Raw genomic sequence first — 262972 nt, forward strand, 5'->3', positions numbered from 1 at the left:
TCATTAAAAAAATCCATGGCAATTTTAACAAGTATATGGGTGTTAAATTAATCACAGTGAACTGGCCGAATTCCAGTTCTGGTAATTGCATCCTGCATACTTAAAATTCCCCCTGCAGTTTCAACTTGAGAAGTTATTCTTCACTTTTCCTCCTAAAAAACATTGCGTATTGTGGTGCTTCAAACACAACTTTTGGTCCAAAAAGTTTCATTTAAGTATTAAGCAAACGGGCTGAAAAACTTTTGGGTCTTTTTAAGAGTAAAGATACCTTAAAAACCTAACTGTTCTGGCATGTTGCTTCATCCAACTATTTTTTCCCCCTCATAACATACATATTTATTCTCTTCCCTGAATGCAGTGGAAGCATCTATTTATCCATCACTTCTCTAGTTAAAAAAAATCTTACCTGTGCCTTCCATAACCCTAACCTGGAAAATCAAGCATCCCAGTCACCTGAGGTGGAGTCAGGTGAAAGAATGCAATGAGCATCCTCACAGGCTCTCCAGACAAATAACAAGAAAACTACTTGGCATCTTGGATATGAGTCTTACAAAGTGCACAGACACTTGCTGCCTCTGCTCTTTCAGCAACAAACAAACAAAAAAAAGGGACTAGGATTCCTTCTCTATTCTTAAACATCAGAAAAACAGCAGGCACAGTGGCAGTGCTAATCATTCTTTTTTTCCCACCTAAAGTTATATATAATAATTCAAAGTCCAGCATCTATCTAACCAATTAACCAGAAAGATTTGGATAGAAACCAACTGTAAAAGTCACCATTAATTTTTAAAATAACTAAACTATTAGACCTTGTGGACTGCCATCATTATATCAGAATCCTTCATGTAGTCACTAGAAAAAGACTCTTATTTGCTTTTGCAGAAGCGTACAGGATAGTATATGTAATTAGGTGTATATGTAGAAAGGCCAAAGACAGGAGTAAGAGACCAAGAACAGATTGCCATATCGACAGAGAACATGTCTGTTAAGGTAAGACAAATACAGGGGACAGGGAGACACACAGACGCTGGGCTGCTCCAGGCAGGTAAGAGTAGGAATCTGTCAGTCTGCCTCTGCGGCAGCCTCCACTGAGGCCCTGCTGGCTCCTCTCCAGGTGAGCTGATTTCTGAGCTGAGGACAAATGTATATTGTACAGAAGGCTGGCTAGAGTTTTCCAAGTTTCTATTAAGGCACATTTTGTAGGTGATAACGTCTTTAAGTGTAACAAGCAAAATATTATGAATTGATTTCAGCATGGGCTATTCAAGATAAGATGGAATAGGAACAGTGCTGAAGCAGAAGTGTTTAAATGAGACACAGGGTCTGTTCCTTGCTTCTGACCTCTGTAGATAAGCAATAAAATTATACATGGCTGCAACAGTATTCTGTGTCAAGAGTATTAAGTGGACAGCTTCTAATTACCTTTAGCTCATAAAGCTAGAAAGCTTGATCTATTGCTTAAAAGCTTTTTAGTTTAAATTATTTTAATCAACAATTCTATTTTTAGCAGTTGTTTCTAAGATGTTTTTCCAGTAAATGGAGGGGTAGAAAGGGTGGTTGAGGGTCTGGTTAGCTAGCTGGCTCACCTCCCAGGATGCACAACCTCAAAGTCCCCAGCTCAGTAAGAATCTGCTGATGTAAAAATTAGATAAAGGCACTGGAGTCTGGGAACCCTACAGAAGTGGCCATATTTTCTAGAAATCTTTTTTTCTTCCAATTGCAACAATGTCCAATAATATCTAATGTATTTTTTATCAGTGTGGTAGGATTCAGTAAGAGTAGGACATTAATGCTCCCTTGCTTTTCTAAGCTTGGTTTCAATCCTTGGCAACATTTTCCTTTTATATGTCCCTGTTCATGGTGTAGGGAGCTAGGATGGGAAGCCCTTGACAGGGTAGCTATTGGGCATGAAGAATCAAGAATATGGAGAGGGAATGAATGGCAGGTGGTGTTAATAGTACAAACATACTGCTTAGTTGCACCTTCTCCCAAATGAAAGAAATGGCTCAGGAAAAGGGCATCTTTGATTACATTTCACAATCCCTCAGACTCTGGGAAAAATAGTGGTGAGAAGGAAGCAAAAAGTCACACAAAAACTTCTGAAACTCTGCCAGAGGATGCTGGAAGTACAAGTCATCCACAAAGATCCAAGACTGTTTTCACTAACAAAATTTTTATTAAAGGCTGCAATGTTATTCTTGGGATCAGATTTAATAATCCAACAGTCCTGAACCTCCTTATGCTTTTGGGATATTGATTAATCCTTTGATGCTCATTTGGCTAATATGCATGTGGGCTGTTCACATACAAATCTTCATAAAATTCAGACCAGAACTCTATCAAGCTATTCTCTCACTACAGCACAAACAGTCTAATGAAAATATCCCCATATGTCATAAGTCAGATATTAAAAAGAGGAAAAGAACAACACAAAAATCATGGACTTCATGACTCTCGTGAGACTATGAAAAAAGATTCATCCTTAGCTATAATAGGAAAAATGACCTTGGCACAGGGCACTTCCTGAAAAACGAAGGACTGGCTGGGGTTAATGGCCTACAGCTTTGCCTGAGGCCATCAAGTCTCCCAGTCAGTCATTAATCCCCCGGAAGTACCCCGGTGCCTTGATCATTTCTACTTAATTAAAGTCGGTGATCCCCAGGATGCCTCCATTTCACCAGGAGACTCTTTCTAGTTACTTCAAGGAATGTGCCTCTCAACTCCCTCCCTCTATTTCTTTCTCTCTCTCTCTCTCTCTCGATATTTGACATGACATGTTCCAATTTCCTTTTTAATGGCCGATGTTTAATATGGCTTACAAATAATTATTTTTTCTTTCATCTTTGACATGAACCCTTAGTCCAAAATTGAAAAATTAATTCTTTTTTTTTTTTTCAAGGGAAAAAATACATCTGTGGTTCTTGCATGAGGGACACTGAACCCAAAGCAAATAACTACCAAGGTTTAAAGAGCTTCCATCTTAAAAAACAAACAAAACCAAAGCAATACATCTAAATGAGGAGAGAAAAAAACCTCTGGAATTATGTTGTGAGGATGAGCAGAAATCATACAGGATGATTTAATGAAAATTGAAAAATGAGAATCTGCTCTTATTGCCTTTTTTCCCCATACAAGTCCCTAAGTCTGGAAACACTTACAAAATTTAATTTAATGATTATCAGTGGCCCCACAGACTTCAGTGGAACTATGCATAGGCAAAGAGGTAGGTACTTGTGTTTTCAGAACCAAAGCCTACATTTATACAAAACAAACAAGCCAGAAGGGCCACCAGTGTAGCTCTCTTCAGAGAATCCATTTCATCCCACCTACACTTTGTTAACAGTTTACAAAATATAGGCCTAGACTTATTTGAATTTTATGGCGATCTGAAAACAAACTATATATTAAAATTATATTCTTATGTACCTATGGAAATTGAGGTACAGAGTTAAGAGAGCATAATTCACAAGAGACTGAGATGCATTCACTATCCCAAAGATCTGATAACCCAAGTCCTGATCTTTCCAATCTTTGGTATCCCATGTGGTAGGAGGCTGCAGTGCATCTTCAAATTAGTATCCATGTTTAAACCTGCACTTACTGCACATGATCCATGCACCTGACACTTTGAAGCAATAAAGTCCTATTTAGAACTTTGCAGCCCACTCCTACCTCTATAAAAGACTGCACCAACACTATAGGCAACAGTTCCCTGGGTTGGCTTAAGTTCAAACGAGGATTTAACTTTGTAAAGAAAGCCAGTGGCTACTCCAGACAACAGCAAAGGACGCATTACATAAGCCTTTCAAAATCTACAGTGCAATAGGTCATAATGTGTAGCTACTGTGGCAAAATGCTAAATATTACAGGTATGTGCATGTGTGTATGATCCACCACACAATGAACAAATAAATACCTATATCTACGTGCACACACTATACATTTGGGGGCTGTGTGTATACAAAGAGAGACAAAGAAGGCATGCACAACTTTTTAACTTCTTAATAGTATCACAGCATGAGAATATAACTAGACTGATTCATTGTCCTAGAAATTTTGCAGAACAACTTGACAAGCTTGTTGATTCCTCCACAGTGGGAATGTTCCATAAAAATAAGAAAATAAAATTGTCATATGATAGTCATATGTATTGAGTCAGTATTACCAGCATTTATTTCATGCAAGTCAAATGCAATGACTTAATGACTTAGACTGTAAATCCAAATGTATATACACTTTGCATCATAACTGGCTACTTCACAGTCAGTGACAGTGTAACTGAACTTGACTGCTATCGGTCTGATCAAAAATGTAAATTTTTCTCTCCTGATTAGAAGAGCAGTGACCTATAAGGTTTTTAGGTCATTTTTGTCATTATTTGACACCACTTTCAAGGCACTTATGGCTGCTGTAAGAACAATTATTATTAATTATTCCAACTTCAATAGCCTGTAGGAGTCCCAGTTCCTGGAAAGAATTGTGTGGTAGAATTTCCCAGTCACACCAAAAGAAAGCTCACATGCGCAATGAATATACAAGTTGTAGAATTATATTCAGATCATTACCTCAGTGATTCTTAAGCAACATCATGGAAGTTATAGTTATCATGGGTCTCTCTTAAAGTTGCCTTTTCAGGATATAAATAAGCCTTGACAAAGTCTGCCCATTCTTATTAAATTGACATCACTAATACAGGAGGTGAATCCTCTCCAATAAAGGACAACTGTGTTATAATGAAGATGCCCAGATGCTGACAAACATAAAAGGAAAAGCTAATTTAAAGTTTCAACAGCTGCAGGTCTGAATCCAAACGTTTTCAGGACACAAACTTTTTCATCTGCTATTTTTGTTTACAAACAAGCAAAATAAGCCTATGCTGAATAGACCACCTCAGGTTGAACTTATCAGGATGGCTGAAAGAGCTTCATGACTTCCAATTAGCACTAATCAGAAAGAAGTACATTCCCACACAACGTGGAATAATTGCAACCCTGAGATGGCTTCCATCCCTGAAAAAGTGCACCCAGTTTATAACTTCTAACTGTTCATATTTTATTTGCTGCTCATCTTTTAATAATGATGCTTTTTTTACAATGGAATGAGCTAGGGAAGAATGACACCAAGCTCAATGTAAATCTTTTTTGATACATCCCATGACCACAGTATTGCTTAAACATTACTGTTTGTTGAACTATGCTCACATCAACCACAACATACAAAAACATCTGCATTTCCCATTGCATGCTCTTCCATTAAAAAACAGGACATTTAAAAAGTTTGAGCTGGTACTTGCAAGGAGCTCAGTTGTGACTGTAAGGAGATATCTTGTAGGTTAAAATGCACTGTTGTTATTACTTAGTATTGATATTAAAAATGGATTCACATATTAAAAAAGAGTAGTTTCGCTAATCATTTTACTGATCAAAAAATAATTTGTTAACTGCTTAAACTTTAAGGCTTTCAGTAAGGAGAAACTTTGAACTGTATAATGATGCTCTGGAAGAATTCCTTCTCTTGAACTATAGCTAAAAGACTTGTAAAAAAATGTTATTTCAACACTGAAGTAGTTTAAGTGACTGACTGAAACCATAATGTATAAGAAGTATAACTCAAGCTTGGCAGATTGGAGCCAAATAAAAAGTGATGATAAGCGACATATCTAACGATGTACTCTCAGTGTCTTGTCATTAACACAATTATGTCAGTACAGTCAATCAGCACATTGCCTTGACTTTAAAGTAAGATTCTGAATACGTATTTCTAAAGTTGGAGGGAGTAGGACAGAGGAGAATCATTGAATTTAAAGCCACAGTTATTCATGACTTTTTAGGAAAACAAGGTTATCCATTTATAATATGCTTTGTGCTAGAATAACACTAAAATGATTCTTATGAGTTCAATACCATCTGTAATATCCCTCTGGCTATACAAAACAAAGGGACTCAAGATGAAGCATTCCTTTCACAAATGAGAAACTGATTTACTACCTGAAGTGATAATTAATGCCATTCAGTTTGGTTTCGAGTAGGGATGAATAGGACAAAACAAGAATGCATGTTCTCAGAATGCTTTCCTCTCAAAAATGGTTCTTTGCTATGTGCTGGGATGACTTAAAAACCTAGGCCATCAGCAGTGGCAAGTGATGGTATCTGCCAGAATTAGCTAATCCACAGCAAATGAATATGAAACTAATCACCTTTGTGGCTTAGTGACAAAGTCTGTATAGAGGCCTGGGTAGGCAGAAGGACATTCACTAGACCAAAGCAGGCATATAGTCCCTATGCCTACTGTAGTCCACAATAGCAAGAATTTATTAAAGAATGTTCTTCAGGTAAAATTTGCCTGCATAAAGACTTACATAGAAGAGCTGCCTGCTTCAAGACATCAATTTATTTTTTAGATAAATTATTAAAATAATGCTGAGGACTTAGTGATAAGCCTCCAGATGCTGTGATGTTCAGAAGGAAAGCTGCCTAAAATCTTTAGTTTGCGCCTTACGACTGCAGCCATCCTGAGAAATCACTACTGGATCCCAAAGCAGCAGCCTCCACAATATCTAACAAGCCAAATCCTCACAGGAGATAAAATAAGGAAGAGCCTTGTTTCTGCTAATAAATCAGATCTGCCATATAACATGCTAATATTCTTGGTACTTCCACCCTTTGAGATGCTCTGTAAGGGCTTCTGAACTAAATGCTGAGCCATACGCTAACATGCCACATCATTCTGCCCCTCTGGCCATTCTAACCAAATCTCTGTAAGCTTCTCTGACCCACTCCTGGCTTTCCTGATAGCTCTACATATAATCCTTCTCTGATCCCCATTCAGTTCTTCTAATACTGTGACTTCTGCTCTATCCCTCATGCAGTTCTAATATTTGCTCTAATAGTTGGGTCCCACTCTCCACTTCACTTTCACTTCTTCCTCCATATACTTAGGATCCAAATACCCCTTCCAATGCTCCTGATTTCCTGCTCTTCTGACCTTGTATCAACCAGTACAAAATTGGTCTCATCCTGCCTGATCACATATTTTTCTCTGAACTCTATCATATACAGCTACAATCCTTTCTTTTACTTCTCCTTGGTATTTTTATCCTTTCTACCTCCATTTGTCCTGTTTTGGTCCACTTTCAGCTTCCCCAGAGCCTCTACATTCCTCTCTGAGCACTTTTTTTTTGCTACACTTGATCCCTTCTCCACCCTTCCTGCGTGGCTTCAATTACCCCTCACCATTTCTTTCTCCCTCAAAATCCTCTGAATCTCAGCTCTGTAACATGTAATATATTCAATATGTGTACTGTAAAATCAGTGGGAACTTAACAGCAAAGAAATAGCTGACCACTTCTGCTGTAGAACATGCTGTGAAAAAGAAAGAAAACAATATTTACTACCCATTCTCAACATTTACTTCTCAAACTTAATTATCTGTTTTAAAGGTGTTTTTCCCACATTGTTAAGATATGGGCTCATCGTTCTAGTTTTAAATAGATATTTCTAAATCTCGGACCATGTAAACCTCTATTTTGCACAAATTACATCCTATTCTCATCATGCTTCAACCCCTTTCCTCCAGCAGGTCCATGGCACTAGCACTGGATATGCACAAGGAGGACTAATGCAAGTTCAGTCAGCCGCTGTGACTGAAGAGCCGCCTGTCCGGCAGCACGGTACCTGCGAGCCCTGTCCCTGCAGTGCCCTGTGCAGGTGGCACAGAGGTGCAGCTGCTGCTCGTGATGCCAGTCGGCACTTCAGCTGAACATCGATTCACTCAGGGACTGGAAGTGAGAATATTCCTGCATTTCCCGGTGGGACACAACAAGGGGGTCCCCACTGAACACAGTCACAGTATTGCAGGCCTTGTACAGACACACGTGCCCAACAAACCACAAACACAGTTTAAGCTCTCGCCCTGAGGCGAAGGTGTGCTCATACACAGGTATTTCATGTCAATAAAGGGAAATTTCCAAACAGCTGATGATTCAAGTACATGTTGAGTTAAGATTTCTCTTCATTTAAGACCATACTGCATCAGCAAAAATTCAGTAAGGAACATTAATTATCAAATGTGCCAGTTTTGTGACTATTAAGTACCTCGTTAGATTCAGTTTTGGAAAATGCATTCATGAGCACTTTTATACAGGACAGGATGGCACGTTTGGCATTGTTTAACCCTTCAACATGACCTAAAAGATTATGTTTCAAATCTATTAAATTTTTCGGGGATCATTTTAATTTTTGTTTTGAGAGTTTTCTCAATGCATTTTTAGCTGTTCTTGAAGAACAGGCAAGCTAAAGACATTTAAAAATGGCATTCTTTTATTTGGTTGAAATAAAATTTGTCCTTAGAGCTGCTACATGATTTTCATTCATACCTACAGCATTAAAAGGTGGTTAAAAATAAAAACATTGTCTACATATTGTGCATAAACATATATTTATAAACACTCTTTGCTGACAAGAACATAATTCTTTCCTTGTGTTTATATTAGCGCATACAGAGTCAAATTTTTCAGCTATAATATATTTCCTTTAATCTGTCAGAAAGAAAACCTCATAGTTCAACAAAGGTAAAAAAAAAAAGAAAAAAAAGAAAAAAATAAATTAAAACCATATTTAAAATGTATCATCTAGCCTAACCTTTACTCCATTAGGGAAAATATGCCTGCAAAAAAGATTAAATACAAATTTGCTTTGCTTTTAAACCTACTTAAGAAGCACCTATCCTATCTGTTCATATAAATTCCAATGGAAAACACGATGACATGCAATTACTAATCTCAATGTACACAGCTATGCCTCAGGGACTTAGTGGTTCATATTTTACTGTTCTGTAATCAAATACAGAACTAATGAGTAAAAATATGCTTCCCCCAATAAATTCCCAGCACCTGGACAAGTGTCTGACAGCGAAATGGAGGATGCTCACACAAAATTCATTCTGCAAAGCTATTAAAGTGTTATACTTGCCAACAAGTGTTCATTAAACAAGAATGAAGGATCTTTACGCCAGTTTCCTACCAAAGGCTTTTTAATATTTTAATGGAGAGTAAAGACTATTTATCTGAACTCTGATCAGTTAATGTTCAAATCTGTTATGAAAAAACAAGGAGTCCTTTATAATACCTTTCATAAAAACCCACTCTGCAATGCTTCAAATAAAGACTAAGGACTGTAAAAGATTACGTTGCATATAAACAAAATCAGTATCATTTGGAAATTATATGGTTATCCGTGGAGCTCCTTGGCATATTAGAATCATGTTGTATTTTTATTTAAAGGGTGGTTAGCAGCATCCATGATACAAATGAAAAATACGATTAGATATGACATCACTTGTGCAAGAGCATCTTCAGACTGCAGGAGAAAGAAAACCAAATTTAATGGGACAGATGAAAGAAGTGGGAGACTAAGAGATTATGCAAAGCTAGGCCATATACCTGTTGGGGAAACAAAAGCACTCCAAGAAACATGCAAGAAAGAATGTCTGACATTCTGTTTATCAAAAGAATTGAAGTTTGAATCCAAATCAAACCTACATTTAATTAAACTTGCTAAAACAGGATAGATTAAAAGTGTCCCTTAGAAATAAAAATATGGATCAATGCAAGACTTCACCAACACTTCCTTTTGAAAGAAGACTGATGACTTCAGATTTGTCAGAATACAAAGAAAGACCTGATGTATCTCCCAGGTTTGAGAGTGAATAAAAAGCACCATCCCTTTTTTTTAACTGCAGGCTTTTACCCAAGAGCAGAAGAAAGAGAGGCCAAGTCCTCTTTTACAAAATTCACTCAGATGGGAAATGGGAGGCTCCCAGTTATTGGTGCTTTTCTTCTAGGCTCGTCCAAATTCTGGATTCTTGTGGCAGTGTATCAAGCACTAGGATATGAAAGGATATTTTGGTCATGGTTTTGCTCTTGTCTTCCAGCAGCCAGCATAAAAGAGAAAATAGTGTAAAAGGTGAAATACAAAAAGCACAAGGAATCATAGCTTGATGTCTTGGCCATTAATTTTTCCCAGGGTGTTGATGCATTTTAATCTAGAGACCTTGGCTAAAAGCAGAAGTAGCACAGAGAACAGGAATGGGAATCTGCTCCCAGGACCAGCTTCCCACACATTTTCCTTGAGCTGGCAGCTTCTAAACCCATATGTTTCAAAATCTGATTTATAGCCATTCTTTTTGGAATCTAGTGAATTTGGTGGTATTTAACAGCAAATGCTTTGAGTTGCTCTCAGATATCTGCAGTATTTTGGAAGAGAGCTTCCTTTTTCATCCTTGATTCCTGTCTCCTCCCCTCTCCTCACTAAGCCTGACACAGCTTCTGAAATTGATGGGAAAAATGACAGGAGAACCAACAGGGCTTGGATCTGCTGTTGCACAGCTTCTAATTGTCCTCCGCAGTCCACTTTCAAGGTAGCATCACCTATGTGGCTATTTGACAAAAATGCGGACATCCAACAAAAAAGAGAAAGCTTTCTTCATATTAAAAGGAAATAATGTGTAGCAGGGTGGAACGCAAAAGAGGTGAACAGTTTAAAAGCCATGAAGGTAGCAACGTGCAAATACACATTTAAATTGCAAAGCCAAACAATTATGTGGCAAGTGCCCAGTCATGTGCACAGGTTTCAGTTATACAGGCACATATGCATACTTTTAAAGAATAATAATTCTTTTATTTTTTTAATTTAAGCCTCTGCTTCTGAATGTTTCTGAATTCCTTTTAGGGGAAAACCCAGATTTCTTAGACTAAGCAGGTATATGGTAGACTCAATCTACAGTGATGCATATATTCATAAAGAAAAGTACTGTATTGTGGAAAGAAGTATTTTTAAGGTGCAAAAAAGTTAGGGTTTAATAGGGTGTGAAGTTGTCAGAGAAGGATTTGTGAGGTTGGGATTTAGTTTAATGCTTATTAATTAGAGCAGAATTGGCAGCCACAGACTTGAGGAGTGAAATACCTCTGCCAATGGAATACATTAACTGGCACATAAACAGAGAAGTAGGCACTATCCTCTGGTGTTGGTTTAGCCACCTCTTCCTTCTGTACAACATGAGCTTGTGCAATGCGTAAGTCCATGATCTTTCCAACATGAAAACCAATGAACACACCCAGTGCTATCTCACAAAGCTCAGACTTACTCCTAACCTCATATTCAGACAAGCCTCCTGACATATTACTGGAAGATGAGAAAATATTTACCGCAGCATGCAACCCAGCTCCGATGAAAGTTTACCACTGATTGAACTGGTGAAAGGACCAAGATCCACAGCTCAAACAGGTAACACCTTCTTCATTAATCGCTGCTCTCAACAGTAGGTCTGTTTGATATTTAGATGATGTTTAAATTATACCTATTGATATAAAAGTAAAATAATAATAAAAAAATAAATCTGAGATGGTCTTTCTCCACCACTTTTTCTAGTTCAAGAGTTCCTTTATGGAGAAGATCGATTATCAATAAGAACAATTTCAAGTAGATTTTTAGCCCAGTTATCACCTCCTGTGATTACTACATTAATGAACATGTGGTTAGGCTCATTCCCATGTCAACCTTGGAATACTGATGTAACAGTCTAACAGCTCCACCAATGACCAGCAGTCACATGAATGCCCCAGTGCCCATGCCAATGCTTTTGTGGAACAAGGCTCTGTAAACCTTATGTTATTGCATTCATCAACTCCAAGTAGAACATTTTAATTAAACTACATTGGTGAAGTACCATGCACGATGAGGGAGGTTTATAAGTCATACATAATGACAATCAAATAATGCATGAGGGAAACTTTGACACATTGCACTTAGATTTAAACAGGTGAGACACAGTCCACTAAATTCTCTGCATGGGTTTAAACTACCTTGACAGCAGTTATTCCTCAGCTGTTCTTCCACTAGTCAGAACTCACATCCTGATTTTGTTGCTGAATTCTCCATATTTCAGTGTCCCACCTTACTCTTGCTGGATTGAGCAGCTGATGGGGTTACTGTACAATAATAGCTACCACAAAGCTTAAGAAAATCAGTGAGACAAAGCCAAGATCCATTGCATGAGTGGCACTGCCAGATATGACTGGCATATTTCCAATATTTCATTTGTGTAGACTTTAATCAGTATGTACAATATCTCTTTCCCTAAAGCAAATCCATTGTGTAATCTTTCACATGTAACTCTACGTGTCCTTTTGCCATTCTCTCCAGTGAAGCTGTTTCCTTATGTTTTTTTTAATACAGAAAATAATGACATTTTGGTGCTAATTATACTTCTTTCACATATTTCAAAATTTAATTGTAAAAAGTAAAGCTTCTAATGGTCAGATGACAGTTCTGAAGCTCTAAAAAAATCGTTCAGTTGTATCCATCCCTTGCACCTCTTAGTGAGGTAGGAATAACTCCCTTCTTTTACAAACAGGCAACTCATCCACACAAATTTGTGACCACAGGTATGACACTGAACAATTTATTCATAGTAATACAGGTGTCCTGGCTGCATGGTCCTTCCCATAAACTTAAAAATATATGGCAAGTGAGGACTGAAGGGTCATATTAATTTTATCGATATTTGGGTCAATATTTTGCTCTGAGTCACAACAGCTATACAGTCTAATCTGAACTCTAAAAGATGCACTTTCTCCTTTTTTTTCTTTTAATATTTATTTATTTTATAAAGGGTCTGTTCCAACCATTTTTTTTAAAGGAAGAACAATTTTCCTACAACCAGGCGGCTTTACATATGAAAATGTCAGAATGCTTGTTGGCCCAGGATAGCCAATGAATAAATACAAGATGACACATTTTGCCAGGAACAAGTGATGTACACATAATAAAATTACAAAGTAAACAGCTATCATCAATTGCCTTTCTGATAGTCACAGGGAAAGAGGATTACACTCTATTCTTTACACACAACTCTGTCAAGTAAAAGTGAATAGGAATTATTTTTTCCTCCCCAATTTCCAGGAATTCCAACAGACTGCTTTCAAAACTAAAACCTGGAAAAAATATCGGGTTTGTCCCCTGCATGACAATGTCTTACCTTATAAGGAAGTATTTGACAGCCTTAGATTAAACTCCTGAAAGCTAATGAAGATTCCTCCTTAATACACATTTCTTTTTTCCAGTTCGGACTTGAAGTGACAACATTACAGAAATACCCTGGAGGTTTTTATTTAAATAGCATCCTATAAAACAATGCCCTCTTGTCAGTCAACACTAATTCAGCAGAAGTCAAGCTATAAATCTGTCCAAAGGCCAGCAAAGTGCTTAACTTGGCACATCCCTAATAAAATTAGGAATGTGAGTTTATTACATGAACCTTAAGTAGGTTTGGCCAAGATATTAAGATTTTTGCTTATGGCAACCATGCCTAATGTGGATTGGTATTTTCATTATAACGCACCCCACAGCATTTCTCAGTAATGTCTCAGGTTTCCAAATTGGACAATAATTTTCTACACTATCTGACACATCACTAGGTGTTACAGATGAAACTCTGTCACTAAAGCTGCACACAGTTTAACTGTACTTAAAGATGGCAAAGGCTTTTCAATAATGCTAATTCTACTGCAAAATGAGGGCAAATTAATTAATTAATACTTCTATTAATGTAACGTGCTTTCACTTTGTTCAAGTAAAAAAGCACTTACGGGCTTTTAACCCAAGCTCAGATGCATTGTTTCAGCTCAAAGCAATTGAGAAGTGATTTCTACTGTAATCAGCTGAAACGCACATTAAGAAAAATAGTGAGAATGTAGATTATACAGCCTTTATTTTAGTTGGTTTTAGCCAAATATGCTTCTCAATGATATTGATGCAGAATGCCTCTTTAGAATGGTACCCTATAAAGCAGCCTCATGTTGTAACTTCCCTCTGACCATCTTCCACCAAATTTTTGTGTCACAGAAACATCTTTCCTTTGAGAGAAGAAACATACTCTGAGGTCCAGGAATGGAGATCATATCAATCATGTTCTCAACTGGCTAAAGAAGAACATACAATCTCTGGCTTCTGCAAAAGCAAAGGCTTTTGGTTATTAGTGCCTGGTACCACATGTGGCCCCAAGCCATACACTGCATTGCAGCCACTGCAACAGAAAAGATGCTCCTTAAGGGGCTGCAGTACCAAACACATGAATGTGCAGAGTCACTGAAGTTCACTTCATAAAAAATACAATACACTCTGGGAAGGAAATATGATTGATTTCCCTTGAGCAGACTGTTTATCAGACAAACACACTTTGCAAACTTTGACATAAATTGTTAGTTTTCTTGTCATACTGACAATATAAGAACAGTACCTTTGTAGAAACTTCCTGAAAACTCTTTAATGACCTCTAAACAGTGTTATCTTATCATCATCTGACTTTCTACTTCAATAAATCATTTAAAACGGGCAAAAAGAAAAATTGATACCCAAAATATGGATTTATTCTCCATAGCTATAGTATTTAAGATGTGAGGAGTCTTCTCACGAAATAGTTATGATGCTGATAAAGCACTCAAATCTCTGTATTTGCAGCCATTTTGCAAGAAAAGAAAGAACAACTCCCAACAAAGAGCCTCAGGAGAAATTAAAGGAAGATTTGCAGTTTCCAGGTCCTTGTACGTAAGGGTATGACAACACTGTTCACTTTGAAAGGCAATTGCATATGCAAATCCCTACTTATTGTCCACAATAGAAAGATGCAATATGGTAACATTTTGTGTGTGCAGGCTGCTTGTGAACACATCTAGTGACCTGCACACGGAGGAGGCCAGAGCCAGCACACAGAGAGATGTATCCAGAGCACATTACCAGCAGCCAGGCTATCACACATTGTATCACATTGTATACTTATTTAATACCCTGACAAGAGCTTAATTAATATTTCAAAAATTTTAAAATAAACTAATATTTCAAACAAATAATCTCTTTTTGTGTCTGCATTTGCAATGGTTATTTCAGTTGTTCACAAAATTAATGATTAGGAAAAAAACATGGAAAGGACACTTCCCAGACAAAACAAAACAGTCACTCTAAGAATCAATCTTGCATAGCCAGGGACAAGAAAAATACCACATAATCTATGGGAAAAACAAAATTTGTATATGCACTTCTCAGAATCCGAAAAATCAGTCTTTTCATAGAACCTCTCTAAACCCAAGAATATTTTCTTGGAATTAGTCTCAGTGCAAATTCCAAACAACAAGTATTTTTACAGATGTTGTCAAGTTGGACAATCTGAGAAGATAAAAAACCTGTTAGTTACTTGCGTGAATAATTTAGAGCCCTGTGCATGATCCTATCATCATAAAGGCTATGTCTAACTGTTGATTAGTAGGAAAACACAAAGTACCTGTAAACCAACACAGCTCTACAATTTTCCTATTTTCTTCTGATGTCTGGGAAGAGTACGCTGGTACATTGTAGTGCCAGGATGGCAGTCATCACCTGTAGCACAAACACGCTTGAAAGCACCACAGCAGCTTCTGAACTCAACCAGGCACCCTGGCATCTGCATGACTTCTGTTAATTTTTCCCTGCAAGGTGAAGATGCACTCGGGTGAAAACTGGTGTGATGATAAAGGCACATCCTGTCCTCTATGGAATGATCTGAATGAACTCCCATGTTTGGATACCTCAAAATGGTGCCCAGTGTGGATCTCAGTTCAGACCAGAGCTCCACAGAACAGGTCACATTTCCCTTTCAGGGCTACAATTAAAGCATCTCCATTTTTCTGTGAGAGATTTTTGCACAGCATTGCACCGGATACTAAAAACCTCTCTCGATCCTTCTGATCCCCCTCGATATCTCATTAAATTGACAGACCACAGCCTATTACCATACTTTTGCCAATTGCACAGTGGTTGTGTGATCTAGAGAAGAACTCATCTGACATCACCAACTAAACTAATATTCCCCACCGACCTTCATCCAATTTACAAATCCCTCTCTCTCCAGAGATGAAAGGCCAGAGCATTACTCCATGCTCCCCTCCGCAGTCAGTATCTCACATGTAAAAATAAAGGAGGTAGAGAAACACAACAAATCTTGCCTTAGAACTGAAAAACTCTATCCTCAGGCAGGATAGTTTATTTCAATTTGAGTAATTATATTCAGGTCTGAAGTTTTTATGTCTTACAGCTCTCCTTAATTCCACATCTCCTTACTGCAGACAGTACAGGCATAAAATATTTCATCATGGTCTTTTGTAAAGGTGTTCTGAAAAGCCACTGTTGTGCCGCACAGCAATTCCTACCCAAATTCCCAGCCACATCACAAACTACAGGATTTTGGATGTTGGGACCATAAAACTACACTGACATGACTAACTGAGATGGATTGAAAACTACATATTATAAAGCTAGGGGAAGAAAAACAAAATAGTGTTGCATTTTTAAGATATGATTTTAGAGAGTAGGTATTACAGACAAAACAGAGGTTTACTTAAAAAGTATTTGAAAGCTGCCTTTAACATGACAATCGTCCCCAACTCTTTGAAAAGAAAATATTTAATTTTTCTTTTCAGGATTTACCATTTGCATTACACATGTAGAACATCACGTTAAACATACATACATACTGAAGAAAAAAGCCCACAGTACAGCATGTCATTAAATCACCTTAGTTATCAAAACTTAATGAGCTCTGAAATAGATACAATCCCAATATTGCTGGTCATAAAAAAGATTTTACTTGTGACCTACGTCATTCATATAGAAGAATTAAGAAATTAGGGCATCTTTCCATTTCCCATTCGCTGCGTAAGTGTCTGTTCAGGGTCTAACTCCTAAGGGCAAGGAAAAGCACCAGATTTGGCAGGTTTTCCCTATGTTGTGAGGCATCATTACACAGAGCTGCCAAAGCTCTGCTCCACTGACCACAGTCCTGCACAAGCACACTTCCCACACGTACCACCAAGATGGGCACTGAGAGGCAAACTTCATTATGGCTTAGGCAGGAAAATGCAGTCTGGTTTTTATTGTAAAACATAGTATGGTATAGAAGATCAAGGGGAAATAACAGTCTTCCAAAAAGCAATGTGTAGCTGTAATCACATATTTAGCATTTACAGAAAAATGCAATTTCTGAGGACCTGATGAGCTTGTTAAAATTGCTGAAGTGAAATACAACAGTGAGTGAGACCAAGCCATCGAGTCACCTCAGACTCAACTACCAGACTGCTGAAGCAAGGAGAACCCACCATCTACTTCCACCAAAATTTACTGTTAATTTGGGAAAAGCCAAAAAACCAGAGCATCTGAGGTTGGCATAGGTATGAACAAGGATGCAAAGAGGCCACTGTTGTGACAGACTTTGGTCACTGACAAAACCAATTTCTGATAACTGAAGGGACAGCCAGCATCAGGATTCAGATGTGCTTCATATATTTCATGTACCTACAGTGACAAAACAGGAGTGCTTCACTTCTGAGTAGGCTTTGATTTGATTAATTGTGGTGAGATTAAGGGAAGAGAAAAATGGAACAGAAACACGAAATCTGCCTGCCAGGCTGTTTATATTCCAGCAGGAAGTACTTAACACTTCTTCGCTAATTTTCAAATACCAAATGATCAACCCTCACAGCTCTCCCATAGATATCCAGCATGGCATCTCTTCCAATATAACCTCTTTTAGCTGGATAATTTAAATCTAAGCAGTACGTCACTGGCACGTTACCCATTTCTAATGATAATCTGTTCCTGTCCTGCCTGCTATGAAATTAAAATTGAAATCACCCCTTTCTCCTTGAAGAAATCTACATTACATGCCTGCAAGAAATAGATATTATCTCCAATGTATGTACAAATCATCACTTGATCATAGTACTACAGTACATTTTAGAAAAGGTCATTAAAACTCCCCTGGATAAAACCAGGAGAGCCAAGGAAATCCTTTGGGATTTCCTTGTTTCTTAGATTTCCCTAAGTAAAAATAATAGTTAAAAAATAAATTCCATACACAAGCAGAAACACTGTTAGGCTACACAGTTCCATCTTGAATATGCAAATATCGTATCTCTTTCCTATGTCAGATTGAAAGATAATGTCATGCAGAAAATTAAGATCATCCGATGAAATAATGTTATGAAAAGTAGTTTGAGAAGGCAACTTTTTGAATGTAAGTTTTATATATTTCCACACTAAAACACAAGTGTCCAGGCAAAAAAGTACAAGATTTGAATATTTTGATCACGTTTTGCTTTTACTTCATAGAGAAGCAACTGGGAAATAGGGAGATATAAAAGCATATTTTTAATTAAATCTTCAGAGATGGTCTATTGAAAGGAACTTAATGTTTCATCACCCTATTAATTTAGTGATATGAAATTAATTTCATGTTAATTTGGATAAATAAGGCTGCCTTTAATGTTAATTCCATAAAGCTAAAGCCCCATTCATGAATTAAAAAACAAAAAACAACAAACAACAGTGTTTGCAAGCTATCTGGTCTTTAACATTGTACACAAGGCTTTGAGAAATTTAGAGCCCATTTCCAGCAGCCTGAGAGATGGAGAAGCTTTGTCCGAGCTGAAAAAGTTTTTGGTACCTTCAAAACTGGTACTATAAGAGGGCAGAACTTAACTCTGTTTTCATTCTTTAGCCTAAAAGAGGAATTTTTGTCAGGTCATTGAGTGTTTTTCCCTTCTCCATTCTCCTGTCTACCCCCACTAAATCAAAAGACCTAATAAAAACTTTTCCTCTTACCTCCAGTTTCCATTCAGAAAACTGAGTCTTAAAAAATGACAACAGCTTTAGCATAGTAAAATTACTGCACTTAGAACCTTTCTATGAACATCACACAATCTCTGTGGACCTGAGAAGAGAAACGTATTCATGGTGAGCAAATGCCACAAACATTTGATGGTGTTTTTTTTTCTTTTCCTCTTCAGGAGATGAGAAAAGGAGAGTTGCAATTCAGCAAATCCCTCTTCATACAAAATTTTTCAAAAGGGCTTCTTGTCCATTTTGAAAGCTAGAATTGCAGCTGTATAGGGGAAAGCACTTACTTTAAAAGGAGTTGGTGAAGAACAGGGCTGAAACTCGGGATCTCCTGACCAGTAAGGAGTCAATTCCCCCTGCCTTGCAGGAGGGGAGAGCAGTGAAGCCTCAGCAATGGTGCTGTGCCTAGTTAATGGGGTAGAGAGCTGACAGGAGCCCTTTGCAAAGTGGATTACAACAGGATGAATGACCTGTGCTGGATGAATTATTATCAGATAGTTCCTTGAAACATTATGTAAGTTACAACCTTGTTAAACCACATTCTTGGACTCTTGTCCTTCTTCCCTCAGCGTCTGGGACAAAGAAAAGGTGAAATGCAGGAGAAAGTACCAGCATATTTCTTGAGTTGCTACAACAGTTGCTTTGCTTTCTTAGGTTGTTTCTCCAGCAGGAGAGAAAGCCTCACAGGCATTTATTGGAACAGAAGTTATTGTACTGGATTTATGGAAGGAATTCATTTTAGGAACATAGTCAGAGGAGAAAATAAAACAAACTACATACAACTATTCTACATAATCAAATGAGTTCTACTATCTTACCACCTTTATATGGTTTAAATCTGTTCTTTCATTTTTCCTTCCACCCAAAAGCCACAATTAAAGCACCAAATTAAAAATATTGCATTCAGCATTTTTCTCCTCCTTATGTTTGATTATTTGTTTTGTGGGGGTTTTTTTTGCATACCTCTGAATGACACTCTGACAAGGTCAGGTGACAATAATAGAGGTTCAAAGAACAGGTTTTACACTGGGAAAGGAAATTTAATTAATCAAAGAAACAAATTATTTCCCTCAACTTATTTGACCTGTCCTATTCCTTATCTCTCCAGCTTTTTCCATCTTCACTTCAAACACTTTTAGGGATGCAGCTTTACATTCTGTGCCTTTCTCTTGTCCAAGGCAAGGGAAGGAATAAGAGGATGAACTTGCCCTATGAGGTCACTCAGCAATTACTTTTTTGAAAACACTGCACTTTCTCTGATACCATCAACATAAAACTGAAGGCTGAATGAGTTTGGTCAACGAAGTTTTAGTAATCTTGGCAAATAATGACTTCTGTTGAGAAGAGTCCACAGCTACTTCTAATGTACTGTGACATGACAGCTCCTCATGCCCACCTGGCTAAGAGCTGTACAGATACACTCTCAGTCACACTAATGGATTTGGGAAGAATGCAGTGTAGATGACACTTACTTTACTAATTACACAACTTAATTCAGTTATATGCTCTATAGAGCAACTAGTAAGCATACTGCAAGCAAATTTCATCATTTTAACCCTAGAATTTGCAGCTTCATCCCTTGTTTGGGAGAACAGGCTGGCCTGACTAGTGTGAGCAGAGGAAATGAGACAGTGATGTACCTCCCAGCAACTCTACTGGCCCCAAGAGCACTGTGACAGCAGTCCTAGTGGGTGTGTACCTACAGGTGTGTACAGCAAGCCAGAGGTAGTTCCAATGAAGCTGCATATCCTGAACCCGGTGCTCTGCACCATTTTCACAACAGAGACTCAAAGAAGCCTTCACGTGTTGGTTTACTGCAGTCACAAGAAGAATCAGGCATCAGAGCACTTTTACAAATGCAGACTTAGAGAGTTCACTGAAACCAGCAAAGCAAATTAAGAAAACTTCACTGTGTAGTATGAAGTGCTTTGAAGAAAGTGTTAAAAGAAGTAGACTTTCTTTCCTCAAGTCTTCCCCTTTCTTACCAGACAGCACAGTTTCTTTCTGAGAATCCATGTCATCATTCAGCTGTTTCTTCTGGCAAAGCCAGAATCCAGAACAGAATCTTCATGAAAGAGAAACCAATAAATTAGAGCTCTTTGGGAGCATTTTGCCGTTAGTTCTGTTCTCCCTGCCTATTAAGATTCTTTATTTGCTTCACCCTGAGATTTCTGCTGACAAGTCTATTCATTTACTACTAGCCTAGATAAAATGCTAATAAACAAAATGTCAAAAAATGTATTCATACGACTTTCCCCTTTTCACTGGGCTTGTTTTTAAAGGGACCATAGAACTAAACATTAACATCTGGTGAAATTAGGATGCTTGTTTCCCCTGAAGACTAAGCTCTATTTCAGACTGAAAACAACTTGTGAAAGAACTATCTGAAGTTTCCTTATTTCTCTGTTCTGCCAGACATGCTCAAACAACCCTGCCACTCCACTAATTTCAGCAACTGTCGCACCTCCCATCAAAAGCAAACAAGAATACCCATACGGAAATACATTATACAATGCTACACTTTCTACAGATTTTCTATGACATCCCACAGATGTTTTACAGTGGGATTATAATATTTCATTAAGCTCCACAGATAGGTTGTCATTATTCCAACTTCTACAGAATCAAACAGAAAAACACTTCAGAACACCTTCTTTTGCTCCCATATCAGTTCATGCTTTGTTATTTCCTTCCTCCCTCCCATTAGACTGGTGTGGAGCAATTATGCCAAAGTGTGCTCTTTGGTTGGGTATTCCCAAGGGAGTCCTCACCTTAGCAGATCTGTGCCAGTGAAGTTCAGGTGTATGGATGGGTGGCATCCCAAAGTAACCACCCCTAAACAAAGACACAGCAAACAAAGTGTCCCTATAAATTAAAGAGTCCAAGAGTGAAAGCTGCAGGCAGTTGGCCATTGAGAACTAAGTGAGACAAGCTGTCATTTGGCTGGTCATAAAACACATAGGTAGAGTGCCAGACCAAAAGGACCCCACAGGATACTCCTGTGTGTTTTCTCATTAATCTTGACCCTTCAGAAGTTCTGGAGACTGTAATTTTCTTTGTGTAAGGCTACTTGTTCAGCCTCTTTAAATAAACATGATGTCAAGATGCAAGATGGGAAGCAGTGATGAGTCGTAGGCAAGATATTTCTTCTTTCCTTGCTCCCCAGTTCCTTTTAACCTGAAACATATGATCCCCCAGCAATAGCTAAATGTTCTGTGGGGTTGGCAGGACACATACCTCCAGCCAAAGCTGTCACTTGTCCTAATCCAATTTGCTAGACATTTTCAGAATGAGATGGATGGGAAACACAGCCTCGCATGCTTTCACATGTGGAGGTAGTGCTCTACAGCGAGAATGACTGAATATTTTATTTTTGGAGTGTGTTTTGTGAACCATTCAGGTGAGAGGAAGAAAAAGCAGCCCTGAACATTTCCATCTTGCTTGGACTTTAAATGAGACACTACCAAACAAAAAGGTAACCTCAGGGCACTTTCATACATTTAGTATAAAACAAAGATTAAAACGATTATATGGAAATTAAGGATAATATGAAACATTTGTCTTCTTCTCAGTCAAACAGTAACAGGGCCTAGTTCAACAAATAGCTTCACAGCTTGAGGCACATTGCATGCAAAATGATAAAGTGGCTTGAGCTGAGAGGACAGCCTGAGTGGCTCAGCTCTGTTAGGTATGTCTCAGACAGATCTACGTAAGAGCTCATATTTCACCGCACTATTAACCTTCGGCAGAAAAAAAATAGCAAGTTTTTTTCACAAGTTTTCACAACTACACAGATGAAGAGAATATAGATGCTGCCCTTATTCACCAGCTCAGAAAGCTAAAGAATCAGCATGGTGAAAAAAATGGAGCTTTTCTCCCCCAGTACTTTCCACCTTTCTCCTCCTCATTCTACCCATGAAGGGCAGTGCCTAAATGATTTTGCTCTTTACAGAGCTTCAGAATCTGTTGTGATTTTCTCCTACTTACCAGTGCCATATCAATGCAATTCATTTTTCTCCTAAAGGAAAATATGTTTGATTAAGGAAGCTCCTCTTTCTGAGAGATAAATCCTTTCACAGCAACAGGGTTTAAAACATTCTGGTTCTGAATCATGCCCTCTCTGTTCTGCTGGCAACAAGTGACAGTCTATTATTATTATAATCCAGAACATTTTTCACTAAATAAAAGTTAAACTTGGAAGCAACTTCGAAATTAAGTCCAAAACTTCAAAACTATATGTGCCCTGGTTTTGGCTGAAGTAGAGTTAATTTTCTTCTTCATAGTTGGTACAGTGCTGTGATTTGAATTTAGTATGAGAATAGCGCTGATAAAACACTCATGTTTTAGTTACTGCTAAGTCATGTTTACTCTAAATCAAGGATTTTTCAGTTTTCCATGCTCTAACAGCAAGCAGGTGCACAAAAAACTGAGTGGAAGCACAACCTGGACAGGTGACCCAAACTGGCCAAAGGGATGCTCTACAGCATAGAACACCTAGTATATAAACTGGGAGTAGTTGACCAGGAGTTGCTGATCACTGCTGGGGAACAGGCTGGGCATCCAGCAGCAAGTGGTGAGCAATTATACTGGGTACTTGTTGCCCTTGAATTATATTCTTCTCTCTCTCTCTCTCTCTCCCACTTTCCCTATAATTATTATAATCATTATTATTATTATATTTTTTTTGTTTCAACTATTAAACTGTTCTTATCTCAACCCACAAGGTTCACACATTTTTTTACCCACTTCTCCTCCCCACCAGGGTGGGAGGGTGGGGAGTGAGCAAGTGTCTGCGTCGTACTTAGTTGCCAGCTGGGGTTAAACCATGACAATATATTATTCTGGGTGGGACAGACTCTCTCCAACCGATGAAGTTGTAGGGAAGAGAGTAATAACATAGAAGGGATAAATTTAGAGCAGCCTCAATGTTACAAACACAACAGTAATGGGAGTTGAGGGAGGGAGGGGGATGATCAGTAGCTAGAAGAAATCACCAAATTCATATTGCCCTTAAATTTGATAAATATTCAGCTAATCTGTTACTATCACTAGCTTTTCTTTTGGGAATGGTTTTCTACAGCAGCTGGAGATAAAAACATTGATTTAATTTTCATACTTTCAGGAATGTAAATAGAAGAATCTTTCTGCTTTTAGTCATAAAAACTTAGAGAACCTGTGAATTATTGACTTACAACACTCTTTGAGGTAATTAAAACACAAGGTTTTCATTACTGCTGAATACTACCTATATCAAAGAAACTTATTGGTTAATGACAGTTTTTTAATTTTGAAACAATAATGATTTTTATGATTATAAATAAAATTTTAAAGTTAATTCAAAAAATAGAGCAATTTACCTTCACAAAGGTTAGATAGTTGGGTTTTTTTTAATTGAATATTACTGCCACAGTCTTCTTGGCATTAATGGATACACTTGGAGTATGGCAATATTATTCCAGTAAAGCTGTAGCACAATTTGTCCTATAGTTTAAATGTGACTTACCCTATTAAAGCATCAAGAAGTCCCTTTCCATCCATTTTTACAAATGTTTTGAGTATAAGAATTCATCAGGATTTAGGAGATTAAGAAATCACTGTCCACTAAAAAAGATCTGCAGAAATTTTCATTAGTTCTTTTATGAGTTGGCAGCAAATACTCTAGCTGTGAACTTTTATGAAGCTATAAATATAAAGGACCTTCTGATACTAGTATGATGATAATTCTAAATTTCCTCTTTGCAGCTGCAGTTGATCCCTTGTATTTGGTAAAAAAAAAAAAAACAACAAACCTCTCTTTTTGTAATTTAACTGAGAAAGTTGGCTCAACTACTGTATTGACTTTGAGCACTCTGACTGTAAGTTCATGAATTAAACCCACATGGCAACAAAACCCCCCATCCCCACCTTTCCCTTAAGGTGGCTATAAAATGTCAGTAGAAAGCCAAGCTGTTTATTTTACCTAGCATTTGGGGTTGTAAGTAAACGAGTTTCTAGTGAGGCATATCTTTGTAACCAGCTCCCTTACATCACTAACTCTTATTAAACTATGGTATAAATATTAAATCAATCATTATATGTTTAAGCTTAATACTAATGGCAAAAAATAAGACTATGCAGGTAAGTAACAAACTTGTTGGCAACACGGTCCCTAAAGGCTAGGATGTTTGATCATGGGGCAAAGAAAACCCATTCTTTGCTCTTGACAGCTCTTTACATAAACTGATTTCCCAGGGGATTTATCTTTTGGGAATAAAAATTAAGGAGGAATTTTGTCTACATATTCCAGAACCTCTGTGGTGAACCACATTCCTAAGTTACTCTGATAGTTTTGTGCCACTCTAGGTTTGTTGGGATACTAACTGTCAATACATTTCACTTAATTGCCTAATAAACCAGGAAGACTCGTTTTCCTCTTACTTCCCTTGGCTTCCGAGTCCCTAAATACTAGAGCAGCAAAGAAGTAGTTGAGGATAAAAGGTATCCAATAAGAGAAACAGATACACTGGCCTGCAATTTCTGTAGTAACAGCACAACACTTGTTTTTCCTTGAGCAGTTTCCCAGGCTTCTCAGGAGCTTGACCAGAAAGAAGGTAAAGTAACCAGGCTGCCCAGACACCTGCCAAAACTCACTGTGACATCAGTTGCACCTGCCTGTACCTGTCCCAAGGCAAACTGAATATCAGCTTAACTAATGGAAAATTACCAATCATGCAAAAGAAGAAATCCACAATCAGATACCCACTCTTTGTATCTGTAAATCTAAGAAGTGGGATGTAATATCATTATGCAGCGACTCTGCTTGGGATTACGAAATAAGGTCAGCAAGCAAACTCTGCAGAGCACATACTTACTGGACTCGACTAATGATGGCCTGTGCTCTAAAGCTGAAGAGCTTGGCTGGAGTCCTGCACTCAACACAAAACGTATTTCAGAGCTGAAATAGCTGCTGTGAGCACCTGTTATTCATGTCCACTGATGGGAAACCTACAGAGTCGTATATGTCCTTTGCCTCCATATATGGCACATTTTCCTATGATACAACTGAGTAGTGCAGTGTGTTCACTGATATAACTAAAAAGAGACAGTAAAACAGTTATCAGTCCTGTTTTTTTTCCAGCATTATTCTGTAGTGATCTGAAAAGTTCAGCCTTGCAATTTAAAGTGTACAGTAAGTTTCAAAAGCAGCTGTAAGTAGGTTCAGTGATAAGAACAGAGGGTCTCTGTCCCTCTTTCCGTGGTTCTATTTTACAAAGCAGACCACAAATATGAAACATTGAAGAGTCTGATTTTCTATCACTTTAATAATTGAGAAATGGATCTCAGCTCATGCACACAATTTTTTACAGAATCAATTGGAAAAGACCTCTGAGATCATCAAGTCCAACCACTAACTGAACAACACCTTGTCAACTAGACCACAGCCCTAAATGCTACATTCAGTCATTTCTTGAGTGCCTCCAGGGATGGTGACTCCACCACCCCCCCAGGCAGTCCATTCCAATGTTTAACAACCCTTTCTGTGGAGAAATTCCTTCTGATGTCCAACCTGAACCTCTTCTGGCACAGCTTGAGGTCATTTCCTCTCATCCCGTCAGTTGTTACCTGGGACAAGAGGCCACCCCCCCCTTCACTACAGCCTCCTTTCAGGTAGTTGTAGAGAGCAATGAGGTCCATCTGAGCCTCCTCTTCTCCAGGCTAAACACCCCTGACTCCCTCAGCTGCTCCTCACAGGACTTGTGCTCCAGATCCTTCACAAGGTCTGTTGCCCTTTTCTGGACATGCTCCAGCACCTCAATGTCTTTCTTGAAGTGAGGGACCCAGAACTGGACACAGCACTTGAGGTGCAGCCTCACCAGTGCCGAGCACAGGGGAACAATCACTTCTCTGGCCCTGCTGGCCACAGTATCCTTGATACAAGCCAGGATGTCATTGGCCTTCCTCAATTTCAAGTTTCCTTTGGAAAAAGTGCCTAAAAGCACATTATTACTGAACAGTGGCTTATTAGGGGCTCTCAACAGGTGACTGTAATTAAAAATAGGGTCACATCTAAGGAAAGTAATTCAGGTGCACAGGTGCCTCCATTTGTCTCCTTTACAGGGTTAGTCATGTAAAGTTCAAGAAGTGCACCAATATAACTTAGAAACCTAATTAGGCCATTAGAAGTAAACTCCATTAAAAAATCACCCTTCAGCTTTAACGATAAACTGCAGCCATTTCAAATTTAATACTGCACTAGCAAGTAATACTGCCATTGAATAATTCAGCATTCTGCAACATAAGGCAAGATGAGAGGAATAACGAAGTGTGATTGCTATTTTCATTATGATGTGCCTTTTTGGGAGGTATAATATAAACCTCATATCACTGACACTAATTATTTTGGCATCTTATTGGCAGTCACAATTAGACAAAATGTAGAAATTTCTAAGCGCAAAACAAGTTCTTGGCTAGATTTTTTCAGCCCAATATACTTCAGACTTATATTTATGGCTAAATTGAAGCAGGATGTCAAATCTGTGTCCCTTAGAACAAAATCTTAATAATTAACTGGCAAAACTGAACATGATCGTTTCTGACACACCTACACTGGTAATTATTGCTTTGAGGCCATTTACTAATGAAATTAATGTATTCATTGCCCTAACAAATTAGCATAACTCATACATAATGCCCCACATTTCAAGACCTTCCTAGAAAAACAACACTTAATACCGCAGAATGAAATGGCAAGGGCATTACATGGAGACAGAATTCACTGAATTACTACATGTTAAAACCACAATGGCTAAGTGTTAGTTATAAAGCAAAATGTAAACACAATGTGGGTATTGAAACCATTAATAGTGTAGTCAAGAGTATACAATCGATGATTATCTTTGCACTTCAAATAAGCACATATTACAATAGCAGCAACCATGGAATGTAATTAACTGGTTACTTTTAGAGATATGAAGTATGAAAAGGAGGCAGTGCTGAAGCAGTTTCTTCTTCCTTGTCAAATTCATAACAAATATAGTGTGGCTACTATGCTTTTTCATCCGTATTTTCATTCAGATTAATTCAGTGCCTGGAAGTGGCTACAGCAGCCATAGGGTCCAGCAACAGTGAAAGGCAGGATTAAATGCATTACCTTTGGAAATGACAAAACCACGAGCACCAACCTACTGTCATGTTTAATTGGCAAGATTCTCTCAGTTATTCCCTGAGTTGTCTGTCTCATCATGCAGAACAGAGGTCAGGAAAGCAAACCACCATGTGGCTGGATGCAGCCCTGGTTCAGTGGAAGGCAGGGGTGGAAAGCACATCTGCTGTGCTGGCTCACCTGGCAGGCTGGGGGCTGCACTGAGACCCCCAGGCAACAGACCTAACACGCACTGCCACTTACAGACCACTTGTAACCTGCAACCCATGTGTTGGTATGAGGCAGATTATACATGAGGAACCATCGCTTCTGAGCATGAATTGGCTCCTTACATACTTCAAATTATAAACTTACTTTGAAGGAGAAGATGGGGATAAAATTACAATGGGTTTGCAGAAAGCCATCTATATTCTGAAGTGCTCAGAATTCACTCCTGGCTCCATTGGGGGTGGGGGGCTGAGAGCTAAGGTTAACTTGACCAGGTCTTTCTTCCACACAACTGAGGAGCCAGGCCCTAATGCCAGTTACAGCAAGGTAACTTTGCTTGTGTTCTCTACAATTGTTTAAAAGTCATTTCCTCCTGAGAAGCACTGAACAGGAGCATATTTCTGTGCCACCCTCTTCGCCACTCCTACAGAAGCATAAATGCAAAGGAACAGAGTTCCTCAGCAGATCCTCAATTGCATCAGAACCTATCGCTACAAAGGAAAGCAAAAAAACCCAAAAACAATCCACAGGGAATATTATGGAATAATTACCTCAAGCAAGAAGTTTTCTTGGAACCCCATCCATATGTGTTTGGCTCCTGCCCACAAGCATAAGGTTTTACATCTTTATTAATGTTCTTATTCTACTCAATGTAATTTGGATTCTCTCATTATCCATACAAATGTCTGATCTTTTTTAACCCTCTTAAGTTCTCTGCTCCCATGATATCTTATGTTAATGAGTTCTATATGTTAATTATAAGATGCATGAAATTTCATTTGACCAGTTCTCTATTTCTTGCTTTTCAAGTCATTCCCTTTCCTCTCCCAAACAATCCTCTCCTTTTCAGAGTTCCTCATTTTGCAACTTTCGCTACTTTGAATTATAATCCAAGTCTTTCCTTTATTTAACTATGTCTAGGTTCATTATGTTTCTAACTTTAAAAGAAATAATGAAAAATATAAAATAGAAAATAACCAGAACAGAAGATAAGATGAGAGATTTTTCTAGTCCATTGAATTTGCTTTGGACACTAAAAATGTCCCAAAAGCACATTTTAGAATGTTTAAAGAGTCCAGCAGTAAATTCCCAGTGTTGAGTCACAAAGGTTATTGTGCTCTCTCACAAAGACATGAAACCTAATTATACTGTTGCTACTACTACTAAGTGTAAATAGATACCTTGAAGCTATGAATGTACGATTGAGAGCTCGCCATTTGTGCCTGTCTGAAGAACTACCTCATCTTCAGCCTTATCACCTGAATTGTCAAGAAACTGCTTCTTTGAACTTTGGCCTGTTGCCATACAGAACCATTTTATAAATGGGTTAAACGCTACTCCTCACAACCACACAGGGAGGGAACAATTTTCATTTACACTAACCCCTCTTTGCACTCAAGCAGTAGGTCTCTATGTATTTCTGTCTGTGTTACATACAGCCAGAGTAACAGCAAGCAACATCAGTGAGAACAAGAATCAGATCTTCAACATTGAGCAGACAAGTAGGACAAACCCAACTTTTTTGTTTGTTTGTTTGGTGAATTTTTTTCTGATTTAAAAATAACCCCGCACCAGAGAACTTAAACAAAGTTTAGATATTCCTAAAATATTTAACAACACTGCACTAGAAGAACAGCAGTTTCCAGTCAAGTTATTGTATACCTTTTCACTGAGAAATATTAGCTGGTTGGACTGCAGAAATCTACATCCCAGCCTCATGGCTAGTCTGTCCTACGTCATTTATAGCCATTTACTGAAATACTCCTGCATCTGATCTACTCTGTCCAGCTAATAATTATGTACTTCCATATGGCATTAGTATCAACTGTTTGAGTCAAACTTACGTTGGGAAGGTCAGTCCTCTTCCATCCCCAGGCACCTAGTTTACCTGCTTTTGACTTTAGATCTCATTGTTACATAGGTTTTATTTTTGGCAGCATGCCTACTTTTACTTAATCTCTTTGTCTGACATGTTGTTACTTCCCTCAAATATGCCTCTGCAATCTTTCTTCCTCCAGGTCAGCTGTAATTTCTGTCCCATCATTTACTACTGAATACAGTTACCTTTGTATTGCTGACATTCCTAGCAGATGTCTTTGTCTGACCCAAGTGCTCCTCACCACCTGTCGCCTTGCTTCCAGGTTTGGCTATAAATAATCCTCCCCTTGCTGGTTTGACTATAAATAATCCCCTCCTCACCCTGTTGGTTTTTGGAGTCAGCTGGTTCCAATTTAGGCAAGGTGGAGCTTCTCTTTTCTTTACAGAGTTACAGTCCCCTCTCTTCATTGTGTTACCCACACAGAAATTGTACCACTGCATGAACCCACAAGTATAATAGAAATGTAGCAGTGGGTCCTTAAATCATATCTTTTGCCTGTTCATCTACATTTTCATTCTAGCACCTCTAAAAGTTACAGTAAGTACCAGTATGTACAAGAGTCACTGGGCTGTGCTTATGATCAAGTTGACCTCTGCTTGCCTTGCTTCCCACAGGATGGCCAACATGCCTACCTCATGGACAAGTCCCACAAGGCAACCTTGCACATATGAATGTACTTGTGGACTTGGGCAGGTCACAGGGCTGTGGTTCTCACCAGCCTCCACCTGTTCTAGCCCACATGGTATCTGTATGTGCCACAGTCAGCACCTGGACATGAAGGCAGATGGAATCCTTCTTACAGAGGACCCCAGTGTCACCTTCCCGAGACTGCCTGAAGCAGGGAACGTCGAGGATGTCTAAACAATGCGGGTAGGTATCCAGGACCTTGTGAGCTCTATCATTTGCACGTTTCTCCCAGCACAAGTGCTTGGCAGTTTTGCTCAATGAGCTGCAACTAGATCCTGACAAACACCTGTCTGAATTGTCCAGAAATTGTTCCCCTGAAGCTCATGTATGTGCTGCTCAAGGAAACTGGTTTCTCTTCAGCACTCTTCATATAAGACTTGACATTTTAACACACATTTTGCACATTTCAGAAGCAAAGAAACTCATTAAACTCATCACAGTACTTTAGTAGTGAACTGTACTGAGGGACATGATGCTTTGGTGCAAATTTACTTGTTTGCTTTTTTTTAAAATAAAGATAAGACAGAGCAATGCTTCAATCAGACTAGGGTGGCTAGTGTAAAATTAAGAGGGAGTCAGTCCACATACCAGCAGCCAGGATTTAAGAGGCTGTCTACTGACAAACAAGACGCACCCCACCCCCACCAAAAAAAAAAAAAAAATTAAAAAAAAAAAAGTCAAAAAGAAACCCCAGAAAAGCAGCCTAGATCATCTTCCATAGTTTTGGCACACCACTTCTTTGGGGAGGCTATTTCACATTACTCTTCTCAGTAGGTAGCTTTACCAAGTAATAAATGCTACTTCTCATGGTTTTGGCTCAAGACTGTCCTACAGAGGATGAGGCAGAAAACAGGCAGCACTAGAATTTGACTTGAGAAGATATTCTGTGTTTATAGCATCCTCCAGAAAAGCAATGACTGCAGCAGTAGTAGTAGGCCACCTGCAGCAAGATAAGCAATAAGTGAGAATTAAAGAAGAAAGAAAATGCTGACTGATTTTCTCAAAGACATTAAAGACATTAAAGACTTGACTGGAGCCAGAAAACAAGTGATGGATTTGCTGGGGTGGGTCTTTCTCACATCTTCAGTAAAAATTTAGAGGAAAAGCAGAGATTAAAGAGTGACCAAAACTGTGGAAAAGAGCTGGTGAGAGAAAGCCTGGTAAAATCTTGAGAAGATACAGATGTCTGTATTCATTCAATGGCATTGTGCCACTTTACATGCAGGGAAGACATGTATTTAGTGCCACATATTATCCAGCCTAGACAGAAGCAATGTGTGATAGGGGTTAACGTGTAGAGTGCCTAAGTGGGCAGTGATGCCCCTACATGCAACTGGAGGCACTAATGCTGCATAGCTGGAGGAACTCTGTGTGACCTTAAAGGCTGTACATACAAGTCTTGCCTGCAAAACCCGTGAGAACTTTTCCTGCTATGATTATAAACTTAGTACTAAGTTAGATTCTCACAGAGTTATATAATCCTATGTGGTAGTTAATGAAGTGCTGGATGTAAGAAAAATAACTGTAATGTTATTTTGCCCCTGGTATGCTTTGCCTTATAAGGATTAAACCTAGAGCTAATTCACTTGTGTTTTGTGATCTCTATCATGCTGCAATAATATTACTTAGCACTTTATAGCACTTCTCACTTATAAAAAGTGCTTTATAAACATTATCTAAGTATTAATCTTCACAACAGTCCTGTGATACAGGTAGACCAGTCAATTTAATGTTCTTTTTTAATAAACTACTAGCACTTTAGTAAATTGAAAAGTATAGAACACATTAAAGTCACTGAAGAGAAATAAAAGTTAGTGAACAAATCACAATTCTCCCTTCAGCATTCTAGGTGGACAATACTCATAACAAACTGTCAGTGATTACCACCTCTGAGGTCCACAGAGGACAGTCTACATAGTAAACACTCACTTTTTTCAGATGGTAACATGAATAACGTGAACAAAGAGGGACTCTACCAAAACAACAGAGGTCCCTTGATCAAGACCACTAAGTTCTTTACAAGCAAAACATAGTAGTCCCTACTCTACAATGTTTGGGATCTAGGTATACAACAAGGGACAAGAGGTGGGGAAGGGGAGGAAATCAGTTAAGTGGTAATCATCAGTGTTCATACTTTATCTGCCTATGCAAACATATGCAGAGCCATTTTATGACAGTATACTCACTATCTTATTAGTACTGCGTAGTTCTCTCCAGTGATACACCTCAAACTTTAGTGTTTGTGATCAAAGACAGGATAAGAGTTTGCCATTTGGTTAAACACATCATGCAACTAATCCCATATTAGCTATTGTGAAGAAAATTAACTCTATACCAACCAAAACCAGTACATTTACATAATCACAAACTGAGTTTTCCTCAAGGTCACTGTTTTATGCAGTGCACGGCATGGACTTGTCTGTGGCAGGGCAGATTGTCTTCTGCAGGGCAGAAGGCTGCTGCCTGAGGATGAGAAGGGCTGCCCCATGCATAGCTGACATTCAGACTTATGTAATGAGTAAGGAATGCAGGAAGAAAGGGAAAAAAAAAGTCTCCTACTTAAGGTAGTTTAAAAGTTGCCCCAAAGAGTTTGCAGTCTACATCTGTTTTTGTCATAAGTCTATGAGATACAGGACCAACTTCTTAAAATCATGCTTTTCACACAAGGTCATCCATTGACTATATGTTCCTCATGTGCTCCATGCCCAGCTTGAAACCTGGGATCTGCCTTGCTCAAACTGCTGATCATCAGGAATACAGCTGAAGTTACTGTGCTTTCAGCTCAGTACCCAACCTTAAATATTCTGGGAAAGATAGGAGCAGGATGCCTCAAACTGGATTCCCAAATTAGTAGGTCCTTTGATTTACTGTGTCCCAGTCTCCACCTGTCAAATGAGGACAATAATTTCTCCTCATTTCACCAGAGTGTTGTGAAAATAACTTCATTAATGGTTTCTGAAGCACTGTAGTGTTGAGTGCTACGCAGAAAACTAAGAAGAAATTAATAATTCTGTCTCTGGAGCAAGTTTTGAAAAGCATGCACTAAAAAGGGCCTGAAGGCACACACTTAACCAAAGAGCAAAAACATAAAATATTGGATTTGAAATACTTGAACAAAATATTTGAATTGCTCATTGAATACTGTACTTGCATTATCCAGCAGATTTCATCATGATTTTAAACTCTCAACTCATAATCTCAGTTTTTATTTGTAAATTACCATGTTTCTAAAAATTCATAGCTATCCAGCTCTGAACGCCATAGCATGGAATCCTAGTGATAAGCCTCTGGCTCAATAGCATCACTAGCAATATTTAGAGTCACTGCATAGATCTCTATCATTTCAGCTCATGGAATAAGGCAACAATAGCATCTCTCTCAACAGAAACCAGTACTTCAAGGAAAGAAAACCCCATTTTGACAGATGATTTTGATGATACAATGAAATAAAAAAAGAAAGATGCAATTCAGGGGGAGAAAAAAATGCTCAAAATTTTATACAGAGCAACACATATTCCCTTCCTTTCCAGAAACAGCCAAATAATGTTGATCATAGTCTTTCCAAATGTTTTGCCCCAAGAGGAAGCCTTAAATGGAAATTAGCAATCCAAACGGTTACAGTTTGTGAAGAAATTAATTTTAAAAATCCTGTTTACAGCAATTTATAAGTGAGCATTTTCAGGCAATCTTGATGACAGTCAATATTCTCTGCCCTACCTAGAATACACATGCACACACTGTTCTACACAGTGTTTTGCTTGCTGTGCAACTTAATTCTCTCCCAGCACATCATCTTCAGTGCTGATGGGTTTTAATTATTTATTTATTTTTATTATACACCCCCCTAGCTGTTTCTTATATGGAAGAAAGTATTCCTTAGCTTCCCTTAAATAATATACAGATGACTAATCACTGTGGCACCCAGGAAAGATATGTCAGGTAAAGTAAACATTCTCTAAAGAATGGACCCTTGAGCTATCCCTGCCAAACACTCTTACCTGGAACTGTCACAATGATTGTGGTGTGGCCAAAGAAGGAGCCTTTGATGACTGAGGAGATCCTGGTGAGTAGAAAAAAGCCTACTGCCAGTTAGTCTAAAGCAGTGCCATTTAACAGAAGTGACAGAACCAGAGGGCTGCCTTTCCCAACTATAACACTGAGGCTATCAAATGCATTTTTAAAAATGTGAGTGGCTGAACAACATTATGCTGGTATGGTTTATACGGGGTCAGAGCAAAACTAGAACTGCAGCTTCCATAATATCAGCATAGAAAAAAGGACACCCAGTGCCCCACATCCCTTCTAAATCCACTCTTTATAAAAAACAAATGTGCAGAACAGTGTTTTATGTTTAAGATTCTCAGGGAAAAAAATGTCTTGAATATATAATGTTACTCCCGACATGAAAAAAGGTGCAACCTTTTTTAGGTGTGCTGAAACAATCTGGTTTAGGTGTGTTATGGCACAAATTACTTGTTCTTCTAAGTTTTTAAGAACTGTCCTTGTGTGCACCACATCAAACTTTTTAAATCTCCTTCCTACTCTAATGTTGGCTACTTAATCCATTAAGCAATTTTCCCCTCATTCTAAAGTAATGCTTGCAATATCCTCTCTTTGCTTTCCCTTTTTGTTCTTAGCTGCCAGTATTCTTAATTTACGTGCTTCACCTGTATTTTGATATCAAGTCGTCATCTGAGTAACAATTCTGATGCCCTGAAACCTGCCATACAAAGCAATGTGAGGATCAAAAGAGGACCCTGACTGAATTGATGGATGTCTGAAGCCTAACAGATCAGATATAGCCGGCATGTAGTCTGTGACAGTGTTTAAGAGACAAGCAATGCATCTCCTCCAGAGTCCCGACAGATTTAGGGGACTCACACTGTACATGTGGCCCAGAGACAGAGTAGACAGCACAGAAGCAGCCTCAGGGACAGCAAATGCCCACAGATCTCTTCTACTTGAGAAACAGTCTCCTGTCCTGAACCTCATCTGTCAAAACACGTTATGACTCTTGGGGATGGTCCTGAGCAGGGCTAAGAGTTGACACTCAATGATCCTTATGGGTGCCTTGCAACTCAGCACATTCTGTGATTCTGTGAAAACTGAACTCCATCCTGTCACCAATAGATGACTGGTAGAGAACAAAAGAACTCTAAGCAAAATATGCAGGACAGCAGAGAGTCCACTTACGTGGCTACAAAACCAAATTCACAGCACTGAGCCCTTTCGCAACCTGTCCACAATACTATAATTCAATATTAAATACTATACCTCAGACAAGAAGTAACTGATGTCCCAGCAGTAGGCTTAAAACTCCTACTTTGTCATGGCAAAGTAAAAAAACCAACCAACCAAAAAAAAGGCAACTTAAAATGGACAGATTTTTTGTCCTCTTGCCACAATTCCTTACAATAGTTCTTCATCCACAGTGGGTTCCTTGGTACCAGGTAGCTGATATTTCCCTTTTCCAGATGTATTCTCATATAGTTTGTGCTACAGACAGTAATGCTTTGTGTGGTCCTCACAGGCATCAGGAATATAGGCCCATGGAACACAGCTAGGAGCTGTATATGCAGAAATGCCTGTGCTGGAGCTGAAAAGAGCAAACCCACTTCAAAGCAGCAATGGACAAAGTCAGAAATTGGTCAGACAAGAAGGATGATGTGAGGAAAGGGAAAAGAAAATGGGAGCTGTGGTTTGCATGTGACACTCATGAGGGGATTAATACACATAATTACGAGCAGCTAAGCAACAGGGTCCTCCCAGGTGGGCTGCATCTGACTGAGGTTACTGGAAGCTCCTTGGAGCACAGAGTCCAGTATGAATTTTCAATAATTTACTCTGATGTTAAAATACTCCTAATCTGATAATATGCTGTTGTCAAGAATTAGTGACAGGGAAAACTCTCAGGCAATATTTATCTATCAACTCACTTCTGTTGTTTCATTTAAAGTCAAACGTACAATATGATCAGCTACTTATCTCTTCACAGACACACCTATGAAGTACATAATTCAGTAACATATTTCAGAGAAATAGCTTCTATTACACAATAAAGAGAAATGCAAGCTCTTTCCTTTACTTTTCAAGCAATTTGCCTCATTATTCCCAGGTTAGAGAACAACCCCATTCAAATAACAGAATAAATCCACCCCCTTGTTTGTTCTCACGGCAGGGGAAGAAAACATCTTTTACACTTCTCTATGGCAGGAGACAACTGACTGGAGATTGTAGGAGTGTACATGTCCACAGAAGAGAGAAGGGAATTCATACACAAAACTGTAGCTAAGGAAACAACTGCTTGAACTCCATCTGGCATGTGAGGATGACTTAAAGACCTGGAAGTTTGTGTTTCAATGAAGAGATTCAGGAGAGAGCTGATATGGAAAAAAGGACTCATTTCTCTGATATGGTTTCATGTCTTGCAAGTGGTCTGTCAACATTAGAATGACTCACAGTTACGTGCTGTATTCTCCAACTTTGTATTTCTCACATTCCCAGCAGTTCGAGAGCACCAGACCTTGCTCTGCTGATCTGCAGATTGTCAGTTTCACATCAATAAACACTGTCCAAAAACTGCATATAATCAGTTGTGTGACTTACCTGGGCTGTAAATACTCTTCAGATCAGATTATCTCCCATTTGAGAGCACTAGAAGAAACCCACAGAAACAAAACAGATAGTTAGTAATTAAACTTACTTAAATAATATCTTGTCCAGCCAAGTACACATAAAATCTTCTAGTATTATCCTCCTGGCAGAACTCAGAAACAGCAAGGACAGATCCGTAATGAAAAATTAATGTCTTAGCACCCTGAAATCTGTTTCATGTTCAATAATTGGCACCTTTCTCCCATTTACAGTTTTCATATTATACAAACATATTATATACTGTGAGTCAATGAGGTATAGAAAGATAAGCTTCAAATACATTATGGACAATCAGCATAAACTAGAGCTCAGGGTCCCTGGGCTTCCCTAAGCCTTTGGAAACAATCAACGTTTATGGTGTTCAGCCTTTGCCTCAAGGGAAATACACACAGTTTCAGTGAGATAATGCACTCAAAGTGTCATGAGTTTTTGAAGCAAAAGTATAACCTGCAAAAGCCTGCCCTTCATAAACCAGCTTTCAATAATATGATTATTAAATCCAAATTATACAACTTGCAGAGCCCAAGGGTGCCCACATTGCAGACCTTGAAATAGAAAACCTGATTCTTACACAGAAGTTCAACCTGTTCAATCAAGTTTAAATGAGGTTTAACAAAATACTAAAAATAAAGGTCCAACTACTAAAGGCAGAATACTATTTCTTTAAAATTCTGAACCTCTGCAAGACAGAGAAGGTTCACCAAAACAAAGACAACTTTAGCTGGTCTCAAACACAGTCTGAAGTAGTAAGTAGTATAACTACAGAGAGAGAGAGAGAGAGAGAGAGAGAGAGAGAGTGTACCAGACTCTTCTGAGAGGTGCACAGGTGACAGGATGGGAGATTATGGACACCAAGTTGCAACAAGGAATATTGCAATTAAATATTGTTAAAAGTAAAAAAAATCATTAGGACAATAAAATACGAACATGTATGGCAGAGAGACTGTGCAATCTCTGCCACTGGAGATTTTCAGAACTTGACAGAAGTAGCCCTGAGGAACCTGATCCAAGCTGGCCTTGCTTTGAGCTGAGAGCTGGTACTCAAGAAAGTGCCTCACTGCTTGCTGACTCGCTTGAGGGCTTATAGCCTTCACCTGACTCCAAGCTGGAGCAGAGCAGGCCACTTCTTGTGGACAGAGAAACTGAAATCACCTCTCCCATGAAGCAAGTGCAAATTTTAACCTGGAAGAACCTTGATTTTTAATTTTATGTATTGGAATTAATGGTGGCTCAAAATATGCTAATCAGTAATCCAATAACTGATAAGTTTTCTGCAAAGAAAGCCTACACTTCTAGCAGGCAAATAGCCCCATCAACCTGAGCAAGACTGTGAAACAAGCACGTCACATGCTATTTCATAGATGTGTTAAATTACTTACTGTAGTGACTTCCTTAAAATCCTGTAAAAAGTGAGATATGGTACAGAATAGAGACAAATACCCTGCGGGGTTTATTTGGTTTCCAAACAATACCCCACAGAGTGGAAGAACGAGAGAGGCAGTTTAAGTTCATAGTAAGTGTGGCTCCACTGCAGCAATGCTGGAAACATCACATCATCTCAAATTCATTAAATCAATTGTCAGTTCCTGAATATTCACGACAGATTACTGTACAGGTGGCTTAGATTACCCATTTTTTGTAAGGAAGGGAAAGATTAGCTAATATTTCCCCAGAAAATCTGGGGGCAGCCTTTGTGAAACACCTTGGGTTACTCCAGAAGGAAATGAATACAGCTTTTGAAGAATAACACTGAGGCACACACTGTTCACAGAAAGTGACTTGCCTGAGGTCTTGAAGGCTGAAATAAAAGCCAGTTCATACTTCAACTCCTAAATCAAAGGACTAGGTCCCAATAGTAGAAATCCAGTCAACATAGTAACTCTGAAGAGAACATATTATCTTATACAGGTTTTGTATTTACTTCTACAGGCAGCTCCAGAGAGAGACTGCTAAACACAGAAATCAAGCTAAAACGATCAAGCTTAATAGCAGACTGAAATTCATAACAAAGTTTTGAATAAAAGATTACACTGAATAAAACACTAGAGTGGGTTTTGGGAGAGATAACATAGGAATGAAATGAAACCACCAAAGGTTTATGAAGCATCTCTGTTTCTCATTGTTCACGTCTTCTGTTACCTGACCTTCATGTTGCAGAGTTTCACAAACCAGCATTTCACACTATCCATATTTAAAACTAACCCATACAGAGTACTCTCAATTTAAATAAGGGTTTGTGTTCTCTTGGTTTGTTTGGTTTTTTTTTTCAGTTGTGCCTTCTGTGATGTGCCCACCAACGATGAACCACGCCAGCCAGTCTTGGTTTTCAATACCTCTCCCTCTTTCATCTCCATTGAGTCTTATATAAATGCTCCTGGCTGAAACTGTAGGTAGTCTACATCTCGGGATACATTTTTCCCTTACATCTTAGAACCCTATAATTTATAACATGAAATTTAAACCAAGCTAAATTAGTAATTCAATCCCCATATTCCAATTTAATGAACTAGAGGTTTCATTGCTTTATTGTTTTGTGCCAGTGGACCAATTGCTTGGTTTACAGATGGAATGTAGTTCTTTCTTAATAAATAAATGCATAAAAAAATAAAGGTATCCTCAATGCAATTATGCTGATGTCCCTCAGGAACCAGAATGCAATTATTTAAAATATTATTTTCTTAGATTACTCTCAAGAAAATAAGGAAAGAAATATGAAATTTGTGTCCTTTTAACTTAAACTCATTTTAAGAGCAGCAACAGTGATGCAGATAGTCCCCAGTGGCAACTGAGAAGCACTTAGCCAGAAAATTGTTATTGGATTACAGTTCTGGCTTCATAAAACGTGGCTAAAGATCATTTTAGACATCTATGGAATGACCCATTGTCATAACTGGTATGACAAACAAGTGACAAAGTTATTCTATTCAGCCATTTTGAGGATTTTTCAGATCACAACAGTAACTTGGGGCTGTATCAGCCTACACAGTTTTGATTCAATTATAAAAATAACTCACAATAAGAATAATTCTAGCATAAATAATTGAATCTCTCCAGAGGAAAAGAAAAATCCTCACAAACATGTGCATTCACTTTCAAGTGTTCCTGATGTATAAGGAATTGTGAAGTGATAGAGTGATCAGAAGTCAATTCCGATAGAGAACTACCTTTCAGACTAACTGGTCTTCTTTATTAAAATAAACAAGATGGAAAGGGCACCAAAGGACACTGCATGATTTTTAACAATGTGCAAACTGAAACCACTTAGATACCACCAAGGTTCATACGATCCTTTTCATTTCACTTTACAGTCTTTTTCAAACAAATGATTTCCTGCATGAGAATCCTGCCTCCCATATTTTACTCTGCTGATAAAAAAACCAACTAATGTGTATACATATCAGATGTACATGTGCATACTTAAATAAATGCAAACAAGAAATAAAACTCTTCACCCTTACATTTGAGGTCACCAGTGACCACTGGCAACACTGTAAAAATCAGAACCCTAATAAAAAATGTAACATGGGATTTAATTTCTTCATGTGAAGTCTGTCATTTTTCTTCTCTGCCCATTACACGGTATGTCTTTGCTCGTATAATTACATAATTAACATCCTCGGCACCTATTTCATCCCTTGTTAATTTTGCTAAATATAAATAGAGATACGCTCAAGGAAACAAACTTGGCAAGTGAAGAAGCATAACCAATTTAAAGGGAAAAAAAATCTATTCAAATCCTGATAATCAGTAGTATCACTGAGCATTACTAGATGCTTGTAAGCCACATGATGGCCCTCTGAATAGAAGTGTCAATGCTGGTTCAGCTTTCACTGGGATGACAGAGATCGGCCTAAAATGTTGGTACAAGGAGGTCTTGGTTTTGTTTGACTGTAAGCAGTCTTGCAGCACCAAAGAGCAGTGGTGGCAGCCGGTAAACCACGCTGGTCTCACAACATTGTTAGTTGCCAAATCTTTTTTCTGAAAATCAAAAGGATTTGGGATGGGGTAGGGAGGCTGATAAATTTCCCAAAGTTTTAATCGATCCACCCTTGGCAAGGAAATTGGCAGTTTTATTTCTTCCTCCACAGTGTCCAAAAGGTAATTCTGATCATCCTTGTGAAAAAGGTAAATTTCAGAGGGGTTCCATTTGGTGGGGTCACAGAGACCAGACCTGTATTCTGCCTAAAATGTGGATCCTCACATTTAGGATCAGATTTTAAAACTCTTAGTCACACCAAAATTTACTTAGTTCTTTGAATGATACTAGGACATGGAGGATGGTGTTATTAAATGAACAGAAGTTTGCATCAGAAACATACTTTTAAACTTACTGCTTCCATATTGTCTCTCTATGAAGATGGATAATGTCATTTGATACAGTGGCTTGCAATCAGAATTCAAAAATCCTTCTCATTAAGAGTTAGTATCCAACTTGTTTCATTGCAGTCACTAGCCAGTACAATCTGAAATTATACCAAGGTCTGTCCCCCAGTATACTGTGCTGACCTGTTCATCTCTAGAATTCTGTTTAATTATCCAGAAGTGCACAAGAAAATGGAGAGTCCAGTTTGAATACCCCGATGCTGTCTCAGCAATTTCTCCTCCCAGCACATACTGTTTCAACAGCCAGTGATCACTGGAGCTAAAGTGCACACAAGCAGCTGAATAGGATGCAATTCTTATTCTTATGATGAATATCAGGGTCAGAGGTGAGTGCCAGATAACACATAGCAGATGTGGAGGGAGTAGAAGGAATTCTGTTTACTTTGGGTGACCACCTACATTTCAAGGGGGGTGGGGGAAGGCTAAAACTGCAAGATAAAGACTGTTTAAAGGAGTGTATTGTACAATATTTTGCAGGACAAAGCTACATTCTTGTATATTAGCAAGAACTATTGTTGAAACATAAGGCACAGTGTGGCCCAAATTAACCACTTAAGGAATGTGACTCTTCATGAAACAAATGAGAGAAATCTTTTAAAAACATAGCCCATAACCTGTGATCACTTCAGCTGATATTGAAAAGTTCTATTTCTTTTTCTGTTGCCTGTATTTCTTTCCATTTCAGAATTTTCTTCGGGTATTAAGAAGCAACACAGCCTTGCAAAGTGGAAATGGAGAAATTCCGATCTGAACCTGAGGGAAGTTCTAGATAGTCACTGAGCAGACTCTGCAATATGCAGATGACAGCACATTTGCAATCTCTCATTATGGAAAGAGAAAGTACTGCAAGTTATTGCTAGATGCTTGGGCTTAGATCATCAGTCCAAGCTGTGCAGAAGGGACATGAAACCGCTCCAAACAGAGAGCAGATGATTCTTCCAAAGATGATGCACAGAGCTGGAGATACACAGGAACTCTGCAAGTTGGTAAAACTATCAGCAGCCATTGACCTGCTCAGATTTTCACAGCCCATGGCGAGGGATGAAGAACCTTTCTCCTCAGCCCAGTCAGCTGTTTGCTCCCAAGCCACAAGGAGGCTGCTACCGTGGGAGACAGGTGAGAAGACTGATCACTTCAGTTATACCAATGAGCTTATTGTACGATGAATGAACTTTGTTTCCCCTGCTCCCTCTTCCCCTCCCAAAGAAATCATGAAAGTCATTAAGCATCTTGATGTTTTCCATATGGATGTTTCTACAAGTTATAAGGTCAAAGTGGACCAGTTAGGAGAACTTAAGATCATCAGAAAAGACTGAAAAGGAGCAAGGGGGCAGGGAAACCAGCTCACTTTTAAAAGAAAGAAAACAAAACCAAAACCCTACTCTCAAACCAAACTATCCAGGGATAAGTTGCATTTTCCAGCATGCTACAGACACCCATTTCCTACACTACTGACAGCCTCTGTGAAGGTTGTCTCAATAAAGACTCAGCAAACAAATAGATAGGTTTTGTTGAAAATATTCTCCCTAAACATTATATTATATATAAAATATATTGTATTTTATATATATATAGTATATATATAATATATATGTTATATATACATATTTTAAAACAGGCCTAGTAGTTACATCCACATAATATCATCCAGCCAGTGCTCAAGATGGAATTAATGGGACTATCATTATAATTTTTAACTAGTACTTACAGAAAAATCTAATAGAGACTAGTAATCCGTGGAAGAAGAGATTTTAGAAACAAGTTCAATCTAAGCAGGAAAAAACAAAACAAAACAAAACAAATCCCACCACTGATGACCACCAGTTAGCCTGCTAACTTTCTAAATTAGTTATTAAATTTTTTCCCTTAGAAGCTTTTTTTAGGGGTGAAGTACACAGCAAGGAAGTACATTTGGCAAATGATCTCTAAACTACTGTGGACTCTTTGAAGATACAGTAGAACAACATTTTTAAAGATATACACTGCCTCATTTAGATGATGGATTGAAGTGGAGGATGGAGGGCAATTTAAGTAGAAAATCCAACAGTTTTCAGTTCTAAGTCTTCTATGTACATCCCTTCTCAGGTAACATTAAAGATAAGTAAAAAAGATCTTAAAAGCTGAAATGTATTTGCAGCATAAAGTATTCATTCTTTTTCAAAATCAAAACAATCTGCAGAAACAATTCTGATATTGCTAAAGTTTGGCTGAAACAAATGAGCAAAATTATAATTATTTTCCAGAAAGTGGAAGGGAATGGATTCCCACCCTTCCACAGGGTGCTGCCACACTTCCACTTTGGCAACCAAAGGAATGCTGTGGGCACCGTATAAAGGCACGTGTGGCAGCCTGAGGGTTAAAGCAGATATTCCTTATCTTTGACAGATGGTTAATTCATAGTCATCATTACTAAATTCAATTGCTCAATAATTTAGATATGACAAACATGTGTGTAGGAATATATGCCAGGGCACCCTTCTAGGAATCCCAAAATGCAATATTCTCTCCATGCTTTCACCATACATCCTCGTGCTGAGTGTGACAGATTGAAACAAATGTAGGCTTTCTGAGCATTTCAACTCCCTCCTGCCACTCTTGTTACATTACAGAGCAGTTCTAGAGAGTTACTGTGTCCAGACCCAGGATGGATGAATGGGCTTGGCTGAAACAACTATTTTGTCAGTAAGTGTAATGCAAGACCAATTTCTTTTTTTTTTTTTTGGCCTAACTTTTCCAGTTCTATGCTGCAAGTATCACCACTTAAGCAATCACAGGGAACTAACTTGCAGACAAGGTCACAGTTTGAATGGCACTGAGTGCTAGTAGGTCTACTTAAAGGTTGTCTGAAATGGCTTTAAAGCAGACCATATCTGACGTAACCTTTATATAAATGATGAGTTGCATGCCCACTTCTACCACACAAATAAAGATTCACAAAGTGAGGCCACTCAACAAACTGCCCTTCTCTCTTCATTACATCCCCTATCCCAAACCCAGTCCATTTTCTTATGTGGTGACAGGCATAAAGATATTTTGGCAAATACTTCTTAAAAATAATAACAATCAAAAAAAATTCCCTTTACCTTCTTTGAGTTGATATAGTGGTATAGGAAACCGAACTTCTCCCCTTCTCTGTTCTCACTGATATTTCCAAATTGGCTGGCACAAGAAAGCACCTCAAAACACCTCTGCAGCTCACTCACTGAAGTTCAAAGTCTTCCACTGACTTCAAAGGCGTTTGGATCAGGCCCAAAGTCAGCATCCTAACATGTGAGCACAGACTACCAAGCCACAACACTGGCTGGAATCCATGTCATTTACATGCTATTGCTGAAGCAGTGCAGGAGGCTTACAGAATTTCAGGTCTCAAAAGCATGTGCTTTTCTTTCCTTGTTAGTTTACAGAACATTTTGTGAAGTTTCACCAATTTCTGTGCTGATATAGATGTCTTTGACATCTTGTGTGCATAAGTTTTCTGTTCCCTCCCTGTCCAGATATTTTATTGCCTTCATGCCTGCCTACAGAGCCCCAAGATGTCACATTTTTTGTTAGAATATGAACCTTCTAGAGGAGAGACCTCACCATTACTTGTTAGTAACTCACCTGGTACACTATTGGCACTATATAATATGAAAGAATAAATCACAACACTAGTAAATGGGAAAAGCCTCTGTGCTGTTTTTGCATCACAGCCATTAATCCTACTCAGAGTGCTTGCAAAACAAAAAACTCCAGGCAAACATGTGAAACCTAAACCTTACCTGTAAGTGTGCAAAGTATCTCAAGCCACAGAGGCAAATGAATCTGACCTTCTGTACACTCAAAGCAAGCGAATCCATTGAGCCAGTTCAGGTAAAATATTCACAGTATCTGTTTCAAAGACCCACATTAGCACCTGAATCGACATCATCCCGTTTGTGTTTCACACCATCCTACACTACAACTGCTTCAAACCACAGCCACAGTGGACCCAAGACATGCTAAGCTGTCTTAGCTCCTAAAGCTAAGGAGAGTTAAAGAATAAGACACCTCACTCTCAACATCTCATACAATCTATCCTTTGGCAAGCAACTGCTCATATAGTGGTGTTAAACTGCCTCTCATTTTCTTGTCCTCTAATTGAGCTTGTAAACTCTCCTTATAAGCAGCTTGTAGAACTGAAGTGAAACTAATATGAGAGTACCATAATCTCAACAGTATGGTGCCATATGGGACACCACACAGAGCTGAGGGTAAGCAAAGCTGGAAGAGAAAATGTGCAAGCTCCTCTCACCTTTTGTACCCAGGTAAACACACACCTCTGGGGAGCAATCAAATTTTTTTAAGTCATAAAAGTGCAGCAGATCATCACAACTCATCTCTTCTCTGTCTCAACAGATAAAGCATTCTTTTGCCTCTAATTAAAAAGATTAATAAAGTCAGAGAACACATCAGGTTTGCATCAATCATTGCCCATGTGGTTCTTATTACTGTAATTAAAAGTTATCTCTTCAAAATTGTTGGATGAAAGTCCCATGATCTGCAATTGAAAACACATTGAAGGGAGTTATCCAACTTATTTGACTGTTTTAAGACAGTCAAATTTAAGAACACTGTGGAGGTAATATATTCAAAAGAGTCCTTAAAGGTAATTTGTCAGTAAAAGTGTCTTCTGAACCCTCTGTTAAAGAATGTGAGTAATACTAAGACTTTCCTTAAAAAAAAAAATAAAAATATATTAATTGAAAGAATTGAGGGGGTTTTTTAAAGATGTTATTTCAAACCCAGACACTGAAAATTCAAGGTTTTATCTTCAGAGATCTTTAGGTCCTGTATATATTTGGAATGTCCATTTCCCCTAGGATTAAATCTTTTAATGTATTTAGATTTTCACACAGAATGGGCCAAATTTCAAATAATCTTGAACAAACCTGGTTCTTTGCTGATACATCACCCTATATTTCACAGAAAGTAATGCTCAATTTTGACATCCAAGCTTGCACAATATATGGGATTTGGAAAATGGGTGATTTAAACCCAGATTTTTTGCATATGCAGGACTGTAGACTTACAAATCTGTGAAATAGAAAGGCACTGCAAATAGAATGTATAATTTAATTATAGCACCTTTCATTCAGACATTAGTGTGCAATAGTTTTAACAGCAAGCTAATTACATCAAAGCTAATAGCATGCCTAAAAATAATGCTTTTAAAAGCTTTCTTTGTGTAATGTAAGTTAAAAGTTTTTTTTTTCATTCTCTTCCTCTTCTTTATCTTCGCTGAATGCAAGTTTTACATTTTGGCATAGCATACAGTGACTTCATGGAGCTCTGTTCAAAACTGTTCAGGGTGTAAAACCACTCACTAGCTTTCAAGAAAGGTTTACTGGATGCTATTGAAAAGGTTATTTAATGGGCAGAAAGGTATCTCTCGTAACATAAAGAAGCCTTTTATTTAACAGGAAAACACCAAAGGGTGTTAAAGAAGGACTGGTTTGGATTTTATTGTGAAAGAGAAAAGAACATTTTCCTGCCACTTTTATTTACATTTGAACTCTGCTAACAGTTTCCCTCTGCAGCTTCTGAAATCCAGTGGTCTCTTGCATCTTCTTTCCAGTTACCAACAGACAATGATCATGGGTATTGGGTTTATATGACAGGGTATTTACATGACAGAAGAAGAACAGTCAGACTCCAAAGGCTATTTAGGAAACTAAAAGAGACTGTGTAATTTGTCCAACAATTCTCAGCTATAAAAATCAACTTTAATTTAAATTTTTGCTCAAATGGAATTATCCAACTCTCGGGGAAAAAAAAATCACAAGGAATATGAAATGAGAGAAGTGCAGAATTCTTAAACAAGACTATGGGAGGGAAGTGGCATCACATATTCACTGTGTCCCTTTAAAATTTCCTATAGAAAAATTACCGTGTATCAAAGAAAGTGTGGAGAAAAGAGAAACAGTGATGCTGAATATGACAAAAAGCTTGTTTATGTTTAATACATAGGAGAAATTGTTCAAGGACAGTTAAATGTGACCCACTTAATACACCAAGGTCTCATATACCTATGGTACTCTGCTGAGTAAGTGCTGATCATGCAAATTAAGGCTGCCTGGGGATACATGGTGCTTTTCAGTTGCAGTTTGAATTTTACAAGTTCTCAAAAACTTTTAGAGATGTGGAGACATGTTACTGGGTCACTAGGCTAGTTCTATTTCTTCAGCTGTTGGCTTATTTTGAAAATTCATTTGTCTGATATTCCTGAGTCTTCTGACACAGATCTGTATTCAGGAATGTAAAAATCTAATTATTGCTGCTAGCTGAGTAATTTAAACTACAGATAGGCAAGTCAATAAGAAAAGGTGTCACAAGACAAATATTTGAGCTTCAACAGGAAAGAGGAATAAAAATCTAGTGGTCATTGCAACTCTAGTTAACCCAAAAGTTCATCAGAGTCTAGGAGTCATCAAAGTTAAAGCAGAGTATGCTCTCAGTATACACTGCATTCAAGGCGTGATACCTTGTGGATCGCCTTACGCTTATTGACTTAGATTCCTTCCCAGCTTGCAATACGCTTACAAATCCCACTAGCCATAATTTGGGTTCATTATATCTGAGCAAATGCAAGGAAATCCAAACTACACATCACCTCTGAAACTGGCATCAAACAATCAAAATTTTACAAGCTAGCTGAACATTAGCTTATGAAATAAAAGGGCTAAGAAAAATATACAAGAAGTTAGAAACAGCAATGCCTACTTAATAAGGGTACAATGCTCCCACGGTCTGAATACAAAACAAAAAGGCAGACAATCCTTTTTTATAATTTTATTATAATTATATAGATTCTAACCTTTAGGGAAATAATGCTCTAAAACAAGTTGCCCTAACCCCCATTCCCCAAACATTTCTCTAAAAGATTAACTCGTGCCTTTTCCTATGGCTATTTTTAGTAATGGCATCAGTAATTAAACATTCCATGGTCTGGGGCCCCAAAGAAAACATCACTCTGGGTTCTGGATGTGTTCCATGATATCTTGAAACAATCTTAAAAAATGTATGCAGCCAGTGTTGTGATCCCCACTGGATCTGCAGGGACCCATTAGGATCATCAAGGGAAGCATGTGGTTGTGACAATGCAAGCAATTTAGCATTACTCACTGGAGCTGAAGCATGACACAGTGTGAAGCCGCTATTGTTCTCCTTGGGTTTTCTGAAGACACTCAAGTTCAAACCTACTCACAGCCTAATTCGTAGCTGAAATCGGAGCCAGAGCCGGCAGCCTCTCAAGGGAAAAAGATTAACAGGGGAATGAAGCTGGGGGGTTTTCCCCCCGAAAGATGACCGCAAAATATTAAAGATTGCTAGAAGCCATTTCATCACAAATCTCTTCAGTTCATCTCTTTTGAACTGTTTGTGTAACTGAAAAAATGGATTCTCTTACATTATCTTTGTGTTTACAAAAATACAAGCTGCCATATACTAATGGAAAAGCACATGGATGCCTGCTTCCATAGCTCACTTAGTATGATTTCTTTCCCTATGCAAAAACAAATCTACTTATAAGGTAATTGTTGCAAAACACTTTCCTGTCTGTCGGGAAAACAACCTCAGCTCTTAATGCCAAAGCACTGGCACAGTCAATGAATGCAATGGAGTTCAGATTACACACTGCAACAGCTAACACGATGAGACATAACGCTTTCTTGCAAAAATGTCATTTCATTAGTTACCAAGTGAAAAAGAAATGTGGGTGCTTGAGGACACTTACTGTAGACTAATTGTGTGTGCATGTGTATACGTATCTGGCACTTTTGTGCAAGTAAACTCGTGCATTTTCAGAGAAAGATACTCTACTACACAGGGCACTGAGATAGTCACTGCTAGTGACATTCTCTTTATGTTTGTATACTTACAAAAATGGTCCAAGATACAAATAGTTCAGAATGACAAACTAAAAATAAAGATCAAACACGCTAAGAGACAGTACACTTAAACCCCCACTTATTAGTATTAACAGTTATGGTGTGAGAATGACAGAAAGTTGACCTTGGTTAGTTAGTGTTTTTAAGCCACAAAGTGCGTTTCTGATAGACACTATAAAAAACTGCGCTGCAGAAGCATTTATGGGGTACAACTTTCAAAGTGCACAGTGAGGTTTTATAGCTATCTCAGACCTAGTGGGCTAAATCCTGAGCTACTGAAATCAGCACAGTTACACTTACTCTAGTAGCACTACACCAATTTACATCATCCAAGGATCTTGCCCAAAAAATGTAATGGGACTCCTGTGGCCTCAGCTTTCACAGAACAAGCTGATACTATATAACATAATCTGACAAACCCGAGAAATCTGAAATTAAGACTTTTGCTCTCTCCATATTTCACCCAGTTGTGTTTAAGTGCATTGCTGCAGAGGCCTTGATATTACACAGTCAGTGCACCAAAACAGAGCCACGAGAATTTTCTCCTCACTCAGAAAAAGATCCAATTGACTTCAATGCAACTCATATGAATTTCAGTGAGCTCTTATTTAAGCAAAAAGTGGGTCTGGGTTAGGCTGAGTGACCACTGTGATATTAAAATGTAAAACACTTTTCACAGTGTGGTTTCAGATGATACCTTCCTCTGTGCTGTGGCCCTGTAGTAGGTGACAAGCCTTGCTTAGCTGGGGTTTCAAATGTAAGCATTTAGATCTGGATACCAACTTTCTCTTACACTGTAAAAGATGTCCCCAAAATTCAGAACTGGAGTATTATTCTTGGCTGACCAAAATAAAATAGAAGGACACTCTACAAGTAGTAGTAATTTTGAAACAATCTAAATGTTTGAGCAGATTTTCTCAGCTGGCACAAAACCAGCATTGCTGCATTTACTTCAGTGAGTCTAAAAAACTCACTCCAGTTGAAGGACTGACCCTTACATGTCTACAATCTCTGTTAAATTACTTGGTATCAGTGACATGAAGTACTAGGCTCTGGCTGAAATTTCATGAAAGACGGATTAAAGGCCATCACTGGACAGAGACCATAGGGCAAAAACATATTTCAGAAAAGAAAATTTCATGTTTCGAGTTAGAGTTCTCTTCACAATGAAAGGTGACCTTTGATATCATTCTTGCCTTGCTCTTTGTATAAACTCTTTCTGCTTTCAGCACAACTCAAACACAGATGAGCACTATCTCCATTCTTTCCTTAGCATTCCCATTTCAATATTCCAGACTCAACCATCATTTACCCCAACAGGCCCCTACTGTGCATCTGTCCCTCAAATCTTAAATACCTGTCCTCCCAATCTGTTCTGAGGCCAAGTCCAAATGAGTTTTGTGCATGTAAATTCTATTATCTACAGGCATAAATGACAGAATCTACTGCCTATGCATGCAAATGTTAGCTATCTAGACCAACCAATGTGCCATTGTGTATTAAGGGGCAAAGGTTTTTCGTACAGAGAGAGAAGCCTATTAAGTGTACCTCTGAAACCATGGCCCTAACATTACGTGCAAGAAAAAGAAGGAGTAGGTATTTCCAACAAGCATAATTTTCATGTAGCTTAAATCTCTGGATAACCTTCAGAGGTTGAGTTACCCTTGCTTACAACTCTTCAGGATTCACCTGGCCTTTGGTAATACTAGAGCATATGTGCAATCTGTCCAGTTAAAGTGTTCAGAGAAAGAAACATCATCCCACTAATATAGATTATCTGCAGCACCTGAAAGATTCTAGGTCATAAAGACATACAAGGAAGTTTAACAATTTATTCACCAGAAAGACACCGTGAGAGGCAAGAGATAACTCAAAAAGCCAGATGACACTCCTATTTTGGGGCTGTTTTTATTTTTAACTAAGGCATATTTTCTTTTAAATACTGCAAAAGTCAACACTTCCATGCCTATTCACCCCCAAACAGGCAAAATCAGATGATAGACCCTCTTTTTTATTTCTTTTTTAAAGCCAGGAACAATAATTCCAGGACTGAGAACTTCTAACACACTCAGTTTTGCCTAAGGCCAACTTACCTACTATCACAATCCCCTCCTGAAGAGGTCTGAAAATGGAATAACTTATTTACCCTTCATTAAGGAAGCACATGGTTCATCCTCTACATTTTCTGTATCTATACAAAGTCAGGGTTTGGGCTCTATCAACTCAGTTCTGTTGCCAAGCTGCAATGAAGAACTGAATTCAGTTCAGCATACATGTATGTTATTCACACATTTATATACACCATTATATAGTTACCACTCAGTGTATGAATCAATCCCTTAGCAGTTTATGATTTATGCAGCTTGCTAGAAGAGAAGTAGGCCATGCCAGCCTTGAAAGCACTTTGGCTTAGTTGTTTTTGCTCATGAAGGACATGTTGTCCTGTAATTACTCTGTCATTTCTTAAAAGGTGAAATCCTTAACAGGTTCATGCTTTCTGTGCTGTTATGTGTATGTGTAAGTTTATGTCTGAGCACGTCTCACCAAGTAGGAATCATCAGTCCAAATTACTTTACAAGGAGCTACATAGAACTGGACAGCTTAAAGTGTGGTAAATATCCTCAGAGTTTACATGGATGGCTTCAGGGGGAGCAGGGGCGGAGCAGGCTAAGGGGGGAGCCAAGGAAATCGTTAATATGTTCCAATTACTGCCCTGATTCACAAAATACACAACTGCATAAAAGTGTCACTTTCTGTTTTGATCCTGTCGGTGATGTAATGTAATGTTGTGTTTTCTTCTATCATTTAATAGGGGCACTATCAGCAAAATGTGCAACTTTAAACAATTATGCAAATTTTAAAGTAATGTGTTCAGAGAAAAACTGAAAGGAGATTCTGACATTAATCAAAGACTTCAGGCTAGCTTGCAAAAGTTCTGTAAAATATGGGCTAACCTTAGTGTTAGTGGCTGAAAGGCAAAGGTTTTTTGCTGCCTCAAATTAACTGTATTTTTAGCTTATTTGAAAAAAAAACAAACCAACCAACCAAGAATACTAAATTCCCCTTTCTACACAGAAATCTGCCATTCAGCTTCAAAGAATAGCTCTAAGAAATATAACACCACCCTTCCACAGATATGTCAGAATATTTGGAAAATGCTAATAAACTTCTAGACTGATGTATGAATTACATGAATCATGGGAGCTCTACAATAGATTCTCCCTAAGAAGCCCTGCTGCGCCTAACTAATGTTTATCTGATATACTGACAATATGAAACTAATGAAGTGCGTAAACACAGCATACTGGTTTCACACTGAACTGGTTTCAATGAAAAAAAAGGTCAGATTGGACCCCAAATGAAAACAGGAGAGAATCTGGGTTTTTCTGATACTTCTACTTCTGGCTAGTTGGGGTTTCTTTCAAGCAGAGATTGGAGAGAAAGCAAGCCTGGGATCAGGATCCTCCAGGCTTCAGATTCAAATTTTACATCTCTATTTGTTGTAAACTACTTGTGTGCTACTCAGCCCTTCCTGTTAACCAGGGAACGAAGCATAAACTGGCCAGAGAAAAGCTACGTTCAGTATCAGCATGAAAGGAAATGCCGTATCTCTCATGAGAAAGCACGATCTTGAAAGACATCTATCCTGCTCTCGCAACTGCTGGGGCACAGGCAATATCCAAACTCTTAAGATTATTATCTGAGCTGCTCTCTGAACCTCTGCTTCCCCACTGTCAGCTGTAATACACGAGGGCAGTTTACAAGAGAGTGTTAGTTACTCACTTCGAATTTCCCAGCTTTAGTTGGTTTAAGTAAGACCCTTAATGTCACTTAAACATAATGTTTTTGTGTTATATTTTAATTTTGAAAGGATTATCAAGAAAATCTACCCTTTCCGTTAACTTTCTTTGAAAAATGATTAGGAGTTTTAGGAAGGATCTCCATATATCCTCACGTTGCCTAATAAGTTATCCATAGTGAAACATGTAATACAGATGAAAATTTAAGAAAATGCAGAGGCAAAATATAAAGTTCTCAGTCTGAAACTACAAATACCAGTGTGTTACTTGGGAATGAAATATGACTAAACATTTTAAATTACAGTGAAATTTTCTTTGCATTGGTATTTGGCTCTGTATAGCTTTATTGATAAAAATAGCAATTTATTTTTCTTTTTATGGGGCTAACAATTACATACCACTGAAAAGAATTTGATTGCTATTAGCTGACTGCAGCACTTGCAAGAAAAAAATCCCATTGTCTTACACAAATGTTACCAGTAAGTAATATTCCATCTAAGAAAGGCTTTGGAGAACTGTTAATAAAATTAGTCTTCTTTAGCTACTCCTTCCTGTAATACCACAATAGTAATCTTGAGCTGCAACTAATTTTCGTGATATTACATGTGGAAGTCACTGTGAAAAGTAGACAGAGATAGGATGTAACAAATGCCTCACTTGTAAATATGGCTCCTCAAACATAAAAATCTGGCAAAGCTCAAAGAGCAGAGCAGGAGGTAAGACAGCTTTCATATGCTGCTGTCTTTAGTGCTTTTAATGTACATTAGATAATTATGCACCTCATTTCTTCAAACTGAGTAAGATATTTTGGTTTAAATCTATTAGTAGAGTATGCAGCTACGTGTCTCTCTTAATTTAGTACAGTATTCTCTGGTCTAAAGCAAGCAGTTCCAAATTAAATAAACTACCATACCTATTGCACAAAGCAACTGATTGCATTCCAGTGAAGCCCCTTTGAAAGCTATGTCAAACCTCTGCTGACTCAGGGAGGAAAGTACCTCATTCCCTTTGCATTAGTCACCCTACTAGAGATTAATCCTAATGAGTTTTCTTCTACAGGCTTGGCTGGCACACCCAGGATTTGCATAGCATACCTGTGATTTCTCAATATTTAGGCCAAAATGTGTTCCTTCAAATGCAGATAGGTATCAACTTTTCCAAAAACCATTAACTACAGCATTACTGCAATAGCTTATCGAGCCTAGAGCGAGGCCAGCCACAGGGTGCTTCCGCAGCTTTGGTAAGCAGCCATCACACAACTAAGTACTGTAAAATCAGCATGGGCCAACACTCACACAAACACCCGTGTAAATGACATCTCAAAAAAGGTCACTGCATTAAAGAACAACAGTGCTCTCTTTTTCTTTATTTCATTACCCTCATTATCTCCCTCATTATCTCCCTGTTTCACTGATTTTTGGCAAACAGTGGGCATCTATTTGATGTGACTAGATTGTTTGCAGACCCTGCTAGGGAGTTTCAAGCTTCCTCCCAGCTGTATCCTGCCCTCATTAGGCAAACAACCATCCCTTGGCCTTTTCCACCCACCAGCATGAGAAAAGACTAACAAAATTTCAGTTCACAGAGAAACCAGGAGTTGCACACCTTTGATCACTCTTGAGTTACCTTACTCTATAAATACCATGCTCAAGCAGTTTTTATTGAGGGAACAATACTAAACTTGTAATTAATATCTACTATACCATCAAACCATCAGAAAGTACATCTGTCAAGCAAAAAAAAAATGCTTGCATGCAACTTGGCTCAGTTCTTTAGAAAATAAAATAGCTACTATTAGATGCATGGGCTAAATCAAGAAGCCTGGCCTATTCTGGAACAAAGAACTGGAAAACAATTTTCAGATCTGAAGAATTTTAAAAGAGGACAGTAACAAGCTCTTTCCCAGTTAAACGAGGGTACTGCTAGCTTGGTTACTGCAGCCAATCTTAATCACTGTGGCACCCCACGTAGTGAAGATGTGTCTTTAAGGTAGCCAAGGACCAAACTCTTTACAGTTTCAGAGTTAAAAACACCAGTCAAGCTTTCCTCAGAATCAAAAAAAGAGGTCAGCACAGCTCACAGTCTAATATACTCCACAAAGGACACTGTGAAACCAGACAGCTTTACTGAGCACTAGTTCATAGTCCCAGGCACTCTCCAGCTATAGTCTGGCAATGGCAGCGTAAGAACACAATATACAGCTCAGTCTCTATTAACAATAAATAAAGTAGTACAGCTGTGTTTCATCATGACAGACCACAGTCACAATGATCATCCACTGCCACTCCCTAAAGCACTGGACAAGCAGCCTATATTCAGATTTCTACCACCCTTAAGGGTTCCTAATGTACATACCATCCTAGCAGCTAAGGGCTAGGTAGATGAAGTCCTACGAGTTGCGCACTGGTACACCGAACTTTTGGGCATCCAGCCACTGAAGTGGTGCACAACAAAACCAGTGTTATGCCAAAGTTTCCTAATCAAAGAATGAGAACTTTAGGAAATGCTGGCAGTAACAGCTTGGCTCAGTGCTCTTCAGAAGAGCCACCAGAACTAGTCAGCAAGATGCACTAACACAGGTTGGATCTAAATCTCTACCTCCCTGAATGAGAGATGCTCAGGCATCTGAATAGACCAAGAAAAAGGTGTCTCTAGCTATCTTGCAGTTACACCACAGAATTGTCTGCACCATGGTATTTCAACAAAAACAGCAGGCTTACTCTTTTATTTTAAATGGAGTTTTATAGCAGTGCCCTTTCTTTTTAGATCTGACAAGACTGGGTTTGAAATGTTCCTGCAAATGCCCAAACTAATATCTTCTGTGCATGTTTCTTAACCACCAGGCCACCAGGCAGCCATGATGAGGGGCACTCACCACCTCTCCTGACAGTCCAACCTGGTCAGCAGCTCTGTGAGATTCATGAACATTGTGAGTAGTGCCCAGGGCAGAGGTCTGTGGAAAAAGGAAGCCTACAATCCTCAGACTTTTCCAGTACCTGGACACCTAAAACACTATCTGGAAACTGAAACGTTATGTTCTGTTGCTGCATGCCTATGATGATCTTTTCATGGAGGAGATGATCCTGCCAGCCCCACGAAGCAGGAATTCCCTCTCTCCTGTGTCCCGCAGGCAGGCTCTGACAGAGACATTGCCAGCTGCCTCTGTTCACGCAGGCCTCACTGCGAAAAAGCCAAACAACAATACGACTTTCATGCTGCACCGTTTAACTTTGGCTGAAAGTGTAATCATGTGTCTGTGGTTTTCCTGTTTGGGTGCCTAATTTAATTGGCTGAGTCCACTCCTTCAAGTGTGGAATGGACTCCGAGGGTATAAGGAATTAGCATGTTTCTGCCAGAGACATTCCACCCAGATCCCATGTTTGTTTAATATGTACAAACAGCTAAAATAAAATACTTGTTGGCCTCAGTAATAAACAGAATATAAAATAGTGTGAAATTAAGCGAGACCAGCTGGGCTCCAGGAGAAATGAAAGGAACAGTTAACTTACACTACACAACGATCTGGAATGCAGACACACTAAGATCGACTGCTATTGATGTGTGTTTTTGATGCACTTTATATACAAAGTGCTGATTAGATCTAGCTACCAAAATTATGCCCTTTCATATCCATATGCCAGCAATAAACAAAATTTAAAGGAACAAATCAACTGCTCTGCAAGCCAAGTTTACAGTGTTGCATCATATGCTGTAAAAGTACGAAGTTATCATTGCAGTGATAACTGGTATTCTTCCAGAGGAAACAAAAAAGGGAAAAACCCCACCAAATCCTAAACAAACAAACAAAAACACAAACAAACAAACAAACAACAACCAAAAAAAGAACTTTAAGAATTCTTCTGCTCTATGGCAGGTTTTGTCCAGGCCTCAGAGACCCATGAGAATTTCAGGATATGCATCTGTATAGATTCTGTGTAAGAGCATTTGGGCCTCCATATATATACTGAAACCATAAACCAAGCAACTGCTTAAGCAGAGTTTTTTGGGAACTTGAAAAAGTTGTTCCCTATAACACGGGACAGGATAGAGGTTCTCCCTCTGACAGGATTTTTCCTCCTTAATAGGGAAGCAGATGATACAGAGGACACAATTCTGTTTGATAGCATTATGCAATTTTGAACACCAAATATGAACAGAAACGTGACTTAAGTTGCAATTCCTGTGAAGGATGCTCTGCTACGCTGCCCAGACCACCCTTGTGTCTTCCTCTGGCAAGTCACTATGCTCCAAACCTTTCCCACTTACCTCCCCCCAGAATTATACGTGTGGCACTGTGGCTAACTACCCTTTCAGCAAACTTCTCCTGGCAGCTGGACATTTGGATCTTTCCCAGTTTGCTACAAATAATGTTTCAGATGCATTTATGCTTCCAGTATCTCTTTTAAGAAAAAGAGGCTGACTGAGGAAATAAAGTCTAGCCCTTGGAAAAGCTGCACGGGAAATAAAAGTTTGTCAGGGCTAAATCAATGACAAAATAAAATGTTTGGAAGAATGGATTTAGAAGTCTGTCAGACAAATTACTACTTTCATCTCATTTCATTGGCAGATGGGCTGTTTTGATCTTTCACTTTCTATTAAAAAGAATAAACTGGGAATAGTAAACACTTAGGATCTGTTTTGTCCTCCCCAGTGTGAACTCACTGTTGAATTGCCAAACCAACAGAAAGGATTTTCTCTCAGTCACAATGTAGGCACATACTTCTTGCCTCCTAAGGGCAAGATTCCTCAAATCTTCCATACTGAAGCCTTAGCCCTAAGACACAGCTTCCTGTGGAAGATCCTGTCTGTATAGTCCAATGTCACAATGCCTCTGAAGGCACTGGAACATCTTGTAGATCACAGAGAATAGCAGCTTTAATTTTAGTCTGGTGATCATTTAAAACCACCACTTCCATCCATTGCTTATCGTCCTACAGTTCTTCTGTCATAAAACAAAAGATAAAAATGGCTCATTTGCCAGGTAAGTCGACATGAGAAGGAAAACAACTGACTCAGGATCAAAAGGAAAAGAGTAAAGAATTTCATAGCAGCACCTATATTAATGGCAGAAGAACACACTACAGCATCACAAGTCTGAATATCTGAACCATTAGTTAAAATCTGAATGTGAAATGACTGTCACTTCAATGTCTCTTCCCACTCTTTACCATTTTTCTTTATCTATGAACAGTTAGAGGAAAAAAGACCAAAATGCTTTTGGTCTCATAAAATTTACTAATGTTCACTCTCATCCCAGGGAAACAATTTTGGCACTGTATGGCCACACTGAAACCTCATTCTTGTGGGGATGCAGGCCCAGACTGCTATTTCCAGACTTGTGTTTGATGAACACATGAAGGCATGCTCTAGTGGCCAATAACACACATCTGATCTGGTCTAACTGCCTAAAGAGCAGGTAGTGTTCTGGACTACAAAGCTGCATATATTACCATTGTAAAGGTCTGAATAAGATCTAGTAACGGAGATTGGTCACATAATAATGGTAGAGTGGATAAATCATTACAAAAATCATTCATTTATATAACAAAACTGTTACGGTAATAATACTGGATATATGGAGAGGGGTCCAACTGGGGAAAAATATTGTTCAGCACCTTGCACAGTCATTCAAGAGCTCTGTTTTAGCTACTTCTATCAATTACTAAAGCTGCACAATGCATAAGTATGTCAGCTTTCCACATTCAGGAACCTGACTGCAACACCCTCTTTTCACTCTGCTGCCTGGAACTTACACTTTCAGCATCAGTCACCATCATCCAGCAGTGGCTTTTAGGAAGTCTGCTTTTTAAAGGGCTCCAGAAGTAATGCTGGGGATTCAGATGCTTCATCCAAAGGCTGGGAAGATGATTAAGGTGGCAAAGACATGGGCTCCTGGGAAGAAACACAAAACGATTTTATGAAACAAATTGCTGGCTGACAAAATGATCAATGAAATTTAATGTAAGTAAATGTAAAGGGACACACATTGGAATCAACAATTCTGACTTTACTTATAAAATGAAGGTCTCCAAGTTCATTACTGCACCAAGATCTGGATAGCATAGTATAGGTAACAAAATACCCAATCAAGTAATACAGAGAGTATAACAGATAATGAAAATCTCAGCTCAAATAAGAGAATTGTCAGAAGAAAACAGCACATTAAATGTTAGAAATCACTGTGAAAGAAATAGAGAACATGATTGTATCAGTGCATAAATCCACAGAGCCCTTGTATCTGGTTCTGATCCCACTTCTAAAATGGATATACAAATAGAAAAGGCTTGGAGAAGAGTGGCAAGGATAATAAAAGCTGCAGAATGACTGTTGGACAGGAAACAATCAAATGGGATCCTCCAGTATGGAAGACATGCCACAGGGAGGAAATGAGTATTTTTTCTCTTTTTAAGATGTGAATACTACTATGAATGAAACATTAGAAGTAAATTATGATATTTCCGATATATATTTTGACACTTTTTATTTGTAATCATTAAATAGGCAAGATTTTTTCAGAAGCCCCCCTTGGTAGTTTCATGTTTAACTATTTGCATTAAGCTGCAATGATCCTCACCCAGACTAACCAGAAAAGTGTTTCTGCCCTTCAGAGTTCAACAAAGGCACCAGCACCTTACAGCCTCTGTCTGCCTCTATGGAAGGAGCATGGCAGTGAACAACTATCCTTGGGATAAAGTTAAAAAAGAAAGCTATGTGATTTCCTTTACAGCCTATTTAATCAATCCACACTCTATTTCATCAATCCAACCAGCACCAATAAGAAACTAAAGATGAAGATCAGGGCTGTGTGCTAATGATCAGAACTGGAAATCTATCCCAGCTCATTATATATTTTCACTGTTTCTGTTTTCAGAGTTGATAATATGTTTTCATAAGCAGGCAGGTTATTAAAACCCAAACTTCCTGGTGAGAGCTGGGATATTATTCATTAACTCCTTTTTGAAAAGAACTGTCCACAGGCAGCATATGAAAAGGACAATCTTTACCCCACTAACAGCTCATGAAAAAAGGTAAAAAGGGCTCCTCAAAAGACAGGTCTTCACAAAAACACTGAAGTGTCAATTAAAATCTTGACAAAATCACAAATAAGTAAAAACAAGGCCAATTACATGCAAAAGTAGCATATCCCACACATCTTTGTTGTACTAAAACACAATAGAATGAAAACAAGCACTTTGAAGAAACAGAAAAAAACCTGAAAATTTTAGTATTTTTTGCTGCATTGTCAGGGTCTGTAACTGCAAATTCAGGAAAACCTTTCGGGAAAAAAAAAAAAAAAAGAAAACTCTTTGACAGGAGTACTGTTCTGAGTGATTCATTTGAAAGTGCTGAACTCATATTCAGAGCCTAAACTCTAGGAACCACCAGCTGGGCTGGGATTCAAAATTACATGGAAGGAGTGAGTTCTTGAGCTGGGACGCATCATGTAGTGGAGGCAATTGCTTTTCTCACCTGTTCCACAAGGAAAAGAGGCAGGGAGACATTTAAGAATTAAGAAAAGTAGACTTAGTATTATTGGACTACAGCAATCTTGCTGGACCAGAGTTTGCATTAGGAACCTCAAAAATTCCAATAAACCTTTTACAGTGAGTCATTTCAAGATGGAGCTGGAAGAAAGACAAAACAAATAAGATAAAACTGTGCATATTAAATTAGTTAAAGAAGAATCTGTTTATGTACTGAAAGTTCACTCATAATAAAAGGGGCAAGAAAAGATCCTTGTTCCTGCCAAGTATCAGCATTACTGCCAAGGGAAGGAGGAGGGAGTCCATGTAGCAGGTATATGAAGGAATATCTATATGTCATATATAACAAGTATGGAGAAAGCTTGCAACGGAAGGAATTACACAGACACAAACTCCTGTACACTGCTTAAGGAATGTAGAGGGTCACAGACCTCTTCTATTTCAGTTTAGAAGTGATTAAAAAAATGCTGTCAGCTACCCACATATAATCTCTCTGTATTTTCTCTTAAGTCCCATGCAGTACCACTAGTCTATTAATATACATTAATTTAACCCACACTGCATAATGTGCTACTTAAAATAAGCCCAACCAAATCAAGGTACACCATTTCCTAGGAATTACAGTCAACCATGTGTAGCTCACAGTCAGCAGCTGCAGCTGCAGCCAGGATGCAGGATGGCAAGTAACATGTGGCTGTTCGTGGGTATAAGTGGCAAAAGAAATGTGTGCAAGTTACCATCCCAACAACAGAAATGGACTTCAGGATCAGGAAGAATTTTCAGCAAAACAGCTAAGAGGACTGTGTAAAACAAAGCAGGCCTGATCTGCTTTAACTCAGCCTTCACCTTTCTCGGCACACACAGGCACAAATGAGCATCCCTCCTCTTGGAGCCAATGACAGCACATGGCTGCACCCATTCCAGAGTAAATTACTCTCTTTTTTTGCATAATTTATGCTAGTCTACCTCTTACAGTCACAAATTATAGCAACTTGCATCTTACAGGTATTTACGACCATAAAGTACTGGAGTTGGGCAGGAGCCTTGTGATGAAAAGAGGAAGAGCTACATAAAGCTCAAAGAAAAGATCAAAAGGGCTCTATCAATGTAATAAGGGTAACAACTTCTTCACTGTATTACTAGAAGTGGCATCGCTATGGTAAAAAAATTAATATTTTAAATTCTGTTTACTTGCACATAGCACTACCTATGACCTCCATTTACTATTCCTGTTTCTCCCAGTTTGAACGAAGAAAAGCAATAAAGCAAGTTTCACTTTTGCTTCCAGCCAGTTTCACTTTCAGAAAAGACTATTTATTTGTTAAAAAACCCCCACAGGTTGATTTCATTGGAATCAAAAGCTGCACACATTTCTGTTGGCCTCTGATTCAATAAAAGCTTTTATGGAACACTTAGGTCTGGGTTAAATTAAGTTGACAGAGTTTTGATAACAAATATTCAATTGATTTACAGAGAAAATAATTTAAGTGTTAATCCAAAGTGCTACCACAGCTATTTGTTTAAATTGCAATTTATAGAATTTCACAGAATTACAAAATAGTTGAGGTTGGAAGGTACCTCTGGAGATCGCTCAGTTTAAACCCCTGCTCAAAGTAGGGTCAGCAATAACAGGTTGCTCAGGGCTGTGCCTAGTCCAGTTTGGAACATCTCCAAGGACAGAGACTCCACAATCTTTCTTGGCAATCTGTTCCAGTGTTCATTCACCCTTACATTTAAAAACATTTTTTTTACACCTAAGTGGAATTTTCTGTATTTGAGTTTGTACCCTTTGTCACTCGTTTCTTTGCCTAGGTGCTTCTGAGAAGAGCCTGGCTCTGTATTCTTCATACCCTCAGAAGCAGTGGCCCCACGTTTTCCTTTGCCTTCCTTGTGCTGCCAATATACCTGCAGGAGCCTTTCTTGCCACCCTTTACCACGTCCAGCTCCCCAAGGGCTTTGACTTTTCTCAGTACATCCTTGAGCGCTCACTGTCCCTAAAGTCCTGGGTAACTGCTTCCACCCCTTGTATGCTTCCTTACTTCTTTTTTATTTAACAGAAATTTAATGTACACAGAAAGCTATGCCAGCATCCTGTTTTCTAATTTTGTGTGGATAGTCCCCTTCATGCAATCGCTTCTCTATTCCAGTGCAATGAGAACATCAAAGTCCTGTTTATACGCTTTAAAAACTTAAATAAAGAAAAAACCCAAACAACAAAGCAACCAAGAAGTGGAATAACTGTCTCTACAAAGGCACAGTACTGTGGTTTGTTGTTACAATCTCTCCCCTAGTACCCTGTCATACACCACAAGCCCCAAGAGCAGAAGGCAGGCTATGCTGTTTTACTTCCATCAAGTCATGGTTTGTAAACTCTGAACAAAGACTGATCAGTGAGGAACTCCACTGTGTAGTCTGTACAATCTTCATAAAATAAATTAATGAACAAATAAATATTCCTCGATGGATGAGCCAGACAGCAAATATCCCACAAGTTCCTCCCCAGCCCTATTCCCACAGGTAGGATGAGGAGCAGACACCTAACTGCACTCCCACAAACACAGCTGCCAGAAGGCCTTGGGCCCATTCCTCCTTTGCTCTGCTGCTGTGAAGGGCAAATGAAATGTGAAAATAAAAGCCAGTTCTCAGGTGGTTTAGACCCCGTGTAATACATGCAGAGATCAAGACACTGGCACCACTTCTGCTCCCCTCACTGCCCTCAGTAACCCCTTGCAAGTGCTACCGGCCAGTAACAGCTGCCAATTTGAGAGCTGTGTCATCCTCCCATTGTCTCTTTCCCTGACATGGCTTGAACAGTTTTAGTTCAGCAAAAATATCAGGAAGAGTTTAAATCTTTTCTCCAGAGAAAGCAACACCTTCTTTGCTACCCACAGCTCAGCTTTTCTCTCCCAAGTTCCTCAAGTTTCTCTGAAACACCTTGGGACCGAAGTCTTGGGTGGTCAGCACAGTGCTCTGTTGAGGGACAAGTTTGTACACTCGTAGATGGAGCACAACTGCCTGTCTGTGCCTGTGAAACCACAGCTAGAGGACACCTGCTGCGTCAAAAACGCTGCTGACACTGCACAGCCCCAGAAGGACCCACTGTCACCTGGCAGAGTGGTGCCACCACTTCCTCCTCAGTGGGGCAGCTCTATCACTGCCCCACAGCCAGTGACCGCTGGCACAGGACACTCCTTTAGGAGCAGGGTACACCTCTGGGAGCACGATAAACCTCCATTCTGGGGCGAGAGAAGAGTAGTGGAATAAAAAGGAATCTGAGCAAAACCTCACAGTTTTTTTAAATCAGCACTGCTACTCTCTGCTGGTTCAAAGACACAAGGACTGGATAGTGCAGTGACAGTTTTTCATTGTAAAAGAGGATTAGGTAATAGCTGGCCAATTTAGCAGAAGATTGGTCAGTAAAGAATTTTATAAGATTGGTTGAAATGTGTGAATCCTCGGGTTTGGTTGCTATTTCATAGCTCCATTCTCCCCACTCCGTCAGTGCCGGTAACAGGAAGAGCACCCATCAGACTTTTAACCACCAAGGTTGCACTCTCCCATGAAAATCCTCCTTAGCACTCTAATCGCCCAAATCTCCATATGGAAAATTTTAGGATGGAAGAGTCAGCTTTATATTGACTCCCTAGTAACACTAGCACTACAGGTACTGCTAGTAAACAATAAACAACTGCAGTCAAACATTTAATAATATATTCTTTTCCAAAAAGGTGGTTCCTCTCACTTCACTGTTGTCTGTTAGAGTCTTTATTTCCACTGCACTAGAAGGGCAAGAGGTTTTCCTGTCTTAACATTAAAAAAATGAGTCAAATACCACAGAAATCTGCTGCAGCAGATCAGATGTTAGGTAAGGAATACCCTTCATCTCAGGCTAACTCAAACCTAAACTTCCCTTGATCTCAGTGGCGGCTTTGCTTGAATATGGACAACAGCACTCATGGAGTGCAGGCAGTGGAGAAACACATAGCAAGCCAACATCGTAGGTACTGCCTGACTCTCATCAAGGAATAAATGAATCTACAGTTCTTAAAGCATTCTAAGAATGGAGACCAATAGATTCTGGCATCTCAAAATATGGGGGATTTCTGGGCAGGGGGTTGGGAGGAAGTTCTTAGGGAGTGGAAGCATTAGCATTTTATATCCCTTTCAAAATTTGGTCAAAGTTCTCAGCCATAGTTGCCACTGTATTGAGGTCCGCAATTTTCTCCTTCCTTCTCATGTCCTGCCGCCATCCTTCTGCAGATGAGCTCTAAATCATATGCAATTTACTTCCATGAGCCTTTGAAAAAATTCAGCTTATTTATCTCTGATTACTGTTTTCTATTTTGATGGCAAGACTATACTCAGTTACTGTTTTTAAGAGGTATAAAAGGGACATTTATCTTACATCTGTTTTCTAGCATTCTGTCTCCTCTCTGCTAAAATTGGGTCCAAATTCTGTGCTGTGCTGCTTTTGCAATAAATACAAATAGATTCAATAGCAAGGTGAAATATTTGCTTTTACTCTTTTAATGCAAAAAAAGCTTGGAGTTTTGCATGGTTGTTTACTGTTCTTTGAAAATCTGGCCGATGAAATAGTACTCAAGGCAAATTAGTGAGAAAAGGCAAGAGCCTCGAGTGCTGCAAGCCAACAGAGCTCACTTTCACCATTCAGACAACATTTACGCCACCTGAGAATGTGGGATAGGATAACTACATTAACTGTAATTTGCTTTTATTACAAGTCCTGATGTGTTTAGACACTCTGGGGGAAAAAACCCCAAACAAATATCACATAAACCTCTTTTTTCTTTGATTCCTTCCCTTCCCACCTCTGGAAAAGAACTGATTCTGACGGGCAGGAGGATCTAGTCCACTAGGATGCTGTATGCTTTCCCACTTTCACAGTTCCTTACATCATACTCCTAGACCTGAAGCTTCAAACTCACCTCGGAGTGCCATAGAATCCCCATACCTGGCTACTACCAAATGCACATGCTTACTCTTTTGTGTTGCTGTTTTTCAGGACAGAGGCTGAAGTCCCTGTTTCCCAGAGAGAGATCTTTTGGCAGGACAAATTTAAAGATACATGTAGGACATTAAACCCATGAATCAACAGCCTAATAACTCTTTCATCAAGCTGTTTATGAAGCTATATCTTTCCTTCAGATCTTGATTATTTCTGAAAAAAAAAACCCACCACACATATGCATACACACACAGCTTGAAAAATCACAGAAATGGCAAAGTTGGTGTCTATTTCCCATAACCCTGCTCACCTTAAATCCTTATACAAATACAAGCTGAGAGTAAGCACACTGCTCAGGTGTGTCATTAGGATGAACAAACAGATGAACAAATACAAGGGGGAGATTTTGGAAAGATTTTTAAGGATTCAGAGTCATTGTTTCTTGTCCAGTTCTTTGACCATTTGAAAATGTCTTTTATGACTAAAACCTTCCCCCCACCTACATATATGTCCTTGAAAACTGAACCGATCTTCTTACTTTTACTGTGTTTTCTTTCAGATTTTACCACAGCAACCTGGGGCACCCGTCCAAAATTTATAAATGAAAATCTCATGCAGCACAGCTTCAGCATCACATACCAGCAGCTAAAATATTTTCTCTTTGTCTCTGTCCCGAATCCAAACTTTGGCATACCCCACGTGACACATCTGCATCTTCCAAGCTGGTGCAGCAGAGGTGGGTGTGTTTGTGTAGGAAGTCAGAGCCGCTCGCACCAATGAGCACTCGCACAGCTGGCTTGGCCCCAGGAAGGGAACGCTCTCTCTTGGAAGAGGAACTGAAAGTATGCCTGGGGAAGCCTGCTTTGCCTCTGACCAAACTAGTTGTCTTAAGGAAATGCCAGACCTTGCTGCACTGGGGTCAAATGTAGAATTATGTGGCAGTTTGATAAGCTACAGTACACTAATTTATTGGCTATTTTAAAAAATGTAGAGGAAATTTTATTACGGATTACTTTGCTTTCCTGAAAACTTTTTATAATTAAAAACATCTGGAAGACATTTCAATATATCATAAACAAGAGGAAATCCAAAGCACGTGACTTCTAAGAAAATGATGCAAATACCCTTCTGTGCCAAAATTTACAGTAATCTGTTTTTCTTATTTTGCTGCAGGGGGGAGAGAGAACAAAAAGAGGACGAGTCAACAAGGAGAAAACTCCTAGTATAAAGAAATATACTATATTAGGTACTACTGTTTCATGAAAAATACCATTTTTTAATTAAAAAAAATGGCTAATATAAATTTGGCTTCCCATTGCCACTCTCCCTTTCCAACCAACTAGTTTCCTTCTGGAGTGGATAAATAATGACATCAATCCTGACAATATGAGGAGGCTATGAGTGAGAAAGAAGGAAAGGAATAAGAATGTTTTGGATGATGATAGGTAATGGAAAGTACAGGTTTGATCTGATGAGTATTATGCTTCTTAATTAATATCACTAAATATCTACAGCTTTTATGACAGTTCTTTAAGAAATAAAACAAAACACTAACACAGTTCAACATAATACTAAATATCTTAGTCTGAGTAATCTGTTGTCTTGTAAAATACAGTAAGATTTATGGTTTTTAAAAACAAACACAGCCAAAAAGCTTTACAAGAAACCTCCAACACAGTCACAAAAAACCCCAACAATTAATTACTGAGTTCACAGAAAACAAAATAGTGCACAAGAAAAATACTGAAAATGTTTATAACCAAATCTAAAAGTCATGAGAAACTTAAAACTAGTGTTGGGTTCACTGGAGAGACATAGAAAAAAAAAGCAGAACTGTCTCAAACTTCAAGAGGGTTTATATTTAGAATTGATATTTAGAATTAGAGTTTCAGTTGAGTGCATGGGCAACTATCGTAAAGTTTATATGGCCCCTAACTATAACTTCACCCCAAATCACTATTTGAATCCAGAACTTTCCTTCAGTCCTAGGGTTGGGTTTGTCCAAATTTGTTGTTAAAAAACAAAGCAAAAAAATTTTTTAAAAACATGATGAGAATTTAAAAAAAAAAACAAACAACAGCAATTCCTCCAGCCCAAATTAAGCCCTAATTATGAAATTATAACATGTCAAACTTTAATAGAGAACACAGCGCTTGCCAGTGAACTGCACTATATAATTTAGGGAAGAGCTGATGAAGTATGTTCTCACAATTTCAAAGGCATTTATTTTGTTGAAGTAACTTTAGGTTATGTATTTTGTGAAATGAATGTCCTTTACTACCATTATGTGCAAAGAAGGCCCAGTTCTGATTGAGTACTCTGATTATGACTGTAATGTTGCCATTGCATCAAAACAAAGATAAATACTTAGGTCCTTGTATTTTGAAAATAAAACATTTTGAAATGAGAAAAAAAATTACACTTTTAAACTATATATGGTGTTTAATTAATTGCAGGGAAGGAATTGTGATAATGTTTTGAAATTTTTTTCCCTTTAATGAATATTTGTGGACCAAGTCAGAGTTCTGGCAATATATTTAATAATTGCATTTGACAATCAGGCATTGATACTTTTTCTGCAGATGACTAATACCTAAACTAGGCTTTGCATAATATCAAGTATGTTTGCATTTTTATTGAACAATTTCGACCTTAAAGGCCGCTTTCAAAGTAAAACATTTATTATTAGCAATGAAGACTGTGGTTGGTCATTTAATGACCTGATTCTGTGTCTGTTTTCTGGTTTTGATTGAACTCATAATTCTTAGGGTACAAATCAGCCTTTACCTAAACAAAAACAGTTAACATAACTGTTGGCAAATAGTACAATGGGATATGAATTTTCTTGAACCAAGCACAATTCTGATAAATGATCAAAAACATTGTTTGGGCAATATTCAACCAGCTCTTTTACATGGTATTTTTAGTGCGTTAGAAAAGAGTCATTAACATTTTCCTATGAGAAATCTGAGTTTGTAAAGATATTATATTTTCATGGCATTATCACAAATTGAATCCCTTTATCCAAAATAAATTAAACATTTGTTTCCTGGAGTACAATACTGGAATGAAAGAACAAGTCAAACGGCTTAATCAATAACTTTTTAATTTTAGGACTTGTCAGCTTTCCCTCTCGTTTCAGATTTTTCCCTTCTAGCATCAATGATGACATATTGAAGGGATATGTAAATGGGTGAAATGCCTCAACCTGCAATCCAGTTGGAAAATATAATTTCATTCGGGAAAACTCACCTCTGCAGAAAAGTGTAAAGAAGTTCCAAGGTGTAGTTGCAACAGGTGAAACAATCTCCTGGCCTAAAAGGACCTGTCAAGGACATACTTGCACTGGCATTTTGTACATCCTGGCACAGAAACCATCACTGGGAAAAGGAGGGGAGAACTGATGCTACAGTACCAGCAAGGCCTGCCACTTCCAACCCCCACTTCGGATCCCTCTGACAAGCCAAGACTGGCCAGGATGGGTTTTTTTACTAAAATGATTGACTATTTACAGTGACAGCCACTGCCTTTGGGCAGCACTAACATGATTCTTCTCACAGAGAATAATACCATTTGGCGGGCAGTAACAAGAGAGAGCTGCAACATTTTATACTACTGTGGCTAATTTTGGAAGAGGTCATCCCTGTCTTGACCTCCCATTGACATCTGGGTCATACCGAGGCAGCAGGCACAGCATTTCATACATGTTGCTATTTGTGATGTGCACTTTTATCCTGAGGTGAGGCTGTAGTACAAGAGAAAATCTGAACAAGTGCCTCCCTGAGCTGGATCTTGGGTGTCCAGACAATATAGCGAATTGATAGAGGTTTTGATCAGTATAAATAGCAAGTTCATAAATGAAAACACTCCATTTAATTACAGAAAAAATAGCATGGTTGTTTTTAATACTGAAATGACAGATGATCTATAGGAAACACACTCAGAAATGGAGTGCTAAAAATAACGGTGCGACGCTGTGCAATAAGAAGGAAATAGTTACTTTTCTCCCTTAATCACAGAAGAGCAACATTCCTACCCAGGGAGGTGGGACTGGACTCACATCACCCCCCTCTTGTGTGGTTTCCTGACAGATGATCAGTTCATTTTTAACTCTTCAGGAGTGCAGTCAGGTTATGGTACTTTAACATCTTGTCTTCTGTTTATTTCTTTCACCGTGCTTTCCGTACTCCCACTGTGCTGGGTCTCATCTGCCCTCACCATACTGCCTCTTCGTTTAATCACGCATCACAAGTCTCCTTCTACCCTCCCATCTCACTACACCGAGTCTAATTTTCTCATTCACAGAGGAGGCTGTCCTCTCCTCCCTGTTTTAATTATGACTCTGCATTAAAAATAAAAATAATAAAATCTCATTTTCTTGAGACATAAGTTATTGATGCTTTGGCCCTGGAGACATATAAACATTTTTATCTGAATTAATTTTAAACACTTTGTTTTTACCAAAAATATGTATTTAAGTAAATGAGAGCTGGGAATGTACCTTCTTTTTTGGCTGCCTGGCCCCCTTGGAGCTTTGCCTTGGGTGTAACTGAGAGACGGCCGCTCATGCATGAAGAATAGAGGCTTAATTAATTGGATTGGAATTGTAAAATGGTGCACTTGATGTGGGTAAGGCACATTCCACACTTTTCCCCCATAAAGAATGTGACATTTTTGTGGAAGTGTTGAAGAGTGGGTCCAGGAGCCATCAGATGGATGAGACTTCATTAAACAGGTACAGCAGGGAACCCCTAGTCCTGTATCTCACACAGATTTTTCCCCACGCATTCATTTAATTAACTCTCAATCTGTATCTATGGTTCCAGAACAATTCTATTTAATTTTTATGTTATATGTTATATGTAATTTATAGTATGTAATAAATAGTTTGTGAGAGGTGGAGCCATGAATGGTTTGAAACAGGTTTTCCATGTCCAAATGAAGCTGCCACAGAAATAATTTTTCATTTCTGCCAAAATTAAGGTTCCATTTTTTTCTTTTTGGCCTTGAAAAATGTTGTTAAAAAATCCCAAATTATCCCAGAAAGTTTATCAGGTTTCAATAAAATAGTGACTTCATGTTAGCAACTGCTTATTTCAGTCTTTCATGAAATGGCTCCTTTCTACATTATAAGCATTACATACAAAATAAAAAATATGGCTTTAAAATTCTGTTTAATGATATTTATTATAAAAATAAATTAAAAGGCATTCTGGGCCCTCTCTCATTTCCTCATAAAGTGCACTTTGCTTCTTTTTAAAATATACTAGTGCTGTGCTGGGGAAATCAGTCTCAGAAATGCTTCTTGCACTCTGGTACGTTTTAGCATGAGAAGGAATAGGTTCTTAGAGGTAACTTTATCCACTTAGTAACGAGAAATCACATTGGTTCGTGGTCAGCGAGTATTTTAGAGAACAATGGTAATTGATTTTTCTTACAAAAATCTGTCATGTAAGCTTATTGATTATTTTCTTTTGGTTTTTCAAGATCTTTTGAAGTTTTGTGACGCACCCTAACATATGTGGCAGTCCTTAAGTTTGTTCCATCTTGCAGTATTTTAAGATTGGAATACATGTTGTTGCTCCTGGAGTGTGCATCCACAGTCAGTGAATGTTTTTTAATGACCTTTCATGCAAGATCAAAGTGTAAACAACATGTTTGTCATACCTATCTCCTTTATGACAGTGACCCTGGCAAAATTTTCTTTTTTTTCTTTTCGTGTCCTCCAAGATATTTCAGTGTGGAGATCTTTAGCAATGATATCCTTTTACTTTGAAGCTACTGAGGTTTACAAAGCTGTTCCTCATGTTCAGAACAGTCTGAATTAGAAAATAAGAGGACATACAATAAGCCATACATGTTTTAACAGCAGAGGAACTTTCAGTGGGACCCATCAAGGTCTCCTTCATTTTCTGTCAGTGATCCAGTTTATAAACTAGTGGAACTAGAATTCCATCATTGCTTATGAAGGTGAGGGGCAGGTTTTTATTCTTGTATCACATCTGTGCATGTCATATTAGTTACTCAAACACTGATATGAATACTTGAGTACTCCCTGAAGCTGCCTACTGCGAGCTGTTTTGAAGTCTTCAATTGCTACCACCTAGAAATTGTAATAATTCCCATAGGCAGTAGTCAAAAACAAAGAATTGTTTGAACCATGTAAAAGGCTAATAAAAAGTCATTTTCCCCTTCTCACAGTTAAGTGGGACCAAGGATTTTATCACAATTCTGTAAGGGTCTGAAGCCCAAATGCTAAATGTGCTGAGCAACTTTGAAAATTTGGCTGTTACTGTAGCTAACCACCTAATACATATGTAGTCCCACCTTATATAAATTATGTAAACATCTTGGTTCGACAAGTTTGAGCTGGAATTCTGTAAACTGTCTCATGACACTTTCAGTTGCTGCTTGAGCTGGCAAAATATTGTGATGCCTAGGCTTTATTGTGGTAGTTTGGCATTTCGTATTCAGGCCTGGGCAAAACTGGGATGAGCAAACACTTGCAAAAAATAAGAAAAAAAGAATGAAAAATAATTTCTCTGTAAATCTTATAAACATCAAGGAAATGTTCAGGTATGAGGCACTGCAAGAGGTTTACTCTTTCATTATCTGCCAAACCTTATAAAGAAAACATCCAAGGTTTCCTTGTCTACTTCTCAGAGGTGCCTTGTACAAAAAAGACTATTACATATGTGTTCTATGCATTCACAAAAAAGTTGAATTTAGTAAGTACAGCTACAATAATTAATGCATGCAATGGATCCTCCTGCTAGCAGTAGACACACTCTCATCCACTAATCACCTTAAGTTAGTAGTGTACTGCTTTGCATCAGAAGGGACAACATGGAGAAAAATGTACAATTTATCCATTTTTATTTGAAAGCCACTAATTCTAAGTTCCATGGTTCCAAAATGGCCTACTTTTTTATGAACTGGGAACAGGCCCCATTCTCATTTCTTTTAATAGATGAATGTGAGGGTAAGAAAAAGCCACCAAAGAAACAGTGTGTATAACAAATTAGAGTAAAAGGAGATTGATATGCTTCCAAGATGGTGATATACCAGTCCATGCTGAGTTTACAGTGCTTGTGGTTTATAGCATGTGCCATAATTACTTCAGGTTAGTATTATGAATTGACTTTGAAAATCCAGAAAGAGTTACTGAGGCTATAAAAAGTGATACTTTGACTTTAGTGAATTTGTTCCAAGAGGGAGAAAATTGAATTTAAAAACGAAATTTCAACTTGCATGCTGCTTTCTGAGGCAGGTCCAGGAAAAATGCCTCTTTGGTTCAGCCACCTATTTTGCTGCACAACTAGGACTGATGTAAAAATCTTAGATCAGATACTATGTAGAGAGAAAGTTATGGTACACAGAACAGACAGATATGAGCAGCTTCCATCGCACAGTGAGAAGGCATTTTCTATCGAAAAAACTATTTATGCAATTAGTAGTTGAGCTACTGAGTCTTTATGTCAGGATAGTATTTTAAGACAAAGGAGTCTGCTAAGCTCACTTGAAGTATAAATATAGAGCCAACTGTGGCAGCTGCATAGAAACGATGGGACAATTGTCAGTCAAAGGAAAGTTGGGAAGAGGGTATTCAAACATTTCCAATTTCAACCACTTTCAGTTAAAAGAAAGTAACAGTAAAATAAAACAAAGAGTAGAATCACAAGATTTCCCAAACAAGGGGTCTTTTTCTAGAGCAAGATGACATCATTTGGAATCTAGGATAGCAAAAAAATAGCCATCTCCTGACTTGGTTTCCCTAACAAACCACAAAGTAGCTATTTGCATATCACAGTAATATATCTGAATTCCTACCATTACATATAGCTTTCCCAGAAAGTTTTCAGTCACAGACACAAATAGCAGCCATCCAGAAAAACTGGTGAGCTCTGATTGTTAACAGTCCATTGGAAAACAACTTTGCAGTGAGCACATTCACTCCAAAAGGTGAGGTTCCTGAGGTACACCATACCACAAGAAAGGTACATGAACTCTTCAGCTGGAATACAATAAGGCAGTGGTGAACATGCTACATATGATATTTCATGGCTGTTTCAGATACATTTGCATTTTGACTTGCAAATGCCAAACTGGCCCACCACTCCGAAAGGTTCTGCAGAACGTTATAAATTTGTTTGTTTGTTTCTCAGTGTGATTTTTACTTAACCAATCCTCCCTAATCTCATGACATTTTTGCCTGCTGTGCAGGTGAACATTTCTATTATCAGTAGTAGCTGTGCTTGGCCTGCATGATGCACATATAAGAGGCATCCATAACGATTTCATGTAAATAAGTACAGAGTTATTGTGGCTTAATGGGTAAAGGAGACTTCCTTTCATGCACCAGGACCAGTTCAGTGGTGTGTGTAAGAAAGCTGTTTCTGTAGACTGTGTTTTGGAGTCTCCAGTCCATATGAGAGTTGAGAGTTGGCCATGAAAGAGTTTGGCCAAGACCCCCTCTCTTGTATATTTGGGTTGCTAAACTGCTTTGGAGCAGCAATAGCACAGATGAAGGATGAACGGCTGAGCTCAGACAGAAGCAGTCGTATCAAGTGTTAGCAGTGCATGAACAGGTCAAGTTATCCAGCACAGCACATACCACTAATCAGCCATCCTTTCTCAGATCCCGAGTCTCTCCATTGAGGACTGCACTCTCCCATCCTAATTCTCTTTCTTGGCTTTAGTTTCAGCAATGCTTCTCATACATAATTTCATCTTTTTGTGATCTCTCAAGATATCAGCGTCTCTCGTCTCCTTGGAGGAGCTGCCCAACTCATTCACTGTCCACTCCTTGCTCTTTTCCAGGCCCTCAATTTAACAAGATGAATGGCAAATATCTCTACCAGGCTTTACAGGCTCACTCAAGACTGAGTAATAATGACTTAGCTCAGTTTTTCTCAGAAGCATTAAAGACTTGCTGGAGACCATTACAGGCCCTTAAGTAATGTGAGGAAAAATATCTGAGGGAACTGCACTTGTGAATAAAATATAACTCATAAATCTGCAATGCAGTTGAACAATTACACATCTCATTCACTAAATAACTTTCAACAAAGTAAATGTTAACAACATTAAATTTATTTTTGAGACATTTGACTTTGTTGAGCGATACTGCTTTCCTTTTCCTGGGAACTAACGGCTACATATCCAATTAGAAACTATATCTTTCACTCTCAAAGCCTGTCATATGAATAATGGAATTGCAGCATTGGAGATAATATATATAAAATTTAAAACAAAAATATTTTCTTTATAAAAATAATATTTTTAGCTTGCACAAAGTTCTTCACTTTATTAGTCTACTTGTATCTGTATATTCTAACAAAAAAGCTTTCATAGCACAGTGCATGTAGATTTGTGGAAATTCAGATTTATTTACAAGAAATCAGAAATATATTATTCTTACTAACTTAAACTGAAAGCCTTCATTTAAGTGACTTAATCATACCCAGAAAGCATGTAATAAAATAATGACCTCTATTACAGATCATAAGTAGCAATCAAATCTCTACAAAATAATGATCAAACCAGATAATAGGTCTGATTACATTCAAAATCCTGAGCTTCTACTCTGTTTTATTTCCAGAGTGTGAAATAGAAATTGATTTATGAGAAGATGCTGGGCCAACAACTGAGGGGAGTTGAAGTAAATTGAAGGATGCCTATTAAGCCTGGAGGAAGTCTAAACTGGGGTAGTTGACCTCTTCTTCCAGACCCCTCACTGAGCACATCACACCAATTTAAACCCCCTTAAGACTCACTTAGACATGTGCACTGAGACTTATTGAGTTACTTATGCAAACTAAGTAATGTGTAACTTCCATATTGCCTCTAAATATAATGCAAAGTCCAAATTAGTACAGCTCATATTTCAAGAGGTCAGAAAAGAGTAGTAAATAAAGAAAAGCAACTAACTGGAAAGAGAAAGAAACTAAAAAAAGAAAAGCCACCTCTCCAGTCATCCTTTTCTGGCTTGCCAGCCTGTGAGGTACACCAGCATAGCCAGTGGTCCAAGCAGGCCTGTGGAGCTTAACAGCAATGTTTCAAAAGCTGGTTCCATCAGGGCCTCATAATCCCACACCTCCCAAACCTTTGGGATGTGCTAAAAACTCCTTAACCTGCAAACACATATCTGACAAATCTGCATGTTGGGATCTTATTTAGTTATGGCTTTGTTCCTCCCACTTTTCTTTCTGACAGAAGCATGAAGTATTGACATGCTAATCTCTCTCAGCCTTCCATAAGAGAAATACAAGATTAATTCCTCCATATTTCTGAAATTACCAATCAATAACTCTGATTTAATAATTTATATGTCAAAGTCTTTACATTTTTAGAGCAACACTTGCTATCCCAATTTCAAGAGTCTAGTCTCCCTGGAAATATTAAATCCTGGATAATAAAGATAAAAGACATATCTATATTACAAGGAGGAGAGATATGCAAACCTCTCTTTTCTCTCCAAACTGGCTGAAACGAGCTAGTTCTGGGGCAGATCTAATTTAAAACTACAGTAACAGCTACTTTAGTATTGTATTAGGATATATGAAGACTCCTCTTTTCAAAGGATTCTTGAAAAGATCCAAATACCAGACACTTGCAATTAATACAGGAAGTAATTTTTTTTTTCCTTTTTCATTTAGGACAACTAATAGAGCCCTGTCCAGGTTCTCTCCCAACTCCCTCAGGAGGTACTGAGTATTACCTGTACTCATCTTTCCACCATGCCACAATTTATGCTGAAGGGGAGGAAACTCCCTTGTTCACCTTGGGCTGGAATCCCTTCTAATGGAATCTACTCTGCAAAGCCTGATCAGCAGGACAAGAAACAGAGCAAACATGACTACAGCTTAGTTGTCAAAGGACAGGGACTGCAAACACACTTCAGAGAGATACACTTCTATCCATAGAATTTGAGAGACCTCCCATACCACCCTAAAATACTGTGTCTGGGGTTTACAATTGGAACAGTCACCCACTGACAGTATTATCAATGGTTTTTGCAAACTTTCCATTTCAATATCTTCATTCAGTATTTAAAAACTTGGACTTGTTTGTTCAGCAGCTGTACAGATCCTACAGTAATAACAACCAAAACATATCTTAGATACTACATTGGTGATTCATGGTGATGTGAACAGGTTGTTCTAAATTCCTTACCTGTTAAAGGAAAATTAAAAGCTTCTCATTTTGCTAACAAAACGTTTTGTTTGCCCATTAGCTCCACCCCAGTACAGTCTCAAAGAATAGCCTGAAGCCATTCAAATAGCACTCAACAAACCTGAATATCTGTTTTGATGCCCACATTTGCAAACTAGCCATCTAACTGAAAGTCAAGTGCTAATTAATAGTGACATCAAAGCCAAGGCTTTAAGAATATGTTTCATCTGTAGAATGAGGTTTGTGTGGGCTAGGCACCTAATTCAAATCCATTGCCTGTTACACATAAAACTAAAGAAATTACTAAGGTTTGCAGGTTACAAAGGGCCAAGAGAGCAAGTACAGAAAAGGCAGAGACAGCACAGAAAGTCATTACAGGCTAAATAAATAGAAGAAGCTTTAAGAACATATTGACAGCATTGTTGAAAATTAAATAGGAGAGAATTTTCTTTATATATATATATATGTCAGGCAACTTGCTCCATCTCCAATCCACTACCTTGGCAGAGGAGAACAAAACCTGGCGAGACTCAAAGTTAGAAAGGAAGATGGTACCACACCTTTTCTATCCACTTAACATCAGCTTAAATAGCCTCTTACTTGCTGGACACAGGTATAGACATCATATATCACAGCATGTGCAGGCCAATCTTGTTCAAATTCAACAGTTTTCTCAAGTAACACCCTGGCCTACGAGGCAGGGGTCAGGAAAGCCTCCCTGAGTGCAGTTTTGGTTGCATCTTGCTTTAACCTGAGGCAGGGACTCCCTTAAACCTTCATCAGAGAGCAATCTGCTGTCCATAAGAGTGGGCACAGTAGCAGTTTTCATAGTCAAAATGGTGCTGTGACGTGCTGTCACTCCACTACAAGCACGTTCACATCGGTATGCCACTATGCTAATGTGTGCACCATAAACATAGCCCTTCTCTGGTTACAATGCCAGAAAACATGCTAGGAGTGACCTTGAAAATACCTTTTTGGGAAAGCTCAAAATACCATAAGCAGATCTTGAACATCATAATAATGCACTGGGAAGGTGTTATTAGTACCTAGAAAGGGCTGTGGGCAATGAGAGGTTGTGTGGTAGACACAATGAATCCACAGATATTCAGGGAATCAGTTGCTCATGGGAAGAGCTGCAGTGAGCTAATTCTTTGAAAACAGCTTATGGATAACGAGGAGGAAACCATAATTGCACATTGCTCCTATCTAATACAGCATTTTAGCACTAAAGTTCCAATTGTAGATGCTAATTGAGAGGTGTTTAATAATTGAATAAATACTAAGTAGTAATTTAATAGCTTACTTTGTTTACAAATATCTGCACACAATACGCTCTTTTAGTACCACAAACAGCAGTGCTTGTCAATGCTGTTCTTTAGGGGAGCCGTGTGGTACTGTAGTATCTGCTACAAAGTAGCTGCAGCCTTATGAACACAGCCTGAAACATCCTACTATACATATTGATTCTGAGTATAAATATTGTCACATCGCATAATTTTATCAATTTAATTTTTTAAACTTTGTCAAAATAAATTTGGCAATTTAAGCTTTTAAAAAATTGATCAAGATGCCTTATTAAGCACATTTGTTTTCATCTAAAAAGGAAAAAAATCAGATTCCTCACATTCTACAGTAGTTGTTTCTATATTAGACTGGCAGTACCTCAGGGCAGAGATTGCCTCATATTACATGCATGCAACTCAACATACATACTTACACCTCACATAATATTCATAATAAAATAGTAACAGAAACAGAAAACCTTAACGTGAACTCAGCAAAATGTTCTAGAAGGAGAAAAAGGCAGATAAATCAGATGTGAAACAAACACAGTTCTTTATGAGTCAAGAGCTGAGCTCAAAGTTGAGCTTTCTCCCAAACCTGTAAGACGTGGCGGTGTTGAAGGGCATTATCCTTCCCTCTATGAATGAGATTTAGGCATTATAGCAAAGGCCCTGCAGAAACATTCACACTCTGGAACATTTTTTTTCAAATACCCTTTCACATACAGAGTGGATCTGGTTTTCCTCATGCTTTGAGGCATGGGAAAGCATGGGGCATGCTTATCCTCAGAGAGTTGGCCCTATCCCCAGCTATGCAGTGTTAACGTGATGATCTTCTCTATAGAGCTATGAGGGCGAAAGGCTTCTCTCTGCTTTCTCTCTGCTTTCTCTCTCCCCTCTACAAGTCAGCTTCGGAAATTGAGGGTACCTTCTGAGATGGCTTTTATGTGCCACATAGAAACTGAGCAATTAGGGAATTTGTCAATAAGCATGCACTACAGACAACAAACATTTAGTGAAATTCAGCTTGACACACCTCCTGAAACCTGCTTGAGGAAAGGCCTGCAACTGGGGCAGTCATGCAATGCTACCACTGGGTGTCAGGTAATAGAGAAGAACTAAAGAGAAATGATCAGACTGAAAAAATGCTGAACGCAGATCTAGAGGGACTGCTGACTTAACTTCTTTATCTGCAAGTCCCTATCCAGACAGTAGAGGGCTGCAAAATTTCTCCTGCATAGGGAAGGTTTAATCTGACAGGAGGCAGGACTGAGCCTGTGCCTGACCCTGCAGAGGGGCTTGGCTTAGCACCAGGCTACATAACAGCCCATTTCGGATAAAGCAAGGCAGTATTAGTCAAGGTAGGCAGATATTTGGGAGTAATTTGCCAGCAAATGAGTGATGTGGACAGGTCTTGAACGCTTTGAAGAACTGAACCTTGGCTGCTTGCAGGGCAGGTTTGGCTTGCACAATGCTCCTTGCACTGACCAAATATGGGCCAGAAGAAATAGAGCCAAATTCAAACCTGGGCTGATTATCTCTTCCTTCAGGCCTCAGGTAGGTTTAAATCTTATTTATGATTGAGAATATGCCTTATTAAGATGACTACAAACACATTTCTGGTTCTCTGTTTTGTACAATGTCCCCTCATGACTGTGCTTAGCAGAAACTCTGCTTTGCTGCCTTCACGATGAAGGTTCACAGCTTTCACAGGTGCTGCAAACATCAAACTCAAACCTGAAGCACAGGCTAGCATATGGACAACTTTGGGCCTCTCCTGCAACTTTTTGACATTTTCCTTTCAAGGAAGACAAGGTAGGAGAAATTAGAGTTCTCAAGCCAATTCTCCCTCCCCAGAGTCACTCCAGAGCAGCTCCAGCCTGCTTGGAGCAGCTTTATTTTATATCTGCTCTACTCATGGACTTTACGCCCAGCTGCAGCAGTAATTAGTCCCTCCCTTACATACTTCACCCTTTGCTCTTGTCTGGGTTCTACATTTGACATTCATCTGTCTCTGTGAGTGATTCCTGTGTTACAAGGCAAGGGACAATGCTTGCTCTGAAGGTGTAGCACAGACCTTGCTCTAGCAAAGGCCTGGGCACTGATATACTACAGTGCTCTCGGCAATCCCTGGCACTGGGGTCATTCACCATAAATATTCAACAGAGGAATGCTTGGAGAACAGTGATACTGAGATACTGAAGGGTGATAGTTCTGGAGGAATAAATTACTCCACAAAGCCTCTATGATTTCCTGCCTCATACACTGAAGCATCAAGACAGAATAGCCTTGCTCATTGTGAGGGAAATTTGGGGCTCTAGGGTTTATTTTGCTCAGAGACAACAAGTGTCTTGAGAGAGATAATACACTTTACCAGGCCACACAAGAAAGCTGGAAAAAGCAGCTACATTTTCCAGAACATAGGACCTGCATGAGGTCATTTGGTGTTTTGATCCTTTGAACATCATCACTCTTGGCTCAGTTTGAGCCCTGCATCTTTCCAAAGGCACTAATTGATTTGGCTCTGCACAAGATGAATAAGAATATGACAACTAAAAATTTATTATTGAATAGAATGCTGAGGAATGAGTAATATACCTATTTTCCACTAATTTCTATAATAGGTTCTAATTAAATATGGCAAAGAAAAATATAGGTAGGTTGTCTTATTCAGGAACAGGTAGCTCATCCAAGCAACAAATTTGTGGTATGGCTGTTTGGCATTTACCTCTAGAAATTTGTACCAATTATCCTACCATTAGCGGAACATGGTACATCACAGATTGCATACTCCAGGCATATCATTTCAAGGGCAGGAAAGGCATATCAAAGACATCCTTTTCTAATTCTGTAGATGAGGGTTTGTTTACACAGTCTTATACCATTTCAGATGAATGGAGGCAAGATCAGTAGAAAAAATTAGCTTTCCTATAGATAATGTGAGCCTCGGCAGGCCTATTTCTTAAGGCTTATATTAATGTCAATACAAGTTTCAAGGGATTATCCATAGGATACTCTTGAAAATAAGATGTCACATTTCAATGAATTTAACCCAAGGCACAAATTTTTAAGTGCACACTGTAAATATTAAATAAATTTGTCTATTCCCTTGTAGCTGCTGCTTATTGTTTGAGAAATATTTCAACTTAAAAACTAAAAACTGTGAAAATTTTGGCATGTGCCAAAAGAATTTTCAAATTTTGACATAAACTGTGATCTAATTAAACAGTAAGACCTGACAAAACAGTCACCACTGTCTGATAATGACCTCCCGGGGCAGTTAAACATACCAAAGCAAAGCAGAACAGACTGAGAAGGTCAGCAGCAGCACTAAGAAACCTTTTACAAGACGTCTGATCATTCTTATAGCTCTCACTTTGTTTTGTTTTTCTTGTATTTAAAAAAAATAAAACATACACATAGAAATATAGAAAAGACATTGCTCTGATTTATTTCCATATACAAAAACTCTAAAATGTAACTATGTGGTCTATAATCCAGGTCTGGCTGCAACATTTTTTACAAATTTCATTAAAACATAATTATTGTTCTCTTGTAGGATAATGAACACCAACATACTAGGGCTAAAAAGAATTTGATGGAGACAGACTGTACAAGGTACTTACAATGTTGCTAGCTTATGTATCCATCTAAAATGACAGTAGAAAACATACAGTTCACATATAAGAAAAAGGTTCGAGTTCACAGGATGGACAGAGTCTATTTATATGGGTTGCCCTGAGCTAAGCTATTCACATACAGTTTAGGATTTTCAGGCATCTTACTCGTGGAGTTCAGAGTACCTAATTTTGGTGAGGTAAGGCGTACCCCTATAATACCTCAAAATGATGGGTAAATTCACAGGTTAGTTCAAGGTTCTTATGTGCTACACCTAAGTTTACACTGCAAAACATACTTCCGTGGGCAGCTTCCTTCTCATCCATGACAAAAGAGAGCAGCGTTTAAGGCACAGAACTAATCTGTGGAGATGTTTATATTACTAATTTTTTATAATGCAGTTAAGGAACTGGAAACATGGCTCCAGCTCTCATGGAGCTGAAGAAATATAGCATTTCTTTTTACAGACTTGCAGTAGAGACCATCCCTTTGTCATTTGCTGGTTCTTTGAAAGACCACTGGTTGAGAAAAAGTGCTACATACAACATACCTCAACAAATTACTCTATAAATTTGATTTCTGAAGTCAATTAGAAGTTTACACATAATATCAAAAGGTAATTCCTTGCAGAAAGGTAGGGACCATATCCTGGTATAAAATCTCTTCCTAATTTGGAGAAAAAGTCCACATAAACACATGTACGTGCATACACTGAAACTGCATGTAACTTGCTACTCTGTAATATCCCAGCAGCATGGCAATTATTATAGTAATCTTATTACATTTACTCCAAGGATAGATTTTCATGGATTCCAGAAAATTAATCCCAATATGATAATTTTTTTTCTAATTAAGAATATCAGAGTACATGATATGCAAAACATGATCCTATTTGCTTTTGTATACACAAAAAGGATTTGTTCACCCTCCTTGTCCTCTAAAACATTTTGGTTTGTTTTCTAGTTTTTAAGCAGTTAATGCTATCCTTACCTGCTGACTTCCATTGGGGTTTCTGCATGGTTTAGTCTAATTACTCTTGATGCTGGACCTCTCACGCTATGAGCTACTTCAAAGGAGACAACTAGAAAAGGAACTGCTTTTCTGAAAAGTGCAATATCAAGGAGAAAAGATAGCATTTTGAACTCATGATATGATAGACAAATCATAGAGAAAATCTATTACAATGATAGATGGTATAAATTTTAATATAAAACACAAGCAGAAGTGCATTTTTTTCCTGGAGTGGCTTTGAAATTGAACAGTCTCTGTTTTGTCCAAATTTATTGCTAAAGCCTCTAGTTGAAAACTCGCCAGTGAACAAAATCAAAGTAATCAGATTTTTACATTACAAGAACTAGTAAAATCTTGGTTCACAGCTATGATTTCCTAACGAAGCACCAGTACCTATAAATTAATATCATTTCCTGCCTCAAGGCTCCCTAGTGTTTTAAGTACAGTGCCTGTTTATCCATCAGCATTGACCAGACACTGTTGGATTATAATCTGCCCTTTGGAAGCAACATAAAGCAGGTCCATTTTTTTAAGGTTTAATGTAGCATGTAGTTTATTATAGTTTTCCTGGTCAAAGGAATTTTTCCATAGTTATTCCAATATATCAAAATCAAAACACAGTTTCGGTTTCTAGAAAAAACATTTTTTCCCTGATAAACAATTGGTTGATTATAATAGTAATCTAAACAAATATATGTGTTCAAGTGGTGTTTTGATTAGAAGCAGGAGAGTGGCAGTTGGTCACTCTGAGGTATTGATCAGAGGGAACAAATTTAACCTAAAAATCCAGAACAAATTCAAACCAAAATTATGTCAGCTTCTACCAATCTATGCTAAAGCCCAGTGCCCCTGTTCAGTGGTGGCAGCAGAGGAGTGAAAGTACTTCAGCTGCCCAAAATGTGTGCTAGACAGCCAAGCAGCAAATGGCCAGAGCAATAGAGGAATGCACTGATTCAGCAGCTGCTAACAGCAAGGCTCATATGAAATCCCAACCACAAATTAAATTAATCTCCTTCCATCATCAGAAAACACCAAAGGAAGGCAGAGTGCAACGAGCCATGCTGAAACAAGAAAGTGTTATTTATATCTTCCAGACCCAGCACTGGTGAATTTGGCCCTTCATCTATAAATTACCCATTTATGCCTTTAATAGGTATTTCAAGGCCAATGATTTGTAAGACAAAAAAGAGGGTTGAGACTCATGCAATAGCTCAGTGCAGTTGTGTGTTAACCAAAAGGTTCAGCTTTTGCGCTAAATTTTCTGGGCCAAATTATGGCATTAATCAGAATGCAGTTCATAAAGTTGCAGGGATATATTTGAAGGCTGAAGTTCTCTGTTTTGTGGGTTTCAGTATCTCCCATAGCACAATATGTTCCCAAGTAATATTTCCACGCATTTGTCAAGATTTGCAAGTTTATGGAAAGAATGTATGTTTGGGACGATTTAGTAGTTTATTATATCTCAGCATCTGAGGTGTTAACTTGTTTCATTGTTGATCTGAGTGGAATTCTGGCAAACAATGGGATTTTTAAATGATCAAATAAAAATAAAAAAAAGCTTTCTTACATTGTAAGCCATTCTTAAACATTCATTTTTTGGCATTTGGCAAATGTAAAAAGAATTAGATTTTTTAAAAAAGCAATAGTTTATAATTATATGGGTAAATTAATCTTAAAGAGCAGGTTCTCTGTCCAAGTTACAACTCCTAATAATCATGGAATTATAATAAAACTAAGGACAAATATTAACCACAGAGGTGTCAGCAAGCACGATTGTAATTATTAGGGTGATTTTCTTATTTACAGCAGTAACAAATTCTAGCAGAGAGCAGCTGGAATCTTAAAGATAGAAATTGGACTACATTTAAGTACTATTGAATACTAACTAATAAGAACTGTTAGGCTGCCCTTACTTCAAAACCTATGGAAAATATCCCCAGAAGGAAGACTGGTTTTTTAGCCCATCCCTTTTCTTTTTTCTCGAAAGAGCTTAACAGGCTGTAAATATTTTCTGAGAAGCAGTCATGAGGGTGATGTAAAGGACTGCAGCCTGCTCTCTGTACTATGTTCAGAGAGAACCAGCTTACAGACAAGTTACCACAGGGTAACACAGGGTGTGAACTTACGGTGCATCAGCTGCTTTCTCGCAATTACCCGTGTTCGTGCCTTTATCCTGTGGTTACTTCAGTACTTGTTTATCTTTCTTTCATAGAGAGGTAAGCTGTCTTCAATTATCTGATTAGCTGAGGGGAGAGAGGGTACAGATGGGCCCATCCTCAGAAGCAGCTGATGTGCCATGGGTCCACACGCTCCCTTACTCCACAGTAACGGGCTCTCAGCTTTTCCAGCACAAGTGACCCAACTCCAGCCGAGTGCAGTGACTCAGGATTTACATCGCTGGAGCTGTGAGCAAACCTGAGCCCTTACTCTTCATCACGTCGGGCCATACTGTATCATCAATTTTTAAGTCTAAGTCCCAATTGGAATCAGTTAAGAGATCAGCCTAAAAATCAATGACACAATATGGCCCAGAGATAGCAGCAATCCTTCCTGTAGATCTCACATCTTTGCTTTTAAATCTCCTCTCTTGGACAGACCTGGCTTGTTTTGTTCTGCTCCTACTGTATCTGAGTAAAATCAGAGATGGGCACAGAGGAAAACATGGCACCTGAATTCCAGTCACCTGGATATATCTGAAATTTTAATTCGAGCCCTGACTCTAATTTTGGCATGGCACTAACATCACACAGTTGCCCAGATCCCATGCTTGTCAATCCTCCTGAGAGCTGGGAAATACAATTTCTCTACTAATGATGGCAAAGAGCAATGGAAATAATTTTCAAGAGATTTCCACAGTACTTTGCAAGACACTTATCACTATGACATAAGACACTATGGCAACTCTTAAGATAGGAAGTCTCACTCTGACCCTCTACCTTCAGCCCTCACAGAGCTGCTGAAAAACTTCTCTGGGTGGGACTTTCACTTTGGTTTCACACACAAATGCCGAGGGTTCAGCTCTGCATCTGTCTCTGTAGCTGGAAAGGACGTCTCATCAACAGCAGTCTCTGTGAATGTATCTTCCAGCAGTGCAAAGAGTTTACATGTTCTCCCCATTTGGCTCCCCATGCTCATTTACTGCTGCACAAAGAAGTTGGTGTGTGGATATCCCTTTTAACATGAGCAAGCTGGCTGACAGGTGGAAGCTCACAAATGCAATGAAAAGGACTAAGGCAATACGGCTTTCTTAAACTAAGTGCATTTGACTAGTTTTTAAAATAGCAATACATTTTGAAGACAAAAATGCCACTGTCAAGGCTGGCTATAACTTCTGTGAGGTGAATAAGATTAAAAAGATTTTTGGCATTCCTGCCATGAGGGACTCCACCCCACAGGCATACCACAGCAATCTCCACCTGCAGCGGTGCGAGGCAGACTGTGTGCGTCTGTGCATGTAGGTGTACACATGCCCACATGTGGTTTCTCAGCCAAAGTGGATTTAGAATCCCATGGCTAAATTCTGTGCTCATTTACACCCCCTCTAATCCCAGCAAAATTAGTGGGATAGCAGGCATGTGAGGCAGCACAGTGCTGGCCTCCAGGCTGTGTGATTCCATTCAATAAACACACTGAGGCACTTGTGCTGAATGAATGCTTTTACCTTCTCCCTTTAAACCTGATATTTTAGATATTAAGAGAAAATAATTACATCCTCCTCCTGGGAGGTTTATTTCAAATCCTTGCTAGGGCCCCACTGTGGCCAGTGCTTACATTTTTCAAAATTGATTTTAGGCAGTATAAATAGTCTGAAGCTGCACGTGACATTTCCTCACCCGAACAATGACACACTATTGCGGAAATGTTTCCCAATGCAACACGTGGGTTTGTTTTTTGGCATCGCTTATTCATTAACCCTTTTGTCCTCTGCCAGCAAGTGATACCTTTACCATGTGAACAAACTTATTACTGTTGGCAATTAGATTAATATCTTAGTACAGAGGCTCACACTTGAAAGTGATTGCACTCCTATAACTTAACAAGTTCCTACTTGTCAGCTGAACAATAGGAACAGATCATGCATGTGCCTTCAGCCAGTCCTAAAGGTAGACTAAAATACATCAGCCTAAATACCTTCCTGCTCCTCTCGAACTTCACACACAAACACTCTCCATTGAGAAGCAAATCAAATTATTTTAACCCCTATTTCACATAAAAATGGTTCTTCCCAATTCTTTGTTAAGGTGAGGGAAGAACAGTTTAATTCTGAAGTTTACCTAAGGATTTCTATTTCTATGTCTGGGTAGTTAATCTGGGGAAAATAATAAAAGAGAAAGACAACTGGTCTCTCATGAAATAGACTTTGAATACTAGAGTTTACATTAATTTAAAAATAAAAATCAGTGCAAGTCTTTATTTCTAGGTTGCCACTCTAAGCCCATAAATGCAGGTTAAAAGACAAATATATGAAGAAAAACCTATTTAGTAACTTTAATGACTGAGGTGTACAGATCAAAGGCATTCAGCACGTTGTAACTTCTGGAGGTAAATGCTCCAAGTTATAATTTTTATGCTTGATATTTACACAGTCTTTTTTCTGCTGCAAGTCACAGAGACTCTGTCCATCCTGTCAGCTTTCACCTTTTTTCCTGTTTCTATATATGTATTTTTAAATCCAGGATATTATTAGGTGACAAAATACTTATGGTGACTGATGTAAATACTCGAAATGTAAAAGCAAATAGCTACTATCCCAGCTGAGCACCATGACCACTAATAGCTTGCCTAAAATCAACTTCGGAAGATGTGAGGCACTGATGAAACAGTACAAACTGTTTCATCATTCCACATCTTGAAGTCTAAGTCCAGTAGAAACATCTTAACTAACCTGGCAGAATCTACAGAGCTCTGAGAGGAGCTCTAATGTAAGCAGCCTTCCTACTTCCACCACATGCAGAACTGGCTCACTACTTCAATTAAAATGTAATCTTAAAGGAAAATCCCCAAAGGCCAATTTCAGTAGAAAAACACTTCCACAGATTTTTATTGGCTCTAGACATGGCCACTGATACTCCTAGCCATGTCTTGATATGATTTTGGTCTGAATGTTTTAAATCCCTGAGCTTAAAACTCCTTCCTATGAGGTGAATTTAAAGCACATTGGTGTGACTGTGCTATGCACACAAACACACATCAGTGAGAACAGCAGCAACTGTCCTTCACTAAAACATTTGTCTATTGATTTTTTTACAGTATTAGTTACATATCTCGAGTCTGTGCTCTAAATCTGTTGCCGTTTAAATGTTTAAATGATAGTATAAAACTCAGATTATATTGATGTTGTGGGTAAATGATGTTTTAGCTCAGTGAGTTGCTGGAACAACGCTTAGCCAACTCTCTGAATTACTGCACTTACTAGAAATTTTGTACTTCTGGAATGTAAGGAGAGTTTCAGTCTCTGGATTTCTAACATTACAGTTTGAAATATTACAGTAGCAGCTTAGGAAGAGTTCCTTGCTTCCACAGTAAACCTTCTGATGACTATTTCGGTTTGTTTGCTATATTTCATTAACACTTGTGTGCGCACACAGACACATGCACGCACACAGGAGAAAGAGCAGTAAAGCATTTAGCCTGAAAACCTTCCATCAAACATCTTGAAGTTGCTTTGTTTGTTACACTGACCTACATGAGTTGCTATTGCCACTTGGCTCTGAATTATTAACAATCGGCAGAAAGATTTAGCACCCCTTCAACTCCAGCTTTGTCTATATACTCCAAGATAAAAACAGTTTACGCCCTGTGCTAGTTAGAAAACATCTGTGAGCACCCCAGCACTCAGCTTCTAGCGATAACCTTGTTACTGCTCCACATAACTGCATGTAACCACTCAGCATGACAACCTTTTGCATTTCTCTTTATGAATAATTTTGTTATACCACATCCATTTTCATGTGCTCTTTATTACAGCACATGACTATATTTATTAGAGTCCCCACCAGAGAATTCTTCTTCTTGTTATTCTTAATGGTGCCATGTAGTGCCCTCTCTGGACTGTAAACTTAGGACTTTTCAAATCCCATTCACTAGGGTTTTTTCACCTTTAGTTTTTAAAAAACTCCTGCAAGGAATTTCATGGGTTGTAAAGTAAATATACAACACATATATCAGGAACATATTTATCAGAACAAATGGAAGAATTTCAGGGGATTGTAGGATGAAAATGGAGTGAAAGGTGGACTCTGTTTCTTCAATATAACATTTTATGTGGGAACACTGTGATTTTTCAACCAAATTTTTTATTTACTCCTGAATGACAAATGAGAGCAAATCTGGGACCTATCCACAAATTTTTTTTTTTTTTTTTTGTCCCACTTACCCATTTAATTACCGTATAAATTGGAAAATTGAGAAAAGGTGAGGAAAAAAGACTCAACATACTGCTTTACTTTCACTAAACTGACAAAAAGGACCAATTGCAGAATTTGAGGGGAAAAGTAATGCTACTTGTGGTGGATTTTCCTATCTCTAAATTCGATTTTATTAGAAAATATCATGACCTTCAGGGCACACTTCAAAGCCTAACATTCCCAGGCATTTCATAGAAATTTGTAGGTGGGGACCAGGATCCAAGCTCCTTCCTCTTTGCTAATAAAGATTATATACATTGGGAAACTCAGTTGTCAGGGAAAAGGTCTTTCAGCAAACTAGTAATTATAAAAACAATGAGTCATCAGGCACATATGATAACATTACACCATAAGCTCAGAAAGTCTCAAGTATAAATTGTCCAGGCTGGTGGCAGAAGACAAGCTCTTACTTGTGAAAGGTACTGTTCCAAAGGAGTCAGGCCAAGGGAATGTGTGCACAAGTGCACATTCCTTCAGTGCATAAGTGACTCCTCAGAATGATCAAGGAATTAAAGTCTTAGATCATCCATCACATGTATGACCACGTGAATTTGGTAAACTGATTCAAATAATAAGAAACTGTGCCTCACTTAATCCCTTGTGATTCATCACACCTGTGTCAGTATGAGAGCAGGTAAGGAGAGCTGCTCGACACGAGGCAGAAGAGCCTGGAGGAGATCCTTCATGAGAAGCTACTAAGGAAGCCAAGGGGTTAGGAAGACATGTACTGGTGGGGTAAAGATTTGTGCAGCAGGAAGCCCAGTATGGCTATATTTTTTTGCCTACTGAAGGTCTAATGTTCTATTTCATTACCTGTTAATGCTCTGGGAGGTCCAGGAGCAGTGAGATGGCAACATCTGCAGGGTATGTAAGGGTATTTATCTCAGGACAAAGGAGGACAATGATGATATGCTGAGACATCATAAGCAGCTACGCAAAAGGACACAAAATTAATTGTTGACAGTGGTAATGTACATCAACATAGAAAATGTGCACCTTTTAAGTCAAGAGCATGACCTAAAAAAATGAAACCCCAGCAAAATCTACAACTGCCAGAAGAGAGGGAAAAGAAGTGTTAGGTGATTAATGAGATACAGTGAATAACAATCAGACTGTTTGAATGCTCTGAAAAGGCTAAGATTGTTTACTTTAGAAGGGAGATGAACAAGAGGGGGACATATTGGAAGCATGCTAATGAATGGCACAGAGAAGGTAAATCATGTTTTTCTGTCATGATCAAGAGCCAAAAAACCCTTAATCAAGCTAAAAGTTAAGAATTCCAAATATTTTGTACCATTTATAGCCACTAGAAATAAATGACACAAAAAACTTTCAAGATACAAAACTCATACAACTTCTACAGAAACAAACAAACAAAAAAAGCTACAGTTATCAGAACTGAGGTTTGAAAACACTTTGAAGGGATAATAAAGTCTTCCCTTCCAAATTTAAACCAGTCTCAGAACATTATGTATTATCAAGACATTGAATACTGTAAGGGAGAAAAATCATCCCACACCTCCCTAATGTAGGACAAATGTAGACACTTGTTATCTCAAGTGTCTGCCATGGATCATTGTCAGAGACAAATCTAAAATCCTTTCCAGAGTGCAGACAGCTCCATTTCTTTGTTTTGATTGTATTTTTTTCAATTGGCCAAGCAGGCAGGTCAACACGGTAGAATCAGTAATCAGCTAATAGCAGGTGAATGCTAAACTATCTGTTGTCACTAAGTAATTACATATTCACAATGCTCACAACAGAGAAGGTGGTTATTTTGCTACATGGACTATAATTCAGACCCTCCTTTCTACTCTTTTGGCTGTGGGAAACAGTCCACCCCTCCAAATGCTGCAGATGCTGATACTTTTGCCATTCATGGAGCCTGTTTCTCTCACACATAAAGACTTGCCCAGCTACATCGTATGCTTGCACTGCACTACAGGCTTGATTTGGCCTGGTATGAAAGCTGATAGTCACCTTACGACCTCAACTTCAAGAATATAAAAATGAGCGCTACCGGATTTTGAAACACACTTTTCACTGTAAATTCCCAAATAATATGTTTCTCTATTCATAACAGAAAAATAGTTGCCAAAGTAGTAATCTTTTCTGTAAAATTGTATAGAAATTCCATACAGTTTAATGTCAAGTTTTGTAAAGGAAAATCCAAAAATCTGCTGCAGTCCATGTAGAGAGGACATCTGGGCCTTTCTTTCACACTCCAGAGCCTCACATTTATTAAACACAAGTAAATCTATAGTTTGCAGAATTTCAAAGAAAAAAAATCATAACACAAAAGAAGTGAAACAAATACAGGTAGAGTTCCTTGAGTTTGGAAGGAGCATGAAAAAAATTACTCAAAATATAAACTGTCCTATTCATCTCAAAAGGAACAAACTCTGAAACCAAAAGTGATATATTCAATGTTAGCATCTGTAATTAATTCACTAGAATATACAGCAAAGGTGAGGAACATTAATAACTAAAATCTACAGAGAATTTCCCAGACTATAACATGTGTCCCTGGGAGAACATGTGTGAAAGCCTGGCTATACAGGATACAGAAGGTTAAGACAGGTACGTAATAATCAGCACGCTGGGGCTGGGCTGAGGGGACTCAGCCTTTGAACAGTCCATGAAATGCAGTTGTAAGAGCAAGTCAAAGTACATTTCCACAGCAGCTTGCAATTAGACAAGGTATGCACTGTTCAGCACTACAAACAAGTTTAAATAATACCAGCAAGTTTCATGACTTAAATGCAGTGGCAGTCACAAACTATTCTGCAGAGCCCTCATTTTTATGAGCAAGTAAGCAAGGGTTATAATGAATTTTGGCAAAATTAATGAATAACATGCTTAAATCATTGCTTCCCTAGCAGAGCAAAATTCAAATTTCCAGTAAAAGTTTGAACAAAGATTAAAACTGGTCATGTATAAGGGAAAAAATCAGTCTATTATTATCAGTAAAAGAAGTAAGAATTGGAAGTCTTTTAAGAACATCACACTGCCAGTGGAAGATTATATGTGGAAGGTTTACAGATTATTTGCACAGGACCTTGTTACATAAGAGACTACAATGAAAATCAGGTGGCTCAGCTCCTAACTTAGTCTTTATTCAGACTGATAAACTTTTAAACAGTTTTGCTGTGAAAACTTCCCTAAGAAGGGCAAAAGGACTTATGTGTCTTAGAGTGGGAATTCTTACTAACTTACTGTAATATGTTTCTCTAAATATACTGAGAGGTCCTTGGATGAAAAGCTCTATCTATCCATTTCATATAACTGTATGTTAACAGCAATCAAAACCTGTTTGGGTAAAAGAATTTTTCTAGTTTGCATCTTTAATTGTGAGAACTGCAGGGCTAAGCAATACTGATGGCTTCAAAATTTCAAGAGAGAGAATACAGATTTCCCCTACAGTGTCATCCAACTGGTGCACAGTAATAAACAAAAATACATTTGTATTTGTAAGTTTTAAATATATGTCAAGGTACAAACTGAAATATTTTTTTCTTTCAAATGTACAGGAACATATCCCATTCATAAATGAACTGCTCAAAGACTGCACTGGGATTCAGATGGCACACCAGCCAGCATCTCAGCAAGACAATCAGTCTACTAGGCATCCCCAGTGCTCTGTGAGTGGCTCAGATACCTCTGGAAAAATAAAAGAGAAGCATCTGAGAACATTGGGGAATAATGAGCAGTGATTGGCTTGTTATGAGATGTATTAATCTTACGGCTTGGAGGAGAGGTAGCAGATGACTTCATTTAACAACATGGTTACAGTGACTCACTGCCAGGAATGTAAAGGGGTGACCAAGCTGATCGGCTGACTTTCCACTCCAACACTCCTTATCCTATCACTGTGTCTTGGCATCTCTGCCACCCTAGGGCATGTGCAACTGCTGCACCCCAAACACATTCTGCTCGCCTTTTCCTCAGAGTACAAAGAGGAAAAAAGTCAGTATTTCCTCTTGACCACAATTCTTGACCCAAACCGTGACAGGACAGAAGAGATAAGAAGGTGGCAAAGACCAGTCCAGTTCAAAGCTTTGGTTTGCTTTGTCCATGATACTCTGCATTGCTGACACAGGAAGAGCTGACAAGAGAAGGAGAAAACCATATTCCAAAGCAAATGGATCTATCCATTGGCCTCTCAGGAGGAGCTGGCTGTGTATCCTGGAATGCCTAATGTTCACAAAATTTATCTTGGTAAAGGCTCAGGAAAATGTATGTTTTTATTTTACCCAAAGTAAAAATATTGGTCAATGTGAAATTAAAAAGTGAAAATAATACTCTCCCTTGTAAAAAATTTCCAGCCTCCTACACTGACTGTATCTTGTAGACTTCTAAAACAAATCACATGCATTTTATGTGGTTTTTTTCCTACTAACATTTTATTGGTATTTATAATGTAGTACAGAAGAGATTTTAAGAGGGAAAAAGGCAAGTTACAATAACATACCAAAGTATTTAGAAAAGTCTGTGATTGCAGAGGACACAGACCATGCTACTTTCCTTTCTTTCAAGGTGAGGAACAGAAAACTGCAGGCAAGTAATGCAAATCCTTTCTGTTGCCACTGGGGCACAGAGTGGCATAGAAGTAACATATTTCACACCTCCTATTCTGATTCCAGCAAAAGAACTAAGTCCACAGACCCACAGGAGGAGTATGTATAGATCATCATTAATACAATGGGTAGCAAATAATCAAGAAAACCCCTAAACATAATAGGTTGTGCTCAGCTCAAGAAGGGGAGAAGATGGAAAGCCTGGGTGATAGTCCTGTAACTAAACAGAGTTCTGAGCACATTTTTCTCCTAATTGCTTGAGCCAAGTGTCAGTAACTACACTGTTTGGAAAGGTGAAACCTCTAATTATGTTTTTTATATCTCTGACCAGGTATCGAAGATATGTTTGAGATGTACAAATGCAATTGTGCATGGCACTTGTTGAATACAGCATGATTGATGTTAGCCAGTTAATCCTTCAGAATTCCCATAAATTAGCTCTTGAGACTTCTATTCAGAAGAGTATTGGGTAGTTTGTTATCTGGACTTTACAGTTATTGACACCTGACAACCTTTTCAGCTGCCAGTGTCACCTGCTGCTGTCTTAATCAGGAAAATTTAAGCAAGACCTCCTCTTCCCAGCCTTGAGAACAATAGTCTTGAAATGAAAAGCTCTGGTGTCTTATTTCAAATCCATTGGTTTTCCCTACGATCTCTAGAGAAATATCTGGTCATCCACACTCAGATTAGACACGAACTTAAGCACATAGCTGCCTTTGCAAGATCAGATATGGAAAGTGATGGGCCTACATCAAGCTAGCTGAAAGATTCAGCTCACTATCTAACACCCTGGGCTGGGGGGTGTGAGTAGCTCCTGGCACTCCACTGGGTGTTTGGGCTGAATTCTAAATCATATTTCCATCATATTTGAGAAGTTGTGGCAGTCCCACTGGCTGAAAAAGGGGGAAATCACCTCCATTTTTAAAAAGGGAAATAAGGAAGACCTGGCAAATTCCAGGCTAGTCAGTCTCACCTCTGTGCCCATCAAGAGCATGGAGAAGATATTCCACAAAACTGTGCTAAGGCACATGGAAAAAAAGGAGGTAATTCATGACAGCCAGCATGGCTTCACTAAAGGTAAATTGTGCCTCACAAATTTGGTGGCCTTCTAGGACAGGGTTACAGCATTGGTGGATGAGGGAAAAGCAAGTGAGGTCATCTACCTGGACTTACGCAAAGCATTTGACACTGCCCCACACAACATCCTTGTCTCTAAACTGGACAGGCACTGATTTGATGGATGGACTACTCAGCAGATAAGGAATTGGCTGAGTGGTCGCACTCAAAGAGTTGTGGTCAACAGCTTGATGTCCAGTTGAAGACCAGTGACAAGTGGTGTTCCTCAGGGGTCAGTATTGGGACTGGCTGTTTAACATTTTTGTCAGCAGGGTGGACAGTGGGATCGAGTGCACCCTCAGCCAGTTTGATGGTGACACTGAGCTCTGTGGTGTGGCCGAGGCGCTGGAGGGAAGGGCGGCCACCAGAGGGACCTGGACAGGCTTGAGAGGTGGCCTGTGCGAACCTAATGAAGTTCAACACGGCCAAGTGCAAGGTCCTGCATCTGGGTCAGGGCAATCCCAAGCACTAACACAGGCTGGGCAGAGAATGGATTGGAGCAGCTCTGAGGAGAAGAACCTGGGGGTGTTGGTTGACAGGAAGCTTAGCACGACCCGGTAACGTGCGCTCGCAGCCCAGAAAGCCAATCCTGGGCTGCATCAAAAGGAGTGTGACTCTCCCCCTCTACTCTGCTGTGATGAGATTCCACATGGAGTCCTGTGTCCAGGTCTGGGATCCCCAACATGAGAAAGACATGGGCCTGCTGGACCAAGTCCAGAGGAGGACACAAAGATGATCAGAGGGCTGAAGCACCTCTCCTATGCAGACAGGCTGAGAGAATTGCAACTGTTCAGTCTGGAGAAGAGAAGGCTCTGGGGAGACCTTAGAGTATCTTTCAGCACCTAAAGGGACTTTGAGAGAGCTGGAGAGGGACTTTTGACAAGGGCATGTAGTGATAGAACAAGGGAGAACCTAGACAATAGGTTTAGGTTGGATATTAGGAAGAAATTCTTCACTGAGATTGTTATGAGGCACTGGAACCAGCTGTCCAGAGCAGCTGCGGATGCCCCATCCCTGAAAGTGTTCCAGGCCAGGTCAGATGGGGCTTTGAGCAACTTGGTCTAGTGGAAGGTGTCCCTGGCCATGGCAGGGGCATTGGAGCTAGATGATCTTTAAGGTCTCTTCCAACCCAAACCATTCCATGATTCCATGATATACAATGAACAATTGTTTTCCTTCCAGAACAAGACAATATAACCATTGCCAAGCTTGAGTTGTTTCAGTAAATACATGGTACTAAAGTAAGTTTAGATTCAATTAGTTATATTAATACCCACAGCTCTCAATCAAGCATGTTTCCACCATACTGCCCTTAAATGTTTTATGTTTGTATATTAAGCCAGAAGTTCTTTCACAGATCTGCTTTTTTCAGAACCGTAGTTAAAGTAAAGACATCAAAGTAATAAAGGCCTGGAATCCAATAATAATATGTTAATTCCAATACCACAGGATGGTAAAATTCCTTCACATTTCAGCAAACAATCTGTCTTTCTTACAGGCTATAACTGTGCAGATGACTAAGGCAGTCTCTGAGGGGGTGGAAAGGCATGCAGAAATGTTCTGGGTTGCAGCTTGTTAGCCGTTGCAATGGAAGCAGCCTACTGCCTCTAATGAGCTCACTATTTTAAAACAAAGATATTGCACAAACTGTAGAGCTCGCTGGTGCCACCAATTAGTGAAAATATAGGCTTGATTATTGTTTCTTCTAAGGTAAAAATAACTGTCATTTGAAAGCATCAAAGCCACTCTCATCATTGCTGAAAGCACACTTCTCTGTACCATCCCTGTGAAAAATTATCCAGAGAATGGAGAAATAAAAATATATAGTGTATTAAAAATAATGCTATGATGGCTACTATCTGGGTGCAGTTGTTAGCTTTTACTCTTCTATAAAGGGTCTTTTCCAATGATTCTATTTCCAATAAATGATTCTATGATTTAATTTTCTTAGGCATGAAAGCTCATAAATGTGTGACTTTTATATTGGACTGCCTGTCTGCAAGGCATAATGTTTTGATTTAGTGCATTAGTTTAACATTAGATACTAGAACATGGAAAACATTGGGGCTTCTGGTACATCACACACATCAACACCACCTTTGTCATGCGACTGTGAAAGTCAGTCTGAGGTTAAGAAAGAGACTGTTACTGGAACCAGTAGGAACACGATGACCATGTTGCATCACTGCACAATTTGATGAGATACACAGGAAATGGGGAAGCCGTTGGGGAATCAGCTCACGGGTTTAGAACAAAAAACACCTTGAGAGTGGAACCGAGATAACAGGGAAGAAACGGAAGAGACACTGAAATATTACCAGGTACAAGCCCAAAAGACAAACCAAGTAAAACAACCCAGGGAAAAATGAGTGGCAGGCTCTGTCAGAGCCATTTTTGTCCCAAAACTAAAGAGAATGAGAAGATGAGCTGGAAATACATTGGGTTCTGTTCATATGACAAACTGAAATCTCCACAAGAAAAATACACATGGGCTGTGTAGCTTGTTTATCTCCTAAGGGTGCAATAAAGTCAGTCCCCATTGAGAACCTATATCTGACCATGAAATTCTTAGTTCTGTCCTCTAGGAAGAAGTAGAAATCACAACATTAAACAGCACTTTCCCCTTTGAGGCTGCAGCTATTTATTTACCCATCCCTATAAAACACACCTTTCATTATTGTCTGACCAGCCAGGCAGCTCCATCTAGAAAGTGGAAAGGAAGCAAAATCCTAGAAGTCTTGGCCTTCTGTACAGAAAATATGTAGCATTACTTAGGAACTAGCTTTCTGTTAGTAGCCCATGCCCCCAAACAGATAGCTTTTGCTACATGGTAGTTTTGCACTTAATAATTGTCATTTGCTTGCATTTTACAAGAAGAGTTGGTCTAAACCAAACAACATCTGAACAATCTCAAACTGCTGGAAACTACAGTTCATTGGGAATTCTCCAGTGAGAAAATGCTGATTCATCAAAATCTATATATTGTCCCCAAAGTATTTCAGCCAACATCTGGTGGCATCCTGTCTGTTAGGCAGGTCTTAGCATGTCTGGCTTCTTGCCAGCCTGTCTGCTGAGCTGTTGGGAAGCCCAGTTTCTCAGACTGCTGTATGTCCTTCTGCTGAAGTTTTCAGTACTGGATACTTATCTGTCCGGAAGCCTTGCCAACCTCAGTCAAACCAGAGCTTTTGGGATCAAGGACCCTTGCCACATGCCTGAAAACGACTTTCAGGTGTGTAGCTTGTAGGTGTCTGCAGGATGACATCTGTCATCACATTGAATCCCAAAGCTTTCAGATTCCCACTTCTGAAATCTCTGCAGACTACCTGGTTCCAATACTGATCCACAAGCTGGGAGCCAAGTGGACTAGAAATCTTGCATCCTTGCTCTCAGGACAGATAGCGCAATGGACTGTGGACCCTGGAAGGCCTGGAACTAACAAAATTCCCTCCAATTTGATTCTTCTCTGCAATTCACAGTACTAAAACTGACCAAAATTATGTCAGACGCCATCAGTCAGTCCAGCGTTCCCTGAAGCACACTTCATTTTGGATATACCGTGTTTCCTGTGGGTTTGGCTTTTGTCAAAAATGGGAGGTAATTCTCCCCTCTTCCTTCCTCCAACCTCAAAGAAAACATTAAAATCTGTGGAAGAACGGAAATTTGTTTTGCCAGTGAGCTCTACCTGCACAAGTGACATATTTGGTTATTTCATGACAGTATCCAGAGATCTCTGTAATGCAGGCATTGGTATTTCCAGGTCTGTTTTCTACAGCACTTCTTTATTAGGAAGAGATTTATTTTCCTTTCACCAGGCAGAGGAGAATGCACCTTGCCCTGCAGAGGCATTTTTAAGTTTCAAAATAGGCCCTTCTATTTCTAGCATTTTCTTTGACATTGCTTCAGTTGGTGCTTGATAAAGTAAGCTGCACTGTATCCAAGGGCTGATACAGAAGCCTGAGGAAATCATAATTTTCCAAAACCTTTATGCTAAGTCTCTCAACTCCTGCTACAGTAGCTAATACAGTATGAACAACAGTCATCCTATTAAACCTTTGAGTTTCTGTGTCTAAGAATTAATTCCTTCAGGGTTTGTTTGTTTCTAGATACCATGGGCTCAGTCCAGGACACATAACACTTCATCAAGAATATGTAGAAAAAAGCAAAGGGATCTTCAGGAATTATAACTGAAAGACTGCCAGAGAGCTCACGGAATGTCAAAATGGTGTGCAACATGCCTGGGCTTGTTTTCCTTTCCAGTTAACTGAACGTTAGGCATAATTTAGAGCCTGATTCAGTACAAAATACACTGTCAGTCTCCCTACAGTAAAACCTTGCACAAGGCTTCTGTAACATTGAGCCCGAATGAGTTCTTTGCTAAATCATGCACTCCAGATTCCCAGTATGCATTCGTAAGCATGGCTGGAAATGGGGAAAGAAAAGTGGACAGACTCCTTAGCACTGCAGGGCAGGCCTGATACGTGTAGCAGACCAGGTCACAGTGCAGGGTGGGAGGAAGCACCGTTCTGCTCCATTTGGGCAGAAGAATTTTGTGTTTGTTCAGAAGCATAAGAAACTTTGAAACACCATATAAGGGCTGAGACTCAGGCCCTGCTGGAAAAACCTGCTGGAGCTGAGCTCTGCACATAACTCATATGAACATTAATGAGAGTTAAATGCATGCATTGAAAGAAGAATAGACCCCTTAGTGATTTGTCAAGATAAAATTCAAAATAACTTTGAATGGTCAGAGGTAAATATTAGGTTTAGGAATTAAAAACAGCAGAAGTAGTGGAACAATTGCCTATAATGAGATCCAGAAACAATCTGCCCACTGTACCAGGTTTTCATTAGAGTTATGGCCTGCAGCCATACCACCTTGTGCTGTGATCTTAAAAGCTAAGACGGGTTGGGCTGGTTAGTATTTGGAAGAGAGACCTCCAAGCAAGCTTACCACTGCAGCAACAGCTCAGTGATGCAAAAGATAATGTTCTTCCTTCTGATTCAGTATTGGATTCAGGTGTTAGAAGATCTGAAGGTCTTTTGTGTGAGATCTAAATCTGAGGATGTGATGATCTATGGTCAGTAAAAAATGCCTGTTATTTCCCATGAGTGTGCAGTGTCACTTTGAAAAGGCTACTGCATTTCACCGTAGAGGTGGTTGCATAGATGGTGGTTGTAATAGATAAGAGCTGCCAATATAATGTAATGATCAACTTCACTGTGAGGTTGAAAAGCTAAATTTGCCAGTGTGGGGTAAGTAGTTTAAGTCCCAAAAGCTCCAGAGAAGTGCTAAGAAGTGTTTATTGTATTTTTTAAGGGTTCATATATACCCTGGAAACATGGTTCCATCTCAGAGCTCTGCAAAGGGAGGGTACTTTTAACCCTGGGTTTACCAGTGACATTATCACATGCTTATTTGTTCTCACCCCTGCACACACAGCTGAGCCGCCTCTGCAGCAGCACCTGAACCGTCAGAATCCACAAAATGGGCTTCAGGAGCAGCTCCTGAGGAAATTTAACTGTCTAGCTGATGGGAGACCAGCAGACAGCTTGTCAACTGTCCTGCTCTTAAATCTGATGGGATTAAATCCCTCAGGCGCTAGCCCCACAAGGAATTAGGTGCATATTCAGTTGTAGACACTGAATAGTTCCCTATATCTGAATCGATGGGACCACTCACAGTGCAAGAAGTTAAAGATGCATCTGTGTCCAAAGAATGAAGGCTTAAATGAGCAGTGCAGCTACACAAACTCTAATTGATGTTCTTGATTTATTAACCTCCCTGGTTGTCATCCAGGACACTGTACTAACATTGTTTTGTTTGTCCATGTAGGACATGATCCTGCATACTGCTGAGAGCCATTGAATCTGTAGTGCTAGAGAGCCGACTTCATCAGGAATTCACTGAAATATGTCAATTGGAGTTCATTGAATTCAACGGGATTTGAGAGCATTTGGCATCCCTTAGGAGGCAATTAGCACCTTCCAGAAAATGGGCCTTAGACAATCCAGTTTAGGAAGTTCAGACAGGTTTTCCTCTGGGTTTTGAGCAGTTACTATTTGTATACAATAAATACCTGGTCTAACTTTTTGCTTTAATTTTAAAATGCAATTTTGAACAGAGTTTGAGCTGTCTATTAACATTTGGTATCATGCTAGAACTGGACATGGCAACAAGTCTCCAATACCTGTGAGTAACCTACTGGTGATTTGCCAGAACTGAGCTGCTAAATTGATTTAATACGTATATGCATCATAACATGACCCAAACAAAACATCTCTCCCCTTTAGCATGATGCTTTTATTTGCATCATGTCGCTGAATAAAATGATCTGTTTGAGGCATCCACACAACTTACAATAGTTGCTCATCTCTGACTTGCAAAGAAAGAAGCCATGAGTCTGTTGGCTTTAAGCAGATTCCAGGCTATGTCATGACTTGTGCTTGTACACAGGCCATATTGCTTAGTTCCCCAGTTTTACCATTGACTTCATGAGAACAAGCAGGGTCACATAAACCAGCTGGTGATACATATTTGTGAGGAGGAGGGAAACTGTCAGCACACACTACCCGCTGTCTTATATCAAAAACTCTTCCAACTTACTGTAAATGAGGTTGGAAGCTGGAGCTGTAAGAAAAGCACTTCCTTAATTTTATATTTTTCTTTGCACTAAATAAACTTAGCCCTACGACTTCACTCCTGTTGCCACAGGCATTCCTCTTCAATGAGTATATTTGTTATCTGCGCCTCTTATCATAACGCTGAGAAAATACTGTGCCTGTTCAGCACAAGGCTTTACTACACAAAATGCTGGTTAGGCTCCTTGAACTGGCAAATCGCATATGAAATCAGTTATACAGGAACATCCTGGTGATCTGCTTGAGTGTAAAGACCATGGAAGATTTTCTACAGACAAAATGATGGTCAGGGAAATGAAATTGCCAACTACAAATATCTATTACAACCACTGATAAGGCAAGCACCCCGTGCCCATTCAGAGACCTTTCAACAGTGTCTTGTATTTGTAGTAGCTCCAACTTTGTTTGGATAAATGAAACTTCCTTCCTTCCTTGACGCATGATCCAAAGACCACTGGAGTCCATAGAAGTTATTAAATCAAATCAAACAGGTTATGGATTAGTCCCTTAAAGAAAGACAACTTTGCAGAAAAATGAAGCATTGTAGTTAGTACACTCTGACAACTAAGTATTTCATACTCATAAATAACAGAACACCATAACGCCTGCACACTGTTCCTCCTTTGCTGTTTATAGGTTTGTAACTATGCTTCCTGCAAATTGTTACACCAAGATTGAAGCAAAAGTCCAGTGCTCAATACAATCAGAAGAACTGAAGGAAGCATGTTCCCATTTAGTTTCCAAATGCTGCTCTGATCCCTCCTAAAATCCTAGCAGCTTCTCCAGCACTGCGTGGGAATCCTTGTGCTTCAGAAATACATCTTATTTATCCATGCAATAGGCACCTCAAGGCAATAGAAAAAATCCACATTAGAAGGAAGTAGAATGTAATGCTTTTATAGTATCTTATATCAGCCTTCACACCAGAAAGATGAAAACCACCAAATGTCGAAAGAGCATTTTATCCAGGATAAACTGAGCATTGCTGCCACTGTCAACTGCTTAATAGATGCACACTTGAAGCACTGACAGCAATAAGTGAAGCTCCTGTTTACATTTTTTAAAAAAGAAATACATATCCACATTTTTTTATCCAGATAATGCTGTAAAGTTCTACCAAGAGGTTGCACAAAACAACTGCAAATAAAGTGCATGTACATAAATAACTTTGTCTGACTTTTTGTTTAATGTCCAAAATGATTGGAACAGATTGTATCATGAACTACTTTCCCTTTGGCTAATTAAATAGCCGTCTCCACTTACCATAAAGCATATTCTTATTAAAACAAGTATCTATATTCACTCTGTTGGATAAATTACTTCCAAGTAAGTGCCATAAAGCCCATTACATTCCTGCTTTAGAAATGGATCGGGTCCAAACAGACAATCAAAGGATTTCACTGGGATTATTTTAGATTAGAAAAACTATGGAAGACATGAAGCACTGACAAGATCGTAAAGACGCAAAGGATAAATTAGCAGTTACATACCAAAGTACTCCAGCAGTTCCTAGCATATTCAAAAAGGAAAAAAAAAAAAAAAAAAGAGAAAAAAAAAAAGAAAAAAATCCTATTGTACTTTAATGGAAACCTAAATGGAAATCTGTTTATGCCGAAATCAAATGTCATGACTAAATGTTATCTCTCATCCAAATCAAATAGCTATTTCAAAGCTTAAAACCCAACAGTATACAAAAATAACCAAGTTCACCAACTAGCTGAGTAGGAACTTATTTCTTTCCACAAGTTTTTTTTTAAATTGAATAGAAAAGACCATGTTATGATCGACCATATTAATGAGCCATTATTGCATAACTGTATTTTTATTGCAGATATATTACCTGCTAAATGATGCTGTTTTTCCAGAAAAAGTTCACAGTACAGATTCTACGGGAATGTTTCCTGCTGACAGTTCCTAAATCTTTCAGAAGCTGTCAGCAACCTCAGAAATCAAGTCTGCAGTACCCTAGCAAGCAGAAGCACATGCACAGGCTTTCTGTTTTTAAGCCGCAATCCAAACCATTAAAGAAACACCTTAAACATAAGAGATTATTGAAAATAAGATGATCCTATCTCACTTGTCAATGTAAGGACACTGTCAATTACATGTAATCTAAGCTGCAATTTCTGTAAATATAACTTGACATTTAAAATCTACTTTTTTTTGCCCCACAAACTTCTGCCTAAACTGATTATCCTCAGAACCACATTAACAACTCCTCAATACTAAAATAAGTAACATTAAGTAAAATAAACATTTCCACAGAGAACATTGATCCATGGGGAACACCCTGTCTTTTCTGTTTACTTGTATCCAGCCTGCTTAAAACACATTCTTCACCCATGCAGCTCAGGAAAGGCTGACAAGTCAGCCAGAAGCTTAAAAGAAATTAAGCAAAAAAGGCTATAGTTGCAATCAATTACTAAAGATGACCTGCCAGAATTTTGAAGATGACATGCCAGAATTTTGCTCCAGTGTAGTATTCTTGTTCTGCTTTTTTTTTTTTTAAATGAAGACACAGAGGAACCAGACCCAGCTCTTTTCTAGAAACAGAACTGCATCAATACCACAATGTCCTGTTATACACTGAACATGAGCACAAACATTCCTTACCAAAGCTTACTAGATAAAACTGATTACCATTGCTTCCATCCAACCTGATTACCCTCTTTTTATTATACTGGTCATTTTCAAAGTGGTGCTCAAGAGTTTACAGGCACAAACTGTTATTGGTAAATTGGATTTTTATGACTAATTTCCCGATTTGCTGTTATGAAGATATGTGCACTTAGACCTGGTACACAATATCGTGACTATATTTTAGCATGTCCCTTTGTTTTGGATTTCAACTAGAAGATAAATTTCTCAAGAGCATAATCTACTTCAATATACAGTATTCCACATTGCTTTTCAGCTGGCTTGAGCAACACAGAGTAGCTAGAAAACTGCCACAGTGGGAAAGAGAAAATTCCTCACCACAGCCAAGAGTTTGAGGCTTTATCACCTCTAAATTGACCTCTCTTACATTCCTCAGGGTTGCAAATCAGGTCAAGGGTTGTATTCCAGAAATCACTGGCTGGCAGAACATTTTGTACGAAGACCATTTTACCTGCTGATCTTCACTTAATAAGCAACAATTCAAATAGGAGTGGACCATCTATGTGATAATCAGACATTCCCCCCTACCTTGCAGACGCTGCCTTGAGGCCCAGTGTAGTAGTCCAGCCCACCACCGGGACATGTCTGCGTGAAAGCTACTGGCTATTCACAACCAAGACTAAGTTAACTCACAACTCCTGGGTGGAATCTCATCAGAAAAACCTGCAACTGCTTTAAAGGGCAGACAAAATCTGCAGGTTTTTAATCTCATCACCATTGATGCTGCAGGTTCAACAGTATCATATTCATCACACTTAAATAAAAAGTGATAGAAGAATTATTTCTGAAAAGTAATGAGGATTTTTTTTTCTGCTAGTCTCAATTAAGCTTTCTAAATAAACACTTAACTGCAGTTAGCACTATAGAAAGTGCTGTAAAAGCAAAATCCGTGGAGTACAAAGGTTGCTTAAAAACTGAAGCCCAAGAAAAGAAGGGGAAAATGCAGATTATGATTTGCCTCAATGAGAGGAAGGACAGGATGGATAATAAAATATAACATATGTGCATGGTGGTACATAGGTATATTTTATACACACATTTGCATCTATATGCATGCATATATACACTTCTGGTCTATATGTATATTGGGCATTAGAGATACTTTTCAGCAAGTAAAGTAACTCAGTACAGGGTTTTAATTTTGCATAAGATTTACAGTAGGACCAGAATCTAAAAATATTTATAGCTTTTATTATTTTCTCATTGTCAGTTGCCTCTTCTCTGCTATGGATTGATGGATCTTCACATGAAACATAGGATTTTCCCTTCCACCCCCAACTTCAGGTGAAAAGCCTCCAACTGACCTTTAATAAGCTAACACTTACAGATCTGTTCCTACACACATAGGAATTTTCTGGGATAACAGCACACCTTTAAGAAAGTTTTGGAGAGACCAAAGCACAAATATTCAGCAGAATATGGTTTGTCGTATGCTGTCAAAAACTTTCCATAAAACCACCACTCAGTGTTGAGAACTACTTTTAGGTCTTCAGCAAATCTACAAAGCCTTTCATAACAAAAGTTCCCCACCTGTGGAGACAGTGATCATACTTAACTAAAAACCTTTGATACCTATTGAATAAAATGTCTTTCTAAGAAACTTGCACATTATCTATATATGAATTACAGCTATGGGTACGAATCCATGTATAGAACAGACTGGCAAGTTAATGTTCCTACAAAAATAGAACTATAAAACTATCACAATACTTATGGTCAAACTTTGTTTTCTAAATTATATGGAGCCTTAAGTCAAGCTTGAATATTATGTGATATACTCTGTATTCTGAATGGACAGAACTTCTACAAAACTATCTATTAGAAACTAAATACAGACATTTGTCTGCAGTCTGAAATGAGCACTCTTAAGAAGCCTACTTGTGAAAACTACCTGAACTGTTACAGTTAAATTTCTCATGTATATCATACATCACTCACATAATTGTAATACTTATGATTGGAATAGGCTGAATTATATTTTTTTCAAATTTTCAAAATTGTTTTCCTCTGCATATATGGAAATGCAACCACTTTTTCCTCAAACTTTTGTCATTTTTATTACAATGAATATATTAAAGGGCCTCTCAAGACCATTACTCAGTTACTTTTATAAACACACACTGAGTTTGAACAAAGCAGGGTTATATTTTCTTCTAAGTGTTTTAAGTCTTCTGAAAAGGATTGATTGTATACGATACACATGAGTTCACTTATTGGAATTGTTCATTTTTCTGAGGTGAATGTTCAGCTATACACCTCAGGGCACAATTATTGGTCTGAAGCACTTTTTGAGGTAGTATATTTTGGTGAGTTTGTGGTGGTTACACATATGCAAACATGGACCAGCAGTAGCAGATGGAGAAGCAGCAAGATGAATGCTAATATCTTAGGGTTTAGCAGGCTTAGAAACAGAAGCATTGTGTTTATCCAGAATCCAGCTACAGTTTAGAAGGTGCAAATGCAAACTTCTAACAATCTTGCAAAAAATGACAAAACCCAGTAAGAACTAGATCAGTTTAAAGTCTGCCTGTGGTTGAAAAAAACAGGCATTAAAATCTGCTAACTGTTACATAGCAGATTTTATGCTTTTTATCTGATTTTCTCCATACTTTTTAATCTCAGCAGGCATCTACTATCTGCTATGCTGACTGTGTCCTCTAGCCAGCCCTTGCAGGTATCAGTGCGTCCTTCAGACTTTCATACTCCCAGCGCACCTGGTTCGTAGCTATCACAAAATCTCTCTTTTTGTCTCTCTGTGGTCCTTCTTGACTGACCTGGTATCTGTAAAACCCTTGAGATTCTCCTCTCCAAGGAGCTCTAATTCCCATCTTCCTCTCACGCTTGTTTCTTTCAGCTCACAACATGCTGTGCTAGAGGCCAACTTTTTTTTTCTGTCAAGTCTTAACAAGCCTTGTAAAATGTGTTACCTCAAATCTCATTTTTATCATGAAGTGAATGAACTACCACTAAACACTTGGGAATTGCTAAAATGGAAAGGGTTCTCTTCTGCCGCATCCTCTAAGTCATGTTTAGTGGTGTATTTTAGTTATTTCAGCCTTTCCCAGCAGCAAGTCCTCTCTCTCTTCTACAGCACCTTTTCCTTCAAGCCCAAATTACAGCCACATGCTAGTTCCTTGTGAGTTGCTGCCTCTAATATCTGTCCTTTGCTGGGCCTACAAACGTGACAAGAATCTGCAGCTGAAGGTCATGGAGGTATATTCTGTCTTAAGCAAGTGGACGAGGATTCATGTCTCCTCTGGATGATTCCATCTAATCAAAAGGTGCACCTGAATGACAGGATGCTGTTTTGGTCTGTTATCATCACTACTGTACAGCTCTGTTTAGGACTTCCTCTGAGCAGTAAAGGATTAACACTGCTTCCCCCTCCCATCCCACTGGATGTCCCTTAGAATTCCACCAATACATCACACCCAGAAAGGAATGGGATGGAGTTAAACCAGCAGTTCCTTAACGTGAATGAACAGCCCCGTCATTAAATGATCACACTGACTACCTTCTGCTTAGTTTTAAAAGAAAATATTATCCATCATCTAACAAAAGAGCTCTAATAGCTCTCTGGCTCATGGTTGCTATTGAAATAGTGCAATTGTATCTATCCATACCAGCAACACCGTCTTTCTTAGGGCCTGAACACATATTACTCTGACAGTCACATTTCTAATAGAATCATCATTTAGATTTTCCAAGAAGCCTGTGAATAGACATAGCCTAGAAGATAAGAGGGTCTATCCTGACATCAGTCTGGCACTGACAACAAGAATAAAGAAGTCGTTAAATATTTTAGTAAAATAAGGTAGTTATTTCTCCAGGCTTCTTTCTTTTTGCTGTATTATTTATGTCAGATAAAAGATCCACCTGGTCAAGTATCCTGACTCTGAAAATGTCCAGCAGACACAGGAACAGAGGTAAGCATCTAGTAACTTTTCTCCAGAATACTATTCCAGCAGCAACACTAGCTCTACAGTTGTATACAATAATCCTTGATGCATTCCACTCCCTCAATTCTGATCTTCCCCTATCATTTTTGAACTTTTGTAAAGTTTTAGCACCATGTGATGAGGATTTCCACGCTGACTTGTGTCTTCTGCTCTAACTGATCACCTTCAATCTCGAACCAGCAATGTTGGGGTCCTGCCATGATCCTCTTGGAGTGCATTTTCCAGCCCCAGCATCACTCTGAATTCCAGGTTCTTGTGAAACTATAAACCTTCTGCACAATCTTGAGAATAAATAAGAAAAAATACTTTTTTCTTTATCAAAAACTTCCCCCCTTTAAAACACTACATTTATGCTATTATGTAAAAATCTCCAAATAAGGCTTAATAAAGCAAATAAGAATGACAGAGCAACAAGTTGTATTTGTTACACGAACAACAAAAAACCCAAACAACTCAGGAAAGAGATTTTTTTGTTGTTTTTGTTTGGTTTCTTAATAGAATATAGGCTGTTAGGTGCCATTAAACATGCTCAGCCACAGCATGTGCAGCAATGGTCCTGCCCAGGTGTGCTCATTGCCAGCACTTTTGCTCAGGTCCTTTACCACTGCAGGAAGACATTAACAAGAGCCCTTCTGTGCCTGTTGACTTCAAAGGTACAGCAAGCAAAAGGAAAGGATGGCATATCCTAAAAAACACATCCAGTTGCCTCAGACAAACTTTCTACTGTGTTACAGGGACTCATGTAGAGCAGGATGCAGTTCCTACCACCACACAGTAACTTCTTTTGAAATCTTTACCACACAGACAGCAGGGTAAGGCAGTTTTGCAGACAAGAGCTTTCAAGAGATACTAGAAGACAAAGTATAGGCACAGACAAGTGCCTTGCAAAGGTAAGCACCCCCTCTACTGACCTTAAGATGATATCTGCCCAACAGACTAGGAATATAACCTGTACATGTGTGTGATTACACACACTGTATGGGCACATATGCATACACTCATATATCCACAGAAATGCATAAGACGAATGCCAACCCTTAATATGGCAATATTGTCTTTCTAGAGGTGTATCAATATTGGTTTATTTTTAAGGTCTATAGCTAATTTCAACTCTGGGCCATACCAGCTTCATCTAATAGCACACCCATTTATCAAATATGTTGTACTACATCACCAAGAAAAAGTGTGAGCTGCTTTCTAAATCAGCTCCTTTTGCCAAGAGTATTTTGGACAATGCCACCTGCCCAAGGAATTATTTCTGCTAGGCTGTGTCTTAAAGCTCTGTTGGCTGTGGGGTTGCTTCCACTCTTCAGTAAAATCAATGGATACCCTTGACATCAGTGACAACAGGGTAAAGTTTCATGCTATAAAAATATAACACCCACGATATTTGTCAAAGCAACTTCATTCTGAGATCCTCTGTCACTGTGAGGAAAACCCAATTACTTGCTCACTTAAACTGAACTGTGGTTTAAGATCAAGTGCTAAATCAAATTCAGTCATACATAGCCTAGGATTTAAATATATATTTTGAAAGGACAGTTAAAGAACTGTTTAGGCACCACATCCACCAGCTAATTAATGTTTAAAATAAGTCTGATGAAATCTGAAATAAGTAGTATGTTTATACTTCAGAATGCAATGTTTGTTGGGGCATCTGAGGCAGTTCAGTGTCAGAAATATATAACCCACCATTGTTCAGCACTCAGTGAGTCCACTATGCTCAGAGAAGCTTGTTTAAAGCTCAAATAATTTCATAGCATGGAACTGGGTAATATAGAAATGCACGTGGTATTCAGGTCAGCTAGTTAAAATACATCTGTTCATATGTGCTGGGATGGAGTTGGTAGTCATCTGTCCTACATCACACAAGGCCTTAGAACTGATGTATGAAGGACAGACAGATTAAAATGACAGAAAGATCTATATGTAAGCCAGTAAAAATTAAATGGAAATGAGTATAACAACAGTAAAAAATTGTTTTTAACAAAAACATTATTTTATGCACATTTAGACACAAGTAATAATAAGTATTATATTCATGACTGCTAAGATTGCTAAAGGATATTTGAATGCAAGATATTAAAGATGAGGATTTTTATCAAATTCCTACTTAGAAGACTTCAGTGCCAGACAACTTGAAATATTTCTATATCAGCAATAGCATAATGCAATGAGAAAGAGCTGATACCTTGTGAAGTCAACATCATAATCTGTTCTGGTACAGACCAAATTTAAGTGATTCCTGCTATTTCTGCCACTTACCTCGGCCACTCCCTTTGATCACACCTTATATTTGTGTTGATTCCTAGGTAGGTCACTGAGAGCTTTTTTGTTGACAAGAAATCCAGGTACTGAGGTCAGCCCTTCAACATTGAAATGTACGACTAGCAGGTAGGATTAATCTAAAACCATTCTGTAGTTCTCTTACCTCTTAAAGCAATTCCTTCATTCCCACTAGCAGCACCTTTTTACACAAGTACAGTAAGTGTTAAGCCTCACAAACCATGAAAACTTGAGATAACAGTGGCTGTACATCAAGGTCCATCAGGTGGTGGATATCAAACTGCTGTTCTCAGTGCTGTGGGCTCCATATATTAGCACTCAGAATAGTTGAATCAGCACACAAGTCCATTTCTTGAAAGGTATTAATCTTTTTAAAGGTGAAGAATTAATAACAGAGAGGGAGAGAAAGGGCGAGAGAAATGCAATCTGTTACAGGACTGGGAAAGTGCAAATGAAGATTAGAGCCATAGTTAGCTGTCGCAAGAGATTGCAGCCTCTGGTGAACAAACCCTCTCAACTCACTAGCATTTGTCACTCTGCAGCATTCTAGCCTAAATTACATTTAAAATAATTTTGAGACAGTGGGATTGTTCATAACCTGTGTATAGGAGAATATGAGTATGGCAGGAGGCTAGAAGTAATGAAAAGGGGGAGATAGATTCTTTATTGATCGACATGTATACCTTCCAGAAGAAACAGGCAGAGGGGAGCAAAGCAGTATGGATTTTCTAGCTTGTATTAAACTACAAGATGGAAATAACTGCAAGTACAGAACTGTCTGCAAAAATGCAGAGACTCAGCAGGGCTTTTAAAATAATTTGTGTTTCTCTAATCCCAGTCTTCTACTTGAAGTGTTTCAGAAAAGACAAATGAGGATCAGGAATACATCTACGGAGGAAATGCAAGCAGGTCAGACATGTCCTAATACAGTCAGCAGCTACGATAAACCCTCCTAGGACTGGAGCTGAAGGAACAACTGGAACCTCCAGTTTAGAAGCCATTTCCTGTTATTTCCCTCTGCTGCTGAAATCAACCCATAAAGCAGGATGGAGCTGCATTTGGGATTGTGCCAGGCTGAGGACTCGAGGCTTTTACCAGCACCAACACATTCACTGACAGCAGGGATGGTGGTGCTGGATCTCGACACCCAGTGCCACACAGTGCAGTAAAGGTTTACTTAAGGTTTCTGCTGCCAGTAGAGCTGCAGGAAAAAGATGTATGAAACTTCCTTTTCACAGCAAGTATCCAGCCCAGTGAAATCATGGATGGCTTAAAATAAACATCTTCAGTCAGGCTAGTTCATGTCAAATCTCATAAGAATAATTTTGGGATTGATTTTGCCTGTGCTATGAGGACTCACAGTAGGTACATATTTTTGTCTTTACTAATACATACTATTGGTGTACATATATATGGATATTAACCTTTTCCTTCATTTGTTTTACCTAATCTGGTATACAACTTCAAGGATAATCTGCAGTAAGAGAACCCCTACACTTACTCTGTGATGAGGAAAAACTATTGCTACAGTTATGCCCTGTCTTTTATCATAATTCTGTATCCCTTTATTCTTGCTATAGGTAGGAAGTTTCACAGGTACACCTGAGAGAGCTGCCCAAACCCCCTTATTTGCCTATATCATCAGTTGCTGAAGTGTCCCATGAACAGGCCTAAATCTTTTCAATCCTCTTCAAGGTCAGTGGGAGAACTCATGTGGAAGAGTCTGCAAGACTGAAGTCTAAATATTTCATTTCAGTCTTGCAAATTAATTTATGAGCAATGACATAACATAATGTAATAGAAGATTTTTTTTATTACTGTTTCAGAGAAAAAACATGCAAAAAGCACTGTAACTGTTGCATAGTAACCTTCATACAAACTGTGGTCCAAAACACTGCGCAAAGTTATATAAAATAATGGTTTAAGTTACATAATGCAGTTACAAAGACATTGTCTGATTAATAAATTAAAGTACTTGATCATAAATCCAATGAGAGAAATTAAAAAGCATAAGCAAAGCTGAAAAATGCATCTTAAGATAGATATGAGAGGAGATGGAGAATCAGTGAAGCAGACACAAAAAAAGGATGGCCCATGATGGTAAAGCACAGAAATGGAGTCTTGTGATGAGGAGCTGTAGTTAAGGACAGAAAAGCTCTTGGCAAAAAGGGTGGGAGCATTAAAAAAGGAGCTGGTGCTCCATTGCCTTGCTGCTCATCCTGTCAATTTATCCCTAAGAAATGAGATGACATACAGTCAGATTAGACTGGTAGTACTTAAGAACCATCGATTTTTCACAGATAAAAAGAGAACTGGAAGACATGGAAAAAGAAGCAGAACAGGTTGATCGGATCTGAGAGGACCACTGTGACCAAAGCTGCAGGAGTGGCAAAGGCAAATAAAGACAAGAGGATTTAGTAAGCTGGTATAGAGAACTGAGCTGTTTTGTACTTGGCACATTTATATCCAGAGGAACAAAATCAGAGTTCCTGGAGGATGTGTGCTATAGAGGTGACACTGAGAGGCAACATGAAAGGTGGTAAAAACCAGATCCTTTACAACGAGGTGAATCAGCTGCAGTCAATCATTGTCTCAAACTCAGACTATGCATGTCCTAATAACCAAAGTGTGAGTCCTATACTAGGGACTCTGAACTGGCTTTGCAAAGAAAAAAATTAAACTCAGCTGTAACAATTAGCTTAAACACACAACGTCTGCAAATCCAAGTACAGTTCTCTACCACTTTCCAAATAAGCATACTGCTAAGAGGCAAACCAAGCAAGGATCAAGAGAAAATCTGAAGCATAAGCAAAGTGATCTCTAAACTAGGTGCTTCACAAAGCCCACAAGTAAGCTTCAGCTTCCTCCTTAGGCAACAATAAGGGATTGGGTAACAAAAGCCTGCCATGAGTTCCAGGTACAGAGACACCAGTAGCTTTCTGGAAGTCAGTAGTAGTCTGAGCAGTACTATCTAGACATCAGCTCTGCTGATGCAGAGGCCACCGTGACACGGATGAAAAGGGATTTTAAGAACTCAGATTTATTTTTTTTTTTCAATTTTGTGACACATATCTTTGGTCTGGGGGCAATGCTGGCTGGGATCAGCACCATTTTCCCGCACCACCTGCAAAGAGAAATCCCTGCTCTAGCAACAAGTATCCCTTTTAATGGTAAAGGCCTACCTTCCTTTCTACCTGCCCAGGAAGAACATCACCTCTCACCTCATTCACCCTGTGCCAACTACCACTGATCTATGGGTAACTAATTTACAAGGTATTTCCACTGGAATGTAAATTCACCATGATTTAACATAAAACAATATCTGAATATGAAGTAATGTTAATAAATGCAGACTAAAAGAGCACAAACAGAATTTGCAAGTGTGCTGCACAGCTCCTTGTGACAAGATGGCATCAGTTAACCCTTCGTGGTAAGCAGCAGGGACCTTCCACTCAGTATAACAATGAAAGTCTGCCACTAAGGTATCCACAGCCAGTCTTTGCCCCACCTTTCCTCATTCAACATCATATGCTGAAAACATTTTCCAGGTAGAGCACTTTGTCTTTAAAGCTGGGATACAACCAGAAAGAGAAAATTGGAGGCAGAAAGATAGGACTTCAACTCAGTTTGGTCTCATTTTAAATGAAGTCAGTGTTTTTTTCACTCTAGATGCCTGCTTACTTATTCAACTCAAGTTCACTCTTAGGGGGATCTTGTCAATAAAGTCAAATCAGGCTCTCTGTGAGCAGGGAGGTTTTGAGGGTCTTTTTTGAGGGCTTCATTAAAAGCAGACAGTTTCTCTAACCTTTTAGCAGAACCTGTTATCTGATGACGTGAATTAAAGTCTCTCAAATGACTAATAATCATATCAAGGCTGCCATGTCAGCTTGTAGATTTGAATAAGAGGGTCTGAAAACATTTGCATGCCTCGATGTGCCAGTGCTAAGAAGCTAATGTGATAGTGCTGTCATAAAGCAGTGGAAAGACATGACTTAATGTAATCTGTCATGTCATATGCTAATCTTCAGCCATTACTTGAGTGCTGTAAGTAAGTAGAAAGCATTTGGGAGAAATCCTTTTCAATTTCTCTGAGTACCACTTCTGCTGCTGGTCAGCTCAAATGGGTTTTGTGCATTTAATGCAGAGCTCAAGTCAAGTTGGTTTAGGTCACACTTAATTAACCAGCACATTGATGGGTTGGGCTGGTACAGCACTATAGAAAATGGGTATTCTTGATACTGCCTAACAAGTAAATATTTCATATGCTGATGAAAAAAACAAAACCAAACAAAAATAAAAGACTTCCTCAGTCCTTGGTAAGAATGGGTCCATTTCACAAAAACAATGACTTTTTAAAAAAGATGCTGTTTTCAATGCCTTTCTGTGCCTCACTTACCATGCTTCTACATGTAAAGACAATTTAAACAAAGATGATTATAAATAGTTAAAGACATTTCCATTTGTAGCTGCAAACTTTTAAAGCACCCGATATGGACTTGTCATTTAAACAACAACAGACAACAGGCGGCTTTAAATGCAATGTACTTTTTAATAAGAACAGAGAAAATGATCAAAGGGAAAAATTCACTTATTTGTTTCAGGAAAATGGCACCAACAGTTTTTAAATATACAGAAGGTAGAAGAGGAAGAAATTCTCACAATGCTAAGTATAGCATGTGGAAAAGAAAATGAAACATATTAGTGAGAATGACAGAAATTTCGGCACAATTTTAGCAAAGTGTGAAGGGATTTTGAGTCAATACTTGAAGGTTATTTTAATAATAGCTACAGCCTATTCAAATAAAAGCTTAAGAACCCTGTGCCTTTTGCAGCTCCGAGGATGTTTAGCAGGGCTCAGCAGTTTGCAACCTGCCCCAGCTAAACCTGAAGGCTTTGTGCTCAAGGATTGCAGATCGTTTAGATTAGGACTGCCATAAAGAAATGTGGGAACATTACACTCACACCAAGAATAAGAAAACTTTCCTCATTCTGTTTTCTTGGTGGTCACATCGGAATCAAATCCTGCAAAAGTCAGACATTTCACAGATCTACAGGAAATAGAGATAGACAGTCTTTACAGTATTAGGTCATTATGTTCATTCTCTTGCCAACACTGGATTGTTCCCCATAGTAAATTCTGAAGTGCTTCATTCAGTCTAAATTTGAAATTACTCATTTTAATAGGGTTTCCACCATTCCCAAAGGAAAGGGTAAAATATTCTTACCCTCCAGGATCAAGTGTGGCCTTCCTCCTTTCAGATCTAAGCCCCCACCCTGCCGGGCTACAGCATAGGGAAACCTGTGTTTTATTTTAAACCTCAGTTTTCCCTGCTACTAAACACTTAAGAGTGTCTGATCAAGAAACAGTCTTCTCCTTCTGGAGGAATAATAAGATGCTAAATATGCTGTTATCTCTGTATGCGATCAGTAATCCTTCAGTTCTTTAATACTAAGATGTTTATTTATGTTCTCCAGCTAAAGACTTCCTTCCTTACCATTGAAGGAGTTTAATCCTTTAAAGACTAGTCTTTTAAGACTTCTCTGAAGTTCCTCATCTGCTGATGACACCACTATAATGAAACAAAGTTTTCTGACTTTCTGCACCACAGAGGTGTGACAGCGGGTCTTCTTCCTATTCTTACTAGAAATACCAACTGGAAAGGCAAGGACTTAGGGCAGATGCAACCACAGGACATCAAACCTTCACCAGCAGTTCATCAGTGCAGTAAAATGAAAGCTCAGCTCCTGGTGATCTGTCCAGTTTTAAGTCACCCAAGTACTTCTGTTGTGGAGTAACCCAGGACTAAAGCTAGTCCAGCCTTACAGACAAGTTTTAAAGAGTCCATTTTCCTGAATATTGACAGTCATGTTTATAGTCTAACAGATGTCACTACTGTGAGGCTTCCTCAGATAAACTGCCAGAATACGTCAGCCAGCCAACCTATTTATATTTCTTTTTACTCTTTTCTCATACAGAGCATTTATCATTCCAACTTTTTAATAAATTTTTGTTAGTGTTCCCTTAAGTCCTTCCAAACTTTTGACTACCTTTGGACATAATGGTGTGCAGCACTATTGTTAAGATGAAGCTCCTCAGAGCTGGGAGAGGAACTGTGCATGTAGAAAGGGAGGCTGGTGCATTCCACTGTCCTGTACTGTAATTAAGGGGAATCAAACTATTTCATTCACCAACAGACACAAGGGGCTATTTTCAGAGATGAACAGACAAGCAAGCTAGACTTTAGCTATATTGACTTGGTTGTCTCATACCAATCATAGCATGTTTTTCAGAGTATTTACCTTCTACTAGAGACAAATATCTATTCAAACTCACATTGGGCTTTGTCTTTCTGTATCAGCTTGAGCTGTAACTCCAGTTTTGCATATAACTTGAGCTCCATCTGCACACAGTAGGCATGTTTTGGTGGAGTACCTAATACATACTAATTTGAACTCACCCTCACAGTGAGATGACTCAAGAGGCATTTTAAAACATAGGTGATACTCTCAGTCTATCTCCAATGCACCATTGACTTCAGAAGGCCATCCAGAGACTGCAGGTCAATAGTTCACCTGCTGAGGATACCACGAAGACATGGTTAACACCATCTGTGATGGTACTTGCCAACCAGGAGGAGCGTGCTAAAACTACCTACTGTCTCACTTGTGGCAACATGTAGCCAGCCATTGGGAAGAAGTATTTCCAGTTATTGTCCTCTGATTTGGCAGGCTATGACTCAAAGTCTGTGGGTATGGTTACACACACAGAGTTATCTAAACAAAGCAATCAAGGTCTAAGCTTCAAAATTACTATTTATTGGTCTACAGAGTGATATTTATCAAGTGTCGGAAAAATACAGAGCAGCAAAAAAGAATGTAAAGGTATCCATTATTGTGAAACACAATTCGTTTCCAAAGTTTGTAATAAACTTTTAAAAGAAGGTGGAATGTATCTTAAATTTTTCATGGTTTATATTCAATAGACTATAGAAAATCAGCTCAAAATGACAGTATTAAACTATGAATGTTTGTGTGCACCATTGCAGATAACTACCTGAAAGATGTAAATCAATAATATAACAGATGGGAAAAAGAGAGATTATTTTTGTATGCAAATGGAATGACTTAAACTAGCACAAATCAGAAATCAAGACTGTTCAGCAAAAGGTTTTCTGAAGGTTATCAAATTTATATTTATTAGTGATTTCTTCCTGTCATTGAGGGGAACATTAAGACTGGAAAAATACAAAAGTGGCATTCTCCATATTGCTTCCTTCCATAGCAATATGATCTCATTTTTCAGAAATATGATGCAGCAATACCAAAAGGAGACAGAGTTTATATACAGGCTAAGTAAACTAAGATTCAGAAATAATAAACAACACAAACAGATTATTAACAGACTGACTGCACAAAGAAGCAACTAAAAGCACAGAGAAGAATGAAGTTGTTTAAAGTCCCCTCAGCCCATTTTGAACTGTTTACCTACATCTGATTTTTTCTAAGTCATTTATGGTTTGATCTCCCTGTATGAGAGTGATCACAAGACACCTTGCAGTCTAACTTTATAGAGTTCTGATATCCAGGTAAGAAAAATGAATTTGAGGATCCCATTCTATCTATTTGCCAATTGTAAGGTAATTTACTGATGAGATTTCTTACACTCTGTAATATGGATTAATGAAATTAATATGGACTAATGGAAGAACAGTGTTTTACATTTTCACTGAAATAGGGTCAGATTTTCTGATATAACACAGGAAATCCATACTCAATATTCTCCAGGTCTCACAGGAAAAAATCTTCCAAATTAGGAATGAAAAGAGCTGTTTCCTCATTTGGAAAACCTAACATTTACCATATCAGATTAATCAGAAATACTTGGACACAAGGAAGTCTTCCCACCAGTACCACCATTTTCCACAGGGTGGATATTTGTAGAACCTCACAGATGTAGTTTTCTGTTCTCTAGGCACATCTGGTAATGTCATCAGGCACAGTCACTGGGGTGGGTTCCCCATTTTCCTTGGCCCAAGTTTTGGCCTCCCCTAAAAAGATGTATTAAAAGCCAGCAGGCACCAGTTTAGTTCCTTGCTTTTCCATAAGCAACAGGGCCCATGGCAAACAGTCAAAATATTCCCTTAGAAGCTTGAAGTGGCATTAATATGAGCTTGGGACTTTACCAGGCCTTTGAATACAGAATTTAGACTTCTCTACTGTAACACTACACATATGAATGTTCTGAAGCTTTCATTACCTGCAGGCTTTTTTAAAAACAGAAGAATGTTTGATTTGGACGGTTGCATTAAATTAGGGGATATTAATGGATTATACCCACAGCCTCAAAAGTAATTGCCAGTTGTCTACAAGTGACTACTTCTATATGAAGGCCAAAATTATCAAAGCAAACCACAAACAGTAATTCACAGGCACAAAACATGTGCTCCCTGTTTATCTTTCTAGGTCAGTGCCTTCAGTCTAGGCAGAAACTTCAGTACTTCTCAGATGCAACAGACAGCAGCTAGAATTCAGAAACTCAGCTTTATTTACAAATCAGTGCCCCATTTTGGGGCAGTTGTTGTGGTATAGCCACCTTAGAGACCTATACACACTCACATCCAGACCCAAAATGACTGTATTTGAAAGACAGCAGAGAAAAGGTATACTGGAATAGGGCTTAGTAGTCATGTTGTGCAGGTAAATGGAGGGCTTCAGATTTTCTTTGGTACAGATTCTTCCACAAGCACATCATCCCCAAACTCAAACTATAGTATACATATACTAACATATGCATACATGTGTGTATGTAGAAACATAAAACTTGCATTATTGTTTTATTGTGTAATGCTAAAAAAATGAACTGCATAGGGAAACAGAAACAAAATATTAAACCCAAAAATTGAATGTAAGGAAAAAGTTCATCTGAACTCTTTCTAGTCTGAAGTATCGTAATCAAATTGCTGTTCAGCAGTGCCAACCCAATAACCAACAACATGATAGTTAACCAACAAGATAATAACAACAATCATGAAAAGTGCATCTGAGTAGAACATATCAATTCTGAAGTCTGAAGAAAATTAACTAAATAAATATCTAGAGGGAGCTCTTGTTTATGCACAGAGCTTCAAGTGACATTAACACACCTTAAAACTTTTGCAAATAGCTAACAATGCAGTTGTGCCCCCACAGGAGCATTTGTGTCTGAGTGCTGTAACTAGTAAAGAAGTCTGTTCACGACAAAATATTGCACCTCATTAACTCTAACTGGACACATGCATATTTGGATCTGATGTCTAATGCTAGACACTCAAGTTGGTACAAGTCTGCTAAAATACCTATACCATGCATTTGCACAGTCTACAAATTGCTCTAACATCTATGCAAACAGTTATTAAACTGAAGCTGCCTCGGTGGAAAAAAAAAGTATATGCACCAGCCACCCCTGACTGGAAGGATAACTATCCACAATAGTTACAAAACAAGCAGTGGCTTCTCAAGACTTCTTTTTTTTTTTTTAAATACTTTTATTCCATTTAAAAAACAAAAAAATCTGTTTTTCTCTTTTAGACCATTTTGTGTCTTTTTTTTTTTAATTTTGTATTTTACAGCAGCTATGCATAATATAGATGAGAAAATGTCTGTATCAACACAGAAAATCATTCTGGATGGGAGTATTCAAATGCTATCACATTAGTATATTTATTTTCAGAGTAGTTGTAGGCTGAGTACTCTGGGTATCTTCAAACACAAACACAGTTACGTCTCTAGACCAAAGTCTCACATAATAGGGTAAACTTCATAGTTTAAGAAACAGAACAGAATATGAGCAACACCTCTTATGATTTGCCAACTCTTCCTTCCATAACTTTGCAAAACTATGCAGTTTTTGTCTTTAGGAAGCCGACCCACTGAAAAAAGCAGAAGTGTGGGTTGTGTTATCTACTTCAATATTCTGCCAAAATTTCAACACCGTCATTGACTCTGACAAAGAACCAAGGGAGCCAAAGAGCACGTGGAACAGTGTAAGTATGTGCCAACAGATGTAAATGTAAAAGCTCAACTAGGCAAAAAAACCAACACATCATCTCATCAGAGCAGTTCTGAGATCAGAGATGCTAAAAGTGAAAAACAAACAATTTGGATACCTGGAAAGAACTACCTGAAGAGTATAAATGCAATAGAAATGCTTCCTTCAAGAAAAGAGGGATGTAATAGTCATTCCCAGGAAGTTTATGTTTTCAAAAGGCAGGACTCCTGTCAGGATCCTGTTTGCAGATGGGATGACAGAAAAGAAATCAAGTTCTAAGTATGCAGTGGTATCAAATTGAAAGAAATAACAAATTATGAAGAACAACATAATGAGATATGGAACCATTTGATATTTTAAAAATCCAATTTAATAGATATTAAATGCAATTTGGTGAAGTATTCACCCATGAAGCAAACAAAAACTACAAAATGATAAAATACTGTAGTCAGCTGATCAAGGAAAGATGACTTTGAAAATATATTATATTGAAGTGATTGCAGGTCGAAAGGGAGAGTTGTCAGAAGGAGCACATACATGCATTCTCATGTGAATTTAGCAGTCTCCAACCACATGGCTATGGTTAGGGTGTAAGGATCTAAATCCCATTTTATTTTAGCTATGAAATGCAATTGCTGTGTTTCTGAGGTGACAAGGTTTCTATTATCTGAGCCAAAGTCAACTTCTTGGATGGTGAAACAGTGTTTCTAAAGGATTTTAGACTTCAAAATAGCTGTTACTAAAGAGCTCCTCAGATTGATGAGCTTTGAGTCAAATTAGATCTGTATGGAAGGCTTCAAAAAGGATTAGTCCACAGACAAGGAACAGACACCAACATACATACTGGAAGGATCATACACTCAGGACTTTCTCCATCCCTAAAATCATCATTGGAATTCACAGCTATTACCATCATTATGGCAACTTTACACATTCTTTTTTTTATTTTGAGTGCTATGTAACCACCTGCAAAGTAGGCAGGGTAGGTTTATTCTAGCCAAAAATTTATAAATTAAGTCTATTTTTCTTAATATGGACAAAAATAACAAGGAGCAACAAAAAAAAAAAGGAGCACAACAATTACAAAGCAGAAATCAAACCATTCAAAGCTAATATAAAGAGGGGAAAAAACCCAAATATTCTATCAAAATGTTAAACAGATTAGGCCAAAATCAGTCAGTAACAGCAATATCTTCAGATGTGTCATAACAGCATTTAGCCATAATAGAGAGTAAAAATGGCTTTCTGAGGTCTTTCCACACTCTTTGTTTAGTCCAGCCTAGGATGTCCATGGTCAAGAATTGAAATTCTTCTCATCTAGGAGGACAAGTATCTTCCAATACACTAGTGTGTTGCCTTTAGGGAAAGCAATGTTTCAAGCAGGCAACATTCTTTTTTACAACACTCTTCTAAAACTACCCTAAAACTTTGTGAAGGTAAGCTGAAGGGAAATGACTTTATTTATCATCATAGAATCTCCCCTTTCTTTTCCACTCCACCCTCTTTAGAGAGCTTTTGCTATTATGGTACATTACCTCAGGATTGCTGTTTATCCAAAGACTGTTCCAGAGGTAAGAACTGGGAATAAAAGGGAGGGGGGAAAAAACCCTCAGGTTCATGGCTTTGTGTGCTTATGTCCATTTGCCTCTTTTCCCCTTCCTGCCGTGTTTTGCCAAGCAAACTTTAAATAAAAATATATTCAGTGTCTGCTATTGTATTGAAGTGTCTCAGGCAGTTCATAAGTCTATCACAGTTAATACTAGTTTAAGTCATTAAACAAAAAGTGAATACTTTTTCTCTGGCTCTTATTATATATACAAATCACTCCTTAAAATTGCTTCAAAATTCACTTGCAAGTACTTCAACTGACATTAACATGATCTAGAGAACTCTGTTCCTGTAGTATATGAAGGTGCTCCTACTCTTCTCTTGAAAAGCAAAGGTTGTTTATACTGAGTATCCTTCATTCACTTTCATCTTCACCCCCACAGAACTAAGTGCCAAAATTCCTCTTTCAAAGGGATCAGACCTTTGACCAACCTGGTTTTCTCCACAGGCTGAGGAAAGTTCAAAAGAGCAATAGAGGAAGTCTGACCCACTCTTGTTGTGTGAAACAGACTGTAAATGCAAACTATTAAGAAGAAGCATGGCTTCACTACTCAGCACACAAAGGACAATGCTAAAGAATGCAATGAAGTGTTTCACAGACTCTCGGCTCTTAACTTGCAGTCTATCAAATAACCATCATCTACAGACTTCTCCTAATTTTTAATTAATGATGTCTTAGTTTGGGGTACAAATATTCAAGATAGAAAGTGTAAAATCATGGAGCAGAACCAAAGAAACATTGTCTTGAATAGTAGACAGAAGAAACTAATGTGATCAGGATGAAGCTGGAAACAGTGCGACTGTGGTCACTGAAGTGAGGTAGTTGAGACTGAGAAAGAGAGCTGATGAGAGTAGTGTAAATGGGGTGCTGAATTACTTAACCACTTATTTCCTTGCTCTTTGTTTGTGTTGGCATACAAGAAGTCTAACAATCTTAACCAGCAGCTGATAAAATCTTAGTGTGTGGCTAGGTAGACAGAGAAGTAGACGTGTACATCATCACAGACCATAAATAACATCGGCTAAAAACCAGGACAGCCTTGTTTCATATGCCACAAAGTAGAGACAGAATACTATGTAGCATAATACAACACACAAAGCTGAATTAAAGTGAAAAAAATATATTGAAGACTTCTGTGATTTTAGCTCAACAGGGGGCAGCAACACTTGCAAACTTGTTTAACAGAGGTTCAAGATATCTTGTATGTGTCTGTATATGAATCATTCCGTCAGTAAGAAAAGACACAGTAAGTAAAAATTTTAGATAGGGGGCCTGGCCCACGGAGTCCACCTCTTCCACAAGTAGAGTTTGGATACATTCACTGCAGAAAAACAAAGTAACATGCTTTAGGCATGATAGATATCCATTCTCTTGAGCTTTAAAGGAACCCAAGAAAAGGTGTCATATTCAGAAAGAATAAATAACAACATGGAAAACAGGTAAGCAAACTATGTTTTATATTAATCCATCTACAACAAACCATCCAAGCACATGGGAATCGCAACAGTGACCAGTACCCATTCAGAAAGGCTCTCTTTTTTTGTTTCATAAGTGACAAGGTACCTAATGTTTCCTCATGACAAATTCTTTGCCACAACATCCAAAGCCACTATAAGGTAAATACTTTGTGATCTTTATCTAAAATTGCAAAGCATATTCCAATGAATGATATATAGAATTCTGCATGGTTAAAGAATTGCTGCAAAGAACTACTATGCAATGCTTAGGAAACCAGCCTCAGACTGTGCTGCAGCATCAGCTCTTTGCTTTTCTGATCATTTCTGTTTCTGTCATTGCTACACCCAGAACACTTACTGCTCTGAATGCTCTAATCTGATACTCTTTTTAGCTGGTCTGAAGTGATCAACATCTCAGTGATCTTTGCTCAATTGTCTGTCAAGAAAACAAAAAGGAAAGGCAAGTATGGCAAAGAAAAAGTCCAGCCTTTATTGACTGGAGACGTTTGCAAAAGCAGAGAGAAAAATTGAGTGAAGGTATTCACACTGCTGGTGTCTAACAGGGGAGGACAGGAAAACTCCCTATACCATCAGTAAATAGATGGGCAGTTCTTGAGGTTCACTTAGGGGAATAAAATTTTCCTCTTTGAACAATTTGGGATTGTTTTTCTTTGTATTTCTTGCCCTCAATTCTTTTAATTTTGATCCGTTTTTTTTGTTGTCTTTTTTTTAAATTTCCCAACTAGACCTTGCAATTGCAGACTTAAAGAAAAATTACTGTTAGTATTTTCTACCTGTGAATTGGACCACACAGCTGGATTGTCTATTTGTTTAAAAGGAAGGGTCCAAGTTCTGGAAGATGCTGAATACTCTCAGTTTGATAACTTCATAGATCAGAAAATCACTTGGCAACAGTACAGATGCAATTATTTTTCGATTATTTAGTCTGACATCTGTCTTTCTTAGGCAGACTTCTCCCCTCCTAGTCTGTTCTACCCACCCCACTATCCCTGTACAATCTCTTCTTGCTTTTCTCTTCTGAACAGCACATCCATACAGCCCCAAAATTCCTTCCTTCCAGGATAGTTGAGAAATAATAGAGGAGTTTTCTAGGGTGGGTTTCCTTCACACAAATTCCACATTCTTCATAACCAGCAAGGATGAAAGATAGCAAGGCAGTGATAAAAAGTGTCCAAGAGACACCTCTAGTCAGAGTAGAAGCCAGGGCATGGCCAGAAGCTGGACATTTCACTGTATCACTTTTGGTTTTGTTCTGTAACACAAGAGCAGAGCTTCCTCCCAAACCACATGCATTTTTAAAATGCCTTTTTTAAAGGCTGAAGTCGTATTTCTAAAGAATCATAAATTTTCATACCACATTTCAAACTGTAAAATAATAGAATAATTTTTGAAACCTGTATTCTAGTCAAGAAACAATTTACTATTAGACAAGTACAAGGGCCGAATGAAAATGTGTTAGGGTCTGAGTTTGGTTAAAGAAAGGATTTCAATAGGCACATTTCAAAGTCATTATGCAATTAGAATTAAACCCACCCTTAAACTTGTGTAGCTGAACACTTTTATTTTAAAAATAACTGTGCTAGTCTGCTACAGTAGCTTGTTCCAGACTTCCCTATCTGTGATATACTATGTACGAATGATATAACATTAACCAAAATCTAAAGGCGTAATAGCAACAAAACCAACCCCTCCAAACAAGCTGAGAACTGTCTTTCAGCCAGTATGCATGACTGTCAACATAAATTAATTCAATCAACAGAATACCATTAACATTTTTTCTTCATCTATTTTCATTTTCTAAGCAGCTCAGTTTAAAAAAAAAAAAAGTGCTGTTTCTTATTCATTGCTGTTAGTTTCACATGTTAAACAAAGACAGACCAACCTTAAGCCTTTTGATAAATATGATACTGTGGTAACTGCAGCATTCACTTCATATCCCATTTCTCCAGCTTCCTGTCAGCCAGATGTCACTTGCAATGCAAACACTAGAAAAATATGAAATAATAATTTCATACATCATCTATGTGAGCACGAGCCAGTCAAGCATTCAATACAAATTCAAACTGCTACTACACATAAAGCAAATATCATCCAAATAATATTTAGAATGATTGAAAGGCTTTTGATTTGTAAGTGTATTCTCTTAAGCTAAGTGGTCCCCAAGACCATCTAGAAAATTCAATTGTTTCATTTTAAAATGTTTTCTGCCCAAAATTATATCAAATCCTAATGTCTCAGTAGAAACACATGGGATTGGATTGCTGACTGGGCGCCCGATGTCAAACAGGAATCTAATTTTCCAGTGGCATTTCCTCATACTGTCTCACCAAAACACAAAATTGATAAAATTTTAATGGATAATTTTCAGAGCAGGACATTAGCCATCATGCTGGGAAATAGTGCAGGAGAACACCATGTAGCATCAGAAAGGCAATGCATCAGAAGACAGTTTGAATAAATATTAATATACAGTACATACCTCATATTTTTTATTTTTCTCCTGCAAGAAGAAACAGAATTCAGAAGGTAAGGTTTGCACTAACAGACACATCTCTCTTCCCCTCCTTTTCTAAGCCATTTTTTACAGGTGATCTCTTAAAAATATGGGTGTGATATGGTACTTAAAAGGGCACAATGTTCATCTTTTACTAGGGTGACACAGTCGCAGTCAACACAGTCCTCTTCTCATTGAAATCAATTGTGAAAGTCATATTGACTTCAATGACTACACCACTAACCACTCCAGGTAACAAAATGCTTTGGTAAGTAACTCTACAGAAAAGATTGCAATGATGGAATAAGTAAAATATCACCCTTCTGGATCTCCTGAAAGGGCGAGGTACTGCAAGCACTAAACATAACACCAAAAGTCACAACATAACAAAAGATGAAAAGGACTAAATCCTACTCTTCATGACAAATAAGTTATACTAGGGAGAAAGGTACTAATTAACTGTATTAGGTTATCACTCAGTAATGATGCAAAATATGTGTATGGAAATGTGTTATTTAATATATGTTCTTCTCTGAATAAGTCTCCTTTTGATTAAGTTAGGTCATTAATCATTTAAATTTGAGACTTATTTCGAAAATACAAGTGGACAAGTGAAAAGAAAAGTGAACTAAGATTTTACTGACCTTTGTAATTTACTTTGAATTTATAATGAAAGTTCAACACAGTGGAATATACGGTGAACTGGACTGGCTCAGCTTCCCAGCAACTACTTCATTTCATTTATTACTAGTTGGGTTTGACATGTATGTGTATATGTGTATATATATATATATATATATATATATATTCAGCATATTCAGGTGATTGTTTATGCTGACAGAGAGAGGAACAGTAGCATTTATGTTTAGGAGGCCTATATCTGCTTTCATCAAGAGTTAAGCATGAAAAAACTTTAATAAATATCTAAGACTTGCAGAACATTAAAAAGACCACAACAAAGTAAAAACACTGTGATTAAAGTAGAGGTTTAATCTTCTGGGGGGAAAAAAAGCCTGTCCACACTGCATGCCAAGTCTGCCACAGGTTAGGATTTTTCTTTCATAGTGATCTGAAAAACATCACTAAAATCCTCAAATTGGTCAAAGACTAGGGCTGGTCATGCAGCCAAAGATACCTCCATGGCTACAGCTTTCATTCAGAAATGCAGAAGATTTCACTGCTCAGAGGTCAGAGTCATTGTGAAGAAGAACTTAATATCTTTTTAGAGTTTTTGTGGCTGACTGCACCTCTTTTCCAATTAATCTTGGTAGGAGACTCCTCTGGATCTGGCCAATAAAATGCTTTTGGCACAACCCAAAAGCTGTGCCAGAGCTTGCTAATACATACTCCCAAACCCCAGCTGGGAGTCAAACATAACCAACCTAGGGGCCAATCAGTGAGTTATGCCCCTTCCCAATGCTTTTGGCATTTTTGCAACACCACTGTACCAGAGTGCCACATCTTCCATACCAGTCATCTTTGTTCCTCCTGTAACTCAAAGGAGTTCCCTGTTCTAGTTTTAAAAAGAAAACAAGGGGGAAACAGAAGGCTGAAAAATGAAGGCTGAGCTGGAGGCTTCTTCTTTTGTGTGTCTGATTAGGCCCTTCCTTCATCTTTCCTGTTCCATTCTCTACAAAAGGAAGGCAGTCTCCATTCTCTCTATTCTTCAAAGGTGGCAGGGGAGAGCTCTGCTTGCATGGCATAAACGTTCAACTGGGAAAGGTATCCAGTGAAGGAAAGAAAGTATTTCCAGAGAACATTGAAATTCTCAGAGGGTTGGCAAGGTCTGTATTGTCTTGATTTGGCTGCTCACAGTAATGAAATCTAAACAGACTTTTATTAACAAGCCTTTTCACACCTCCTCTGCTCTCAGCAGCTGAGCTCAGCACTGAGAGAGACTATAATGCAGTAACTTTGAGGAGCTTTTCGTGCCTCTCTCAAATGGAGCATGCGTTGGTTACCTAACTGTGCATGAGTACAGTACAGCACAGGCATCAGCTTCTGCCAAAACTCTATTACTGGAGGAAATTGCAAAATTGACAGATTTGCCATTTTAAAGTCATAATAGCCAGAGAATAAAGAGGAGAGTGAAACAGACAATTCCCCAGGAGACTTGCTCTGCATCCTGGCTGATCCACAGCCAGCCTTTGGTAGCTCCAGAGCTCAGAACAACTCTTTAATTAACAAATTAACTTATGAATCTACTTCTAGCTTTGCAAACACCACCAAACTTTTATTTTAACCAGAAAAAAAGTAACTGAGAACACATCATACCTGCAGACATTTTTCTCTCTCATTTCTAGAAAAATGTTAAGTCTGAGATTAGTCACTTTATCTGTCCCTTTTTCTCCTTGAAAGGATTTCCCTTCTCTCAGTGCCAGCTGAACCTCTCTTTTCTGGTTCTCTCCTTTTAAGATTTTGAACTTTCTAAGCAAGCAGATAGATGGATAACTATCTGTCCAAGAGTACAAGACATTGTGCAACATATTCAGAGTACCTAATGCCAGGTTGGTAGATGTTGGAGCTGATGGAGAAGAGCATGCACAGCAGGATTGCTACAGAGGCTGTTGGCAGTTTGAATAACTGGTGCATCTGTGCAACTAAATCACATATTTTGACTTTAACACCACACCCCCTTGTATAACTTTCTGGTGGTTACCTATATTAGGCACTTCATCAAATAAAACCTGAAATCATTACAGTAAGTTCTTCACACAGTGAAGGAGCCCTGCATGCAGAAATATACTGTGTTGTTTTCCACAAGCTGGACTTCCTGATTGATTACACGGAGAAATGATACCATAAATACCACTTTGCAATATTTACACATGAAAATGTGCAGTTGGGCATAGGTTGGTCTTAGGTGTCTGTGTTCTCTATGCTTAAAGGTTGTTTAGATACACATTTGCATCTCCAAGACAAAGTACTTGTTAATTACCTCATGTTTGCACTGTACTTTCAGGAAGGAAAGCTATATAAGTGCTAAGTGCTATTAACATCATCTCCTTCTATTTTCCTCTTTCAGCTTTTAAGTGAATATAGCATTTGTGAAAGTTGTTGGATTGACAGCTCTGGAGACTGAAGTCTAAAGTGCAGCACACCCGCTGAGCCAAACAGAACTAAAACGTACAAAAGCTTCTCACCAAATTTTAAATACATGCTTCATTTAGCTATTGTTCTATGACGGCGTGTAATACCACTACAAAAAGTTTTGCTGCTCCCATTTATTTGTTCTAAACATCAGTTCAAACTCTTCCTTTATTTCCTACTTTCAAAAATAATTTCTTGCTGATGTGCAACACCCCAGAGACTGCTTCCCTGCCTTCAAAATGCTACATTACAATGGAAGGCTGTTGAAGCATAACTTCATGCTACTGCAGTCAGGTACAATGGGGCGTCCTGGCATTCACTTTGCACATCACAGAAAAGTACATTAGCTAATCTCATACAGTTTTAGTACTGATCACACTAAGTGCTTGTCTGCAAAAATGTACTCTATATTATAATCTAAATCTAAGGCAAGGAAACTTCTAATGGAAGATCTGCTCCTCTAGCTAGGAACGCTAGCGTTTCTTAGAAAACTAAGTCAACACTTAAACAACAATTCAATGTTTCCTGAGAAATGGGGCATCTTATTTTGGTTTAAACATTAGACTTCCAGGAGTACACTTTTGCCACTGAAACGGGTTTGGGGGGGTTTTGTAATTTACTTTTTTGAAATCCTTTTTGGTATACCCAAAGACAAAGTCCTACCTTCTGAGAAACATCTGTTTGCACAGGTACCTTCAGATCACTTTTAAAGTCCTCCCAAGATTTCAGCTAGGGCCACTGCTTCCTCCGGGAGATTGCCATTCCTGCTTTCTTGTAAACAGATTCCCTGAGTTACATAAACATTTACTGGCTGTTGGTTTCACACTCTCCTTTTATCCTCTGTTTGCTTGCCTGCAGCTGGGACTGTTTCAGACTTTAAGTGAAGGAGCTGATCCTCATTGGGTAGAGTGAGCACACGAGATGCAGAACAGCTGCAGTGTATAGAGCTGATATTAACAACTGCTGTTTCAGGTGCTTCCAGAGGATTCCTTCACTTGTCTTGACAGGTTCCAAAGAGTAAATTTCACGACTGGGTCTTGAATAACTTCAAGACCCGGCACTTACAGAAAATCATTCCTTTCCAATTCCAGTAACTTTTTTAGTTCAGGAAATTTCTCAGGGCTTCTTGTCAGGACAGGCTAGTCTTTTATTTCAGCCTGCACTGCTGCTTCTTTCTATTTCATCCTGACTTAATGTCATTAGTCTTCTTTCACAGAAACCTGAGCATTCTTTTCTTAATTTATCTAGATGGTACCCTGACAGCAGCTCCTTTGATCAAGACTGCCATTTATGTCTCTTCTCCCGTTAATCATTCTCTGAAATGAGATTTGTAGTAAAAAATAATTTAATCAAGTCTGACTGCCTTCGAATTTCTTGGCTTGCTGGGATTCTGGATACTCACTTAGGCCAGGCCCTTTGGAGACACTGTGCTTTCTCTGGTTTACTAAACAGGCTGTTTGGGCTATTTTCTTATACCGGAGGGTCAAAGCAGGTTTTACCATTGGTGAAACAGTATGCAGTTATGACACCCAGACCCTTTGCTTTTTGATAGTTCTACAAAAAAGTATCTATTTTTTCTATTTTTAAAAAAATGAATCTGGAGGCAAAGTGGTCACATGATAATTTTTCTTGTCTTTGCTTCTTGGAAAACAAGAATTCTCTATTATGTTAAATATCTGTGCTGAAGTCCAGGTTCCCAGATGTCCTCCTTCCTTCAGATATTGATGTTCTATCCCTTCCTATGTGGGGAGAAAAAGGTAAAAGACTAATGATTCATTGGAAAGTGATATCAAAATAACCGCTCTATAAATGTGGTCTACACCTTAGGTTTATCTGCCTCATGTTTTGTGAGGTCTGATTCTGAATGAAAATCTTCGGCTTGTAAAATGCTTCAGGATCTCTTCTCAGCAAGATGGTCCAAGTCATACAGGTCACACCTGCTCTCTCTTGCAAGTTGAATTCTTAATTGCTGTGTCCAAGGCATTTGTGGCCTGGTTCCTAGAAGTCTAAAGGGTCAACAGTGACCAATATCCTCATTTGTCTGGCTAGTGAAAGTCTCATTAAGAGTATACAGCTCATCTGTGAGATGAAACTTTCATCAGCCTGAGATGATAAAATGAATTGCCCTAAGGGAATAATAAATACCACAATATTTAGCACCTTCCCCCTCAATGAGAAGCACATATCTTCATGACTTTGCTGGCATAAGCATGGATATAAGAATGAGCCTAAACTTACTTAAACAAGAAGATATTAAGCTATTAGAGAGCATCCAAAGGAGGTTAATGAAGATGGTGAAGGGCCTTGAGGGGAAGCCATATAAGCAGCAGCTGAAGTCACTTGGTCTGTTCGGCCTGGAGAAGAGGAGACTGAGGAGAGACCTCATTGCAGCTACAACTTCCTTGTGAGGGGAACAAGAGGGGCAGACACTGACCTCTCCTCTGTGCTGACCAGTGACAGGACCCAAGGGAATGACCTGAAGTAGTGCCAGAGAGGTTTAGGTTGGATACTAGAAAGTGGTTCTTCACCCAGAGGGTGGTTGGGTGTTGGAAAAGTCTTCCCAGAGAGGTGGTCACAGCACAAAGCCCAACAGAGTTCAAGAAACGTTTGGACAATACTTTCAGGCACGTGGTGTGACTCTTGGGGATGGTTCTGGGCAGGGGTGGGAGTTGCACTCGATGATTCTTGTGGGTCTCTTCCAACTTGGCCTATTCTGTGATGCTGCAATTCTGTGAAAAAATAGGAAAAACAAATGACATGATTGATGTGCAGTCACATTATTTGGTTCAAGGTCAGAAAGTGCTGAGGTTTTACAGTGCTCAATATATTACAGGAATATGTGTATGTGTGTGTGTATATCAAATAGTTGTAAGACTCCATACAGATATACACAGATATGGAACAGGGTCAAAACCAACCAAACAAGAAAACCTACATTAGGACTTTTATGACATCTCCTATGACAGACCAGTATTTGTGCTTAAGCCAGAAATAATCACCCAGCTTTGACAAACATTGCTAGTTTTTACAAGAAATAGTTCACAGTCTGATAAATTCAAGGCAAATCTTCATCCAGTTTCTTGTAGGACAAATGGCTGCATTTAAAGCATGTTCTTGTTACTAGGTCTAAAGCATTACAAGACCAAAATGTTCTGTATCTCATCTCAAATTTTCAAACAATCCAATATCCAGGCTATGTATAGATATATTCTTGCTGTTTAATCTCTTAAAAATCAATCAATATTAATGTGTCTGCCTTAAACTTTTAAGGTCATTGTCTCCCTTCTGACATCTTTAACTACATCAACATCACATTATATCATTATAGACTCATGAAGCAATGTACTTTTACATTTTTGCAAGATAATGTCTCTTTTGTGTTTCGGTTTTTATCATAATATAAATCTTGAAAAGTAATTTGCATATCTTTTGTTTAGCAAAGGAGACCCCCATTTAAGACTATGTAATTTTAATACATAGACTTAAAAGCGGATGACTTTTTAAAGGAAATGCACCAAAATATTCCAATTTATTCTTCAACTGAAGCGGCTGCTGCATCAATAAATTAGTAAATTCCCTTAACAATACACTTGCTAACAATTATGGTCTGCCTGCCTTGGGCCCGCTTGACAGTAGGGTTGCCATCTGTTGAGAAGTCCATTCATGGATTTTTAAAGGGCTTTTTATAGGTTTTCACTTTAAACATTGCAAAATACTTCTTCGCTCTCCACCCTTCCCTCTACTTGTCCTGTCTGTCCTGTGCTCTGTTCATCTTCCGTCCCATCCTGCTAACAAGCACCAGTGTCCTTCTGGCACAGAACTGTCCCTCTGCACCAGCAGCCACATCACAGCAAAAAGCTTTCAGGCACATTCAGTTCTGAGCGAGTCTGGCCATTTGTAATGGCCAAGGTGCTCAAGCAGAGAGGAGGGAGGACATTCATGGAGAGGAACGGACAGAAATGAGCAGGGTCAATCAAGAAATTCAAAAGCAGCCGTGAAGGAAACAAAGTCAAGACGATGAATGGGAAAGAGATGGTAGGAGCTCCGGCTCTGGATAGATGGATATTTCATGAATTCCTTCAATAAATAGGGAACCTCTAGGGAAATTCAACACCTGGAAATCTTAGTGGATAGTGGTGCTGCAAAGAAAGCACAATGTTCACCCCTCCGGTAAATTCAAGCAATTAAATCCCCTTAAAAAAAAGGCCCTCTTAGGCTTTCTGCCCAGTAAACTCACGGTGAAAAGCAACTTTAATAAATGTTATAAATCTCACCTCTGAGCCAACAGGAAATTCAAATGTTTTGCATGTGCAGGAGCTGGGGAGCTGCTGAAACAAAAGGTAAATGTGTACATTAGAATAGGTTATGTCCATACTCCGACCGGACAGCAGTAGAAGCATAAGACTCATAGAGATGACAGGGTTTTTAAAACATCCTTTTTAGTGTCATCTTTGACCATTTCTGTTTGTGTTACACCAAAATTCTCCTTTCTTTGTGAGTGGACAAATTTGTTTAGTGATGAGTTTGCTGGCTCGATGAATTCAGGATTACTCCTTATCATGCAACATTATTGGAAAGCAGCTTTGAGTTTCAAGGTTTTAGACATAAAACTAAGTAAGGAAATGGCAACAAATATCTATGGTTTGTAAAATGAAAAGATCAAAGTAAAGAGACTGCAGAGAATTTTTGATCAACACCCTGACAAGGGGTGTTAGTTTTAATAAACAGTAAGAATTTTAGGCCATTATTAAGTATGAGATGTAGTCTCAGCTGTGTTTCTAATTTCCTTTCTTGCCTTTCCTGCTGTTATATAAAGCTCTGTAGTGACGAAAAACCTTTATTGAAAAAATCTGAGCACACCGTTCAGGATTGCGTTACTTCATCTGCACGGAGCCTTCCCAGCCAATGAGAAATATTTCTCTCTCTGCTCTTCATGATGCCAAGAGCTGCAGGCACATTTTGTATATGTGGGACAAACCACTGGACAGAGGTGCACTTGTATAAGTGAGTAAGAATTTTGTTACTGGATCTGAAGACTGCATGATCACAGAATGCTGTTCATTTTGATTATTGTTCTTTTAAAGCCATAGATAAACACAATCAGAGCTTTGTGCACATTTTTAAAAGTGAATTTAAGAATATAAAACCAAGGAGGTTTTCCGAAAATTTTCTGGGAAGATGTTGTCTACCAAGCTATAAATACTATACTTTTTGTCTACCACATACTACAGCCTTACGGAAACAGAGAAGACCATGAAAATTAAGATGAAGAAAAAGTGAAGGAGAGACAGAAGATTGGATATAGTATATTTTCTGCTTGAATTATTCACAGTAGTCAGAGCACAGGCCTGATTGTTCTTTCACTCCTAACCTTTGGGGCTTTGCAGGTGGGCACAGAGGGTCGTTTTGAGGGAATTCTCTTCAGAAATCTCTTCATCACCCACAAATAAAGCTGGGAATAAATTATTTCATTACAAGAAGGACACAAGGAATGAGTCTCTCTTCGTTATAATGTCTCCATCTCTGGCTTTCAACCTACAGTATTTTTCCTCAGGGGATTATCAAGACTATTAGTAATTATTACTAATAAGACATTACTATGAATAATGGTAATTACAGTATCATTTAAGAACCCTAGTCATAATCACTGTGGAAAACTTATGGGCACAGTGAAGACCAAGGCTTTGTACATGCAAATCTCATAAGTGAAAATGAACAAGCACAGAGTTATACTCCAGAGAGCACAACACTCAAAGCCTTTCATCCCTAAACTGCTAATGGCAGTATCAAACCCAGTGTTTGTCCACAGACAAATCACTGACAAATTTTAACATTTATTTATTTGTTTGTTTGTTTGTTTGTTTATTTATTTATTTATTTATTTATTAAGAAAACAAAATTAAAACAATGAGGGTTTTTCCCTCTTTAAGTGTTAGGATTTAGGAGGATTGGTAGAACCACATAATCCCACCTCTAGCTCCAAAAATTAGGTTTGTGTGACATCTCTGTGTATAAAGAACAGTGTAGATCCAGACACCAAACTGATCAAGGATGCATAGAGAACATTCAGTCATTATGGATATTCCATAGAAGGGCAACAAGTTTTTGTCCAGTCCGGTTGGCTTGGTATGTGTCCCTTATTCAACAGAACTCTAGTTTTTCATTTAACAGAGACCTGCCTGTTATAGGTTAATGTCAAACATATGCTCAGAGTGGACACACCTTAATTTTCCCACTTTTTACATTTTGTTTTATGGTTTTCTCTGAGGAAACACATACACTCCCTTTTCTTTTTGCATCTTTGCATTAGCTCTAAATCCTTGTCTATCTTGCTTTTCGTCTTCAGAGTCATGACAGAACTTTGCTAAAAGTACTCTGCTGACAACTTCTGATCTGGTTTTCCACTAAGATAAGCAGAACTGCATTTAAAATCTTTTAACTTCACATATAACTTCATAACTTTAGTTTACAACTATATAAAATTTTGTAAGGTTTTATTTTTAAAGGATGGCCTTATCTTAACATGAGCTATGAAGTCACTTTATATATATATAATATACACTATATATACATATTATATATGTATATCATTACAAACGGATGTATGCTTCTGACAAAACATGAAGGGAGGACTTTTCATGCCATAAAAAATGGTATTTGCAACTACAATCCACAACACATTGCAAAGAGTATTAAAGTGTGGATAGTTCTCTTTCAAAGAAAACACAGCTGCAGCTGTGTTTGTTAAGTTCCTGATCGTGGGGGTCACTCTAAGAAACTCAGCACTGCCTTAGCAAAGGTGGCCAGAAGTGCCTCTCCCTCTGCATTAGTGGAGGAATTGCAGGTCAGACGCTCACAAGCACATCCATCAAAGCAAAAAAAAAAAAAAAAAAAGTTTTGCAAAACTATGTTTAAGAACCTAAAATCACTCAAAAAATTACAGAAGCTGGTTATTCAACCTCTTTATTACTCTGGCATGGCATCTATGTAATTTCTGGTTCAATCCAGATGCAGCTGAATTTCAATATACAAACCCTGGTTTTTGGTTGTCAAGCCCCACATACCAGTTTACATGAATTTAACAACTGAGGGCTAAAAAAGGACAATCATTCAGGGCTGGAAACATCTGACAACCACTGAGTCAAAGCTTGTACAATGTACAAAGCAACAGCCAGTTGGGCCAGTTCTGTTATCTTAAGTACAGAATCTTTTCCAATGCCTCATTCCTAAAAATTAGGTAGGCCTGATAAGTCTTAACTACTTGTATAGAAAAGTCTACTATCTAAGTCTTTAATGTTGCCTAGGTTAAGCAACTTTTAAATTAATCTTACCATAAGTAAGGTATATAATAAGGAGAGAAAAATGTGCATCATGGGAAGCCAATTTTGGCATTTGGTTTAGAGCTTTAGGGTTTTTTAACTATATATCCATGAAACAGTTTTGCTTGTTTGCTCATATTATTCCCTAATTCAGTAAAGCCCTGCTTTGGATCTGAATTTTTGTATGACAATATTTTTAAATTTTTCCAGATTTGATTCATGGAAATTATCAAGCTATTATACGCCCCCATTCCTTTGTGAAATTTCAAGATACCTCTCATGACTTTCAAGAAGCGTGTTCCCTAAAAGAAGAAAAGTGCAAAAATATAATTGTTGAGATTAAGCATCAAATTCACTTCAGAATTTGCTCATTTTTAACGACCCATGCACACTCAGTGCCCTTGTTCTGCACCAGCCATGTAACAGACACAGGACACGTTCTTTGCCCTGTTGCTGCACGAGACCCTGCCTGCATTAAACATGTTTGCCGGGTCCTTAAGCAATAAGTTAGGCAGGGAGAGCGTGACAACAAGTTGCTATTTCAGACTTGAAACAGCACCTGGAGGGCCAAGACCTTTCCCAATTTAATAGTGGACAGAGAATCATGGTAGTGATCAGGGTCATGTGGTGGGTGAGGAAATCACTGATACTGAAGTATCAGATGTCACCGTGACAGCTGTAATAACCAGGGCTTACTTGCTTCAGCTAAAAAATATCCACAGAATGTGGTGAATACACTGCTGCAATATGTACCTCTTCTACCTCTGTCTCATGCTGTAAACATTTAACTCCTGAAGGCTCACAGTGCAAGAACAGAGCAACTAACCCTCACAATATATTTTACATTATAAGGGAAATACAACAGAAGAAGAGGGTTTTTTTAAATCTTGAGAATTCAGCAGAAAAGTTATTATTTGCTTGGTATTGACAATTCATTCCTCTGAGATAAAACAACTTAGTTACTGGAGGATCCCAAGGAGACAGCTGGCAGTGATGAACAGAACAACATTCAATCTGCAGCAAGTGTACATCATAAAACAGGCGCCACCGGATTAAAAAGTAACCTTAAACTGTTTAGTGTACACAAAGGCAGCCTAGTCAAAACACTTCAACAATGATTTAAAATCTCAAGTTAGAGGCCAGTTTCAACCTTCAGAGAAGCCTTCTCTATTCATAAGGAGCTTAACTAATCATAACTTTCCATGACTTATCAGAACTGGATGCAGTGTGTCGCAGCACGATAACTGAGCTCTGGAAATGTAACAAAAGATGCTTTTTTACAAAAATAATGGTGAGACTAAACCCCAAATTTTAATCTTTGAACTTGGTGGGGAAGAACATCCTGTTACTCATTAAGTGTTTCCATTAGCATGCAGGGAGTCAGGCAGACAGCTCCTGTTTGTGTTACTGTGCTGTGTAGGGCAGTGTATCAGGAAAGGAGCAGATTTCTGAACCCCAGTCCCAGGATGCTACACAAAGTGCATCATGAGGAGACAGGACAGGCAGCATCAGACACACTGCATTTCTGCTGATATCTAGCTATGGATATAGTCGTCTACCTGAAAAATAACATTCTTTTCAGTTCATCTAATTGCTCAGTATTAACAGCCTAGTGTTTAAGAAAACATGTTGTATTTATTTTTTAACATGATAAAAATTCTAGCTATAAAAAAGTTTCAGAGTGATAGTTAAATGGAGCCCAAAAAGGACCAGATTTCTATCTGTATTTTCTTCGGTGTAGTTCCAGATGCATTAAGACCTCAGCAGAGCCCTGAAAATATTATGCGTGGCTTTCTTTTATCTTCTGGAAAAAAAATGGGGAAAAAAACAGTACGAAAGAATGAAGCAGTGCCAAACACTACAAGAAAGGCTTAATAAATAGAGCCCAGGGTCACAATGTTGCTCTTATTTGCCCTGAAATATATCACTGAACTTCTGTATATTCATATTTGTTTACATTATAAATGTACTAAATGAGCTAATTATAGTGATCATAATTTACAATTAAAAACAAACAGTTAGAAATTTCAAAGGCTCTCAATATCTTTTCTTTAATCATTCACCCAGGCTCAAAATATGCATTTTTTAGATTAAAGCATTAAAGTTGCTAATTATATTCTCAGAACTAACAATTATTTCTTTACCCTTTTACTACCTTCTTCTGGCAACAAAAAAATGTCAGCACTGATTTAATTTTTTGTTATTACAGGATTAAAAGAAGTTTCTAAAATGCAATTAAATGTGCCCTATAGCTATAGTAACTTTTCTATCAGCATCCAAAGCCTCTTCACTAAAACAACAGCATAAAAAAATTATTCAGACTTCCTAGACATACTTTTTTTCTCCTTTTATAACACATTCCTTTGGTGATTATCTCCAATGACAACTCAACCATCTTAATGAGACTCTGTGCACATCTAGATCTTGGTGAAAGCAGTGCAAAATGAAAGTTAAAGAGGCTGTTAAGAGTGTAAAACCCTGCACATGTCAAGCACTGGTTCTTCACCTTTGGGAGCTTGGTTCAAGTTCACCCTGAGGCCCTAAGTGAAAAGTTCAATAGTCTCAACTATGTCCCTACTTGATATATCACAAAATCAATTATTTTATGGTGGTACATTTGGTAACCTATGCTCGCACAGAATCAAGTTTTTTCCCATTGGGAATTCACCAATTATCTACTCAGTGAATTATTCTCAGATAAAACAGAAGTACCTGCTGTCAGCAGGAGTTTCTCATGATACTGCCTTTCTGTTTAGCTGTTGAGCTGTTTTGGAACAGTGATGTTGCACTCAGACCATGCACCATCAGTCACCGGGTGATCACAGCGATCCACGGTGACAGGACATTCAGTGTCCAAATTTGTAATGGTTTGGAAAAGAAAAAGAGTCATTGCAAGCAACCAGAATTACACCAAAGAAAAATTGTAGCAAGCCACATCATTGAAATTCTACAATTGCTCAAGGACTTGGCTTCCTCTGGAATGGTAAGGCCCTGCCTTTAATTTTCACAGCCGTGAACACCATTTTCTAACCACCATCAGCAGCATGCTTGGCCCAGGCTTCAGGAGTGCACTGATCCACCTTATTAGTAGCTCTCCCAAATTTACTTGTGTTACTTACATAATAGCTTGTTGCCGGAATGGATATATTTATGTTAATTATTTAAAATTGTTTCCAATCTAAATACAACGTTTTCACATAAGTGAATGCCAGTTTGAATAATAAATACAAGTCACTGAGTGGTTTAGATATGGAATATGCACTCTGTATGCTGGAATATGCCTCTGCACGACTGTTTAAATCAAGCCCTAATCACTGCAAAGGACCATTTCAGACCCTGCAGTGGTCTGTTCAAACTAAGCTCAATTTGCTTAGTCTAATTTTCAGCAGTCAGAATTTTGCTTCATAAAACCACCACCACCAAAATTATTGTTAAAAATAGAATTTTGTTTCATAAAACCACCACCAACAAAATTAGCCAGCATCCTCTGTCAGAGTTGGCTGATGGCACACACATTCACTGCTCCTGAAAAAGATTACTCAGTCCTAGGACCAAATAAGTCAGCACTGAGACTGTCCCTACTGCTGCAATTTTGTGGAATCTATTTTGCTTTAAAAAGACATATTTCAGATTAAAATATTCTTTTTATATATGTGTGGTGGACAGTCAAACAGATTTTTGATCTTATTCTTTCTAAAGTTGAAATGTCTAGATATGAGCAGTGAAAATTATGAGAGCCTAAAGGGAAATCCCAATGTGCAAGGATGAAAGAGTCAGGACTGCCCAAATAAAGGATGGTGTAACAGGCAAAGGCTACATAATGAATGACAGAAAGACAAGAAGTCAAAATTCCTATTTATCCTTACACATAACATAGTAACATAAGGACATGAGATGTGACTGAGAGGACAAAAAAACGAGTTTTAGTCATGTTGACTTCTTACGACTGTTCAGCAAATTTACACTTTCCCAGTTATAAAATGGGGATAATATTCTTGCTCCCCCCATACAGAAAAACTCATTGGGGAAGAATTCATACAATTCTATAATGAAGAATGCCATTGAAAACAGTAAAAAGAAATTTCAAATGCAGTGCAGATTTGGATTACATTAGCTGGCACAGTGAACAATAAATAAGGCCTAAGACTACAGACTAGACAATGAAGTTAAAAAGAACTATTCAACACCTTCCTTATTCCTTGCAAATCATCACTCTTGTGTGCAAAATGAGGCAAAACTAATACATGATTTGTAAATAAGGATGTTCTTGTAACACACACCTGACAGAAGCTGATTTAGGATTTTAGGGTCATCCTTGAAATTGAGAGTGCCTGATCTTGCAACCTAACTTGGAGAAAACTGCAGCTGGGGCCTGTGCTCAGCATCAGATGAGCACAGATCTGCACATCAGATGTGCAGATGTGGCACTCAGGGACATGGTTCAGTAGTGGACTCAGCAGGGTTAGGTTTATGTTTTGACTCAATAATCTTAAGGGTCTTTTCCAACCCAAATGCTGTCCTGGGATGTTGGACTGTTGCCTTAGGACAGTCAAGTAGTCTGTCATCATCCCTTCTGTGCTTCAGTGGTACCACAGGGTGGATCCTAGAAAGTACTTCAATCCACCATTCCTAAAGAGATGAATGGTTCTAAAGGAGCAAGTCAGCCAGGTCACAAACCTGGCTGATGATCAGCTGGCAGGAATGCGGACTGCCCATTGCCTGGATCAAGTCCCTAAATGTTCAGAAGGAAGCACAGAATCACACAGTGGTTGGGTTTGGAAGGGACCTTAAAGATCATCTAGTTACAACCCCCTGCCATGGGCAGGGACACTAGACCAGGTTGCTCAGAGCCCCATCCAACCTGACCTTAAACACTTCCAGGGATGGAGCATCCACAGCTTCTCCAGCAACTGGAGGGAACGTGTAACTGGTAGATATTTAACCACGGAGGGTAAGAGGGGTGCCATTTTTATTGCAGGCAAACTGTCCAGCCACAACAAAACAAAATCCTACTGAGACCACTGGTGGGTTCAGGGCAGCATTCAAAATGAATATTATTCTCCATATTCACTGGTATCCTTTCATTCCGGCTGAATCCGGACACTTAGTATCATACAGGTTTGCTTTCTGAATAAAGGATTAATTAACCAACATGTTTTCAAACTGTACATGTTGTTAATATCTTCAGAAAATAAAATCCACCTTGTCCTACTGCTGACAAAAAGCAATAAAATGGATCGTGTCACAAGGGTGCTAAGATATCCAGAGAAGCAACTAGTAAGGAAATTTTAGGAAGGAATTTCCTGTCTACATCGGCATATATCAGGCTTTATCTAGAGTTAAAAAGGCAAGAATCCATCACAGAGAAAGTCCACAGCATAATTAGAAAACAATCAACACTTTTTCTAATGCTGATTTCTTCTTCACTTTAAACTGCTTCATTGACTTTAATTAAACTTGCCCTAGGTTATGAATCTAGCAAGCTGCATAAACATTTAAAAACTAAATAAAATAAAAAGCATCTTTCTTGTCAGAAGGGTTTTTACCAGGCTTGCTTACCTGTACCACACTACTGACTTAGAAGGTTTTTGAATTATTAGAAATGCTGTATGTGATACTGCAAGACTATTCATTTCGCCCTTGAATTAAAACACCCTCCCACTCCACAGTAAGAATCACAGTATTAAATCGTTGAGATTCTCTCTACTGCTCTAACTTCACTGCAGAATTCCTCTGCTGGTTTCTGAGAAATGGTGTGATGCTGTCACCACAGACTTACACCAGCCTTACTCCCAGTTTTGTCTAAGGCCAAGGAAAAGGAATGTTGTATATTTAGAATATGGGCAATTTTCATGCTGATAGCTCAGGCCAAGGTTAAAAGTACATGGCACAGACTTTGGAGGAATACAGAGGTGGCCTGTGTCCTACACCAGCCTGGGCCCGGGTCATGAGAATATGATCAAAAATCCCAAGAATGAGAGTGAATGGAATAGCTTATAAAACATGATCATCAAGAGAAAAGAAGGTGGAAACAACCATATCAAATATATTCCAACCTGGAGTCATCTCGTTTCATTAAATGGTGACCCCCACTTTATTAAAATTCTAAATAAAATAAATTCTGATTAAAGTTGGGCCCAATTTCCCTCAAAAAATTAGGAAAGCTCAGGTCTGAATTAATTTTACAATTTGGTCTTCCTCTGTTTTGAGTTGCTCTCTGAGACATGTTCTCTTTGCCTCCTCCAAGGAACTTCTTAGAGACAACTGAGAAGGGTTCAAAACCTGTACTTTTTATCTCTAGAAGTGCTATTAAAGCAAAAATATATTTTGGGGAAATTCTAAAGTTTGCTAAGAAAGTACAGAGCATCAATTACTCACAACTGCATCCATGTCTTGATGAAGTGCCATGGAGTATTGTAGTTTAACCTGGGGTTTAAAAGACTTGAATTCAATTTTTGAACAACTTTTTTATTTCTATTTTTTTTCTTCACACATCCACAAAAGACAGAGAACAGAACTTCCATGCCTCAGAAGGCTACTATCCTCTACTACTCTTACAGTATTACCTAGATATTCTCACTAAAGTCCAAAGAAATATCTTAATTCAAATTCAGTGACAACAGGATCAAGTATATATATCTGCAAATTTAACATTTATAAGATATTATGCCTCCAACAGAATACTTATATGTTAATTGTCATTTGTTATATCTTGAATATGTACATAATGTTGATGAAATGTGAAGAGTTTTCCCAACTGGTAAAGACATGCAGTGCAAGCAATCTATAATAGGATACAACTCTACTTATGTCAACTAAAGCTGTTTAATACCACAGGTACACCACAGTTTATGGACATTTTCCATCACCAAAGTCTTTGAGAACTTTCCATTAACTTCAATAGATGCCAAAACAGGCCCAAGAGCAGGAAATGAAGAAATATACTGTACCCAAATGAAATCACAGTGGGAATTTAGGTAGGCAGAACATAATTATTCACACTTGAATCTGGATAGAGCACTAGGTTTATATCCCCATTCTGGCAAACATATGAGATACATAATAATCAAGAGGAGCAAGTCTGCTGGCTTTTCTCTCAGTCAAAGGAGAAGAATAAAGAAGGAGAATAATCTGCTTGCTTGATATTAAGTAAACCGAAGGAGTGACATTTATTGCATCACCTGCAAGACTTGCCAAGAAACAAAATGTATTTAGTAAATAACCACATTTTTGGGACTGTCAACTAGAATGTAGCCATCGCTTGTGAAATGGAGGTTTTGAAAAATTAGAAACTTGGTTCTTTGCTGGTGCAAATGGAAATGTATGGTTTTCCTTCTTGTGTGTTCAGTTCAAGGGGACAATCTCTGGAAATTAGTGCCTTTGCAAAATACTGCTACTTATCATTTCTATATTCCCTGATGCAGACGAGGACACCAAGAAACACCAAAAAAAATAATAATGGATTCTCTTGCAAATGTACTAGATTGTAAAATAACAAAAAGTTCCAAATCTTGTAATAGAACTGCATTACATTCTAGCAAAGTGGATCCATTTCTGAGGTGGAACATGACAGCTTTTTAACTTTCTACAACAATATGTGACACTAGAATACTATATTCATTTGATACCGTAGGGTGATTTATGGAGGCAGAATGTAATAATATAAATTGAGTTTCAGAAAAGACACTGTGACTAATCTTACAAAAAATGCTATGGGATGTTTAATAATCCTGGTGGGTCAGAAGTTGTTCTTCAAAAAATTCTCTTAAGACTGATTGTTATTAAAGTATGTACTGCATTTGGTTCATTTTTCATTTAACTACGTAGTCCAAAAGTGCTGTCAAGTGCAAATATTTGAGTTGTAATTGGATATCCATACAAATGGAATAGAGTCACCAAACCTCAATAAAAATTACAATCATAGAATATTTAAGGTAGTAAATGCCCTTTGAAGAGCTGTAAGACAAGCCTCGGTCCACATCTCTTGAGCTATCCCTAGCAGTTCACATGCTAGGGAACCCCATTATTTTCCTGTTAATCAAAAATAAAGCAGCAGGAATAAGGCAGCACACTAATTCCCTTGCATCCACTGTGTAACCTTCCTACATTGCCTCCATTCAGCATTTAAGGCTATGGTGCTTATGCATGAAGCTATGAGTGGTAATTCTGAGGAGACTGAAGCGAGCCGAGAGGAGAGGAGAACATAATGTAAATAGTTAAGGGGCTTGACTGAAATCCCTCAGAAATTAGCTGAAGCCTGTGTTTTGACTTACATGGCCTCTGTGTTAGTCCTAGTGGAGAAGCAGAGTGGTTCCTGCGGTGTCTCTTCCCGTCTGCAGGAAAGTTGTGAGTGCACGTGTTTGATGTCCTGGTGTGGGCCAACAGGGCTTCACAAGGAGATGAGAAAGGAACAGACGCCATTTTGTGGGTCTGACGTACTCGGTAACACTACAACACGTGGCGCTCCTGCCAAGGCCTCCCCGAGGCTGGGAGCGTGCAGGCCCCACGGGATGGCAGCGCTGAGCCTGGTGCCCAGGGCCTGTCCCACCCCCGCCAGGACAGCCTCAGGCCCGGACATCTGCTGGGACACAGGGAGGGGTCAAGGCTGGGCCAGGACGCGAGCCTGGGCAGGGCTGACGGGGGGGAAGGCAGGGCGACGGGTGCGAGGCCAGTGAGGCCTGGTGGCACCCTCAGGGCCCTGACGCTTAAAAATAATAAAAAGTAATAAAAACCTCAAATGAATCTTACACTAATTTTGTTTCATAGGACTTCCCGTCTTTCTGCTGTGTATTTTCCTTTGCATTTTGCCCGCATTTTCTTCATGATTCAAAATCTACTTAGCCGTGGCTTTCAGCACTGCATGCAGCTCTTTTCAGTTCACCGCTGTTAATTAGAACAAATGAAAAAGTAATATTTGTGCATTTTCAAAGTCTATCCAAATGGGCTGAGATCCACTTACATGGCATCCATTCCTTGGCTTCACAAAAAACCAATATTTTTGTAACTCTGGAAAATTTGCTCCACCTAAAAAATTGGCTAACGCTAGCATTTTCATCCCAGATTTTGAGCTTCCTATAATGCCATGAAGTTTTTGTTAATTTAACCAGACCACGAGTTCCTTAAAGAACTTTTCTCAGACAGTAAATACCAAGATGTTTAATGTATACAGTATGTCAGGTTTGGTCCCAATATCTTTCTTATGGCTCTCAGCCTTTTCCACCACACAATACAGTATGTGGCAGAGACCACCCAGCAATTATTTTTTTCACTGTATTTCACATTACCTCTTTGTTAAGTTTAGTTGTAGACTTCAACTCCATAAGGTAAAATATTCCTAGATACTTAATACCCTGTGGTTTTCAATCTATATTTAAACCCTGCCTTATCCACCGATCGTACAATATGTTCAGGGACATAAACTCCAACCTAACTCAGTTGATTTGGCATTCAGACACGCTTGCAAAATTCTCAGCTAGTTTCCACAGATTTTTTATGTTCTAGGAGCTGAAATAAAAAATAGCATTTATACTGTATGATACTTAGAGGTGAATGAACAATGCCCAGCAAATAACTTAGAAAACTACTGTTTACTAAATATCCATAAACTAATCATGATTTCTTTGAATTTATTCAATATTCTCCAATTCTTACAGTTTTTACTCATTGCTTTTCAGCTTATATATTTCAAATGTTCAATAGTCATTAGCCAATCTATGTAGTATAGCTCTGATGAATGTGCCTGGGTAGCAATTTTTAAAATTTTCACTAGCAAAATTTGAGCCTGTAACTCTGGTGACATTAATATTTGCCTTGGCTCTGACAAACATCTGTGCAGTGGCTTCTGAACTAGTTGCAACCACACTTGGATGTACCAAAGCAGCTGAACTGGAAGCAGCATGGCATCATCAATGCAGTGCCGTCCCTGATAAATTACCACCATCAAGATGGCTGAGGTACAAACTCAGGTGTAGCATCAGTTGGCTGTGACTCTCTTGCTTGCAGAATCCAAGCTGGTAAGCTCTTATGATGCAACCCTGCTCCCTGTGAATATATTTTCCCCTCTGGAATTAGCTTGGTATTATTTGTGCTGTGGTCCTACGAACAGCACTGTGGTAAGAGTACCTTGTTTTCTGGCTACAGTCTAACCTTCAAAGTCAGGTCTTTTATGTTTTTTCTCCTTCATAGACATAAATAAGCGGATATGAACATGAACTTTCCTACTTTTCTGAGACAAAATTTAAATATATATGACTCATAGGGTAGTCTGGGGATGGAATTATACAGAAGTTACCTATGTCTGTGAAAGAGTTTTCTTTTCTTAGAATTATCCTTTCTGAGTTAGAGGTATCATTAAGAATATAACCAGAAATAGGTTTGGCACTCAATAAAATCCATTTAAACAAGGAATACATTGTATATCATAATTCATTATGCACAGAGCTACCAGTACTAACACAGATGAAAAAGAACCAGAGGAAGGTTATTAGTTGATTTGTTAATGCACTTAAGTGTCAACAGGTGTGATCAACTGGAAAGAGGCAGGTGTTACCAATGTATTGGTGCTGTCATAGAAGAAGGATGTCCTGCAGAAGCCTTAAATGTAAAGTTAAAACTGACAAGCTGTTGAAATCCTCTATCAGCCACCACCTTACAAGTATTCCACATCTGATTTAAGGCTGGAAATGTGCCAGAAAAAAAGTCTAGTACTTAAATATGTGGGTACTAAAATACTTGAACTTAACTCTGACATCTGCACATTTAGGTTTTTATGTTCCATAAAGATGTCATCTTCAAGGGAGGCATCCAACCCTATTTCCGTCCCCTGTAGATACTCATTTGTAGTTTCAGCTAAACACAGCACCATCAGATAGCTGTCCAGCTAAACTATTTTATCTGTATTTCCATGATACAATTCTTAGCAATGAAGAGATAAAATCATCTAAAAGACTAAGATTAAAAGTTCTTCATTTTGGGATCATATAACTTAATGAGAAAAAAATACAATATGAATACTTAAACACAGAAAAACACATATTTAAAATGGGTGACCTAAACAAAAAGTCTAGAAAAGTGTGCTATTTTTTAAATAAAATATTTAATCCAATTAGTTTCTAGTTGTTGTTACATATAAAATCTAAAAATATCATCACTTTTTTTGCTTTATGTTTTTCTGAACATACTTCATTGCTTTTGAAAGTAAGGGATTAATAGCACTTGGGATGGGGAAGCAGTGTAGATTGGCACAGAGCAAATTTTTCCCCAGCACAAAGCTGGTTTACTATACAGGGCTGTTTTACTATACTTCTCTGAGACCTGAGCTATAAAAACCCTTCTTTGTCAGTCCTCAGCAGTCACAGATAGAAAAGATTTGTGATATTTCTTAATTCCAGCATACTGGGATCAACATGAATTCAGTTCATGGAGTTATCATCGTTTTTCCAGTACATTGTCTACTCTACACTGAGTTATAAGCCCATCTAATCATGAGAGCTTAGTATAGTTCTTAAAAAAGTCCATTCCACTATCTAATAGACTGCTCCCAGGAAAATAACTTTTTTTCATATTTTCAAAAATCTGCTCCCTTCATTACTCGCAAATACATATTCTTTTAACAGTCCTGGGCAGTGATGGACAGTTATAGTGAACTGTCCCAAACAAAGAGGTAGTTTCACAAAACAAATCACACAGATTTACATATCTGACCTTTTCTAAATTCCAAATAAATTCCGCAAGGCAGAAGAGCTACTGCATTAATTCAATTTGCCCATGTAGTAGAGAGACCAGAATGGTGCTCTCCAGAGAAAGCAGTATGTTAGAGCCAAAGTAAAATGTGTGAAATTCACCCTGGTGCAGAAAGCCATGTAGATTTGTGATGGTCAAATCCCACACAACTCCTGGTTAAGGGCTAATGTAATTTCACTAGATACTGGCTTGTTCTTTACATGACATACAGTTCACTCAGAATGTCTATAAAAGATGATGACCCCCTCTGAAGATACCCAATGTGCCAGCAAAAGAATTTCCTGAGCTATTATGCAGGCTGAAACACTTTTCCATAAAGCAGAACCATCTATGGGGGGGGTTTGCTTTGAACTCTGCCACTGCTCTGTAGTTCCTCAGAGCTACTCTCCTGATCAGATCTGCTGAGTGGCAAATACTTCTTAATTCCCCTTGTTGGCAAACACGTTCTAACAAGGGCACCAGCATTTTCTGCATTGAGCTAAATAATTCAATTTTATACAACAAAATTAGCACAAATGGCTAGTATAGAAGCATCTCATTAAAATCTACTGAGAAAAATACTGCTTTAAAGAAGGATATTTCAGTTTTTGAAGAAAGCAACTAGAGCTGTGCAAAGAGTCTGTTTCACAGGAAATTTTGGAATTTGATGTTCTTTGTATTTGGAATAAAAATCCCCAAATATGTTAAAATTCATCATGTAGCAAATTCCAAAAAATTGTAATCTAGAAAACCAAAAAGTTCCTTTGATAATTTCCAAAGGTCTTCATAGTGTGTGAAGAACTCTTGAACTCCTAGTGTGCTGGTACAGCCAAGACTTCCAGGCCCCTGACTACTTTTCATTACATAGTTTAGACTGAAGTGCAGCTAACTCCCTGCACACCTTAGGAATTCCAAGTGAACATCAGTGCTTCCAAGCCAGCCTGACTGACCTCTAGTGACTTGACTCTCTGTTGGTCTTAGACACAGGTTGTTGAAGAGCAAGGCCCTGATATTCTGGTGACCCAGCAGGTTCCACCAGACTGCCAGAAAGTCAGGAGGGGAGATGGAAAGGAAAGCAAAACTGTTTTGGTTGTTCATTGAGATTGAATCATCTCTGCTAATTTTTTTTCATGCTTTGCATTTCAGAATTATCTTTTTAATCCTCTTTCCTTAATTGCACAAAAGGCAGCATCTAGGTAATGGCCACATAAAGAAAAAAGCATTAAGTGTAGTGAGATCAGATATGCTTTAAATAAACCATACTACTTTCGGATGTGGAAATATACTACCAAGACTGAAGCTTCTTGGGAACAGAAACCTTGATTTCTTATTTGTCTCACATTCTGGTATGAAGCAGCTAAAATAATAATGCTCAAAAAAGAATGACTTTGCAGATATTGCATTTGCAGCAGCAAAGTGGGCCGTGCCAGGAAGAATTAGAATAACCTGGGCTGTGTGCTTCAGTCTAATAATGTGCCATGCACAACACAAAATCCTGTGCCTCTAGTGAAGGTATTATTTTGCCAGTGAAGTTTCTCTATCCAAAGATCTGTGTCAGAACATTCTTAAGCCTACACTTGGTTTTTGAAGTTCAGTCCTTCACAATGCAGACACCAAACCCAGGACTACAATACAGAAGTGTACTATAACGTATAAGAATGCACGTTAGGAAATTACTCCCAGTCTGGCTGCCACACTGATACCAGAGCAGCAAAAAGTGTATGGTAGAACTGAAGGTTTTGTGCTAGAGAACAGATAAATGACATGGATTGAAATTATGGTAAATTTAAATTGATGGCCTAATTAGTATTATCTCTTTTTGTATTCTCTGTAAGAAATATTATCCAGGAGGAATTCATTTTGCACTAATGCTGATATAAAGTGTAATTCTGTAGCATTTTCATTGTAATCTGGCATTAATTAATGCATCATTATTCCAAAGTGTTAATTAAATTATTACAGAAAGGGACATCTGACCCAGTTCAGAAAGAAAGAAAAAAAGTATTGTGCGTGAGAATTAGACTTTCAGAGGTCTGAAATGGTGCAGGAGTTCCCCAAACGCTGGTAGAAGCACAAAACCAAGCAGAAATATAGGCATGATATATGGCTCATAAACCACCATATGACATCAACATTTGCTCCCCTGTGATGGAGTCTGATGACAGCATCAGAGTGTCAAAGCCAGGCAGTCATCAGAAATCTGAAATGGGTCATTTCTAACAGGGTAGATTAAATAAACTGTACAGAAACTATCAAAAATTACAAGGAATTCAGGGAACTGGTTAGAGGTATGAAAGTATGCACAACTTCTGCAGGCTCTACCACATACTCTGCTGTTGGGCAAGAATACCACTGCTATGTAGTCACTGGGAGTGTCAGGGCAATATTGGGATTAATTGCAAACAATCCTGCACTCCTCAGTGTTGATCGTCTTGACCTTCTCCCTGCAGTCTCAACTGGCTTCACTGAAATCTCAAATCGGCATTTCAGTTGTTTTCACACGCAGGGAGAAGAAAATTCAATCCTTTATCACAGAATGTACAGTCTGATCCAGTGCCCAGTGAAAGCTACAGAAGTGGAACCCCTGACTTACAGAGAATTGGCCTTTCAGCCTGTGCCTGAGAACTGCACAAGCAGACCTCTGAGGGAATGCCACTGCCAGCAAGTGGGGCTCTCTGCAAGGGGCCACACAAGCTCTGTGGAACTGGGGTCTCTGTGAATTATTAAACTTGATTAATAATTCAAGAAAACATTAGTCTAGAGCATGAAGCAAATTCTATGCGATGTGACCTACCTGGCAGCTATACACCAGAGCCAGAGTTGTGCAAGATACTTCACGGATGTGGCTTCCATAAGATTCTGTTCAACAACTCTGCCTGTTTCAACAATTATCACTTTCTTTTGTTACATTTGGGCTTGCATTGAAAGATCTTTAAAATGTGAAAGTTAAATGAGGCTCTTATAAAGAAGTGGTTTGGGTGCAGTATATTAAAGGAAAACTTCAAAGGAGCTCAAGATACCTTTCAAGCTAAGGTACAAAAATTTAAACAAGAACAAAAGCCTCTCTTGTATTTTGAAGCATTAATTGTTCCACTTCTGTTGATGTAAAGTGAAAGGAGAAGCTTTTAGTTAAAAGCACGTAGTATCAACCAACATGGAATGTTCCAAAGTCTCATGGAATAATTTTAGCTTTGATATAATGGCACAGGTGAATCTCAAATTATAATGCTTTCTGTAACATATGCAATAATAGCTGAATCCATTAGACAAACATTAGTGCTTGAAGAGATTATTGGCATAAATCAGTTTCACTTTTATATTTATAAGATATTTCATATTTATAAGGTATTTCATAACTTTGTGAGTGGTGTTTGTCACATAACTTTGTGAGTGTTGTTTGATATTTCTTAGCTTTGTGAGTGAAATTTTATATATCATTATAGCCTGGTTTTCAAACGATAAAATATACGACATTGCACTGTTTACTCTTTTGTCCATCTGTCAGTTCCCCTCCTTTAAGAAGGGGGCAAAATTGTAGAAACTGTAAGGTTATAAAGTCTGCCATAAGTTTCATGAAAACTGGCACCTGGGTAGTAAAGAAAGAGACAAATTGGTGCTTTCATGGAAGAAAGGTTTCAACTGAGAATTTAAAAGTTCTGTGGACTATTGGCCTCTCAGGTGGCCAGTCTGGGAGGAGTTCAGTGCCAACCACAATACATTAGCTTGCCCACGTGTAATTAGTCAAGGTTACTGTGGAGGGATTTATGAGACACATGAAGTAATTATAGGTCTCACGTGCAAGCACATCATGGAATACACTGAGAGAGGAACAGTGAGTTGTTTCGGTACAGAGGTGCAGGTAAGTGGGATATAATGTGCAAAAATCATCACATTCATTGGTGTTACTGTTCATGAACAACCTGTTGTGGTCTAATTTGAGCACATTTGTAGATGTGCTCAGTAGAAAAAAATACATTATATGCACTGAGATGCTTGATACTTTCTGCATTATCAATAACATATATAGAACTAGTAATTTTAATCTATAGTGCCTTTAACTCTGGTCCAGAGTTATAAGACAACTGTGATAAAAAAAAAGAATATCTTTTTCTTGTTAGTTTTGCTTTGCATCATGACAAGAGTATTCTTACTTTAGACAGTATTTAGGCCAGCAGGGACACAGAACGATTAATTCATAGGTTTTCTTAAAGGTAAATACTGGTTACTCATGCTAGGAAAAATGCTCCCCATTTTCAGAAACATGAATTTTTTCAGCTTCTGTAAGTTTCAATTGGATTTGCATGCACTAAGAATGTTTGAAAATAAGGTCCAGGGTCTCTCCCTCAAGACTCATAACTAATGGTATAATATGTATGTACACATACATTACATGGACTGAATGCTGTGTTTCAGTGCTTCTCTCTCACATCATATGGGTTGTCAGTCAGTGGAAGTTATGAGAAAATGTGCCTAACAAATCCAGGAGAATAAGTTATAACTTTAAAAAAATCAATAAATATAAATAAATACAACTAAATTACCAATCTCTGCTCTTTCCAGCTAGAAAGTACAGACCTTCTAGTTCCTATAATGGAGTTGCATGACTTTTGATTTTTAGATTGAGCTGATTATGCTACAGAAATTCCTCTATATGGCAACATAAAAAGTGTGTTGCTGTGCTCGATTACTAACTTACAGAATTATCATAAACCCTACTGCCCTGTATGTTGTTTATTTTTACAGTAAGCACTACTAAAAATGCAGCCTTTAGTGTATATACATATATATATATGAGTTATTTTACTACTCAACTTTTCCTGCCAGATGTTTGAGTGGTCAGCCAAAGCTCCAGAGATATAGAAGGTTCATCTACATGTATGCAAAAAATTAATTAAAAAAGTATCTTATTACTGTCACTTTTGATGATTCTTTAACAAAGTGACAGAGTATTTCCATATTTACTGAGTACTTATAGATAATAACAAATTAAGTGTTGATCAATCAATGTAATGATCCATTTGACCCAGAAATAATAAGAGAAGATATGCAGAATTTCTAATAAAATTACAATCCCAACAGAATTTGAATTCATTACTTTTGAAATACAAGGCAGACAATTCCTTTCACTAACATGGATTTGAACTTGCAGAGGATAAATTATCAGAGAGGCCTTTGTTGCTTTCATGCTGCAATATAATTTTTATTAAGAATTACAGGGGAAAATTAATAAGCACTTCAGAGCTCAGAGTCCTGAGGTACAGCATGGCTCAGACCTTGGCACAAACCTGGGAACATGCCCTGCTTGGAGTATGTATTCTTTCAGTTTAAATTTTATTAATGTCGTGGGCAAGGTTAAAAGCTCAGCCCATGTCACAATGCCAACCTCTCAAAAACCTCAGAACCTGCCAAATGGTCTGAGTTTGTCAGTGTGCAGTGGGCATGTTCCTTCTCTGGGTGTTCAGTGCTAATGAATGGATTACTGGAAATGCACATTCCAGTGCTGCACTCCTAGCATTCTAATACAGTGATTTCCTTTCAGAAGGAGTTAGGAATTGCCATGTTTCTCTGTATGGTGAACAAATACAAAATCATCATGCAGCAGAGTCCCAGTAAGCACAAGAATAATCTTCGTTTCAGGTCAAGCTCGGCGCATTGAATTTACTTCCCAAGTACTCACAGTTGTAGCTCAGAGATGAAGCTGTCCTTTTCATCTCTTTCCAGTCTCATTTTTTTCTAACTTGAACTCACAAATCTTCTAGCTCCTACAATGAAACTTTTAGATTGAGCTGGTAATGCTACAGAAATGCCTGATTACCAACCATGTTAATCCCAGCAGGGTGTGCCAGGTTTATCTTCTGTCATAGAACAGTGTAAAGCAATATATAGATCCTGGAGCTAAATTTAAATGAGTTCTCCTACAATCTGGAGGGAATCCAGCCCTGTAAGTATACAGCCCCATGCTGCTGTAGCTATATTGCTTTCTACAGCACAGTGCAGTGTAGATGTGCCCATCCATTCCCTCTGTGACCATCATGATTTCATGATGTTCGGGTGGAGAAATGGAATTAGCTACAGGAATATCACAGCAGAAGAAAAAAAAAAGGTTCTAGAAATATAAGAATACTCCAGACACAGCTACACTTAGTTTCAGGAGACTGAATAGCTCAAACTAGGTTTCCTTGTTTAGGTCTTTTTTCTCTCCCCCACTTTGTTCTATTGGGGAGCAGATGCTCAGCAGAGGATTATCTTCTAATTCCTTTCAAATTCTTAATTTGAAAGTGCCTCCTTGCAATCCTGGCCAAACTCTCATCTTCTCATCAAGCAGTTCCCTGGTTCTGATTAGAGAAAGTCAATATTCAACAGCTATGAGGCATTGCCTGTTACTGAGACTGTCAAAACCTGTGACCTGATGCTGCTCTTCAGATCTAAGGCCAGACCAGCTGATTTAACTCTGAACTACCCCTTCAGAAGCCATACAAGAACTACAGAGATAAATATGCAACGTTTATAAACATAACATAGACAACATCCAGACTCCTAAGAAAACATCAAAAAGATAAGTCAACAGATCTGGCAGAATCTGGTAAATTTGCTTTAGAAGATTGCTCAGGAAGATCTCCCTTTCAAAGGCAGTTTTCTACTTCTAAGCAAGCGAATTTGAATACTTCCACAAGGCGTAACCAGAACAGAACTGCAAACAAGCCGTTATCTAAACCAAGGTTGTTTATTCTGCTCAACTGAAAGCCAAGGATGAGTATGCAGGATTTAGGATTTCTCCTCTACACTACATCCAGGGTTTTTTTCTCCCTCACCATTCAGTACTCTTGCAAACGTTCAGGAGTATAAAACCTGTCTTTTTCTCTGCTCTTTTTTATTTTGTCCTAGTTCTGTTCAAAAAAACGGCAACCATTTCTTTTGGCCTCTGTGAATTATATGCCCAAGTGAGGTGATGGGAATACAAACACAGGTTGATGAATACATGAGTATTACTGGTGTGGATGTGGGTGCAGGAGATGGCAAATGTACTACAGAAGAGCAGCTGCCAGAGGTAAGCATACAAAATGTGGCTCCTACACAAAAGAATGAGATTTTCAGAGAATCTGGTGGAAAACTCGACAAGTACATTTTGTTGCCGCTAAAAGAATTTATTTCTGCTGAAACCTATAACTCCTGGGTTAATAAAGTGAACTTTGATGGGACTAGAGGGAAATATGAGCTTCCCAGGAAAGTTAGGACAAACTTAGATGCATTTCTAGAACACAGATTTATGGAAGCGATTGAAGCTGATAAGATCAAAACCCAAGTTAACACTTTCCTTTGCTTTCCTATCACACACTAAATAGATCTTTGCTACAGTTGGCCTGCTACCAATAAAACTAATGATGCCTGTAAACAATAAATTTCACAGAATCATCAAGCTCATACAATTAGTACCCATGCATGTTGTTTTGCTTTGAATTTTGAGGGATTTTACAGAACTTGTTATTATGTTACAGCTAACTGACTATGGAAATAGCCAATGGCTTGTCAAGACTGACTGCTAAATCACAAGCAAAAAAGAAAAAAATCGAGGAAATCATGGAAAAAAGACTCACATGGAACCTGTGTTAGTCTGATCAGGTTTCCACCTCGGTAAGGGTCTCCAGAACCAGTAAAAAAAAGAAAGATCTTGAAGAGATTGACTCTGCTACTAGTTCTAAAATGTATGCATGTATCCACTATACATTTATACTATTAAAATGCTAAAACTGGTGCATTCTTTATCCTATTCCTTCTTGCTTATGAGCAAGCTATCTAAAGATACGCAAAAAGTAAGCACATGTCGTGCTCGTTAGAGAGACAGTCAATGTGACTGGAGCAAATGGAACCCAAGAGTCTGGCAGAGCATGTTGGAGAACACAGTCTTTTCCTGGTGGGAAAGGGAAGCTTTCTAGATGCATCCAACAGCACATCCTTTTCTGCAGGCACTGAAGGCCAGCTAAACGGCCTTTCTCTCGACACATGTACAGAGGAGGCTATTAAACAAACAAATACCTGCTAAGCAGGGATGTGGCAGGTATTACTCAGGTTGTATGAGAGGTCACATCTGCATTTTGGTCATGTGATGGACATATTTCCTTACATTCCTCAGGGAGGGTGATAAAAGCTCTAAGGAAACGAGCAGGGCATAGGCTGAATGAATTGTTCTGATGAGAGAGATTCAATCTAGCTTGAAGTCAAGCTAGAAAAGGCAGGTCTAGGGCTAACATGTTCTCTGTTTCTCATAAATTTAGAGCATAGGGTAGTTTATGAAATTTAGGCAGGAAGCCTAAACTACCTCTCTGTTTCTAATTTTAATGTTGAAATGCCCGCCTCTAACTCTTTTCTTCTTTCAGAAGCTCCACAGCTTTCCTGATTTTTTTCTCCTTTATTTTACATAGGAACTGTTCAAGTCCAAATCTATTTTTGTTTTTTCCCACAGGCTACTCCAGGCTTCTTTTTCAATGTCTTTTTTTTTATATTTTTTCTAATTCAGTGCTACCTGCAGGTAGATTATTCAAATATTTGAAAGTTGGACCATGGTACATATAGCTCTAAAACTATAAAAGGTAAATAAAATTACTTCAGTAGGTGTTTATTATTTATGTATATTCATGTGCCTATGTGTGTGTGTATACATGTGCCTGTGTGTGTGCATGTAAGAACTCCCTGGTGGTACCAGATAGATTAACTTTTCCAAAATAGCCATTGGGAAAGATACTTTTCATCTTTCTCGTTCTCCCATTCAATATAAATCAAACATCACAGACACAATTAACAATCTTTTAAATGTTTCAAAATCAATTGGCTAGAATGCTTAAAAAATAACACTATGACTGAATACTACACATTGCTATATTTCCTGAGGACTTGCTTTTCAAGTATCTTGCCAGAAATTTGAATGATTTGCAAAATTAATAAAGTGTTTCAGATATTATGGAATTACCACATTTTAGATTGTGTCTGTAACTAAACTCTTTTAGGTTAACTTGCAAAGTCTTTTGAAGGAAATATTTTCAGTTATCAATTGAATTCTCATTAAGGAAAGAATCTTAGTAGCTTTCATGAGTAAAAATTTTTGTCTAACCCACATGTATTTTTAGTCTTTAAGTTACTTTAGTTCATGAAAATTTCACATTTCCAAAACAAAGCACTGGAAATTTCTAGAATCAATTCAAGACTGCCTTTCTGTAATTCAACATTTACTATGCGCTGTTAATAAATAATTTAGAATTATTTTTGTTTTTTAATATGTGTATTACAACCCTCTATGGATCTATTAATAGTTTTGTATTCTTAGCTCTGAGCTAAAACAGGACATATAACTTTATTATACATGAGGACTGGCTTTCCCAAGGACCTACCTGCTTTGCAAGTTTTACTGGAACAGGTTTAAAAAACTATAAACCAGGGAGATATAATATTTTAAAATTAAATCATCACACCTACTTATTTCTAAGATACTCACTGTGAGCACTATTGAAAAATGTGCATGCTTCTATCCTGAAGAAATCTTGCCTGGCCCAAAAAACCTAACTCATTTTTCACCCATGCCCTAATTTAAAGGTTTCCTTCTCTTCTAAACAACATGGTTACATAGCAAATTGAAAGAACCTTCAAATTTAGAAGAATTCTTCCCCCCCCCCTCCCCCCCCAATACTTATTTGGAAAAACCCCATGATTTCTGGAAACATGTTTATCTATTATTTGTTTTACTGGTACTACTCATGTGTTACTCTGATGACACACAAGACACACAGAGCAAACCTCCATCCTTCCCTGTGACTCCTCAGTTCTTAATTTCATAAAAAAATGGAAGAGGAGCATCTGAATTTCACAGGATGGTTAGACCATATTCACTCAAAGCACTTTTTACAGACTTCACTGAAAATTTAATTGAATCAAGCATACTGTGCCTTAAGTCAAGAATACATATAATTCATTTTGTAAACCGTCTGTATAAGTAAATGCCAACTGGAACTATCTGAATTTCAGGTCTGAGTTAAATCTTAAATATTTAGAACCACAATACGCGAGTGACACAGTAGGATCTTGTTTATTGAGACACACAGTAGAACCTAAGGAACTGATATTACAGTGGAAAGTAATCTAAATTGCTTTCACAGAATTTCTGCTACTTTCAAGTAATAAAAATGTTACACTCTACACTCTAAATAAAATCTTAGTTGCTATCGACAGTTCGTATGAGATTCAGTCAGAACTACCAAGCTGTGAAAATAAGGCCCAACTTCTGTTGTTTTTGTTGATACATTTGGCATCCAATCATGAAAAACAATGTCCATGTCACTAAAATGGCCTCCAGGCATTCAGTATATCTACATCGAGGTTAAACATCTATGTGAAGATGTGACAGCACACCTTATAAAAGATATTATTGAGTAATATAGACTTTCTGTAATAACCAAACAGTAAAGAATATAGCTTTTTAAAGGTCTCCCCATGGCTGATCTCATGACTCAAAGATGAGAGACTGTGCTGCAAGCTAAGTAATAAAATCTGGTGGATACTGTGGGCTAGCTTGTGACAAATCATATCAAAGTATTATTAAAGAAGGAACTTGAGACCCAAGACTATTATTGATTCTTGACAGAATTTCTTATAAATAAATGTTGCAATCTGATCCTGGACTCCCAAGGCCCTGGTAGAATTCTGACTATGATAGGGCAGGTTGCAAAACAGTAACATTATTATTAGAGAAAGTTGAAAGAAGCATATTCAGTGTCAAACAGGTAGCATGGTCTAAAAAGACCAGTAAGTAACTGTTTTTCACAGGCCTCACACACCTACAGCTGCAGATTACTGTTTAAAATGGCAAAACGATTTCTGAGCTTATAACAAGGCTGTGAACTGTTAGTGGAATGAGTCTGTGACCCTTTACAGCACTAAGGACACACCTCCATTAGTGTCCATATTCCTGCACTGAAGAGGCTGATACAGTCAACTGAAATGACAGGGTGATAAATATAAAACCACTATCATCAATAAGACTGGAATGTAAAAGCACTTAGTTTCAGCCTAAGTAACTCACAGAAAGTTTGGTTTCAAGAACCAATGTATCATCCATCACTACTCTACCTTCTGTTGACAAAGTAATTGTAAGATATCTAGAATGGAGGTTCAATATGAACTGACAGTTTTGAAAGGAGGAATTGTGTGCTGCACTTACTCATTAAATGTATTTTCCTCCACTAAAGATGTTTCCTTTTTTAGTTTATGTATGAATAACTTTAGTTAAAGTTCCCTTGACACACTGACTTTGCTTTGAATAGCACCTATGTTCATTAACATAAAACCTGAAAGAAAATAATTTTAATGCAGCTTTTTTAACACTTCAAAAGCCTTTAACAAATTGATAGAGCACAATTATGTATTCTAAAGGGAATTGTAAAGAGATCACACAAGGTTGAAAAGTTCTGGTTAATAAAAAGGAAAAAAACCTAAGTGAAAACAGGCACTCTGTGTGGAACTTTGACGCACAGTGGAAGAAAGTAATAAAATCATATATAAAAAAAACCCCTACCATCTCCCTATTTTAATACACACAATTATTGTCTCTATTATTTAGTGCATGCTTGCTCAATAATGTAAAAAAAAACCTGTAGAGGTCAAGATAGTCGAAAATAGAGAGAACCTAAATTACCCGTCCACTTACTACTGAGACTAGTGAGTCAAGGCAAACCTGAACAACTACTTAGCAAGGATATCAATTTATAAATATGTCTGGCTGCCTTGGGTAGGAATAGATCTCATAATCACAGCATTCTTCTTTTAGCTAATGGTATATTATTATTGGCATTATTTTAAAAGACTGTATGATAACAGCATTCTTACAAAAACCTTATAAACTAAAACAACAACCCATTGCAGCTAAATGGATCAGCTAACATCAAATGAGCCATTACCAAATGGAAAATAGATTCCGATCTGCAGAAAGTACTGTTTTTCCTCCTATATTTATGGGCATAAATTTATATCTGAATATTTTAAAATAATATTTTAGATGGTGCTTTTGTCATTACAGAGTACTGAAATGCAGCCATATTGTCTATACTTAACAAAAAGAAGCAGAATAAAACCATCGATAGATGGAAAGCACAGGCCCTATGCCCTCAAGCTCTAAAGCCCTTCACTTCACTCCATACTGAACAGTCAAGCAACCACGGATATTCCCTGTTTGCATAAAACATTTTCTCAGAATGGCAGAAGTTCTCTTCAGGAAGATCCTAAAGGAAGACCTTCTTTCGCACACCCTCTCTGTCCACCACTCTCTCAGCAATGCTGAGAACAGACATAAAATTGCACAGACTCAGAACTGGCTGCACAGGGAAAAAAACTGGGAGGAGAGGGAGATAAAAAAAAAGGCTGCAGCTAGACTTTGGCAACTACAGGTTGCACGAACCTAAAACCTGTTCTCTCCAGTGAGCTTCTTTGTGCTATTGAGAAGATTTTATAGATGGATCGTTGAGGGATTTGTTATAGTATGAGACAGAGAGATGCCTTTTCATGAGGAATGTCCTTACTGAAGAGCCCAGGGAACTCCACTGAGGACATCTGCCATTCTTGCTGCCTGAAAGCATGGCAGCAGGAATGGGCAGAAGCCAAAGAACCAAAGGAGGCAGCACTGCAGGGAGTCAGGGCACTCTGTGCCTGGGCCTCGGCTCTCCACTGGCCAGCACTCCCAGGAGGTCAAGGAGACCAGGCTGTAAGAATGGACCCCATGAATTTTGTCCTGCTGGTTGTGGGTGACATTAAGGAGCTATCAGGAAAGTTACTGTTAGAAAGAGATTTGCAGTGGTGGATATGTTTCTTGTTCCTAACATTGTTTTTTGGACAATTCTCTATTCTCCTTCAAATTTTCTTTGTTGCACACATAGAATGAGGGTTTCCAATGGGAAAATGTCAACTTACCTTCAATGTTTACTGAACCCAGGCTTTCAATGTTAGGCTTGACCCAATGGCTTGGTTTTAAGAGAGCTGCTTTGACCTGCCTATTCTTTGTATCTGGTGACAACACTGGGTACAAGGGATACATGACTGATGGTTTGCAACAAAACAGCTATTACTTGGCGTGAGATCACTATCATAATTTGAACAAGATTTGCATTTTGCCGCAGATAAGGGGGAGTCTGGGAGTAGGCAGGTGATGGTGTCAACAGCAAGAGTGTGGGAACAAGACCAAGCAGAGGGAGGGCAATCAGGACAATCTTTATAGCAATCTCCTAATGTTGAAGGAGTAAGAATGTGGAACTTGCAACCCCACTAAGCACTCCTCCTCCCCCTTACCAAAACCTTTTTTTAGAAAGAATAGAAGAAAGAGAAACTCCCAATGAATTTCAAATGCCTCCTCCCCTATCTAGATTCTTGGATATGGTGAGACAGAACTACAGACTGAATAAAGAAATGCTGCTAAATTTATTTTTTTAATAATTCAGAGCTGCTGACTCAACACTAAAAATATCTTTATAATATTTTGATTAGAAAAAAATCCAAGTTTCATTATACAAGGTTCATATAAAATAAGTAGGATTAGAAGTATATCATATCTCAAAAATCTGAAAAGTCTATGAGTTTACATTGACTAAACAGGCAATAAAAAGAGGAAAAAATCCCAACTATATTGGCAGCAACAAACCAACAGCTCTGTGAGTCAAGTTCTTTTACACATATGCACAGCACAGAAACTCCTGCTCTCATCTGTTCTGTTATGATGTATAGGATGACTGGAGGAATAAAATATCATTCAGTAAAATGAAGATGACAAAATCTGGCAAAGGATGGATGTTAGAAGTACAGATAAGTTCCAGCAAAGTATCGAATGAGTACATATTTTGTTTATCCATCAAATGACCCCACAAGATGGAGGATTATTTTGTTAGGTTTCGATGTGCTTTTCTGGATAGACTGGGAGGGATGTTTATGTTTTTGAAACTCAGTGATCTCTGTTGAAGCATCATTAAAACAAAAACCCAAACCAAACCCAGATTGGTGCCAAGCAATCTTCAGAGATGATAAAATGAGTATGATTGAAGTTGAGATTTGAAAAAACAAATCTGTGTGTCGATAAATATAGTGATCAGGACGAGTGAGAGGTGTCAGACAGAAAAACCTGCTGCAATGTTTGTTGTTGCCAGCACACCAAAAATAAAACCTAGGAGAGCTTGTTGAAAAATTGTTAGGGAAATTTGCAGAGCACTACAAATTGATATGTTGTCTTCAAGGGTGTATCATTTGTGTGGACAACAAGCAACAGTACAAGAATCCTACACAGAACACTCCTATAGCAAGATAAGCTACTTGTATCTCCAGTGATGCAGGATCACAAATACCATGTCCTTCTCTACCACATTATCCTTTCATGGGATCAGTTTTGTGGGCAACAAAGCCAGTTTAGAAAGTTCCTGGACCTTCCCTAACATACTCCTTCTTCCTGCTCCCATACGCACATGCCCTCATGTTTAGACTGGCAGTTGTTTAGAAGAGAAGAGGATGATCTATGGAAGACACAGCAAAATGGCTTGGATTAAAACCCTCTCTCCCTTACTATCTTCTCCTGCTAAGGCTTACAGCTCCCTTACAGACAGAGGCAACCAAAAGGGCAAAAACCCCCAAATGGCACAGACAAGGAACTTCACATTCAAACCCCAGTCCTGAAGAAAACAATCTGTAGTCACTGTCTCATCTTGTGAGATCTCAGTATTGAATTACGAAGCATCATCAGACTTTTAATCACTGTTTACTTTAATTAAACACACGGTACTAATGTATCCAGATACTAAATGCCAGTCTAAACAACGCAATGCCAAGTAATGGCATTCAGGCTACCTCTGGGAAAGTCTGCATTGGTATCTAAAAAGCATAGCTACCTTTGTCATGCTTTCCTCATTCCTGTGGAAAGGGCTACAGAAATGCTATAGACACGCCAAGCTCATACTCAATTCCTTCTCTTAAGACTACTAAGTAGGTAAAGACAACACTTAAAAAGTCAAAATACAGATAAGAAGCTGTCATGTTGCCAAATTAGGGTGGGAAAAGTTACTGGATTATGAAGAATGAGGAAATAAGTAAGATTTCACAACATACATCAGGAGATGAAGTGCAGGAATAGTTCGGCAAAAATAGGGAAAAGAAAGGACTGAAAATTGGCTGTGCTCTGAGAAAGTGAGGAGGAAGAGCTGGATATCAAATTTATAGGTCCTTTGAGCTCTTGAATGAGAAATTTGGAGAAGGTAAAATGTCACCATCAGTCTCAGCTGACTTGCTATTCTATTGCCAGATGGGACCATTATTATCTGATTGAATTATAATCACGTCAAAACTCTACTTGGATCCAGGAATTAGCTTTCAGGAAAACCCTGAGTCAAGGTAGAGCTTTCCTGCCTTTGAGATCTGTAGAACACACGATCTGAAGCGAGATTTAAATGTCTTTGACTCCCTGAAACACATTTTTATGAATATTTGTTACTCTTGGTAACTCCTGTGTGCTTTATCTCTCTATTTTTCTTCTCCTTGTTTCTTTCTAATAGACAACATGGTCACCTAAAATGAATAGGTTTCTTTAATAGTTTTAACTATTAATTAAATTTAACTATTTAATTAATGCTGTAAAATATGATAGTTTTTTAACTCATTTGCAATTCCTGGCAAAGGGGAGATGAGAGGGAATTCATTTTGGAATTACCTGTAAAATGCTCAGCAAAGCAAAAATTCAAATGTCTGGTTTACATCACATGCAAATTTTAGGTAGCATTTCAGCACTAAAGGCTTACTTTGTCTTGGCTCAGGGAACAGATTTTCTTAAAACAGAAAGTTATTTCAAATAGCAATGAAATCTGACTTTAAAAAGTGCAAAGTTCTCGACAAACTACTCTTGAAAAAGAAAAAGTAAGCCTGTAGAATCTGTTGTTATCGTTATAGTGTAACTTTTCAATTGTGAATAAAAAGATTAAAGGAGAAGATGATGAAGTATACCTTCTGGGCTCATTAATTCATTTCTTCACAGTGTTTCAGAAGTTGAGGAGGCAATCACAGAAACTGCATTTTCTCCAAGAAAAATCTTTGAAACAACGACTCTGGTGGTAATTTTCAGCTGGACACAAGACATTTTACCGCTGCTGGTATGTCTTTGAAGGACCAGAACTCAGACTCCTGATTTACAAAGCAATTAGATAACTCAATAAGGAATAGTTCAGTTTTAATTTTAGATTTTAGGAGAATAAGGATAATTCTAAGAGAATAGCTCAGAAACTGGCATTGGTCTCCACAACCCTTTTACATTCATTGCTACCAGAATTTGTGTAGGTAGGTTTACAGAATCAAGAGGCTGTGAGTTAGCTCTGTGTGTCACATATATATTCACTACAATTAGATAATTATTCCCTTTTTCCTTTTGTTAAGAATTAACAAAATTGTGGTTTTGCAAGTGTTGCATCATTCTCATACACTTTTCCTAGACAGGATGCCTGAAGCTGGTCACGAACTACTCAGCATAGTATCCTGTTCCTGCTTCCAGATCTATCTGGTATCGACAGCACTGTCTCATATTGTTGCAAAAAGGCCCCATACGGCTTTCTGTCTGAAAAGCACTTTCTTAGCATCTCACAGTTTGCCATTGTCTAATCCATTTTATTATTTATTTTGAGTACAAATATTTTTATATTTTCAAGCTGTATGCACTTACATCTTCAGTGTGTAAATCAAAGGCAGTGCAAAAAACTGAGCACATTCTCATTAAGGGAAAGCTCAGCTACAAATAAGTTAACCCAGTAAAAACACTTTTATCTGTTAATGCCTTATAATCATAAAGAATTAGGAAATAATTCTCTTCAGATGGGATTTCCAAGATGAGATTTATAATAAGGTGCCTAACTCCCCTAGACATTACAGCCTACAACAAGAGATACAGGCTAAAAGTGTGTTTCATTTACAGATAAAAGCAGAAGAGGCTGGATGTAGCTTTCATTTCCAGAAGAGCTTTGTTGTGGTTACTTCGCTGACTAGAAACTGTGATTCCCTGCAACATTTAGCCCTTGAGAAAAAGAAACAGGAGACGAATCATGTGAGGAGTGGTAGGGAATAGCAAAAGATTGAACAATTCTTCGAGCTTGAACATGTTTTACTATATTTTCATCTCTGTTTGGCCAGGTGGCAGTTGAAACACATTAAATGAAAAGCTATGTGGGAGTGTAACACTATGCTGCAGTTGCACTTTGGGCATACACTTCTTATCTCTTTAGAAACTTATTCCAGATATTTCAGGAGAGGAAAATAAAACAATTATCTTGGTCATGTTTTAAGATAAGCTCTCAGCAGGTCTGGAAAATGCTTTAATCTGGCCTTCCAGCTCCTTCAGTAAATTCCATATAACATTAATTTTCTAAAACTGTTTATGCTTCGTTTTATTTTCTCTGCTATTTGATGTGTAGAGGAAATTCAGCAAACATGATAATAAAAAACACATCAATATTAAATGGCAAATACTTCAGTAAAATGTGGCAGTAGACCATAGAAACTCTTGTACATAATTAAGGAAAAGCTTATGGTTTTAATTTGCTACTTTCTCTTGATATATAGACTATAAACTGAAATTTTACATAAAGAACATTTAAATCCTTATGGCAAAATACAATTTCAGCATCATCAATGCAACATCAATATTTATCATCCTGTAGGTAGGATTCTTCTTGGTAAATAAGGGATAGAGGGAAATACTAAATCCCAAGAGATCCCTCAAAAGTGAGGGGAAATTACATCGGCTCTTTTAGTTTTCCTGTGGAAACCAACAGAATCCACGGAGCATGGGTGAATCCAAACAAGTGAGTAGTGAATCTACAAGACAACAGATATCATCTGCTCCTTATAGGGAGCTGTTGAAAGAAAAACATGTTCTTTAAAATGCAAAGCAGGGCACAGCAAGGCAAGGCAGAGCAGGGAAGGGCAGGGAGGGGAAGGGAAGGCAAGGCAAGGGGAAGTAAAGTGAGAATGCTGTATGTCACCTCTAGCATATTCACGGGTTTTGCCTGTAATTCTCAGACCTCCAGGTTCATCCCTTGATCACGTACTGAACTCCTGACATCTCCTGCTCACCACAGACAACCTGTCCCTTTCAGCGATGGGCAGCACACACAGCACCAGGGCTCCGGGTCATTTCTACCTCTTTTGATTTTGTTTATTCAGTTGTACTGATAAACACATTTCCAGTGTTAAACAGCTGCTGTGAGCTCAGTATTGCCCCAAGATATATGATGCCACAAATCTTGCTGAATTGTCCTTCTTTTCTCCAGTCTAGGCTCCTTTCAGACATTTTTTCTAGCCATACTGATTTCATTACAGCAAATGTCATATCTCCTTTAGCTTACAAATTCCCAGTCACAGAACTCAGGCAGCTACTTTAATGTAATGTTAAATTTTTAAAAATACTTTCACGTTATACATCCATTCGCTTTTTAAGAGTAATTTCAAAATACTGTTATGTCCTGACCAATTTTATTAGTACTTCTCCCCCCCTTCCTATGATCAAAATTAACATCTGTACAAAGAATACACCCTCTCTTTTAGAGGATTACTTTTCATCTTGAATCATGCATAGAATATGCCTTCTAACTCTATCTAGTGTAAATAATGTGTAAAATAATCAAAGCATCATCATGACCTGACAGCAGAAGCCTTTTGATGAATAGGGTCTTATGTAGGATTATCATATGACATTTCCAAACTACATTATATTTGAGTCATATACTATTGCATTAAATTCTTCTATCATGCTGGATTTGTACATTTAGCAAGTTATCAGCATTCTCCTTTGTGGTCAGATTTATATAGCAATTGCAATCGAAAGCACCAGAAGCACAAAAGGAAAGCAGGGCAGAAGAAGGATATTATACTAATGAAGAATCAGATCTTGTTCTTACTATGTTGTGTTATTTATTCTGCTGTTTAGTCCTGACAGTGTTATTGGGTTTGTTCAGTACACCAGATACTAATACAGTCCCCTAATGTTATATTTTAGAGTACTGGATATGCTGAAAAAAACAGCGGTGTAAGTACACATCAGCAGGGTTGCAAGAAATGCCTTCTGTCCCTGCACCCCCACACCACTACATGGTAGTCAAACTCTCTTTATTGCAAGTGACCTACAAATGCAGCATTTTCCCTAAAATTCAACACACACTGTGCATGATGCCTTCAGAGTACATGTATTGCAGCAAACTGATAGTCAACTGGGTGACAGCCACACCTTCATTCTAAATGCAATCACATACCTTAAAAAGTGTAGTTTAGCAGAAAGAGGCTTCTGTGCCAGAGCAAACATGAAGACTCATCTGGTCTTTGGCACACATAAAAAAAATCAATTAACTGAGTTCCTCAGTTTGCATCAAGGATGAAGCTGAACCATCAGTACAGAGAATGATACTACAAGATAGCAGTAGAGGACAGGACAGGACAGGACAGGACAGGACAGGATAGGATAGGATAGGATAGGGAGAAATGGTCCTTGTTCTTAGCAGCTAATTGACTGTCCCAACTTTATGTATGGTGTAAGACTCCATCTATCAAGCACAGTAAGCAATGTTAATCTACAGCTGCAAAAATAAAAAGGCCCATTTGCAAGAGAGAAATCTTCACAGAATAGGCATAAAACACCCCCAAACACTCATGCATCCTCCAAGGAGTACTTTAGCACACTTTGCATTAACAGTGTTAGTAAGGTAAGAAGAGTAGTACAAGAGTAAGGTCACACATGAAAAACAGAAATATAAAAAGTAACTGAGAGAAAGTAAGAGGCCAAAAGATGAAAGAAGAGGACTGAAAGGAAGAAAATGCATAAGTAACAAAGACAAGTGAGTAGAGAAAAGAGAGAGTGTTAGAACAGTAGGAGAAGGAGAAAAAATGAAAAAAATCTGCCTTAGCAAGTCCTTTTCCCTTCCTGGACTCAGCTCTACCATCCTGTCTTGGGCTGACTTTTAAAGCTCATAAAAAACCCCAACATATTTACCACTGGAATGTAGCAGTTTGCACCAAAAAGTGGTATTTTAACAAACTAATTTCCCAGAGGATGAAACCATCCCAGGACTTTCTCTCCTTTGCAGAAGTTACTCAGTTTAAACAGCAGAGAAGAGAAGGAGGAAGAATGAAGCGGAGGTGAGGAAGAGTGGAAGAGAGAGGGGTGATGGCAAAGCCCACATGGCGATAGAGCCTAATGCAGGGCTCAGTAGTGTCTCCAAAGTTGGTGGTTGGTCCATAACCAGAAGTCAGCAAACGCCATTGCTATGATGCAATTCACACTTTCTACCATGAAGCAGAGGTGCAGTGATATAGTGTTTCTCAGTCAATGCAAACAGCCCTCTCATCAATTTAAAATAGCTCAGAATTCTAACCTCTATTATAGTTCAAAATACATTGCTCTTCCACCCAAAACGTCACACAGATTCCTAATTAAAGGAACAGACTTGACCTTCTCTGCATACAGAAAAAGAACATTTAAAAATAAAATAAAATAAATATAAATCAATAGCTCTAAAATGGAATTATCTCCATTTATCCTTTCTCTATCAAGAACTAAGTCTCCAGAGGTCCCTTATAACCTCTTGCATTCTACGAACTAACTCAAAGAATCATAGCCACTGATGGAGCTTAATTGCTTATCACAGTCTAAGATCTAATGAAAATAGCCAAGTATAAAATAACACGGTTCAACTGATACCAGAAAGAAATGTATTGCTTAAGAACTTAAAACACTTTATCCCCTGTATATTCTAAATTACAGCCACCACATCCAACGTTAGCTAACAATTTACCAAGTGTTGAATTCTATCTGAATTAATCCAGAATAGTGAAGATCATTTTTCAACATTCTTTTCTAGGAATTCTTTCCTGTAGTCAGGTTTTGGGTGAGAAAATGTGGTACTAGGTTTCTTGCTTTTGGCAATAAATATAACCCATATAACATTTACACTGAAAACATGGCAAAAAGAAAGTCTCCCTTCTTAATAAATGTGAGTTGATGTAAGTATTTCCTGTTCAAATAAGTATAACCATGTCTCAGTTTGGAATACTTTAGTATCACAAGTGATAACAAAAAATATTTGGATGAATACAGTAATGAAGAGGTTAAATCTGATTGTAATTAGATTTCAGTATGCATGGTCATGTGGCTAATAGTAAATTTTCCTTGATTAACTGATCCTGTTTGTTAAGAGCTCCTATTAACATTAGCACACTCTATGTCGGCTGTAGAGACACACCATGGACCGGTGCAAGATTAATGAAGGCAGGTACGCATGCTGATTAGAATGTGGCAGTTTAATAAACTCTTCTAACATTAAATTATTTAATGCATTCATGCTCATGTAGGCTATTCGATGGTCAGCTTGACCACCTATGTGTTAATATTGGGAATTGAAATGCAGAGGATGGAAGAAATATAGCAGTGGATGAGGTAATTAGCTCTCATGTCTGATAAATGGGGCAATACCTATGTGTATACATGTTTTAGCACATCACAAATGGTGCTTTCATTAACTGGAATCTCTTGTTGAAAATTTTCTGAACGTTTAGTTTGATTTTGATCCCATAAACAATTCAGCTAACTACTATAGCCAGAGTCTGTTTAATATTTGAAGCAAATTTAAAGCGAGCTATAGTGATAAAATACATTGTTCAAATATAACACAAAAATTATCATTGAAGCTTTGAAGTCATTTGGGTGTTCTTCCAGTGCACTGTTTTGAAACAAAGAAAATGTTTAATAAACATCTGAAAAGTTACATGCTGTGGGCTGATTCATGTTTTATCTTGTGTATTCCTCTCTCCAATATCACCAGCAAGTGGTTGTTTACTTTGCAGGAAACTTTCTGAAGTTTGACGAAGATGTCAAGCCAAACAGTTGCTCTTCAAACCAGTAACAGCATCATCTAAGTGTACACTTGAGTTATACACGGAGTTGCATTCCACCTTGTTATGGGGCAACACAAGTCCCCTGTCATATACTGTATCCATTCACATTAAAAATAACATAAAAAAATCACAATGTTTTGATGTAACATAGTGGGGCACATAATTTGACGCATTTTGCCTTCACAGTGGCATCCAAAACATGACAATGGGAGAGCTGAGGACTAGCCTGGTAGTCCTTCTGCCTAGCCCTTTTTGCTGGCATTTGAATCTCTTTTCAGATCATTTAGCAAATCCAAATAAATGATGGGAATGGCTGATGGGCTTCAATTCAACACTATGTCCAGCTTCAAAATCTTTAACAAGATATAACCTTGCTAAAGCACTTTGGTGAATGAGCACTTTACTTATTGACTGTGGTCTCTGTCCATTCACTTACAGTAAGCCACTCATTTCAAATAGCTTTTCTAACATTTTAAAGATTAAAATTATATAAAATGAATAGCTTTAGTACTGATCAGCCATGTAAGTGCATATTACTAGAATTTAATTAGCCAAGCTATTACGTCATTGCCAATAGTACAATGTGACAATATTGATGAAAAAAATCCATCAGTCCAGGCTTAGAAAACTTACCTAAACATAGGTCTACTAGACAGAATTGGGGTGGAAATCGTGCCTTTCCTGATAAATTTTCGGTCCTATCACTTTGAAAGATTTTAAAAAATTAAATAAAATCACTTGTATAGAAGGTGTAGGCGGGATAGAAAGACACCCATAAAATGCAGGTAGAATTCAAAGGCAAAAAAAAGTAACACACTGTTGGCCTGCTTATGCTTACTTAAATCATCTGAAAGATTCATAGCACAGCTGAAAGAGAAAAAAAAAGAAAAAAAAAGAAGACAAAGAAGACTCCAGAAAAGAAACAAACTGGTCTAAAAGAATGATTTTGTTGAATCTTGCTTGAAAGCATGATGGAGGTGTGTAAGCAAAGAGCACAAAGCAAATCTAAATTTGTATAAGCTAGGAGAAGCCTAGAGACTATCCTGGCAATGCTGCTACACGGGATTTGGTGAGGTGGACAGAGGAACTGTTTCTGGCTGGCTGATGCTTCCTACGTACAAGCACGACAGGATTTTATCAACAAACAAGATCACTTCACAGAAATACCTATCTCAATTTCTTCCCTAACTGGAGCTATCAGATGATCCTAAGTAAAATAAGAAAAAAAAAAACGTTACACCCTTCATGGTAAGGGAACAGAATTCATTTGTTTCCTTCCCTCACTGTGCAACACAACATTTAATTTTAAAATCTGCCTTTTCCGACTTGGATGTCAAGTGGTCATATTGGATTTCATCTGGTTTCACTGCATGTCCTGTGCTGTCCCTCTGGGCAGTGTCTGCTCCTTAAGACTAGTGCTCTCCTGCATGTCAAATTCTACTCACACTATGGTTAGAAAAGACTGCTAATCATCGGGCAGAGGCAAGAAGACTGGCAGTAAGAGAAGAGCATACAGATCCATTCCAAATCAGAGACACGAAATATATGATTCAGAGGGACATGATCGAGGAGAAAAGCACCAATAAAAGTAAAGAAAAGTAAAGCAGAACTGGAAGAGACAAAGATAATGTGAAAGCAACACTAGGAAAATGAGATGGAGGCAAAGTCCTAAAAAGAGGATTCACATGCTTGCAAGCTTGATTTAATCCCTAACTGTAGCTCCTGAGCACTTGTTGGAATATATGATTGTATGACGTGGTGAAGAGGAATTCTAAGGCAGGGGAAGATGACATTTCAATTAAAGGGAACTTTCCAAAAAAACCCTTTCAAAGAGATTGTGTGAACATTAAGCAAGACCTGTGGGTGCTGGTAGATCACGGACTCCCATGTCTGTGAGGCCACGTGCCACATGATGTAAGGATGAGCATCCTGAAGTTTGATCACTTGTCCTGTTTTGACAGATCTGGAGATAAGGATAGATGATTCTAATACATGGCAGGATTAACAGGAGGCATTGTCAGGTGAACTGCCTGTATCTTCCTAAGCGGCTTCCTTCAGCTTGTAAAGGCTTTGACAGTTGGCATTCTCAAATGCAGATTTCTAGAACAGAACTGAAAGGTCTGTGGTATTGTACTCTCTGACAAGCCTAGGATTCTGAATATCACAAAGACACAAGGACTGAATTGCATTAGGTAATTTTCTGAAGTTGCTGTACTTATTCCTGTGCTTGTCTAATCCTCTCTTCTCGCTCCTCTGTAATCTCTTCAGGTCCCCCTCCAATGCCCTTCCAATTACAGTTCCATGCTGCCCATCATGTCGTTGGTTGGGAGATACTAGGTTTGGATTAGCACTAAATTCCCTTAAGTCTTTCAAAGTCTCCACCTGGGTATGAAGTAAGCATAAAACTTTAATTATATCTGCCCAGCTGATACAAGTTGTTCTTTCCAGCTAGATACTTGCGTTTCAGGAGACCAGACCAGTTAGTAGTGTATATCTTCTGAGCACGGGGTAGCAACAAATTTGAAAGAAAAGCTCCCTGAACAAATTGGCTAATGCTGTATGGTATTTTTATTTTTGAACTGTGATGGTTTTCTTAAGCAGATGACACATTTTTCACAAGTAGCTGCTGTACAAACAGCTCTCAACATGAATGATGTTGGAGTCTGTTTACTTCAAATGACCAGTGAAATCAAACAGATCGTGTTTTCAGTGAACTTGCCAAAATTCTTACATCTACAAATATATAGATTAGCTAAATCCTACTGAGAAAGACACAGGGGCAGCTGAGTGAGTTCAAGCTTTGCATTGCTCCAGATACACACCTGTGGCCACTCTGCAGGCACTGCTGAAGAACATAAGCCAATGAGTATCATGTTCCCATTCCCAGCGTTTCCTCAGCTGTGCTGTGCTCTACTTGCATTACTTCCATGAGCTCTTTGACTTAGCATAGACTTTGGAAGGGTAAGACTCTCTTTTCTCCTCAATCATGGAAGAGTTTACTATGTGTCAGGAAGACATTACAGCCTAATCTGATTTCATTATCAATATAATTAAAATACCTTTAATATCAATAAAACAGCACAAATCAGTAAAGTCACATACAAAATCCAAAATATAACTGCATTGCAGTGCCTTAACACAACTAAGCCAGAGAAACACAGTCCAATACATTTCTTCCCTAATTTCCTTTAAAACCCACACAGGGATACCAGGATAGAAATTAAATTTTGGGTTGTTTTGTTTAATGCTGCCTCTCATGTCTATTTATGTGCAACTAGCTGGATCAGATGGATAGATAATTTGCCTCCTAGAAGCTCATGCCCTTGCTTTATTAATCTAGTTGTCTTTAAGAGCAGGTTTTTCCAGGTCGAGACCCCGAGGGGAGCCACTTACACAGGATGCTCTTTGTTGGCATAAAAGTGACTATGATGTGCTGGTCACCTTCCCCCACTTATCCCGGGTTTCATTAGGAAACACCGGCTGTGCTGCTACCTAAAAAGTACTCTCATCCATTCCACCCCACAGCTTCTACCAGGCAAAGGATGAAGGTTCATGAGGATGTCTCTGCTCCAGGGATGGAGGATGACTCTTGGATTCAACTTGCTTCTCCAGGGCATGTGACCTCAAAGCTTGTGCCCATGGAAGCATTTACTGGTGCAAAGAAAATATGTAAGGTCCTGCTGCAGACTAAGGGCAGTTAGGAAGAAAATGACAACCATTTTATCTTGTTTCTTCCTTTTTCAGGGATGCTGGGTGCACAACTAATATAACCCAGATTTAGCACAACAAAATATTCTTAAAAGTAATTTTTGTACCAGAAGATTTGGAGAAGTACTATAAATAGCCCCTGGTATGCACTTTGTAAGAGCGCCTAGTGTACGTTATATATTTAGATTTGTAAAGATATCCAGTGCAATGTGGAGGTTTAGGCCAGACAGCTACCATTAGCAGTAGCGGCTGTTCAATCCCTGAATCCCCGGGTGTGGTACTGAAAATTATCTCCAACTATCGAATTTAACTGATTTTTCTTTTAATTTTTTATTCCATTTTTTTCAAAGGCTACTTCAGATTTTTTTAAGCTGTTTCAATACCCAGAAGTGCTGTAGGGACTCCTTATGCAATTAATTTCAATTGGCAACTTGACTTTGAAGAATACATAAATATACATATATAGATAGAGACATAAACATATTATTATATTAAAAAAACTACTAGCTTAAAGGAGCAGTGCTGTGCCAGAGTCAAGCAAAGTTAAGGAATGTGAGAAAAAAGGTGGCTCATTGTGGCAGCAATTGAGGCTGCATTAAGACTCATAATCTTAATTCATTCCTTAAATTCATTATTTGCAATATGGATTTAAATTATATTATTAGATTACTAATTATTCCCACAGAAAATACTCACTTCAGTCCATGACCTAGGTAGATGGTGCTCAACAAAGGAGCGGGGCAGTTATTCAATATTTTTGTTATTCTCACTGTTCAGAGAGTGGTTCCCCATCTTCTTCAGTTCATACTCGCTTCAAAATGTATTTTACAGAACAAAGAATTTTCATTTACTTGTGGGATAGTCTATTATACTCCATGGCATAGTATCTGAATAATTCTAAAACATTAATGAATTTATTTTCAGAACATCCCTTTGGTTCATTTAATTGTAAACCATTTTACAAATGGGAAGCTGAGGCACAGAGCTAATAAGGTTAAAAATATCTGTTCATCTTGGGTTCTTCTGAGATGCCTAACACTGTTGCTCCTCACTATTAAGCATCATGCAACACTATATTTGTTCAAGTGTACTTCCTATTGACCTGTTGTGGTTATGAAGCACTTCACTAAATCAGAGCACACCTCTGTGGGGTAATGAAAACACAGTTCTTCTGGGTCAGCTGACACAAGCGTAATCCTGTTGCCATCGGCAGCAGCAAGGGTTGGGTTTAAATTTATGGGAATTACAACAAAAACTCATGCCATCAGGATGAAACTAGAGATAATTACACTAAGTTTTCTGGTGCTAAAACCAAAAACCTAGTTTTCTCACTGGCAAAGCAGCAGTTTTAACAATCCATATTTTCCTTACAGGTAGAACAGCAAAGTATGCCTGCATAGATAAGCAGGGAGTGAGTAATTTACCAAACTATAACTATACCCACTTTTCCTCCAGGAGTTCATGTGGGGCCAGCAGGCTTTTTTCCATGCAGGTCGTAGTTTGAAATGTGCTGTTGCTGCTGGGTAGCAGGACCAGGCCAGGGGTGCCAGGCTCCTGCCACCACCCAGCCCCACACCGCCGCTTGCCCCGGCCATGGCCCGTGCTGAGCCTCACCTGGCTGACGGCACTTTAGCTGCAACACATTTTTCCAACAGCCTCTGCTATTCCATCTCTGGGAATACTGCACAGCATACTGACAACTAAACACACTCTCATGGAGTTCCTTTCATACGAGCACTTCAGGGCCAGGAGCTCTTGCAGTAGACAAGGGTGACCATTTTCTACCCTTCCCTCCCTGCCCAGACGGACAAGAAGCAGGCCTAGGCTTCTCTACCCTGGCTCAGGAATGGTCCTCCAGTCTCCAGGATCTGTTGTCCTTTGAGGACACGAGTTCCTGTTAGCAGAAATGACATTCAAACACAAAAAACCACCACGTGCAAAACCCAGCATGTCTCAGGCTGGAAACAGCCCACAGCAGAGCTGTCTCCCCTTTGCTCTTCCTCCCAGCTTCCCCTGCCTCAAGGCTTCTCCACTAAAGAGGAATGCAGGGTTTTTGCTTTTACTTTAGACCTCAGTTGCTCTGCTTTTTAAAAAAAGATTTCTCCAGCTGAACAGACATAAGATTAGAGTCCAGTTCTCCAGGACAACATTCAGTTGCCAGCCTCCTTATCTGATCTGCATTTTCTGTCCTTATCTAGTGGAAATCTTTCTTGTATTTACTGTTCCTTGTCCCAGCTTCATTATTCCACCTTTTTCCTGTCATTTTCTGCCAGTTCCCATACACAACTTACTAACTTACATTTTCTACCCTATTCATATTGAAGTGAAGTGGGGTTTCAGGATACAGTAGGTCACTGAGAAAACAGAAAGGTTTATTCTTACTCTCAGTTTTGGTGTTCAAGCGCAGGAAAAGTCTGCTCTACTTCAGCAGCTCTGGGGAGAGAAGGCAGGAAGGCAGGCAGGGAGGGAGGGAGGAATATTGGTGCTCTCTAGGGATGTGGCCTCCACAGTCAGTAATGCAATCAAAAAGGTAGAGACCAATTCTTGCCAGAGAAAAAAGAAATTAAAAAAACCCCAAATTTGACAAATTTAGCTGCTGAACTCTAATAACTCTCCCTGAAGAAAACAAGTAAAAACTAACTGGATTTTTTTTTATAGCAGCTGATTAGTTAGCCAACCTTCACACTTCCTTTATGACAGCAGTGAAAGCCATGCCCTGACATGGTTATCACTGCTGCCAAATGGCAAGTCCTTGCTTTTCTACGGGAGCTCCAGCAATTCTCAGTAAGACTATAACTTAAAGAAATGAACACAGACAAAGCACTATGTTTCCCTCATTGTATTCTCTTGAACAGCAGAAAACTTCAAGCAAAATTCTGAAATAAAATGGAGTTTTTCAATCTAACTATTTCAACTAGCATCTGAAGGGGGTCTTACAATGGGTACTCACTGTCTAGGTTGTGGTTAATACAGCAAGAGAGCCAACTGTGTGTCTCTTGCAAATAGGAGGATGGCCAGAAAGAGATATATATTTTTACACCTTTATGAGTCATCTGGCCAGAGACAAAACACTTAAACTTGAATTTTGTCTCCCATTTCAAGCATTCACTTGTCATCAGTCCACTAAGGGGGATGATGCTATAGGAGAACACCTGTCTATACCAATTTCTTGTTCTCTTCAATCTGTAATTATATATCCCTGGGAAAAAGGTGCTGAACTTTGTACCAGAGGCACCTCCAAGTAATTATTTCACTCTAAAATTACATTAAAAGCATTTTGTGGAGGGTTTTTTAATTTTCTGTTTTAAAGAAGGCAATATATTTTAATAATCTTGTGTTGAAATTTTTTTATTAATCTCTATATGAATTTAAGAAAATATTTTAAAAGGTTTTTTTAATACTGAAAAAACACCTTCCGTAACAAGAAGGCTCACTCTTAGCCATTCAACACCTAACATGTCAAAACAAGAGAACAAGAATGCAATGTAAGGCTAAACGGGGGCAGCTCTCACTGTGACAGATCACTTTCAGCAACACCAACAGGCACAACAGAAAAGCTTCTTGAATCTACTTGCATGAGTCTTATAGCAAGCTTACCAACCTTACAGCTCGGGAATTGCTTCTTCTGCGGTCTGTACCAAACCAAATATAATCAGGGGATCATGCCCTCATGAGGTATCTGGACTGTATAATAGCAATAATTATAGAGCAGTATTATTAACAATCAGCCTACATTTTTCACTGTGACAGATTCAATGCACTATGGAATTCAACTTTTAATTGAAAAACAGTCAAACTATACCATTGCTGCTTGCAAAGATAAACTTTTCATTCGTACATAGCTGCAGTTTTGTCTCAGTCTAACGCAACAGCTTTGAGGAAGATTGCCCTCATCTGTCTCAACTGTTAGCTCTGTGCTAAACCTAACGTTTCAAATCTCCCCGAGACTAGATAGCAAACCAGAGAGGATCTCGGCCTGTGTTTTACTTAGTGTGCAATAACTGGTCCCTCCAAGCGTGTTTCAAAACAGCCCAAAAGAATTCTGTTTGGACCCCAGAAAATGAAGTGCTGAAAATCAGTGTTGGAAAATTGGATACGTACTCTGAAGCATGAGATGAAATTAGAATATCACTAATTTTATATTTAAAAGAGTGATCTGTCACATGGAAAGGTTTTAGAAATAGATCCGACAACACATAGTTCAATGCTGTGCTTCAAAAATCCCAAATTCAGATATGGCAACCTCTGATTAGCATAGACAGTAGTATCTGAACACAACACGCTCCTCTATCTCCCACCCAAATACAGCTAGATTGTTGCTGGGATAGTGAATGTCTTATTACTTCTTGGGTAAAAACACCACTTTAGTCAAGAGTCAACCAACAAAATGCAATTCATAAATGTGATCCAGTTTTGAAAAACAGAACCACATGTAAAAAACACCTGTTGGGTAGCATGATGTGATTCTTGAGAACAGTCACAGCTGCATTAAGAGACATATCAACCTAGATAATTTACCATAGAATGAAAAATTCAGACACAAAAAAAGGTAATACACTAAATCAGTGAAATTATAGAGATAGTACTTGGAATTTTTGCTTAATCTGCTGTCTGTAAAATGGAGGGTTGAGGCTAACAAAGATTCAGTATTGGTGTCCATTTAGAAATAATGGGAACTACATCCAGGGGCTGCTGCATCCTAATAATGACCTTTGGAATGGCCTCCCTTTCTTTGCAGGCTTTCTCCCTGCAATAAATTTTAAGTACATACATATTTGACCTTCTGGAGTAAACTACAAGTGAGACAAAAAATGGGAAAAAATATTCTGATTAAAAGAGAAATGTGCATCTTACAAGTCATGCTCATTTAATTGCTGAAAGAATCTCCATGTATTTAAGTTGAATTAGGAGCAACTGAGACAGTAGCTCTTTTTGCAATAACTTTGATAGTCAGTAAGTGCTCCTCGTATCGGTTCTGGCTGAGATAGAGACAATTTTCCCCACAGCAGCCCTCACAGTGCTGTCCTGTGTATCAGTGGCTAGAAAGGTGTTGATAACACACCAGTGTTTTGGCTACTGCTGAGCAGAGCTGGCACAGCACTGGAGCTGTTTCTCCAACATTCCCACCTCATTCGCAGCCTCCACCCCATAGTAGGCTGGGGGTGGGCAAGATCTTGGGAGTGGACACAGACAGAACAGCTGACCCAAACTGAACAAAGGGATATTCCATACCATATGAGGTCCACTCAGTAAGAAAAGGAATGAAAACAAAGAAAAAGAAGGGGGTAGTGAGGGAATTTGTTATTATGGCATTTGTCTTCCAGAGAAAACACTGCATGTACTGAAGCCCTACTTCCCGAGAAGTGGCTGGACATCACCTGCTGATTGAAAGTAGAGAATAAATCTTTTGTTTTCCTCTGCTTCTGCACGTGGCCTTTCTTTTGCTTTATTAAACTGCCTTTATCTTGACACAGAAGGGTTTTTTCCATCTTATTTTCTCCCCTCACCCTGTCCTGCTGAGGAGGGGAGTGACAGAGTAGCTTGGAGGGCACCTGGCATCCAGCCAGGGTCAACACACCACACTCCTCCAGATGTCATCCTGGAGAAAGCCGCACACATCTATCTCGCATATTTGTCTCTCGGACAGGTGGCAATAAATTTCTACTTCTCTGCTTTAATTTTGATGGTCAGACAGGCAGACAGGCATTCATTTCACAGTGGATTCCTTTTTGTCAGCATTTCAGAATATTAGCTCTTTCACAGTTTTCCTAAAACTGAGTCTTAGTTCAAATTTCATGAACAGCAGCACATAAAGGGCAGTTCACATAAAGGTCAGTTTCCTAAGTTTCATCATTCTCTCTCGTATTGATTCACTTTAGCCACACATAGAAGATCCAAGCTTACTTCTGCTTCACCACAAAATGTTTCATATGTTATACAGTGGGAAAATGTAACAAGTTTGAGTTGATCAATTTGTGAAAACATGTTAAAGGTAAGTTATGTGGAAAATTGGACTGATGCTGCTTTTACAGCTAAAATCCACTAAAGCACAAGAAAAAAGTGACATTCCAACTAGACATGCATTCCTACTAATTATCATGAATCAGGGCGAAGGAACTTCAGTTAGTATTTAATATCCCATGGCTCTCTTTTCAAGTCCTAGACTCTTCTTGTATTAATGATAATTTAATATTCAGAATAAAGTAAAGTCTTAAATGTTTAAACAAAACAATTAATATTTACATAGAAAAGTTATGTTTCTGATAATAAGTCAATATTAATACACAATGAAAACTGCTTTTTTAGTATTTGATACTGGACTCTGATACTGCTAATGTCACTAAAAATGTAATTTTAAAAACACCTGAAATAGCCTGCACAATAGCAGTCGAAATAGATTTATGATGGGCTTACAGGTTTACCTAGGATCCAGACATAAGATTTTAAATAGTACAGATGTTGTCTGAGTGAAGGCTTAAAGCACAGTTGCACTGAAGCCAACTTAAAGGATCCAACTCTTTAAGTGAGAGTTAGTTAACTTATGCCACATTATATTGCAATCTCCCATGTTGATATCCCTTATATATTAATTACCAGAGCACTAGCCAATGTAATCACTCATCACTGGTGGCTCAGTGCCAAAACTTTTTGCTGTGGTTCTTGAATTCCTGCTCACCATGTCACTGAGAAGAACCCCTGCTACTACTCCACTATTTAAGGGAATACCTTTGTCTTCCAGATGCCCTGACTGTTATGTAACTCCTACAAAACACCTGTGCAGCTGCTGCAGAACACTTCTGGGTACTGATGGACTAATAAAAGGGACTTGCTGGAAGAAATCAGAAACATAACCAACAAAAATAAAAAGGGTCACAAAAATCCAAATAAACGCTTAATGTTAATGATGAGAGGAAAAATATGATAACAGGACTGAGAGTGAAGAAGTGAATGGGATGACAGTAGAAGAGAATAAAATGAACAAAGAGACAGCTTGGTGAAAGAGAAGAACCGGATTTTGGCCTTCACTCCCCACGACTGAGTTTGGCTACTACTGAAGCAAACAGAGGGGATTAGACAATGGCTTTTGTTATGAAGGGACAGTCAAGCCTCTGCCCAAGCCTAGAAAGCTTTTACAAGGACCAGAAGGTGCTGAGATTCCCTCAGACACATGAACTGAGCCTCTTCTGTCTTTTTGCTGGAAAGATGCAAGGTTTCCTTTAGGTGTGGGAGGAAAAGGAGACGCCTCCTCCCACCAGAAAGCAGAGGGAAGGCACAGGAGTCTCACCCTGCAAACAGCTCCTCCAGCTCACTTGGGTATGACATTTCAGAAGGTGAACAAGCAAAGCATGTGCTGTAACTACAACACTTCAAAAACTACGTCGCTGCAAAATATTATACCAGCTCCTATCATGCATGTCTATATTATAGTGAAATAGTCCTTCTTTCAGTTGCATACTAACTTTAAGAAATGGGTGATGTCTATTTGTTAATACTGAACCTAAAGGCAATCTCTTTTATAAATTAAAAACTCTCATGAAAAGTCTGATTCTTTTTCTTATTCAATACAGCGCATTAGCAATCATTAAAAAAAAGGATAGACTTAAAGCACTATTGCTGATCAAATATAATATATTGCATTAGAAATAAATTCTATATTAAAATAGGGACTTTTACTACAGAATTACTTTTTTTTCAAATAAATTACTGAAACTTTTGCATTATGGAAGCTCTCAGGCAAAATTAATGGTTTTGTTTTGCAAATTAATTTAGATATTAAAAAATTATATTTTCAACCAAGATCTCAGTTACTCAGATTAAATATTAACCAAAAGCTGTCTTCTGCTTAAATAGAATTTAGCCTTTGAAGTGTTTTTATTAATCTCTTCTGATGTAGGTGCTTGAAATTCTATGAAAGTGCTGCTGCTACCAGTTCTGTGCATCACTTACTGTAATTTATTTTCAGAACATAATTCTATTTATAAATGAAAATCCTATTAAAAGAAGACAAGAAAAATTAGTCCTAGACTTTGCATTGGTAGAGTAGAAACAAAATGAGCGGCCTAACCTGAAGTGACATTTACAAATTACCTGTTAATTTAAACTGGGTTGAAGGATGACAGAGTTTAGTCAGACTGACAGGAAGTACCGAAGGAATGACAGTTGGGCCTGTAGTGGCCATAAAGCTCCCATAGCAGGCACATTTATCTGCCTTCTCTGGGAAAATCTTCCCTTGTAGTAAATAATGTATTTGTAAAAATATTTACTCCATGGCAGCCCAGTGACGGAACATCTTAAGGATCTGAACACCTCCCCCACTCCCTCACCCCACCATCCCCTCCTTTTAATTCTCATTTTTACTAGGGATAAGAGCTGCTGTAAGATGGTCACCTGCCCTTAGTCACATGGTTGATTCATCACCACCCCCCTAAAGCTAAACCACATGATTTTCTTAATGAAAATGAGACAAGAAGTGACAAGGCTTGTATCCTTTAGTTGCTTCAGGATAACATTCATGCCCTAAGACCAGTTCCTTTGTTTGCTAGACATTCTTTGAACAGACACGACTGCATATCAAGGCCATGCAGTGCCAAATATTTATAAAAATAATAATAGCTGCTCTCACTCCACTTACAAATAGCATGGAGAAGACTCAGAACCAAGTGCTAAGAGTCTTGTTATTTATTCACTTTCGAAAACCAAAATGTTTTCTGCAGGAAGAGGCTCCACTGTCTTACACTTTAGCATCAAACACTTTCCAACTGTACAAACTTTTATAAAATAATTTTATCAAATATTTAAGCTATAAATGGAATATTTGAGAGTCTTAAAATAATCTAGTGACAATTATTTAGGAATCTGCCCCTCCTCTGACAATCAGTAAAGGATTGTATCCTACAGCTACTGTAGCTCTTTTCTGCAGGGGAGCACACAGGTGCGTGGGGATGTGTCTGCAGACACGTACCCAGGCTGTAGTCAGCCAACAGCCCACATACAAAAGGCCCTGGTGCATGCTTAATGAAAAACACTATAATCTTTTTAAAGAGCAAGCTGTATCTTATGTACACCTGGAAATGACTGGACATAGATTTAAAATGGTATAGCTTCGTTTAGGGATCTCAAAAAGCAGGTGGTTACGTCGTTGGCCAGGCAGCCATGGCCTGCCCCTCTCACCTCACCCACACTGCCTCATGCAGTCCACAGGTCATGTTGCAACCACACTCTGGGTTACTCTTGGGGGGACATAACCTGTGCTGATACAATGCAGCTGGGTATAATTATAAACATATCTATACATTCACAAGAAAAAAAATCATATAAATTCCTCTGCCTGCATGAACATCAGTGTATTTATAGATACAAAACAAATGGTAATTGGAGATCGTGTTTAGGTTCCAGGGCAAAGGCATGAATTCCCATAACCTATTTCAACAAAGTTCAGAAGCCTTGGCTTAATGCTATTTCCACAAAACTTGCTTTTGAAATTGATAGTCAAAACACACAAATGTCAACCATAGCCAAGTCTGCAACACCAAGCAAACCCATGGTTTCTGTAGGCTGCTGTGGAAGACTTGCCAGTGGGTACCATCACCTTTTAAATGTAACTCATTTCTGATTTTTAATATTAGCACAGGACTCCTTGATTTTTTTTTCTCTTTTAAATAATGATTTGACAGTGATGTAATTTTACACCTACTGTACAAAAGATTTTCCTTATTTAATAGCAGAGTATAAATTCTGGAAGCAAAAAGAAAGATCTTATTATTATGGAAGATTAGTAAAATAAGATCTACAGTACCATTATTTTTTTTAATTAGACATTGTACCTTAGTCAAAAGATCCAAATATAGACTGTGCTCTGGTCTGTAGTATGCCATTGATGAAAAATGGTCTTCAAGTTCTACTTAAAGAGTCCAAGAGGACACAATTAATATTTTGATTTCTCTCAGGAAAAGGGCTCCTGCAAGACATAAAAGTTTTGAAGCTCTACTAATAGTGGAAGAAGACTAACATAAAAGACTAAAATTTGAAAAAAAAAAATCCAAAACTGAGTTACTATATTTGATGTGTTCGCCATAGACTTCCTCCCTCACCTGGTAAGGGTTTACCCTCCTCACAGAAAGGAGAAATGACCAGTGGGAATATCCAACTACAGAGTGAGAAAGATGTTTTCTTTGGAGATGTCCAGTACAAGAGGAGAAACATAACCCTGCCTCCAGCTTTCATGTGTCTTTGTGCATCTTTCATATATCTTTGGGGAGACTGTCTTCCATTTAGATTTTGAGATAGAACTAATATACAACATTTTATTAATTCTCTCCCACACATCTTTGCCCAGAAAACCGTGAATAGTTCTTTGACCAATCACAATTATTTATCCCAGCTTATTAAGTGTCCCTGTACTGCAGGACTGATATCCTTGCCCTTACACAGTATATCAAGGACATATGATAATGATAACGATCAATGTTATTTTAACACTGCACAAAGGCCAGGATGTCAAGGCCATTTCTTCATTAGAAAAGAAGACTATTGATTATTAACTAGAGGCTGGCTAGAAATGAAGAAATTAATAGGCAGATTACCCAACTACCAATTACCTGCAAAGACTTAGTCAGGTATTTGGGATGCAAATTAGTTACATGCGGTGGTGGAGGTGGACTTGTTCAATATCCAGCACCGTTATTTCAATTGGTTGTATTACAGAAAAGGGAATTTACACTTGCATCAAATGGAAAGAAAGAGGTTACTTTTTAGTTTACTCATGTCCATAGAGGCAGACTTTCAAACCATCACATGAAAAGTTCTCTCAGAACTAGTCCAATGAACTGCAGCAAATAGAGCTAATATTCATTGTGCCTCGGTAGTCATTATGTGTTAGTCAGTGACTGAATAACATCAAATACTCTACAGGAAAATTTTGCCCTTTCCCAAGTATCTGAATGCTACTCTGGCACCTCTGAAGTTCCAACCACCAGGTTCACACCAGATGTACTTACCTCACACCACCTCTGCCCAGAGAATCTCTTTTGCATTTCCATTATCAAAAGATCTAATTGCCTTCTACACAAGCAGAAAAAGGTAATATTCATGGTTATCTGCAGGGGTTTATTCTTACAGCTGTAGAAATTCATACCTTTCCCTTTTTTTTCTTTCCCTTTCTTTTTTTTTTCATTACCTGCCTTTTATTGAATTTTAGAAGAGTTAATTCTGATGCCCTGGCAGAAAAAAATAAAATAAGAGCTGCAGGACACTTTGCAGCTCAGACTGCTGCTTCAGGAGGTCATGTCACTAGATATGAAGTATTTTATGTAGGACTCTAACCAGCATTCTGAATTCCCTGACTCCTGTTACCCCAGGGAAAATGGGTGCCAGTAAAGAGTCATGTGTCTGTACAATGGCAGGAGACCTTCTTTTTCTAATTTTGTTTGCTAAATAGTTGATTATCTTTGGAAAACACTCCCATTTTTTTTTTTTTAATTTTATTCCACTTCCTAAACATATCACTGTGAACTTAATGCATTCAGCTAAATGTACCTTGATCAGAGTCCTTCATTTTCAGACAGAATTTACATGACTGGAATTCTGCTTTCTGTCCCTCTGATAACTGAGCATCACAGTGCTGATCATTCAGAGCAAAACAGGACTATGATTTGCACGTCATCATAAAATCCTCCTTCTAGCTTTGCCACAGCTATAGGATTTGAAGGAGGAATTCACTCAGAGAAATCCTTTGGTCTATGTCTCATGTCCAGCTTAGAGCTTACAAAAATGAGTAGAAGCAGGTAAGTTTTTGAATCAGATCCTTATCAATGATAACACACACCAGAAAGACTATAAATGTTTTATAGCCACTGGAATATGTGAAAGACTTGGGGACTGTCTCCAGCTTTGGCAATAGCTCCATGCTGTTATGACATCAGGCTCTGCTATGATGGCCCCTGCAGGGGGGCGGCCTGGAAGTGGCAGTGTCTGACAGAACCTGTGCTGCATTCTCTGTAACCTCACGGATTCTTTTCAGACAGAGACTTTCACATTTATGCTCAAAAAACCCTTTTACCAAATCTTTAGACAGATGACCAAAGCAAGACTGAGGCATCCATACCTAGGATCTTTGGAGCATTCTTTTAAAAGAAATTTAGTTCTAACCCTACTGAGTTTATATTTCACCGTGCCAGAGTGAATCAAGTGGTGCGTGACAAGCAAACGCTTACTTGTCCATTGCTTTCCCTTTCCTAGGGCATGGTCTTAAGCTCTGCCAGGGGAGGTTTAGGTTGGATATTAGGAAGAAATTCTTTACAGAGAGGGTAATCAGACATTGGAATGGGCTGCCCAGGGAAGTGGTGGATTCTCCGTCCCTGGAGGTTTTTAAGATGAGACTGGATGTGGCATCAGTGCCATGGTCTGGTAACCACGGCAGTGCTGGATCAAGGGTTGGACTTGATGATCTCAGAGGTCCCTTCCAACCCAGGTGATTCTGTGATTCTATGATTCTATGATTCTATGATTTAGATGCCACTATAATAGAAAGCAGACACACTGAAAGCAAAGAGCATTAGTGGCAGAAGTTTCTATTTCCATTTCCTATGGGAAAGGGATAAAATAAAAATCTATTATTCCTTCCATCTATTTGTATTACTTTTTTGACCCGTAAAAATTTAAGATCCAAATCCTGGCATCTCCCATGAATATCACTAAGTCTAAACTGGGAGAACTGGTTAATGTTAGAGGGTTTGGGGTACTTACTAAAAACCCTAAGACCCTTACTGATAGACTCAGGCCAAGATATGCAGTCTAAGGAGCTCTTCTGACTTTGCTTTGATTAAGCTAGTATCTAAGTAAATAAATATTCTCACCATCATGGGTCTCAGGGATGAATAACTGGTCTTATAGCCATCGTAAAGGCCCCTTAGGATTATGCACTGGCCAAACACCTTAACTACAGGCAGATTCAGTGCTCCTTTCCAGGGCAGTCTAAAGGATTTCCTAGAGCTTGAAAGAAAATACTGAGAAAGTAGTTGTTTATACTTCCTATAGTTTTTGAAAGATAGTCATAAAAGACTTTGATCATTAAATGAAAATGGATAGTACCCCAAAATCACACAGAGACCACAGCTACCGAATGCCAGGAGACTTTCTTCAGTGGGTATATCCTTCCCAGTTCAAGGCTTCTGTTCACTGATACGATCAGTTAATTTGCTTATCTTAAATGCTGACTGCCATACCAGATATACAAGGTACACTAGATAGAAATAAATACATAAAATTTTAGCTTCCTTAATTTTACCAGACAGATTTAATAAATGCACATAACTAATGGGTATATAATGACTTCCTAAACTCCTACTTGTGGATCATGCATTCTATTTCCCAGTACATCTTTTTCCCCATGAAAAATTAAATTGGAAAGTCAACAAGAAAGAAATCATATTGGGGACATTTTCAATCCATTCATTTACATTTTCACTCTTTGCAGAATGTGGATAGTGTACTTTTATGGCATGTTTGGTTGCTATTCAAAACATTTTTTTTTCTATTGAATAGCAAAATTATTAGGTGAGTAGAATCCTGTATGCATAATAAGAGCACAATTTAAAGCTGTCCCTAGGCTAATTTATGAAGCACTAAATCAATTGGAAAGTTTTTCCTTTTTCTTAAAGAGGCACAAGGTTGCTTTTTCAGCTGGTTTTGTCTGTTTTCATGGTCTGCACGCTGATCATAGCCTGGTACAGTTAGCCAAAAGCATATGGGAAAAGAAACATCTGAGGGATGAAACTAATGGTATGTGCACTCTTTGTTGGTTTGTTTCACTTCCCTTCCTAAATGAATTCCTGTCAACTGGTGCACAAGCCATTACTGAATAAAGTTCACAGGCACTGACCAGTGTGTAAGAGAAAACAATTAATGCACAGGAGTTTTGCAAACAGATGTTTGTGATCACACGAAGACCGGGCTTGTAAGTCAGCCTAGCAAAATGTTATGTGTAATACCTTTCTTCACATCCCAGCAAGGATGTGTATGCATATTAAGTTTTTAATAAACAATGGGAAAATGCGCATTCCGGAGTAGGCATTGTTGTTTCTTACTGTCAGTATGTGAAAATGATCCTTAGTGCATACCATACATACAGATCTCAAAGCACACTACAAAAGCAAGCAGGTATCCATCCCATTCATATTGATAGGGGATGGAACCACACAGATGACACAAACTCCCTGGACCATCCAGAATAAAGACAAAACCAAAATACAAGGCTCTTGCCTAGATCAGCGTATTTTAGGACTACATTGCCTACTTTCTCATTTTGCATTTGTGATAGTGCTTTAGCCTCGGCATTTCTAATTTAATTACAGAAACATGTTCTGAAGTGGTATTTTATCCACAGATAATTGCTACTGATGGCAGTTGCTGGACTTTCCCAGTCCAAAAGTTCTCTGAGGGGAAATGGTTTGCAGTTTATACACTGCTCTACAGATAGCCCTATAAAGACCTTTTGTCCTAGTTTCAAGCATAAGAAGTTACACAGAAAAATCAGTGTGTTAGCAAGACCTACCTGACAGTTTCGGATTGACTGATATGTACACACAGACAACAAGGAACTCTTCTCAGGAAAGAGGCAGAAAAGACAGCAGAAATTTCAGCTCATTCTGACAGTGTAGTCATTGACTAAGAAAGCAGGAAGACATTTATTCCTATGTTTTAGTTGTTTTCATGTTTGATTTAAAATGTAATCTGTTGCATCATTATGTACTCTCATCCTGGGACCTTAAATTAGACACATTTTGGAAATTCCAAAGCGTAAACACATGTTACCAATTGTTAAATTGGTAACAGTTACATCCTAAACTGGTAACATGGACCTGATTTTATCCAGCAGAACTGCAGTATGGATTCATAGAGCTAGTATTTGATTTTACGATCATGCTTTATGCCTCTCCTTAACTAAAGAGAATCTAAGGATTTGCATGTATGCATTTGTGTCCTTCAGAAGGACAAATTATATTTCCTGTTCATGAAATGAACATGAAGTGCATGGCATGAGTGGTGCATCCCCCTACATGACATAGTTTAAAGGGTATAATTAGCTAAACACAGCCCTTACTTGTCTTACAGATGCCACCATCTGACGCTGAAAGGGAGAATATTCTATTCTTATATCAGTGTTGACAATAACCAGAATAGCTTGAACTTCGTCAGATATCCTGTCCCAAGGAGCTGCCTTTCTAATACAGGATTTTTCTACTATCTATAGGGAAGAATGCAAATACCTCACAGAAATAACATTTGGACTTTTTAAAAAACTTTGTAGCCTTTTGGGTCCATAAACTGACATAAACATATATTTTTCCATTTGGCACAGATAACATTACTTCACTAATATTTTTATTTGAAAGAAATCTGTATTTATTTTGTTGGCTAGTTCGTCATGATATTCTCCTCTCCAATGATACTCTCCTCTTCACAGCTATGTCATATCCACACCAAAGGCTGTTGAACCAGCTGCTTAGTACTTACTCAGAGCAGTAATTCAATTTCTCTGAAAAATCTCTTCCAAGATGCCTTGTCCTAAACTCTCCATAATCAGAACAGCCATAGAAAACTATGATATAAAAGTGCTTAGCAGTGCAATATGCACTCAAGTATTTCATCTGTATGTGAACACTTAGGTTTTTTTAAGGTAGGTGTTGAAACCCTCAGGCAGCATATTTGGACTGAGTGAACAGTCAGGGTCACTGGAAGACTTTACTAAAAAGTTATGCCTGGATTCATCACAGGAGAAGGCAAATAGAACAAACAGAACTTATCATGCAATTTAACGACTTTAGCATGCCATTCCAGTGACACTGAGGAGGTGTGACATCTATTCCACAGGCTGGAGTTGCAACAGGCAGTGAGAGAAATGTTCCCTTAATTCAGCAGTCATCGAGCTTATTTTGCTAGTTGGAAATAACTGGGCTCTGTGAAGGCAAAACAGGACCAACATACATGTATTACTTTAAGACCCACTAAACCCCTTTTTGAGGGCATAAGCATTGACCTGCCTCATGCTTGCCTCATTTGCATGGCTGACACTCACCTCAAATACACCACACAAAATACTGCAGAATTTCTGCGCCTGCAAGAAGAAAAAAGAACTGTTCCTAATGTTTTATTAAAGTCTCGTAGTTCTGAACTAGTGTGGTGCCATTTTATATGTGTTGGCAATATCCTCATGAATACCTGTGACAGGTGTCATTAACATAAAATACAAAGTGGAATTGGGCATGATTTAAAATTTAGACACGCACTTGCCACATTTAAAAATGTACTTCACAGATATATTTTTAAACCGTATATTTTTTAAAAACAAGTCAATTCAATGCCTTATATTTTGAGTTTTAATTCCAATCAAGCTAATTTCTAGTCATCACAAACACATACCTGCCAGTAATGAAGGTTGTTTAATTAGGTCCAGATAAAATAGCTTCAATTCTGTTTCTGATCCACCTGTCAAAGCAAATCAGTCTTTTACATGACTTCAAAAAAACCAAATTAGACTAGCTGATGATTTTTTGAATATTCAAGTAGACATACTGAAGACAAATCCAAACCGAACTTGTGACTGAACAAAAGCCTGGAACATGACCCCAAAGATGAAAGATCTTGTTCTGCCAGAAGCAGAGTTCCAAGCTTGGTATTTGAGGATTATGAAGTCAAGGACAGGGCGCTAAAAAGTGGCTACTGGAAAGGATAGCAGTGACTTCCATAGCTCACTTGCTCACAGCTTAGGGCAAGGTAACAATTCAGTGCTATGTAAAATCAAACACAAATAACAGTGTTAAAGGTCCTACTTAACGCCCCAAAGCCAGGTGATTTCAGAACAGAAATGTCCAACTCATGCCATCATAGCGCTACGGAAAAAAACCACTTTGTTGTTCATGCTATTGTTACAGAAACAAGTAGAAAACCTAAAAGGGCTGATAGGGTTGGATGCTAAAGAATAATTTCTATTTCATTGGATTTTAAGATGGACAAGTAGGCTGAATACGTTTACTGGTAGGCAGATGGCGACAAAAATTGACTATCACAAATGGATTTGACACATAAGATGTTAATTAAACCAACTCAGTACAGCTCTTGAGAAATTGCTAGTAGTTGTTCCATACTAAAGGAGATAGACCCCCAGCTTCCAAAGGTGTACAATTAGGCACAAATGTTAGGCAACAGACTAGAGAGAAAAAAACTAATTAAATGCACCACTCAGACACACACTGTTAACATCTAGAACACGAAAAAGGTAACTCAAATTTTTATATGGAGATTATCTACTAGGCTCTGGTAAGCAAATCAGTCAACATGTCCTTGCTGTTTCTGTGCTTATTGCGTACTCAGTCCATTCTGTGAGAACATGGCAGGGCCTCATGTGTCTTTTCTCATTCAAGCCTACCATTTACTCTGCTGGGGTGAGACTTCTCTCATTCTTTGATTCCCTATCAAAGCAGTTCTACTGATGTTAGTTATTAGAGCACTAACTTTTCTCCAGCCATTTATGCATATTGTATTGGCAATTCTTGTGCCTTCTAGAAGATGAACTTGTTCATTTTGATTGATTTACAATGCATGATGGCTTACTCTTTTCTTCTGACTGGCATTCTAAGCACTATCCTCATACTGTCTTTAATTTGTTTAGATTGGACATTTTTTGATTTGGCTTTCCAAATTCAGAGACAGTCAACTGATATTATCAGATGTCTGCACTAATGTCTTAACTTACGCAGATAATTCCTGTAAAACACATTTATGTTTTAACCTGGACATTTGCACACAATTCACTCCTGATGTTGTATGCACTTATATGTTTTATATTAATTAGCCACCATGCTGCATTGTTTCAGAATATATCATATACTACTGCACTTTGAGCCTGCAACGCATGGCAAAACTCCTAAAGACTACAAAATATAAAAGCCTGGATTTTTGCTTCCTTTTTTTGGAAACAAATAGAATCATAGAATATCCTGAGCTGGAAGGAACCCACAAGGATCATAAAAATCCAACTTCTGGCTCTGCACAGCAGCCCCAAGAGTCACACCATGGGCCTGAGAGCATTGTCCAAATGCGTCTTGAACTCTGTCAGGCCTGAGGCCGTGACCACCTCCCTGGGGAGCCTGTTCCCGTATCCAACCACCCTCTGGGGGAAGAACCTTTTCCTAATATCCAGCCTAATCCTCCCCTGACACAGCACCATGCCATTCCCTCATGTCCTGTCCTATCACCAGAAGATCGGTGCCTGCTCCTCCACTTCCCCTCGTGAGGAAGTTGTACACTGCGATGAGGTCTCCCCTCAGTCTCCTCTTCTCCAGGCTGAACAAGCCAAGTGACCTCAGCTGCTCCTCATATGACTTCTCCTCAAGGCCCTTCACCATCTTCATTGCCCTCCTCTCTAAGAGCTTTATACTGTTATATTATGGTGCCCAAAACTCGAGGTGAGGCCGACCAGCACAGAGTAGAGCGGGACAATCGCCTCCCTCTGGCTGGTGATAAATCATCTGCTGCATAATCATCACTGCTTCTTTGCCAGACCTGCAATCTGGGTTAAAGGTGTTAAGAATACTAGCAAAAGTTGGCCAGTGGTAAATTATTTATGCTCACACTTTGCTCCATGACAGGTGCACTTAGATAGCAGCTATATGACCCAGAAAGGTTTTTACCATAAGGAGCAGTGAAGACCACATGGGATGGCATTAACTCTGCTGACATTTAACCAGTCTAAACTGGTTGATACAAGAAGTATGTTTGTTTATTTGACCTCTATTTACCATAAAAACTGCTAGCCCTCCAATGCTGTTCAGGATTTTGCTAATCTCTCCTTTCTCCAAATTTCTGCTTCTGTGCAGGACACAGACTGGCTACAGAGGGCCTGTCTTTGTGAGGTGTTCTGTGTCATTTGTTTGTTTGGGGATGATACAGTTACTTGTTTACCCCATCAGAACTCTTTGTGATGTTGTGACTTGCAAACAATTTTTATTTCATCTCTCACCTAGCCTTAGTATTTCTGGCACAATGTTTTGCCAGCTATATACCCTTCATCAGCACAAAACTCAGTTTGTCAGTGCTTATGTGTGTTATAAAAAGGGAAAAACCCACGACTGTCTTCTATCACAAGCCTGCCTCTTCAGTGTGCTCGAAATCATGCCCGTAAAATGTGCTTTCAACAAGCCAGTAAGTATTGTACCTTTTTCCCCAACTACAGAGAGCAGGGAGGTGAGGCACTGCACTGTGTAAAATGGCACACACATTTTGTACATCTCATGTTTTAATGCTATTAGCTCAAAGTATTGAATTAAATTGAGGAAGGTTAATGAAAGGTTTCAGTCATGATTGCGGTGACCATGATGAAGCAAAGGGGCAAGAGAAACGGCAGCTTTAACAATTAAACTCCCTCAACACATTGCTTTAACACTACTGCCATAATACAGTTAATCAGATCACGTTTACTTACTAATGCTCTCTGCTAAGAATTTCTTCTAACTCCCCTGTTGGGATGTTCTACAAGATGATCATGTTCTTCATTAACGCTAAATAAAGGTAGATGCCACACAAATCAGTATCCTTAATTGTTTATGTTTGAAAAAACAGGAGCTATTTATTTATTTTTAATTCTGATTTTAAGTTGACATCAGAAATACAGAAAGTCCAATCAAATCTCTATTCCCCTGTAAATCTAGGTTCTACTAAGAAATAGGAGGCTGCAAACACCTAGCAGCCGTGTTGTACCACCCAGAGGCTTCCAGCACATGCTGGAAGTACTTTGCTTACCTCACCTAAAAGCCAAAAGCAAGTCTGGCACTAGATCAGTCAGTCACATCCTCTCGCTTCAAGTATTTATTTCTCTGCCTCTATTAAGTTGTAAGCAAACATCTGAGTAGCTGAAACCTCCTGCAGGGTCTCATCACATTTTAGGATTGGCCCTTTCTCCATATCAATAAAATTCAATTGCAATGTATTCATAGTGCTAGCACATGGCAGAGGAATAAATCACCCTATAAAGAGCTCACTTTTTGCTGTAGTATGCTCTCATGTCCTTACTGAGGATAAAGGAAAACCAAGAAGCCCAGGCTTGCAGAGGAAGAAAGATAGTATTGGCCAGCAATAACAGTGTTAGATCTGGATGTACAAGACCCTAGCACAAGTCACTGTTTCCTCTGTGTCTTGGGTGAGTGGGCTTGTTTCTATTGGGGGTTAAGAGCACTTACAACTACAACTCCAGGGTATTTCAGAGTTAAACAATTAAAAGATTTTGGCACGTTTAGATACTTTAATAACATAAACACCCCAAAGCAGAGAACTTCTTCAGGTAACACTGAAACTAGCAAAAAGACATACGAAACAAAAAACATCTTCCACATTTTGATTCACCACCCATTTTAAAAATTTCTATTAGCAATATTATTTACATGTCATATCAATATTCTGAAAACTAAGATAAACCCACCATGTGGCAAGGAGGAGAAAATGTGTTCCCATTAGAAGAGTAAATCATGTTTTGGGTGGAGACTGGTGAACTAAGTAAGGCTCTGGTAGATGTAGGTGCAAAGCTTACCATGTTATTACTGCCACCCATGTGAGGTCATCTCCTCACCTCAGAGATGTGGTGCAATATGGCCCTGTAAATGAATGCAGGCCCACACTCCTTATGGGTCTGAAAATACTGCAGGCTATGGACTAGGGGAGGTGGGATGAGATATATCCCAACACTGGAGCAGGGGCCTACAAAAGAGGGGCAGAGTAGATACTTTGGGGACTAAGATATTAAACCATCGCAACTTAAATCTATCAGAACACTTTTACCAGAACCCTACACAAATAAAAGTGGGCACAGAAATAGATTAAACAGCAATATGAGTAATTGACATCACTTATGGGAATAATGTCTGATAAGTTTTACTAGCCTCTTCTTTACATAGTGGGAGCTTTGTGGCTTTTACAAATTTGAGGAAATAGATTATAGAATGTTTAATGAATGGTTTAATCATAATTGTGATGACCGTGACCTACCAGAAGGCCAAGGAACCTTGCAATTAAAAAAAAAAATGAAAATTCTATTTATCTATTGCCAGGGCACAAAGAAATGCCACCATTAATTATATACTACATTGATTACTAAAAAAGTTGTCATATATCCCTTTGATGATGCAAGATTGTTGTTATGGCAATGAAATGCTACTAAAAATTCTTTCTAAGACTTAATTAGGTCATTTGTTTCATCTCATGGGGATTTTCCTCCCATTCTTTTTTCTTTTCTTTCTACTTCACTTCTGTTGTTTAGCTGTTTGCTTTTAAAAAGTTGGGAAGACTTTTTTTTTTAAAGTACTTGAGGACTTTCAGTATTTAAGTAAGTTATACTAGATATCTTCCTCTGCTTTGGATGTCAAATACAACAGTCACTTGAACGGTGCCAATCCTATCTCTCTACAACCTTCACAGATATTTCTGTTGCATACTATGGTTCAAAATGCTGATCACAGACTTTGTGTAGACTTGAAGCAGAAAATTCCCATTGAAATCTGTGACTTGGATCTTTCTTTACTGTCCTATAAGACAGAGCAGAATCCTCCTCTTTGTTCATAAAAATATGCCCCTATAAAATAATGTATGTACTGTCTGCTGAATATTCTCCACTATTCATGAAGTTAAAATTAACTTCTTGTTTTAATTGCTTATCAGTTCCATAAGCATAATTCCCATGATTTAACCTGCTTTCATAGGGATGTGCTACCTTTCCATATAGAACTTCACATTTTTATGAATTTTTACTGTTTAAAATGTATATGTATGTAAATTATTACGCATCTGAGCCTTTCACATCAGAGGTACACTATAAATACTAAATCAACGTGGAAAACATCATGTCTGCTTTAACTTGACTTGATTATGGCTAAATATGAAAAAATAAATTAGCATTTTACTCTATTTTTAGTTGTCTTCATTGTATTATACTGTATATTTGCTTCAAGTGTGCAGATTAACACGCCTCCCAACTATTTCCTATAGGTTTATGCTAATAAAGTGTAACTTAAAACAACTCATGAGGGACTAGGTAGAGAAAGTCACATGTCTAATACAGATATTCCTTAACTGAAGGACAAATGTGCTGAAAACTTTGGAATACTGAGGGGGGTTTTTTTTCTAAGAACAGGCTTACCTATTGCAGATGGTAAATTTAGCAGAAGTTGTGTTAAAAAAGGCTGAGACAGTATAAAGCTTTCTTTTAATTTAGATTATATTTTTGCTCATGCTTTCCATAATTTATTATTGATTACTCTGAGATTTATTACCTATATTTTAGCTAACTATTCGAGCGATTTTAAAAATAAAGCAGCTACAAAATGCTGCAACTCTGCAATCGTGCCAAAGACCATTTTTCTTGTCCACGAACGTGATTGACATAGGAATGTGACTCAGGAAGAAAACATTATTAATATGAAGAAAAGTTATGACTTTTGAATGATGTTGGCTTGCCTTGCAAGTAATTCCCTGGGTTATATCTGCATTGCATATTCTGATAAGTACACATAGTCAGATCCTCTTTACACATTTTAGTTTCTTTAATAATTTTGCTAAACGCAGAAGAGGGGAAAATAAAGACATATTATTAATAAACAAGCAATTAAACAGGTTAGGGCAACAATGCAATGCTGGTCATTCAGGTACCCTGTGCTAATTTTAATTAGCTGCTTTCCCTCGCTTTCAAATGTAATTAAAGCAGCTTAGTTGTGCTCAGTGATGCAAAACACCTTATTTAATCACTAACATTATTTCCCTGAACTATTAATGATTTTCAAAACGCTTGTTTATGCAGAATTAGAACAGTAATTATCTTACCAGTTAATTTTGTACCTTCACATTTCACACCTCGCTCAAACGTCATTCATTTACCATAGCCTTTCTGTCAAAACAAAGAAATGCTTGTTCTAAATGTGCTTCTGACTGCCAAATTGAAAGCCAAGTTTTGTAACACTAATAAAGTAGCTCCCAAGTGAAACAGGTGTAGTAATTTAGACCCTTCCTGTCTCAAGCTTGCACGTACATGCTATGTCTTTTCTTTATTAGCTTTAAAATGAGAGCTTGGTGTGCAAAATAAGCTATTTAATTCAGACTTGTGGAGCAGAATATAATCTTTAATTTAAACTAGAGCAGTAAAAAAAGGCCTTTAATTTTAACTGGCATGTGCGTGTGAATTTGAATTAATAATCCAGAAAATTGAAACTGTTTTGCTGCTGTTGCTGGATAGTGACTGTTCTTCACATGCCCTTAGTTTCACTCACTCCATTTCTCTCCCCCAAGCTTTGCATAGTGCCTATTTTTATGATGTTGCTGTCTTACAAAAAGAGATCTCTTCTAAACAACAAAAAGTCTTGCAAAAACATATTGTGTTGAAAGAAATTCTTATGTCTGTATTATTTCAGTTCACAAAAGGAATATCATTACTGTATTCACTATATCTACTTAAGGCAGAATTTAAATACACCATGATTTTACACTTCACAAATCATCAGATTTTTCTCCTTTTCTTTTACTGTAAGTCAACAACTCATTTTGTCCTTATAATCACAAAATACAATGGCCTTACAATCAGCAAATCATTCTTTCTCCTGACTCTTCTAAGAAAGGAGGTCTTCCCTAATTCCAGGAAAATTAAGCAACTGCCCGAAGTCATACAAAAGATAATTTGTTGCAGAACTACAAAACAAAAAAAGCTCCATCTTTCAGCTGTTATGAGGTCTTCTACATTCATCCCAAGTCTTGCAGCAAGTGCTGGTGGTGAGCACCAGTTGCTGCTTTTCCAGGAGATGGCTTGTGAGCCAGAGGAACAGCTCAAGAGGAGTCATTCTGACTCTCTCCTCTCTGAGGCCAAATATTAGACAACTAAATATCTGTGTAATCCAGTTCAAACAAGTTCAACATTCAATCCACAAAACTAGAAGACAGTCTAAAAATCCCACTGTAAATCAGACCTATCACTTATACAATGCATCTGTGAATAACACAGATACGCATCTGGCAAAATTCCTTCTGAAAAAGGGGACTAAAAAAGACTGGATTTGATGCAATGTTTCTACCACTGACATAATTTTTGGCAGGAAAGGTATTTGCAAACACAGTATTAGGCCTTAGCTTTTAAAGGCTTGTTAATGCAATTAAATTTAAACGCTAAAGCAGTGCATTTGACCTCCACTGGACTACTTTAAAGCACAAAGTTAACCCCTGTAAGCAAAAGGGACACCTAAGAGGCCAACAATAATTTTGCATGTGTTCATTAGAGACACTGAGTTACTGCAGTCAAGATTTTAAATACCACATCTCATTTTGCAAATATTCTTTTTAAATACGTTATAAATCATACAGAAGAAAGCAGATCAATGTGCAAAAGAACCGTTTCAGTTAAAAAGCCATATTTTGTCTAAAAGCTTTACATGTACCCTGACAAAGTAGTTATATTTTAATAAATTTAAATGTATTAGATTTTTTCCAGAGATTCTATAAATTTGAGACAGCTGAAATTATTTCAATATTTTCAGAATGCCCAAGATTCATGGTCTCCTGGCAACTAGCAATCACATGGCTGGAGAGGTTTTGGCCTACTGCTACAATGCCGTTCTATGTTTGGTTGATGATTTATTCAAAGCCAGTTTCAAACCTGCTGTTAGCTCCCTCATTGCTTTAATGCAGCTAGTCTACCATTCATAACTGTCAAGAACCAATTCGTTGGGACTTGTGCTTATTAAGCACCCAAACTGTGGAGTGAACATACCCAGTTTTGTGCCTGGGAATGTGAATAAACACTATACTTTGCACCCATATAAATTGATCTCTGATGTTTTTAACACCATGCATTATTTTTATCTTGTTATCAAGATACTCAACCATGAACTCAGGAGAATCCATTGTGCACAGCTCGGTGTTAGCCGGTGGCACCAAGCCTGGCAGCCTCCTGTCTGCCAGGGCGGGCACAGAGGGAGAGGGTGGTTTAACACACTGTGCCTGCAGAAAGTTACTGTACGCACAGAGTACAAGGTCTAGGATTTTACATGGAAAGAGGAAGGACAGGCTCATCTTCCAGATAGAGCACTGTGCTTGGAGAAACAGCAATGGACTTATTTTCTTAAAGACTGCTTTCTTTGAAAGGAGAAAGATTGCTCTGGCAATTAAAGGAGTAATCACGGTGGGTATTTACCCTATTGAGGACAATATATCAATTCTCTTGGTCAAACACACCAACTGTGTAAATAATATAAAGAGAAAATGGGTTTTGAAAATAAAATATTACTTAACAAGTGCATTTATATTTTAATCTAGCACTGTTAATTCAATAGTCTCAAAAAGGCATATTTGAATTGCAGGCTTTAATAGTTTTTCATGTTGAATAACATGGTAATATGATTTTTCTCCATTCTGTACACATAAGGAACATTCTAAAATGTGTAGCCACAATTACACAGCAGCAGTGTGCATGATATTTAATGCGAGCCTGGGAATAAAGCTAGTTCAAACCATTTGGTTTAAAACAATCATAAATAGCAATTTTAACATAATGATTCTACTGTAGCATGCTTTGCTTGAATTTCAAGGATTCTAGTGGGAAAAACATAATATTCTGAGCACTAATTTAATTCAAATTAGGACTACAGTAAAATTAAGGTTCTGACCAAATGGCAATTAAATAAAGTTTGAGGTTGTTTTTTGGGTTTTGTTTGGGTTTGTTTTTCTTCTGGCACAAAGGACTCAATATTTCTTGAAAAGGAAATTATTATAAAAATATCAGCAAGAATAACTGGAGGGTCAGAAGGTTTTTCTCTTGAGTGTTTGCTGATATTTTGCCCATCCCATCAAGAATTTCAAAAGAGGAACACAATGGCACTCTATCTTCTGGACAGCTTGATGTTTGTCTTTGCTGTCAAACAAAAGGGGATGCAATTCCATTCATACTGAGAAGATTAGATAATGCAGAAAATATGATAAGCCAGAACAATTCACAACTAGTCATATCGCACATTAAGGGGTCTAGACTCCTTTAGTGCATAGAGACTGACACACAGGGCCCTAAAGAATCAAGGTTGTTCATTAATAAGAAATGTACTTGCTTACCAGCTCTTTACATTTTCATGAAGAACAGGTTAACACAAATATCTTCTTAAAATTACTCAAAATCATCTCAACATCAGTTAACTACACCACACTTTAATCTGATGCTGCAAACAGAACAGGCCTCTGCTTACACTCAGGAGTGGCTCCAACAGGACTACTCTGCATTACACCTGGAAGTCCCTGTGGGAAAAATCCCACCAGAAGTATTGGGAGAGTCATGAGATAAAAGTATGAATGTATATGTAAGTTTTTCAAAAGGACAGTTGCTCTAGAAAATTAATCATCACTCCTTTTTACAAGACTTTTGCTTCAAACTTATGGCCTTCTTTAACATAAACAGAGTGGACACAGTTGTCCAGGCTGTTAACGTTTGTTTTGTGGCAATATAATGCAATTAAATTTAACTAGCCTTGAACTGGCAAATATATACAGTGTTTAGGCTTCAACTTTAAATAAAGCTTACTGTTGCTCTAAGTGAATCAAAATCCTTCGCAAATTTGGAAAAAAAGTTCGAGCACTTTCACCTCTAGATCTGTTTTCATGGTTACCTATAGAAATATCTGTTCTTTGGAAAGGTGAGGTGCTGTGCAACAATCCCGTGGTCTTTTTCAATGTATTACACTGAATGCTGTTCGTTTTTCAGATGGGTGAAGCAATTCAGTATTGTCTTACTAAATATTTATTGATTATCCAGAGATTATATCACATGAAAATTTAGGCAGAACCAATATTGATTACCTTTTTCGATAGTGATCACATCTACAGGAGATAAAAGTTTCACAGAATAATGGCTAGGGGTTTCCATCCAACTTTTCACCCTCCTAGTCTTATGAATAAACACACAGAAACACCCAAGTCTAACTTGCTCTGTACCAAACTGTCCTTATATCTTATCTTTCCTTATCAGATACTTACATCTCTTTGTTGATGCAACGTACATCCGCTCCCAAATATAGGAATGCAATGAAGTGAATGAAAAGGAAAGCGATGGGTAGCAGGAGTAACTTACAGTCTCCAGGTTATTTAACTGTTTCTTATTCAGAGACGTAACCTGGGAGAAGTAATCAACAGTTAAGCTAATCAAGGAATGCTACCAGGGATGGGAGAAAAAGAAGCTCAATAGGCCAACCAGTGCAGCTCTATACTTTGAAGTAGGGTCTATTATAAACAAGGCATAATCTGTAAATTTCTCTATAACTTGTTTCTTAAAAATTATGACAATTACACAGCCTCCTAAAATAGCAATTAGCACTATAGAATGAGATTGCTTCTTTCCTTATAAATAATACAAATCTCATTTGCTACACACTAAAGAAGTGTATCTTGCCCTGCACTTAATGAACATAGGGAACAACTGGTCACTATCCTATTCATAGCATTCATTTAGAGCTTATAGTATTCAACCCTCAGTCTTTTCTCAGCTTGGTAAATCCAGGGGTTTCAAGGGAGTTTGTTTGTTCTGTTTCATAAGTCTTTGATTAGCCCACATTTATCTTGACCAAAACTCAGGCAGAGTATTGAACCTGAGGTCTTGCATTTCAAGGAGTAATTTTCCCCCCAGTTTTATATCTGAGGGTCCTGATCACGTATCCTGAAATTACACCTTGTTTTTCTTCTCCCCCAGTACTTATCAAGATCTTTTGAATTCTAAACTTAATCTCCCAAGTGCTTGCAAACTGTTCTAGATTGGTGCCAGCCAAAAACTTTTTAATGATATCTGCTGCTATATCATCAGAGTAGAACCAGATCCACAGGACACCTTAGGGAATCCTGTTGTGTACATCCCTGAGTTGCAAAACAAAGTATTGCTATCTTTGAGTATTTTTAAACATTTATGTAAATGTTGTACTTAGCTTCATCCTTTTCATAGTTTCCTACACCACAATCTGTATATTTTAAGCATAAAAAGACATTTTATAACATGGGGGTTTTCTATTTCAATCACAGAGCAGACTACGGTTCTTTTGTGAATGAAGGGAAAGGAAATGAAATGCAAGGCCTATCTCATCTGCCTTAAAAACTGATGAAAGAAGATACGAATTAAAAGGAAAGCGAGAAGATCATCAACAAGCAGAATGTCATGAAATATAAAGGACAAAGCCAACTTTAAAATTTCTCCATAAGACTGATGGTAAATGTGACTAGTTAAAATTTCCCACAGAATTTTAAAAGGTAGACAGACTACACAAGCCAGGTAACAGCAGTTTTGCTTTTATGTATAATTTGAACTCTCAACTCCCACATAGTATGTTTGTTTACTGGAGGTAAAAAAAATTATTTCTTCCCTTACTCTTCCATGCTTGATAGATTAACAAAATAACTAGTATGAATAAGGCTTTTCCTTGATGACTTAACACTGCTAATCATATCTCAGGGCCCTGGGTTTCCACAGAGGCTGAAATGCATGCTAGGACTGCATCTCCTCCCTTTGTAAGCTCTCCTCCTGTGAGAGACTGCACTGTTAATGGTTAATGACTCAAACTATCAACCACTGGCAGTAACTGCAGAGGTGCAGAGGACAGGGACACCCATCACCAGATGGTACAAACTGGATTTTGAGCCAGATAAGGGAAGAGGCCCATAAGTAGCGTAATATTTATATAACTATTGTGTTCTAACAGTGTCATAGTTGACTAACATAACAGGTAGGAAAGCCTAATAAATCCTATTAAAAGTTAAAGTTTCAGTCCAATAGCCAAAGGTACATGAGGTAATGTATCCACAGTTCTCAGTCACAGTCTCCTTTATTATGGCCTATTTCCACCAGACTAATCTGAAATGAATGCATTAGGTTTTGTGTTCTTTGCACAGTTGCTGCCAGTGTCTCTCTGCCCTTCCTCCTGATTTGCTTGGTAGTTTGGGAGCCTAAGGGAGGGGTGGATTAAATTGGAAAATATAAATAACAAATCAAAAATTAAAATTGATTGGATAAACAATTTCCCTTAGACTGTTTCTTAATAAGTGATCGATTTTTTAATCAATATTCATTATTTCTCAGAACATACCAAACTGTTTATTGAATAAATGAATGGCTGGAACTACAATGACATGAAATCAAATAGGTGAACCAATTTCTTTAATAACATGGGCTGAACAGGCCACCTCATCTTACCTGGTTGAAACTAAAAGTCAGAAATTCAACACCATTGAGCAAGGATAAAGGATGCAATTTGTTTTCATGTTTGGTACGCACAGGTGTATAGCCACATGCTGATTTGTGCGATATTTCTAAATTGCAGTTGAAAGTTTCTTTCTTTTTGATACAACTTTTGTGTTCCTTCCCACAATTCTTCATTAGTCAGCATATTGCAAAGCTTCTGAAATAAAATTCAGATCTGAAAAATGAGATCTGTAAAACTGTTCACCGTAAAGTCTTCAGGCATGGCAAATGGATTTTTCTAATACGTTTTTATTCACTTGTATCAGATTCAGTGGTACATATAAACTATATGCTACATCCTAATATATACTTCAGACTATTGCATAGTTTTTTTGACATGTAAAAAATAATCTTTTGAGACACAGAGGTTCTGATGTTCTTTTTCTTTTTTTCAGTTGAAGAAAAAGCACTAGGGTATGAGATCTCCAAGAAATGTTTGCACATTTGTTTAAAACACAAACAAGCATATTAATTTGGTTCATATTGTTTACATGATCTTCAACTCACAAATTTCTTCCAGTATGTGGAAATACTTAATTTTCATTTGTACTCACAATATACATGATTCTTTTTATTATGAAAAAATATAAACTGTACTAATCAACTGTTAATTAATTTGTAGGACGCTCGCTTGCACATCTATTTTAACGTGTAATAATTAATCTAACATATGACCAAACAGCAGTATAATTTCATTGCTCTAAAGAGATAAAAGTATGAAATAACCTGAGCAATGAAAGGAATCAGAAGGGTAGCAGTTTCACTTTGTACATTAATTCCATGTGTTCGTTGTTGTCACAAATAATTATAGAGAAATCAAGTATCAATCTATTGTGCTATGTTGCCATCTACAATAACACTAACGTAAGAAGAAGAACTTTTATTAAACTCACTTTTGTGTATCATAGATTTTTGCAAATGGTAAAGGTCTATGGTTAAACCAGAAATCTAACCTAAAGTCTGAAACTTCAAATCTAATTTCACTCTCAATTTGAATCTACCTTACAACACTGCTTCCCAAAAACAAAGCACTAAGTTCAGCTGTTAATACTAACATTGAGATTAAAAAAGTGTTAACTCTTGAAACTTAGCTGTTTCCTCTCGTAACATATAAATATTCTGCAGGAATTCAAGTCCAGTCACCGTTCAGTGTAACAGACATTTCTAGAGCATTCAGGACTATCTGACAACATGAGTCATCAGCACAGACGAAAACAACATTTTCTCCCTATTCCAAGCATAAAATCCTAGGCACTAATGCTCTGGATTTATTCACAGAGCTTTCAGCTCCCTTAGTCTGGCATTTTGCACTGTCCACTTCAATATACATCTACATGAGGTTGTTAAGGTCCAGATGCCCTTTGGAAATTTAAAAAAAAATGTTATTTTTCCAGTGTGAGTTAGTTTGCTTCAAACGGCTGTGATTGTCCTCTCGGTTGAGGCAATAGACTTGGCAAAGCTGGCAGGAGATGAAGCAGAGGCGGTTTGTGTCCCAGAGACTGGCCAGGAGATGGTGGCAGAGAGCAGCTCTCCCTCACTCCCTTTATCATGGTGATTTTAATTCTCATAGACCCCAAGGTTCTCTGGGCACCTCATTACACTAAAACACAGCAGTCTCCTGACTTGTGCCATCAACTTACTTTTTATGTTTTAAGATAACATAACAAGCTCAAAACATTGGTTAACATCCAGTTTGTTCGGACGGACCGGGGCACTTGCATAAACACACTACAGACTGGATGCACTCAGCTCTCCCACATCTGCTGAAGAACCAAGTATCACGACATCAGTTTTGGTAGTGATAAAAATCAAACATTTTCTGGAGCCATTATTGCCTAAAATGTTAATGCAGTTTACTTTTTTCAAATGTGATCGATAGCTGGGGGAAAAGTGCCCATAAATTACTAAAGGCAAATACCATTCTATTAGCACTCAGGAGATTTTGCAACATTTGCCAGTCTCTGTTTTACTGGGGAAAAAAAATTAATTTGCTGAAAGCCTAGTTTTTTACCTGTCTTTGTCTTTCTCTGTGAAAGAGGGATATTTTTATCAAGAGTCATTTAGGAGATGTAATTCTAATATACTATAGCTATAGGTTTCAATTAATGTTCTACCTCTCTGTCAGCTTTACATTCCATGTTTTATGAAATCATTAACTATTGTCATGTTTCTATTATGATACTATTAGGAAATAAAGAGATGTATGTAAATGGAGATGTAAAATAAATGTACGACAGTTACTAGGAGCAACATCTGTGCACTATCATACGTGTTTACACTAATTTTCTAAAGATTGTTCCATTCATTACAAAGCATTGTTACTTGCTGTGGCACAACCCTTATTTCCATGCATTTAAGGATTCAAGTAAAGAGAGGGTAAATGAGAGCCTAATCAATACCACTTTTCATTTTGCTTCTAATGTTCTGCCCTTCCCTTTCTTTTCTTCGTGAACAAATCCAAAAAAGATCCTGACATTACAGTCATAAAATGTAATTCTTCTGCAGAAACACAGACAATAATGCTCTCTGTATTCAGGCATATTGCATATTCTAATGGCATTTGGCTAAATTGAGTATGGATTTAACATCAAAGGCTTCATGAATTTTTCAAATGAGATATTAAAGTCAATATTTCAAGTGAAAGATATTTCAATTTAGTTGCATACACAACAATAAAAAACTTCTACAAGGCAGAGGTACTAGTGGCTGTGGCAGTATTAGTTCATTCAGGAAATTATTAGTTTATAAGAAAATCAAACAGAAGGTTGTGATATGGCAGTGACACTGAATAAATTACACTCACTGATACAGGCTAAACGTACTTTATCTCTTGAAGTCCAAAGCAGAACTTGCTACTGGCATGTTCAGTCCTTCAAGCAGGGCTTCATTTGGGGCTATTTTATTTATTCATTTTGTAAATTCAAATGGTTCCATCATGATTTGCATTCAGAACCTCAGAAATCTGCTTATTTTTATCTCTGAAATGGCTAGGTCCAGTGTATGCAAGAAAAACTCCTGATCTTGTTTAATTTTTAATCTAAGTGTATTTTGCTCCATATTGTCAATGCTTGTGCAATGCTGGTTTCACACTGAATTATTGCACGTTCAGACTCAGTGCCCACAAAAAGTCCACTGAGCTCTGATAACTTCTATGGCCTGGCAAAGACTTGCAAACAACACAACACAGAGTCTGATCATTCTTTTCCTTTCCTATTTCAGGCTCGTCGAATGTAGCAAAGCGCCCATTAACTCAGTAAGATGTTGTATTCTGGTGTCCTGACATATCCCTGAAGAACACATGCATTTGTATCCCCTACTGCTCTTGGGGGAGCCAGAGGCACTACACACATGCAGGTAGTGCATATTTAGGCAGCTATAACCACAGGGTCCCGGTCAGGGAACTCCTCCGGGCAGATGGAGCTCGTCAGCCCTGTAAGGCCATCCATCCAAGAGAAGGTCACTCTAAACAAACCTACGTCCTGAGGACCTCGCTGCCACTGTCCGAGCTTGCTCGGCCCTGGCAGATGAACTTTAGGATTAAAGGGTGGGCTCAGTTCAGCACACACTGGGTCTCACCTAAAAAATCCACTGCGCAGGCTCGAAGGGTAAAGACCTTTCCCAAATCTTCGTTCGCGAAGACTGGCCATGATGATTGTGATTGTGATTGTGATAACCACAGGGACATTGTGCTACTCCAAGACCAAATACATCATTTGTTCACACACAGGATAACAGCAACTACAAATATATTACATTGAAGATGCAATGATTACTGATTTTACTAGCAATTCTTATCTTACTGAAAAGTAATTATAATTAATTATAAGAACCCTACTACTAAGAAATAAAGGAATTTCTGTATTTCTGCTCCTGCTACCACTACAAATACAAAAAGCTTTGCTATGTACATGACATTTCTACAGAAGGCCCCAGCCAATTTTTCCAAGTGCCTTTAAACACAGGTGGGAGGGCAAATTTTTTTGGGTACTAGGGGAAAGTTACACTGATATAAAACTGATTATCAGGTAGTTTGAGCCCACAGATTACCACAAAAAAAAACATCCTAAAAGCACTTCCTTGAAACCAGCAGGTTGTTTGTCTCCACAATATTCACCTGAAGTGTTTGCACTTACCGTGAGAGCACTTCAAGGGCTCACATAAAAAATAAAGCTGGCACTAACTAAATGTTAAACTGCTGGGCCTAGCTCTATCATGGCTGCTGGACTGATAGCAAATGCTGACCTGTTGTTCAAAACTAAACAAAGCCAGTAGCCTTGTGGGGACCACTTGCAGAGACCGAGGCATGACATCTTTCCCCTACTCAAACTCTACATAATCTGCTTCATTTATCCAGTTTGCACCCTTGTAGGTCTTGGTGTCCTATCTATTTGTTCATCCCCAGTCTTTCTGAAGCTCAGTGTTCAAAGTCCTCTAGTATTTCCATAAAATCAAAAGTGCCACCATCTCAAAGGCAATCAATCAGAGATAAATGTCATCTTCAGAAACAGTACTCTCAGAAAAAGTATTTCTTGTGGTAACAAAGGTAAGGTAGAAACTCTGTATTGTTAATAAGATCCAATAGTAACTAGAATTATATTTTCAAAATTGCCCCTGGGGCTGGGGAATATGATTTCCTTTTCTTCTGTTGTAATTTCTGGACATCTTTGAGATCGTTCTGAAAACTACAGTTTACAGTTAATGAGTCGGCAGTGCATCCAAAAACTTCCAGTTGAAATTATTGAAATTTTGATCTTTTTTTATGGCATGACATAAAATGACACTGCTAAGAGGAAAGATTCCCATTCACTCCGAGAATCAATGTTTAAGGACTGATCCCCTGAACTGAATAATTTCACATTATTCTTCATGGTTTTAAGGATGCACATAAAGTCAAGAGTACTCCTCTTGCGAGATCTATGTCAAAATGATAGCTCAAATCATTCCTCAGAGCACTGCTAAATAAACAAGGAATATTTGTAGCTCAGATCAGAAGAGGAGACCAAGCTGTAGGATTTGACCTCTGACAAGCAAGTGCTATGCCAGTAATAAAGTCATTCACATCATGCTGTACATAACACTGGTGTTTAATGTAAGTTGCTATTGAAAACATATGAGTAGATTATCCATAGAAACAAATGGAAGAGATTGAGCTACTTAAAATACACATTTGACTCTTTATTAACTGGTGATAATCTGCATTGATCCGCATTGCAATTCCATTGCAGATGTTGCTGACATCAAGATGTATGACAAGGAAACTACAGAAAGAGCATATTTAAACATGTATTTCACATTAGTCAACCATATATGTAGTGAAAAAATGTCTTTAATGGGAGTTTAAGTTTTCTACTTTATTCTCTGCAATTTTATGCATGTTGTTAGAAATAAGGAGTAATGAAAGTCCAGTTCACAGTCATTTGATTGTCTCTAATTTCCTAACTTTCTAAAATTTTCTGATTTGCTCTTTAAGTTTCATTTTTGCCAGAGTCTAGAGAAGGAACTGTAATTATGTAGTGAGACTGAAACTCATGGCAAGGAGAGGGATGGCTACACTTTCGGATGTACCATTTGTACAGATGGAGCACAGCTGCTTTCAGACTTGTTAATACATTCTGTAGGGAATGAAAGCCTTGAAAAGGATTGTACTTCTGTGCATTTCCTCCCCCTCCACACAGCAAATGGAGCTGGCAGTCCACCAAAGCTCCAAACATACTCTCCTGCACTATGTAGAAGAAAGTGTGGCATTTCATTAAGGGGAAAATAATGCTTTTAGGGCACCACATTGGATCATCTTTATTAGAGTGGAAGAACCAGAAAGGATGAAGGAAACAGTCATAATGCTGGGACAGAAAGGTAGGAAATGTGTGTATGACTAGGTGAAGAAGCAATACCTGGATTACACTGCAATTCTTTTTCTTTCTATTTGCTATAGGCCAGATCTAAAGCATTAGCTCTCCATCGAGGTAGAAGTAAGATACACCAAGACCCTCAACAATTTTTTTAGTCTCTATCTGGGAAATGCATTTATTATGAAGTGTTAGGTGGTTCAGAGCACCTGTGATAGTCCCCTAAGCTAAGGTGCATTTTGTATGTTTTCACAAAGTGACAAAGCAGGAATAACTTAAAAAACACCTTGGTAGAAATCAAAATAAAAAGTTCCATGAAGGTCATCTGAAAAGGCTTGAAGGCAATCAAAAATCAAACTGTTTACCGGGCACACAAAAATAGGAACAACCTTAGTGCAAAGTATAATAAACAAATTCCTCTAGTAATGTGAACTACACAGATGATTTCTCCATCAACTCTTTCCATATTTTGAAAGCCACATAGTACCAACGAAGGCAACAGAACTTACCCAAGTTCAGTAGTTCAGCAGTGAGCTCTGTTTTAGTCCACCCACCTCCCTGAAAAAAAGAAATGTTACATGTCAGGAATGAGTCCAGTAATCATCTTCTAACACAGGAGCAATGCCAGTAACATTCTGGTAATGGCAGCATTAATGCTAAAAGTTTACATATTCAAAAGTGAAAACATTTAGAGACACAATCTGGATATTTTAACTGTCACAGGCTTCAGCAATTCGATATTGCTTAGCCTTGTGGCCAAGGCATTAAGCCACTGGTATCTCTCTGCCACCAGAACAGATCTTCTCAGTACTTCTTTAATAAACTCAATAATTAATCCATCAAAATTTGAAGGAGAAAAGCAAGGGCAATGTCACTATTAACAAATAAGAAACAAAGAAAAAACTTACTGATTTTGCTTAAAATAGATAATGAAAATATTTTCTACTCTATGGTAAGACCAGAAAACAATATAAAGGTGTAATGGTCTACAGTACTTCAAATTCATTGGACTCATTATATATCCCAAAATACAGAGAATAACTTTAATCCATTTGCTTGGTCAATTATTTCTCTTACCTGTCAAAACAAAGCCAAACAAATGAACAAAAAAAGGCAACAAGTTCCCTTCCACATAGAAAGGACAAAGCATCTACTATATGAGTGTAACCAAATTCAGGTTTGTACCAGAAATATAAATAGTACCAACTGGAAAAATAATCAATAATAAAAGTATTTTGTGCAATTCCAAGGAAAATTAGATGACTGACTGAAAAGGATACAAGCATACACAATTCATCATATAGAATATGGTAACACTTGGCTAAAACTAGTGTGGAGTTCCTCACTTTAATGAGCACAGTCTTCACCCACAAATTAAAAATAAACAAATAAAAAAGATACGAGTATGACCTCACTTACTGGCAGTCGATCAAACTGCAATTTGTCCCAAGAGCTGGGAAGCCACTGCCTTATAACACGCCAAGAACTCTTGCTTATTGAACTGATCTGTATGAAGTCTGAATTTTTTTTGTCTACAGCAATTGCTTTGGGTTTATGTAAATGACAATGGTTAATTGGAAATATAGCATGATGTTTAAAGCTGAATCATGCTCACTTAACTTTGGAGCATCCTTGTACCATCACTGAATAAAAGTAGGGTTCCTTAAGCTGAGGGTTGTACAATACAGCAAACAGTCCAAACTCAGTGCAGTGCTGCTCATACTAATAGCAAACTTGAATAGCTATACAGAACAGTCTAAATCTTTAACATACACATACTACCATAATTTTAAAACCAGCAGTTTTCATTAATCATACAAAGGCATGCTTATTCATTTACAGCCAGTTGATTAAAACACAGATATATAGTCCTGAACATCACAGAAATCGCAGGCACTCAGCCATTCCTTCAAAATAGCGTTTTCTCAGCCTTGTCTCATCACTCAACTACATATTTCAGATTATAAAAATTGTTAAAGATTCCAGCATAGAAATGGACAACAAAGATCCTAAATAAAGACTGAAGGGCATAAATTTTCTGCCACAACAAGGATAAAGCTTCAGGTAGAGAATGTCTGGTTCAATGCCCTCCATCCTACTACTGCAACAATTCAAACATAATCAAAAGAAACTAATTTGGATTTTTTATAAGAAAAGCCTGAAAATAGCTTGATAAACTATGGATAGACATCTGTAGCTTTAAATTTTTATTTCCATGAAGCCAAACATCTAAAAATGTTTGAAACACAGGGAAGTATATGCTGGAAACAAAGTTATTTCTTAGAGAATGGGTCATCAATCTAGAGATCTTAAGTCATTTATTGTCCAAGTCAATGTGAATCTTGCATGAGCTGAAAAGAAACAGTTAAGATCCAAAGTACAATTTTATCTAAACGTGTCATTTACTCGGGGGCTGTAGCTCTATCTAAAGATACAACTGCTGAATATTTTTCAGAAGGGATGCAATGGCTGTATCATTAAGCTTCTAATCATATAAATAGGCAAAAACTGGCAGTCATGGCAGCTTTGGAAGGTGGTTGAGGCAGGCAGAGACTTCCAGTTTGTAGAGGAATGACTCTTTGCCTATATTTCTGAAATGTATATGAAGGATAAGAAAGGAGCTATTGTAGATTTCTATCATCAGCCTGTGAGAGCTTGAAGAAGAGAAAGATTTCAAAATGCACAGACCAGGAGTTTTGGGCAAAGAATGAAAGGGACAAAGGTTGAGATGAAGGCTTTTAGATTACCTTGCATTATTTTTTTGTTCATTCTCTTTATAAAAGGCATTTCTCCTACAGTAAAGTATTCTTTTCATTTACAGAATATCTTTTCACATTTTTTCTTGGGATTTTTTTTAAATCGGTACCCCTGATATTCAGTATTTTTTACTGAATATCATTATTTACTGAATATATAATGGCACAAATACTAAATACATACTTTGTTAGTTACGAAATTACAGCTGCCTATTCCATGGGTTCACTTTCAAAGCATTGTTTTCCTACAAGAAAATTTCGCTAACAATAAAATAATGGACTAGGAAAGGTACTTCTTACATTGAGTCCTTAAAATTCAATGCTGTACTTTATAATTTCTATAAAGATTTCACAAACTTTTGAGCATATACCTTATGACTATTGCTGCACTTACGCATACAGACAGCTGGGAAAAAAATCAAGATAGGCTGATATATAGGACAATTTGCAGATACAATTTTCAGCTAGACTGAAGCAGATTTGATTATAAAAGATGGGGTTGAAGATAGCTTGTTTTTTTAAAGTTCTTTTCTCCTATAAGGTACTTGGATAGCCATAAAATGTTTTCAATAAAGAAAAATCCTCATGTGTAAAGGTAACACTCTGGAAATGTGTTAGAATGTTTTGTGATGGAATATCTAAAAAGCTGTCTCCCTACCAAAAGCTACTTCCAGTCTTTTCTGTATATCAAGTGCCACTGCTATTGTCACATCCTTTACCCTCTGGGCCTGATACATCCTCCACTGAAACCTGTTTACAGCCTTAGTGGCCTCTGCCTCAGAGAGCCCCTTCACTTCTTATCCTGTACCATCAGGCCCAAGTGGCAAAGGCAGCAGATGCCATCACCGCCTTGTCTGGTAAGTGTTTGTATTTTAAAAAAACCAAACCCAACAGCATTTCATACCATGGAAATAATTATAATAATATTGTGCTATTATCTACATAGGCAATGCTGACCCACAAAAATAGAAATTTAGAATTTATCTATCATCCATATTCCACTTTTAACAAATAGAAATGTCATTTGTTCATTTATAAATTGAAAAGCAGAATACAGCGTCTGTCCATTATCTGCCTGATAAACTCATTCCAGTGAAACAATTGACAACAAATAATACAAACAATACATGAAAGATCCCAGGGAAAATCAGGTACTGCATACCTAATTCTGTTGGGGATGCAGTTCTATGTAGCAAGAGCTACACAGTGTACCAATCTTTTACAGAATGGGTTAGTATTTCTAAAGCACTGTAAGGAGTCTTGCACACCGTCAGACAGGATTAGTTATTATTCCTCTAATACTCATTGTCTACCAGTGCACACATACTGGACTCAATAAGCTACTTGTTTATAATTAATTTATGTACATATTTCCACAAATTTTCTTGAAGAATGGCACTTTGCTGTGAACTGAATGCAGAATCAGGAACCAAGAGCTGCTCTGTTCTAACCTTTGCTCCAGCAACAGGTTCTTGAGTCTGCAGCCTTCAGCAAACCACCTCCTGCATTTGTAAAATGAAGATATAAACACCTGCTTGCTTACCTAGCAAAGGGTACTGGACAACTGTTCAGCCTTCACAACTAAAAGCCAAGTCTGACAAATTCACAGTGTATTTGGCAAGGAAGTATTGCACAGTGTTCTGCAATCCCAGTGTCGCCTTGGCACCCTATTACATTTTCTCTGTATGCTTTCCAGGGTAAGTTTAAGTCTCTGTTTGACCTCCAAACCTGTAGACAGTTATGGCTGGTAAACTGCAATCACAGAATTTGTCCCCCTGACTTCAGGAGGATTAATTAGATGTCTAAAGGTAAGGAAGTAAACAAACATTTGCAGAGTGAGGGCTACGTTTGGTGAAGGGCCAATTTTCCCAATTGATAATGTATAAATAAAAATCATGCCTAATTTGCTTCCATTACTAATGCTTTATATAATATATAATTGGAAGCAAATTACATGCTTTATTTTAAATTGTTTACATACAAATCTTATTTTCTTTAAAAGTAGAAATCAACAGCCATTTCTCTGTCACATATTACAAAGACTGAGCATATGGAGCTTTTTTATCTCATTATGTACTGAACTTAAACATTTGATATAACACTACCCAACAGAAATAAAATTAAATAAATAATGATCAAAAATAATCTCAAATGTTTATTAATCTAGGGCATTTTCATATTTGATGCACTCACAAGAATTTCAAAGTACTTTTTAAAAATTATTTTAAAGATACTGCTTGTATTCTTAATACAAATTACAAGAAAATGACACATGCAACTGAGAATGTTATTAAATAATATATATAGTTAACATTACTTTTGGTAAACTGTCACCATATTCCTCAAAATAACCTGAGGCTTTCTATTCAAAAGGAAGTAAAGTCTCGCAAATACCAGTAAAAGAGTCCTTTTCTCAAAGATAACTCAGCAAAAAATATTGATGATGATAGCAAAGTGCTGAAACCTTAAATTTGTGAAACAAGACACCAGTTATCAGCAGGAGTTCACACAAATGGAATTACACTATTTTCACACCAAGGTTTAGAATAGCCTGATTTTCTGAAGTCTCACTCCTCAACTGAACAGATACGAATATCGTTCTGGGTCTATCTCAAGTTAAAGCATAATTACTTGTGTGCTGACTGGTGTGGGTACTTTCCACAGGCTGCAGAAGCAGAGTTACTACCATCGATCACATCCTTTAGAGCTCTGTTTGCTGGGAAGTACCGCGACACCACGACCCTGTGGAAGGACACATGAATAAAGGAGACTTTTTGTGAGATATGCAGTGAAAACAAAGCCCATCAAACCAGACAATTTTTTCACTGCATGGATTATCAGCCCAAAAAAATCACAAACAAATGGCCTAGATGGAACTTTCCAAGCTTGGGGAAAATAAAAGGATAAACCTCCTTCCCTGCCTTCCTTGATTTTTTAAATGCTGATATCACCTATATTTCATCCCTAACTACAACTTCATATGACTTGTGTCAGTTCTTCTCACGTATGTCTATGACAGCTACATCTACCATAATCTGGAAAAGAAAATCTAAAAAAATTATGTCCTTTGGATCTAGAACACAAGCCCCTTTTCTTCAATTACTCTTGGAATAAGTTCCCTAACCTTGATTAAGCAATAGGTGTTGTGAACTTGTTCTATCCTGTGATGACCGAAGCATGTCAAGAAGACATAATTCTCTGTTAAATCCTTATCACTTCTTCACAACAGACATCAGATTATGTAGAAATTATTTGCAAGAATACAAATTACCTCATTTGCAGCCAAATTTGAAATTACACAAAATTTAGAAACTGTGACATTGTTGCTCCTCTCCAACCATATAACGTTTGGATATACTAATGTACATGGCTTTCTCTCCTTTGAGGGATTCATAACAGTCGTGAGATTTTTTACATTACCCGTATTTTTCCAAACTCCCTTGAAATGGTGTTGACAATTTAAAAGATATCATAAAGAATTTAATCTGTTAGCATGTTCCACTCCTCAAAAATGCAGCAGCATAAACACTAATGTCCAATGCACTGCAAGCGGGAGGTAACAGTGAATATTCTGCTTGACAGAAAAGGTGCAGAAATAGAAGTCAGGCAGCCTAAGGAACACTCTTCAAGTACTTCAGTCTCTTTTACAGACACTTTCCATGCAGTTCTGGATCCAAGTAACTCCAAAACTGTCTGTTTTCGAAGAAGACCAGATCCTTAATGAAGAAACTGCTGCTAGCTATGTGTTCATTAGAATTGGAAATGGAGAGTCACTCTTCTAGCCTGGAGCCAGAAGGTGGGCTATCTTGGAGGCAGGGTTGATAGCTTTTGAATACCAGATGAAGTCTATAGATACAAGACTGGTGTCAAATGACAAGAGCCTTGAGCAGATGGATGACAGTGTGTGTGCACTATAGGCTGTTGTTAATTTACTAGCTAGAGATAATGCTTCTTTAAAATTAAAAATGAGTCATTGGAAAAGAACCCGAGAGGCCATAGCCTGCAGATTTCAGGCCTCCTGGCAGGCCTGCATTGTGGGGGATAGTTTTTATAGAATTATGAAAATTAAAATTGCATGTTAGAGAGAAAGAAAATGTAATTGTTTCTCTTACTAGCTATTCAAGCTATTCATAATCCGGATTTGTAACTCACAAGTACATATTCAGTAAAATGGAATAAACTAGTCATAGTAACTCATAGACAAGATATAGATGAGCAAAGGCAAAGATATATAATATTAATGAATTTTCAAGTGGCAAGATGTGGTGTTTATGTTTGCAACTACGCTTTCATTATTTTAGCATGACCATATACAAAGTCCTTCCGTTTCCCTATTACTCTGTGTAGGACTTTCACTGCTATTGGCTTATGTTGGAAATAGCACTTTTCCTCTGCTTTGATCTTGGGATGAAAATTTCATGTCATATCTCTTGCAAGAGTGTCAGTGTATTTCCATATCATAACATAGACAGGGCTGTCTCATTGTTTCCTTGCTTCAAATGTAAGATCAGACATCAGATTCCATGCAAAATTTCTGTGAGAGTCCAGTTTGATAAAGAAGCAACTTATTGCCAAAGGCAAAAAAGGGAGTTGTAAAGAACAACTACATGGGTCTATCACATGCTACCACGTACTCTGAGGGGTACCATTTACTGTGCTGTGTAGAACTTACTGGGCCACTGATCACCATTTAAGTGTAAGAAAACAGTGAAAAATTCAAACATCCAGAGAGGCTGGATCTAGCTGTCTATGCAGCCAAAACTGTTCTTGTCCTGTCTCCTTGCAGATGGAATGCAAGGCTCACATAGTTTTTAATTCATAACATCAGTGAGCTGATGTAGAAAGTCTGCTACTCTGTTCCAACCCATCCTACACTGACTCAGCACCATTGAGCTCAGCAGTGTTACTGATGGTTTACATGCATGTAAATGAGGGCAGAATCAAATATGGCATATGTAAAGAGATGTTCTTCAAAGCTTACAAAGAAATGAGAGGAAAGAAGGGGAAGAATATGCATACAATGAATCAGCTATCCTGTATAATATACTACAATCAAGGTCACATATAAATATTTATGTCCGATGCACTGCCCACGCAATATTGTACCGATCCCTCTCAGACAGTGACAGTGACAGTGACAGAGACCTCTGTGCACCAAATGGCCTTTTACAGCTTTAGTAAACTTTAAGATGAAAAGTATCTACCACAGAGACTTTAGTCACAGAAATGTCCAGGTACTTCAGTGCAGCAGCAGCTATGTGAAAGTACCTCTCTTTTCCACTTGAAGGTGAAAGGCTGACTTTACAAAAAAGTTTCTTTCTTTTTTTTCAGTCCTACACAACACCACCTGTCTCATCAGCAGGACCACTCTAAAGGGATGGGCCTCGAGGCACCTCAGTCCCAAGATTCTCCATGCCTCATTCTTCATCCACGCTGCTAGTAATGTACCATCACTGGCACAGTTACACCTGAACACTCTGGTGCTGCCAAACACCTGGCTTGATTTTCCACTGTCCAAATGAAAAATAAGCATAATCTGCTTTTTGAGGATACAGCAAATGAGGGAGTTCATGACAAATTGTGTTGGTTTATGCAGAATAGTGATAATAAGATACAAATGAGAATTTTTTGCTTAATGAATAATACTAATCACGTTTCAACAAATGCTGTGCCCTTCTAATTAGAGAGAATGCATAAAATCAGCTTAATTTATTTGTGACTAGTTATACATAGTTTAAATATTTACTAGAGATTTACTCTAACGTTTGAAATTATTTTAAACAGCTCTTGCAGTAAAGGCAGATCTAGTAACGTAAAGGAGGTTACAATTCTAACTTCTACCCTCCCTTTTGTTATGCAATGTGTGATGTACACCCTCAGTTTTCAAGATGCAAGAGAAAGGATATTATTGATTTACATGCTAATTCTCCAACTGTTACTAATTTTCTTGATTCCTGCTTCCAAAGTTGCACTTCCAACATTCATCACTGTAGTACACTAGAGGGGCTGAGCATCTTTTTCAATAAATTACAGGAACTATGACTAATTATAGTGATATTAACTATGCAAAGTAATGTGTAACTTAAAATGGATACGTTTATCATTTCAAATTATGCTTTTGACTCTTGATGGCCTAATACATGGATGCTTTTCCTTTTTTTAATACAGATTATGAACTGTGCTGTATCTTCTTAAAAACTCTGTTTCACAGATATAGGCATACCTTGTAAACTTGATGAATGGAAATAAACCATTTACATCCCATATAATGTTTAGTGAGTAGAGGACAAGATTAGTCCAAGGGCAAGTAGGGCCAAATCCTGATTGTTTTAGCAAAGGACTTATGATTCCGCTTGAACAGTTCCATTAGCATGTATTTGGCCTACAGGAGTTGTCACATATACTTTATGTCTTCCTAATGCTAGCAAGCTAGTAGTGCCAGTCACTTGGCTGACAATACCAGCAGTGTCAAGCAGTCAAAGCAAAAACATAAGTGCAACTGGCTTTCAACAGGATGCAGAGTATGTTGCAAAGGCTCAAAATACAGAAGCTTTAAAACAATGGCAATGCACTTGTGCATGTGTAAGAACTCTGCATAGCAGTAGGGCTTTCTAGTGGCACCATATTGCTGTAGTTCTCCTTCCAGTCTGGAAGAAATGCAGCCTCTGTCATTTTTGCATTACCTACCATTTCATGATGCAGACACATAGCTCTTAGTAAGCAAACAAAATTAAGGAATAAAATAAACTGGTATGTTGCAGAGATATCATCAGAGAAACTAAAGTGCAGCTGGACAGTGCCAAGTTTCTCTACAGACTTTACAGAAACGGACCACCAGAGACTAAAGAGTTTGGCCAGACCGTTCCAGTTAGTTGGACTATTATTTTCCACTATGCCAGAATAGTCTATGTGTTATTCTCTTAAAAAAACCCATGCAGACATCTCCAGGGGTTTACATCTGCACTCTGGACCTCTGCCATTAACTCCCTACTTAGCCAATACATCTACTTATTCTTCTGAGTATTGGGATGGATGCTCTTGTGCTTGGATGATACTGTCCTTAAAAACCTGCCACCTTTCCTGGGTGTGTTTCCCCTTCAGAGCTGCCCCCCATGGGATCTGATCATTAGTTTCCTTAACCAGTCAAAGTTGACTCTCCTGAGGTCCAGAGATTTCACTCTGCCACTCTCCTTCCTCATTTCTCTCAGGATATTGAACTCCATTCTATCATAATCATTACAGCCAAGGCCACCACCAATTACCACATCCTCAACCAAACCTTTATTGTTAGTGGACAGCAGCAGATCCAGCTGTGAATCACTCCAGCTGGCCCTTCCAATACCTGTATCAAGAAGTTATCCCTGTCAGTCTCCAAAAATCTTTTGACTGCTTGTCTCTCAACATCTGCCTTTTCATCAGATGTGAGTTCTTCCAAAGGTAAAGGAAGTGTAAACTGATTTTGCCTTAATTAAAATGCATTCAAAAATTATACAAAATTTCTAGTATATCAGTATTCTCCCATTGGGTACCTGTAGACAGCAATAAGATCCTTAGCCTTCCCTTCTTAAACCTGAGCAAATCCAACTCTCACACTCTCCTCATATGTAATGAGTTCCAAAACGCTTCACATATAGTGGTTCTGATTACTAAAAAAATTTAATTCAAAGAAGCTTTGGAAGAAGACAATTTCTGAGACTATTTAAAATCAGAAGTGAAAATCACTTACTAGCATCATTTACAATTTTAAAGCACAGCTCACAGCTGTCCTAGTTATGCTCTTATCAATCTCTTCTGGACAAGTATTCTCAAGTCCTTTTTCTCATCTAATGTTTTCTAATTCTCCTCTCAAGAAAATTTACTCTCAGGAAGTCATTGAGAGTTCACAATCTAATTAAACAAAAATGCTGTATGATAAAATTTACCACAGATGCATCAACCATGCTCCTTAAGTAGAGCTCAGAGATTCTCAAATTTGACAATTCCTGATCAAAATCTAAGCCACTTTAGAAACTCTTCAAACAGTATGTCCAAGGCAAGGAATAATAAGGTTCTGTCCTTGTAAAGTCTTCTGAATCTCAACACAGTTCATTACCATTATCACTTAGAACAAACCTGTAGCTTTAACCAACATGAAAGCAATGAACAGCTTGTCTACAGTTCAGAACATTTCACACGACTGATATTACGGATGCACTTTGCTTAGGCACTTAAGTCTCACTTTTTACTTCTCAGGGAAAGGTGACAATTTAAAGTTCATATTCACTGAACTACTACCAGGTGCAAAATTCCACACCTCTATAAAATTTTCCTGTTTGTAAATAGCATCTTTATGTCATGTTTTATGTTTTTATTACTACAGTTACAAAAATGAGAATTTCAGCCTTGGAGATCAGAATCTCAGATACCATGTCAGCTATTATGGTTTGATGTAGTCTAACGAAATGTTTTTATACTGTACCCTGTTTCAGTAGGTCTTCATTTCAATTGTATTTGATTTAGCTGTACAACTCAAAAATTTAAGACATTTATGTTTAGATCTGCTCTGGTCTACTCTATGAGTCCCAGAATTCTAAATATTGTGGCACCAGCTTTTTCCCCCAGATATTCCATTTTTTTGGTCATGCAAAGGTACAATAGGACTGCAAACATATACTTGGAAAACAGCTGGAAGTCTACAGCCTGCTCTCCTTTCCAATATACATTAATTTAGAGACAGAAGACTAACAAATGAATTTGCTTTGCAGGGTAGAAGGAAGCCAAAACACTGCCATCATTTTATTCTGTGCGGAGAAACAAAGTTTTTATATTAGAATACGAACAGACAGGGATGTGGAGGCATAGTAAAGACATGACCTTTTGGGGTCCAGTTGCAAACAGAAGATCTAATGTTGAGTTTTTGAGGGTCCTAACTAAGACTGTGAATCTCCAGTGTGGAATTGGCCATGTGGAATGACCATCTTCTCTTACAGTCACCACCACTACCCACAACTGTTAAGCTCTTTCCTAATTTTTCTAAGCTTTTCCAATCACTGCATAGCCAAGAATGAACAGAGTCTCAGGACTGAGGAGCGGGGGGCAGGGGGAATGGATGCTTAGCAGTCCTGCTTCTCTTTCTCCTCATTATAGATTCCTGTAGATTGCTGATCCCATATTATTGAGTATTTCCCAAAAAACACTGAGTGGTTTCAAGGGTAGTGATGTACAACCCTTACCAATGTTTTTATTTTAAGCCTCAAAGATACACAAATTGATATTTAAAGAGTGCTTCCTGAAGAATTTATAACATCCAAATCTCCCACACTGAGAACAGTGAGATTTCATGAAAGGAATGAAGAAATATAGTCATTTAAATTGTTCAACATCATTAAAATACTCCTAACTAGCTACTCCTAGAGAAGAAAAATACTACAGTTTCACAGACAAAATATTATTTCCTCCTTAGACAGACTCTAAACAAGGCTTAAGTGGGATATCAATGACTGAAATATACTCATTTTCCCTTAGCTTCTCCAGAGAGGAATTCCTATGACTCTAAATAGGAATAGTCTAATGGCTTTGCTTCAACTGTGTTTCTGAACCTCAAGAAAGTAGGCTCTCTTCCCTAATGTCTTCTTTTTATCTGATATTAAGAGATGTTCAATTGCCTGTAAATTCTTTCATTAGCCACCATATATCAGATTTTCAAAGGCATTGCGTACCACAACTCTGGCTTCAGAGGGAGGGGAGTGTGCTGGAAGATCGTATCTACGTTCAGTCCAACATCTTCATCAATTATATATTACACTGAAAGGCACCAAATCATCAGTATAAAGTGTTCTACACACATGAAAATCGTCAGGCCCATTTTATAAAAGCTGTCAACCCTAAACAGGTGGACTCAGAGAGCAGGGCTGATGCCAAAAGCCAAGGGGCAAAGCTGTGCAGAGAGAGTCGAACTACCAGCCAGTAATTCTAGAGTTCAAGGCGGGGGGGGGGATTAGTTCCATGCTGTGCATGTGAGGAACAGCAGTTGCAGTGTGACATTATAGGGAGATAAAGACAAGGATACAACTATTTCCTAGGCACAGCACAAAAGTTTCTGTAGTGCCCATTCTTTGAAAGTTCCTGTGAAGTTCCTTTCACAAGGACATGCTTTAGATATTTCAGTGAATACACTGTACACATCAAATATTACCCTGACTCTGGTTGAAATTTTTCTGAAACTTAACTTTCTGTAATACTTAAATGTACATGGACACTTTTCATTTCAATAAATAGGTCAAATTTCTGCCTCCTTGAACCTCCCTTTGCAATAAGAAATTACATGAAAACATCAAGACTATCCTCTGCATGTAAAAGCAGATTTCTGGGAAAGCACAGACTGAAGGTTATTGATGAAAATGCTGATATATGCCATTCTATCAAGCCCGAGTTCAGTGGACACTAAGTCACCTGGTTAACATGTAAGTCAACCCACACACAATTCCAGGCTGCCACAAGCTGACTGGTCCTAGTACCTCCACTGGTTTAAAGTCTGTCTGTGCTCTTCTGCACGCTGTGGTGTGGTTGTCAAACAGAAGCTCACCTATAGCAATTCTGCTCTGCTTGTTCCTCACTTTTTAAAACTTACTCTTCCTTTTTGAAGATATCAACCCAGCAGCATCCTTCAAATCACATTTCTTCTTAACATTAACAATAAAGCTGATACATCTGCATGAACAGGAAGCATGTCTTTTACTGTCTCATTGTGCAAATAATATCTTTCAAATTACAATAACTGTTCCCAAATGGTTAGCATCATGTCCTGTCCTGTTATCTGAATTCCTCCTCCTATGGAATACACCTAAAACCTACCTTCTTGATAGATGTATCTGAGTGACCAGAGCTGCTCCCACCCAGACTAGCTGACAATAGAGCCCAGAATTCCATTCCAGCATCACTTCAAACTTCAGTTTAAAACATATCAATACTTCTGATTAAATGGTACCTCAGTGTTACGAGAGGTATCACACTATCCATGTGCATTCACAGCATGGACTCCAGGATACTCCAATCCAGTTGCTTACTGTTGCTGATCCCATTTAGCATGCTAATTCCAACTCCTACTAAAACAGCAGGAAGACAAGACCCTAACTTCTTGCAATTCATTTCTATATCACTGAAGCCATTTCAGCTCACTCAAATGTTCATTCAAAGAAGTTTTCATTACTCTTTGGTTAATGTGGCAGTTAATGTCCTTGAGCTCTATGTTCCTGTGTCCATTTAAAAATGCAGAAACAAACTGGGTTGCCCTTAAGTAGGATACAATCTCAGAGTCGATCATTTGAAAAATCTTCATTTGCAATTGCTCGGGTGGGTAGTGAAACCATTTCCTGAATGATGCTGCTTGCCTTTCAGATTCCTCTCAGTATTAGAAAGGAATGTTAACTCTGGATCAGTGTTCTTTAATAAAACAGCACAGCAGTAAACAACAAAAATAAGAGTTTCGAGCTTAAGGTATTATATATTAGAAAATGTAATGTTCTATCAATGTTTCTTGCTGTTTTATAGTTACCTGATAAATGCTGGACTTTCAATCCCTTCTATGTCCTGAGTATTCATTACATTTACACATTTTACAGTTCTCTAGTAATTTTGCAATACATTTTCCTGAATCAGCTGATGACATTTAATGGAATGTTTAAGACACAATATAAAACCATAAATGCTTTTGCTTATTCTGGGGGAAAAAACTGTGCACATAAATTGGTTTTCAAATTAAAAACTATGTTGGTGTACCCAGCATTTTTGCTTCTGCTATACATATTAAAATATAACTAAATGCCTCTTATGCAATACTGCAGCATAAGTACAAATAACAAGCATTTGTACTTTACAAGCAAGCTATATGATTAAGGAGCTATTAATGAAGTGAAACAAAACCTCAGTACTAGAATGTAATAGTCCATGAAATTCTTATGGGGAGAAAGAGAATCTGCAGTGAATAAATATTAACCTAAATGCCACAGAAAACATAAAGCAAACAAAAAAAGAAGGTATTTTTAAAGCCAAAATTTTGGTAAAAACTGCTGACTACTTAAGGAAAGTCTATTTGCATACCACAGGGCTCCATCTGCTGTGGAAAATACAGGCTGCAAGAATGATTTAATATTTAATAGAAGTAGTGGCCGTTGTTAATTATAATTTGCACATTTACAAATCAGCACTGATAGCAATACAAATTATGAAATATAAGGGTGTTATGCCAGATACTGGGGAAAATAAGATGACAGACAAAGTTAATGGAGTATCCCTAACAACAGCTCTGTCAGAACACATCAGAGAACTAATCCAGTTACAAAGAGCCTGCAATGGAAAATCTATTTAAAATATTAAAATGCTGTTTGGTAAAAGCTTTTTCATAGTGCATTTTACTTAAACAGTTGCTTATTGCTCATGGGTCATTAGCTGTACACCCAGATGCATTCTGCAAACTGCCGTTCAAAAGAACAGTAGAAATTAAATAAGAAATAGATTTCTGCAGCATTTTTCTTGAAATCTAGAATGATCTCACTGCAGATTACAGACAGAAAAGTAGTATCAGCTACTTCCAAGATAGGTGCTCTTGCTGTTATAATAACTAAGTATTTCCTTTCCTAAAAAAAAGTAACATGCTATAGAGAACTTGACTCATTTGAAAAATTTTCCAGCCTTGGAAGGCACTTCAAGTGGATTAAGAGTCCAATATGCAGAGAAAGTCATCCAAATACCATAAGCTTTGGTTCTAGTTTAAGACCTAACATTACTCTGATTTCAACACTAAAACTATAAATTGATTCTTATTTAGTAAAAGCACAGAAATTACCATTGATTGTTTTCATTAATCTCTTTTCTCATCATTGTGTAATATGGATTACAGATAGAAGCCATTAATGCTTTAATAGCAACTCTGCTCACCGAGTCATTCATGCTGCTACTGATTTCTGTGTTTTAACATCAGGTAGGTGATCTGCAACACAAACCAGGAGGCAACCCTAACCCTATTTAACAGATAGCTTAGCATTTATGTCACCTACTAGATACAAGGCAAAAGTAGATACAAAGCAAAAGCCTGTATTATTCCCAGTATGCAGTTCATTGTGATACATTTAAGCTAATTGTGCTGCTATGTACAGACAAATCATATTCAGTCCGTGGAAAGAGACACAATAGCTGTCCCTTTAAAATTCAAAAACTTCTTGGTTTAAGAAGCACATACTAATCTGAAATCTGTCCATGGGTCACTCTAGACTGATCCAGCAGTGTTTAGCTCACAGGTTCTGCTGGAAAAAGTCAAGAGTACCACATTTTAGCTGCAGCTTCTTTTGTCCACGTATTGGATTTCTTTTTATATTTTTGTCCACAAAAGGAAGGATGTGGAAGTAGGCAAAATGTCTCTTACTAAATATGCTGATGGAAACGGTCTGTGGAACAAAACTACTGTTACAGGGGCACAATACACCAGTTATGACAGAATCATGAACCTACAACTATCTTTCTGTTCCTTCTGTTGTTAGTGAATATGGTTTGTTCTCTGATCAGAAGAGCTGCATTTCGTCTTCACCTTGTTACTAATACCACTAGCTGGAAATGTAAACACAGTTAAAGTTTGCTTTACTGGAGTGCAATTTAAGACATGCTTCGATGTATTAACTTGAGTTACACAGTGTCCGTTCCCCTCCAAAAAAATGTTATTCTTGAGCATCAAATGAAAAGCAGTATTTCAGTGTTAAAAATCATACCCTCTGGTGCAGAATCAGTATCTGCCCATTTTTACCTCATCACTTCCTCCCCTTAATTGTGAGTTTCTATAAAGAACTCATTCTCACACATCCATGCTTGCAAAGACAAAAATAGAAAAAATAGATTTTGCTATTTTTGACTCTGAGTCTCTATTTATTGTGGTGCAATCAGAAAGGTGATTATAATATTATCAAAATTAATGCCCAACAATTGCATAATGTACTCATGTTTGGATTTTTTACCAATCTATTTCCTTGTGGGTTTGGGGTCTGTAAGGATCATCGGATCTTTTACAAGATAAGGGGCAGTGGGGAAGACAAATTATCCAGAATTTTAGGCAGCCTGTTCTACAGCAAGCTGCCAAGACCTCATTTGACTGCTGATGTTCTAGCCCATAGTAGTTGAGGGCAATCTCTGCTTTTTGTTAGGCAATAATTCTACTTTACAAAGAAAAGATGTTGCAAGACACAACACTGATTGCTGCAAGTTCCTCTCTTTTGCAAAACACAAAAATCTCTGATTAGCAGAAGAACTAAGAAATGAAAAATAAAGATTAAATGGTTAAAGCAGAGAACGCAATTCTGGTTTATGAAAACCAGACCAAAATAACATCCCTTTTAGATATTTTTATATTCCTTTTGTGTTGTGCCAGCAGTGCAAAAGGGACATAAAGACTATCCCAATACATGGCTGAAAATGCCCTTGTCACCAGCAGCCCCTCAGAACACTACAAAACCTAGATCACCAGATGTCAGTGCATGAGTACTGTGCAGAACAGGCCAAAGAAGAAACACAGCAAGAACATGAAAGATCTCTTCGGCATGGTTAGTGGAGCAGTTCTTCAGCAGCTGTTACTCAATTTGTCGCTGTTATCTCTATTTGTACTAGAGACTGTTTTTTCCTTCAGCAATCTCAAGGGTCAAGAAATAAGAAGAGCAAAGAAAAATCCCCCATTGTTTTTTTATTGTGTCAAGTGTTGATCTAGCAAGCATATGAAATTCCATCCTAAATCATACAAAAAAATACCATAAATGGTTTACTAAAGCATCATTATTTCATATACACTGAGAAACAAAGAAGTGTACAATATTCTGTAGGGGGTGGAGAAACAAGAAAATTAAACTTCCTACAAGTAACAAGTACTAGCACAGTCTATTTGTGTTGTTCATCCCGGCCTGCTGAGCCTGTGTCATTTCAACATGCACATGCTCATTTATTACGTTATGGGTCAGATCAAACAGCCACCCAAATTGCAATTTCCATAGCTGAAATAACATATAACTCACATTTATTCTTCAGAAATCTCTTTTGTAGTAATAATTTTCACTCTGGGTCAAATATACACTTAGCAAAACACATCTAACAAATTTATGGGTTTTCCTCTGAAGTCAGCAAAGCATTTTCACACAATAGTCCATAATGAGTAAAAAGGACCTGCTCTATTTACCAAGCATTGTAATTTCTTGTTCAGAAAACAGGAAAAGAGAAACACATGAAGTAAATTTCCTTCCCTACTTGGTCTCTTGATAGCAGCACAAAAGGAACAAACGATTGCAAGGATGGTGAAGATGTGCCCTTTTGCATAATTATACTGTACTTGGCCAGGATAATGAAAGGTTCTGTAATATAGACTCCACTGTTCCCTAGTCCTGCAGGTCAGACATTCCTGAAAGGTACCTAAAATCCTAGTTCCAGCAGGTACATTTTGTTGTAAAGAGTAAGGAATGTAGCCAGAATGGCACTTTCTGAAGATCAACAGTTCTCCGCAGAATGACAGACAATCAGCTCCATGGAAATTCACAGCAATCTGGCATCCCACACAAATCATAAACTACATAGCCCTTGCTACTAATTATATTTGGGATCCCAGAAAATCCTGGATTGTCTCATAGCTGGGAAAGTGCAAGGAGTGCCCAATGATAAGAAGCCAGTGAAGCAGTTGGGCTTGAACAGTAGCAGAAACTGGATTTGAACACTGGATTTGAATGCTTCCTGCAGTTCAGATGAGCCTAAATTAGGATGAGGTTTAGCCAGTAGTCAGTTCCAATTAGATACGACCTTTAGTGTTCTAAAGGTAAAAAAACCTCATGAGCTTCTCTCAGAGCCAGGTCATCTGGACCTGTGATAACTGTATTTCAATAGTCTCTTGAGTAGTAAATATTTTCTCTGGATTTCTTGCTTTGAAGTTTACCCATGCAATGTTTTTGATACAATATGCTTTAAGATACTAAGGAAAAATAAAGCTGCATTAATTAAATTCACAGATCATTTTAAACTTGCAATGCATAGAAGGAAAACTGACCTGGGCTCTTTATTTCACTGCAGCCTACCAAGGAGACAGACACAAGGGACAGAAGAGAGTCTTCCATTCAGGAAGCAGAAAGTCAAACCCAGAGCTTTCAGAGTGTCCTATATTAGGCAAGATTACAAACTCAGTTTAAAGCCATTCCCCTTTGTCCTATCACTACATGCCCTTGTAAAAAGCCCCTCTCCTACTCTCTTGTAGGCCCCCCTTGGGTACTTGAAGGTGCTATAAGGTGTCCTCAGAGCCTCCTCTTCTACAGGCTAAAAAACCCCAACTCTTTCAGCCCGTGTCACACAGAGGTGCTCCAGTTCCCAGATCTTTGCAGAAGTTCTGTTCTGATTTGTAAAAAGTATATAAATACTGTTACCTGACAGATAATGTCTTAACTAGGCATAGATGCATGTGAGTGAGGAAAATATGGCAAAAAGGGAAGTATCCAACTGGAAAAAAACCCAGAACATATAGCATCATAAAAATAAAAGTATGGTTGCCGAAAGTGTCTTTTTATTATTTGTCAGCAAATTTCTTCTACATGCTTATTGATACCTCTACCTCTCATACTTATATTACTGCCATATAACTCCAGCCATGACATTCATCCACCTTGTTTATTTGTGGCATCCTTCACTTGCTAATGGGTCTTTTCTCTTTATTTAACTCCAACATAAAGCATCCTTTCAAGTTTGGTTTTAAAGAGGAAAACAATTTCCCCCAACTAAATCAATTAAACACCTAATATAGGTGTCTAGATTAGTGCTTTAGACTTTTTATCTCATCAGGGAACATTCAGAGAAACAAAAGAGATCTGACTAATCTCTTCGAAGTTCCACTAAAATGTTACTATGCCCATAAGTGTGTCACTTACACCACATACCTAGAGCTAGACCCCCAAACAGAGTTGGAGAAAGGATGGAGTGAGACTTTCAACAGCATTGACTTAACTTTACTGCAATTTAAGTCATAGGAATTTTACCATTAACTTAAATGTGACCATTTAAGGCAATGCTAAGTGCTTCTGAAAATCCAATCTGTAATCTCCTTTAAACTGATGGCTAGGAAAACCGGACCACAAAAAGAGTAGCTTTACAATCATTGCTTATTTTTAAATCTATACATCAGCCATGTGTGAACATGATATAGCCTGTGCACATGTAAGAATAAATGCACATATGCATATAAATGAACTGAATTTTTGTGTTGACAGATTATTTGCCAAGTTAAAGTCAAATGTGATTTGAAATTACCATGATATTACCCTGAATAAAGAGGATTTATAATGGAAATACTAAAATAACCTCTGTAATAGTGATCCTACTAAGCACTGCTATAACAACATATATTTCACTCTTTTCAGTTAGTGCTGTTTTTCTCCTTTCTCTGAATGTTTGAGAACAGTAAGTGAAATGTTAATTTTTTTTAGTCGGAACCATCTAGCTAAACCATCCAAATCATTTTTGTATACAGAGATTTTATTTGTAATCTTTCTCTGCAAGCTGCTTTGTTAAATCCTAATGAGAACTTTTATGCATAATGCATAAAATAAACTTTACCAATGTTTAACACACTTTTATAAACACGTAAAACCCCTTTATAAGAGAGATGATACACTGCAGGGCATGCAGTTGCACTACTCTGGGAAACCACACTTCCTAGATGACTGAAGGCATCTGCTCCATGCCATTAATTTCTCAACATCGAACACATGTAGTTATCTTAGAACAGTGGTGCATCATATTATGTATTTTTTTTATTAACGGACAAGCACATTTTACTGCATGTATAATAAGTGCGCTGTTCAAATCTACAATCCTTTTGCTTTTATTCTAGGAATGTTTGTATTTTCTAAAGGAATGGGCAGAGAGGAAGATAGCTTCTTACTTTATCAAAATACTTTATTTTAGCAAATAAATATCTATAAAAATATATGCTAACAAGGATTCACTCAAAAATGGATGCTATAAATCTTCCTTACGCAAGAGGCAAAGAAATCAGAATAATAACAATGTATCACTAGCCTATGTCACTGAAATGATTTGTTTTACTCCTTTAATCTTTACCGTATCTAAACTGACTATAATAAATGAATAATTACTCTGAATACAGTGGAGTTAATTGAAAATCTGCTTGAAGTATAAAACCAAGAAATCATAACAACAAATACAAGGTTTAGCCAGTGTTTAGGAACTTGTCTTTGTCAATAATTTTTAAGGTTCAGTGTAAATGATACTGTTTACCATCGTACATCATCTAACATTACTCCAGAAAGTCATGAATTATTTCAGACTTCCATGAATATTAATAGCCTTTAGAGTCATGGTATTTCATCAGCATACACCCAAGTATTAAAGTCTTATGGGGTTTGACTTTTCAAAATGAAACCAATTTAATTCGAGTTTGTTTTATTCTCAAAACCTGATTTCTAAGTGCAAAGAGGGTGTACACATTCATGCATGTGAAGTTCAGGCTTTCCTCAAGTGTGAAAGGTACATCGCCTAACACAAGGACAAGCTGATTCTCAAAGCACCCATCTGGACATGTACTTCCTATTGTGTGCCCAAAACAATCAGAATCCTGAGAGGAGCATGCTCTAGCATCACTATAGGCAAGATTTCGTGGTTACTTCCTGCTTAAAAACACAAGAAAACCAGTCCTTCCTTAGAAACTGTACACTTGTGTAATAATCAAGTGGCCAAAACAAAAAATGAAGAAATATTGTCTGAATGAAAGCCACTGCTAAAAGATAAAGCACTCAGCCAACTGGCCAACAGAAATTTTCTGTTTCTTCTAAAAACCGTAAGTCCAGAATTTGCAATGAAGCTGGCCAGAATGGATTTCTCTTTCTTGAGAACAAACACTCAGTAATAAAGGCTTACAAGAGAGTAAGTGCACTTACCCAGTTCTGTCTCCATCGAATCTGACCTGCAGATTGCTTGTTTCACCCCTACAACTGTTGTCATAAATTTGACTAGGGCTGAGATTAAAAAGAAACATGATGCACAAAGTAGCTTCAACACAGAATACACAAGAAGAAAAGCTGACACTCTTCCCTTACACACTCCTGTGCAGCATTGCTGTATTACTTTATTCATAATGCAAAGCAGAAGCACCAGATTCAAAATTAGGTTACCAGAGGAGAGGGCAATATGGTTCTCAGGCAATCACATATGTCCTTGGCAAACTGCAACATATATACAATTACTGCACAGCAAAGTCACTGTGCCGGCTGCAAAACAGGTTCTCTATAATCAATAACTTCACTCATGTAAAAGAAGGATCATACTTTAAGTGTTGCTGTTATACCACTGTCATCTCCTACAGTAAACTCACTGTTTATGTAGTATTGCAAACAACAGATAGATGGATGGATAGATAGATAAATAGTAAGTATAGGTAAATAGGTTGCACTAAATGTATAGGAAACATTCCATTAAATAATTCTGAGTTAAAGTAACAAGCTATGAGACATGGCAGCACAAAAATTCTTGCTGACAGTCATCACATGCAGATGCTGATTTTCCCTCTGTGCAGGTTTTCCTTTCTACTGGTCACATTTTCATCACCTCTCTCATGGGAGCCTCATAGTTTTTTGAACACAATGATTCCAGCTTCCGAGTACGTCTGTACACAGGAAATATCTGTTATAGTATGACAGATGCCTGGAAAATCTACATAAAGCTTCTTTGGAAATTGGAAAACTTCAAGAAATTTTCAATACTCAGAACGTGCATCCTGGGAAAAGAACCAGTGCAGTGTGTGTGAACTCAGCCTTAGCAGACCCAACCCAACTAAAACTAGCACACTGCAAATACTGTCAATCCTATCCCTGTACATGAACCGGGAAAGACGGTGGCTGAGGCAGCTGAGGCTTATTGCATTAGCCAGAGAATGCTTTTTCTCCCACCAAGGCAAAATCCAGAGGCTGGGCACAGTACTCTGACCTACCCTGCACCCAGATGGCAGAGTGAAAGAGATACATGCTCTGCCAAATACTTACCAACGGCAGAAGCAGGAAGAAATCCAAGACTCTTGGGTTCAAAGTCCAGTTTGTGGAGGAAGTTCCAGCTTCTCACAATAAGACTACCTATTGTTCTTTTGCCTTCCATCACATTCTATTCCTTGTTGCTCTGACATGTCCACGCTACTCCTGCACTCCATTTCTTAACATCGATCCTTTTCAGTTCAAACCTCGTTTCCACTACAGTAGGTTCCTTTTTTTTCTCCTCACCTCTGTTTCTCATGCTTCCAGTTCTGAATTCAGCAAATTTTCACACTTTTCTCCATGTTCTGCTGGAGTGTCCCAAAAGAAAGTTCCTGTGCCCAGCATCACAGTTGTACCTGGAGCTACTGGGACAATCCTGTTCAGCATCCCTACAGGCGTGGAGCATAGCATGTTGTTTAAGGAATATAAATAGCAAAAATAGGAACATGCTTAGGATAAATTTTCACATGAGCATAACCCTGCCAAATTTCAACACCCATGGCAGAGAAACAACTTTTCAAGAAGCAAAAATATCCTTCAAGCAGACAGAGAAACTGTCTGCTCGTAACCTTGCACTTGGAAATTACTTAAATGCTAGAACTTAATCATCAGACACACTGTGTTTGGGACAGATGCCTGTTGTGGAAAATGCCAGCTAACGTAGTAAAGTTTGGTAGAGTTAGAAATTATTAATTTAGCAATAGCAATAAAAGACCATTATCAGCGGCTTAATTTTAAACTCTGATGGTTGTGACATGAAACATGATGAGAGTCACACATAAACGTTGTGCTTTCAGTTGGCAATGGGGACTTAGTGTTTACAAATGGAAAAGAATGAAGACCTTGCAATCTAAACTCAACAGAGAATGAAGAATATGCCTTGTGTGGCACTGTATCAGGAACCCTGAATCTTAAAAGGCACAGCCTGTGACAGTGTGAGCTACAGACCTGTGCAGGGCTGGCGCTATAGAGACCAGAAAGTTTTGGGCAGAGATGAATGTGAAAAACTCACGCTTGGTCATCCATTAGAAACTGATATTGCCATAGGAAATCTTGTCCTGTGACTATGGTCCCCTGAAGTTTGAGCTCTAGGCAGGCTGTCTCTTATCTGATGACTACTTTCTGCCCAGCTAACATTTGAAAATGGGAGGATTTATACTTTAGGGATTGCTTCCAAATATCAGATTTTTCTGAAAAATTGCATTGAGAGAAGTTCTTTAAAGAAGGGAATTGAAGGAAGATGTTTCTTCAATATTCAGAATAAAGGGTAACATAAACTAGAAAAACTAGAAATTAAAAAAAAAACCTCTAAAACTAGAAATGAAAAAATACTGTAAAATTTCCTTTAAAAAATCCAAACAAACAAAAATATAAGAATGCAAACTTAAAACCCTAGAAAACATCTAGAAATGTACACCTCCATGTCTCTCAGGAGGATAAATGCAGCACTATCATTCTGGTGTAAAAGAGGTGTAAGCAGACATAAAACCTATTCTTCCGAGCTTCGTTCTCTTGACAAAGTGTAGCATGTCATCAAGAGACTATCTTATTCTATTGGTAAGGCCTATTAGAAGTCTTTGGAAATGATCCCTAATAAAAAGTCTTCATAAAACAAGGAATTCTCTTGATTAAATTGTTATTGCATGAGTAGACATACCGTAAATGTTCAGCTCATTGTAGATGAGAAAATCATATATACAGGCCAAGATATGTCTTTTAGAAATCATGTCTTAAATTTAGGTAAAGAAGGAAAAGATCCTTTCTTCCGAAATAATTTTACTTTTTCACAAGAAAGCAGAAACATATCTATCAGAAGAAGGATTATAACAAAGCAGCTGGAACACTGGAACCTCTGTAATATATTGAACATTTTAATCATGTTTGATACAACACTCTTTATATGGATATCAATTACACTAATGACTCTTACATAATACCCCTGGGTGCCTAAGGGATATGTATTGTCACCTCCCTTTTGTCATAAAAATAGAGAGTAGTTTTATATACACACTAAAGTACTTTCTTTCATTTTTACATAATGAATGAGTAACACTGTAAAAAAAGACATTTTATCCCATATTAGTTTAGCAAACAGAAGAGATTTCACATATGACAGTGCTAAATATACTCTTAAGCTGCTAATAAAGACAAAGCCTGAGGGGAAAAATTCTAATGATGAGCAATGCCAGAAGTTTTTATTTCTGAATCTAAAGCAAAAATGTTTCACTTAGGTATAGACTTAGAGGCATCATAGAAGAAATCATGTTTTTCAATAATTTTTATCTCTAATAAAATCACTGGAATTAATTTGAGCATCATTATAGCACTGAAAAAATGCTCTTAAAGGTACTGTTATTTGCGTAACTTCTCTGTGTGCATTTTATTGCATACTGAAAACTGAGAGGTTTCATCTGTAAATGTTCTACACTTTCCCAAGCAACCACTTAGAAAACACCACAGACTCTGTGGTACCCTATAAAGAGCTGGCAGGACACAAGACTTATTCTCCAGAAAAGAATCAGAGAATCAAATGAAAGAGTAAACCAGTTTCATCATGGATTTATGAATTTTAAAACATTCACTTCAGCATTTTCTCTCTCTGAGCTGGTGCTACCTGAAACGCCTGAAAAAATGATATATCCCCTGCCTAAAAGTTTTCCTAATGCTTACATGGGGAACACCAGTGGGCAATGACAAAGGTGCTGTTAAGGTAGGTAGACAAACAAGCGTGGTCTCACTAATACAGTGGTCTACCCTGGCTAATCTATCACAATGTGTTTTCCTCATCAGATCTTTGGCTTCTTTGGTAACCTTAATAATATCATTGCAACTAAATTTATCCCAATTTTTTTCTGAAATTTAGCTGCTTATGAGATTTTTATGCATTTTGCTCTCTCTCAAAGTTCAAAGCCCTGCAATGTATCTCTCAGTAATATTAAATCCCAACTGCGAGCTGGCATTTGTGCAAAGAGGAGTCTGGTAACAGGGTAAGTCTCCAGAACCATATATTGCTGAGTGATGCCCTGGAATTTGCTGACCTTCTGCAGCCCTGTTGTTTGAAGAGTTGTTTCAATCACCCATAAAAACTAAAGGAACCACACAGGAACCTGAATATGGCAAAGCAATTTGTATTCATGCATGTTTTCTCAATCTTAGTTTTGACCTTCTGAGATAATGTATAAAAATACATGTTGGATAGCTTCAGATGATTTTTTCATTTGTAATTATTTAACACTGATCTTGATTCAGCTATGAAAGCTGATGCCTTTCCCATTTTGAACAAAAAACTAAAACTTCAGGATATTTAAATATTAAAAAGTGGCAACTGCATATGCATAGCAAGCAACTACCTCTCTGAGATACTTCAGAAAAATTGTGTTTAGTAGAGTATTTGTGATAAATTATGTATTTATTGTAACAGGGTCAGAAGCTGTTACAATTTACTGTACTCGGTCAAAAATTCACTTTTATAAAAAGTACATCAGTGTCTCAATGTACATTTAAATGAGAACTTGGATGCACCAAATACACTGATTTTCATGGGAGGCAAGTTAAACATCTGAGGTCAAATTTTGCTGAGACTTACATTGGTATAAAAAACCAAAGCACAGTCATTCTACCAACTTCCATATATTTTAGTCTTTCCCTACAGACAAAAATATTAAAAGGGAATGTGGAAGTTGGCATATATTTTTCAAGGACAGGCTATGCACTGTGTACATCGTGCTGCTGTTGTGCTAATGAGAACGCAGGAGAATGGCTTCTAACACAGCAAATGGATGAAAGCCAACTGGCACTAAGTGAAACACTGGGTTTGCATCTTGCAGAGCAGAATTTTAAAAATTCTGTTATTCATGTGCCTGTACATATATTATGTGATTTTAAAAACCCAGTTCTCAGTGTTAATTTTTTAATTATTATACAGTTGCTACTTTTTTAGTTCATCCTGTTGTCACTTGTAATAGCTAATGCAATTATTTGCATTGAGGTTTTCTGGAGGCATCCGTAACAAACTCTAACAATGTCACTGCTACAGGTAACTTTAGAAATGGGATAAAAAAGAAGTTCTTAACCCACAGAACTTTCCTTTCTGTGTCCCTGTATATTTTGCCTAGGTTTTCCATAGTTATAAAATTCTGGGAAAAGAAAGAGTTTTCCTGTCTGTGCTGAGCAGTCAGCAACTACAGACTGTCAAAAGACTATCTGCAGAGCAACCCTGTTGGTAATCTATAGCTGAGTCTATACCCAGCCAAAGAAACTGAAACACTGTCCATGATATACTGGAAGCCTCAGTGCCAGCCGGCCCTTCCAGGGTGGGTGGGTAGGTGGATGGATGGATGGAGGGATGGAGAAGAGAGAGAAAGATGCCTTGGACCACTTTTTGGTACCCATCTGACCTAGCTCATAGTTCAAGCAAATCATGTCTTTCCTACTTCCTAGGCTTTTCCTGCTGCATTCTCATTTAGACCTAAAGTTCATCACATTTCGAGAACAAAAGTTCAAGTTTCAAATTTCATCGGGGCCAGGATCCATACAACCATAGAAACATGCTTCTCTTTTTCTACTAAGAAGATACTAAAAAGTTGCTAATTGTTACCCACGGAATGCATTCAGAAGATGGTAGAAAAACATAACAGGTGATCATGTAATTAAAGGCTCTGCCATAGTGAATATGCATATACAGACAAGCATAAGTATCAACAAGCAACCTACAATCCAGCATTTCCTAATTTACAAATACTTGCCTGCAGACTCAGTACTGCAGTGTGACCACAGTGCTTTCACACTGCACAGGTTCCATAGTCCATAAAAGTAGTGATTGCAGGGCAGTGTAGATTCTCATGGGAGCTTAAACTAGCCAGCTCCAATCTCGGGAGCTGTCTTGCTCTAGCACTTTGAAAGTGAGTGCCTGCTGCAAAATCTTCATGACAGGTAGGGTTAATTGGCCCCCATTAAGCCTCATGCTGCTACAGCAAGACAGCAACAGCGCCTGTTGTAAAGTCAGCTTCCATCCATTGATCTCCTACTGCTGTCGTTGCTCTGATGACCAGTCCTTACTGTGCAACTGTAATCTAGAAATCCTCATTTTAGTATTATTCTTTCAAGTGGAAATTTATTTATAAAAGACTTGAAAGTCACTTAAGTACACAAGAAATCCACATTTCCTCATTATCAGATTCTCTCACAGATAAATAATAAACAAATGGCTTCTGTGTTCAATGTATGGGCTCCAGAAACAGGTCTTTTTATTCTTCTTTTGTTCTAGACCATAATTGCTTCAACTACATTATCTTGTGTGTTAGGCAATGCTTTTTGGTGGTTTTTTTGGCTAATGGAGAATACTGCTATATATGAAGCACAACTGGATGGCTGAAACACTGAGTATATAAGCAGTAACACACTGGAATAGGCACAGTGCAGCCTTTTAAATACTGTTCAATGTGTGTGTGCACACATGCATTTTGCACTGAAGTATCTCTCCTGAGAAAGAAGGACTAGCCAGTACAAATAATATACAGGTGGAGATGGAGATGAAGAGCTTTATCAAAGGGAAGAAAAACACAAAATTCTAAAGCAATTCTTAGGAGACTGCTAGAAACTTTCCTTACTAATGTGGAGGTTTTGTACTTTCCTCGAGATACAGCTCTACCTACTCTTTCCTGGGTCAGTGCAAATGAAGTTTAATTTCTGTAAGGACATGCAATTGAGAAAAAATTAAAACAAAAATGGAGTTTTCACGGAGTTTTCATTAGTTAGGACTTTTTAAATTTGAATTTATTGCATAACTGATTTTGGTAAATTTAAACTCAATCTTCTGTTGGTCTGTAAAACAGAGAGAATTAGAGCTTGTTTCTTTAAAGCGTCTGTATTGAATGAATTCGGTCACATTTACATGCTTACTTATGTTTCACATATACTCAGGCTGATAATGCCACAGAAGCAACACTGATTTTATAGTACTGCTCTCACATTATACTGAAAATGCAGCAGAACTTGTGTGCTACATGTGTACTTTGGATTCCTTAGTTGTTTGATCACATTGATGAAGGGATATGCAATCAATCTCCTACTAAGACAGTGAGTAGTATTGGCCATAACTCATTACTCCATCAAAGAATTTGGCATTTCAATCGATGGGAAATGATGTGTGATCATTCTAATTTATTATACATCATTTCCCATCAATCGGTGTGCTGAAGCTTTGACATAATAAGTAGTTACAGACACTGTCAATCATTCTTGGTCAAACACCTCTGAATGCTGCCATTTGGTGCACCTTCAGCTATTCATCCAAACTGCAAATACTCATCCAAAACAGTCAGCAATCAGACTGTAACTAGAGGTACATAAAAAGACTCACAAAAGTGCTTAGGAAGATCTCAAAAGCCTCCAGAAAATATGTAACTGGAAAAAAAGACTTATAATGAAAGTGCACTGTAAAAAAAAAAATGCATAAAAATTGAGAAAGCAAACCTCTAGAAGAACAGCATCCAGCTAGAAAAAGATTGAAAAAGTGCAAGCTTCAGTATTTCACTGGATTTTGGCAGGATCATCTGCTATGCTGGTCACCTTATTGCAAGAAGGAGCTAAATTCTTCTGATTTGTGTCAGCACAATTAATTTTGTCTTCTGTGGAGTTGCATGGGCATGTAAACACAGGCCACACTTAATCTTTCCTCTACTGATGAGATTAGAGCTCTCGAAATCAGCCCTGAGCCTAAAACATTCGTTCCCTCTCCAAAATTCCCTTTAAAGTTCACTCTCCATAATTCTCTTTGAGGTCTCCTGTTTATTCCCCAGCAAATCCTATTAAAATTACTCCCACTATTAGTCATGATTTCAAAAACAATTATGCATTACTCAACTGTCCAACTAATACAGTAGTATCTTCTACGATTTCGTTCTGTCACTCTAAATATCAGCAGTGTCCAAAGGGTTACAGACTTTTTCTAATCCAGAACTGTGACAACACAATCACTGCGAAGTTACTTATTAAAGCAAAATAAAACGTGTATTCAGTGACAATTATTCTTCTGGACTTACTTTAGGAATCCACTTGGCCACTATACCTAAGGCCACCACCCCTTTTTTCTACCACATCAGTATGACACTTAGAGGTTATTCTTTCACGGGGATGTATTAACCCATCTAGTTAAAAACATTGGTCCTCCTTTAAGAAATCACTATTCATTTTTAAACCAAGCCTGAACTTTCTTCTTAGAACTTGCCTGTATTTAGTCCAGTCATTGGGTATAGAATACACTGCCAACAAAGATATATAAAGCATTTGTGATAGCAAAACACCCAATGAAATGCTACCCCAAAATGCCACTTTCAAAGTGGTAAAATTAAGCAAAAGCTGCGTGACCAACTGCTACAGCAAGCAAGCTAAGATGATTAATATAGCAAACCCTCCTGTGATGTATTTTAGATGTCAGACTAGATGATCCAGCAGGTCAGTTCTAGCTCCACTCTGCATGTTATCCTCCTCACTCTCACACATTCTTCTGTGCTTTTCTGTTTCTCTCCCTACAGGAGAACTTACATCATTCCTCTAATACTCCTCATCATTTTCCCCATCTCTTTTTCTTCAAGAGATTGTCTTGTCTTCCTGTGTGACAAATGTAAAAGCTATTGTATTGAGTTCCATATACCAATATCTCATTATTGGTAAGCTGGTTAGAGATAGTTTGTATGAAACTGCTACATAAAAACAATACATTGAATCATCTTTCTCTCTGCCCATCCATCCTTCCTATACTCTTCATTAGATTTTTCAACCTAAAATAATGCAATACTGGACAGTTTAATGTGGCCCCTAAATTGACATGTTTATTTATTCTGTTACTATGAAATACTCTGATTTTCCTTTCAAGTCCTATTCACTCAGCTGTTATAAACTCTTCCAATCCTCTTACCAGCCTCCAGCCTGATCTGCCCTGACCATGGCAGCTCCCTGAGAAAGGCAATCTGTACCCACTATCGGATCTGGAAAACTAAAAACATTAATAATATAGGTCAAGTTAATACTTTTTTAGAAATACGTCAGGTTTTGCATATATCAATTTTTTGGCGAATTTGTTGTTTTTTATGTTTCTGAGAGAGGCATCAGAGTTAGAATTTGTCAAACGAGTTTACACTCAAAGAGCAATGAATAGCCCATCCACTTGGAGACTATGTACTCACTGATAATTCTGAACTTGCAAACACCAGGATTCAGGCAGAAATCTCATTTTAAGAGTTCTAGTACCTTCTCTTTCAAATAGGGATCGCAAACGTTACTACATCTAATCAACATATACAGAGTGATATCTGAAATTAGAAATTCAAATACATGCAACAATCTGCTTGCCAACAATCTCTAGACCAAAAATTATTCAGATAAAGTATTTGGTGAATAATTTTGAATAGCAAATTCATTTGAGAAAATCAAAGCAGCTCACAGACAATTCACAAATGAAAAAAGTTATACATGTTAAATCATTTATTATGAACTATTTTTCATCCCTGTTCTGTTATTTGTTTTTCCATTCCAGGCAAAGACAGCTTCAGAAGGAACAGGATAAAAAAGTAAAAAAGAATCACCAATTCTTTTCTTACTTGGCACATTCTACTAATTCTTGAGTATTTACCTATTTATTGAGAAGGGAAGAAGTTAAATGTTGACCCACCCAAGAAGTAAAATGGACACCCTAGTCTAAATATTACATATTAAATTCTAGCCTGATGAGATTGGAAATGAGAGAACTACAGGCCTCCCAAACACAGGTCTCATAATTAACAGACTTTTAACTATAGCTGCATTGCCAGGTGCAAATTTAATAGAAGATTATAAATGATAGATGAACTGTATTTCCAGCAGCTGTTTCTAATCCCAAGCAAAAATCTTCATTAAGATAGTGTTAACATTGTAAATGGTTATCTATTAATTTAAAGTATTGCGAAACATCAAACATTACTCATGTAGAACATTGTGTTGAAAGCCAAGCTAAGAAACCATGCCCAAAATAAAGTTTTAAAACATGGAGTTCTAAGTCAGACAATCCAAAGTTAGAATTAATAATGTCAAACTTTCTGCAATCTTGAACAGATAGCCCTGGGATTCAGACAGCTCCTCAGGAGCATTGCTAAGCGCTACCTAGACTCCAGCTGTAAGAGCAGGGTGTTGAGCTGCTGGAATTCAAGCCTGCCACATTTTGGTAAATCCACTGACATGCAATGAAAGTGTCAGCTCTGGCACTGGCTTTGCTAGAGCTCCTGATCTGAGGAAATTTCCAAGCTCAGTAAGGTTGAGCTGTAAGCACAACCAGCTCTGCTGACGTGCTCAAAAACGTAGAGAAAACTATGTATTTTCTTACATTAGTCCCTTTTATACAATTTTAAGGTAAATTTTAAGGTAAATTTAAATTTTAAATTGTATAAAAGTCCCTTTTATACAATTTTAAGGTTTTGTAGGGAATAAAAAGAATATACTGAATATACCCAACCTTCCCCCATTAAAGGTGCAGAGATGTAGAGAGATGTGAACTCTGATCTGGAGGAGGCTCCCTTCTTGATCCACGGTATCTGAGAGTTTCTGACACCACCAGTGTCAAAAGCTCTTCTCACCTAAAGCTTTCACCCTGTTCATAGAGCTCCAACCTCAGAAATACAATGAATGGAACATCCCTATTTTCTCCAAAATTTACCCCACAGTGAGCTACATCAAACAGCCATTATGTTATACTTTGTGGCCAGGCATTTTACAATCCCTCAGCAAGAAAAGAAGCACACGGGAACACTTCCACCACATCCAAACCTGCTCATCAAATTAGGGAAAAAAAAAAAAAAAGAGGTAGTCTATGTATTGTTTTTATTCAATGTACTCCGTGCAGGCCTTCCAAGAAGACAGAACCCAAAACCAGCATCCATTAGAAAAGTTCTCCAAAGACCTTTTCTCAAAAAGAGCTACAGAGAAAGCTTTAAGATTAACCTATATAATTCACATCTTAATTCACATTTTTATTTTAGTACATTTCTAACTGGAAAAAAAAGAGACCACCAAGCTGCAAGATAAGCTCTAGATTTAGAAAATGTACTAGGTACAATTAGCTAAACAGTCTAACAGATGCCTAGTAATGATTATTACTTATATGTGTAGAAATTCCTAGATAAAGCTACTGTAAATATGATATTTATTTCCAAAAGGGCCTTGTTCTTCAAAGCCCTTTCCCTTTCTTACATTTTTACACTTAACAATGTACAGAACAGTTTCAAATGACACTCAAATCATGACCAAAGATGTAAGCTGCTCTCAACAGCTGCACTATCTCAGTTTCCAACTAAAGCAGACTTCCTACTTCTAAAGAGAGTAACCTCGCTTTTAACTTTCTTTCCCTCCCTTCCTCCTACTCAAAGGTTTAAACCTCTTTACTTTCCCTCTTGAGCAATAGTAACTCAAATTCCATTTTACCATCTGCATGACGAATACTTGGCTAATGAGATGCAAAAATTAGTTGAGTAAAATGATCGATAAGCCACTAATAATAATTTAAATTAGACAACTGTACTGTGTCCTTGGATCTAAGTCTCCCTTTACTTATCTAATGCACTATATAAGAACTAGTTCATAGTTAACCTAAACGTTTTGTCTGTTTTTATACACTGTATGCACACCTTAAAATCATACCTTTTCATGCATACAGAAAGAAAAGTGTACAGTATAGGAAACTATTTTCCCCAGTGTTTTGTGGCCCAAATAAAATTGTCATTTCTTATTTACCAGAAAAATAATCCACTGCCATTTTGGAAGAAAATGCCAATAGAGTCAATGCGGCGTGCAAGTCAATTTTTCCCTCAAGTTGAAGCACCACTACGCAGAATGTCTGCAGGGAACAAAATTTTTATGGGAATTTCACCAGTAAAAATCCAGTACAACTCCAGTGATTTGATCAGATTATTTCTCCCTATATTTCATCTGTGTAAAGCACAGAACAACTTGGTCCAAACCAGACAAATATATAGGGGAATATAGGAGGAAATCAGTAATAAAATACAGGGAAGCATTGAGATGCTCAGATTATACCATATCACACAGATAAAATAATTATAATTCAAGCAGAATGGTGGGTGATCTTTCAATGGGACATACAGTTTATGAGGTATGCCCTCAAATCAGCTCTATGAGCAACCAGTAAAATGTTCTGAAGTTTGCTCCCTATTAAATTCTGGAAAACAAATCATACCTCCAACAAAAATGGAGTTAAAAAATAGAATCAAAATATTAATAATTTTTGACAGGCCTTGCATGGCCTGCACCATTAGGCACCAAAAATGTGCTTAATGTTAGTAACAGGTCTCATACGTAAAAGTAAAGAATAAATGTAAATCATGGCTGCATATGTAATTTTTTACATATAACCAATAATAAATTATATACCAAATCAATGTGCTTAACCTAATAACTGTTTGCACGTTATGTAATTTTCAATTTTAAAATTGCAGGACTTTAACCCTTAGTATCAACCCTTGGGTAGTGGTACAATATCCAACAAACACAAACTGCCTGCTCCTCTTTCAGACACAGCTTCTCTTCTTCACTTACGGATTTTTTAATGTATTTGTTATTCTGGTTTTTTCCCCCAAAAATCCAAACCTGTAGTCTGTAAGTTAGTCCACATGTTTACCATGTGAAGAAGCTCACATAAGCAAGTAGCAGTCATTTTAAATGACAGATTAGAATGACACAGAAGGAGAAATTTTGGCATTTCAAGTTAATAATATGAAAGATTTGCCCTCTATGATACATTATGTTAAAAACCCACTTTATAGCCACATTCCAATAAGATTCTTATTTAGATCAGAAAGATTAACAACTCTGAAAAAGTCATTCCAAACTACAAGACACCCATTTGCAAATTACAAGTATAAATTTGTAACACATTCATAAGATTGGTTAAGGCATCAGAGTATATCGCTTCACCCTCTGTACCTTTTTTTACTTACAAACAAAATGCAAGTATTTTAGTTCTAACAGAATCATTAGGGGACAACCAAGCTTAGAAACAAAACGACTATATTCAAATATTGAACCCGTTCCACTTATAACTCAAGTCTTTCAAAAGCAAGGAAATTGAGTTGACACATGCTCCCCTTAGCTGCATGTTCCTATGCTTTTCCCTTAGATGCAACAGTTAAAAGAAAGCATTAGTCTTTACAGTGATTTCTGCTTTGCTTCTACAATGCCTTTTTCTTCACTTTTATACAACCCTTCTGTTATTTCACTTTTGGAGAAGGAAACTGCATTTTGTAAATAACTTCGAAAAGTGCTGCCTGTTCTGGAGAAGACACAGAATTTGCTTTATTCTTTTACCTCTGGAAAGATTTATGAAATACAGTTGAAAGATGGATTCAACCACAAGGCAAACAGATGGTTTCCAAACCCTAGAAAATGTCTGAGGTATTCAAAGCAGAGGTTTTTGTTCAGTCAGTTACAGAAATAAGGGCCAGCCATGAAAATTAGATCTCCAGTTAGATTTGGAAACACTGGCTTCCCACTAAAGTTCAGGCATTCTGATCTGCGTTTAGATCCCTATCTGCTACAAAGACTACATTAATTTAATGTGTTTTAACAAGAAAAATTCATTCTTGCCACAGACATTAAAAAAATAAAATTCAAAGAGAAATCATTCTTCAAAGGAAACAAGGGCCCCATCTGCTGATGTTTAAATGTACTACATTAACACGCACTACAGTGCTCCCAAAGATAAGGTATCGAAGTGAATTGCAAGGACAAATCACCACATTAACTGTGCTGCATTCTTCTGGTATCTTTTTTACAGGTAAAAAAAGTTTTTAGGCCCTTGGGTCAATCAGTTTCCACAGATGATGAGAACTCTGTCTGTGGAAAAAATGGGAGACTAGGAAGGAAATTCAGGCAAGAACCTGAATTTGCACAACAATAAAATAAGGGAATATGGCCAATCCTATATATAGCAAAACAAAATTACATCTACAAGCATACAATAAACAGTTATAGAAAATAATAAACCATTATTATCTAAATGTTACCCTAAACACCAAATTTATGAATTATCAAAATGTCCAAAACCACAGTAGACATTAAAGCGGAACTTTAAGAGCAACAATGAAAGAAGGCATCTGGGAAATGTATAAGTCAAACTTTTCTGAAGTTTAAAACATCTTGTTAAAGAGTCTGATAGTTGTATATTGAGAGCTCTTACAACTAAGCACTGTTTTGTTTACAGAAATCCCATACATAGCAGACTTTACATTATCTTGTGGTGAAAAATGGCAGTGAGCTTAATGAAGACAAAACAAATGTCCTTATTATGGACAAGAACATTTCAAACATTATATCAACAAAGAGCCGGCAGCTGAATTTATAATCTCATATGACTATATTCTGCAATAAAAAAGTACATCATTTGGAAGTACTAAAACCTTTTTGTTTATACGGGTACAACACAGAAAAGGCCCATGCTGGTACACCAGGATGAAGCATGTGCCTGACCTCTGTCCCCAAGCCCAGCACCACAGCAAATGAACCTCTGAATAAAGCTGAAGAAAGCACTAAAGAAACTTGCTCCAGTTCTTCTCTCCTGGACGAGCGAGAAGTGCAGCCAGTGTTTATACAAGTTGTCCTACACCCCAGAACTGTAACTCTGCTGGGGAGAATGCTGCAGTCTCTTTATCTTTCCTAGTCTGTGCCACAGCATGTATGATGCTGGAGGTCATCATTGGGCCACACAGCAGAGCTACAGGACAAAATCCCACGAATCACTGGCTTTCTCAGGAAATAAGAAAGGCATAATATATTTCCAGCAAATATTCTAACATAAAACTAAGAGTTATGCAAATCTACTAAACTTGCACGCGCCTTACAAAATTCTGGTTTTGCTACCAAAATCCTACAAAACTGGAAACTATTTCCAGTTGGGCAACGGTCAGAAGGCAACATACAAAACATCTCACTGCATGGATAAAAACAATAATTAGAAACTCAGGGCTTGTGAATTCTTCAGTAAGCATGAATATAATCCACACAATAAACAACACTGGCTTGGCTTTTGACTGAGTAAATTAAATTCAAAGTAGTCTGAATATAGTTCCAAGATGTGAAAACAAAGTCCAAGGCACAAAACACAACTATAAATATAACTACTTCTTCAGAGCATAATTAGATCTAGTGTGGTTTTCTGGTATTTTCTTATAACTGTTTCTTTCATAAAGTTCCTTTCATCAGCTTTTGTATTATAAACCAATTTAGAGATGTTGACAGTCTGAATATTGAAATGTACTTCAGGTTGAAACACCTTGAATGAGGAATTTGTCTGATGGAATAACCACATAACAAAACAGACATATTAGACCAAGGTCCAGCTCCCCACATATGGCATTTCCTCAAAAGGAAATTTACCGTTTATGGTAAGCACTGTCTTTTGAGTGATTTTCTATAAAGTGTGCCTTTTTGAGCAGGTTGTTATTTGTTTGATCGTTATCACTTATAAAAGAGGAAAACAATTAAAAGCTTTCAGAAGTCAGCTTCTTCAAAAAAGTGCCTGTGAAAAAAATATGAGCATTCTTATTCATGATCACAGATAACACAAAGTAACTTTACTGTGCCCCTTCATTGGATCAGACACCAATCCCCAACCTGAAAATATATGTTGGGAAAAGTAATTATATCTACATCAGTTATAAGCGTGTTAAAAGCAAAGCCACTGAAACTTTGTCAAAGGTGAATCTGTTGCTTTGGGTGAAGCTACATATAAGATGGAGAGCTGATCCCAGTGGTTACTGCTGTTGGAAAAGCTCTGCTCTGCCATCTGCTCACAAGTGTGTGCTCCTCACCATGCACTCCCGTCTCCTGCCTCTGGCTCCTCCTAGACCTGGCCTCTTTCAGCTGGGCAAAATACTGGAAAACTGACCCAGCAAGCAAAGTGGATTGGATTGGATAGGATAGGATAGAGGATAGGATCCACCTACAGAATCACTGCAAGTGCCAGAGCCTGTTACAGGAAAAGGCAGGACTTCCTAATTAGGAGGAAGCCTGGGGAGGTGAAAGGAACTTCCCCTTTTGGCAGTGATAGCACAGCTGGGATAATAATTTGATCTTGAACTTCTCAGCTGTGCTTCTTCATTTCTGCAGCATTCAGAAACCAATGCATTTTAAATAGCCCTGACCCTAAGACTTTGTCAGCACTCCCCCACAAGCCTGCCAGTGTTTCAGGTTTGGGTTTATACATTCGCCTGGGATTTTATTCTTATTGCACAATAGACAAAGAATAAAACTGGCTGGAATGATAACATTTAGTAAGTACTTACTTCAATTGTAATCTTAAAATTTAAATAACCTTCTAAAACCAGCAAGAATTTGGGATCTTGCCTTCATAAATGCTTCAGTCATACACTACTAAGTCCAAACCCAGGTATGTGATCAAGCTAACGTGTTTCAGTCTTATTGGCTTCTATGGAGTGAATCACCTAAAAAAATCCCATTTGGAATAAACAGTGTTAGGACCTATTTACATTCCATGCAACACAGGTGAACCAACAACTCAAGTGGCTAGCTATTTCAATGCTTTTCTTGAGCAAACAGAAGTATCTGTCACATTACACACATACAGCTGCCTTGTAAATCTCAGCTACTTCCATTGGGATCATGCATTTAAGAAGGCAAGTAGTTACACTTCTGATAAGCAAATCCCTGCCTTCTATTACCTCAGAAGACATCTTTTTAAATTAATGCAATTACTTGCTTCTAATTCCTTAATGTTTTAAACTGACATAATTTTCATCATATTTTCCCCTTTTTACTCGTACGCACACACATTGTTTTACATGACATTTCTTACAACTGCTCCCTTTCTATTTTATTTTTCCTTTTGAAAAGCTAGTTGACACTCTCTGAGGAAGATGGAATATTGAATAAAAAAAAATACATACATTGGATAAACAGAAAATGAGAGCTGTAGCTCAGCAGAACGTGGAAGACTTAATTTTGAAAATTTGGTGCGATACTTCACAAACATTTAACAATTCCTGGTTTATATTTGGATCAGTTCAAAATTTCTTTTTTCCCTTTTTCTGCCTTTCTCAACTCATCATACCACATTTTAGCTTTATAAGGGAAAACACTGGATTCCAGAAATCTGATTGGCAGACATAAAGGCTGGCAGGCACAGAGGGTGTCCTTTTGATTTAATAATGGTGACTTATATCATTGTTTTCAAAGCCCCACGAAATAGAATGGAACTCTCCTTTCAAACCTAGTACTTCTATATCACTGTGCTATATCTATATGTTTGGAAGGAGTAGCTCTATTTTGGCTGCTTTTAGAGGCATCTATTGATGCTTATTAACATGTTAATGAACAACACTGTGGTGGTGAAAGCACTGGATATGAGGCTTTTTTGGAGCTTATTAATACTTCTTTTTTACCAGCCAGGGGAGATGCTGTAATGTGAAAGTGTGCTGTCTCTGAAGTGCTCCCAGTCACTGCTGGACCACGGAGAAAAACAGGGGGCTGAAACGAACATCATCACAAATAAGACTTAGATGGACTTTGCAAACACATAAAAAGGAAAAAACTGAGACTGAAGTTACAGGATAAAAGGAATTTTCCCATTACTTTTGTCTTTAGTTAGGATCTTACCCAAAGTCCTCATGTTTTAAGCACAGTGCACTATTTTCCATATACTTAGACCTCATTAAAAAATAGTTACCCTTTATTTATCAATAGTTCTACAACTCTGTGTCCTGGGACATGCACAGTTTTCTTCCAGACATAGGGACATTGTGGAACTGCTAAAGACTAAATAAAAAAACAAAAGCAATAACTAAATAATTGCCTAGTAAAAGATTTAGACATCGAACCCACAGATCAGGCAGAGTTAACTTTTTTTTGATAGGGATGCTGAGTTTGAGACTCCAGATGTGTATGGGTATGTGTAATTTTAAAGTCTGTCTTATCTTCTACAAATTCAGGTACACTAAGAAAACACCTGAAAAGGTATTTTGTCCCTGCGTCAGCAATTTGGTCCAAATGTTTCCCCTCCCAGGGACCATAACCATTGTTTAGGTGATGGCTGGGTGGGAGCTTTCTACCACTCAAAAGATATTTCATCTCTTACTATGAAATGACCCTTAAAATTGTTATTGCATTAGATTATAATTGTAGTGTATTTAGCTGTGAAATTGCATGGACGTTTTTGTGCCTCTACATTTCTGAGTACTCTCCCTACTTGTTAAGTCAAACAGCATTTTGTTTTCAGTGTTCAGTGCTGACTATCTGTGGAGACAGAGGCATGCATGCACATGCACACTGTCTCTCTGCTCTTTCACAGAGAATTTACAGCTGCTTCTTGGATTTTATTCTCTTTCAGATCAAGGCTCTCTGCTCTTTCCATACAGAGGAAGTCTTGCAGTAACAAATAACTGTGTCCAATAATCTAACTATAATGGAAGTATGCTCAGAGGAAATTTATAGTGTTGTCAACTCTCATTATTTTCCTATGAATCTTGTGATATTTGCTATTTTTCTTAAAGCCCTGACTGTTGAAATTATATGAATAAATGTGAATCTGAGCTTCCATTAAAAAAAGTGTCTAGATTTCTCAAACATGAAGTAAAACCTAAAAATGTGAACTGAATGTACCCAAAACGCCTAAAACAACCAAAGGTAAACTAAAAATAAATGAAAAACAAGTGGGGTGTTAAATTACTTCATAATTTTAATACAATTTCTTTATTTCAACTCAATATTGAATACTTGGATTTGCCAAGTAGAGGAAATTGGCTAAAATCCTCAGATAAATGCTGGGTACTACCAAATATAGAATGAGGGCAAGAGGGAGGAATTATCCCACTTCAGACATGAATCAGATCTCTAGGAGTGTTTTTGGCCAGGAGCTGGTGTAGTAGCACCAATCAGAGCTTCATTGCCAGGTCCACCTTTGCTAGCCATGCTTTGCTGTACTGCCCTCCCAACGAGTGCTTTGCTTCAAGGAGTTGAACTATTCAAAAACCATTTGCTATTACGAACATCACGTATTTCTTTTTGTCTACGGATCCAACAAGTACAGCACGTGGTTACTTCAGAAGGACCAAAAATTTCTCTCTGTGCAAGTAATGTCAGGTTTTATTTTTTATGGCTATAACAAAACCGCACCTCATTTGTGAGCCAGTCTGTAATGGGGACTCCCCCAGCAATACAGAGAATTGTTCACAAGGGCTATCATGAACACAGGATCTGGTATTCAGAGAGGATATTGCTTTTTCCCATATGGAATTATTTTTAAAAAGTAATTCCTAATATACCTAATATAAATGAAGTTTATGTAACCCACCATGCTTGCAGTTTAAGCCACAAAAAGATGCTTAGATGCTTAAGACCAGATGCTGGAATGACTGATATTTAGGAAAACAAAGAAGCATTATAAAGAAATTTTAATTGATTTTGTAAACTGAGAAGACTGGAATGATGTGCTTAGAGTACAGTGACTCACAGTCCCAATCCCAGCCTCCCTGCCAGCATGCCAGCAACTCCCCCTTTGCACTAGAGGGGCAGGAAGGCAGTCTGGTCCTCAGCTTCACTTCTCAATAACATTAACATGACAGAATTTACTCTATCTCACACAACCTCAGATTCAGTGGGAGACAGGTCATGCTTCCTCCACTCTATTTCAGGAAATCTTATTAGTCTACAATACATAGTTCTTCATGCAAATTCAATAACTACAGAGAGGGAGAAAAACTAACAGAAAATATCTCACCAGATGGAGAAAATTGAAACATTACCCTTGTTTCTTTGCCAGCACAGATCCATTCTGACAGGTTGGAAATGATTTATGGTTGGAGGAAGAGAGTATGGGGAAGGAAACATACTTACACTAGCAGAGATATTATTAATTGCTGTACAGTGTTAAAATCTTTGCATTGTTTTGCATGCAATTAGTTCCAAGGCTTACATATGCAGCAGTGTTTGCATGCTGATCTCTGCATGAGACAAATAAACCTCAAGTACATGATGCATGTTAGAAATTGCTTTCAAACCACTGTAGAAGACATTGTGGTAAAGAAATGATACAATACGGCAACTCAAAAGCTGCATTCAAGAAAACAGATTACCTTTGAATACATGAATAGGTAAATACTTCAGTATGTCCAAGATTAATACTAATCATTACTATTTTAATATATAAAACGTTATGGATATTGCTACCCAGCAGCGATCAGGCAGATATCTAGTCTTTGTAAATTAAAACCAGATATTTTTCTGCATCTAATTGATTTTTACATTACATTAGGCAGCCAAGGCTGCAACCTTCCATGACATAGTATCTAAATAAACATTTATTAAAATATTTTAATTAGAATAAGAGGGAAAATATAGTTTCCAATTATGTGTTCAGAAGAAAAAAAATCAGACCTATTAAGAATTAATGTAAACGTAAGTGTAATGTAACATTTAAATGCAATAATTATGCCATATGATTTATACAATGTGAGTTACTTCTAATTCCTAAACTTTTAAAAAAGGACTACTTATACTAATGCATTTATTGCCTGTTGCATCTTATGGCTTTGATCTCAAAAAATAATAAGAAGGGACACTCTCAAATGTGAATAGTGATTTAACAAAATGAGGCATATCTGTGCTGAGCAAAATTTATCTTATAGATGCACAAGACTTAATGGTCATTAATAACATTGCTCTGCCAGAGCAGGATTTCCTCCTGCTCTAAAATGCTGAGGTGCTTTTTCTGGTCTGGCTGTAAATGACCCAGAGTGACTGGGCTTCTGTCATTTCCCTTGGAAATCTAACCTGGGAAAAAACATTCCCAGGGGATTTGGCAGGGATTGTTAAGAGTCTCCAAATGACTTATAATTTTTTGCTATATACATGCACATATCTGTGTGCACAGATATTTTGGCTCCCTCTATCCTTTTTTATGGAACAGTGAATTTCAGATTCTGACATGATTTAGCACAGGGAGATTGAGTCAGGCACAGTACGCTGGTATAATCTATAGCTTATAGTACTGGTAAGCTGTGCTGCCTTATTGAAGACATACATTTCTTGATGGTATAGTTCCACACCACCAGATATATACACATGAAAGGGAATCAGTTTATACCTCACAAACCAGGGAGAACTTGGTGTGTCAGTGAGGACATCATCTTCTTTGCTTCAGCCACGAGCTGGCAGTCACATGACTGTCACTGCAGGGAAGCAGCTAGGGAGTCTTCTGTGCCTTTTAGTTTAAGACATTATCGCTCACCAACAGTTGCTGGAAGAGTTTCTGGCTGTCATATAAAAATTGGCTCACTTTTCTTGACATTGATATAATCTCATAGAGACACTAAAGATACTACAAGAGTGACTGGTTAAGGAAGATGGAGTTCCTGTATTTTTTAGAGCACTAATTAAATCCTGGGTCATGGAAAGAACTTCTGAAATGGGCATCTTTGTAAAAAATGGAAGTATGCCTAGGTCATGCAAACAGAAAACAGGGTGACACAGCCCTATAAGCTGTCTGTCTTTCCCTTGATGACTTTTGACCAGTTTGAAGCAAATCCCAAAGTACTGGAATTGGTAAATGAGAGCAGGAGTCTGCCATTTCAGTCAAACACGCAAACACAGCACAAGGCCTAAAACATTTGAAGTCCACTGACTTCAGGTCATACCGTTTAACAATATACATATTGATTTCTTCAGAGTAATTGAATATAGACACCTTTTTCAGGCAAAATTCAGGTAGTTTTATTCAATTGCTTATTACCTTAACAATTCCTCTTATGAGCCTTGCAGCCTGTTGACAAATGCCTTCATTTTCTTCTCCAGAAATTTCTCTTTTGAGAGACTGCAGTTGTTCCTAGAGATCTCCAAGAAGGATGTTATTTTTGTGCCCTTCATTGTAATAGTATTCAAGGAGGAGGAAAAAGGCTAGTCCCAATCTTGAACTTCCAGAGGTGAACAAGGATAGTAGAAAAGAACTCATTGTCAGACAAATATCTTGGAGAGTGAACACTTTCCCTGAATAAAAAGAGTATTCTCAAATACAGATGTGTCTTATTTATACTCCCTCTTTAGCTCCAAGAGGCTAGTTCCTGTCATTCCTCATAACTTTCATTCCCTTCCTCTGCCATCAAGTGTGTAAACCACCAATCATAAAAATCAAGTGTCTAATCTTCCCCATTCAGATCCTCTCATAGACTAGAAGATTGTTTGGCACCCTTCCTGCAGGCACCTTTCCATTCCAGGTCCAGTTTCAACCACTGCACCATTTTGCAGAGAGCGTGAACACACCATAGCCACTCTCTCTGCCATTCACTTCCAGGGCTTACTCAAAAAAGCCCATGGAGTCTACACTCACTTCTAGTCTACACCTTACTACAATCTACCAACTACTATTCTCTTTGTTCACTCAATAATAATAACAACAACAACAACAACAAATCACTATGTCTTCTTCAAGGCCAATATTTCACAACACAACATGGCTACGGTTAGTAAATTAATATTTAGTTTCCTAAATTAGTAAGCACTTAGATTTTAAATACCAAATGCTCAGCTGTTACAGAGAACATTTAACAGCTTAACTTTAGTCACTTGTTTATTAAAATCTTAGTTTTGGCTCTCGTTCACATATTTCACTTACACAAATACCAGAAGTTACTCAGCACAGAATGCCTCTAATATCTCCATACCACTCAGTAACAGACCTCCTATATTACCTTTACATCTGAAATTACATATTTAATCCTATCAATTCCTCCACAGGAGGAGAGGGTAGAATTTAGGTATTATCATCTAGCATAAAAAGAAAAAAAAAATCGACACTTCTGAAGAGCTTTTTAATCATAATTTATTTTAATTAACATTTGCTATTTTACAAATGTTTTACTGTAAGCACATATTCTAAATGTACTACGCTTAATCTATGACTAAATTCTCTTTGACTTTTTTTTTAATGTTCTACATCTGAGGCATCAGAGTCAGGGTCCTTGCAGATTTTAAAGATTAAAACTCTGCTGGGGCTCTGAGATACTAATATCCATTTCCCTGAGTTAGCACTGATGGACTTGAACATACCTTCTTTTGACAGAACTTGCAGTAAGTGGCATTTTTTTCATGTTTATTTTTAAGGCAGTTAAGAGTATAAGTGATTCATTTTGGCAGTCATGTTATCTTATTTTTACCACAGTGGCAACAATACTCTGAATTTCCAGCAAGAAAACACCTCCAAGTTTTCAGGACTGTTATCTTCATACTTACCACAGTACTTGTAAGTATTGCTGCACTAGATGAAGATTTGTGAGCCCTTGTGTTTAGCAGCTGCCTTCCAAGTGAATTACACACCTCTTACAAACAGCCACGGAGGAGCAAAAGCTCAGAAATAATACACTATGCAGTGGCATTTTTGCCAGCCACGGGCTTCTCAGAACTGTACAATTTCCCCAGTGATTGCACTGTCATTATAATAGGTAATCATTAGATTTATCTTTTATATAATTTGTAACATCTTATAGTATTCTATGTGCATTTATGTAGCCTCATTACTGCCAGGAGTCCTCTTTAACTGAGATGATAAGTAAATAAAGTAGAAATTACACACCAACAGGAACCTGGAATATGTTGTTTTACTGTATGTCTGAGAGCTCCCTTTAGCAAAGCTAATCTGTGCAGCAGTTACCATTATTTCTACCTCAGTGAGCACTTCCTAATTGCTGTGTTATTGCTTGTGAAGAAAATATATTATTAAAGTCCTCAACTTATGACTTGTTGCACGTCTATACATGGAAGGAAAAAATCTTCTCATTTCATCAAACCTTAATAGGTTTTGAACAGGATGATCAGCTGAGGCTGTTTTTCTCTTGCAGATCTGTTCATTATCATTTCATAATGTCAGTGGCTCCGTCTAACAGACAAGATGCATTCATAATTTATTCAGAAACCTGAAAACATTACTAAACCAAATCCACTTAATTCTCTATGAATCAGCTCAGGCCTATTTTGGTAGCAATTTGTAATGAACAACAATTATAAGCCCAAAGGAATCAGTATTCCTTTTTAGTTGTTAATGTTTTATACCCAATTATTGGTCCACTGCCAGAAAATGATCCATGGAGCATTAGAAATGTGTATTAATATTATCTTTACAAATGCAATAATACTCAGTGGAGGATAAAGTTTTGATGGACTCCTCTTGTGTGCTAGTTAAAGCTCTACATTGTCAGGAAAAAAGTCAGCATTAGCACTTTGTTCTGATGGGACTGCTAAAGACAGGGTGACCTTCAAAATTTGGCAATATAATCAAAATGGCAAACAGCAGCCACTGAAGTTAACACAGAAAATAACTTCAGAATTTTTTCCTGTTCAGAATTACTGAGATGCCACAGCTATGCAGAAAGCAGGGCTTAGGAAAATATTTTAGGAAACAACAAAATACTCCGCATTCTTCCAGTTAAAAATAACAGTGCCAAGACTTATACCTTTCTGTGAGTGAGCCAACACTCAAGAATTCCTGAAAAGATGATGGCCAGACTCCACTATTTTTTTTCTGTTTTGAATACTGAGCATTGCTTATTACAGGATGTCTGGGGTGAATCATAGGAATCATTTTAAGAGCTGCATTGCATAGATGCTACTTGGGATAATACTGTGCACTTTCCCAAGGATAAATATTTGCCATCTTTAAGTTGTATTAATTAATAGCCAGCGTGTGGCTGCATACAGAAAATAAAAAAGCCAAATCCAACTCTTGCAACCTAAAACGGCTTCTGCACGAAAGGGGAAATTTTGGAAAATAAGAAGAACAAAGTCTAATAAACATTTCAAACAGAACATTGCCATGTTGATTGTGTTAATGATGGCAGGGCTTCAGTACACTGAGACACTGTTTACAATTATATTACTAATTTTCCTTGCCAAAAATGTGACTTTCTGGATTTGACCCCTGACCACTATATGTCATTCCCAAGTAGCCTGTATCACAACACTCATGAAGCTGAGTGAATGGGTTGCTTTTACTACCAAGACCCCAGAGAACAGCGAAAACGAAAAAAGCCATTCAATAGCTAAGCTTCCACTTAAAGCCCTGTTTGTTTTCTTCAAAAATACATGGTCTGTTTCTCTTGTCACCTGGAATGAATAAGCAATAGAGAGAAAAGACCAATACATTTGTCAGCACTAAAGACCAGCCATAAGATTTCCACAGTCAAAAGCAGTTCAGATTAAGGCATGAAGGTGCATCCTTTCCAAAGCACTGAAAGACCTAGAGGTCTTTTAATAGGATCTCTCTAAAACACCTAGGAATCTAATTGCCATTGTCTATGAAGAGAGTTAGGATCCTGGGTGTTTTTAAAAACTCCGCTAGGTGCCTCTACATCTTCAGGAGCTTAAATACCTTTTAAAATGTGCCATAAGGCCCTCAGCACGTAGCCTCAGCAGCCTCATATGTTCCTTGCTACAGGCAGAGAGATAAATAATGCTATGTAACACAGTAGCAAACATTCAGCATCTTATGTATTCTTTTCCCTTTTACATGGAGAAGTTGACGACAGAGTCAGGGTATTTCTTTGATGCAAAGCTACTTATTTTCAAAAATATATATGTCTTGTTCCCCTGAACAAAGTGGGAAAACAGCAGATGCTCAGTGCAGTATGCTGCTTTTTTTCTAGCCTGTGCTCATGGGCTCCCTTCTAGCTTTCTTTCAGGGTCATGTTGTCTTCATTTCCTGACCATCCACCCTCTGCCTCTGCCATACTGGCTCTGTCTGCTCTTTCATCTGTAGCACTCAAATGCCCTCATCCTCCTCCCCCACAAGGATGAATTTCCCAATTTCTGGTTTTGCATCTGTTCCACAGTGAAGTCTTCTCTCCATGTAGCTCAGCCCCTGTCTGGTCTAGCCTTAGCTTAGCCTTTCAAGGGTCTATGGCTTCTGATGTTTATCCTAAATGTATGGCAGCTCTTATACAAAGCAGCTGTAATCAACTCCCCACGTAATATGCTGAATGGCAGGTAGCCTAGACTTAAAGCTATAGGTTGTGATACTTCTTCAAGATCCTGTCACCATCCAAACAGCTTTGAACCCAACACACTAAAGATTTCACTATGGTATTCAGAATTCAAGGTATGTTTTTACAAAAGGCATCTCATTAAAACCTCATGCATTAGCATTTTAGACAACATGGGACTTGCTGGAACAAATTTTACTCTGAATTGCAACAACCAAGTTCCTTGCTACTGTAGTTCCTAACATTGACTTTGTATCCTTATCTGAAGATATTCTACATCAGGAAAAGAAATCATTAAGAAAAAAAGTATATAAATAAGGAGACTCAGGTGAGAGTATGATGGGAAGATGCAGCTCATTGCCAAGCTCTCCCTATAAGGACGAAGGGTATGTAAATGAAAAGCACAAACCCAGCCTGGAATGCATTTTGATCCATCGGAACATTACTAACACATGGAGCAGCAGAGCTGAGTCTGTGTCAGTGCTGCCAATAGCACTCACAGTGTAGCTGATAACACAGACCACAGGCATTTCTCTGAGAAATGGGTTCACAACCAGTCCAACCACAGACTGCCACAGTGGAAACCACTGAAACCTCCTTCCTGCATGTCCAATACTGCAATCAGTAAAAGCATCAGGCACTAAAAAAAAAATAAATAAAGCTCTCTTTCTCACCTGAGGCAAAAGCCAAACCTTGCTAATATAATACCCAAATGGAAATAATTAGTCCTTGGCTTTTCAACTGATAAAAGCAAATAGGTTCTTTTACTTGCAAATAAAACCATACCACATACTGAATTCATTGCTACTGGTAGTTGTTAGAACTTTCAGGCTGTAAGCACCAGTTCCTAATAAATTGTTGGTGATTGATACTCCACTGAAATACATTATAAATAATGTCTGAAAACCTCATAAGATTCCTTCATCCTTTAGAAAGTTCTCCAACAGGGAGAAAGGACCTCTCCTAAGTAGAGATTGCTCCTGTTATGCCACTATGGTATCATGAAGCATCTTAGAAACATCCAGCATTTTTTTTAACAAGCCAAGCTTACTCCACTGAAATATAAAAACTCTCATCTTGAAGGCATGTGAATATGACTGTTTTCACCAAGGAAACAACACCAACACCCCCTACCATAAATCTTCCTGCTTTAGAGTGTCCTTATCAAAAGTAAGCAGAAAACCCCCTGGCATTAATTGTTGTTATGCTTTTTTAAGGGCTGATCTGAAGATCAGACAGAAACCTTTATGTATGAAACAGCCTTTTGTTTGGTGATGTTTGGGCTCAGCATGACATCTATTTTTTTCTGTGTCCTGCTTTTATTTTGAATGCAAGATAATAACAAAACTATAGTTAGACCTGGATAATAAGCGAAAAATGCAGGAAGTTGAAACATCACACTTCTCATTAGTGACAGTCTGCCTAGCAAAATTAAAGGAATCATAAACTGTAGTTAAATACTACTTCAGTTTAACCCTCCAATAATTATCAAAAAATTTCATGAGGATATTTTTGAGAGGGAAAGTCAAGTTGACAGCTTTATATGATGAAGTCACATACAGCAGCAGGAGATAATAAAGCTTATTCTTTCAAGTAGGCTTTTTGTCCCCTCCCCTTTTGGAACCTCTTAGTAATTAAAACATCCATCCTCAATCCGATGACAAGACATTTGAGCTTGATTTAGTTATGGATTGCTTTGGGTTTGAACCAAGAACAACAATGACTACATGGAAGTTCACACTGCCTTTTCTGATATCCTTCCTGAGTGTTTTCTCATGCATGAGAATGGTGGGAACAGGGAAAAGAAAAAAAAAGAACTGCCTTGAACAGGAAATAAGAAAATTACGTAAAAATCAATAGGTCATGGACAGAACTAAAATATGCAAAGGTACTGGAGACCAAGCATTAAGGAAAAAGATTAAAATAAAGAGTGATGAAGCAGTATATCAAAACCAGTCAGGCCTGCAGTACACTTGACACTGAATGAAGACTAAATTCTCTAGTGCTGGAAATAACCAAAGAACAGGAGTCAATCATGGCCAAAATCTTTTCCCCAGTGATCAGCTACAATAAATTCAACAAGACACTAGGGAATTCCATCAAATGAAAGTGGTGTGTTTGCTGTATTCACATGCAATTTGGGGACAAAAAAGTTGCCACCACAAAAGAAACACAAAAACATTCTTGCTGACAGCGCAATGAAATTGTCTGCTCAGAATTCACAATATTTTTAAACCAAATCAAAAGCAAACAAAAATACAGTGTTATATTAAGGCAAGGAAAGAATTAAACACCTAATTTGAGGGCAACCTTCCTATCCCTAATTCCTAGTTCTAGTTTAGTAATCAGAGCTCCGAAACAGTGGAGCAAAAGCAGGAAAAAAAAAAAAATTTAAAAAAAGAGGTTATTAGAGGTCTGGAAAGATTTCCCTATAAAAAGGAACTGATGCTTTCAGAAATGCCTCATGACCAGAGCGGGAAGAAAGCAACTTTTCATTTCCAGAGTAGCCTAGGCCTTGTCTACACTTCAGATGCTACACTTGTCTACACTTCAGGTCTGCTGGAGAGACTCTCACCTCCAAGGAGTGTGGTGTGGAGACTTTTAAGTGAGCCAGACAAAGACCCAAAAGCGAACACTGCATGACAGCACTGGCCCTTGAGTTACTGTGTCCTTTTAGTTTACTGTTCGAACCCAGGCTCGTGCATCTGCACAGCACCACAGCACTTCGCCTAGGAAATCCAGCATAATGTGCACTGCAGCTTCTATTCCCATGGACACATAACAGCCTGTGTTTCATAGCTCTGGGATTAAAACTGGGCTCCTGACTATGTTTACAGATGTGTGTGTTAAGACATAGACAGACTCCTAGAAAGTGTCTCCTGAAATGTTCAATCAAATTGATCACAACTTTTAGTGATTTCTATGTATAAAAACCTCACAGGCAAAGTTACAAACAAAATAGAAGATCCTTTACACAAACTGTTGGGCAATAGTGGTTCAGCTGGAGCTGACTAGAAATGCAGTGTTGACAAGAAGGGAAGAGGAGATGCAGAGAGAGGAAAGACACCGATGCAAATGTAACTCCTATATTTACAAATAGAGGAGTTACTGAGAAAAAGAAAGGGGTCAAAGGTTGTATTTACAATACACCACAGGAATGGCCATGTGGGTCAAGGGGGTAAGTGCAGGCACCTTGCAGCATGCACATGCAAATCAATTCCAAAAGACATCAGTTCAAATGAGAAGTATAATTGGGAGGGGAGGAAACCTCTCATTTTACCATAAACTTCTCCCTATTTCACTGAAGCATGAACACAGAATAAAGAAGGGGGTTCAGTGAAAAGCTCGTTATTAATCAGCCCTGTGGATAGTACAGTCTGTGTAACCCCTGAGATTCATACAGGCACCTGCCTCCAGATTGGCTGAGTAAGGGACAATTTATCATAAGTGAACACGTAGGAGTGGGGGAGGACACAGTGGTCATTGCCTGCACTGGAATTTATGATGGAAAAGAAAGTTAATTAAGTTCTGTGGTCAGTGCTCAAGGGAAAAAAATAGAAGAGCTCCCAAATGCAATTCCTTGCTGGAACAGATACTTTGGCAGAACTCACTAATTACTATACTAAACTGTTATTTTGGCAAGAGAGAACTATTTTATTATGGTAAGTTTTCAGGGAAAAATGCATAGAAACAAAACAGTTTTGTCATCTGAACTTTTGTTGTCAAAAAGAAAAGTACACCTGGCATACTCTGTAGTTAGTAACACCAATATAGCATAGCACTTAACTGAGTGTGAGCAATAGCAGGGAAAGGAAAGTCTGAAATAAATGGGAAAGTAACTATTTAAGGAAAAATGCAAGACAACTATATGTGTGACCACACTGGGCTACTACAACTTATAATGCAGGATAATTCAATGCAAAACATGAAATTACTAACAGAGCCATTATTGCTTTGCATGATATTACCTGGAATTTCTAGTTTTGGCAAACCCAATACATTAATTTTACATTGCACTCTTATATAATATATACTTAAATATATATAAAAAAATCAAAGGGATAAATAATCCTTTTTAAGAAATCCTCAGGGCGAGACAGACATCAAGTACATAATTTAGTCAACATCTTCTGCAGCCACATGACCTGGACTATCTCCACTGAGAAAGGCAGAATATATTCAAAAGCTAGAGCGTGACAACTTACTTCAAATGGGATTCAATGGGATCGTTTAAGTAACGCAAATTGTTACGTAGCTTCCCAAGACAGGCATCAGAAAAAAGAGCCATTGATTTATGAAAGGAGAGCAATTGTAGTTTTTGCTTGTATTCATTTGCTGTGCTCAGGCAAAAACTCTTCATTGGACAATCCTGAGAGCTGCTTTCAACTTCATTAAAACACAAATTCAACCAAATAATTTCTGCTTACAGATCATAATAGGTGCATATAAGGGATGTAAAAACACATCCCTTGAGTCTGGGGTGCAAAGGGAGCAGGAGAATAGACTCGTTTCATTTTAACCCATACATAAAATTTTAAATTCGAAAAAAAGCCTCAAAAACCAATACAAGTACAAGATAAAAAACTGAATTAAAACTAAAGCAAACATTCAGCTATAGTGGATTTAGTAAGGGAGGAATGATTTTTGTTTGTTTAATTTTTGAGCCCTTAATCCTTTTCAAAACAAGGCTTTTCCCATAAATGACAAAATCCACTGGGCAAGAACACTTGGTATCTTCAAGAATGCATTTTTTTTATGGTGAAACATTTAATTTTAGAAAAAAGTAATTTCTACTTACTAGGTTTTCAGGATATATAGTAGCATTATTAGTATAAAACTTCACTAAATTATATCATTTAATGTGAATTATAAAGTGCAAATTACACAGAAAAGCTATATGCACATTTAATGATAGGATTTGGCCCTCTACTTCATTTTGCTTTGCTGAAGTAGAAACACAGAATTTGTTTCTTAATTTTAATGCACGCCCATGCCTTAAACTATGTTTTTTGCTTGACTTTCAACAACTACAGTATATGAAACCAAAATATATTCCTCTTTATACATATTTTATAATTCGTTTCAAGTTGCATCTTAAAAGGTATTTAACTTTTTCTCCTGGATCCTGATTTTAGTTAATGGCAGTAGAAAAGTCACTGTCCTTGATCTAGAATTGTTTAGTAAGAAGGAGTCAAGGCTAGAGGCACATGAAAACATGTCAATCAGATGTAATTGCTCTCTAAAAGAAACCCTATCAAACTGAAGAAGGAGAACTACCACTGCACACATGAATTCACTGCAACACCTAATCTGCTAATGAGCTCAGCTTGCTATTTTCAGGCTTACTATTCAAAAAGTTCAATGCAAGAAACATGATAGCGAAGGACAACATTGCTTAAATAGTTGAAGAGTATATACTACAGGTGGAGCCAGTAATGTCACCTGTAGTTAAGGTTGCCCAGCACTTCCCATGACACTTCCCTTGGCACCATGTCCAGCTTCAGCTGCTTGGGCTGAAATTTTCTATACAAAATATCTACAAAAACATATGCCTAATTGAGTGTTGGCAACCTACTACTCTTAACAGTTACCATCCCTGACTGCAAACGTTTATGCATTTGAAGAAATGTTCCTGGTGCTGAAATCTGAGAGCGTCAATTGATCTCTACTGAGATCAATGGGAAGGGATCAGTACACAACCCCCCTTGGTGTTAACATTCTAAGGTCCACATCTGCTTCAGGTTGCAAACTACTAGCACTGGAGAGTATTAAATATGCTCCTTGTGTCCGTCTTCTCATTTCATTCAACAAAATGAATTCTTATGATCCATAGCAAAAAAAGAAATACAGCCTCATACGCAAGACGGATGAAGGACTGAGAACTTCATTCTGACTCCTGCTTTACCTTCTTTACCTGCTTGTCAAGATCAAAGGATCTTGAAAGTTTCTTTGTGGAGGTTAGATGTAGATTCAATGAGTAAATGCATGCATCTGGGAAGCAAGTATTAAAAAAGGAGATGGATTATTGAATGTAAAGAGTCTAACTGGTAAGACATCAAATACACGGACTGGAAGCTAGAAGTCTGGGATTTTCACAAGCCAGGTCTTGCTCACAT

At 38.0% G+C, this 262972-nt stretch overlaps 1 long non-coding RNA gene across 3 annotated transcripts; it reads right to left on the reverse strand.

The window, feature by feature from the left end:
- Positions 1-11213: 11213 nt before the first annotated feature.
- Positions 11214-131886, reverse strand: LOC113983756. Of its 3 annotated transcripts, none has more exons than XR_005564151.1 (7): positions 131859-131886; positions 129904-130979; positions 126136-126156; positions 125539-125641; positions 59114-59252; positions 37223-37270; positions 11214-11355 (listed from the first exon to the last, which is right to left on the reverse strand). It is a non-coding gene; the product is annotated as an uncharacterized LOC113983756 (long non-coding RNA). The 3 variants fall into 3 exon arrangements; XR_005564148.1 differs by lacking the exon at positions 131859-131886 and adding an exon at positions 131479-131516; XR_003539211.2 differs by lacking the exon at positions 131859-131886 and having other exon boundaries at positions 129904-131547.
- Positions 131887-262972: the final 131086 nt, after the last annotated feature.

Source organism: Pipra filicauda, unplaced genomic scaffold, assembly GCF_003945595.2.
Source record: "Pipra filicauda isolate LSUMZ 115617 unplaced genomic scaffold, ASM394559v2 scaffold112_size3218982_pilon, whole genome shotgun sequence".
NCBI classification, from domain to species: domain Eukaryota; kingdom Metazoa; phylum Chordata; class Aves; order Passeriformes; family Pipridae; genus Pipra; species Pipra filicauda.